The sequence below is a fragment of the Dasypus novemcinctus genome, chromosome 13, assembly GCF_030445035.2.
Source record: "Dasypus novemcinctus isolate mDasNov1 chromosome 13, mDasNov1.1.hap2, whole genome shotgun sequence".
NCBI classification, from domain to species: domain Eukaryota; kingdom Metazoa; phylum Chordata; class Mammalia; order Cingulata; family Dasypodidae; genus Dasypus; species Dasypus novemcinctus.
Window position 1 is genome coordinate 25,020,286 of NC_080685.1, and position 245,677 is coordinate 25,265,962.

The 245,677-nt window shown below is 40.2% G+C and overlaps 5 protein-coding genes and 2 pseudogenes across 26 annotated transcripts; 4 read left to right on the forward strand and 3 right to left on the reverse strand.

Moving 5' to 3' along the window:
* Nucleotides 1-5,657: 5,657 nt before the first annotated feature.
* On the reverse strand, nucleotides 5,658-15,108 carry CTSK (cathepsin K). 2 transcript variants are annotated; one of them, XM_004461593.5, is made up of 8 exons: nucleotides 14,973-15,108; nucleotides 13,215-13,338; nucleotides 12,603-12,725; nucleotides 12,366-12,521; nucleotides 11,124-11,342; nucleotides 8,965-9,130; nucleotides 8,598-8,703; nucleotides 5,658-6,339 (listed from the first exon to the last, which is right to left on the reverse strand). In XM_004461593.5, exons 2-8 carry the CDS (start codon nucleotides 13,335-13,337, stop codon nucleotides 6,240-6,242), a joined length of 993 nt encoding a protein of 330 aa, XP_004461650.1. In that variant the 5' UTR covers nucleotide 13,338; nucleotides 14,973-15,108; the 3' UTR covers nucleotides 5,658-6,239. The 2 variants fall into 2 exon arrangements, with proteins under 2 accessions (XP_004461650.1, XP_058131307.1); XM_058275324.1 differs by lacking the exon at nucleotides 14,973-15,108 and adding an exon at nucleotides 13,887-13,908.
* Nucleotides 15,109-16,421: 1,313 nt separating this feature from the next.
* On the reverse strand, nucleotides 16,422-195,630 carry ARNT (aryl hydrocarbon receptor nuclear translocator). 10 transcript variants are annotated; one of them, XM_071207417.1, is made up of 23 exons: nucleotides 195,505-195,630; nucleotides 194,817-194,914; nucleotides 63,498-63,609; nucleotides 51,260-51,304; nucleotides 48,101-48,145; nucleotides 44,649-44,693; nucleotides 42,351-42,564; nucleotides 39,461-39,674; nucleotides 38,158-38,260; nucleotides 35,887-35,952; nucleotides 35,426-35,511; nucleotides 33,493-33,569; nucleotides 32,511-32,645; nucleotides 29,406-29,480; nucleotides 28,054-28,205; nucleotides 22,905-23,015; nucleotides 22,710-22,782; nucleotides 22,425-22,548; nucleotides 22,131-22,233; nucleotides 21,603-21,750; nucleotides 20,370-20,532; nucleotides 19,142-19,308; nucleotides 16,422-18,392 (listed from the first exon to the last, which is right to left on the reverse strand). In XM_071207417.1, the coding sequence occupies exons 3-23, from the start codon at nucleotides 63,605-63,607 to the stop codon at nucleotides 18,303-18,305; spliced, it is 2,346 nt and encodes a 781-aa protein (XP_071063518.1). In that variant the 5' UTR covers nucleotides 63,608-63,609; nucleotides 194,817-194,914; nucleotides 195,505-195,630; the 3' UTR covers nucleotides 16,422-18,302. The 10 variants fall into 10 exon arrangements, with proteins under 10 accessions (XP_071063518.1, XP_071063517.1, XP_071063516.1 ...); XM_071207416.1 differs by having other exon boundaries at nucleotides 195,510-195,616; XM_071207415.1 differs by having other exon boundaries at nucleotides 195,271-195,554.
* Nucleotides 97,747-104,173, forward strand: LOC139436334 (phosphatidylinositol N-acetylglucosaminyltransferase subunit A pseudogene; annotated as a pseudogene).
* On the forward strand, nucleotides 154,838-161,430 carry CTXND2 (cortexin domain containing 2). Its single transcript, XM_058309285.2, is given in 4 exon segments — nucleotides 154,838-154,969; nucleotides 160,744-160,927; nucleotides 160,930-161,021; nucleotides 161,023-161,430. Coding segments are annotated over 4 exon segments (816 nt in total).
* Nucleotides 162,052-162,771, forward strand: LOC139436201 (conserved oligomeric Golgi complex subunit 6 pseudogene; annotated as a pseudogene).
* Nucleotides 195,631-195,641: 11 nt separating the features above from the next.
* Nucleotides 195,642-233,653, forward strand: SETDB1 (SET domain bifurcated histone lysine methyltransferase 1). Of its 10 annotated transcripts, none has more exons than XM_004456031.4 (22): nucleotides 195,642-195,801; nucleotides 196,890-197,160; nucleotides 197,913-198,064; nucleotides 213,584-213,618; nucleotides 214,255-214,354; nucleotides 215,098-215,256; nucleotides 215,410-215,611; nucleotides 216,521-216,594; nucleotides 218,061-218,251; nucleotides 218,945-219,074; nucleotides 220,558-220,723; nucleotides 220,810-220,968; nucleotides 221,578-222,192; nucleotides 222,640-222,756; nucleotides 229,263-229,432; nucleotides 229,981-230,609; nucleotides 231,293-231,321; nucleotides 231,432-231,564; nucleotides 231,857-232,022; nucleotides 232,389-232,600; nucleotides 232,863-232,951; nucleotides 233,137-233,653. In XM_004456031.4, the coding sequence occupies exons 2-22, from the start codon at nucleotides 196,901-196,903 to the stop codon at nucleotides 233,252-233,254; spliced, it is 3,906 nt and encodes a 1,301-aa protein (XP_004456088.1). In that variant the 5' UTR covers nucleotides 195,642-195,801; nucleotides 196,890-196,900; the 3' UTR covers nucleotides 233,255-233,653. The 10 variants fall into 10 exon arrangements, 8 of the variants coding, with proteins under 8 accessions (XP_004456088.1, XP_058131301.1, XP_071063514.1 ...); XM_058275318.1 differs by having other exon boundaries at nucleotides 195,648-195,781; nucleotides 215,098-215,223; XM_071207413.1 differs by having other exon boundaries at nucleotides 195,654-195,801; nucleotides 220,813-220,968.
* A 175-nt stretch (nucleotides 233,654-233,828) lies between these two features.
* Nucleotides 233,829-242,332, reverse strand: CERS2 (ceramide synthase 2). Of its 3 annotated transcripts, none has more exons than XM_004456038.5 (11): nucleotides 242,201-242,332; nucleotides 237,568-237,741; nucleotides 237,010-237,127; nucleotides 236,684-236,802; nucleotides 236,413-236,470; nucleotides 236,255-236,305; nucleotides 235,940-236,032; nucleotides 235,620-235,748; nucleotides 235,330-235,436; nucleotides 235,069-235,222; nucleotides 233,829-234,886 (listed from the first exon to the last, which is right to left on the reverse strand). In XM_004456038.5, exons 2-11 carry the CDS (start codon nucleotides 237,738-237,740, stop codon nucleotides 234,746-234,748), a joined length of 1,143 nt encoding a protein of 380 aa, XP_004456095.1. In that variant the 5' UTR covers nucleotide 237,741; nucleotides 242,201-242,332; the 3' UTR covers nucleotides 233,829-234,745. The 3 variants fall into 3 exon arrangements, with proteins under 3 accessions (XP_004456095.1, XP_004456097.1, XP_004456096.1); XM_004456040.5 differs by lacking the exon at nucleotides 242,201-242,332 and adding an exon at nucleotides 241,823-241,890; XM_004456039.5 differs by lacking the exon at nucleotides 242,201-242,332 and adding an exon at nucleotides 238,912-238,929.
* Between the last annotated feature and the right edge of the window lie 3,345 nt (nucleotides 242,333-245,677).

The window sequence follows — 245,677 nt, forward strand, 5'->3', positions numbered from 1 at the left end:
TTAGCCTTAGGTTTTACTGCTTCTTTAACTCTTTACCTGGCATATAAAAATCTATAAACAAATACAGCATTTAAATACATTGGAGGAACTTGTCATTAGTCAAAAATGCACTAAATGCATTTTATAAAATAAAAATCATCCTGCCACATTCCAAAGATGTATATTGGATTTTTTTTTTGCATAGCGGGTTCTCCTAAATGGCGCACACTTGCTGTAGCAAATGTAACTTTAGAGATTAAACACACACACGTCTTCAACAGTGCAATATTAAGTCTCATCTAGAACACTGCCTCCTTTCCGTAACAGATTAGGAAACATTTCCAAAATGACATGGAAAAGGGGAAATGAAAGAATCTTTGTGCCTACTTCTTACGGTGCTTCTGTTTTTGAGATCCTGCCTCTTAACTCTTAACCTCATGTACCTTGAAAAGCAACTATTCAAGTTTCTTTCAGGAACTATCTTATTTAGTCCTAAAGAAAAAGACTCTGAATTTTAGGATGACAATGCTAATTTTATTCTCTGTTAATTTACTCAAGTGCTAAATTCTGTACTAGAAATTTAATAACAGACATGATTTTCATAGTTAAAAACAGCTCACTTATTACCGACCCTTCTGCCCAAGAAATATACAAAGGTGAGATGAAGAATTCCTTTAATAGAATAGGGAAGAATGGGGGGCTGGAAACAATAATTTTAACTTAAATTTATTGACAGCAAAAAGAGAGGTAGATAAGTTAACACATTCTGAAGAAAGGAATTAAAATTCTTAAATCATTGGTAAAAATTAGGGATGTTCTTAATTGGAAATATACATTATTTCTGATATCCTCCATATAGATTATCTGCTTGGTGCAATATTCACTGAAAACACTGGTCCCAGTAGACATCTCCCATTATCCTGGGTGCTTCTCTCCATCCTCCAGAAAAGTATGCTCAAAGAAGGAAGTTAATATTACCAAGAGATTAAAACAAGACATAACTAGGGAGTATTTGCCAAGTAAAAGATAAAACTGCCCCCCTAAACAAGTGTATAACAATAGTTGTGACATATTTGATGTGTTACAATCAATTGTAAGGTAAATTGCAAGAAATTTGTTACTACTACCAATGATATATTTTAAAATCAATTAAAGCAGATTCAGATTATTCCTGTAATGACATCACTCTGATATGTATGAATTCTAATATGTTTTCTGGGAGACAAAAGGGGAGAGTTATAGCTAGCTACCACAGACTGAACGTTATTTTAAGTGTGCGCATAGAAATGTGTCAATAAGGTGAACGTTTATCATTTCTATAATGGTGGGGAAAAGTTGAGAACATTGAACTGAAGGAAGTCTGAAGTATACATTATTGGTTTTTGCCAACTATCTTCCATTTGCCCTTCTTGTAGCAACAGTATCCTGATTTTAAACTGAGGACCCTTGTTCCAGGGATGGGTATCGTTACCAAGACCAGCACATCAAAGCTTCACAGCCCTCTGGTGACAGTGAATGGTTTAGTATGGACTTGTGACACAATCACAACCTGTAAAACTTGTATCAAAATCCTAAGAGCAGGGAAGCAGATGTGGCTCAAGTGATAGGGCTTCTGCCTACCATATGGGAGGACCCAGGTTTGGTCCCTGGGGCCTCCTGGTGAAAAAGAAGACAGTGCCCACACGACAAGCCAGTGCCTGTGTGGTGAGCTGATTGCCTGCGTAGTGAGCCAGTGCCCGCGCAAGTGAGTCACTTAGCAAGATGATGATGCAAAAAAAGAGAGACAAAGGGGAGAGTCAAGGTGAAAGTGCAGCAGAAACCAGGAACTGAGGTGATGCAACTAACAGGGAACCTCTTTCCATATCAGAGGTCCCCAGGATCGAATCCTAGAGGAGAAAAAAATGAGAAGAGAAGAACAAAAAGAGAAACATTTACAGAAGATCACACAGCGAATGGATACAGACAGCAAAAACAGCAGGGGAGGGGGAGGGGGAGAGGGAGAAGGAGGGAAATAAATAAATCAATCTTCTAAAAAATATATCCTAAGAGCAACAGGGAACCATTGAAGGGTCTTAAGAGGAGAAGGCAATGTGATCAGATCACTATGTGATTTGTGAGTGGAAAGAAACATTACTATTCCACAAAGATCCTACTTAGCCACATACAAATAACCACAGACTTCATGGTTAAGAGGAGAGGACAGAGGTAGGAAAAGAATAAAGAGAATTTAACAAATGTATATATGATTATCAGGGTATAGTATCTTTTTAAATAAGTTTAATTGAGATATAATTCACATATCATAAAATTTATGCATTTAAAGTGTACAATTCCATGGTTTTCAGTACACCAGCACCACAATTTTAGAATGTTTTTATCACCCCAAAAAGAAATCCCATTCCCTACTTTCCCCAAACCCCACCCCAGGTCTAGGCACCCATTCATCTACTTCTTAAAAAAATCAATTTTATTAATACATATCAATAAAGCATACAATCCATCCAAGTGTACAATCAATGGTATTTGGTATAGCTAGTTTTTGTTTGTTGTTTTTTTCCATTCATCTATTTTCCCTCTCTACAAATGCACCTGTTCTGGACATTTCCTATAAGTGAAATCATACTCTATATTACTGCCTTTTCTTTCATTTAGCAGTGTTTTCAAGGTTCATCCATGTTGCGGCTTGATTCCTATTTATGACTGAATAATACTCCATTGCATGGGTATACCACATTTTATTTATCCATTTTTCAGTTGGGTTGTCCACTTTGGGACTACTATTATGAATAATTTTGCTATGAACATTCATGTACAAGTTTTTGTGTGTATATAGGTTTTCATTTTTCTTGGATATGTATCTAGGAGTGGAGTTGCTATTATATGGTAACTCTATGTTTAACCTGTGGGGTAACAGCCAGACTGTTTTCCAAAGTGGTCACATCATTTTTTTTTTTCCAAAGTGGCCACATCTTTACACATTTTACACATTTTACATCTTCATTAGTGTATGAGTGTTCTGATTTCTCCATATCCTCAACACTTATTATCTCTTTCTTTGTTTATTATAAGCAACCACGTGGGTATGAAGTGGTATCTCATTGTGGTTTTAATTTGCATTTCCCTGGTGACTATTGATATTGAGCATCTTTTTCATGTACTTATTGGCCATTAGTGTATCTTCTCTGGAGAAGTAATCAGATTCTTTGCTGATTTTTAAAATCAATTAGTTGTATTTTTATTATTGAGTTTTAGGAGTTCTTTATATGTTCTGGATACATGTCCCTTATGAGATATATGTTTTGCAAATATTTTCTCCCATTCTATGGGTTGTCCTTTTCAGCTGGTGTCCTTTGAGACACAGAAGTTTTTCATTTTGATGAAGCCCAATTTATCTATTTTTTTTTTTCATTTCTTGTGCTTTTGGTGTCACATCTAAGAAACACTGCCTAATCCAACATCGTAAGGTTTATCCCTATGGTTTCTCCTAAGAGTTTTATAGTTTTAGTTCTTACATTTAAGTACTTTAACGATTCTGAGTTAATTTTTTTAATATGATGTGAGGTAGGCATCCAATTTCATTCTGTTACTTGTGGATATCCAGTTGTCCCAGCACTATTTGTTGAAAAGACTTTCTTTCCCCATTGAGTTGTCCTGGCACCCATTTTGAAACTCAAATGACAATAAATGAAAGGTTTATTTCTAGACTCTCAAGTCTATTCCTTTATGAATATGTCTATCTTTATGCCACACTATATTGATTATTGTGGTTTCGTAGTAAATTTTCAAGTCAGGAAGTGTGAAACCTTGAACTTTATTCAAGATTGTTTAGCTATTCTGGGTCCTTTGAATTTCCATATGAATTTTAGGATCAATTTATCAATTTAGTCAAAGAATCCAGCTGGAATTTTGATATGGATTATATTGCATCTGTAGATCAATTTAGGGAGTATTGCCATCTTATCTTAATACATTGTCTTCTGATCCATGAACATGCACTGTCTTTCCATTCTTTTTTATTTGTCATAACATACAAGTAACATAAAATTTGCCATTTTAACCATTTTTAAGTATACAATTTAGTGGCAAGAATTAAATTCAGAATGTTGTGCAACCATCACCACCACCCATTAACAATACTTTTTCATCACCACAAACAGAACCTGTACCCATTCAGCAATAACTTCCCATTCCCCCATCCTCTTCTGCCTATGAATGTGCCTGTTCTAGATGATTTCAGTAAGTAGAATCATATAATATTTGTCCTTTTGTAACTGGCTTATTTCACTTAGCATAATGTCACTTGGATCTTAATTTTTTTCAGCAGTTTTGTAGTTTTCAGAGTATAAGTGTTGGTGTTGTTTTTTTATATTTATTCCTAAGTATTTGATTTTGATACTACTATAAATGGAATTTTTTAAATAATTTCATTTTTGGTTTACTCATTGCTACTGCATAGAAATAAAATTGATTTTTATATATTGATCTTACATCCTGCAACCTTGCTGAACACATTTATTAGTTCCAATAGTTTTTAGTTGATTCCTTTATTTGATTTTCTATATATAAAAACATGTCATCTTATTTTATTTTATTTTTTTTTAAGATTTTATTTTTATTTATTTAATTCCCCTCCCCTCCCCTGGTTGTCTGTTTTCTGTGTCTTTTGCTGCGTCTTGTTTCTTTGTCCGCTTCTGTTGTCGTCAGCAGCACGGGAAGTGTGGGCGGCGCCATTCCTCGGCAGGCTGCTCCCTCCTTGGCGCTGGGCGGCTCTCACTATGGGTGCACTCCTTGCGCGTGGGGCTCCCCTACGGGGGGACACCCCTGTGTAGCACGGCACTCCTTGCGCGCATCAGCACTGCGCACGGGCCAGCTCCACACGGGTCAAGGAGGCCCGGGGTTTGAACCACGGACCTCCCATGTGGTAGGCAGATGCCCTATCCATTGGGCCAAGTCCACTTCTCACTAGTTTTTTTCATCATCGTAGCCTGAACACGCTGGCAAATAAATATTTGCACGAAAAAATGATTTTTGCATAGAAAGAAAGAAAATAGTGTCTAACATATAGTAAGCATTTAATAAATTTGAACTCTTTCTAGCAGTAATAGTAAGAGTGCAATAAATACTTTGTGAAAAACGGTAAAACAAGTTGTGCTGATTTATTATTAGTCAACTAAGGTCTTTTAGAATTAAGACTGGTTGAAAACCATTAGTAAAATAAGAGTTTCAATTTCCTTTGTTGACAATAGGTTGTAGAACGTCCAAAAAAAAAATCTTAAGATATTTTTTAAGACCCAGTTCACATGTCACGTATCTGATCCCCCTACAAGCAGAATTAAAGATCACATCTATGTACAGTACCATACACCTATATATCTAAAACTATACTTGCAATTCTTAAATTGCTTAGATGTCCTTTATTCGATGGAGTGAAGCACTTCTACCTTTTTGCTCCCATGGTACCTTGTGTACACCTTAACTGTGGTACTTAACCTACTGCTGTAATCCACTAGACTGTGCTCTCTTCAGAAGAAGGGATTGTGTTCACCTAACCCCTGAACTTTAGTATACTTCTTGGTACAGATCAAAATTGAGGAACGTATGTTATTAGTCATTGTGTCTCTAGCACCTAGCATAGTATCCAAAACAAAATGAATGTTACTAAATAGTTATTTATTAAATTGAGGACAAGAGATAAATACTTGCTTTATTTTTTTAAAAAGATAAAGAAAACACATTTTTGGTATCATGTAAACTTGTACCAAAGGTTTACAAATAGATTTATAAATTGAGGTGGAAAGCAAGAACTTTCCACCTTGATAATATAGGAAAGGAGAGCTTGGAGACTGAAAAATCAGGTCAACTTAGTTCTCTAGGATAGTTAATGCTAACTTGTCCCAGTGAATGAAAATCTAACCTATCGGAAGATTTCTAAGCTCTAACAATCTGCACAGCAGCAGCCCATGGACAACACAGTTAGGGCAAACTGTGATCACGTCTGTTAGCCTAAGGGTACACATCTGTCAGGAAAATTTCTGCTGTTGACTTTTCCTGCCACAGTGAAAAGTAAAGGCTTTGGAAATAGAGAAGGAAAACAGTAGAAGTATCATCTGAAGCACAAGCAAATGAAGAAAATGAACAGATAATATCTGTATCACCATATCTGCTTCAAGAAAGGCATACCAACTCCCTTCCAAAGTATGTTAGTACATCGCACCATCCTGGAAGGAACGGGAGAGAGGAAGAGGATTGGCTGGCTGAAGTCACATCTTGGGGAAGCTGGCCAGGTTGGCAATGCCACAGGCGTTGTTCTTATTCCGGGCCAGGAGAACATATCCTTTGTTTCCCCAGTTTTCTCCCCAGCTGTAGGATCAATCAAGAGAAATCCTTAGTATTTTTCAGTTTGTTTATTTATTAAAACATTTACTGAGTATTGTGCTAAGGATTGGTGTTATACAAAAATGAATAATATGGTTCTTACCTTAAAATAATTTTTAGTTAAATGGAGAGAAGGCATAATGCTGTAGGTCTCAAAGGTGGGAGAGACTGCTTCTGGTCAAGGAGATCAGAAAAGGCTTAAAGCAAGAGGTAGCATTTGAGCTGAGCTTGAAGACTGGACAGAATTTGGATATGTGGATATAAGATAGGTAGAGGGATGTGAAATGAGCAAGAGAGGTAGGAGAAAGCATGGGACATGTGGTAGGAGCACGTGTGCTGAAAAATAGGGTATATGACAGAGTGGAAGGGGAGATATGCACAGTCAGGTAGATTGAGGAAGGACGAATTTTGTTACTGCCAGAATGAAGAGCTTTACTTTTACACTATAGCCTACCATTGGGGAGAAACCATTGAAAGTTTTTGAGTGGTGAAGCTGGTTTGGAGAAGATTAATCTTGAAAAGATGAGTATAGAGCATAACAAAGAGGCAAAGAAGCTGACACTAGTGATCTTGATTTGGGAGTCAACCTCATACGAGAGACAGATGAAGCTAATAGTATGGATGAGATTGCTAAGGAGATGAGTGGAAAAAGAAAGGAGGGAAACGGACTTTGGCCCAGTGGTTAGGGCGTCCGTCTACCATATGGGAGGTCCGCGGTTCAAACCCCGGGCCTCCTTGATCCGTGTGGAGCTGGCCATGCGCAGCGCTCATGCGCGCAAGGAGTGCTGTGCCACGCAAGGGTGTCCCCCGCGTGGGGGAGCCCCACGCGCAAGGAGTGTGCCAGTGAGGAAAGCCGCCCAGCATGAAAAGAAAGAGCAGCCTGCCCAGGAATGGCGCCGCCCACACTTCCTGTGCCGCTGACGACAACAGAAGCGGACAAAGAAACAAGACGCAGCAAATAGACACCAAGAACAGACAACCAGGGGAGGGGGAGGAATTAAATAAATAAATAAATCTTTAAAAAAAAAAAAAAAAAAAGAAAGAAAGAATGGAGAGAGAGAAAGAGAAGGAGAGAAGGAAGAAAAAGCAAGAGAGGAAAAAAAAGAGAGATAATGGTCTCTATATCTTCCTAAATTGTTTTTGAGTTTTCTGTTCTTTATTCCCAATCAGCAATTTCTCCAACTATCTAATACATTTACTTAAGATCTGTACCCTATCCCTTTTTCCCCGTTATCTGGGAGCCCCCAGTGATCTTGACCCTGCCTCTGTGTAGCCCTTCTACCTCCCAGCTCTCTTGGATATTGCCTCCACTCCTGGCACCTGATCAAGAGAGAAGAGGCTAAATGGGGTTGTGAGTAGATAAAGCGAGGAGACAGGACAGAAGTGAGTTGGGACCGATATAAAAAATTGTGAAGCAAATCCCAGCCTCACATTCTCTCCTGCAGGCAGCAGCTCAACTTGATTACATCACTGCATTACCCTGTGAACTCCCCAAAGTTTAGGACATGTGAGGGCATCAAGGACAGAAATTTAATTAGTGTTGCTGCCAGGCTGGTGTTAACCAACAAGGAAATGAAAAGTGTCATTCTCATAAATGTGGCCCTCATGAAGTCAGAAGGAGCTAACAAAGGATGGGGAGTGAATGTTTTATTTGTTCATAACAGGGAAGGAAACCTTAATTTTTTTGTTCATATCTTATTTATAAAACGTGTTTCCCTTCACAGACTTCACAATCTTTTGTAGGTTCTTATATATATATATATATATATATATATATATATATATATATATATATATATATCTCCTAAGTGTATCTAGAAGGGGGAAAGCTGCACAAAGAGATATTAAACCTTTACATTTTGCCCCTGCTGCTCCCAGAGACTGACAACATGGAATCCCCTAAGAAATTGATCCCATTAGAGAAAAAAGAAAGAAAAATAATAATTCCAGAGCTGCTTCTGGTTCTTTGTGTTTCTATGTTATGGTTAGTTAGGTCTTCTCTCTTATTGGGCTGTGAGGTCACTATAGGCAGACATCCTACTCATTCATAAGTGTATGTGGCTAAAAACCTAGTAAAAGTAATTTGTACACGGAGCAGCTGCCCAACACATACTTTGAGTGCTATTATCTGGCCATTAAATGTTAGACTTAGAATTAATGGTCTCTGATTGGGAAGGTGGAGGTGAGGTAGAGAGTTAAAAAGGTGAGTGACTGAGTAACAAAAGTAGAGTTCCCATCATTACCTGTTTTTAATTATCCAGTGCTTGTTTCCCTTCTGGATCCCATATCCCACTGCCAAAAGTGCATGGTTCAGATTATCGCTATTGCAGCTTTCATCGTAATACACACCTAGGAAACAAAGTGTCAAGGTGAAGCTCCCTTCAATTCCACATTGCCCTAAGGGGTCTGGCAGTCTTGCAGACCCTCTCGACTTCCTGTCTCACTCAGAAAGGGTGAAGATAGAGATGCTCTGAACTGTAGTGACTGTTAGCTTCTCTCTGGCAGACTCAGTCTAACTGTGAAATATAAGTTCTGGAATTGCTCAGTGCCCGTCAAGAAGCCCACATTGTAGGAGACAGCTGACTGTGCTCTTTGGGAACAGCTCCTTACCTTTGCTGTAAAACTGGAAGGAGGTCAGGCTTGCATCGATGGCCACAGAGACGGGTCCCACTCGGGCCACTGCCCTCTTTAGGGCTTTCTCATTCCCCTCAGGTATCTCCTTGTACCCTCTGCATTTAGCTGCCTTGCCTGTTGGGTTGTACATACAATTTTCATCCTAGAAGAAACAAGGTAGAAGTAGGACTAGGACAAAGCAGTAGGCAACGAGTTGGTGAGTGAGAATTCTACCAAAGTCTTAAGTGATGTCAGTGAGAGGTGTCTTCTAGCTTTGAACTAACAGAGGCAGCGGACAAGAGTCTCTATTTCTTCCTCACAATTGTAGAAAACTTAAAAAAAAAAAAAAGTATGAAAAATGGATCCCTAACTTCCATGATACACAAAAATTAATTCCAGTGGTTTAAAGACATAAATGTGGAAGAAAAAAAAAAATTTTTTTTTTTTTTAAAGAGAGAATAGTTTTATTACTTCAGGGTAGGGAAAGATTTCTGAAATAGGATTTTTTAAAAAGTACAAATCATCTTCAGGCTATGTAGCATTTGTGAGTGTTGGAATTTGTACCATCGGTTTTGCGGGGAGGAGGTCGAGGCTGAGGCCCAGTTAGAAGGAGGACCTGGTCCTCTCCACCCATACAGGTGGAGCTAGGTGAGGCAGAATTTTGGCTGTACCCCTGTGCTCTCATCAGAGACAGATATAAAAACACATAGAATGACAATAAAGCAGATTAATAAAGAATTTAGCAATTTAGTCTGTGTTTTGTAGGTCTAGTTGGCAACGATGTATTTTATTGGCAAACCACAATTATGGAATCTAATGACAGCCCATGTCAAGTGTTATATAATTTGTGGTAATTAATTTTGCCAAAGACTACCCCTTCAAAAACGCTAAGGTTGCATCTACAAAAAGGATACATCATCTGAATATTAAGAGTAATGGAAGCATTTGATCACAGCGGTCCTCTGCTCTAATTTCTCAAAATCCCTTTATTCCCTGTTATAGGATCCAAATCCCTGATGTCTCCTGGCACCAGAGATTGCACAGATCTACAAATAACACAGAATGTCTTGTGGATGGACTTAGAAGGATGTCATGCCATCCTGCTACTCTGTGTGGCATTTATGGCCTTCACTGTACTTGCCATAGCTTAGTTTTGTTTTCACAACCTTCCCCAAAAATGCTGATTTCATCTGTGTGGCCCACTGAAATGTACTGCACAGGTTCTTGGTAAATGTTGCATAAAAACTTAATGAATATAAGCCTGCTAGGGAATTACTAACTTAACTAGTGGTATGAACTTGAGTATGCTGTTTTATCTCCTTAAGCATCAAATTGCTCATTTATAAAATAAGACTATGGTTACCTTACAGGGCTGTTTCAAGGATGAAATGAAAAAATGTAGTAAAGACATGGTTTAGCACACAGTAACCATCATTTTTTATTACTTAAACCTTATCACCTTGCTCTTAAGACTCCTGTTACAAAGGCCTCATATATTACCTATCAGCCCCAGGTATATAACAGCCCTCAGATTATATTCCTTTTAGAGAAGAAAGATGTAATCTAAGAAGGATCTCATAGGAGAAAGGTGATCCTTCATCTCTAAAATATACAGTAAATATGAAGCAATTGGTTTTTCTTTCATTTTACAGGGTTAATCTATTCTCCATTTGTATTGTCCAGGGTCAGATAGAAGCCATGGTATCCTACGCTCCCAAAGGTCTCCCAGACTGTGGGAATCTTCTTGGCCTTCTATGGGAAATTAACCCATCAAGAAAGCAGGGAAAAGTAATGGAAAGCAAGATTTCCGGAATTATTTCCAATACAAAAAGACCATGCTGCACTGGCACAGCAAGATGACGCAACAAAAAAAGTCACAGGAGAGAGACAATAAGAGACACAGCAGACCAGGGGGGCAGAGGTGGTACAAGAGTACCTCTCTCCCACTCTGGAAGGTCCGAGGATTGGTTCCTGGTGCCGCCTAAGGAGAAGACAAGCAGACACAGAAGAATGCACAGCGATGGACACAAAAAGCAGACAATGGGGGTGGGGGGTGGGGGGGGAAGGAATAAATAAATCTTAAAAAAAAAAAAAAAAAGCCTAGCTGGGAAGGAGGAGCCATCCCAGTGCCATAAACCCGTGTGGGGCGGTCTTACCTGTCCCACATATGGGTAGGCATCTTCAGAGTCAATGCCCCGGTTCTTCTGAACATACTGGAAGGCATTGGTCATGTAACCCCCTCCACAACCATCATTCTCAGACACACAATCCACCAGGTTCTGGGGACTCAGATTTAAGAGTTTGCCTGTTTTCTTCTTGAGCTGGCCTTCCAGGGCACCCACAGAGCTAAATGCCCAACAGGAACCACACTGACCCTGAGGGGCATATGGAGAAATTATCAGTCATTGCTGTTCACACTTTCTGCATCCTGCCTCTACCTGCCTGGTGAAATTCCACGTGTCTTATAAACTCCAGCACAGATGTCACCTTTATTGTAAAGTCTTCCTATTCCCTTCATTTAGCATATATGCATTGCTTTATTGCTATTAATAATTGTTGTTACTCTCGTTATTCTTAGCAACAGTTAAGGCAGAACAGAGCAGAGTACTGGCCTTGGAGTTAGTTCACCTGGGTTCTAATCCTGGCTTTGCTACCAACTAGCTATGTGACCTTGGGCAAGTTACTTAACCTCTCTGCGCCTCAGTTTCCTCTCTGTAAAATGTATATAATAATAATATACTTAATGGGATTGTTAGGAAGATTAAAAGATTAAATTCATGTAAAGGACTTAGAAGTTACTGGCACTTAATAATCTTTCAGAAAGTGCGAGCTATTCATTTTTTTGGCTAGACTATAGTTTTCTGTTTTTTTTATTTGTCAAGACTGAGAATTTCTTGAGGACACAGGTTATGTCTTTGACGTCTTAAATCTCTACTGCCCAATACTGTACCAGGTAAGTTCTTAAAATAAAAAAAAAGTTGTTGAATGAATGTTAAATCAACTGTTCACCTTATTGATAAAATCCAGGGTTGTTAAGGCTCTGGGAATATTGGCATTCTCATGCTGGTAAGAGTATAGGATTGTAAAATCTTTTTTGAAAGGGATTTTCTGTGACCTAGTAATTTCAATTTTAAGATTTTGCATAACTACATGTACAAAAAAAATATAAACAAGGATGCTTACTGCAACACTATTTGTGATAATGAAAAACCAGAAACAACCTAAAGACAAAAATAGGTGATGAGTTAAATAACAGAATAGTATATATTTTCTCAGCATAGGTAGAGTTCATTTTTTACCTCCTCTTCCTGGTCCTTTCCTACCTCAAGAACAAAGCAGCAGAAAAAGATAAAGGCCATGTCGGGTTACACACTCATACTCAGAAGAACGGAGAATACCTGGTTTTTGACAGGGGTAACATATCCTTTCTTTCGATAGTCGATGGAGTCTGGGGTTCTTCCTTCCCAGTCTGGGACATAGAGAGTATCATTACTGCGGGAACGAGAGAGGGGCACTTTCAGTCCAGTCATCTTCTGAACCACTTCCTCACTGGTCTGGGATGAAGAAAGAGGACAGGCATAAGCAGGGAACTACGGAAGCAGAGCAGGTGGGTCAGGAGCTGAGGCTCAACTCACCATGTCCCCCAAGTGGTTCATGGCCAGTTCATAGGTGTGGACACCGAGAGAGGCCTCAAGGTTGTGGATGGAAATAAACTTCAGGTTTTTTTCCCAAATTAGACGCCGAGAGATTTCATCCACCTAAACAGAGCATAGTTAGTACTGGTATAGACTGTGTCCATGTGCAAAGTTATCTATGTAATACTGTTGGAGGTTTTTAGAAGTGATGAAATGTGAAAATCATGGCAACTTTACATTCTAGTTGAGGAACTGAGCCTGGGATTATTAAGAGCATGCAAAAAGAAATATGTAAAAAAATATAAATAGAATTAAAAGCTCTGGGGATATGAGTAGAAAAATTGCATATAGATTAAGATTAGTTGCATTAATTGAGGTATCCCAAAAGAGAAATATGACAGTTATAAAGAAAAAGAATGGGACTTGATGGAGGGTAAGTTGAGGTATAGAAATGAAAGATGTATGTTAAGAGTTAGGCAACAGGGGCAGGGTTGCTTGGTTGGAGTGGCTGAAGTATTTGGATTGAAGAATGGAATCTGAAAGCTCATAAAGGATTAGAGAAGTTTCAGGTCCCAGCCCTCTTGCCATGCTTCCCACTCTTTCCCCAGACACCTTGCTGTTATACTCCTTCCTGTGGGTCTTCTTCCATAGCTCCCACTGGGTGTCCAGTGTCTCCTCAGGGTACAAAGCAAAGCTCGCCATGGGCAGCAGCAGTAGAACCTTGAGCCCCCACATCCTGGGAGAAGGGGATAATTAGGGACACTTCCATTTGGCAAAGTGTTCACAGCCTGGCTTGGGATGAGGAAATAGAGTCATACTCCCAGATGGGTGTTGACTTTTTGGGAGTCATGGACTCCTTTGAAAAACCAGTAAAAAGCTGTAGTCCCTCTCACCAGAAAAATGCATGCACACACAATAATCCTAAGGGGTACATGAACCTGAAGTTAATAACCCCTTCCTCTGGACCATGAGGCTCTATGAGGCAAAGTGGGAGGAAGATTAGAGAATACAAAAAGATTTTCAGCTAACTTTTGCTTCCTGATAATTTTTGCAAGGCATGCTTTTCCTAGACTAAATTCTGAATTTGTTAGGCTCTATGAGGAAAGTAGACAGAGAATTGAGGATGATTTTTATTATGATAAAACAGAATAATCAGAGTGACCTGAGTATGGAAGAGATGCTGGCACATCTGTTTCCAAGTATATTTTAATCAATATACACAAACAAAATGGCACAGACAACCAAAAGCAGGGTAGATGGACAATCAAGAGGCTGAACACCCACCTTGTCTTCTTCAGTGTCCCCAAAAGGCTTGGAGGAGTCAGACAGGGTAAAGGCAAAGTGGGAGGAAGATTAGAGAATACAAAAAGATTTTCAGCTAACTTTTGCTTCCTGATAATTTTTGCAAGGCATGCTTTTCCTAGACTAAATTCTGAATTTGTTAGGTTACTTCTCAGGATCTCACCAGCAGAGGTCAAGAGGAGAGTTGACAGGGTTTCCTGTTCTCTAACTATGAGGCAGTTGTTTATTGTTTCCTCAATCTCTTTATAGGTTTCTTCCTCCTTTCTTTACTTTCCAACCCCCTCCTTAGGCAGGAAACTATCCTAATCTCAACCAGCTGCTGTTTGTAGGAAGTTTTTCTTGGTTCCCGTCCCACCCCCCCACCCCCCACTCCCCCCCCCCCCCCCCCCGCAACAACAAAAAATCCATGTGGCTGCCTCACAGGACAAAAAGCCTCAAAACTAAGGTTTCTTAGAAGTATTTAAGATGGAAAAACAATGTTCTACGATCACTAAATTCGGTGTTCAGAAGTTTACTCCAGGCTTACTCATTTCTTGCAGTGGTTTGCTTAATCGCATATCCTCTATTTTAAGAACAACTTGGAATCTGTAGCAAGTTTTCCAGCATACATAATTTCTGTATTTAAGGCCCATTTTCGCGTAATCTTTGCAAATTGGCTTAGTTCAACCAGATATTTAATAGCTATTTAGGGGCTTTGAGATGTCACAAGGAGCAGGAAGAACTGAGCCACCACCTCCTTACAATACCCCTCCCTCCACACGTTCTCTTTTGGTTCCTTTTGGCCAAAAGGAGAAAACTGTACAGAGGCCACTCTTGAGAGATGGGTAAAGAATTCCCTATATCCTTGGCTCTTAACATCCATTCATACATACACACAAATCATAGGATCCTAAAGGTTTCCAGGCAGATTTTATTTGGCCAGGAAATGACCTTGAATGGCAACTATTTTCATCCACAGAGCATACTTAGTTCATTCTGATCCCCAAGTCAAACTACTCCTTAATACTCCTAAAATGGAGAACTAGCAAGAATGAAAAGCTAAAAGATTTGGGAAGTTGAAAATGTTACCTGCTAATGGGGATCTGTTCCCTGGGCTGGTTTCGGCAGCAAAGTGTGAGTAAGGGCGGATAACGAGGGGCGCTAGATTTATTTCATCAGGATTGCGGAAGTCAGCTTCAGCAGTCAGCTGGAAAATTTGGGTAGGAGAGGGAGGCGGGATAGAAATGCCGAGAGAAGGGGGGTTTGCAAGGAGGGAAGGAGTGGATTTGCATATGGGTGGAGCCAGCTTCACAGACACATTACTCAAGTTAGGGCTTACCTCTCCTTGGAGGGTAAATGTTAGGACACAGCCCTGCTGTCCCCCATCTTTCTTCTCTTTAATATTCTGTATCCTATATATAACATATTGGGGAATTACTTCTTTTCCTACTTTCATCCTGTTATTTGGGGAATTACTTATTTTCCTACTTTCTTCCTGTTATTGCCCACTTCCCCAACTTTGAAACCTCAGTTTTCAAATTTGTGTTTGACCCTCACCTTAGGGATGAAGGAATAAACACAAAAAGTTGGAAAAGAGTAATGTAAGGGAAGCCATAGGCTCTAAAATCATTTGTATTTTATAAGATTGTTGGTTAAAAGTTGTCATTGCTTCCAGGCAGACTAGACTAGCTTTCCCAGCCCAATGTGGTTTTGCTGAGGGAAGTGCAGATGAAATTCATTCTAAAAGTAACCAAAAACAGCATTCCTGGTTATTCATAACAGCACTTGAATCAATGCCATAAGCACTGACGGACAAACATGTGACTTTATTGTTGAAACTCTCAGATCGTGGGATGCCTGATGAACAGTATCTGCCTCAACTATTAAAACCCCCGATCCAGGTACAGTCACATGAGCTTCCCAAAATGCTTCCCCAGCATCCAGGCATGTGACAGATCATAAGAGTCTAGCTCAGTCCCCGAGCCACACCCCCAAAGCCTATTTTCTTCCACAAAGAGATGTGGGGGAGGAAGAAAACAGAGTCCTGGGAATAGAAAAGATAATATACTGGGATCTAGATATGACTTCTAGTTCAGCTGGATATTACACACAAACCCTCAAGAATACAGCTTAATGCCTATGGCCTTTTTAAGATTTGATAACCACATGATCCTAAAGGGAAACCAGGTCCAGACTTGAACAGTTTAAATTCCCCATCTCTAACTCCTTTTAATCTAGAAAAGGACATCCTAGGGGAAGGCATCCAGATGTGCCCTAGTGGTCTCGACTAAGTTCTTGGGCAATCCCCCTGTTGGTCAGAAAGTCCCTGCTAACTTTACTCAGATGTGTCAGGATCAGGAGGACAACTGCCAGGGAGGGGTGCTGAGTGATCAGAATCCTGTGATTTCTGATTCCTGAAATTACAGACTCATACTGGGCTTTATTTTTGTATGTTTTGAGCTCAAGCTATGGATTTGTCTAGTTGTGAGTGCTGTTTAGAATGATAAAGTCGCAATCAAGATCACACAACACAAGAAATTTTACAAAAGGAAGAAATATTTTGTTTTAAAATCTTTGCTACAAGTCATTATTTTGCCACTGTAAGGCTTAGCACAGATGCCAGCACTACAGAAATGGCCAAGAAAAAAACAAAACAATCAAAAATAAAACCCTGAAGGAAAAGCAGAAACAAAATCCCCAGAGCATTTTCTCCCTACCCTCCCTTTCCCCCAAAGCCCTATAATAACTGTACAATATTAAAGTCCTGATCACATTTAAAAACAGTTGATTATTAAAAAACAAGAATTCCATTGGAAACTCAACTTTTTGGTTTCTTAAATTGTGATATAAATATATATGTATATTGTGTGTGTGCACATAGAATAAAAAAATAAAGTGTCTCCTTTATCACTCCACCACCTGGCACCACAGTGGAGACAACAAGGAGGGGACTCAGTAAATGACATTCCCTCAACCTCTTCAAGGCCATCTGTGTTCTTCAGTCCCCTAAGGCTACATTTAATACGTCTTCTCCTTATAATTTTAGTCTTGCATTTAGATACTGGCTGGAGCCAATTAAAAAAAAAAAAAAAGGATGATACACATGATATTACCTGAGGAAGGTAAAAGGTGAGAGCAGTGACGTGCATCTGAATTTATATGGCTATAATTACTAAGTGACCTGTTGGAGTGGGAGTACAGGCCCATCGATCGCATGGAATTACTACACCTGCACTCTAAAGCAACTCCCAATCTCAAAATTGGAGGCGGGGCAAAGAGAAAAGAGCTATAGGCCCAGGAAAGACCTAACTCCAGGTTTCTTGCCAGACTGGACACTTTAAGGATGGGATGAAAGAGGCTACTTTGCAAGAGGGCTTGGTATTTGGTTTACACCCAGTAGTGAGGATTTTCACTGGGATGGCTAATCCAAGAAGTTGAGTTTCCATGCAGAAATAACCTCTACAGAACACACAACATATGTGATTCTGACATAAAAATGCAGCATTATCCTTATGACCAAGTCTGGGGTTTTATAAAGAATTTATCTTGCCAGCCTGTTTCTGTAATATTTACAGATCTTCCATATAAGGTGACAGCACCAAAAGCAGGAATGACCAGCCTTAACACTAAATATGTTCAATGAGAGACAAACCATACCAACAGAATACTTCAGAAGACATTTGCTCACAGTTGCATATTGGCTGGGCATAGATATAAGTGCAGCAAAGTCATTTATTTTAAATACTCTTTGGCTGCAATACTAAGTGGAAAACACCTGGAAGATTTAACTCCTTAGGACTCTTTGAAAAACACAGAAAAACAAAGATAAAATCTGGGACAAATTTTGCATAACTCCCTAACAGGGAGAAAGAAGAACATTCCCTTCCCCACCCTCCTCTCTCAATCACTCACTCAGAAATTTCTTTCCAGAAGAACTGAACACAAGCAGCCAAAAGAGCTTATGCTCACTTCCTAAAGCCCCATATATACCTATCATGTTTCAAATATCAGGAAATTTCTACTCTCTTCCACCCTATTCAGAATTTCTTTCCAAAAGCAAGCCATGGCATCCAAAGCATATAATGGATATCAGGTTTCGCTAACCTGTCCCTTGACTAGCACAAACCATCTCTGCACAAAATTCTGGTTAGGAGACATAAGGAAAGGCATTCTTAACACCTCACCCAGCCTCAATTTTTCAAAGAGTCCCAAAAGCTTTGGGGATTCATTCCATTGCTTCTATAAATGTTATCTCCAAGAGGCAGGAGGGCACGGGGAAGGTCAGAAGGGAAAGAAGGTATATGTTAGGGGTGAGGGAAAGGAAGGGAGAGGAACTTTTATTCTGTTTACAGAAAAATTTGCTTTTTAAAAACAAATGGTAATTTTTCCCCCCACCCCCTTATCCTCACCCCAAAAGTTCTATTCTGAAAAGGGGGGAAACATAGTTAAGTCAGGAAATTCTTCATTGTTGTAGCTGTTGCTCTGGTCTCCCAGCATGGACAGCATCTCCTATGGAGAGAAAAAAAGTTTGGGTTACACATCTGACCCCTTAGGTTTACCAAGGTACCCCCCAATGTTTTTTATTCCCTCTGCAACATTCTGACTCCTTTAACTCACAAAGATGTTTTTCCTAGTCCTTTCTGTGTCCTTCTCCTATAATTCCTCATTTTTCTTCTTTTCTAGCGTCAGTATTTTGAAAGGGAAAAAAGTCTGCTTGCCACGTCTCAAATAACCTCCCATAGCATCATAAGGAGTATCTCTATCCTATTTGTTATCCCCCAAAACCTGTTAAATCTTCTTTCATTATGTGCTGTAAACTAGCTTCACTTGTCCTGCTTAAGATTACTTCATCCATTCTTGCATCCCCTCAGGACTTATATAAAATAAACCTTTATAGCTGTAATCAATATATTTTATTTCCAGTACTTTTTTGTATAGATCCTGACAATTTTATACTGAGCTACTGAAAAGTAGGGATGTGGCTCTATGAAAAGGCTAAAATAACTTTAACATCTTTGGATGAGGCTTGATTCAAATCACTACCTTTGTCTGGTCTGGTTAAAGGCCAGAAACACTAAGTTCACACTAAGTTCACTATCTTTCCAATTAGTGACATTCCTCTCTACATATCCCTTCTCTATCATTGTAGCCTCCTTCCAACCCAAACACCTCAATCTCTATATGCTTCCTTCTGTCTTGCCTCCCTTACCCTTTCACTCCCAGTTTCTGATATTCTGAAGTTCTTTTCACCCTCTCACCTGGAACACCTCAGGCTGGCCTGGTTGTGGTGCTGATGGCTGCTGGACATGTTGCTCACTAGAACTCGAACGATGATGAGGCTGTTGGCCCTGCCACTGTGGCCAGACACTCACACCCTCTGCTGTCCGTGTCTGGAACTGTCCTGCAGTCTGTCCAGTTTCAGGAGCTAGAAATAACAGCATGGAAGAATAAATAACTTCAATCTACTAACTGTACTGGAGAGGCGAAACTAGCACATCACTATACACAAGCCATTAATTTTACCTAGGGTAACTTTTGTCCTTCTCTCTGCTAATCAAAGCCTCTTCTATTTCAAAACTCTGGTCCAAATTAACTTTTCTTTTCTAGGTATCCTTTCCAAAAAATGCTTTGCTCATTTATATTAAACCTGTACCCAATTAAATTTATTGTAACTTATAGGCTTTTTGACATCTGTGTGGAGGTCTTTTCATGTGGGTTAGTTTTTTGTTTGTTTTTTTAGATTAAATTTAGATTAAATTTATTAATTTATTTCTACCCCATCATTGTTTGCACTTGCTGTGTGCTGTGTGTCTTTAGGAAGCACCAGAAATTGAACCCAGGACCTCCAATGTGGGAGGGAGGGCACCTAATCGCTTGAACCACCTCTGTTCCCTGCTTTGTTTTGTCTCTCATTATGCTTTTTCCTTCTTGTGTCTCTTGTTGCTTCATCTTGTTTTGTCAGCTTGCTGCACCTGCCTGTCATGCCAGCTCGCTGTCCTCTTCTGGAGGCACCAGGAACCGAACCTGGACCTCCCATGTGGTAGGTGGAAGCTCAGTCACCTGAGTCACATCCGCTTCCCTCATGTGGGTTAGTTTTAAATTCTAAATAAACTGTTACCTTCCAGAGAACATATTTGCATTTCCCTACAGTTAGGTTAGTGAACCCAGGCAGAGACAAACAACAATTTTAACTACCAAATCCTTCTCTTTAGTGGTGTGATTTTTTCTTTTCTTTTCCATTTTATTAGGAGGTACCAGAGATTGAACCCAGGACCTCATACATGGGAAGATGGGAAGCAGGTGCTCAACCACTGAGCTACACCTGCTCCTCAATGAGAGTTGTTTTTTTAAAATGTTTGTTTTTGTTTTTAGGAGGTACTGGGTATCAAACTCAGGACCTCATACAAAGGTAGCAGGTGCTCAACTACTTGAGCTATAGCCGCTCACTATCATTTTCTTATTACTCTCCTTTTGGTCTCAACTCACCAAAGTTGGGTCCACGGTTGGTGAGGCTAGGGTAGGCAGCAGCACCAGGTGACGCAGTGGGAGCACCAGGGAGGGACATTGGACTGAAGGAAGATGGAGTCTGAAAGTTGCCCACACCAAATTGGGGAGAACGAGTCTTGGCTGTAGCCTGGGAAGCAACTTGCTAAAGGAGAAATAAGAAGGGAACAAATGGAACATTAACATTATGGCACATGCCATTCCTATCAGAGTCAACCGTCTGTCAATCAGTGCATTCTTTGGAACCAAGTTCATCATTTATTTCCTACTGTATATTTCTTCCAATTAACTCCCATTCTTTTTTTAGGGCAGTTGTGATAAAGTACAAAAAGTAAAGGACTACGGGATTAATAAAATTATACATTTAAGGTTGTGAAAACTAAATAAAATTATTTAAAAGTAAGCATTTCATAAACTATAAAGGTATATAAAACTGAGAAGCATTAAGAACAGTATATTATACACAGAGAAAAAAACACTTAGCCTCATTCTATTATTCAGTCTCTACTGCATTTTTAATGATTTTTCCTTAATTAGGCATTTTTTCTCAACATAATAGGAATGCATATACATTTGGGAAGTAAATGAAAACAAAAAGAAAATAAGAATCATAACTAATTCCACCAGAGACCTATGGTTAATATTTTTGGATAATGCCTTCCAGTTTTTACTTTCCTGTGCATTTTTACACAACTGAGATCATATTGCTTTTAATAATTCTGGAATCAACTTTTAGTTCTGACTTTTTAATTTAAAATATTGCTTATACAATATAAACATTTATTAATATATGAAAGAATAATTTGCTTTGGAATTAACATATATATACATATGCATTATACATTGTAAGGATTTCTGAATACATTTTTTTTTGGTAGATAGACATCACAGCATGTAAAATAGTAATTTAATTGCCTCCTTTGTTCCTGTAGTTTGTGAAAACCTCTTAAAATTTAAATTTACTCTAAGAGGTAAACAAATCTAAAAATCAAATATTCTGTATAGCAATTTTGATGTAAAGTGAGTATGTGAAAACCATGGACCTAATGAGATTTTTGGATTATCTATGGCTTTTATGTATCTAATTACTCCCTACAAACTGGAAGGTGGTGGTGGGGTGCTAGGAGCAGCGGGTAGGTGTCTAAGATTGACAATCATTCTATATATGGGGAAGAAACCAAAATACACAGGGGACAGCCAGATGAGAAGCTTTACCTGTGCAGAGAAGCCTGGACGAGTGTTAGGAGTCCAAGTTGGGGCTGCTCCCTGGGTGGAATTGGAGTGGCGGGAAATCTGGGCCAATATTTGCCCTGCAGAAGCTGATGGCTGGACAATGGTTACAGGAGGGGCCAGACCACTATTCCTAGGAATGAACAAACAGTGAGGTAAGGGATTAAAAGGTTGGGTTTATCACAGAAACCAGGAATCAAGGGCAATCTAGTGCTACTTCTAGATCCCCTTGACTTCCCTGGAGTAAAGGAAAACTTGGTAGCAGAATTTGGAAAAGAAGAAAAAGACTGACAGTCACACATTGACCAGGAAACACAGAGATGGAACCTAGAACATGGCAACACAACAAGTGCAAAGAACGAGGAAGAAGAAAAGCAGCTGGTCTCACCCTAGGCCTGCAAGCGCCACTGCTTTGTCTGAAATAACTAGAGAAAGCTAGGGAAAAATACAACTTGGATTTAGCAACTGAACCCCTCAGGGCCTTGTAAAGCAGCACACACATATGGGGCTCACCTGAAATTCTCTGCAGATCGGGGGGTAGGAGGGAATGTGTTGCCCTGGGAGAATAGCTGTTGGGTGGCAGGGACAGTGCTGGAGGAGATGCCTTTACTCTGATCTGTGGACCAAAAGGAGTGAGGGGAGGGCCAGTCAAGGGGCTGCAGTATATTAATTCATCAAGTTCCTATTTACTTATGAGATATTATGATTAAGTGGAAATATGTTGGAAGTCTACTGATTGGACAGCAGCATGCCCATCAGTAAGTGATGTAAATGAGAACTTAAAAGGGGAATGAGGAAGAACCATACCTGCATTGATGTTGGAGTAGATTTCTGAAAATCTTGGATCTCTATCCTGGGCAAACAGATCATCTGATTTCTCGAGGGGTTTGCTGTGTTCTGGCCCTGTAGTTGTCACAGGCTGAACAGAAACCTGTGGAATAAAATTATAATAATAATCAAGAAGGGATTAATGGGATAATTCAACAAAGATACACATTCATATAAAGATACACATACAATCTAGTTGGTACTAGGAAACATTTTATAAGGAAATATTCACCACCCTCTTTAGGGAAGAAGACACTCACTCACCTGGGAATGACTGTAACTGGTCAGCCCATCTCTTCCTGGTACCACATCCAATTCTGTCTGCTGTTGCTGCTGCCTATATTTTAAAAGCCAATAAAGGGAGGAGTGGGTAAAAGATTTTTCTTAAAAAACAGGAATGCAGATGACCACCCCTGAGCTAGTGACTGCTCAATAAATGATACTTTCACCATTTCTTACCTGGGTACCAGCTGCCCTGAGCTCATCTCCAGGGGTATATTAGCTGTGGGACCTAGCTGTGGTCTCTGAACTGTGTTGGACAATGTAGGCCGTGGTTCCTGACTAGAGTTCCTAGAAAAATAGAGAATAGACAGAATGGGGTGGGGGAGGGATAAAGAACCTGACCCAGTTTGTACATAAAGCTCTACAGATTCATCTGTGGGTGGAAAATCACTAATAAATTCCTCTTTAAAGTCCAATCCTACGGGTAACCTATATGACCTCAGTTTCAGTAAAAAGTTCAGACTATGGACAAAAGAAGACAAATAGAAACTGTGTCCTATGGCACAAAAGTTCATCCTGATTGGGTTTTAGCAGTTTAGGTACTTAACACTTTGTTGTTATGTGTGTATGCATATGCACATGTGCAGTGAAGAGGAGTTAGAGAGAGAGAACTAGAGATGGGAATGGGGAAGCTTTTGGAGATAAGTGTTCAACGATGACACAGATACTTCTGTCCTCTATTCCTTTTGGCAATGATATATTTTTGTTGAATATTTTTCTGGATCTTCCATGTTAAAATATATGCTAACTGAAGGCAGAAGCTATATTCAGCCTGTAACACATAACCAGATACATGGGGAAATGAAAGGCACCTTTTCGGCCCAAAGAATACTTATTAACTTAATTGGTATTCTCCTTTTTCCCTACCCAATCTTCCCAAAGGTCCTAACACAGAAAGATCAGGACTGATAGATTTTCTCTTTTCATTTATCTTCTTTGTAATCCATACCTCAAAACTGGATTGATTATTAAGGTAAAGCCTCAAAGTATGGTTTTCTTGAAATTGAGAGTCCTTGTTCCATGATCTCCTAGTAGTGTGACATAGGACATACAATCTAATCTCTCCAAGTCCCAAGTTTTCTTATCCTTAAAATGGGATTCATACTTACTCCAGTTTCCCATTCCCCATTTGAATGCAAGGCTTTACCAATCCATCTGGGGATCAACTAACTCAAAACTTTGGTAGATACTGACCGAATTCCTTCATTCATCAGTATTTACCCAAACTCAAGTGTAAATAGAAGCAAAAGATCCTGTTCTTAATATTTTGTTGAGCAGAAAGCACCATTTATCAGGCGCCTGCTCTATTCTAACATTGAGTTTATGTTTGGTATCTAATATTGACTTTTAGGATTGTAAATTGGGAAGCGAACTTGGCCCAACAGATAGGGCATCCGCCTACCACATGGGAGGTCCACAGTTCAAACCCTGGGCCTCCTTGACCCATGTGGAGCTGGCCCACGCGCAGTGCTGATGTTGCGCAAGGAGTGCCCTGCCACGCAGGGGTGTCCCCCACGTAGGGGAGCCCCAGGCGCAAGGAGTGCACCCCGTAAGGAGAGTTGCCCAACACAAAGAAAAGTTCAGCCTGCCCAGGAGTGGCGGCCGCACACACAGAGAGCTGACGCAGCAAGGTGACTCAACAAAAATAGACATAGATTCCTAGTGCCGCTGACAACAGTACAACAATGAAAGCGGACATGGAAGAACACACAGCGAATAGACACAGAGAGCAGACAACTGGGGGTGGTGGTGGAAGGAGAGAGAAATAAATAAAATAAATCTTTAAAGAAAAAACAAGATTGTAAATTATCTCCTAGGAATCAATGAAGTAGTGAGAAAACCTGAGAATATAAAAATAGCTAAGGTTTGCTTACGCCTAATCCTAAACTGTGGTATCTGTTGCAGAGGCATCTGGAGAAGGGCAGGGCAGGAGACAAAAGCCATTTAGAAGTTTTTTCATCACTAACACCATAGCTGACCTTCTCCATCATATAAGAGGGGTAGGACCTACTATGTCAGGCATAGAACCACTTCCATTGCCCTGACTTGCAAAATTCAACTGGAACCAGGCAAACACTGCTAGCTCTGTTGCTTAAATGGGCTTCATCTAAGGAGACTTGACCTTTTTTATTTTAGAGGGTCTGACCGAATCTCTAATATTGGTGAGTGCTTCCACTTGGCTAAAGAAATGAATGCTGCAGAATCGCTTTTCCTCCTTAAACTCATAGTATGTTATTATTATTATTATTTTTTTAAAGATTTATTTTTATTTATTTAATTCCCCTCCCCTCCCCCAGTTGTCTGTTTTCTGTGTCTTTTTTGCTGCGTCTTGTTTCTTTGTCTGCTTCTGTTGTCGTCAGTGGCACGGGAAGTGTGGGCGGCACCATTCCTCGGCAGGCTACTCCCTCCTTCGCGCTGGGCGGCTCTCCTTATGGGTGCACTCCTTGCGTGTGGGGCTCCCCTACGCGGGGGACACCCCTGTGTAGCAGGGCACTCCTTGCGCACATCAGCACTGTGCATGGGCCAGCTCCACACGGGTCAAGGAGGCCCGGGGCTTGAACCGCGGACCTCCCATGTGGTAGACGGACGCCCTAACCACTGGGCCAAAGTCCGTTTCCCTAGTATGCTATTACTTTGACTGCTCTAGCTGAAGACTATTTTTGGCTATGAGAAGCTAGGGAGAACAATACCTCTGATATAGACCTATAGAGAGCATCCAGTCATTAATACACATCTCTGATATAGACCTACAGAAAGCAACCCTGATTTGGGTTGGCCAAACCAGGGAGAAACCTGCTTCCCATGCTATAAAGGGAGTCAGGGACAGGGGCCACTTACTATTGTTGTTTCTATTGCTCCTGTTACCTGCATCTTTGAAATACTAGAGACATAATCAACACACTTTAAGCTTTACCCTTCCAAAAATCATCTTCACCTTCCATAACACAGGACTCACCCTTATCAGGAAATAATGGGCCCCAAAAAAGTTTCCAACCTGCAAACTGAAGCCCTTATCAATCAGGAAATGTGTCTATAAAGGAGTGTTGAGAGAGAAGTGATGACTGATGGAGATGCCACATACATGGATATCATAATCCTCAGCCAGGAAATCAAGCTTCAGAGGAATATACTGAAAATAGTGACATTTCAACTTCTCTCTTAATTTGCTCCTTTAAGAATATGCTAGAATAAATATTTATATATGTTAATTGATCAAAATCTTATGTTTAAAGAAAGCATTGGTAAAAAACTGAAACATTAACAAACACTATCTCTGGATAGTGAGAATATTTTTCCTTTGCTCTACTTTTTGATACTTTCCAAATTTTCAATAAAGACTTTATTTAAAATATTAAAAATTAAGTAAAATTAATTGTAGTATGAAAAACTATACATTATAATTGGGGAAAGTTGTATTTCCAAAAACTTGAGTCCTTTTACATTTCAAAATTTAAACAAAAGGGAAACATAAAACAATAGCTTGTTGGGCAAGATAAAGATGTAAAAACAAAAACCTACAACGACTATACATTTGAGTCCTAAAAGAACTCAATAAAATTTTCTAACTTAATCCACACTTTTATGCTAAGTTAGTTAGAAAAGAATTAATCTTTATAAGCCCTAAAAATTGAATTGGAGGAGATTGACTCAATGTTGTTACTGGGTATTATTCACATTTGCTAATTATTTATTTATTTTCTGATCTTAAAGATCTGGGCTCAAGGCCAGTTCTAGAGGAAAAGTAAGCTGATAACTGGCACCCACTAGGATGGCTATAACCAAAAGACAGAAAATAGAAAGTGCTGGTGAAGACATGGATAAATTGGAATCACCATTCTTTGCTGTGGGAATATAAAATGGTACAGCCACTTTGGAAAATAGTCTAGCAGTTTCATCAAAAGATTAAACATAGAGTTACCATAAACCCAGAAATTCTACTCCTAGGTATATATCCAAGAGAAAAAACATATCTACAGGAAGCAACTGTGGCTCAATAGATTGGGCTCCCTTCTACCATATGGGAGGCCCTGGGTTCGAGTCCCAGGGTCTCCTTGTGAAGGCAAGCTGGTCTGCGCCCAGGGAGAGCTGACAGCCCACAGAGAGCTGGCGCGGCAAGATGACACAACAAAGGGAGACAAGCAGACACAGAAGAACGCGCAGCAAATGAACACAGAGAGGAGACAGCAAGCAAACCATAAGGGGGGGGGAGTAAATAAATAATAAATCTTTAAGAAAAAAACAAAACAAAACATATATCTACATTCAAACTTGTACATGAATGTTCATAGCAGCATTATTCATAAAAGCCAAAAAGAAAAAACAACCCAAATGTTCAACTGATGAGTGAATAAACAAAATGTGGTATATCCACACAAAGGAATATTATTTGGCAATAATAAGAAATAAAGTGCAGATACATGGTACAATATGGACGACCCTTGAAAACATGCTGAGTGAAAAAGACCAGTCACATAAGACAACATATCGTATGATTCCATTTTTATGAAAAGTCTATAATAGGCAAATTTATAGAGACAGTGGATTAGTGGTTTTGCTAAATGGGTACAGGATTTCTTTTAGAAGAGACGAAAATGCTCTGAAATTAAGATTGTGGTGGTTGTGATATATTAAAACCACTGAATTATATACTTTAAATGGGTTAACTGTATAATGTGTGAATTCTATGTCATAAAGCTTGTTTTTGTTTTTGTTTTTTAAAGCAGGCAAGAAACCTCAAACAGAAAAGAATAAAGGAGGAAGAGAGGAACAAAAACTCATGACAGAGAGATGTAGGCATATTCTAAAGCTGGGGTTGGCAAATAATGGCCCATGGGCCACATCGGTTTTTCTAAGTAAAAGTTCCTTGGAACATAGTCATATGCATTCATTTTGATTTGTCTATGACCTCATTCATGCAACAGCAGAAGAGTTGAGTAGCTACAATAGAGATCATATGGTCCAGCCCACAAAGCCTAAAATTTTACTGTCTGGCCCTTTGTAGAAAGAGTTTGCAGATCCCTGCTCTAGAGGAAAATCCTGCAGACTAGAGCAATAAAAAAAGTGGTATATAAAACAATATTCATTCTAGAAAGGGCTGATACATAAAACTGAAACATAAGCTCTTCGTATCTCAAAACCTAGTCTCTAAATTATTGTTTGTTAAAAGTTTATTCCTCTTGGTTCAACAACCCCAAATCCTATAAGTTGGAAGATGAAGAACTTCAACTTAATAATGTTTAACACTGGAAAGGGGGATGAGATAAGGCTAAGCAGAACTGGCCCATGAGAAATCCCAACCACTGGAAAAGGCCTTCTTGGTACATACTTCACATTGGTGTTGGTACAGATGATGTACTCAATTTCATCTGAGTACGGGTTCTGGAAAGTAAAGGAGCTGGTTCTCATCCAGAGCCATTCTCGGTTCTTAGACCGGAACCGAAACATGACAGACAGCACCTGGCCTTTTAACTTCACCACCTGAAAAAGTTTTCATGTCATCAGTGAAACTTAGAGAAAATTTTCTTTAGAAAAAAATTTTTAAAAGATTTCCATCTCCACAATTCTTGTCTCATGGTCCTTGAGCACCAGTCTCTTTCAATGTAACTAACAAAATAACACAAAGGAGTGAAAACTAAGTGACTAAAAAAAGATGAGATATACTTAGCACATTTCTTCACGAGAGTCCCAAGCTATCTGACCACTCTAGTAAAATCTAAAGAGGAATAACAATTATTTCCAGGAGGAAAAAGACCAACGATATGCTGAGTTGGCTTTACAAGTCTATACTGGAAATTTATAAAATAGCTTACATGCTGCTTTTCAATCCTAGCTTTCTCCCCAAACCAGAGAAATTTTTGTTTTCTAGTACCAGTGGAAGTTTCTATAAATAAAACTAAGTTGGCTTTCATCTTATTTTGCTTTTGTTTTCAAAAAGAAAATAATTTTAGATAACTTTAGTTTCTAGGCTCATGGAAAAGAAAATAATCTTTTGATTACCCCTCCTAACAAAAAACAACAATAAAACTAGCAGCTATCATTTATTTAATAATTATTACATGTCAAGTACTGGGCTATGTGCTTCATAAGCATTATCTTATTTAATTTTCCCAAAAACCTTCAGAATTAATTACTATTATTATATCCATTGTATCAGAAGAACACCACTGAGTCTTAAAAAGGTTAACTAATTTGTCTAATATAAAGTAAGAGCTGCTACTGAAAGCCAAGTCTACCTTGAAACTAAATTCACCAGATACTCTCAGGAGCTAGGACCTGAAGATTACAATTAAGAGTAACTTATAATTAAGAGTCAATTCTCATTTATCTATAAAAGAAGTCTCTAAAATCAATTTTTCTATTAGTAACCACTGGCCAGCTAAAATCTAGAAATATTTTTAAATATTTTAAAGACAGTCCTTGGATACAGCTAGTTGGATACAAAAGAGTGAGTAGCCTCTAAATGACTGAAAAGACAAACAGATAACCTTGGATATTATCCATAGTATAATATTGGTCCTTCGGTGTTCCTTAAAAATACAGGGTAAGTACTAAAGAATGTAAAGTTGTCATGTCTGACACAATGCTCAGTTCATCAATGGTCAATAAATACTTGCGAAATGAATATGATAAAAAAGATTAAAATTATTTATTCAGATCCAAGCCAGGAACAAAAATTACCTGTTGGAAGCTATCTCTTAGAAGCTGCTGGTCTTCAGGATGGCAGAATTCTACAATATTCTTTCCTAAGAGATCCTAGAAGGAAGAAAGAAGAGTAAGGTATTATGCTTTTATTGCTATCTAACTTGCCTGGACTATCAGCTGGGGACTTGGATTTTATTCCTCTCACCTTTATCTTAAGATTGCAAGAAATCGGAAGTGGACTTGGCCCAATGGATAGGGAGTCCGCCTACCACATGGGAGGTCCGCCGTTCAAACCCAGGGCCTCCTTGACCCGTGTGCAGCTGGCCCATGCGCAGCGCTGATGCGCACGAGGAGTGCCGGGCCATGCAGGGTGTCCCACGCGTAGGGAAGACCCATGTGCAAGGAGTGCGCCCCGCAAGGAGAGCCACCCAGCACGAAAGAAAGTGCAGCCTGCCCAGGAATGGTGCTGCACACACGGAGAGCTGACACAGCAAGATGATACAACAAAAAGAATCACAGATTCCCATGCTGCTGACAACAACAGAAGTGGACAAAGAACAACACGCAGCAAAAGGACACAGAACAGACAACTGGGGTGGGGGGTAAGGGGAGAGAAATAAATAAATTAAATCTTTAAAAAAAAAAAGATTGCAAGAAATTTAAAACACAGAGAAATAAAAGAAGATGAAATCTGCTAAACAGCTGGCCTGTAGAGGTTTTTTCTTTTTTAGAATACTGGACATTTATTTTAACTATGTTTTTTACAGATTTGAGATACAATTTACACATGCAATTTACCCATTCTAAATGCACAGTTTAATGATTTTTAGTAAATGTATACAGCTGTGCAACCATGACCACAATCCAGTTTTAGAATATGTCCATTGCCCTGAAGTTCCCACATGCCCATTTATAGTCAATCCCTGTTCTCACCTCCCAGCCAGCCACTAATCGGCTTTCTGTCCCTTCAGTTTCACCTTTTCTAAAAATTTCACTGTAATGGAATCATACAATATATACTCTGTGTCTTGCTTCTTCCATGTAGCATAGTTGTTTTTGTTTTGTTTTGTTTTTTGAGGTACCAGGGCCAGAGATTGAATCCAGGACCTCATATGTGAAAAGCTGGTGCTCAACTACTGAGCCACATCAGCTCCTCTTAGTGTTTTTTTCCTCATTTGTTTGCTTGTTGTTTATTTTTTTGTTTTTCAGGAGGCACTGGGAACCGAACCTGGGACCCCCATGTGGGAAACAGGCATTCAACCATTTGAACCTCATCGGATCCTCTCACATAGTATATTTGAGGTTCATCTATATTGTAGCATATATTAGTACTTTGTTCCTTTTTATTGGTCAGCAATATTCTAACATGGACTTACAACAGTCTGTGTATCCATTCACTGGTTGATGGACGTTTAGATACTTTTCACTTTCTGGTATTATGAATAATACTGCTGTGTACATTTGTGTACAAATCTTTGTATGAATATATATTGTTTTTTCATTTCTCTTGGTGGATGCCCATGAGTAGAATTGCTAAGTCAAAAGGTAAGTATTAACTTTTTAAGAAACTTAGTCTTTCTGACTCCAGCCATTCTAGTGGGTATACAGTGGTATCTCATTAATTATTTTTTTAATTAGAAAAATTATAGGTTTACAGAAAAATCATGCAGAGAATAGAGTTCCCATATAACCCCCAAATTATTAACACCTTGCATTAGTGTGGTATGTTTGATACAACTGATGAAAGAATATTATCATAATTATACTATTTACTATACTCCATGGTTTACATTAGGGTTCCCTGTTTGTGTTGTGCAGTCCTATGGCTTTTTTTTCTAGTAATATATATACAACCTAAAATGTCCCCCTTTTAACCACAATCAAATATACAATTAAATGCTGTTAATTACATTCACAATGTTGTGCTAACATCACCACCATCCATTACCAAAACTTTTCCGTCACCCCAAACAAACTCTGTACAATTTAAGCATTAAACTCCCTATTCCCCCAGCCCCTAGTAACCTATATTCTTATTTCTGACTCTTTGAATTTGATTATTCTAATTATTTTATAATAGTGAGATCATACAATAACAGTCCTTTCGTGTCTGACTTATTTCACTCAAAATGATGCCTTCAGGGTTCATCCATGTCATTGCATGTATCGATCATTATGGCTTTAATTTGTACTTTCCTAATGACTAATGATGTCGAACATCTTTTCATTATTATTATTATTAGCCATTCATATTTCTTGTTCAGTGAAATGTCTATTCAAATCTTGGGCCTTTTTTTATTGGTTGGTTGTCTTAATGAATTGTGACAGCTTTTACAGATTTGGGATACAAATCTTTTTTCAGATATATGGTTTACAAATACTTTCTCCCAGTTTGTGGTTGGTCTTTTCATTTTCTTAATGATGTCCTTTGGAGAGAGAAAGTTTTAATTTTGAGGAAATTGAATTTACCAAATTTTTCTTTCATGAGCCATACTTTCATTGTCATATAAACAACCTTTGCCTAACATGTAGGTCTTTGAGCTGATTTTTGTATATGGTGTGAAGGTAAGGATCTCAGTTCATCTTTTTTTCTGTATGGATATCCAATAGTTCCATCACCATTTATTGGAAAGACTTCTTTTCCCCCGTTGAATTGTCTTAGCACCTTTCTCAAAAATCAGTTGGCCCTAAGTGTGTATATAACAACTAATTTCTCAACTCAGATATAAACTGTCTTGTTGAACTGAAAGGTCCAAATAAAATTATAATAATTGGTGGTAAATTTGCATATTTTGTGCATTACTATTCATTTGGGTGATAGCAGGAATTATCTAAAGGTAACCATACTATTAAAACTAATTAAAATGGATATTCTTGCATCATTATTAGCTGTCTCAGTACCAAAAGCACTAAATAAATATACATTCCTATCTGCTGTTCTAAACTGGTTTCACAACCCATAGGTCTCTAGATGGGATGCTAGACTTGGTAAGAAGCTGAAAATTTACCTATTGATAAAATAGGATCTTCTCTTTTTCTAAGCTGAGGTTAAAATGTTTTGGCTATCTCTGGGTATTATCAATATAGCCAAGGGAAAATAAAGGCCTAATTATTAGTGATACAATAGCTCCAGTTCCTTACTTGGGGCTGGTAGCCTACAGTAGCTACACAGCGGTGATCCACAAAAGTGAAGATTCCTTCAATGTTGTGTCGAGAGATGAACTCTGTTGGTTGACAAATGTTATTCATGTCTGCACAGTTGGGGGAACTGGTTACCTGTGAATAAAAAGATGAAAATAAGATTAAAAGACACCATTCTTTAAAGATTTATTTCCCATCTCCTCATGGCCATTTGCATAGAAATGAGGCTCCTGGTTTTAGGAATTTCTAAACTTTCAAATCTCATCCAGAAAGGGAAAAATGACAATCACAATCAAAGAGGGCAAGAGGCCTATCACTAGCTCCATTCCCACATATATACTCTTTAACAAGTCAGTAAAAAATAAAAAAAATTTCAATCCAAAAGCTCACCTAATTGATTTTACAAGCCATATTTCTCTAGATGGGATGCAAGCATTGGCAGGAAACTGAAAATAAATTTAGGTACCAATAAAATAGGATCACCTCTTTGATCCTGTTTCCAAAAGAATTAATGAACATTATATTCATTACTCAGATTGAAACACTATGTTCAATCATTATTCAGATTGGAACACTATGGTGGGAGGTAATTAAGAAAGTTATCTATTTTTATAAGAATCCAAAAAATTCCACTTCTCTATTGTTAGTCTCATAATGGTAAAATGGAAAGGATCTCACTTCTCTTATATAGGGGGGCAAAGGCCATTGGCTGGAAATGGAAAATTCAGTGTTGTAAAGATAAAAATAAGAAAGTTAAGGGGAAAAAATACCCTCCCATTCCAAACTCTTCAGCTTTTGCTAAATCCAAGAGAACAATGTTTACTGTGAATGCCATGCTCCTTAAAATTTGGGACGTTTTATGGAATTCATTTGTATTCAGAGGCTATGTGAGAAGGTAAAGGAAAATTAATATGAACAAGCCCTGAAGAACAGTTCTTCTCATTGAAAGTGGATGTTCATGTGGAAAATTCATCATACTTGCCTGCAGTCTGCCAATGGCCACTAGGCAAAACTTGCTCCCCTGGCCAGCCTCTGGGTCATCATCTGGGAGGGAGACACCTTCAGAATGGTGATATTAAAAGGTTTAACAAGGATCTCAAATCAGTGCCTCTGAATTCAGACAGGAAAAGATTTAACTACATTTAGGTATTTTTACCAATATTTTACCATTAATTGTAGTAAACTGGAGAATATAGACCCCATTCAAGGTATTTTAAAAACAATGCCAGCCAAACTAAACACATATGAAGGCAGGCATTCTGAAACCCCATTATAGACAGATATATCTTCCCTGTTACTTTTAAAGTAAGCAAACAACCAAAAATGAAATTACACCAAATAACAACAGTAATTTATGGCCGCTGGAAAGAGAGAAGCCATTGTTTTACATAGAAAAGGAAGAAGGTTGAATTTTCCCCATATTTTTTGCACAGTTATCTGCTTTTTAGCCAGCAAAATAGTTTTTCCATGAGAGCTATACAGAAGCATGAAAGACTACATGTACTTCAATGTATGGTTTATATAGCAATACAAACTAAAAAGTTCAAGCATCATTACTACTTAAAATTAATTTTTCCTTATTTACATTAACTACCATTTATTGGGTGCATATCATATGCCAGACACTCATCTGAATGCTTTCCTTACATTAAATCTAATCATCACATTAGATATGGGATGTATTATCTTCAAGTCATAGATAAGAAAACTGAGGTTTTATAAAGGTATTATATGGGATTTATTATCTTCAAATCACAGATAAGAAAACTGAGGTTTTATAAAGGCCAAACAACATACCCTAGGTTATATAGCTAGTAAATGACAAAGCCAGGAAATCACACCCAGGTTTGTCCAAATTCAAACCTTAGCCTCCTCCCAAAATATACCACCTTGCTTCTCTTTTCTCTTAGCTTCTAACTGTCTATCTCCCCCAAATCCCCACTTACCAATCATACTTACTTGGCAGGAAAGTAATAAAGTTCCTAAGATTTGGAAACTCTGATGATCCAGTTTAAAAAGTTGATCACTACACCCCAACCACTTTTTTATATTCCCTATTTGACTTCAAGTTCTAATAAAGCTAATCTGCACACATCCTGACTTAAAGCCATTGCAGAGAAGATCCCCTTCAAAAGTTATTCCATTCAAGGTATTTTGCCTTCTCCCTCAAAATCTTATACTTAGTTTAGAAAATTTTTCCAAATTTTTTTTTTTTTTAAAGATTTATTTATTTATTTAATTTCCCCCCCTCCCCTGGTTGTCCGTTCTTGGTGTCTATTCGCTGCGTCTTATTTCTTTGTCCGCTTCTGTTGTCGTCAGCGGCACGGGAAGTGTGGGCAGCGCCATTCCTGGGCAGACTGCTCTTTCTTTTCACGCTGGGCGGCTTTCCTCACGGGCGCACTCCTTGAGCGTGGGGCTCCCCCACGCGGGGGACACCCTTGCATGGCAGGGCACTCCTTGCGCGCATCAGCACTGCGCATGGCCAGCTCCACACGGGTCATGGAGGCCCGGGGTTTGAACAGCGGACCTCCCATATGGTAGACGGACGCCCTAACCACTGGGCCAAAGTCCGTTTCCCAATTTTTCCAAATTAACTGCATTCAATGCCAACTATTTCTTTGCACACAACTGCTTCAAACATAGGTATTTGGTATATATCATTAAGGATTTTCATATTTAAAATCTCTATTTCATGACACAGCCAATATTCAGATATTTTCAAGTCTGCGTAATCCATCTCCCCAGTTGGAATATAAATGCCATAGGGGAAGAGAAGGAATCTGGTTTTACTTTCCTATGCTCTTACATACCAAAGCACACTTCACCTACCAGGTATATAATAAATGCTAGCTAACTTCCTTGAACTCTGAGGAGCCTGCTGCATCAAGAAAGAAATCACTATCCAACTTTCCTACCTGCTGGGGGCCAGGCCTTAATGTAGCCTGTGCAGTGGACCACCACAAAGTGAGGTTCTCCATCCTTCACAGAGCCAAGTCCATTCCTAAAAAAAAATCACAGATGTCAAGAGAAAACTCTGCTAGTAAAGTTTTTAAAGTTCTTGGGTGTTTAGAAGACAGGATAACTAGTGCTTGGGCTATTCCCACCCCAAATGACCATCATACTTCTGACCTTTGCCAAAGTAAAGCAACAGAAAGGTGCTACAGCAGATCAGAAGGCAAAGTGTCCAGGACAATTTCCTTAAAAATGATGAGTAAGAGAAGCTTTAGAAGCTTAGGAAAATACTGGAGGAAAAAAAAGTAACCAGGGAGTGAGAGGTGAGGATGAGGGGGATAATGAAGGAAGAACTACAGTAAGGTGGAAAAAGTGATGACTTCTACAGGTACTTGGCCATCCCTTTGTATGCTGAGGACCTCACCTGCATCTGTTCCTCACAAAGCTCAGTCTATTCATGGAGACTGGGTCCACAGAGCTACTGCCACACCTGTTTCAACGAACAGAAAAATTAAAGGCATCTAGGCTACATTATCAAAGAATTTTCCACTAATAACAGCCAGATACAGACCCTGGATATAACTAGATACAGAAAATGTTAACATTACTTCTAAAAAGGAAGGATAAAAGTAAGTCAAGTTTCATATTCCTAAAACTTAGAACTATCCTAGAATTTGAAGTCAAAATGTCCCATATCGTCTTCAAATGCAAAGATCTTTACATCAGGGTTTGGCAAACTTTCCTATTAGGAACCAGATAGTAAGAGTTTTCAGCTTTGTGGGTCAAACAGTCTATGTTGCAATATTTAACCCTGTCATTACAGCATGAAAACGGTCACAGACAACACATAAACAAATAGGCATGGTTATGGTCCAATAACACTGCAATATAGGATGCGGAGAAACAGGAATACTCATTGTTGGTGGGAATGTAAAATGGTACAGACACTATGGTAAACAGTTTGGCACTTTCTCAGAAAGTTAAGTATAGAATTACAATATGACCCCAAAATCCCACTTCTAGGTATATACCCTGAAGAACTGAAAGCAGGGACTCAAACAGATATTTGCACACCAATGTTCACAATGGCATTATTCACAACTGCCAAAAGCAACCCAAGTGTCCATCAACCGAAGAATGGATAAACAAAATGTGGTATGTACGTACAATGGAATCTTATGTAGCTGTGAAAAGGTACAATGTTCAGATACATGCAACAACATGGATGAACCTTGAGGACATCATGCTGAATGAAAAAAGCCAGACACAAAAGGACAAATATTGTATGAACTCACTGAAATAGAAACAATTAGAATAAACAAATTAATACAGTCAGAAACTAGAATACAGGTAACCAGGGGCTGGGAAGGGCTAGGGAAAGGGGACTTAAAGCTTAATAGATACATAATTTCTGTTGAGGATGATGGAAAAGATGTGGTATTGATGATGGTGATGGTAGCAGAACACTGTGAATGTAATTAACACCACTGAGTTATATATCTGAATGTGGTTAAAGGGGAAAATTTTAGGTTTTATATATGTTACTAAAAATTTGTTTAAAAAAAAAAGTAAAAACAACTCTATCACAAGTAAAGGATCATCGTTTGCTGACTCCTAGTCTATATTAATCACAACCTGATCTATTTGCTACATTTCATTACTCTTTATCTTGCTCCAGCCTATTAACTTTGCATTAGCCAATCTTCATTTTGAGACACTCTCTCCCAACCTGTTTTTACTCTTATTTCTTTAAAATTATAAGAGATAAAACTCATACAATTTATATGTGCCATGCACTATTCTAAGCATTTTACGTTAAGTATTAGTTCATCTAATCCTCTTAACAACTTCATGAGGTTGATAGTAACCCCTCATTTTATATAATAAAACCAAAGCAGAGTGGTCATGTGATTTGCCCAAAGTCTCAAAGATAGTAAACAGCAAAGTTATAATCTAAATCCAACAGTATGAGTACAGAATTTACTCTGAACCAGGAAACTACATACGATTTAATTTTGCACCTCTCCCAGGGAACCTTTCCTAATATCCTCTCCATCATTTCTAATAAGCACCCTCAGTACAATGTAGTCACTTTCCATTATACAACCTATACTTATTTTGTGACTTTAAAAGATGTTGTTTTTTCTGTATAAAAAGGACCATCATCTTTTCTTAAGAATCTTAAAATATATAGTATATAATTAATAAATACTTAATACTGAATAAAAAACAATAAGGTCTCAAATTTCTAATAAAAAATATGCAGAAATGGTCTAAGTATATGGATGCTGCCTCATGATGTAATGGGAACAATATAGATTTTTGAAGTTAAACTAATAAAATCTTGCATCAGATATTATCTACATAATCTTGAGAAGTTAATTTTTTTCAGCCTATTTTTTCATCAGTAAAATGGTAACCATGAATCCTACCTTATAGGGCAGTTGTGGGGATGAACTGAAGTAACATATATAAAGTACCTATCACAGTGTCCGGTGTAAGAGAAGCTTAGTACGTGTTAGTTCCCTTACCAAGCACTTTATTCTCCGTCATAACACATCCAGGTCTTGAAAGTTAAATTTAGTTGAACTTGAACTTGAATTTAAAATTTTAACTCCTGTGACCAGAAATCAAACTCTCTACTCAGCTCTTGGTTCTTCCAATGTCAAATCACAAAACTCAGCCTGACACTCACCTCATACGACAAATAAATGATCTCCTTGAACCCATACACATCCTCATGGAAGACTGCTGACCTTCCTTTTTCACTGTTCCAGTCTTCAGATCTAGGATACGTCCTGAAGGAAAAAAGTGAAAAGCAGTGTGCAATACATTCTTGGGGGTAGGAAGGGATATACTGGAGGCAAAGATAGGTAAGCATCCTATATATGCCCTCCAGTCTCCTGGCTTATAACCAAATATGTCAAGCAGGGCATGGATTTTTTTTCAAGCCTAAAATATCTCAATTTCCATCAATGAATCCCACTCTTAAGCTCAAAGGCAGCACTGAAAATAGCCTTGTGCAAGGCAAGAAAGGAGTGGAAAGTAGTACTGGCAAGTAAGAGGCAACGCTGTATTCCTGTACCTGATGATTTATACACACAAACATACAAAGAGACACAGGGACACACACAATGAGTAAATGTAATTAGTTTAAAAAACAAATAACTTAATACACTATAGAACTACATATCTGTCTGTAGCCAACTTTGCTCCTCCCCTTTTCTACACAGAAACCAAGGGCAACTTTTGAGAAAAGGGAAAACGAGAAAACTAAACCCACTAAAAACCCACTAAAACATAAAAGGGGGAAACTAAATACCAACATTAACACGACCATACTGGAATTTCCTACTTTTACTTTAACTATCAGTTTTGATTTACTTCCACTTGAAACTTGAAACTTTTCTCCAGAGTTGCTGAGGAGCAGATGTGACTTGATTCCTTTAGCCAAACTGGCAAAAGGGCAAAATAGCATTAAAATAAGGGGGAAATAAAACAAACAAGAACAAGCCAGAAAAATAGTCCAAATACCAAAAATAAACACACGAAACTATTACACACTACGTAACCATCCCTCTCCAAAATACTTTCATAGAAGCTAGCACAAATCTAACCACAAGTAGATAGAAAAATTATCAGATAATTAACCCACACAAATGAGATGGAAGCATGGGTAATTTAACTAATTTAGAATGTAAAAAAAAATTGTTCTAGGTTTGAGCTTTTTTACTATTTTACTATTTACACTAATATTAAGACCAGAAGTAAGCTTACATAAGAGCATTGGCACTGTTAAAACATATTCTAAGGATGAGCCATAAAGTAGATAACCTACATGCAGATAAAAAGAATGGATTATATTCATTAAAGGAGAAAATACCAGCTGCCTTAAAAGATTGAACAAAGCAATTTAGGAGCTAAAATACCTCTTCTGCTTCAAAAAATAAAATAAAATAAAAGACTTCCCATTCATTTCTTACCCACATAACTCTCACCTGTTAGGGCATTTTCAGAAGTGGAAAGCTGCTCACGAAGTTTTTCCACATCATCTGGATGCACCTGATCATAAAGTGTGCTGCCAAACCATTCAGACTGCGGCTGGTTCAAAACAGGGGTCACGGAGTCAGAGACATAAACCACCCGGCCTGTCTCACAGGAGACAATAAACAAAAAGCCATCTGCTGCCTCTAAGATCAAGTGTTTCAGTTCCTGCACAAGGAAGAGAAATAAAAGTTAATACTGAACTCTGAGAAAACACGTTTTTCTATTCATGGGAAGAACTAGGACTCTTCAGGTGCTATTATCTCTCCATAAGCAATTCCTGGCCTCCTGAGAACATTAGACCTAATCCACAGTCACAACATTACACCCTAAATGTACTTACCTTCCCTGACAAGATGGTTCTTCCAGTAAATATTTCCTCACTTTCTCTAAGTCACTATCTCCTCCTATTATCAATATGGGGAATAAAAAGGCTTATCACTAACAATAATTAAGTTTTGATCTTACCCCTTGGTCTCCTTTTAGGATCTTGTTCTACAAATATTCCAACTTTCTCTCTCTTTCCCCTAAGGCCTATAAATATTATCAAGTTTTCTCAATTCTATACAATTCTTCCCTCAACAATGCCTAACTCCTCTCTCTTCTTCAGTGCGAAGCTTATACAAGAGCAATATTCACTGCCTCTAGTCTCTCACTTCTCATTTGTTTCTCAATTCCACTGTAATCTTCACTCTAAAACAGTCGTTTTGTTTATTTAGGAGGTTACTAATGTCCTCGTAATTGCCAAATCAGGTCCTTTTCCAGGTCATCATCATTTCACTCAGCCTCTCTGAAGAATCTAACAATGTCATTCATCCTATCCCCTAAATTTTATCTTTCCTAGCCTCTATGATACTGCACTTCAACTTCTGCTTCCCTTCTAAATGATCTTTTTTTCAGGTTCAAGTTACCTTTCCTTCATTTAAGTCTTCAATGTATTTTCTTCTTGCACTTTCCAAGGTTCTAAAGTAAGTCCCCTTCTCTACTCATACCATACTTTCTTCCTGTGCAAACATCTCCCCACACTGAAATGACACCCAAGTCTACATTCTTAGTCTTGCCTAATTTTTCTCTTGAGCTTTCAGCAGACCTGAATTTTAAGTATCTGCTAAACATTTTCAAACAGATATTCTACCAGAAAGTCAATTTCAGTATCTCAAAACCTCATTCATTTTTCCCCCTCCAAAAACTAATCCTCTATGCTCTTCCAGCATTACTTTTCTTGGTAAACAGTTATCACCTTCCTCCTAGGCTAGAAACCTCAAATTTTAACTATTCTGTCTCAAAATCCAGTGATAATTAGTTTTATCAATATTATGTCATTGTCCTAGTCATCTTACACCAAGAGTAATGAAGTCATCTCCCTGCTTTCAAGCTCTCCAATCCATCCTTAAAATGCAAGCAGATCTACTTATGTATTTTTGATGGCTTCCCACTACTGACAATTTAAAATCTAACTTCTTCAATGTAACACCTTAACATTCCATCATCAGGTACCAGCCTACCTTTCAATTATCATCTCTCAAAGTATACTAACCTACCTGACTTGCCATGAATAACTCAATCACTCTCAGGTCTCTATGTTTTTATCATATCAGCACTTCGACTTATTACTACACCTCTATTATAGAAATGGTTCTGGTGTTCATACCATGACTTATTTATTTACATATTTATTTCCACCAGCTACTCTCTCTTAATATTCTTTGTAAGATGAATATTGCTTTCTCCACAAAAGTGTGTAAGTGGAGTTGAATCAGTATCTGTAAATGTACTGTGTGCATGTTGATTACTTCAATGTATATATCGAAAAAATCTGTGCTATATGTGTTATCAAAAAGACCACCCTACTTATCCTTTTCTCCCAAACGATGTTCCTTCCTTCTTTCTAATCCTTTGTTTAAAATGGTGGGATTACAGGTAAATTTTTTTTCTTCCTCATAATTATTGTATTTTTTCAAATTTTTCTGCAATAAGCACGTGTTATTATTAATAATCAAAATAGAGCATGGGTTCCTTACTCCTAGAAGTCTTTCATGATCACCCCCACCAAAGTTTGGTTATTCTATTCACTTTAACCATCTTTCCAGCATGTATCTATCTAATCCTATATAAATTATTATCAAGTTTTTCAAAAACCATTTCTTCTGTTTGCATTTTCCTATCCTGCCACTTACATATTCAAATCCAGACTGAGTTCCTGAAAAGCAGGAAATGTTCCTACCTCCTTGATATTTCTCACAGTGCATCAAACGGAACAGAACATGTCCCTAAGCAACAATGACTGCCTTTTTGACTTTCATCACTAAAACTATAAGCTACGTCAGGGATAAGAAACAGATTTTATCCATCATCTATAACCCTAAAGCATAAGAAAAGAATTAGTTCCATGGACAAAGCAGTTGCTCGGCAAAAGTTTAATAACAATGTAAAAAAGAAATCAAAGATTTCCTTTAGTCATTCCCTCTTCCTGTGATTCCACTGTTCTTCCATCTTGTAGGCTGTATTCATGAGTTAAGGTCTAAAAAACCTATCAGCTTGCTTTTACCAGTCTTCACCAGTCTTCTCTACTTCTCACTGTTCCAAAGCTAATAAATGTTACAGGCAGAGAATGAACAAGAGGAACACTACACTTCAAAGCATCCATTTTTATAGAAACTCACTTTCCCATAGTTTGAATTCTTCCTGAAGGCTGAATTCTTGTCCTTTAAGCAATATTACTACTCAGTTCTCCCCTGACTTTCACTATAATGCACTACTCAGGGTTGTGGTCATTTATCCCAAAAACTTTCCATAGATTCAACCCAGATTCCATATTCCCTTAGAGTTGTGGGTTGCAGAGACCTGATCAGTGAGGAAAGACGGCTTGTAGGTGCCATCAGTGGATGTGTTGCCAGTTCCCCGCAAGGACTTCATGTGAGAAACTGCCATGCGTAAGATGGTCAGCTTGTCTGGTTTTCGAGCCAGAGCACTACAGGTAGGTACCATGTCTGAGAGTTCTGTGATGTAGGCTGTCATCTTGTTTCGTCGCCGCCGTTCAATTTCACTATGATTTTCCCTGCATGAAGAGAGAGACGAAAAGCCCCATCCAGGTGGTCACATCTAGCCATGAGATAGCAAAAAGAATAACGTGGACACCAAGAGTACTCCTGAGAAATGTGCTATTTATTTTTAGTGGTATATAACTCTCAGAAGTTAAAGTACAGTTTGTCAACTTTCTCATGCACAGCAAGCATGGAACAGAAATTACCAAGGCAGACAGAGAACAAGCAGGTACCTGCAATTCCTTCTAGCTCCTGGAAACATCACATCCTACATAAATTACCATTACCTCAGAACAAAAAATGTTTTGAGAAATTAAAATATTTTAAAATGCTAATTTCACTTACTTTAGTTCCTGAGGGAGAAATATTCTCAACTTGGATGACTCCATGTTTATTAATGCAACTTTTTAAAGGCTGGAAACACTAAATTACCAAATTTTTCTAATACAAGTATGTTGTTCAGCAGCTGATTCAAGAATTGATAGTACAGATTCACATGGTCTACAAAATGTTGCTTCATTCTAAGCTTCTCTCTTACTCCTATACTAGAAGGTAGAATTAAAAGACTTTGAAGTTTTATCTGTCCCATTAATTCATAAGTCCTATTTCTTTATCTGATGTGGTGCTCTCAAGAGGCTGCAAGATACTATCTACTTGAGGTCCTTTGTGGGTCCCTTATCTGGGACAAGGTGAATTGGGAGGTAGGAGTGGAGCAGGAAGGAAGACACTTAGAAGCCTGGAAATAGTTTAGATCTCACGAAGGTAAGTAGATCACATGTCTAACACTGACTTCCTCAAAATTGATAGAGTACTATCGTTTTTAGGAGTAAAATAATCCAGTAGTTTTCAAGTTGGAGTTTTGAAGAGCCCAGTAGGTTCCTCAGTGTCCTCCATGAGGAAGTCTTAAGGACAGAACCAAACAACACACCACATTTCTGTTTCTCCTCAAGCATCTTTGCTTTATCACTTTTACTTCCATTTCTACTTAAGGATTCTGTTTGAACAAAAATTCTATGACAAAACAAAAAAGGAAAAGAAAAGAAAAAGGGAAAAAATTACTACTCTAACAAATTATTCTCTAGAGAACAGCAAACTAAGATAAAGTGACTTTTACAGGGCTGTTCTCATTCCCAATTCAATGTTCTTCCTGCCATACCATGCCAAATCGTTTTTCTGATGAGTGAAAAGGCTAGTAGAAGGCATAGGTTGAAATGGCAGTAAAATGAACAAGTGAATGGTCTGACCGAAAGAGATAAAGTGATAGAGAAGAGGAGTGAAAATAGCAAAAATAGGTGCTGGAATTAATGATCTATCTCATACTGAGTCATTCAAATCAAAGACCAGAAAACAGAAGAGTTGGGCATAGTATTTCTTACATTACAGACAACAGTCTGCAAAAAGAAGTCTAGTTTCCTTTCTAGACAGCAAAAAGGACTCACCATATAGGTTTGTATTCAGTTACTTTGTCTGAGACACATAAAATTCTACTCTAAAACTTAAAGTACCCATCTTCCCAGTATCTGACAGATTTCTGACACTCAAATCCAGAAGGCTAATCTTTTCAACAGTCATATCAAGGCTGCTAAAACTTTTCTGGGAAACTACAAGAAAGGATTCAATCACCAAAGCAACATCGATACTGTTGTGACAGAGTAAGGTAGACTATGAGTCATACAAAAATAAGACTGAGTCTTCCACAGTGGTATGGATGCTGACGTCAAAGCACTGGAACTAATCCTAAATAGATATATCTATAGACTTCCTGATAGGAAAAAAAAGAGTATTTCCCTGTAAAGTACAACTGGCACAGCAACACTGTTTCTAAAAGCTTTCTGTATTGTGAAAGTGTTAAGATAGAGAGGAAAGAGAAACTATAAAACTAATTGCAAGTTCTTTAATTCTTTAGTAAAGTTCCCTCAATACACCTACATTTTGATGAAGTAAATATTCATTTTACACACAAATTTCTAAAACTCTTGTCCTCTTTTGTCACAGATAAGGAAAAACAAAGAGAAGGGGAAGAAAAGAGCAGAGTAGGAAAAAGGATAGAGGAAGCAATATCATCTGCTTCATCATGCTAAAGACACTGTTCTCCTACCTGGCGAGTCTCTCTTTATCCGCAGAGCTCTGCTCATCATCAGACCTAAAAATAAAATTAATGAACTAAGCTAAAATTAAAATAAAAAGAAAGAGAAAGAGTAAAAAAGGAGAGGGGAGGAAGGGGGGAAGGAGGGAGGAAAGAAGGAAAGATGGGGAAAAAAGAGAAAGAAAAGATGGACAAGAGAAAGGATAAAGATAAGGAAAGGATAAGAAAAAGGGAAGGGAAGAGAAGAAGAGAAAGGGAAGAGGAAGAGGGAGAAGGGAGAGGGGAGAAGGGAGAGGAAAGGAAAGGAGAAGAAAAGATACAGAAAACAGGCCATGAAGAAAAAATAAATATATATATATGGGCAGGAACCTTGCCTATAACTCTACAAAGACACCTGTTAGGGTAAAGAATAAGTAACTTAAAGGATAAGCAAGGCCAATATTTATGGTAAATTAACATGATCTGAACACAGAAAGCATTTTGCCAATCTCTGTAGAGAGCAAGAATATACAGAATTTGAATAAGAACCAACCAAGGGAATTCAGGAATACCATTCTCACACACTGCTCCCAATATGGAAAGAAAATTATATCCACGTGCTATTCTATAATGACAAAAAAAATCAAAGATAGGGCAAATCATGATAAGAATGTAAACAAGCAATCACAAATACAATCATGTATGCAAAGAGACAAAATAAGCAACTAGGTTTCACTGGAGAATTTCATTAAAAAAAACTAAGACACAGGTTTCTGGCATATATCCTATCATTAATTTGTTCCTGAAATAGTTCTTAATTTCTATTCAGTCATTTCCCATTTCTCTGCAATAAAAGCCAAAATACTGCTAGATCCTCAGTACTAACTCTTCCTCCCCTGGATTACCAGTATGTTTCTCTGGAAAACTGAGATACTGTAAAGGTGGTGGCAACTAAAGAAACATCACAGCATTGGTGGGCCAGTGAAAAACAAAAGTTAAAAAAATCAGACATTTTTGAGACAACTGGAGAAATTTAAACAGAGACTGGATATTAGTTTCTAAAAATAGCTTTAAAAAAGATTAATGTGTACCACACTTATGCAAAATTTTAATAATAGGGAAAACTGTGTGCTTTCTGCATATTTTTCTGTAAACCTATAATTTCTCTAATTAAAAAAATAAAAGATAATAGAGAAAATGATTATATATATATATAAAATATTAAAACCCTAAATAAAATGTCTCAGTAAACTATGACATTAACAGGATGAAATACTATTTAGTGATTTTAAATGACAATGGCTATCAACATATGGAAAAGTTCTTATAAAATGGTCAGAGGAAAACAGGATACACAAAATAACATAGTAATGAAAATCATGTAAAAGTTTATTTATTCTGACAAAAATAGAAAGAGGAGTGATATTAAGTTGTTAGGAGTTTAATGTTAACTGGATTATATTTTCGGGACAATTCCTTAACTACAAATCATTTTTTCAAAAACTGGAGAAAATTAATACATTTTAAGCTTTTGAAAACCCTTTGCTGAATTCTCAAGGAGGATATGTAAGGAATTAGCTTAACAAATCACATCTTGAACAAAGGAATGAGTTCAGCTCATTAAAAAAAAGTTAAATATCTAAAATTCATATTACTACTACTCCTACTACTACAGTTCCACACTTGCTTATCCACATTAGTATTTCTGAATGAAATGTATAAATGTATAAATATTCATATTAAACAGGACAAATGATAAATAGTTTAGGTCATGTATGTATAATTTTTCAGAATTTAAATTTACAGTTAAAAGATTGTAACCCTCTACCTCCACTACCATTTGATAACTTGTCTTTCTAACGTACCTTGAAAAACTATTTCCTAAACATCCATGATGATTAATTTCTCATTTAGAGATGGTGAATTTACATCCTAAAAATTTTACAAGTATCTATTGAAATTAGTTTGATAAATAAATTCTTTCTTCAAAAACTTTTTTTTAAAGATTTATTTATTTATTTCTCTCCCCTCCCCCCCGGCCCACCCCACTTGTCTGTTCTCTGTGTCTATTTGCTCAGTCTTCTTTGTCCGCTTCTGTTGTTGTCAGCAGCACAGGAATCTGAGTTTCTTTTTGTTGCGTCATCTTGTTGTGTCAGTTCTCCGTATGTGCGGTACCATTACTGAGCAGGCTGTACTTTCTTTCGTGCTGGGCAGCTCTCCTTATGGGGCGCACTCTTTGCGCATGGGGCTCCCCTACGTGGGGGATGCAGGGGACACCCCTGTGTGGCAGGGCACTCTTTGTGCACATCAGCACTGTACATGGGCCAGCTCCACACAGGTCAAGGAGGCCCAGGGTTTGAACCTCGGACCTCCCATGTGGTAGATGGACGCCCTAACCACTGGGCCAAGTCCACCGCCCAAAAACCTCTTAAATTTACTCCTACTTTCTTGCTGCCATTGCAACCACTATAGCCCAAGCCCTCCTGATTTTAGAGCTGCCTTATTATTTCAACAGTTCCTATCTACTTCCCTGACTATGGTCCTTCTCTTTAATCAATCTATATACTGCTACCAGAGAAATATCCCTAAAGCGTTTTATATATTATTCCTCTAATTCAAAGCCTGTGGTGGCATCCTACTGCTTCAAAGAAGGTTTAAACTGTTCTGCCTGATTGCTCACTGGGTGGACTGGGGGAGAGTGTGGACTACAATGAGGACTACTGTCCATGTGCTGCAGTGATTCTCCAGAATGTATTCACCAGGTACAGTGGATGTGCCACAATGATGGAAAAGTTTGTTGATGTTGGAGAGGTGGCATGGGTGGGGTGGAGGGTATATGGGGACCTCATATTTTTTGAATGTAACATTTAAAAGAAAATAAAGAAGGGAAAAAAAAAATAAAATATTTAGAAATGAAAAAAAATAATGCTGAGTTCAGTACTGGATTTTAAAATAATGGACTGCTTACTTTTCTGGGGTGGTGGAAAACTTAATTTTTAAAAAATAATTTACTGCTCAATAATACAGAGTGAACTTTCTAAAAATAAACTCAGTAACTGAGTATTAAACATTATTTAATAAAAAGGAAAGTATTTTTTCATCATCTTGACAGGTAATTTAAACAAATTTATTTCAACCAAAACTCTAGTCAATACAAGCCCAGTTTCCACAAGAACTGCTTCACTTTTGTTATTTTTAAATTACTAAAACTATTATCTCTGGAGATTTTGTAGACCCTTTTAATAATAAATGTAACCAAGAAATCCATATGCACACTGCTATAGCTATCTATCATACACAGAAAAACTGTGTAAAATATTCCACTAGTTTGAAGCCATGTCATTTGAACATAAATGAGAGTTACAATACTAAGTTTTGCCAGCTTTTGAATAAGAAGGAGACTAGAAAGAAATTCTCATCCAGTTAAAATTAACATTCAGTATTCCTGGTCCCACAACACAGACCAAGATGCTTTACTACATTACCTGGCAAATCGCTCTTTATCATTAGACATCTGATCATCATCACACCTGAAGAAGAAAGAAAAAAAAAGCAATACACTTGTTATATCTATTTCACTCTGAACTGAAAACTAAAAAGTGGTAAAAAAAACATTCAAGAGAAAAAAACGACAATGGAGAAAGCATCACAAAGCAATACAGAAATTAAGAGCATCCTACAGAACTTAAAAAAAAACCAATGACTATTATTTGCCAGGTTTCTAATGCCTCCATTACCCTTACTTATTAATGATACTCCAAAAAAGATGATGAGCTCATGAGAAATACAGCTGACTGCCATAGCAGCACCATTCTGAAGTTAGGGATAGTTTTAAATTATGATTTGAACAACGTACTTTATTTCTTTGACCAAGGAAACTCAATCCATTCATCCCAACAACTTCTACTTAACAGGCGGATAAATCCTGTTTGCTACAGAAACTATGAATGAGATATTTTGAGGGAGGAACTCTAAAAATACTTTTCTCTGTTTAATCTAAATTTTCCTCTTCTTATTGTCACAGTAGAAAGCAAATATTCTATCACCTTTGAGCAGAGAGTGACTTTGAGAGAAGTAAATCTCACAAAATTGCAGAATTAAATTAGTTATTAAATTAGAGACAGACTTTATATTGCTCCTTCATGGGTAATAAAATCTCAATCAGTTTGACTCCAGGAATTTTCCAGGTTTCTGGACAAAGATGGAGGTATAATGGAATTTCAGCTCAAGGACAAATAGTCTGTTTTTAGGACACAAAATACGCTATAAATCAGATACTACAAACTCCTAATGAGAACAAGTGACCTAAGCTGAAATAAAATACCTATAACTTACATTCTAATCTTGAATCTCAATGAGTTCTCTAGATCCTTGCTACTTATGATGTGGTCTGTGGACCAGAAGCAGCAGTATTTAGGAATCTATTAGAAAGACAGAATCTTGGGCCCCACTCCAGACCCACAGAATCAGAAACTTCACCTCATCCCAGGTGGACTTGTAAGTATATTCAAGTTTGAGAAGCACTATTCTACATACTTTAATAACCCTGATATCTTACCTAGAGTTTCCAAGCTTTAATACTCTCAGAAATTATTTTATAGATGTTGTTTGGGGAATATAACAAAAACACATTTGAACAAAGCAATGCATGAGATGAAAGATAATAAGGACAATTGTCCAAAGTAGTATCCACCAAGGAGATTTAATGTTGAATTTACAGAAACAGAGCGTTAGACATCTGTATCTATTCTACGGGTGGATGAGAGCAGAGAATTTCAATTGTTCTAAAAAAAAAAAAAGTAATGACAGTCAAATAAAGAAATCTGATGATTCCTCTTTCAGAAATAATGACCCACTTAGTAAGATAAACTGACAGTCTTTAAGATTGGGGAAAGGGACAAACAAATGAACTTCTCTTGGATTTGCATATAGTTTGTGACTACTGGATTTTGTGGGAAAGGAAGCAATGACTCAGAGCTAGAGTTAACTGATAAAAATAAGACTAGTAGTTATTGCTGTAACATTCACATGCACAGCAAAGGTCCACTAATAGCATTTATCATTATAATTAGAGATTCTCAACTGGAGGAATTCCTAATAGAACTGCTTGAAAAGTTTATCCTTAACCAGAATTTAAATCTTTCTCTTCACATTTATTCAGACATTAGGTAAATAGTCAAGAGTCCTCTGGGAGAATAAATTTTACTTGCAACTGTTCCTTCATGTGGCCAAAACATAATAGTTGTTTTCAAGAATATCTGGCAGGGCCAGCAACTGGGCAGTGCCTACAAATACTAGCTTTAAATTTAAACATTACTATAGGAAAAAAGATAGAAGATGTTTATTACTGACTGTACTAAGCATTATGAAACTATAAAATAGCAAGCAATTTACAACATGGGCATCATTTGAATAAAAACAAAAATCAGGGAGATTATGAGTATATATGCACACATGCATTTATTTGTATCTACATACATTTGTATAAGCACTACTGAATATTTCCTGAAGGATATTCAATAAACAGGAAATTATTAGGAGAAGTGTTCTGAAGGTCTGGAGTGAAAGGAAGATACACTTTCACTGCATATAACTTTATATTGTTTAAAATTTTTGAAATGTATTACCTTCATCAATTAAAAACAATTAATAACTAAGTAATAAACAAATGAAATATGGGCACCCACATAATTTTTTAAAGGGGTCTTTTATTTTACGTTAATTACAAATCAAATATCTCTTAGTCTGCAATGTAGAGACTACCCTGGTAATATTTTCAACTTTGGAAAGAAGAAAGGCAGACTGAAGTCAAAGGTTATCTTCCTTTCTTTGACTTGTATTGCTTTTCTCACTTGAAAACAAGCCAAGTAATTAGTCTTCAGTACAAATATTCCCCTTCTCAGAAAGAACTCCATCAATACACTGAAAAGTTCATTATTAATACTCTGATTCTTTATTCAAGGATACAAATTCCAATTCCTGCTCTATAGGAGTCAACAGGTATCACAGGGTATGACAGATTAGTGTATTAATGAACCCCTACAAATGATGCCTCCCAGTAACCTCTCCCTTCTATGGCCCCCTCCCACACTGACTTAGGACTTGAATATAAGACTTGCTTTGGTCAATGAGACAGCAACAAATGTGATACAGAGACTTGATAAGCATGTGCACACTGGGATATCCTGTTTGGATTGTAGCCATCACCATGTGAAGAAATTCAGTCTGGCCATTGTCTAAAGACCACACAAAGATACCCAGCTATCCCAGGTAGGCCCAGTTCTCAGTTGACCAGGCAGCTTTATGATTGAGTCTAAGCAAGATCAAAAGAAGAGCCACCCAGTGAATCCATAGAATTGCGAGGAATAAGAAATAAATTGTTTTTAAGCCACTATTGTTCCACTGCAAAAGATAACTGGTACCCTGTATTGTAAATTCTCTGCTTTCTCCTCACTGAGGCCCTTCCTCTGGAGCTTTTGAAAGAAAGCTTGAAAATTTTGGGGATATAATGTAACATAAAATTTTATAGTTTTAGAGCAAAGCATTCTCCTTAGGCCTAAGAATAAAAATGTTACAAGTCAGAAGAAAAAAGTTTATAAATTAAATTAATATCAAAAGTCCAGAAAAAATTTTCAAAATCTTACCTTAAAAATTTACTGTTCCCTTCTGCATCATCATCAAAATCTAGCCTGGGAAAAGGCAACAATAAATATTATAAGCCTACTGATAATATAGAACATTAAAAGAAATAAAACCTTCTCACCCCACAAGCTACCTGTACAGACACCCAAATCTAAGAAGGAAAAGAGGAAGTGGGAAGAATCAAACAAAACTATGTTACATAAGGGCCACTTCTAACTCACAAGTTGGACAAAAGTAAAAGAGTACCTACTGCTACTCTGTCACTTTCCTACGGTAGCAGTTCAGCTTTGCCTATACTTTGCATCAGAGCACAATCTCTACAAAAGGAGCAGGAATCCACTCAAAAGGACAAGCAAAAAATTAATATGAATAATTCAGGCCTATTTTTCATTTCTGTAACTATAAGCCGTATTACCTGCTTTCTGAAACATCTTTCAAAACAGCAATGTGATATGTATGAAAGTGATTTAAGACCCAAGAAGGTTGCTGGATAATTAGAGCTTTTTCTTCCTTCTTCTAATAAATACATAACACATACTACATAAAAGACACTGTGCTAGGTGAGGCAAACATATGAACCCTGACTTCAAGGGGCTAATATCTAGACAAATACAAATATTGAACAAGTGTGAATTGGAAAGGAGAGGTGACTTTCACTTCAGGAGAATAAAGAAAATTATAGGTAAAAGGGTTAGGCGATCTCCTATTAATCACTATACTCTACTGAACTAAAATGTTACTCATATTAACACCTTAAACCAGTGGTCACTGTTGGCATCTCTGTTAGTGGATGTAGCAGTTTGATATTGTTTATGAATTCCAAAAATGGATACTGGATTATGTTTGTAAACTGGTTTGTTGGAGGTTTCACTTTTACTAGATTAAATTATGATTATGGCTTTTATTGGGCCATGACATAGGGCATTCAGTCCCTGCCCCTTGGTGGGTAGGAACTCACAAATAAAAGACATGGCAAAGGACAGAGTTGGAAATTCTGAGCTGGAGCCCAAGCTGAGCTCAGAGAAACAAGCCCTGGGGAAAGAGACAGAGACCTTCACCTGATGGTCTACAGCTGGCCTTGTGAAGACAGCAAAGTAGCTGAGCCCAGAGAGAGGCAAGCCCCAGGAAGAGAGGAATCCAGGAAGCCTGCACCCTCACAGCCATTGGCAGCCATCTTGTCCCAACAGGTGGCAATAGACTTTGGTGAGGGAAGTAACTTATGCTTTTATGGCCTGGTAACTGTAAGCTTCTACCCCAAATAAATACCTTTTATGAAAGCCAACAAATTTCTGGTATTTTGCATCAGGACCCCTTTGACTGACTAATACAGTAGAACAGCCTGATATTATAGGCTTCTAATTGGGCTGCCCATGAAGTACAATTCTGAAAATATCCATTCCTCTTCCACCTTCCTGTAACCCCTGATCACTTGTCCAAATCCCACACATCTCCAAGAATCTAAAGAAATAAATCTAAATAGAGGAAAATGGTTTGCATACAAAGATATTCACTGCAGCATTACATACAACAGCAAAATCTTCAAAACAATTTATACCAAAGGAAGAATTAGGTACTTTATGGACTAATATGCAATCATTAAAATTGTTTATAAAGAATATGTAACAACATGAAAAAGAAGATTATCTATGATTAGGTGAAAATACCAGGCTACATAAAACTATGTAATTATATGATTATAACTATTAAAAAAAGATCTATGGATAGAACAAAGAATGGAATTACAGTAAAAAACTAAAGTGGTTGACACTAGGTAGAAGGATTATTGCCATTTTATTCTTCTTTCTAACTTTCTACATTTTCCAATCTTTCTTTGAAAAACTGTGTATTCTAATATTTTTCTGGTTAACAGTAATACACAGTTTTCCCAGAAAATCTGGAAAATAATGAAAAATAAAAGAGAAAATAAGCTCACCATTATCCCATCACCCAGAAATTTGATGAGTACCATTTGATAGTGTTTTTGCTATAGACATATGGTATACATATTTCTTCTGAAAGAGGAGGAATAGTGTGTCTACTGTAACCTCTTTGCTCTTAATATAGTCTGAACATTTTTCTGTACTGATAAATATTTTTCCATATCACTTCTAATAGTTGTATAATATTCTATTTTTAAATACTATAACTTATTCAACCAATAACCTATTTTTTATATTTATATTGTTTCTAATTGTTTACTATTATGTGACCATTACACAGTATTTGAGAGAATGGACAAAAGCTATACTCCCAAGCTTCACAATATAGATCTTCCACATACCAGCGATGGAACATTGGCTAAGTTACTTAATCACTCTATGCCTGAGAAAATGCATTAAAATGTGTAAAATGTCCTGGACCCATACTAGGTCTTATATGTTATTCATGTTACCATCTTAATCCAGGGATCATTCTTTGGCTTTACTACTAGTGGAACAAAACTTAAAGATGGAAAGGAGGGAGTGGTGGAGAGATGGAGGGATGAAGGGAAAAAGGGAAGGGAGGAAGGAAAGGGAAAAAAAAGGAAAGTGAAACTTAATACCAAAAAATGGATAAATACTACCTATTCCTCTAGGCCCTTCTAAAGCAACCTTCTTTCTAAAGCCTTCATCTTTACCAACCAAATGTATTATTTCCATAGTCTAAAACACATAGCACATTGTATCCTGCTGGCAACTGGCAGAATGCATTGTGCTTGGTAGGCATTTAATAAATATTTTGGGGGACTTCTCGGAAAAGGGAGGATTAGAGAGACACAGGACTCACTTCTCTCCAAAAAAAATAGCTAAAGGATAGGCAGAAGCGGCTGGGGAAAAAAACGTTCTAGTGCTCAGAACACCAGGGAAAGGCTAGACACCACCCAGAAGAGAGAAGGGCAAAGGAAAAGAATCTCAACAGGAAAACTTGGTGAGTAAAAGCTGCAGTGGTTGGTGCCCAGCCCCACTCACCCTCAGAGGGGAGAGCATTGAGTCTTCCACCCCTGGCCAGTGGCTACAGACAGAGGAGGCCAAAAGGGCCAACCTCCCCAGGAAAGAGGAGAGAGATGGTTGCAACCTAAGGTTGATTCAGATTTTGGCCAAGAAATTTGGTCTGCTGTGTCCCATGAGCCATTCCAGACTGGAGAGCCATGCCATTGTTAGTCCTGGAAGTCAGCACAGGACTAAAAGAGTTCTGACTCTCTCAAACACCCTCCTCCCTACTGATGGGGACTGTTTGTTGAGGTTGCAGAGAGGAGTGGAATTATTTCCTACCCTGGGAAAAGGGAGGGGACTGCCAGCAAACGTTAGAGAACAGCTTCTGAGAAATTTGATTTCTGTGGTTCTGAATAGCCCTGACGCTGGGACCTCTGTCACAATGTTGCAGGTTGTTACCACCAACACATTCTGATGGGGGTTTTAGCTGAGAGGTCTGCAGAAGAGGACCACCTGCTGCCAGACCAAGTTGGTACATACAATGAAACTAAAAGTGAAAAAATGAGAGACTTTTCCAGGCCTTTACAGCCTCCCTCTGCAAGGCCTTTGGAACTGGGTCTGTAACCAATTACTAGGTCCATGGCCTGGATGTGAAAAACTAAACAGGTATCATCTTAAAGAGCTAGAACAGACTGAACTAAGAATCAAATAGTGGCAGTAACTCACCATTAAATCCATGCACAAGAGAGAAACTAAGCATCAGAGTAAACTCATCATCATAATCAGATGCCTAGGCAGCAAAAAATTACAAGCCGTATTAAGAGAAAGAAAGATATGGCTCAAGCAAAGGAATGTATCAAAGCCCCAGATGAGATACTGGATTTAAGCCAACTAATCAATGAGGTTCATACAAATCTCCTAAATCAAATCAATGAGTTGAAAGAAAATATGGCTAAAGAGAAAAAGGAAATCCAGAAGACACTGGGAGAACACAAAGAATTTGAACATGATTAGAAAAATAACAGAGACACAACAGGCAAGATCAAATACACACTAGAAGAACACAACCACAAACCCAAAATCGCAAAAGAAAGAATAAGTGATAGAGAAGACAAAGCAGCTGAAATTGAAGAGATTGAAGAACAGAGAGAGAGAAGAGAAGAGAATGGAAAAAATTGAGCAGGGGCTCAGGGAGTTGAATGATAACATGAAGCACAGCAGTGTATGTGTCATGGGAGTTCCAGAAGAGAAAAGAAGGGATAAGGGGCAGAAAGAGTATCTGAGGAAATAACGGCTGAAAATTTCCCAACTCTCATGAAAGAAATGAACTTACATGTCCAAGAAGTGCAGTGTACTACAATCAGAAAAAATCCAAATATACCTATGCCAAGACACATTCTACTCAGAATAGCAAATGCCAAAGATAAAGAGAAAATTCGGAAAGCAGCAAAGGAGAAACAAACCATTATATAGGGGATGCCCATTAAGACTTAGTGTGGATTTCTCATCAGAAACCATGAAGGCGAAAAGATGGTGGTATGATATAAATAGGATACTGAAAGAGAAAAATTGCAAGCCAAGAATTCTTTTTTTTTTAAGATTTATTTTATTTATTTTACTTATTTCTCCCCCCGCCCTCCCATTCCCCCCACTGTCTGCTCTCTGTGTCTATTCGGTGTGTGTTCTTCTGTGTCTGCTTGTATTCTCATTAGGTGGCTCAGGAAACCGATCCTGGGACCTTCCGGAGTGGGAGAGAAGCAATTATTCTCTTACACCAACTCAGTATCCTGTTCTGCTACATCTTCTTATTTTCTCTCCTGTGTCTCTTGTTGCATCATCTTGCTGTGCTAGCTCTCTACGCCAGCCAGCACTCGTGCGCGGGGTGACTTTCCCATGCTGGGCAGCATTCCCACGCAGGGTAGCTCTCCTGTGCAAGGCTGCATTCCTGGGCCGGCACACCACGTGGGCCAGCTTGCTGTGTGGGCCTGCTTGCCCTCACCAGGAGGCCCTGGGATCAAACCCTGGACCTCTTATATGGAGACAGGAGCCCAACTGGTTGAGCCACATGTTTCCCCGAGAATTCTTTATCTGGCAAAATTGTCCTTCAAATATGAAGGTGAGTTTAAAATGTTCACAAATAGACATAAACTAAGGTAGTTTGTAAAAAAGAATCCATCTTTGCAGGAAACACTAAAGGGAATCCTATGTTCTCAAAGGAAAAGACAGGAGAGAGAGACTTGGAGAAGAATGTAGATGGCAAGATTATCAGAAAGGATAACAGGGAAGCAGACATGGCTCAACTGATAGAGCGACCGCCTACCTATAGGAGGTCCAGGGTTCAATACCCAGGGCCTCCTGGTCCATGTGGTGAGCTGGCCCACATGCAGTGCTGCCATGTGCAAAGAGTGCTATGCCAAGCCGGGACTCCCCCCATATAGGGGTGCCCCACACAAAAGGAGTGCACCCCTCCAGGAGAGCCACCCCACACAAAAAGTGCAGCCTGCCCAGGAGTGGCACCACACACATGGAGAGCAGATGCAGCAAAATGATACAACAAAAAGAGATACAGATTCCCAGTGCCACTTGACAAGAATGCAAGTGGACACAGAAGAATACACAGCAAATGGACATAGAGAGCAGACATGGGGGGCGGGGGGCGAAGAAGAGAGAGAAATAAATAAAATCAATCTTTAAAAAAAAAAAGGATAATTAAAAAGGTAAAAAGACAGACAAAATTAAGATATGACAGATGAAAGCCAAAGAATAAAATGGTGGAAGTAAGCAATGCATTTACAGTAATATCATTCAATGTGAATGGATTAAATTCCCCAATCAAAATATATAGGCTGATAGAATGGATTAAAAAACATTAGCCACCTATATGCTGCCTATAAGAAACAAACCTTACATCCAGGTATAAAAATTGGCTGAGAGTGAAAGGCTGGAAAAAGATACTCCTCCATGCAAAGAGTAGACAAAAAAGAGCAGGAGTAGCTACACTAATACTGGACAAAACAGACTTTAAATGCAAAAAAGTTACAGGAGATAAAGAAGGCCATTATATATTAATAAAAGGGGCAAACCACCAGGAAGAAGTAATAGTCATAAATATCTATGCATCTAACTATGGGCCCCAAAAATGCATAAGGCAACCCTTGCAAAAATGAAGGGATAGGGAAGCAGATTTTGCTTAACTGATAGAGCAGCCACCTACCGCATGGGAGGCCCAGGGTTCAAACCTAGGACCTCCGGGCCCGTGTGGTGAACTGGCCCATGCGTAGTAGTGATGTGCCCAAGGAGTGCCGTGCCATGTAGGGGTGTCCCTGCATAGGGGAGCCCCATGCGCAAGGAGTAAGCCCCATAAAGGAGAGCCACCCTGCACGATAAAAGCTGCCCAGGAGCAGCGCCGCACACACATAGAGCTGACACAGCAAGATGATGCCACAAAAAGATTCACAGATTCCTGGTGCTGCTGATAAGAATACAAGCGGACACAGAAGAACGCACAGCAAATGGACACAGAGAGCAGACAACTAGGGGGGGTAGAGAAATAAACAAATTTTTAAATAAATCTTTAAAAAAAGGACAGACATCTCTACAATAATAGATGGAGACTTCAACACACCACTCACATCATTAGATAAACAAGAAAATAGAGAACTTGAACATGATGATAAAGGAGCTAGACCTAAAAGATATATACAGAACAGTGTATCTCAAATCAGAGGGTTATACATTTTCTCAGTTGCTCATGGATCTTTCTCCAGAACAGACCACATGCTGGGTCACAAAAAAGGTTTCAATAAATATAAAAATAATGAAATTATACAAAGCACCATCTCAGATCATAATGGAATAAAGCTGGAAATCAATAATATATGGGAAATACAGCAAATGTGTGGAGGCTAAAGAACACAATCTTAAACAATGAGTGGGTCAAAGAAGAAATTGTAAGAGAAACTAAACGAGTAAACATACTGAGACAAATTAAAAGAAGACAACATATCAAAACATATGGGATACAGCAAAGACAGTGCCGAGAGGGAAATTTATAGCCCCAAATGCCTATATTGAAAAAGGAAAAAGAGCTAAAATCAAAGACTGAACTGAATACTTGGAGGAACCAGAAAAAGAAGAGCAAACCATTCCTAAAGCAAGCAGAAGGAAAGAAATAATAAAGATTGCCTACCACTTGGAAAGTCCGTGGTTCGGATTTTGGCGCCTCCTAAAGAAGACATTGAGCTGGTGTGACAGGCAGGTTTGACAAGCTAACACAACAAGATGATGCAACAAGAGGCATAAGAGGAAAAACATAATGAAAGACACAACAAAGCAGGGAGCAGAAGTTCCTGGTACCTCTTAAAGAAGATGAGCAAGACAGCGAGCTGATGCGATGGGCAGGCATGGCAAGCTGACACAACAAGATGACTCAACAAGAGACACAAAAAGAAAAAAAAACATAATGAGACACACAACAAAGCAGGGAACAGAGGTGGCTCAAGCAATTAGGTGCCTCCCTCCCACATCAGAGGTTCCAGGGTGAGTTTCCAGTGCCTCCTAAAGAAACAAAAAAGACAGAAAGACACAGCAAGTACAAACAACAAGGGGGTAGGGAGAAATAAATAAAATAAATCTTTAAAAAAATTGAAACAAAGGGGGTCATTACAACTGACCCCATAGGAGAAAAAAAAAACGGATCATAAGAGGAGATTATGAGAAACTGTATGCCAACAAACTAGACAACTTAGATGAAATAGATAAATTCCTGGAAATACACCAACACCTACATTGACTCTACAAGAAATACAGGAACTCAATATATCAATCACATTTAAAGAGACTGACTCATTCATCAAAAATCTCCCAAGAAAGAAAAGTCTAGGACCAGATGGCTTTACAGGTGAAATCTATCAAGAATTCCTAGAAGTAACACCAATCTTGTTAAAGCTCTTCCAAAGAATTGAAGAGGAAGGAAAACTACTGTAGTAGTTTGGTATTGTTTATAAATTCCAAAACCAGATATTGGATGATGTTTGCAAACTGGTCTGTTCCTCTGGGCATATTAGATTATATTGGATTCAGCGATTTTACTTTTACTTGGTTAAAAAATGATTAAGGCTTTGATTGGGCCACTTCAGTAGGACATCGCATGCCAGCCCCCTTGGTGGGCTGGGTTTCACAGAGAAATGACATGGCAGATAACAGTTTGGAGTTTTGGTATTGGAGCCCCAGGAAGTAAACATGCAGAGAAGCAGATACGTGAGGATGGAGAGAAGGTTCCATTAGACATGGCAGAGAATGTAGGCTGGTAAGAGTCTCATCTTTGGGCTCAACTGCTCTGTTCTCTCCAGAAGATCAGCTATAGACTATCAGCCTACAGCTGATATTGGAAGAAGCAGGGACCATGGAGCCTTAAGAGGAAGAGGAAGCCTGAACCCTTGCAGACATTGGCAGACATCTTGCTCCTACACGTGGCAACAGACTTTGGTGAGGGAAGTAATTTATGCTTTATGGCCTGGTAACTGTAAGCTTCTATGCCAAATAAATACTCTCTATAAATGCCAACAGATTTCTGGTATTTTGCATCAGCACCCCTTTGGCTGACTAATTCAATTACCCAACACATTCTATAAAGCCAACATCATCCTAACACCAAAGTCAGATAACGACACTACAAGAAAATTACAGACAAATCTCTCTAATGAACATAAACATAAAAATTCTCAACAAAATACTTGCAAATAAAATCCGACAGCCTCTGAAAAGAATTCTACACCACAATGAAGTGGGATTTATTCCTGGTATGTAAAGGTGGTTCAAAACAAAATCAACTAACATAATACACCACATAAACAAATTGAAGGAAAAAAAAGAAACATATAATCATCGCAGTACATGAAGAAAAGACATTCAACAAAATCCACCATTCTTTCTTGATAAAATCATTTCAAAAGAAAGAAGAAGGAAAGTTCCTCCAAATGATAAAAGGCATATATGGAAAAACCCACAGTCAAAACTGTAATCAATGGGGAAAGGTTGAAAGCTTTCTCTCTAAGAACAAGAACAAGACAAGGATGTCCACTGTCACCACTGTTTTCAACATTCTTCTAGAAGTTTTAGCTTGAGCAATTAGACAAGAGAAAAATTTTAAAAGCCACCCAAACAAAAGAAGAGGGAATAAAACTCTCACTATTCACAGATGACATGATGCTGTATTTGGAAAATTTCAAAATGGCTACAACCAAGCTACATGAGCTAATAAACAAGTTCAGCAAAGTGGGAGGATACAAGATCAACAGGCAAAAATAAGTAATGTTTCTCTACACTAGTATTGAACAATCCAAGGAGGAAATCAGGAAAAAAAAAATTCCATTTCCAATAGCAACAAAAAGACTCAAACACCTAGGAATCTATTTAACAAAAGAACAGGACTTATATGCAGAAAATGATATGACACTACTAAAAGAAATCAAAGAAGACCTAAACAAATGGCAAGACATTCCATGTTAACGGATCAGAAGACTAAACATTATGAAGATGTCAATTCTACCCAAATTGACCTTTAAATTAAATGTAATGCCAATTAAAATTCTAACAGCCTAACTTTCAGAAATAGAAAAGTAAATTACCAAATTTATTTGAAAGGGAAAGGGGTTCCAAATAGCCAAAAACATTCTAAAAAAGAAGAGTAAAGTTGGAGGACTCATGCTCCCTGACCTTGAAGTGTATTATAAAGCTACACTGGTCAAAACAGCATGGTATTGGCATAAAGATAAACACAATGATCAAGGGAATTGAATTGAGAGTTCAGAAATATTTGAACCTCACCTCTACAGTCAACTGATTTTCAACAAGCCTACCAAGTCCACTTTCCTGAGACAGTAGAGTCTCTTCAACAAATGTGCTGGGAGAATCGGATACCCATAACCAAGAGAAAGAAAGAAGACCCCTATCTCGCTCCCTATAGAAAAATCAACTCAAAATAGATCAAAGACCTAAATACATAATCCAGGACCAGAAAACTCCTAGAAGATAATGTAGGGAAACATCTACAGGACCTTATAGTAGGTGGGGGCCTCTTAAATCTTACACCCAAAGCACGAGCAACAAAAGAAAAAATAGATAAATGGGACCACCAAAAAATTAAAAACTTCTGTACATCAAAGGACTTTGTGAAGATGGTAGACATTTTTCTAAAGAAGAAATATAAATGGCGAGAAAACACATGAAAAAATGTTCAGCATCACTGGCTATCAGGGAAACGTAAATGAAAACTACAATGAGTTAGCATTTTATACATACTGGTATGGCCGCTATTAACAAAACAGAAAACTATTAAGTACTGGAGAGGATGTGGAGAGATACAAATGCTTATTTATTCACTGCTAGTGGAAATGTAGAATGGTACATCCACTGTGGAGGACTGGTGGTTCCTAAGGAAGTTGAATATAGATTTGCCATGTGACCAGCAATACTACTACTGGGTCATAGAACTGACAGCAGTGACACAAACAGACATCTGCACACCGATGTTCATAACAGTGTTGTTCACAACTGCCAAAAGATGGAAACAATCCAGGTGTCCATAACCAATGAATGGATAAACAACCTGTGGTATATATATACGCAGCTGTAAGAAGAAATGAAATTGTGAAGCATATGACAATATGCATGAACCTGGAGTACATTAAGTTAAGTGAAGTAAGCAAGACACAAAAGGACAAATACTGTATGATTCCACTATTAAAAAACTAAATACAGTGTGCAAACTCATGGAGTTAATAACTAGAATATAGGTCACCAGAAAATAGGATGAGGTTAAAGAATGAAAGTTGAGGGTTAAATCACTGAATTGATAAAAAACTTGTTCGTAAGTTTTTGGAAATGGACAGAAATGGTGAAAGCACATAATAGTATTTGTAACTAGCAGTACTAATATATGGGTATGAAAGGCAAGGTCTAAGGTCAAGTATATTACTAAAAGAAAAGCTAAAAAATGTAACATGGGACTATATAGCATAGTGAAACCTCATGTGAAATATGAGTACAGGTAATATTACATACATAAGACTGTTTTTCTTTGAAATTGAACAAATGTATATTAATGTTATAGGATGTTACTTTCAGGCAAAAATACAACTAAAGCAAATTATGGACAACGGTATACTAATATATTAATAATCTTTCATTAAGTGTAGAAAGAAAAAAGGAAATACACTAAGTGAAAGAAACTAGACAAAAGGCACTACATATTGTTTGACTCTACCTATACAAAATATAAATAAAAATAAATTAGAGAGATGGAAACAGAATAGCAGCTATGTGTGGCAGGGGAAGGATAGAGAGATTGAGAGGTGATTATTAAGGGGTAGAGTTTGTTTACTTTTTATTTTTCATTATTCTTATTATTGGAGTAAGGAAAATGGTCTTAATGATTGAAGTGATGATGCACAACTATGCAATTATACCAAATACCACTGATTGTATACATTGGATGGACTGTATGCTTCATGAATATGTATCAATAAAATTGATTTTAAAAAGAAAAAATAAATATTTTTGGAACTGCAAGGTCTCTGCATTTAAAACCAAACACCATATCAATAACCCAAAGGAGAAATATTCTAGGGTTTTCGAAACTCAGAGAAGACAACCACCAAAACAATTTTGATAATGAAGATATAAAGCTTGATGACAGCAGCAGTTTCCTCAGCAATAGTGAAATTGCTAGGTTTAGCCATAAAGATTTACCTTGCAGAAATCTTTGGTTTAAAAAAAAAAAGCAAATTTAGATTAAAAAAACATCAATTCATTCCCATGAGTTTAGCACTCCATCCAAAAGTGTAGACTTGCTGGCTCTCAGGACTGTATAGCACAGTAAAAGTAAGAGAGCATTCTCTTATGAACTATAACAAATGTACAATATTAATACATGGCGTTAATAATAGGGTAGTTTATGGAAAAAATACACCAAATGTAAGCTTTGGACCATAGTTAACAATAGCATTTTGATAATGTTCTTTCATAATTTATAACAAATGTTCCACAATAATGCAATGTGTTGGCGGTGGGGTAATGTATGGGAATTCTGCACATTATGCATATTTGTTTTGTAAGCTCACAACTTTCTAATATAAATAAATAAACAAAAATCAATTCTAAATAAGATCAAATCCAAGGACTCTTTAGATTATATCAATGATTGCAGGGCAGTAAGTAACCAGTTTTGAAGTTGATAAGGTAAGGAATAACCAAGTGGGTTCAGCAATTAACTAAATCAGATGGGTTTATAAAAGAAACAATCCTGATACTCTATAGCCAAGCTCACCCTGGTCGCCGCTTAATAGCCCTCTGGACAATGGCTCCTCCACCTTGAATCCCAGGTCCAGCATTTCCAGAGGCAATGGCTGGACCCAATGATGGTACATCCGATGTCATTTCTGTCAGAGAAAATAGGAAATAATAAACATTTTTTAAAAGAAGGTCCTTGCTTATCATGAACAACATCCAGTTGATTAGAAGAAAGGCTCAAGCTATGGATAAAATTTAAACAGTTTGCTAGAAAACCCAAAGGCCAATATCCAGACTGCTCTTCTCAAAATCTCACACTGATAAGAAAGATTTCCCCATACTTCTATTTTCCCCACTTCACAGTTTCTAAAAGGCCTGTAATAGTGATATAAAATTAATTTAAAACACATACACGCAAACTGGTTTGTACATTTCAGTCATGCAACATTTATAACTTAGCTCCTTTTATTTGGAAAACACAGAGACATCTTAAAGTGATTATCACCTAAATTCCACTACATAGAAAAAAGTATATCAAGTAAAACTGAAAACATCCCTTGTCATATTTCCCTTTCCTGCCCCCATCTCCCTCTTCTGTCCTTCCAATTCAATTTCATTCCCCAGAGGTAACCATTGTTAACACTTAAGTACAACTTATCTCTTAATTTCCCTTGTCAGTTTGTATACAACCATCTCCATAATAAAAAACTGGCACATTTTTTCCTAGTTAAAATTGAATTCTGATTTTCATTTTTATTTGCAACTTTTCTTTTACTTCTCCGTCCCATGGCTCCCTCAGCTCCCTTGTCTGTTTGCTTGTTGTTTTTGCTCACTGTTTTTGCTCCTTGTCTGTTTTTTTTTCTTTAGGAGGCAGCAGGAACTGAACCCAGGACCTCCCATGTGGGAGGTGGGTGCTCAACTCTTGAACCACATCCACTCCCCTGCAATTTTCTTTTATCACTTAAATATATATATTGGATATCTAGCCACACACATATTCACACATATACCATCTTCCTTTTATGAGTTCACATTGTATAAATGCACCATATTTTATTCAACCACCCCCCAACTGACTCACATTTAGGTTGTTTCCAATTTTTTACTAATATAATTAATGTCCCAAGACCATTTATAGATACAGCTTTAAATTCTTTTGTTATTTAGAACAAATTCCTAGAGGTGAAATTCGCTGTGTCCAAATTTTGATGCATAGTGTTAAATTATGTTCCAAAAATGCTGTCATAATTTATGCTCCCACCAACAGGATACAAGAGTACCTATTTCCCTCAGGAGCACTGGGTGCTATACTTTCCATTTTTACCAAATCTGACAGGTAAAAATGTTACTTTGTTTTAATTTGTATTACCTGACTACAAATGAGGTTGTGCTTTTTATATTCATTACTCATCTAAAATCAGTCAAATGACTCTTCATATCTTTACTATTTTTATGCTGAATTATGCTTTCTCTAATGAGTTTATGTAGGATCTATCCTAATACAGAAGATATTAAACACTTTGTAACATATTACAAATATTTTCTCACCATCTCTATAACATTTTTTCACTTTTATGTTGTCAAATTTAGCAATGTTTTCTTAAACAGTTCCTGGGTTTTCTTTTACTGAGGAAGGCTCCCTCACATCTCTGGTTACTTCTATATTTTCTTACAAAACTTTCATTTTTCACATTTAGATCTCTAATCCCCCTGGAATTTATTTCTGTATATGCTATGGTGGGGCTCTAATTATTTTCTATCAATGGATAGCTAATTATTCTTTTTTTTTTTTAAGATTTATTTTACTTATTTCTCTCCCCTTCCACGACCCCTATTGTCTGCTCTCTGTGTCCATTTGCTGTGTGTTCTTCTGTGTCCACTTGTATTCTCAGCGGTACCAGGAATCTGTGTCTCTTTTTGGTTGAATCATCTTGCTGCAACAGCTCTCCATGTGTGCAGAGTTACTCCTGGGTGAGCTGCGCTTTTCTTGCGTGAGACGGCTCAATGCAGGGCACACTCCTTGCACATGGAACTCCCCTATGCGGGGGACACCCCTGTGTGGCACAGCACTCCTTGCATGTGGGGCCAGCTCACCACACGGGCCAGGAGGCCCTGGGTTTGAACTCTGGACCTCCCATGTGGTAGGCAGATACTCTATTAGTTGAGCCGCATGTGCTTCCCACTAATTATTCTAATATCATTTGCTGGTAGCATCCTTTCCTGACTTAACTGAAGGGGTTCTATTACTACACCTTAAATTTCTACAGATACATATGTCTTTCCAGACTCTGATTCTGTACTAATATTTCCCAGTTCCTATGCTAGTGCTTTTTATCACAGCAACTTTATAGTACATATTAATTTTTATTACATGATAGGAAAAGCCCTCTGTGATGGTTAAGCTAATGTGTCAACTCGGCCAGGACCAGGTAATTGTGCCCAGTTGTTTGGTCAAGCAAGCAATGGGCTAAATGTAATAAAGACATTTATAGACTTTAGTCATCAGTGAGTTCACTGCATAGATGGCTGATTACATCTACAATCAACCAAGGAGATTGCCAATAGCAGTGAGCAATCTTTTATCCAATCAGATGAATGCCTTAAAAGGGAAAGTGATTTCAGCATTCAGAGAGAATTTCCAAATCAACTTCTGACAGTCAATGTCTCTAGAAACTTATCAAGGACCTTCATCAGAGCCCCTGGTTAGCAGCCTGCCTGTGGAGTTTGGACTTCTGCATTCCCACAATCATGTGAAGGAATTTTATAAAATCTTCCTATTTACAGATCTCTCCTGTCAATTCTGTTTCCCTACAGAATTCTGACTAATACACCTTCCATCCTCCATTAATTAATTTTTTGAAATTTTCTTATTACATGTCATATACTGACCATTTCACACCCACCAGAATGGGTACTATTTTAAAAAATGGAAACTAAGTGTTGGAGAAGCTGTGGAAAAACAGGAACCCTTGTACATTGTTGGTGGGAATGTGAAATGGTATAGAACCTGTGGAAAACAGGCTGGCAGTTCTTCAGAAAGTTAAGCACAGAATTATCATATGACCAGATATATGCTCAAAGAATTAAAAGCAGAGATTCTAACAAATATACAGATATTTGCACACCAATGTTCTTGGTGGCATTATTCACAAGTGTTCATTAAATGATAAATGAATAAAATGTGGTATATACATACAATGGAATATTATTCAGCCATAAAAAGGAATGAAGTTCTGATGCATGCTACAACAGAACATGGATGAACCTTAAAGACATCATGTTAAAAATAAGTGACACACAAAAGGACAAATATTTTATCATCTCAATTGAAATCATTAGAATATACAAATTCATTAAGTCAGAAACTAATACACAGGTTGCCAAGGGCTGGGCAGGGGTACAGATTGCAGAGTTAATGTTTAATTGGTATAGAGTTTCTGTTTGGGGTGGTGGAAAAATTTTGGTAATGGATGGTGGTGATGCTGGCACAACACTGTGGATGTAATTAACACCAATGAACTGTATAATTCAATGTAGATAAAAAGGGAAATTTTAGGTTGTATATTTGTTATCAAAATTAAAGTTTAAAAACCAAATAACAACACAAAGCGAGAAACCTAATATAAACTGTGGACTATAGTTAATAGAATAGTTATAATACCTTTGTTCCATCAATTGTGGTAACAAAGGTACCACATACACTAATATAAAATATTAACAGGGAAAACTGCAGATGGGGGTAGGTATATGGTAACTCTGTACTTTCTGCACAATTTTCTATAAACCTACAACCATTCTAATAAAAAAAAAACATTTTAAAAATGTTTTTACACTGATTTTTGCTTCTGGGATGACAGTGTAGAAGTACTTTTCCTTTATTCCTCCCAGTAAATACAACTAAAACTCCTAGACATTATATAAAAAACAAATATAAGACTCTGATAGATGGAAAGAAGAAGGCTAAGGAATAGCTAGGGATTTCAGGATCCAATGAGCATGTTAGTAAGTTCCTCTGGGTTTTCTTTTGCCTTATCTTTCCAAATTTGGAAATGAAGGCAACAACCTAGAAACACCAAAGGATACAGACCAAAAAAGCCCTCAAAACAACATGTGTTTTCTAATCCAAGGACCAGGAAAAGGGGCAGCCAAGCAATAAAGAAAACTCATAGACAATAAACACTTCACTCTAAATACCACAGAAAAAACTAGGGCTTCTCATCAATGCCAGCAAAGATTGAGTAAGCCAAGACACACTCTCTCATGGGGCTGTAACAAGGCATCCCCATACCCCACTGGGGTAGTGTCAGAGGTCAAGAAGGGACCTGGAACTTCCATCCCCACTGATTGAAAATGTAGGCCTGTCCTTACAGTGTCAGTGGAAACCACAAGGGACTTCTTTTACAACCCAGCAATAATGAGGTAAGTCAACCCATACCCACTGGAGTGGTGTCAAAAGAGGCCTAGTGGAGAATCAGAACTTCACCAAGGCCCAGAGGTAAGGTGTTAGTGGAGACCACGTGAGGAGAAAGAACTCCCATTCCAGCCCAGCAGCACAAAGGAGGTGTCAACCAAGGCCAAACCCCATCACCTTTATTAACCTGCATATCAAAGAAAACCAACTAAAAAATGTTTACGTAAGATCCAGCATCATCTAACATAATAAAAAATGTCCAGGTTTTAAAAAAACACTCATTATATCGAGAACCACAGAGATCTCAAACTGAATGAAAAATGGCAATCAACAGATGCCAACACTAAGATGACGTGTTAGAATTATCTGCCAAACATTTTAAAAGAAGCCATGATAAAAATGCTTCAATGAAGGAAACGGATGTGGCTCAACCAACTGGGCTCCCATTTACCACATAGGAGGTCCAGGGTTCAATGCCCAGGGCCTCCTGGTGAGGGCAAGCTGGCCCAAGCGCTAAGTTGTCCCACTCACAGTGCCAACCCACGCAGGAATGCAGTCCCACACAGGAGTGCCGCCCTAAGTGAGAATGCCACCCCATACGGGAAAACCGCCACGCGTAGGAGTACTGGCTGATGTGGAGAGCTGGCACAACAAAGATTACACAACAAAAGACACAAAGGATAGAAAATAAGAAGACATAGCAGAACAGGGAGATGAGGTGGCACAAGAGAGTAATTGCCTCTCTCCCACCCTGTAAAGTCCCAGGATCAGTTCCTGGTACCACCTAATGAGGATACAAGCAGACACAGAAGCACACACAGCAAATGGACAAAGAGAACAGACAATGGGGGGAATGGTGGGGAGAAAATAAATTAAAAGAATAAATCTTTAAAAAAAAAAATGCTTCAATGAGCAGTTACAGGGAAGTAGACTTGGTCCATTGGATAGGGTGTCCGCCTACCACATGTGAGGTCTGCAGTTCAAACCCCGAGCCTCCTTGACCCGTGTGGAGCTGGCCCATGGGCAGTGCTGATGTGCGCAAGGAGTGCCATGCCACGAAGGGGTGTCCCCACGTAGGGGAGCCCCACACGCAAGGAGTGCGCCCCGTAAGGAGAGCCGCCCACTGCGAAAGAAAGTGCGGCCTGCCCAGGAATGGCGCCGCACACACAGAGAGCTGACACAGCAAGATGATACAACGAAAAGAAACACAGATTCCCGGTGCTGCTGATAATAATAGAAGCGGTCACAGAAGAACATACAGCAAATGGACACAGAGAGCAGACAATGGGGGGGGATCGGGGGGGAGGGGAGAGAAATAAATAAGAAGTAAATCTTTTTTAAAAAAATGAGCAGTTACAAACACACTGGACGTCAATGAAAAAAAATTGAAAGCCTTAGTACTGAAACAGAAAGTTTACAAAGAAATAAAAGGTATAAAGAAGAGCAAAATACAAATTTTAGAATTGAAAAAATACAGTAATTGAAATAAAAAGCTCAGTGGAAAGGCTAAATAGCAGAATGGAGAGAACAAATGAAAGAATCAGTGAAATGAAATCCATGCCAAAACACATAATTACTTCTAACCAGAGACCAAAAAAAATCTTTAAAATAGACAGAAAAATGACACCTTACCTATAATTGGGGAAGGAACAAATCGAATAACAGCAGATTTTTTACCAGAAGTCATGAAGGCCAGGCAGAAGTAGAACAATGTATTTCAAGTGCTTTTGACTGTTTTCCTTTTTTACATTTTTTTTGTGTTTTATTTTTTTTTATATTTTCTTTTTATTATATTTCAAGTTCTGAAAGAAAAGAACTGCCAACCCAGAATCCCACACCTAGTAAATACATCATTCAGGAATGAAGGGGAAATCAATTCTAAAATAAAAACTAAGAATTTGTCACCATCGACCTATCCTAAAAAAAAAAGAAAAAAAAAGGCTAGGAGAAAGCCACAGGAAGAAATCAACAAAATCCAAAAGAGAACAGAGGCCAGGAGGGGCAGCCATGTGCATTGCTACCTGACAAGCTAAGGACCAAGAATCACTGGCAGCCAGGCCCAGAATGCCAGAGTGACAAGTAGAAAGCATTGCCTTGATGATGCCTTAATTTGGACTTTCTTTTAGCCTCAAAACTTCTTCAGCATTCAGAGGTGAGTGTGGATTATAACGCCAGTTCAAAAAGCTTGCAGTATGAGGCTCCCCAATGGTTCCCCCAGCCTACAGTGGTCTGGGCATACCAAGTTGACTAGGGAGCCAACTTCTCAGAAGTCTCCAACACCAATTTTAAGCTGAACTCTGAGAATGTGACAATGAAGGTGTCGTCCATGCTCTACAATGTCCCTATCAACAACATAGACTCCTGTATGATTGAGAATTGCCCTGCCAAAGCCACAGGGGATCAAAGCCTCTGAGATCAAAAGGCGGAGTCACTTATAGCTGCTGAACTCAAAAACTTCCCTGTGTGTCTCATCTTTACCATCAGCTACATATTCCAGCCTCTTTCCCCTTACCTGATGCTAAAATAATGTACCTTGGCCACATAGAAACATGCAAAGTCATTGGTATGACAGAATCACAGAAGTCCGCAGAACTATTTCACCATAAGACATGACATAGTTCTGTATCTCTGAGAAGAAATGAATTCATGTCTAGAAATCTGGAGTGAAACAAGCAAGATCAAGAAGCCAAAAGACTCTACAGAAGACTCCAATATGTACAAGATAAATCTATAATCAAAGATATATATTAAAATTTGGGAAAATAATTCATCTGAACTAAAGAAATTCATTAAGACTGCTATGTAAAATACATATTGAAGGCAAATGTATCCCCGTATTTCGGGGACCTCCCCTTAAACTCCTGGGGAGTGAGAGAATAGGATATTGCATCTCCCTTTTCTCTGAATCCTTAGTTAAATGAGTTGTAATGTTGCTCTTACAAAGTTCCTAAAAAGTTCCCACTGCAGTATAAACATGCCTTATGTTCCACGAATTAAGCTGCAGGGAATCCCATGAGAAGCTGCTAATCACCTGCCACTTCACAATTTAGAGGTGGCTGCATTTTTTGGATCAAATGATTCGCTTTTTATGGTATTTCCAAAAGTACCTTGGCTTCTCCTCCCACCTAACAAATGTCAAAGAAATGTGAAAACCATCATAATTTTAATGTAAAAAAGTACTTGGGTAATGTAAAAAAGTACTAATTTTTTAAGTAATCCAAGCACCTTCTTTTTAAAACTAACGCTATTTTATTTCTCAGATGACATTCACTCTTGAATGGTCCAGGGAAGGATGTCTCACCTTTACTATATGTGGCATTTTGTCATCACAAGATTTCAGAAGTTTCTACTTTTTATCCTGCATATACAGTTAAGACCTCAGCTTTCAACAGCATCTAGAACACTAGGACTCAACAGGGGTTGATTTTGCCCCCTAGTGGGCGTTTGGCAATGTCTGAAGACATTTTTCGTTGTCACAACTCAGGGAGGGCTGTGTCATTGGCATCTAGTGGATAAAGTCCAGGGATTTTGCTCAACATTCTATAATGATAGGACATCCCCCCACAATAAAGAAATATCCAGCCCAAAATGTCAATAGTGCTGAGGTTAAGAACCCTGGCTTAGCTGACAACAACAGAAGCGGACAAAGAAACAAGACACAGCAAACAGACACAGAGAACAGACAACCGGGGGAGAGGGGGGGAATTAAATAAATAAATCTTTAAAAAAAAAAAAAAAGAACCCTGGCTTAGAGTAGAAAAAGATTCAGAAAAGAGGGGAACAAATAGTATCTTCAGCTGGTTGAACTTCTAAGCTACTTTCCCTTCATTCTACCCTATAAACCACGTTCTACCACAAGTTCCTTCAATCTGAATTTAGATCTCAGGATCCTGCCTAGCAAAATTCAAATTAAGACAACAAAGATCTTCCTTGAAACACACAGAGAATTCTAAAAGCAGGGGCAAGGACCCTTTGAAACACAGGGCTCCAAGGAGTAAAGTTTTGACAGAAAAGAACATTTTGTTTCTAGTTCCTTTCCCACACTATTTTTTCATACATTGCCCACGGCCTTCTTGGCACTTTGTACCCACCATTACTGTATTACATTTTGTTACAGAAAACTTGATTTTAGTGTTATGACATTCAAGAGAATGACTAATACACATTTCCTACAAAAAAAATGGTTAAAGAAAATTACACAGAATGGAAACAATAAAAGAAGGAACCTAGAACATCAGGAAGGAAGGAAGACATGGTAAGCAAAAATATAGGTAAGACCAATAGGCTTTCCTTCTCGAGTTTTCTAAATTGTGTTTGACGGTTGAAGCAAAAATTATAGCACTGCCTAATGTGGTTCTAAACATAAATAGAGGAAATATTGAAGATAATTATAAATGGGGGAGGGTAAAGGGACATAAGTATAAAATTTTTATATTTCACATGAACTGGTAAAATGACAGAACCAGTGGACTGTAATAAGTTATGTAAAGCAACCACTGGAAAAGCCATGAAATAAAATATACTAAGAACATTCTAAGGAAATCAAAATGAAGTTCTAAAAAAATATTCAATAACCCATAGGAACAAAGGAAAAAGAAAACAGAGAAATGAAAAAGAGATGGGACAAACAAAACAAAAAATAAAACAGCAGGGAAGCGGACTTGGCCCAGTGGTTAGGGCGTCCGTCTACCACATGGGAGGTCCGTGGTTCAAACCCTGGGCCTCCTTGACACGTGTGGAGCTGGCCCACGCACAGTGTTGATGTGCGCAAGGAGTGCCGTGCCACGCAGGGGTGTCCCCCACGTGGGGGAGCCCCACACACAAGGAGTGCGCCCCATAAGGAGAGTCACCCAGCGCGAAATAAAGTTTCAACCTGCCCAGGAATGGCACTGCACACATGGAGAGCTGACACAGCAAGATGATGCAACAAAATGAAACACAGATTCCTGTGCCACTGACAACAAGAGAAGCAGAGACAAAGAAGAACACGCAGCAAAATGGACACAGAGAACAGACAACTGGGGGGGGGAGGGAAAGAAAGAAATAAAAATAAATCTTTAAAAAATAAAAAATAAAAAAATAAAATAGCAGACTTAAGCCCTAATATACTAATAATTATATTAAATGTAAAATGTCCAAAAAAAATCAATTAAAAGACAGAGACTTGCAGAGTAGTTTAAAGAGCATGATCCGACTATATGCTGTCTATAAGAAACTCATTTCAAACTTTATGATACAGTCAGTGTGGCAGTTTGAAGCTTTTGTGGACCCCAGAAAATCCTGTTCTTAAAGCTAATCCATTTTTGTGCATGTAAATCTGTTTTTGGTGGGAATTTCAATCACATTGCAGGACCTATGGTGGGTCTTAATCCTCTTACTCAAGTCCTTTATAAACAGAGGAATAAAAAGCCACAGATATAGAAAAAAGCTGCAGAGATAGAGAGGAACCCAGAAGCTGAGAGGAAGCCACTTCAGCCAGAAACTAAAAGCAATGTGATCTGGAGGAGAGGGGAGAGGAGGAGGAGAGGAGGGAAAAGGGAAGAGACGAGCAGATGTCTGTCATGTGCTTGATCACCCAGACCTGCAGCTCAAGGAGAAAGGACCTCCTGATGATGCCTTGATTTAGATACCTTTAATTGCCTCAGAACTGTAAGCTTTTAACCTAATAAATCTCCATTATAAAAGTCAACCCATTTTTGCTATATTGCTCCAAGCAACTTTTAACAAACTACAACAGTCAGGTTGAATGTAAAAGGATGGAAAAAGATATATCATGCAAACATTAGTCAAAGGAAATCCTAAGTGGCTATGATAATAATAATCAGATAAGACAGACTTTAGAGCAAAAGAAAATGACCAGAGATAGCGAGGGGCATTATATAATAATAAAGGAGTCAATATACCAAGAAGACACAGCAATCCTTAATAAGTGTGAACCAAACACAGAATGGCAAAATATGTGAAACAAAAACTGATAGAAGAGAAAGGAGAAACAGACAAATCTGTAAGTATAGTTGGAGACTTCAACAAACCCCTCTCAGCAATTACTGAACTAGACCAAAAAGAGCAGTAAAGATATAAAAGTCAACATACACCATCAACCAACAAAATCTAATAGACACTTACAGAAACTCCACCCCAAAACAGCAAAATACACATTCTTTTTAAGCGTACATGGGCCATAAACCAAAATATGCCATATTGGGCCATAAAACAAACCTTGATGAATTTGAAAGAACTGAAATTTATAGAGTGTGTTTTCCAAATATAACGGACTCAAACTAGAAATTAAAAAAAGAAAAATGACAGGAAAATCTCCAAACAAATAGACAACATACACTTCTAACTAAACAATAAGTCAAAGAGAAAGTCTCAAAAGAAATACTATGAACTGAATGCAAATGAAAATATATGATGTCATAATTCTGTGGGACACAAGGCACTGCTGAGAGAAAAATTTATAGCACTAAAGCCTTAAAATAGAAGAGGAAAAGTCTCAAACCAATCATTTAAACTCCCACCTCAAGAGCCTAGTAAAGATAGGTAAATAAATTCAAAGCAAGCTGAAGGAAGTAATAAGGATAAAAGAAAAAACTAATCAACTTGAAAACAGAAAATAATAGAGAAAGTCAATGAAAAAAAGAGTTGTGTTTTTGGTTTTTTTTAGTAGGTACTGGGGATTGAACCCAGGACCTCATACATGAGGAGACACTCAACCATGTGAGCTGCATCCACTCCCAAGAATTAGTTTTTTTAAATCTACCAATTAAACTGACAAACCACTAACAAGACTGACAAAGAAAAAAAAGGAGAAGATACAAACTACCAGAATCAGTAATGAAACCGGGATACCACTACAGACTCTGATACATCAAGGAGGTGATAAAGAAATATTAAAAACAACTCACACGCACAAATTTGACAACTTAGATGAAATGGACCATCTCCTCAAAAAACAATCAAAACCATCTGGTCCAATATGACATAGACGATTTGAATAAACCTATAACTATGAAGAATATTGAATTCATAATTTAAAACTCTCAAGAAAGAAATCTCCAAGACCAGATGATTTCACTGCAAAAATCTACCAAACATTTAAAGAAGGATTAATACTAATTCTATACAATTTCTCCCAGAAAACTGAGGAAGGGACACTTATCAATTTATTTTATGAAGCTAGTATCACTCTAATACTAAAACAAGAAACATACAGGGGGGAGGGGAGCGGGGGGAAACATACACAAAAAACTAAAACGTATAGCCCTCATAAAAATAGGTGCAAAAATCCAAAACAAAATATTAGGAAATAGAACTTAGAAATATGCAAAAAATAATTACTATTACTATGACAAAGTGGATGGGGTTTATTCCAGGGATGAAAAACTAGAGTAATACTTGAAAATCAATTCAAGTAATCCACCATCTTAAAAGGCTAAAGAGGAAAGAATATCACATGATCATTATCAGTTGATGCATAAAAAGCATTTAACAAAATTTAAAATTTAAAAAAAAATCTCAGAAAAAATTAACACTTCCTCAATCTGGCAAAATTATCTTAAAATATCCTACCATTAATGTTATACTTAATGGCAAAAGACAGTGCTTTCTCCCCTAAAATTAGGAATTAAGAAAGAACAACCGTTGTCACCACTCTTATTTAAACATGGTGCCAAAGTTTTAGCCAGTGCATAAAGGCAAGAAAAGGCACATAGATCAAAGTAAGAAGACATAAAACTACCCCTATTTACAGATGATTCAATTATTTATGTGGAAAATCCTAAGGAATCTAAAAAAACTCAACTCCTAGACCTAAAGTTAGTTCAGCAAGGTCACAGGACAAAAGATAAACATAAAAAAGTCAATTGTCTCAGATGGGATCTCCCTTCATAAGACTTTCATGCTAATGTGCTGGAGGTGCAGTTAATGTTGGGGTTTAAGATATATTTAGGGGATTTGAATCTCTGGACTGACAATGTGATAGCCAGATCCTGAGCCTCAACAGACTCCAGCACCTACAATCTGATTTATTGGACTTACCACACTCAGCTAAGATGGAGGTGAAGAAGGACAACCACCACACCATGGAGCCTAGAGTGATTACAACTGAAAATGGGAGGATTGCATCCAGCATCCAGGTGGAATCTGAGCCTCCTCTTGACATAAAGGTGCAATGGACACAACCAATCCAGTGTCCACATAGAAGAGGTGGCATTGGATTGGGAAAAGTGGACATAATGGACAAAGGGTATGGGGAAAGGCAGGAAGAGATGAGAGGTGGAGGCATCTTCGGGACATGGAGCTGCCCTGGATGGTGCTTCAGAGGTAATCACCGGACATTGTAAATCCTCACAGGGCCTACATGATGGAATAGAGGAGAGTATGGGCCATGATGTGAACCAATGTATATGAGGTGCAGAGGTGCCCAAAGATGATGTACTTACCAAATCCAATGGATGTGTCATGATGATGGGAACGAGTGTTGTTGGGGGGGGGGGGGGGGAGAGGGGGGGTGGGGGGGTGGGGTTGAATGGGACCTCACATATATATTTTTAATGTAATATTATTACAAAGTCAATAAAAAATAAAAAAATTAAAAAAAAAAAAAAAAAAGTCAATTGTGGCGAGACAGGGGCAAGATAGTGGCAGAATAAGGAGCTCCAAGAGTCAGTTTGTCCTACAGCACAACTAGTAATCAAACAGGGCTATCTAAATCCACCTGGGTGGGAGCCCAGGAGACCCAAAGAGCATCCTGAAACATCTGTGGAAGAACAGAAGGAGGATACTGCGCATCCGCAGTTAATATTCATCAGCAGAGTACTCCGCACTGTAGAGGCCTATGTCCATCACCTGCTGGCAGCACAAGACACCTCAGGATCTATTCTGACTGGAATTGGAAGCTCCATTTCCCCAAAATAGGGCAGAAAAAAACCATCAGGCACTGACTTCAGCTACTGATTAGTAAATTCAGCGGGCTGGAGTCCAATCCTAACAACAGTTAGGTTTCAACCTGTCCAAGTTGGGAAAGGCTGGTAGCCTCCAATTTAACTCCACTTCCAACATGAAGGAAATAGGGGCTGATTGAAAATCACAGTGATGGGAGGGAACAGCTTCTTTCTATCCAGGTCGGACTGCTGCCCTACCTCACACAGGAAAAAAGCTGGGGGACTTGCACCAGCCTCTCTGGGCAACTGTCATCACTTTTCAGCCTGCATAGACTAAATTGTTGAGCACCTGTGGCTCCATCCTCACCCCTGATGATAGCACAGGAGCAAGGGGATTGGGGGCGGGCAGGGAGGGATGTGTTTCCTCAACTTCTCCAGACAATTGCAGGCATTTTTGGCCCACACAAATTTGACTGTTGGACATGTGTGGCTCCATTTCTACTCTAATAGGACAGGGGTGGGTGGGAGGTAGTGTTTCTTCAACCACTCCAGGCAACTGGAGGTGCATTCAGCCTGCAATGACTAGACTGTTAGACACATCTCTGGCTCCATCCCCACTCCCGACAGGGAGGAGGAGGGCCAATATCCCTCAGCCTCCCTGGGCAACTGCAGTTGCTTGTGGCATGCATGAACAAGATTGTTGCGCACACCTGCAGCTCCATCCCTGTTTCTGGCAGGGGAGGAGGGGGGCCGGTACTTCATCAGTCTACCTGGGAAACTGCAGTCACTTTTGACCCACACAGCTTAGTCTGCTGCCCAAACCTGCAGCTCCATCCCCGCCCCAGGCAGGGAAAAAGGGGCATGGAGCTTCATCAATTTCTCTGTACAAATAAAAATGGTCTTGGCCTGCACAACTTGGATTACTGAACATGGCTGCAGCTCCATCCCTACCTCTGGCAGGAAAAAAGGTGAGAGAAGGTTTACTGGTTCCTGGGACAACATGGGCAGCTTCAGTCTCCACCGATTACAGTACCAACTGCATCCTCAGCTTCTACACAGCAACCAGCAATGAAGAAAGGGCAAAGAAAAGTTGAAAAAGAGCTGAAAAAAAGTTGGGATTGGTTAAACATGAGCCATTATAAAATTCCAAACTGAGGTGAACCAAGTATCAAAGAGGGGCTGTAGCACAAAGCCAATCAAATAGAAAGCTTTAGACTAAAGAGAGAAACTGAGCTCAGAATAAATACATCTAGTAAATCAAATACCAAGACACCAACAAAAAATTATAAGCCATACCAAGAAATAGGAAGACATGGGCCAGTAAAAGGAATAAACTATGTCTCCAGATGACATAAAGGAGTTGAGACAATTAATCACAGATAATCAAACAAATCTCCTTAATATATTCAATGAGATGGCTAAAGAAATTAAGGATATTAAGAAGACATCGGATAAGCACAAAGAAGAATCTGAAAGCATACAGAAAAATGATATATCTTATGGAAATGAAAGGCATTTTAAGGAAATTTAAAATATACTGGAGGCATATAACAGCAGGTTTGAAGAGGCAGAAGCAAGAATCAATGAGTCTGAAGACAGGGCCTCTAAAAGCAAAAACACGAACAGATTAAGTGGAAAAAAAATTGAACAGGTTCTCATGGAAATAAATGACAGCAAGGGGCATGCAAAAATATGTATCATGGGTGTCCCAGAAGGAGAAGAGAAGGGAAAGGGGGCAGAAGGAATAGCTTATGAAATAATGGTAAAAAATTTCCCAACCCTACTGAAAGACATAGCTATCCATATCCAAGAAGCACAACATACTCCCATCCAAATAAATCCAAAGAGACCTACTCCAAGACACACATTAATCAGAATGTCAAATGCCAAAGATAAAATGAGAGTCCTTAGAGCACCAAGAAAAAAACAATTCATCACAAAGAAGGGATGCCCAATAAGATTAAGTGCTATTTCTCATCAGAAATCATGGAGGCAAGCAGGCAGTAGTATGATACATTTAAGATACTGAAAGAGAAAAACTGCCAGCCAAAAACCTTATATCTGACAAGATAGTCTTTCAAAAACGAGGGTGGGGGAAGTGATGTAGCTCAAGCAACTGAGCTCCCACCTACCACATGGGAGCTCCCACCTACCTAACCTGGGTTAGGTTCCTGGTGCCTTCTGGATGAGGAAGACAGCGAGCTGGCATGAGGAGATGGCACGGCAAGCTGACATAACAAGATAACGCGACAAGGAGACACAAAGAGGAAACACAATAAGAGAGGCAAGAAAGCAGGGAGCAGAGGTGACTCAAGCAATTGAACACCTCTCTCCCACACGGGAGGTTCTGGGTTTGGTTTCCAGTGCCATCAGAAAGAGAAGAAAAGCAGACACATAGAGCACACAGCAAATGGATACAGAGAGCACACAGTAAGCACAATGAGGGGGGAATAAATAAATAAAAATAAATCTTTTTTTGAAAAATGAGAGTGAGTTAGAATATCCACAGATAAACAGAAACTGAGAAAGACAGTAACCAAGAAACCAGCTTTGCAGGAAAGGGCAAATAGCATGGAAAAAAAAAAAAAAGGAAGAAAGAGGACTAGATGAGTCTGGAAATGAATACTACATAAGCAAAAGGAACTAAAAATACAAAAAGAGTGGTGAAAAATAAGATATGATAGATAAAACCCAAAGGTCAAAATGGCTGAAAAACTGCCTTTACAGTAATAACACTGAATGTTAATGGATTAAACGCCCCAACCAAAAGACACAGATCGGCAGAATGGATAAAAAATTACACATTGTCTACAAGAGACTCACCTTAGACACAAATAGCAAGGACATAAACAGATTGAAAGTGAAAGGCTGGAAAAGATATTCCATGCATGCAGAAAACAAAAACAAAAACAAAAACACTGTAGTAGCTATAATCATTTCAGATGAAACGCACTTTAAAAGCAAAGCTGTTATTAGAGGATATTATATAGTAATGAAAGGGTCAATTCACCAGGAAGAAATAATTATAAGTTTATATATACCCAACCAGGATGACCCAAATTACATGACTCAAACACCAGCAAAACTGAAGGAAGAAACAGAAGTCTCCACAATAATAGTTGGAGACTTCAATACATCACTCTCATCACTGGATAGAACACATGGGCAGAGGATCAATAAAAAACATAGGGCTTGAATAATACAATAAATGAACTAAACCTAAAGGACATATACAAAACATTGTACCACAGTACAGCAGGATTTGCATTTTTCTCAAGTGCTCATGGATCTTTCTCCAGGGCAGACCATATGTTGGGTCACAAAGCCAATCACAATAAATTTTAAAAGATCGAAATTATACAAAGCACTTTCTCTGATCATAACAGAATAAAGCTGGAAATCAACAACAGGCAGAAAAAGGAAAAATTCAAAAACATCTGGTGATTAAACAACACACTCTTAAATAATCAATGGGTCAAAGAAGACATTTCAAAAGAAATCAATAAATATCTCAAAACAAATGAAACCAAAACCACAACATATCAGAACCTATGAAAGGCAATGAAGGCAGTGCTGAGGGGGAAATTTATAGCCCTCAATGCCTGCATTAAAGAAGAAAGAGGAAGCAGTTGTGGCTCAACTGTTAGAGTGTCCGCCTACCATACGGAGGGTCCAGGGTTCATAATCCAGGGCCTCCTGACCTGTGTGATGAGCTGGCCCACGCACAGTGCTGCGGTGAGCAAGGAGTGCCATGCCACGCGGGGTATCTCCCATGCAGGGGTGCCCACACACAAGGAGTGCACCCCACAAGGAGAGCCACCCCGTACGAAAAAAGCACAGCCCGCCCAGGAGTGGCGCTGCACACACCAAGAGCTGACACAGCAAGATGATGTAACAAAAAAAAAGCGACACAGATTCCCAGTGCCGCATGACAAGAATGCAAGCGGACACAGAAGAAAACACAGCAAACAGACACAGAGAGCAGACAACAGGGGGAAGGGGAGAAAAATAAATAAAAATAAACCTTTAAAAAAAAAGAAGAGCTAAAATCTATGACCTAACTACACAGCTGGAGTAGAACTAGAAAAAGAACAGCAAACTATTCCCAAAGCAAGCAGGAGGAATGAAACAAAGATCAGGACAGAAACAGATAAAATTGAGAACAAAATAACAAAAAAGAGAACTGACAACAGGAAAAGTTGGTTCTTCAAGACAATTAACAAAGTTTACAAACCCTTAGCTACAGTGACAAAGAAAATAAGAGAGAAGATACAAATAAGTAAAATCAAAAATAAACATGGGGGAAGCGGACCTTGGCTCCATGGATAGAGCGTCTGCCTACCTCAAGGAAGGTGTGCAGTTCAAATCCAGGACCTTTTTGACCCGTGTGGAGCTCTGGCCCACACGCAGAGCTGATGTGCTCAAGGAGTGCCATGCCATGCAGGGTTATCCCCCGCGTAGGGGGAGCCCCACGCTCCCATAAGGAGAGTCGCCCAATGCAAAAGAAAGTCCAGCCTGACCAGGAGTGGCACCGCACACACGGAGAGCTGACACAGCAAGATGATGCAACAAAAAGAGACACAAATTCCCATGCCGCTGACAAGAATAGAAGAGGACACAAAAGAACACAGCGAATGGACACACAGAGCAGACAACTGGGGGGGAAGGCAGGGAAGGGAGAGAAATACAAAATAAATCTTTAAAAAAAGAATGAATATGGGACTTTACTACTGACCCCACAGAAAAAAAAAGAGATCATAAGAGGATATATGAACAACTGTACACTAACAACCCAGACAATGTAGATGAAATGGAAAAATTCCTAGGAAGATATAATATATGAACAACCTACACTGACCCTAGAAGGAACCAATCATAAGTGAGGAGATTGAAACAGTCATCAAGGAACTCCCCAAAATGAAAAGCCCAGGACTAGATGGCTTCACAGGTGAATTCTACCAAGCATTCAAAGAAGATTTAAGGGAAGTGGACTTGGCCCAGTGGTTAGGGTGTCCGTCTACCACATGGGAGGTCCATGGTTCAAACCCCAGCCAGGCCTTCTTGACCCATGTGGAGCTGGCCCACACGCAGTGCTGATGCGCACAAGGAGTGCCGTGCCACGCTGGGGTGTCCCCCGCGTAGGAGAGCACCACGCGCAAGGAGTGTGCCCCGTAAGGAGAGCTGCCCAGCGTGAAAGAAAGTGCAGCCTGCCCAGGAATGGCGCCGCACACATGGAGAGCTGACGCAGCAAGATGATGCAACAAAAAGAAACACAGATTCCCGTGCCACTGACAACGACAGAAGTGGACAAAGAAGAACATGAAGCAAACAGACACAGAGAACAGACAACTGGGGCGGGGGTGGGGGGAGGGGAGAGAAATAAATAAATCTTTAAAAAATAAAAAATAAAATAAAATTTAAAAAAAAGAAAAAAAAAAGCAGATTTAATACCATTCTACTCAAACTCTTCCAAAAAACTGAACAGGAAGGAACACTACCAAACTCATTTTATGAAGTCAGTAACAGCCTAATACCAAAGCCAGATAAAGATATTACAAAAAAGAAAATTACAGACCTACTTCCCTAATGAATACAGATGCAAAAATATTCAACAGAATACTTAATAATCAAATCCAACAACACATTAAAAGACTTATTCATCATGATCAAGTGAGTTTTATACCAGGCATGCAAGGGTGATTCAACAAGAAAATCAATTAGCATAATACAACAAATTAATAAACTAAAGAAGAAAATCACATGATCATCTCAATCGATTCAGAAAAGGCATTGGAAAAAATATAGCAGCCCTTCTTGATAAAAAGATAGGAAAAGATAGGAATTGAAGGAAACTTTCCTGACATGATAAAGGGCATATATGAAAAACCCACAGTGAATTTCGTACTCAATGGTGAAAGACTGAAAGCTTTCTCATTGAGATGAGGAACAAGACAAGGATGCCCATTGTCACCACTGTTGTTAAATACAGTGCTAGAGGTTCTAGCTAGAGCAATCAGGCAAGGAAAAGAAATAAAAGGTGACCAAGTTGATCAGGAAGAAGTAAAACTTTCCCTGTTCACAGATAATATGATCCTATACCTAGAATGTCCCAAAAAATCTATAACAAAGCTACCAGAGCTAATAAACCAGTTCAGCAGAATGGCAGGGTATAAGATTAATCAGTAGGGTTTCTATACACTAGTAAAAAGCAATCTGAGGAGGAAGTCAGGGAAAAAATTCCATTTATAACAGCAACTAAAAGAATCAAATATTTAGGAATAAACTACAAATACATAAAGTATTTGCATTCAGAAAACTACAATGCATTACTAAAAGAAAGGAAAGAAGACCTAAATAAACAGAAAAACATTGTGTTTTTGGATTGGAAGACTAAATATCATTATTATGTCAACTCTCCACAAACTGATATACAGATTTAATGTAATTCAGATAAGAATTCCAACAGCCTTTTTAAAAGAAATGGAAAATCTAACTATCAAATTTATTTGGAAGGGCAACAGGCCCTGAATAGGCAGAAACATCTTAAAAAGGAAGAACAAAATTGGAGGACTCTCACTTTCGTTTTTAAATAATATTACCTAACTACAGGGGTAAAAAACAGCATGGTACTGTCATAAAGATAGACATACAGAGCAATGGAACTGAACTGATGGTTCAGAAACAGACCCTCACATCTATGGTGAAGTGATTTTTTACAAAGTTGTCAAGTCCACCCAGCTGGGTCAAAACAGTCTGTTCAACAAATGATGCTGCGAGAACTGGATATGAATATCCAAAAGAAAGAAAGAAGACCCCTATCTCACACCTTATACAATTTTAACTCAAAATGGATCAAAAACCTAAATATAAAAACAAGAACCATAAAACTCCTAGAATAAATGTGCGGAAACATCTTCAAGGCATGACGGTAAGTGGTGGTTTCTTAAACCTTACACCGGAAGCACAAGCAACAAAAGAAAAAAATGGATAAATGGGACTTCCTTAAACTTAAACACTTTTGTGCTTCAAAGGACTTTGTCAAGAAAATGGAAAGGGGTGGCAGACTTGGCCCAGTGGTTAGGGCATCTGTCTACCACATGGGAGGTTCTCGGTTCAAACCCCAGGCCTCCTTGACCTGTGTGCAGCTGGCCCATGCGCAGTGCTGATGCGCGCAAGGAGTGCCATGCCACACAGGGGTGTCCCCGCATAGGGGAACCCCATGCGCAAGAAGTGCGCCCCATAAGGAGAGCCGCCCAGCGCGAAAGAAAGTGTAGCCTGCCCAGGAATGGCGCCGCACTCACAGAGAGCTGACACAACAAGATGCCACAACAAAAGGAAACACAGATTCCCACGCCACTGACAACAACAGAAGTGGATAAAGAAGACACAGCAAATAGACACAGAGAACAGACAACTGGGTTGGGGGGAGGGGAGATAAATAAATAAATAAATAAATCTTTAAAAAAAAAAAAGTGGAAAGGCAGCCCACTCGATGGGAGAAAATATTTGGAAATCACGTATCTGATAAGAGTGTGATTTCCATGCTTTTTAAAGGGATCATACAACTCAACAGTAAAAGAGCAAGCAATCCAATTTAAAAATGGACAAAAGACTTAGACATTTCTCCACGGAAGAAATAAAAATGGCAAAAAAAGCACATGGAAAAAATGTTCAATATATTAGCTGTTAGGGAAATAAAAATTAAAACTACAATGAGATATCATCTCATGCTTTATAGACTGGCTATTAAAAAACAACAGGGAAGCGAACGTGGCCCAGTGGTTGGGGTGTCTGTCTACTACATGGGAGGTCCGTGGTTCAAACCCCGGGCCTCCTTGACCCGTGTGCAGCTGGCCCATGTGCAGTGCTGATGCGCACAAGGAGTGCCGTGCCACGCACGGGTGTCCCCGCGCTGGGGACCCCGCGCACAAGGAGTGCGTCCCGTAAGGAGAGCCGCCCAGCGTGAAAGAAAGTGCAGCCTGCCTAAGAATGGTGCCACCCACACGGAGAGCTGACACAACAACAAGATGACTCAAAAAAAAAAAGAGACACAGATTCCCGTGCCGCTGACAACAACAGAAGCGGACAAAGAAACAAGATGCAGCAAATAGATACAGAGAACAGACAACCAGGGGTGGGGGAAAGGGGAGAGAAATAAATAAATAAATCTTTAAAAAATAAATAAAAAACAACAACAGAAAACATCAAATGCTGGAGAGGATGTGGTAAAATAGGAACACTCCTTCACTGTTGATTGGAATGAGAATGGTACAGCCTCTGTGGAAGGCAGTTTGGCAGTACTCAAGAAGCTAAATATAGAACTGCCATATGATCTGGCAATCCCTCTACTAGGAACATATCCAGAAGAACTGAAGACAGTGAAGTGAACAGACATCTGCACGTTGATGTTCTTAGCGGCATTATTTTCAATTGCCAAAAGATGGAAACAACCCAAGTATCCATCAAGCGATGGCTGGATAAACAAAATGTTGCATATACATATGATGGCATACTATGCTGCTGTAAGAAGAAATGAAATTGGGACATATATAACAACATGGATGAGCCTTGAAAACATTATGCTGAGTAAAATAAGCCAGACCCAAAAGGACAAATATTGTATGGTCTAATATGAACTAAATATGAAAAATGAACAGGGAAGTGGCTGTGGCTCAAGCAATTGAGCTCCCATTTACCATCTGGAGGACCCAGGTTCAATCCCCAGGATCTCCTGGTTAAAAAAAAAAAAAAAGGCATCCCAGACCTGCATGGAGAGAGGAGCAGGTCCCCAAGCAGCAAAGCAGTACACCAAAAAAGATGATATAACCAGATAAAAAGGTAAAAAAAGAATAAAACACACAGAGTTAAAACCTAGAGTACAGGCTACTAGGAGATATGTAGAACAGAATTACAATGAGTAAAACTAACACATTACAATGAGTAAATGGGATTGTGGCTGAAAGGGGTAGTCTAGGGATGTAAATGTCAATTGAAATAAAGCTAGAGAATAATCTAGGGACTGAATAACATAGTAAACCCAGAGGTAGATGAGGATTGTGGTTAACAGTACAAATACAAGAATGTTTATCTATGAAGTAGAACAAATATACATCATTATTACAAGGTAGTAAGGATATGATGATATATGGGAAAATATAATTAACATAATTTATGGACTATAATTAACAGCAATATTTTAATATTCTTGCATCAGTGTCAAAGAAGGTATTGTGTTAATAATAGAGCGGTATGGAAAAACATAGCAAATGTATACTATGGGCCATAGTTAGTGGTAATAGTCTAATGATAATCTTTCATAATATATTAACAAATAGTCCACAACAATGTAAGGTGTTGGTGGAGGGGTGTTGTATGGCAATTCTGCACACTATGGATGATGGTTTTATAAGCACACAACTTCTCTAATAAAAAATATACTTAAATTTTTTTTAATTAAAAAGAACAGCTATAGGCAGTTTACGAGTGGAAAAAAAAAGTCAATTGTGTTTTTATGTACTAACAATTAATACATGGACACCAGGGAAGTGGTTGTGGCTCAATTGATAGAGCATTCGCCTACCGTATGGAGGGTCCAGGGTTCGAAACCCAGGGCCTCCTGACACGTGTAGTGAGCTGGCCCAGCACAGTGCTGTCCCACACAAGGAGTGCTATACCACGCAGGGGTGTCCCCCACATAGGAGTGCCCCACACACTAGGAGTGTGCCCTGCAAGGAGTGCCACCCTGCACAAAAAAAGCGCAGTCTGCCCAGGAGTGGCGCTGCACACACTGAGAACTGACAGAGCAAGATGACGCAACAACAACAAAATAGCAAGTTTCCTGGTATTGAATGACAAGAATGCAAGTGGACACAGAAGAACACACAGCGAATGGACAGAGAGAGCAGACAACTGGGGGGAAGGGGAGAGAAATAAATAAAATAAATCCTTAAAAAAAAAAAATACATACACAACAAAATCTAAAAAGGAATACCATTTACAAGTGCTAAGGAAGAAGAAAAGAAGTTCTTAGGTGCAAATCTAACAAAACATACACAGGACTAGTATGCAGTGAACTAAACAATTCTGATTAAAGAATATCTAAATAAATGGACAGACATACTATTTTCATGGATTGGCAACATCAACATAGCAAATAGGTCAATTCTCCTTAAAATGATATAGGTTTAATGCAATTCATATCAAAATCACAGCAAGATTTTCTTTTAAATATAAGCAAGATTATTCTAAAATTTATTTGGAAAGGTAAATGAACTAGAATAGCTAAAATAATTTTGAAAAGAAAGAGTAAAATGAGAGAAATCAGTCTACCTGATTTCAAAATTCATATAACTACACTAATTTAGACTGTGATCTCAGCAAAAGAATAGACACATATGTCAATGGAATCCAGGGGATAGAACCTGGGACCTCAGATATGGGAACCACTGAGCCACATCTGCTCCCCCATTTTTTTTTTGAGGTACCAGGAATTGAACCCAGGACCTCATATGTTGGAAGCCATTGAGCTACATCAGCTTCCCTGAGTTGGTTTTTACATTTGTTTTGCTTACTGTTTGCTTTTTTATTTTTTAGGAGGTACTAGGAACTGAACCTAGGACCTCCCATGCAGGAAACAGGTGTTCAACCACTTGAGCCACATCCGTTTCCCCAAGTGATTTTTGACAAAGGTGCAAAAACAATTCAATGAGGGAGTGGATACATGATTGAGCACCTGCTTCCCACGTTTAAGAGGTCTTAGGTCCAATCCCCAGTACCTCCTAAAAAACAATAATAAAAACTATTAAAAAGCAATTCAATGAAAGAAAGATAGCCTTTTCAACAAATGGTGCTAGAGCAAATGGACATCCAAAGGGGGAAAAAAATGAACATCAACTTAAGTCTCATATATTAATACATTTCATCAAAATGGATCAGAGACTTAAGTATAAAATATAACACTACAAAATTTTAAAAATATATAGGAGAAAAAAATCTTCAGAACTTAGGGCTAGGCAAAGAATTCTTAGACTCAAGACCAAAAGCATGATCCATTAATTAAAAGGAAAAATTGATAAACTGGGCTTCATCAAGGGATCAGTCCCTCCACCCAAACAACTATTTCACTAGTAGGAACTGTCTGAATCAAGTATTTTGAAATTCTGGGGGCCAGGAGAACACTATACAGCATCCAGGGAAATGATGGAGGTAAAAGTTGGTAAATATTGGGGAATTTGACCATCCATGAAGTGACTAACACACCATCAACCAATCATTTGGCAGGCAGCAGTACAGACTGCAGCCCAGCTCCTGGTGTAGCTTTTTGGCCTCAGGATGAACTAAAAAAACCTAGACCTCAAAAATCCAGGATGGGTGGTCAGATTGCTGATCACTGCCTTGGATTCTCTGCTTTAGGTCATTGAGTGGCCAGCTCTTGGGACAGTCATTATTCCAACCCCCTCTCAGGCAAGCGGCAGAGGAGTATTAAAGACGCAGTGCCCTCTCTCTCTCTTTCTCTCAATCTCTCTCTCTTTTCTCTTTCCATTCTCCAAATGGGAGGAAAAACAGTTGGAAAAGTCACAAATTGACAGCTCCAGGCCTCAACAATAAACAATAAAAACAAAAATCTAGCAATCCCAGAGGAGTGGAAGAAATATATTTCCAGAGTTATAACAGCAGAATAGTCAGAACATCCAGTTCTCAACATAAAACTACCAAAAATAACCCACCAAGAAACAGGCAAGTATGTCCCATTCATAGGGGAAAAAAAAGAAGAATTTGTCAGAAACTATCCCTGAGGAAGCTCATGCATTGGAACTATTAATCAAAAACTTTAATCTAAATCAACTGCCTTAAGTATGTTCTGTGAGCTAAAAGAATCCATATACAAAGAACTAAAGGAAATTAGGAAAACAACGAAGAAAACAAAGAAATGGAAATTATAAAAAGAAACCAAACAGAAATTTTGAAGCTTTGAAGTACAGTCAAAAATGAAAAACTCATTAGAGGGATTCAACAGCAGATTTGAACAGGCATTAGAAAAGGATTGCAAACTTGAAAACAATAATCCAATGTGAGAAGCAGAAAGAAAAACAATGAAAAATGAATAGAGCCTGAGGGACCTGGGGAACACCATCAAGCACCCCAACATACACATCACTAGAGTCCCAGAAGAAATAAAGGGCAAAAAGGTATTAGAAGAAATAATGGCCATAAACTTCCCAAATCCAATATACACAACCAGGAAGTTCAACAAACTCCAAGCAGGACAGATTCTAAGAAATCTATACTTAAGACCAGTATAGCGAAACTGCCAAAATTCAAAGACATAAGGTTTTGAAAGCAGCAAGAGAGAAGTGACTTATCACATTAAAGGAGTCCCCAATAAGATTAACAGATTTCTTATCAGAAACCACAGAGGTCATAAGACCATGTAATGGCATATTTAAACTCCTTGAAGAAAAAAAAAAAAAACTGTCACCCAAGAATTCTATATCCAGCACAATTATCATTCAAAAACGAAGGAGAAATTAAGACATTTACAGATAAACAAAAGCTGAAGGAGTTCATTTCCAAAGACCTGCCCTATAAGAAATGCTAAAGGGAATCCTTCAGGCTAAACTAAAAGGACACTAGACAGTAATTCAAAACCATGAGAAGAAATAAAGAACACTAGTAAATGTAACTATATAGGTAAATATAAAATTCCTGGTTTACTGAACTTTTGGTTTGTAACTGCTCCTTTCCCCCCCCACCATATGACTTAGGCAAATGTTTAAAATAACATTTTAAATCTATGTTAATGGGCAGACAATGTATAAAGATGTACTCTGAGATACTAACAATTTAAAGGGGTGAGGAAGGAGTATAGAGTTTGTATACTATTGAACCTAGATTAGTCTAGTTGAACTAGTTTATGATGCTAATTGTAATTTAAGAAAATAACTAAAAAACATAGCAAAAAGAAATGGAAATCAAATAGTACATTACAAAAAAAAGCAAATAAATACCAAAAAGGGACAGTAATGAAGGGATACCAATGATTTTCAAATTTTACACCAAAATCAAAATTTTAAATAAAGCCAAAAAAAAAAAGAACTTTCTCCAAAAGCATAAAAAAAAAAAAAAAGGACTTTCTCAAAATTTAAAATTTTTTGCTTCAAAGGAAAGCAACAAAGTCAAAAGACAAGTCTCAGAATGGGAGATGTGGCTCAAACGGTTGAGCACCTGGTTCCCACATGGGAAGTCCTGGGTTAGGTTCCTAGTGCCTCCTAAAAAAAACAACCCTGGGGAGTTGATATGGCTCAACGGCTCAGTGGTTGAGTGTCGGCTTCCCACATATGAGGTCCAGGGCTCAATCCCCAGCTCCAGTACCTCAAAGACACATACAAACATACACATATATGATAAGAGTTTAATGTCCAGAATTTATAAAGAACTCCTACATCATAACAAAAATACAAACAACCCAATTTAAAAATGGGCCAAGGTTCTGAATAAATATTTCTCCACAGAAGATATTCAAATGGCCAGTAAGTATATGAAAAGATGCTCAACATAAGATAATTGACCAATGAAGATATGCGTATTAAAGCTACAATGAGCTATCACTTCACACCCACTAGGACAGGTATTGTTTTAAAAAACGGACAATAAGTGTTGGTGAGGATGTGGAAAAATAGGAAATTCCATACATTGCAGTGGGAATATAAAATGGTGCAGCCACTGTGAAAAACAATGTGGTGGTTCCTCTGAAAGTTAAACATAGAATTACCATATGACCCAGCAATTCCACTGCTAGGTATATACCCCAAAGAACTGAAAACAGGGACTCAGATATTTGTACAACAATATTCATAGCAACATTATTCACAACAGCTAAAAGGTGTAAACAACCAAAGTGTCCATCAACAATGGAACAGATAAACAAAATGTGGTATAGTCAAACAGCAGAATATTATTCAGCTGTAAAAAGAAGTGAAATAGGAAGCAGCTGTGGCTCAATCAGTTAGGCTCCCATCTATCATATCAGAAGCCCTGGGTTCACGTCCTGGGGCCTCCTTGTGAAGGCAGGTTCGCCTGCACACCGTGGAGAGCCGCGGGCGCACAAGTGCCACGGAGAGCTGACTCAACAAGATGATGCAACAACAACAACAAAAAAAGGAGACAAGTGAAAACACAGAAGAGCATGCAGCAAATGGACACAGAAAGCAGACAACAAGTAAGCCACACTGGGTGGGGGGGGGGGGCGGTGTAGTAAAAATAAATAAATACTGACACACAGAAGAATGAACAGAGAATGGACACAGAGAGCAGATAGCAAAAGCAAGCCACAAGGTAAGGGAGTAAAAAAAAAAAAAAAAAGTGAAGTGCTGGTATATGCTACAATATGGATGAACCTTGACACCATGTCAAGTGAAACAAGCTAGACACAAAAGGACAAATATTGTATGGTTTATCTTATTTGAAATACTTAGAATAAGAAAATTCAAAGAAAAAGAAAGGAGAACAACAAGTTACAGGATAGGGGTAGCATATTCATATGCTAAATGAATATGATGAGGTGGTTTGAGATAATGAAAATAGTCTGGAAAAATGGTGAATGTTACATGTTATTCTCAATGTATTTTTTTTTTCTTTTTTTTTCTTGTGGTTTTTGTTTGTTTTCTACCTGGCCCATGCCTCACCACACAGGTCTGGAACATCTGTGTTCTTTTTTTTTAATTTCTCTCCCCTTCCCCCCCCCCCCCCCCCCCCCCCCGTCCCCAGTTGTCTGTTCTCTGTGTCTATTTGCTGCATCTTCTTTGTCCGCTTCTGTTGTCATCAGCAGCACGGGAATCTGTGTTTCTTTTCGTTGCATCATCTTGCGGTGTCAGCTCTCCGTGTATGCGGCGCCATTCCTGAGCAGGCTGCACTTTCTTTCGCACTGGGCATCTCTCCTTACGGGGCGCACTTCTTGTGCGTGGGGCTCCCCTACATGGGGGACACCCCTGCATGGCAGGGCACTCCTTGTGCGCATCAGCACTGCACATGGGCCAGCTGCACACGGGTCAAGGAGGCCCAGGGTTTGAACCGCAGACCTCCCATGTGGTAGACAGACGCCCTAACCACTGGGCCAAGTCCGCCGCCCTGTGTTCTTTTTTTACCAGGAGGTCCCAGGAATCAAACCCAGGTCCTCCATATGGTAAACAGGAGCTCAACGGTTTGAGCCACAACAGCTTTCCTATTTTTTTTTTCTGTATTTCTTTTTTTCTTGTTTTTTCCAATGTACTTAATGTCAAAGGACTGTCCACTTAAAATGGTTAAAATGGTTTTTATGTTATGGACAGTCATGATGGTAGTACAACATTGTGAATGTATTTAACACCACTGACTTTTATACTTGAAAGCGGCTAAATGATTAATAATACTAGGCTATATATATCACCAAGGGATTATTACCAAGTGCTAACCTGTGATACATTTGGAAAAAGACCTTGACCAAAAGGGGGAAACACTACATAAAAAAGAGTTTTTATGGTGAAGGATTTCAAAGTGAGTCAGAAGGTCATTCCGGAGATTATGCTTATGCAGGTTTCATGCAGATTTCTAAAACTGCCACAGTAAACAAAGCCTCAAACAAACCATCCTCATGACCTCAGACCCCAGAACCCCTTCCCTTTTTGCAGGTATTTGCTTTAAACTAATCAATCCTTAATTCTGTGGGAAATCTACTAACTTCCTCTCCAGACCACATAAAGATACAAGAGGGGGAAAATGCGAGAGGGGGAGGGGGTGGCATATGAGAATTCCCTATATTTTCACTGTAACTTTTCTATAATCTAAAACTTCTTTAAAAATAAAATTTAAAAACAGGGACAAACCAATGGGTTCTTCCTGCTCTGCTCATGTGCTCCCTGCTTGTTGGTTGAGCCACCCAAGCCAGCTACACTTTCCATCAACCCCTCTCTGACACCTATAAGTAAAATACTATCTTTTCTTATACATTATGGCCTTGCTTTCCCAATACCTGACCTCCACCTGAACCCAAATTTAAAATCCAGCTTATCAATTCAAAACACTCTCTCTCCTTTTTCAATATTTACACTATTTTGTTTTGTTCTCTTACTGTTTTATTGCAAGGGTTCTTAATCAGTGGTTCAATGGAGAAAAATTGGGGGGAGAGAGGGTCTGTGAACTTGGATAAGGAAAAATTATATCTTTATGTTCCCTTATCGTTAACTGAAATGAGTGACTTCCTTCAATTATGAAAGTAGATAATAAATCACAGTATATTAACAGTATCTGTGAGTCTGTCATTAATAGAAATGAGATAGTCTCATATATCACATGACAGTTATTGCAGATATATAGAAGGGTTACACTCAACTACTTCAAAAATATAGAAATGAGACTTTCCCACTATCTTAATATTTATTGTTAATAATTAAATATTAATTTCTCTATCACAATTTTCCAATTTTCAATATTTTGATAACTATTTTAATATACTTATTTCCTTTGTAATACTAAGTATTATTATTTTAAGCACTGAATAACATTCTAAGGTGGTTAATTCTTTTCTGGTTTAACTTGTCAATTTTATCAGGAATGGATGTTGAATTATATCGTTTTTTTCCTCTAGTTTGTTAATGACATAAATTATACAAGTTTTCTCATGTTGAACCATTCTTGAGTTCCTGAATAAACCCCCCTTGATAACAATGCTTGGTTCTTTAATATATTGCTGGATTTAATTTGCTAAGATTAGCTTCTTTTAAATCAAAGAGGAACTTAGTATAGTACAAGGATAGTACAGTTAAGGAATATTCTTAGTATACTGAACTCAAGTATCATCTATAAAAATCACAATCCAATTGAAAGAATCACAGAAAAAGTAATAAAACATATTTTATCAATCAATATATTCTTCCAGATTTACATCAAAGATACCTCCAAATGTAAATTGCTTTCCTGAAATACAAGAAACATACTATAAAATGAACTCGCTGAAAATACAACTTAGGAATAACAGAAATGATAAAGGAAGTATTTCAAGCTGAAGAGAAATAAAATATTTAGAAAGAAAAGCTTATAATAATGATTCATGGGAAACGGACTTTGGCCCAGTGGTTAGGGCGTCCGTCTACCACATGGGAGGTCCGCGGTTCAAACCCCGGGCCTCCTTGACCCGTGTGGAGCTGGCCATGCGCAGCGCTGATGCGCGCAAGGAGTGCCGTGCCACGCAAGGGTGTCCTCCGCATGGGGGAGCCCCACACGCAAGGAGTGCGCCCGTGAGGAGAGCCGCCCAGCGTGAAAAGAAAGAGCAGCCTGCCCAGGAATGGCGCCGCCCACACTTCCCGTGCCGCTGACAACAGAAGCGGACAAAGAAACAAGACGCAGCAAATAGACACCAAGAACAGACAACCAGGGGAGGGGGGGAAATTAAATAAATAAATAAATCTTTAAAAAAATAATAATAATAATAATGATTCATATGTCTAAGCTATCTAAAATATTAACCATTTTGGGTATTTTTTTAAGTTTTATTTGTTGATCTACCTCTAAAATGTGTTTATAATAAACTGCACCTAAAACCTTTTATGCATGCCTTTTATTACAGGACCTAAACATCTATAACTCCCTTTAATATATAAAGGAATACCCACCATTAAAATGGTGATGCATCAAATCAGCAGCAACAGATAGAACCTTGAGCTCTAGCTTCCTCCTCTAATGACAAAATATCTCTGGCTATTAAACATTTATCCTTTTAGAAATAATTAAACAAACACACGAGTTGTACAAAGAAGTTCATTACTGTATTACTTAGGACAAAAACATTGACAGAAGCTTATAGTTTATCAATTGGGCATTAATAAGTAAATTAATAAGTAAATTATTAAATGAGTATATGGACATACCATATACCATATATTCATTTAATAATATGAGGTGGTCTATATCACTGAAATGGAAAGTTATCTACCATGTACCATTATGGAAAAAAGTAAGTTACAGAAAAATATATATAATATAATCATTTTTTAAAGATTGTATGCATAACAAATGGCTGGAAGGATACATTTACTATTTATTGCATACTCACTTATGCCAGGCACTGCTGTATACCCTAGAGATAAAACAATAAATAGAAGAGACAAAAATCCCAACCTATGAGTCTTACAAGCTAGAGTAAGAGACAGATAAACAAGAGAAATAATTAAAATATACATTAGGTTGACAATATGAAACTGTCATTTTATAGGTTAAAAAAGGATAAATATTGATAATTTCATATGACTCAACCTAAATAGTATATTAGTAATAAATGCAAAGTAAAAGAAACCAGGGGAAGGCAAAGCGGAAGTATACAGAGGTTCAAGGGTAGGAAGGCTGCAATTTTAGAAAGCAAGGGAAGACTCACTAAAAAGGTACCATCTAAAAGATCAGGAGGAGGTGAGGAAATAAACCATACACATATCTAGGAGAAGTACAATGTAGGCAAAGAACAAAGACCCTGAGGTGGGGGCATCTAGAAATAGGGAGGATAATAACATGGTTAGAAGGAAGTGAGCAAATAGTTAAATGTTACACAATAAAGTATTAACAGTGGTTATCTCTGGAATGATATTTAGAAATTTCCACCTTTGATTTTCTATATATCCACACTGTCTTCTACACTAAGCATATATTACTTCTATAACCAGGAAATATGTGATCCCAATTTTGTAAAACTAAAATATAAGTATGCATGCCTATGTGTGTGGCACACATTAGAAACCTGAGAGAACGTACCTCAAACTCAAAAGTTAAAAAATCTGCATTCCAACCTTAGGGTCACCATTTACCAGCTGCATGACGTTAGGTAAACTACTTAATCTCTCTGAGTTTATCTGTAAAATGTAACAAATAAGAGTACCTATCTCATATGGTTTGGGGAAGATTAAGTTAGATAAAGCATTAAAAAAAGTGTTTAGCATAATGTCTGACACACTATAAGTCCTCCTTAAATAGTGGCTTTATAAAAATATATTAAACGCCGAAATGTTAACTGATTTTGCCATTATTAATTCTTTCATTACAAAGGTTATACATGAAAGCACAAAATGGGTGTATAGAAAACCAAATTTAGAAGTCTAAAAAATTCAATTGAAGCAAACACAGTCAAAAGTCAAATCCTCCATACAAATACCCCAAATCTCACTTTTCTCCCTATGGTTAACAGAAGGATATGAATCCTTCTGGACCTTTTTCATACGTAATTGCACATACAATTATGCCATAAATAGGGTTTTGTGTGTGTGTTTCTTACAACAAGAAGGGAAGGAAAAAGGGACATACAGTATTTACTCTAGAACTTTTCTCCCCCCCATGTAACAATGTATCTTGGAGACGACCGTGTTAATAAATATAGGACCTCATTCTTTAACAGTAATAGTATTCATGGTATAAAATGGAATAAACGTATATATTTGTGATAAACTATCACTATTGTAATGTTTCAATGAATATAACTGGGCATCTTTATGCACAGGTTTCAATATTTCTCTAGTAACAAATTTCTAAAAAATAAATTGCTGTGTTTAAGGGTAGGTACATGTAAAACTTTGATTGCCCATTACCCTCCAAGAAGGTTTTCCCAGTTAAGAACCTCACCATCAGCATCAATTCATCCATGCCTCCATCAGCACTGGGTTTTGTCAATCTTTCAAAGTTTTGCTAATTTTCTTTTTTCCTTTTTCCCCCACGCTGGGCAGCTCTCCTTACGGGGCGCACTCCTTGCGCGTGGGGCTCCCCTACGCGGGGGACACCCCTGCGTGGCACGGCACTCCTTGCGCGCACCAGCACTGTGCATAGGCCAGCTCCACACGGGTCAAGGAGGCCCGGGGTTTGAACCACGGACCTCCCATGTGGTAGATGGACGCCCTAACCACTGGGTCAAGTCTGCTTCCATGCTAATTGTCTTAGATATAAAATTATCATTACTTCTGGTTTAACGCACATTTCTCTATTATGTTATTGCTTTTAACTTTTTTCTATTTCATCCTGTAAACTTTAGAAAAAGCACATTTTTTCATAAAAATTAAAGTTTCATAATTTTAGTAATATGTTTATATAGGATCTAAGAGAGGAATTTAGAGAAGGAAAAGATGATTCCGATACTGGTCCAGATCAAAGCCTGGCACAGTCCCTAAGATAGAAAAGGTGCTTAGTAGAAAGGAAAAATTAAAGGAAAATAAAGCAGGCAAGCAGCCAGTCAAAAGTTTCAAAAAGGAAAGTCAAGATGGAGCTTAGAAAAAAAAAAAGGAGAGGAAAAGAGCATTCAAAACAGACAAAAGGTTATGAGCAAAATCTCTAAAGGGTGGATTGACAGTATCTGAGAAGAGCTGTAGGGAAACAGGCCTATATACACCACAGAGTCTGTATTCAGGAGAAAAGATAAGATGTCAAGTGCTATCCAAATGAGAGAAAACCTTAAATGCCAAGATGAAGAACTTGAATTTGATTCAGCAAACAACTAAAAGACAAAATATACAATTAAATCAAATGAAAATGTAAATTAATCTGACAGATTAAAGTTTGAAGTAACAGAAGCAGGAGACAAGTTAGATTAATAACAAATGAGGTGATTTTTTAAAATGAGGAAATAAAGCCTAAATGAGGGGGAATGGATGTGGCTCAAGCAGCTGAGTGCCTACTTCCCAAATGGGAGGTCCCACGTTCAGTCTGCAGTGCCTTCTAAAAGCAAACAACAACAAAAAAAAACAATTCAGAGAAGCCCATGTGGCTCGGCGGTTGAGCAACAGCTTCCCAAATATGAGGTCCTGGGTTCAATCTCCAGCCCTAGTACCTTAAAAAAAGCCTAAACTGGGAAGCAGATGTGGCTCAAGTGATAGAGCTTCTGCCTACCATATGGGAGGACCAGGGTTTGATCCCTGGGGCCTCCTGGTGAAAAAAAAAGAAGAGAAAGCGTGCCTACATGGCGAGCCAGTGCCTGCACAAGTGCCCGCATGGCAAGTCAGTACACCCGTGGCGAGCCAGTACCTGTGAAAGTGAGTCACGCAGCAAGATGATGATGCATTATAAAAAAAAGAGAGAGAGACAAGGGGAGAGTCAAGGTGAAGTGCAGCAGAAATCAGGAACTGAGGTGGTGCAATTGACAGGGAACCTCTCTCCATATCAGGGGTCTCTAGGATAGAATCCTGGTGAATCCTAGAGGACAGATAATGAGAAGAGAAGACAACACATTCAGTAAAAACAGCAGGGTGGGAGAAGGGGAAAAGGGAGGGAGGGAGGGAGGAAGGAAGGAAGGAATCTTTAAAAAAAAAAAAAGCCTAAATTAAGATGGAAGAAAGATGAAAAAGAGGTAAAGTTTCCGGGTAAGATAAGATGGTGGATTAAATGTATTCATCTACTTCTACTCTTTCCTGCCCCTCAAAAAAGTTATAAAAAGGGGAATTTTTTTTAAACAAAATACATAAAATTACAAGGATGGAAAGACTAAGAGGGGGCAGATGTGGCTCAACTGATAAGAGCATCCACCTACCATCTAGGAGGTTCAGGGTTCAAACCGAAGGCCTCCTGGCGCGTGTGGTGAGCTGACCCATGCGCAGTGCTGCCACACGCAAGGAGTGCCATGCCACACAGGGTGTCCCACACGTAGGGGAGCCCCACTTGCAAGGAGTGCATCCCACAAGGAGAGCCACCCTGCACAAAAAAAAGTGCAGCCTGCCCAGGAGTGGTGCCGCACACATAGAGAGCTGACACAGCAAGATGACACAACAAAAAAAGAGACACAGATTTCCGATGCTGCCAAAAATGCAAGCAGACACAGAACACACAGTGAATGGACACAAGAGAGCAGACAATGGGGGGAAATGGGAGATAAATAAATAAAATAAACCTTTAAGAAAAAAAAAGACTAAAAGGAAAGAAAAGCCATAAAGTTTTGGAAACTAGAAAGGAGATGAACCATTGCCTTGGTAGGCCCATAAGAACTAAATCCAAAGCCAGAAAGGGATAAAGCAGAAAGCCAACCCAATTTATACCATGGAATCCCACAAAGTCTCAGAAACCAGTGGTTCCAGGTATCTCCGGGTATAGGAAGCAGGCTGAATGAAAAGTTAAAACAGGAGAATTGGTTCAACATATGTTTAAGAAGCAGGCGATTCCCAGATTCTCTCTCCCATTTCTTTACTAGGGTAACTGCTCTTCTCCCATCCTGTAAAAAAAGACAGTAGATTTATTCTCTGAAGAATATAAACCAAAGGTCCTCCAGTCTGGAGAGAACACCAGGAAAAGATGACAGTAAGAGTACCATTCTGAAAGCAGAGAAACTAATGTCAATATAAGCATATTGGATGCTGACACCCTCTGCCTTCTATCTGCATTCCTGCTCTTATACAGCTAATAATTAGCTTTCACCCTCCAGTAAGTAACCTGGTAGAATGTCTTCTCTGAATAAACTGAGTGACCCAAGAAATAAGACCTAAGAATGACAAACACTAAGATCAAAGGTTCCCTAACTAAATAGCCAACCCAAAACATTCCTCCAGTGAAGAACACAGATGACAAATCCTATCCAAGGGCTAAGAGCTTCCAAACACTTTTGGCTCTCTCCTTACAGATCTGAACAAATAATGAAGGCCTATCTGATACCTGGAAAAAAGCCTTTAATAAGAAAAATAGAGACTAAAACAAACGGGAAAAAAAGCAACTCAGAGAAAGAAACTAAGCAGAAAGAAGAAAAAGTACAAAAAATATTAACTGTTAATACTTTTGGTGAAAAGGATATTTATAATGATAGAAACATGAATAGGAACAGAAAACAAAAAACAGAGCTCTTGGAAATTAAAAAACATTAGCATAGGGAAACAGCTGTGGCTCAATCAGTTGGGACCCGGTCTACCATACGGGAGGCCCTGAGTTTGCATCCCGGGGCCTCCTTGTGAAGGCAGGCTTGCCCGCATGCCACAGAGAGCCACCAGCCCGCAAGCGCTGCAGAGTGCCGCCCAGCTCGCAAGTGCCATGGAGAGCCGACTCAGCAAGGTGACACAACAGAAAGGGAGACAAGTAAAACACAGAAGAGCACACAGTGAATGGACACAGAGAGCAGCAACAAGCAAGCCGCAAGGGGGGTATAAATAAAAATAAATAAGACACAGAAGAATGCACAGCAAATGGACACAGAAAGCAGACAGCAAGCAAGCCGAAAGGGGGGGGAATTTTTTTTAAATTAGCATAAATGAAAAATTCAATAATAGAATGGAAACTAGAGTACAAGAAAAATCCCAGAAAAAAAGAGTAATAAGACAGAGATGGAAATAAGAGATAATAGAAAATTTGATGGCCAATTTAGGAGGGACAATACATGAATAAAAGGAATTCCAGAAAGAAAATAGAGGAAATAGATATGAGGGAGAAAAAAAATCAATGAAATATTTTTCAAAAATGTCCCAGAACTGAAGGTCATGACTGAAGGTCATACAGACTGAAGGAACCAGAACAATGGATGAGAACATACCCACATCAAGGTACATTATACAATATCAACATCAGATATCAAGAGAATATTCTACAAGCACCTGGGGGTGGGGGAGGGAATTGATCATATTCAAAAGAATCAGGTGTCAGATGGTCTTGCTTCTCAAAGTCACACTAGAATACATAAGACAATGGAAAAATGCCTTCAAAATTCTAAGGGAAAATAATTTCCAACTTAGAATTCCATACCCAGGCAAACTATTAAAGTAGAATAAAAGATGTTTTTATACATCCAAGGTATCTCCACCCTTCCTCAGAGCCCTACTAAAGGAAGTGCTCCACAAAAAGTGGAGCTGATCAGGAGGTCAGAGAAAAGACATCTTCAGAAGATAATACTGATACCTTTTAGATGTTTGAGAAGAGATTTAAAAATTAGACAAAGTTTGAGTTGAGGGAAGAAATGCGGCTCAAGCAGTTGAACATCCACCTCCCAATGGGAGGTCCTACGTTCAGTTACTGACGCCTCCTAAAGAAAACAAACAATAAGCAAAGACAACAAGCAAAAAAAAAAAAAAGAGCAAACAACACGCAAATAGACAAGGGAGCCAACTCAGGGAAGCCAATGTGGCTTGATGATTGAGTGCCGGCCTCCCACATATGAGGTCCCAGGTTCAATCCCAAGTCCTGGTACCTCAAAAAAAAAACACAACAAGTGTTTGAGTTGAATTAGGTTGCAAGAATGATAAACACATAAAATACAAAACAAACTCAAAAGTGAAGCAAAAAGTTACCCAAGAACAAAGGATTGTGGGAAGATGATGGAGTAAGAAGTCCCAGGAATCAGTTCCTCCACCAAAGAACTAAGGAACAGGAAGGAACTGTCTGTCTCAACTATTTTGGAACTCCAAAGTGTAATGCAACACATGTAGCACCCAAGGAAGAGGTGGATGAAGAGGATGGTAAATACCAGTAAATATCAGTGAATTTCACCTTCTAAGTATGGCTACCATTCCTTAGTCCCCAACCTCTTGGTAGGCAGCTGCAGGGTCAGCCCATATTACTGGTGCAGCTTGCTAGTGCCACAGTGAGGCAATAAGGACCTTGTACTCCAAAAATCAGAGGTGTATGGTCTGATAGCTAAATGCTAATTTTGATCACTGAGTGGCTAGCTCAGAAAGCAGCCATTGCTACAACACCCACAAGCTGAAGCAGAAGGCTATTGGAGGAGATTAAAGCAAAAATACTATTTTTTTTCCCTTTCCCATTTGGGAACAAAAATGGTTTAGAAAAGTCACAAACTGCTTACTCCAGCCCTCTTTATTTTGTCTAAGCAAAATAAAGAAATGGAAATTATAAAAAGAAATCAAACACAAGCAGCCATGGGAATTGCTGATAACAACACATACCTTGCCTGAGTTGCTTTGAGGACTAATGCCTTAATCTCAGTATGGCCTAAAGAGGAGGAGATGGGCATGGACAGCCTCCCTCAACTACTCTCTCCTATATAGTAGCCCTGGAAGTCATTCCTTCTGCAGAACTCGTTCCCACAGTATATGCATGTCTGACTTTTTCTACCCAAATAAGGATGGCATGGAAAGCCACACTTACCAGGTCTCTCAGTGCGTGACTGAAAGAGGGCAGAAGACCATAATTATTACCCATGCTTAAAGAAATCAAAAAGGCATTTCCAACTGTTGGTGGGAATGTAAAATGGTGCAGCCTCTGTGGAAGACAGTTTGGCAGTTTCTCAGAAAGCTAAAGATAGAATCGCCATATGATCCAGCAATCGCTCTATTCAGAATATGTCCAGAACAACTGAAAACAGTGACACAAACAGACATTTTCACACCGATGCTTATAACTGCCAAAAGAGGGAAACAACCCAAGTGTCCATGAACCAATGAATGGAAAAGAAAATGTGATATATTCATACGATGGAATACTGTGCTGCTCTAAGAAGAAATGGAATTGGGAAATATATAACAACATGGATGAACCTTGAAGACATTATGCTGAGTGAAATAAGGCAGACACAGAAGGACAAATACTGTATGGTCTCATTAATATGAACTAAATATGAAGAATAAAGACATAAGAGTATAGGCTACTCTAGGAGATAGGATGAGGACTGAGAAGGGATATGATGCTTAATGTATGTAGAATTTTTTTATTAGTTTGACTGTAAAAGTGTGGAAATGGATAGAGTTGATGGAAACACATTATACCATATATAACTACCACAGCTGGTTTATAAATGGGATTGTGGCTGAAAGGAGTAGTCTAGGGATATAAATGTCAAATGAAATAAAGCTAGAGAATAATCTATGGACTGAATAACAGTGAACTTGGAGGTGGATGAGGATTGTGGTTAAAAGTACAAATACAAGTATGGCTGTCTATGAACTAAAACAAATGAAATGTATATCACTATTACAAGGTGGTAAGAACATGGAGGTACATGGGAAAAATACAATTAATGTAATTTATGGACTATAGTTAACAGCAATATTGCACTATTCTTACATCAATGTCAAAGAAAGTACTGTGTTAATAATAGGTGGGGTATGGAAAAATATATCAAAGGTACACTATAGACCATAGTTAGTGATAAGTCTGATGATGTTCTCTTACAATCTGTAACAAATGTTCCACAACAATGTAAAGTGTTGGTGGAGGGGTGTTGCATGGGAAATCTGCACATTATGCATATTGTTTTGTAAGTTCACAACTTCTCTAATAAAAAATATATTTTAAAAAAAGCATTTCTTTTACCTCACTAATGGCTTCAAAGTCTATTATTTACCCCTGAAATTCATGTACAACTATCTGTATTCATAGTCCTCTTTCAGTCTGCCATTGCTCAGGTACATATTTGTTCTGGACAGAGTCACAACAATCCATTCACATCGTTCCTTTTCTGCCATGGCCCATGATACCCAATTCCACACCAAGACAATGGGGCTCCAGTCTTCACAGATCATTCCCATTTTGGATTTGCTGATGTCCACTTGGTGCTTACAAAACAAGTTTCTAACTGTGTTTCTTTGTGACACAAACCACATAATTTGCAACTCATATAATAGTAAGGAAAACACTGTACTAAGAGCAGCACTGAATCCAGAAACAGTATCTGTCATTCCTAATGCTGAAGATCCTACTGACTTCACTCCAGACTCATATAGAAGGCATGACAGCATAATAACTATTGTTGTTGTCCAAGTCTTGTTTACAAGTATTGTTTACAAGTCTTAGTGGTATAATACCTGAACTCTGGCAGAAATATCCAGATTTAAATTTCATAACTGGAGGTGAGGGACCAAAAAGAATCATTTTGGAAAAACAGGAAAGATACCAGCTACATGACAGGGTTCTCTCTTAGGAGCCTTAGAATACAAGGATGTTAAAAATGTCTTAGTCTAAGGTCATATTTTTAATACCTCCCTTACTGAAGCGTTCTGCTTGTTAACTGTAGTAGCAGCCAGTTGTGGTCTACAGGTTGTAAGTACCAGGGTTGGTGGAATTCCTGCAGTAGTTCCAGAAAATATTATTATCTTTATGTGAACCCTCAGCAAAATCTTTGTGTGAAGGATTGGAAAAAGCTACTTACCAACTGAAGTCATCCAGAGAACAGCCATAACATAATAAAGACTTTCTACACCTGGAGCAATGTTGCAGAGAGAACTGGAAAAGTGTATGACCACATGGCAGAAAGACAAACAACTGGATAGAGTGGTCTTTCACTGTGGTCCAGTAACAGGCTAATTTTGGCTATGTTCAACTTTCTCTTCCTCATTTTCCTGACATGGATGACTCCAGATTCTATCACTATGTTGCAACAGATGCCATGGGGCTGAGGGATGCCTGGACTCATCATTATTCTTACAGTGAAAAGGGAGAGAAAATAATGAGATTTCTAAAACCAGGCAGAAGAAAGTCTGGATTGTAAAACTTTAAATATCTGTGATACTTCTACTGAGGCTATTGAAAATAACCTTGTTTTTTTTTTTAATTTAGTAAGTTACTACCTCTATTATCATTCAACACTTTATTTTGAGGTTTGATTAAAATTTATACAATTCCTGGGTATAGAAACTCCTTGTATTTATCTAAAATGTAGGAGAGAAAATTTAAGCCACCCAAGTATGAAATCTTTCATACTACTGTCATCCCTCTAGTAGAGATGGTTTAACATTTTATTCTGAGAGCTTTGGATGCTGAAGGGCCAAACATGTTCTTGACAATTTTTAATGTTCTACCATTAAGTAGACATTCACCAAACGTTTACAAGTTTTCTTTAGAGAAGTACAACTATATGAACTATTTTAAGTCATGTGCATTTATTATACATTTATTATACATTTTAGTCATGTTCTTAAACATTAATTGGGTCACTCAGTAAACATTATATTTAAATAGCACGTTTCTCCAGCAAAGTGGCCCGTTAGTATGGGCACCTTTTGAGCACCTCCTACCTGGAGACCATTGAATGAGTTACTTTAGTACTCAAATTGTTAACTTCATTGTAGTAGCAGCTAATATGATATAGTAAAATATCCAACCTTCCAGTAGTGTTCATGCTAATTAATGCCAGGATAGAACTGCTGGCAGACTGAGTTTTTCTTTGATCCTATTATATGCATTCTCCTAGGTAGAGCCCTTCTCTTCAGTTCTCTTTATGAAAATACTTTTTACTTTTGAACTACAAGGGACTGATTAACTGTTGGTGATGATGCAAAGAAACTCTCCACATCTTTCAGTTCTTAGCTCAGTCTTCTATAAATGCCTTTGTGTTTTCTGAGCTGAATGTACAAGGCGTGCCATTCTCAAAATTAGCTGCTATCCTGCACTTTTGATGTGAACCACTACCCTTCACTTGGGGCCTACCTGATGCCTGATGAGTAGTGTCAGTATGCAAAAGTCTTTATGCATAATTTTCCAGTTATACCAAAATGAATCTGAAAATTTTAGAAATACAAGTCTCTTTATGGGTGGATTTGCTAACTAGTAATTGTCGTTTCCCAGAGTCATGGGTTTTTTTTAACCCCAAATTATCCAAATGGTGTTTATTATTCTTTGAACTCTTTCAAAATCAAAACGATGAGGCACTTGTGGGTATACTAGATAGACTGTGTCACTATTGTATAGGAATTTTTCTTTTTTACTAACAATATTCACAAAACTTACTACTTTGTGAAAAATATCTTTACATGACTTTTAACTAGTTGCCACTGATATAAAAAAATATTAAAAACATATATATATATATATTGTGTTTTGTTTGTACCAAAACATAAATGCAAGAGTATAATTTTTAAAATCTAGCAGTTAGGATTCCTTTTGTTGAAAAAAAAATGGACTGATTCAAACCATTAAATCTTATTGGGATTTTCATGCATAGAAGCTAAATTATATAAATATGAAATCTAACAGTGCCAGTATTCGTGATAAAATGAGAAACTGTAGCATTTGGTTTTACTTATTCTAGTCAGCTATTTTTAAAGGCATACTTCTGTGTTTTCTTATATTTTTGCCTTTTTTTTTCTTTCAAAATTGACGTGTACTTGGCTTAAATCATTTAGGAAATAAACGAGATTTAAAGTTGTCTTTGCATGTAAACTTTATCATTTGCAAACAGAAATTATTTTCCTTGGGATTCTTTTTCCTAACAATGAAAACAAATTTGCTTGTCTTACATAAATCTTGACTTTCTTAATTTTCAGGTTTTCTTTACTACCTAATTATAACTGTTAGAGTTGCACTGCTCAATATGTGGAAAAGTATTACATTACCATGCTACTTATATTTATTTGAAAATGTCTTTACAGCAATGAGAATTTATGAAAAATAGTCTTTCTTTTGACTATCTTTCTATTGTTACAAAATATAACACCTATAAAACTGATTTCTTAAAAGCTGCTAAATGTTCAAAAATAAAATTCAAAATGAAAAAAGAAGGAAGGAAGGAAGGAGGGGGTAGGGATCAAATTTTGGAGCTACAAGGTACAGTTATTGAAAATGAAAAACTCATTGGTGGAATTCAAAAGTAGATTTGAACAGGCATTAGAAAGGATTCGCAAACTCGAAAACAAGACAATTGAAATTATCCAGTGTGAAGGAAAGAAAAAGGAACAAAGTCTGAGGGACCTGTGGGACACCATCAAGTGTACCAACATGCACATCATTTGAATTCTGGAGGGGAAAAAAAGAAAGGAGCAGAAGAATTTGAGAAAGAATAGCCAAAAAACTTCCCAAATCTCACGAAAGACACGGATATACAGATATATTCAGGAAGCTCAATGAACTCCAAGCAGGATAGACTCTAAGAGATCTATTAGACTAATACATATTATAGCAAAATTGTCAAAATCCAAAGATTTTGGTCACATACAAGGGATCCCCAATAAGGTTAATAGCAGATTTCTCATCAGTAACCACAGAAGTCAGAAGACAATGGAATGGCATAAAGTTCTGAAAGGAAAAAAACCATCAACAAAGAATTCTATATTGGGCAAAATTATCTTTGAAAAAGGAGAAATTAAAACATTTTTAGATAAACAAAAGCTGAAAGAGTTCATTACCAGAAGATCTGCCCTACAAATAAATGTTAAAGGAAATCCTTCAGGCTGAAATAAATGGACACTAGACAGTAACTCAAAGCCGTAAGAAGAAATAAAGAACAATTGGTAAAGGTAACTACGTAAGTAAAAATAAAATCCTGTATTACTGTACTTTGGTTTGTAACTGCTTCTTACCCTATGTCTTAACAGGCAAGTGAGTAAAATGACATTATAAATCTATGTTAGTGGGCAGACAATGTATAAAGATGTAATGTGAAACAGTAACAATATAACGGGGGAAGGACAGAGACATATAGTAGTCAGTTTATATATTACTAAAACCAGGTTAGTATTTGTCAAACTAGGTTATTATTAATTTAAGATATTTGCTGTATTTGCAAAGGTAACCACTAAGAAATTAAATAAAAATAAATGAGGGAAGTGGATTTGGCTCAACTGATAGAGCATCCACCTACCATATGGGAGATCCACAGTTCAAACCCAGGGCCTCCTGACCCTGGTGAGCTGGCCCACGCACAGTGCTGTTGTATGCAAGGAGTGCTGTGCCACGCAGGGGTGTCCCCCACGCAGAGGAGCCCCATGCGCAAGGAGTAGGCCCTTCAAGGAGAGCCGCCCCACGCAAGAAGAGCACAGCCTGCCCAGGAGTGGTGCTGCACACATGGAGAGCTGATGCAGCAAGATGACTCAACAAAAAGAGACACAGAAGAACACACAATGAATGGAAACAGAGAGCAGACAACAGGGGGGAAGGGGGAAAGAGAAATAAATTTTTTAAAAATCTTCTTAAAAAAAATCAAAGAAGGAATCAAAATGATACACTACAAAAAAGCAATTAAATACAAAAAAGGGGGGGGCAGAAATGGAGTAACTGAGAAACAAAAAACATAAAAGATATACAGAAAACAAACAGTTAAATAAGAGTAGTAACTTTTTTCTTCTCAGCTATTACTTTAAGTGTGAATGGATTAAACAGCAGAGACTGACAGACTGGATGAAAAAGCCTGATCCATCTATATGCTGCCTATGAAAGACTCATTTTAGGTACAAAGACACAAAGAGATTGAAAGTAAAAGGGTAGAAAGAGATATTCCATACAAACAGTAATCAAAGGAAACTGGAGTGGCGATACTGTCAAACAAAATAGACTTTTAAGTCAAAAAAGATTACAAAGGGAGGAGATGTAGCTCAAGTGGTTGAGTGCCTGCTTCCTATGTATGAGGTCCTGGATTCGATTTCTGGTACCTCCTTAAAACAAAAGCAAACAAAACAAACAAAAAGAACAACTCTTGTCTGGGGAGCAGATGTGGCTCAGTGGTCGAGCACCTGCTTCCCATGTACAAGGTCCTGGGTTCAATTCCCAGTACCTCAGAAAAAAAAGAAAAAAGAAAAAAAAAAAAAGATTACAGGACAAGAAAGATATTATATATTGATTGATAAAAAGTTCGATCTAGCAAGAAGATGTAATGATAATAAAACATATAAGCATCTCACAAGACAGACCCAAAAGGTATGCAGCAAAAATTGACAAAATTTAAAGGAGAAACAGTTCTACAATAATAGAGACTTCAATACACCACTTTCAGTTACTGATAGAGGGAAGCAGACTTGGCCCAATGGATAGGGCGTACACCTACCACATGGCAGGTCCGCGGTTCAAACCCCGGGCCTCCTTGACCCCTGTGGAGCTGGCCCACGTGCAGTGCTGATGCATGCAAGGAGTGCCGTGCCACGCAGGAGTGTCCCCCGTGTAGGGGAGCCCCACACACAAGGAGCGCGCCCCATAAGGAGAGCCGCCCAGCGTGAAAGAAAGTGCAGTCTGCCCAAGAATGGCGCCACACACACGGAAAGCTGACACAACAAGAACAAGATGACGCATCAAAAAGAAACACAGATTCCCAGTGCCGCTGATAAGGACAGAAGCGGTCACAGAAGAACACAGCAAATGGACAAAAAATCACAGCAGAATATATATTTTTCTCCAGTGCACATAGAACACTTTCCAGAATAAACCATGTTAGGCCACAAAGCAAATCTTAATAAATGTATAAATACTGAAGTCATATAAAGTACCTTCTCAGAACATAATGTGAGACATACTAATTCCATTAAATTATGTTTTCAAAAGTACAGGAAGCCTTGGGTTGTATAATCTTGTATATATTTTTCCCATAGTATCCTCTTTTGAATTCCATATTTCCATGAATATAGAGTTTGGCTTTATTAGGGAAAAAAAACATAGTATCAGAATAAAACTAGAAATCCATAATCAAAGGAAAATAGGAAAATTTATAAATTTGTGGAAATTAAACAGCACATTCTTAAACAACCAAGGGTCAAAGAAGAAATCACGAGAGATAATTAGGAAATATGTTGAGACAAACAAAAATTAAAACGCAACATAAAAAAAAGAGGAAGATGCAGTGAAGGCAGTGCTCAGAGGGAAATTTATAGCTCTAAATGCCAATGATAAAAAAAAAAAACAAAAAAGACATCAGAAATCAGTAACTTAAAATTCATACCTTAAGAAACTAGGGAAGGCAGCAGATTTGGCCCAGCAGTTAGGGCGTCCATCTACCACATGGGTTCAAACCCGGGACTCCTTGACCCGTGTGGAGCTGGCCCATGCACAGTGCTGATGCACACAAGGAGTGCCATGCCACGCAAGGGTGTCCCCCACGTAGGGGAGCCCCACGTGCAAGGAATGCGCCCCGTAAGAAGAGTCACCCAGCACGAAAGAAAGTGCAGCCTGCCCAGGAATGGCACTGCCCACACAGAGAGCTGATACAACAAGATGATGCAACAAAAAGAAACACAGATTCCAGTGCCACTCACAACAACAGAAGCAGACAAAGAAGACACAGCAAAATAGACACAGAGAACAGACAACTGGGGTTGGGGGGGAAGGGGAGAGAAATAAATAAATAAATCTTTAAAAAAAAAAAAAAAAGAAACTAGGGAAGCAGATTTGGCTCAATGAACAGAGCATCCGCCTACCACATGGGAGGTCCAAGTTTCAAACCCAGGGCCTCCTGACCAGTGTGGTGGAGCTGGCCCACGCGCAGTGCTGATACGCACAAGGAGTACCGTGCCATACAGGGGTGTCCCCCACATAGGGGAACCCAATGCCCAAGGAGTGTGCCCTGTAAGGAGAGCCACCCAGCACGAAAAAAGTGCAGCCTGCCCAGGAGTGGGGCCACACACACGGAGAGCTGATGCAGCAAGATGACGCAGCAAAGAGAGACACAGATTCCTAGTGCCGCTGACAAGACTAAAAGCAGACCCAGAAGAACACACAGCAAATGGACACAGAGAGCAAACAACTGGGAGGCAAGGAGGGAAGGGGAGAAAAATAAATAAAAAATAAATCTTAGCGAAAAAAAAAGAAACTAGAAGAATAAACGAAACCCAAAGTTAGTAAAAGGAAGAAAACAGTAAATATTAGAGCAAATATAAATGAAACAGGAAATAGAAAAATAGAAGAATCAACAAATCAAAAATTGGTTTTTTGAGAAGATCAATAAAATTGGCAAACCTTCAGCCATACACTTACGAAGAAAATGAGAGAGGGGACACAAATGAAAATCAGGAATGATTACTACCAACCTCAGAGGAATAAAAAAAATTTTAAGAGGGTACTACAAACAATTATATGCTAATAAATTAGAAAACCTAGATGAAATAGACCAATTCTTAAAAACATAAAAATTATCTAATATGACGCCAGAAAAAATATAAAATGTGAACAAACCTATAACAATTAGAGATTGAATCCATAATCAAAAACCTCCCAACAAAGAAATGTCAAGGACCAGGTAATTTCACTGCCAAATTCTACCAAACATTCAAAGAATACTTAACGCCACTTCTCAAACTCTTCCAAAATATAGAAAAGGAAGGATTATTTCCTAACTCAGTCTATAAAGCCAGTATAATCCTGGTATCAACGCCAGCAAATACAGCACAAAAAAAAAAAAAATTACAGACAATGCCCCTTATGCACATAGATACAAAAATATTCAACAAAATACTGGCAATCAGAATCCTAAGTTATATGATACAAGAAAAACACACAGATGTCAGTGGGGTTACCAATGTGGCAGTTTGATATTATTTATGAATTCTAAAAAGAGAGATTATGTTTGTAAACTGGTCTATTCCTCTGGGCATGATACCCTTTGATTGTATTAGATTCAGCTGAGATGTCTTTGATTAAATTATGTTAAGATTTGGGCTTTGATTCGACCACATCAGTAAGGTATAACTCAGTTTAAGTCCCTGCTTCCTTGGTGGGCTATTTAAACAGATACGCACTCAAGAAGACACACAGAAGAAGATACACAGAAAAGAGAGAGCACTCCATACATATGGCAGAGGTGAGAACTTTGATCCTGTGGCCCCAGAAAGAAAGATGAGTCACTTTCCTGATAGCTTGCAGCTAAAGGATCAGAGAAGCTGAGCTGAGGAAACCCAGGAAGAAACAAACCCTATGTTGGCCTACAGCTGAAATCAGAAGCTTGGTCCATACAGCCTTAAGAGGAAGAAGGAAAGACCAGGTCTGCCATCTTACTTCAACACACGGCAACTGATTTAGGTGAGAAAGAACTTTTTTTTTTTTTTAAGATTTATTAATTTATTTCTCTCCCCCCCACACCCCCCCGCCTGTCTGTTCTCTGTGTCTATTTGCTGCATCTTCTTTGTCCGCTTCTGTTGTTGTCAGCGGCACGGGAATCTGTGTTTCTTTTTGTTGCGTCATCTTGTTGTGTCAGTTCTCCGTGTGTGCGGCATCATTCCTGGGCAGGCTGCACTTTATTTTGCGCTGGGCGGCTCTCCTTATGGGGCGTACTCCTTGCGCGTGGGGCTCCCCTACACGGGGGACACTCCTGCGTGGCAGGGCACTCCTTGCGCGCATCAGCACTGCGCATGGGCCAGCTCCACACGGGTCAAGGAGGCCCGGGGTTTGAACCATGTACTTCTCATGTGGTAGACGGACGCCCTTAACACTGGACCAACTCCACCGCCCAAGAAAGTACTTCTTATGGTACCCTGAGTCGGACTCTTTAGGACCTTGTAACTGTAAGCTTTTACCCTAAATAAATACCCTTTATAAAAGTCAACAGATTTCTGGTACTTTGCATCAGCACCCCTTTGACTGACTAATAAAACCACTGATAAACAATCTGAAAAGGAAATCAAGGAAACAATTCTATTTACAATAGCATCTAAAAGAACAAAATACCTAGAAATAAATTAAACCAAGGAGGTGAAAGATGTGTACAATGAAAACTATGAAATATTGCTGAAGGAAATTAAAGAAGACCTAAGTAAATGAAAGACACCCCATGTTTATGGATGGAAGAGTTAATATTAAGATGCCAACCATGCTTGAAGCAATTTACAAATTCAATGCAATCCCTATCAAAATTCCAGTAGCTTCTTTGCAGAAACAGAAAAGCTGATCTTCAAATTCATATAGAATTGCAAGGCGCCACAAAGAGCCAAAACAGTCTTTGAAAAAGAACAGAGTTGGAGAGACTTACATTCCCCAATTTCAAAACTTAATACAAAACTTCAGTAATTAAAAGTGTAGTACTGGCATAAGGATAGACATACAGAAGAATGAAATGACATTCAGAGCCCACAGTTAAACACGCATGTCTATGGCCAGTTAACTTTTCTTTTTACAAAGGTGCCAGGCTCATTCCATGGGGAAAGAACAGTTTTTTCTGTTGCCAGGACAACTGGAAATCCATAAGCAAAAGAATAAATGTGGATCCCTACCTCTCACTATAAACAAAAATTAATTCCAAATGGGTCAAAGACCTAAAGATAAGAGCTAATACTATAAAACTCTTATAAGAAAACATAGGGTAATATCTCCAGGTCCTGGTAGCAGGCAATAGGTTTTTAGATATTATACCAAAAGCACAGGAAACAAAAGGAAAAAAAGATAAACGGGGCGTCATCAAAATTAAAAACAGGGAAGTGGATTTGGCTCAAATGATAGAGTATCTGCCTATCACATGGGAGGTCCAGGGTTCAAACCCAGGGCCTCCTGACCCGTGTGATGAGCTGGCCCACGCGCAGTGCTGAGGCACGCAAGGAGTGCCGTGCCATGCAGGGGTGTCCCCTGTACACGGGAGCCCCAAGCGCAAGGAGTGCACCCCGTAAGGAGAGCCGCCCTGTGCGAAAAAAGTGCAGCCTGCCCAGGAGTGGCACTGCACACACGGAGAGATGACGCAGCAAGATGACGCAACAGAAAGAGACAGATTCCCAGTGCCACTGACAAGAATACAAGCAGACACAGAAAAACATAGCGAATGGACACAAAGAGCAGACAACTAGGGGGAGGAGGGAGTGACATAAATAAATAAATCTTAAAAAAAATTTACGAACATTTGTAAATCAAAGGATACTAGCAAGAAAGTGAAAAGTCAGTCTACAGAATGGGAGAGAAATATCTGATAAGGGTTTAATGTCCAGAATATATAAAGAACTCCTACAACTTATAAACCCGATTAAAACATGGGTCAAAGATCTGAATAGATATTTCTCCAAAGATGATATTCAAATGACCAAAAAGTACGTGAAAAGATATTCAAAATCATCAGCCATTAGAAGAATGCAAACTAAAACTACAATAAGATACCACTTCACATGTACTAGATGGCCATTTATTTTTTAAAATAAAAATAACAAGCATTAGTATGGATGTAGAGAAATAGGAACCCCCATACATTGTCAGTTGGAAGGTAAAATGGTGCCGCCACTTTGGAAAATAGTTTGGCAGTTCCTCAGAAAATTAAACATAGAATTACCATGTGACCCATCCATCTACTCCTAGTTATACACACAAAAGGGATTTGGACAAATATTGTACAACAATGTTCAATGCAACAGCCAAAAGATGGAAGGAAGTGTCCATCAATAGATGGAAGATAAACAAAATGCAGTATATCGATCCATACATGGAATATTATACAGCTGTAAAAAGAAGTGCTGGTACACACTACATGATGAACTTTGAAGGCATCATGTTGACTAAAATAAGCCAGACTCAAAAGGACAAATATTGTATGATTTCTCTTATATGAAATACTTAGTACAAGTGAAGTCATAGAGACGGAAAGAAAACAATGTTGACTAGGGGTGGCAAGAGAAAGGAGAGTTATTGCTCAATGAGTATGAATTGTTGTTTAGGATGATGAAAATAGTCTGGAAAGAGATAGTGGTGAAAGTTACACAGTACTGTCAGTGTATTTAATGTCAAAGAATTGTACACTTAAAATGGTTAAAATTATTTTTATGTTATATATATTTTACTGCAATAAAAAATAGTTTTTAAAAAAATCAGTTGTGCTCCTACATACCAATAATGAACAATCTGAAAAAGTAAGGAGAAATACCATTTACAATAGCATGTAAAAGAATAAAACACCTGGGAATAAATTTAATCAAGGAGGTGAAAGATTTTTACCAAGAAAACTAAAAAACATTGTAGAAAGAAAAGAAAGAAGACCTAAATAAATGGAAAGATATTGGTGTTCATGAACTGGAAGACTTAATATTGTTTTAACGATGTCAATACTAACCAAAGCAATCTACGGATTCAATGCAATCACTATCAAAATTCCAGCAGCATTTTTTTGCAGAAACGGAAATGCTTACCCTCAAATTCATGTGGAATTTTACAAGGGGCCCTAAAGAGCCAAAACAGTCTTGAAAAAAGAACAACAAAGTTGGAGGACTCACACTTCCCAAATTCAAAACTAATTACAAAGCTACAAGTAAAACAGTGTAGCATAAGGACAGACATATAAATGGGTAGAACGAATTGAGGATACAGAGATAAATACACACATCTATGGCTAGTTTATTTTTGGCAAGAGTGTCAAGTTCATTCAATGGGAAAATAATAGTAGGTCCAACAAATGGTGCTAAGACAACTGGAAATCCACATGGAAAAGAACGATTGTGGACCCCTACCTCTCACTCAATACAAAAATTAATTCAAAATGGATCAACAACCTAAATAGAAGCATTAATATTACAAATTTCTTACCAGAAAACATAGGGAAATATCTTCAGGACTTTGTAGTAGGCAATGGATTTTTAGATTTTACATCAAAACCACAAGCAACAAAAGAAAAAAATAAGATAAAATGGGGAAGCGGACTTGGCCCAATGTATAGGGCGTCCGCCTACCACATGGGAAGTACATGGTTCAAACCCCGGGCCTCCTTGAGCTAGCCCATGGGCAGTGCTGATGCGCGCAAGAAGTGCTCTGCCATGCAGAGGTGCCCCCGCTTAGGGAAGTCCCACGCACAAGGAGTGTGCCCTATTAAGGAGAGCCGCCCAGCGCAAAAGACAGTGCAGCCTGCCCAGAATGGTGCCGCACACAAGGAGAGGTGACACAACAAAATGACGCAACAAAAGGAAACACAGATTCCCGGTGCTGCTGATAAGGCTAGAAGCAGACACAGAAGAACACATAGCGAATAGACACAGAGAGCAGACAACGGGGCAGGGGGAAGGGAACAGAAATAAATAAAAAATAAATCTTAAAAAAAAAATAATTTGGGTGGGGGTGGTGGGGGTGAATGGGGACCTCATATTTTTTTAATGTAATTCTTTTTAAAAATGAATAAATAAAATTTTAAAAAATAAGATAAAATGGACTTCCTCAAAATTAAAAACTTTTGTACATCAAAGAACAGTAGTAAGAAAGCAAAAAAGACAGCATACAGAATGGGAGAAAATATTTGTATATCGTGTATCTGCTATGAGTTTAATATCCAGAATATAAAGAACTCCTACAATTTAACAACAAAAAGACATACAACCCAATTTAAAAATGGGCCAAGGATTGGAATGAACATTCCTCCAAAGAAGATATATAGTCAATAAGTAGAAGATATATAAACAGCGAATAAGCACATAAAAAGAAATGCAACATCATTTGCCATTAGAGAAATGCAAATCAAAAGCACAAAAAGATACCACTTCATAAAAACATGGATGGCTATTATTAAAAAGCGAAAAATAACAAGTGTTAAGGTGAACGTGGAAAAATTGGAATCCTCATGCACTGCTGGTGGGAATGTAAAATGGTACAGCCACTGTGGAAAACACAGTTTGGCTATTCCTCAGAAAATATAGAATTCTATATAACCTGGCAAACAGTATTGAAATCAGGGACTCAGGAAGCAGACTTGGCCCAATGGATAGGGCATCCGCCTAACACATGGGAGGTCTGCGGTTCAAACCCCAGGCGTCCTTGACCCGCATGGAGCTGGCCCATGCGCAGCGCAAATGCGCGCAGAGTGCCCTGCCACACAGAGGGTGTCCCCCACATAGGGGAGCCCCACACGCAAGGAGTGCGACCCGTAAGGAGAGCCACCCAGTGTGAAAGAAAGTGCAGCCTGCCCAGGAATGGTGCCACATACATGGAGAGCTGACACAACAAGATGACACAACAAAAAGAAACACAGGGGAAGCGGACTTGGCCCAGTGGTTAGGACATCCGTCTACCACATGGGAGGTCCGCGGTTCAAACCCCGGGCCTCCTTGACCCGTGTGCAGCTGGCCCATGTGCAGTGCTGATGCGCGGAAGGAGTGCCATGCCACGCAGGGGTGTCCCCCGCATAGGGGAGCCCCAAGCGCAAGGAGTGCGCCCCGTAAGGAGAGCTGCCCAGCGCAAAAGAAAATTCAGCCTGCACAGGAATGGCGCCGCACACACGGAGAGCTGATGCAGCAAGATGACGTGGCAGAAGGAAACACGGATTCCCATGCCGCTGACAACAACAGAGGCGGATAAGGAAGAGCGCACAACGAATGGACACAGAGAACAGACAACTGGGGCAGGGGGAGGGGGAGAGAAATAAATAAATAAATCTTTAAAAAAAAAAAAAAGAAACAGATTCCTGGTGCCGCTGATAAGGTAGAAGAGGTCACAGAAGAACACACAGTGAATGGACACAGAGAGCAGACAACTGGGGGGGGGGGGAGGGAAGGGGAGAGAAATTAAAAAAAAAAAGAAACCAGGGACTCAAAAGGATATGTGTATGCCAATGTTCATAGCAGCATTTTTCACAACAGCCTAAAAGTAGAAACAACTCAAAATATCTGCCAACAGATGAATGCATAAACAAAATGCAGTATATACATACAATGGAAGATTTTTTAGCCATAAAAGTGAATGTAGTTCTGATACATGGATGAACCCTGAAAACATTATGCTAAGTGAAATAAGCCAGACACAAAAGGACAAATATTGTATGATTCCACTTACATGAAGTATCTAGAACAGGCAATTCATATAGACAGAAAGCAGAATAGTGATCACAAAAAGATGGGAGAACTAAGAATTATTGCTTGCTTAAGGGTACAATTTCTGTTTGGGATGATGCAAATGTTCTGGAAATAATGTGAAAGTTGGAAAAAACGATACACTTAAAAATGGTTAAAATGGTTTTATGGTACGTATTTTTTACCACAATAAAACAAATGCTAGAAAAAAATGTTATCCATTAAAAAATCTTAGTACATGCTTAGGTATGAAGAATATTTATATAAGTACATTGTGTAAACAATGAAAACCCATCTGACCACATATCTGTACAAGTATATTGAAAAAATAGGAAAGTAGAAGGGATAGGTATATGGTAGGCAGAAGGGAAAAAACAAATCTAAGTCCTCAACTTCACAGGAGTTTAACTAAGAGTTAATGCCACAGACTGAAAAATCAAGACATAGCAAAACAGACTTGTTATTTAGAAACAAGAAAGTAAAAAACAAAAGCTCTGTTAAGAGATAAAAATCGTTATCACGGGAGAAAGAAATCAAAGGATTGAGGTCTGCTGTTTTTCATAACAAACCTTGTGAAACTATGTGTCTTTAAATATATACATGTATACTTCTGATACATAGATATGCACAGACACACACACAACTATATAATATTTTAAGGCAAAAGAAGAGCAAATAAGATGGGATAACTAACCAGATAAATACATAAAAAGTATGTGGTTGCTTATCCTGAGAAAATGAAAAAACTAATCATCACAAAAGATACAAAAACATTGAGAAGGGTGGTAGATTTGTAGAATATATTAGTGAGCGTATATATATATATACACACAATGTTAAACATTATCCAAATATTATCCAAATAGAGATATCCTTTAAATAGATGAAATTACAGAAAAGAAGCTTATGTGGGAAGCTAGGAATGAAAAATTTGGGTCATTGAAAATTCTCCAAAAAAAAGATATAAAAAATTAAATGGAAAGAATGGAATAAACGTTTGATTGGCACAGGAAGGCAAGCAGGTAGGAAGGCAGGTCCAGTGGACCAATAGGTAGAAATGAAGGAAGTAATTGGTTTGCTAATAATTAGTTAAGAGTTCTAGCCCCAGGAATGAGAATAGAAAAGTTGAATAATACCAAACAAGAAAAAGAAAATAAGCAGCTAAAAGGGACAAAGAAGGAACATTAAGTGAGAAAAAAGAAGCAATACAACTAAAGTCAACTTTCAAGGAGAGGTTCATCAAAACAGTTCATTAATCTAACCAGACTACTCTGTCCGAATCTGAGGTGTGAAGATCACAGAGAAAGATTTCAGTAAGAACCTTAAAATTTATTTAAAGAGCCAACAGGCCCAGGATATGGGTTCCTACTATTAATCCAGGAAACCTCCCCAAAAGTACTTGGAGCCTGGACCCCTACTTAGAACATCTCCCAGGTGCTAATTTGCTCCTTCAGCTCCACTGCCCGGTTGACCAAGAAACTCTTCTATTTAAAGAGTTGAAAAAACAGAACTATGATGGAATGTGGGAAATTATAGAAAAGATTTTAGGAACTTTAGCATTCTTTCAGCTCCTCTTCCAGCACCTTGCATTTACCTCTCTAAGCAATGGTTCCCTCCTGGCTGCCCAAGAGTGGTATTAAACCTTCATCAACCAAAATTATACAAAATTATAACTGGAATATACAGCTGTGTTTTGAAATTATCACCTTGGTGAAAACATAATGAAAAAATTTTCTGAAAATGCCTCTTCCTTTATCAAATAGAAATTCTTATTAGATTATGATTTCTATTAAATATATGGGTAAAATGATGGGTTATTTTTTTTTAATCAATAAATTAAAAGAAAAAACCCTAAACTGAGAGACTACTATTTCAAAATGACAAGAAAGGCGGCGGACTTGGCCCAGTGGTTAGGGCATCCGTCTACAACAAGGGAGGTCCGCGGCTGAAACCCTGGGCCTCCTTGACCCGTGTGGAGCTGGCCCATGCACAGTGCTGATGCGCGCAAGGAGTGCCATGCCACGCAGGGGTGTCCCCCGGGTAAGGGAGCCCCATGTGCAAAGAGTGTACCCCGTAAGGAGAGCCGCCCAGCACGAGAGAAAGTACAGCCTGCCCAGGAATGGTGCCGCACACACGGAGAGCTGACACAACAAGTTGACGCAACAAAAAGAAACATAAGATTCCCGTGCCGCTCGCAAAAAAAGAAGCAGACAAAGAAGCAGCAGCAAATAAGACACAGAGGGCAAACAACCGGGGTGGGGGGAGAAAGGGAGAGAAATAAATAAATAAATAAATCTTTAAAAAAAAAAAAAAAAGACAAGAAAATGGGAGTTCCCAGAATGGAGAAGGATTTCTTAATTTCTAAGAAAATGGAAAAGAGAAGATTCAGGTTGGTAACAGAAATCTCACTGCATAAGAAGTATACAGATTGAGGTTTCTTTTTTAAAATGTTAATTGAATTTCAACTGCTGAATTAGTAAAATAAAAATACTTTTTTTAAAAAGTCTTTGCAATAAAATATAATTTTAAAACTATCTTGACGTCTTAATATTGAAAATTTTGTCTTTCTCTGGGTTCTTGAATACAAGCAAGATAGATTAGAAAGAACTTAGTTTCAAAATAGAGAAAATGTAAGAAAGAGAAATTACATTGCATAAATTCCTATATTCCCATAACTAAAAAAGATAAATAAAAGTAATGGGGGAAACGGACTTTGGCCCAGTGGTTAGGGCGTCCGTCTACCACATGGGAGGCCCGCGGTTCAAGCCCCGGGCCTCCTTGACCACGTGGAGCTGGCCCATGCGCAGTGCTGATTCGCGCAAGGAGTCCCGTGCCACACAAGGGTGTCCCCCGCGTAGGGGAGCCCCACGCGCAAGGAGTGCACCCATAAGGAGAGCCGCCCAGCGCGAAGGAGGGAGCAGCCTGCCCAGGAATGGCGCCGCCCACACTTCCCGTGCCGCTGACGACAACAGTGACGACAACAGAAGCGGACAAAGAAACAAGACGCAGCAAAAAGACACAGAAAAACAGACAACCCGGGGAGGGGAGGGGAATTAAATAAATAAATAATAAATCTTTAAAAAAAAAAAAAAAGTAATGAGTAAGGGGAGCAAGGTAGCTCAGTGGTTGAGCACCTGCTCATGTAAAAGGTCCTGGATTCAATCCCCAGGACCTCCTAAAAAAAAAAGAATGGGTAAGAATTTTGTTTAATTAATACGTTTAAAACTATAATTTATATAGGTGAACATTATATGAAAAGAAAAATTTTTCTGAAATATCAACCTTACAAACCCAAACAGTGTTCCTTCCTTTGCCTTCTACCAACATTCTCCATTCATTCTTTTTTTTAAAGATTTATTTTTTATTTATTTCTCTTCCCCCGCCCCCCATTGTCTGCTCTCTGTGTCCATTCGCTGTGTTCTGTGTCCACTTGCATTCTTGTCAGCAGCACTGGGAAGCTGTGTCTCTTTTTGTTGCGTCATCTTGCTGCATCACCTCTCCGTGTGTGGTGCCACTCCTGGGCAGGCTGCGCTTTTTTTTTCATGCAGGGAGGCTCTCCTTGAGGGGTGCACTCCTTGCACATGGGGCTCCCCTACATGGGGGACACCCCTGTGCAGCACAGCACTCCTTGCATGGACCAGCTTATCACAGAGTCTTATGCAGACTCTCTATCAGTTAAGCCAAATCCACTTCCCTCTCCATTCATTCTTAAAAACAGATCCAAATGTACCTAATAGCACAAAAAGAGGTCTCTGCTTATAACACCAGAATCAAGGGAGGAAATTATTCATTTCACTGGCTTAAACACTGAACTGTAAATCAAATACATAATCTCTTCCTGATGAGTTCCTTTAACTAATGAATTACAAATCACACAACCAATTTAAAAAGGGTTTCTCAAAATAGTAATCCATACACAAGAGATAACCTATGACATAACGGACCACCTACCCACTCACTTCTACTTCCAACTGGTAAGCAGAATTAGTGAAATATGATAAAATATGAAGAATTATAAATACATATAAGAAAAAGGTATCATCACATTACATCTATTACTTCAACACAACTTGTAGAGAGTAGAGACTAGAAACCATGTCACACTCTTCTTTTGATCTAGCACCGTATTAGGAAATGGTGAAAAATGCAGAACAGCCATGTCTTCGGGGAAGATACTGAAGGGTCATCAGTAGCTTCTAAATCATACTCTAGGAGAGCAGATATAACTCAACGGTTGAGTCCCTGCTTCCCAACATACGAGGTCCTGGGTTCAATCCCTGATACCTCCTAAAAAAAGAAAAAAAGAAAAAAAAAGAAAAGAGAAAAAAATTCATATTCTAAGTATAATTAAAATGATCAAACACTGTTATTAACCCTAAAGATTTAAGTGAAGCTTCAAAGGAACTGTGAAATGTTATAACAAAAATCCTTTGCAAACATAAGTGAAGACAAAAATAACAAGAGCTATAGGGAACTTAATTACTATTCCAGCAAAAAGACAAAGTAGAACAAAAACTCAAAGAAACAAGTATGATGTCCCTGGTCCCTAAAATGGCTCGAAGGAAAGAAGGCTTAACCACAAAGCAAAGAATTCTGACCTGAAACCCATTTACTTTCTACACAGTACATGTTCACTCCGTGTCACTCCATTCACAGACCTCATTTTCCAGAATTCAACAGACTACTAAAGTCCACAACCTATCTATGATTTCTTCCTTTTGATATAAGGGGGAAAGGGAGAAATGAAGGAAGAAAATATACAACCTGATTTAATTATTCAGTTTTGAATGTGGTATCAGCAACTTGGAAGAGATGGAAGAATTTTTCAACATCAAAAAAGAAAGCTAAAATTTCAGAAAGAGGAAGCAAGTGTAGCTCAGTGGTAGAGCACCTGCTTCACATATAAAAGGTCCTGGGTTCAATCCCTGGTACCTCCTAGAAAAGTTAAAAAAAAAAAAAATTAGAAAGAGGCAGAAAAAGGACAATAAATAATCAACTGTTTCATTAGCAATGATTCTGCACAAATAATGCTATTTTTTGCTCACAGATTTAGGCTGATATTAATCAGCTAATGAATATGTGGCCAAAAGACTGTCATTCTGGTTACTGCTGTTCAAAAAATAAAATAAAGTAACCCCACCCACACAGCTGGAAAAAAGTTTCTGACATATACACTAAAACTTGTTTACCTAGGCTACCTCTTAATAAGAGTAAATGCTTTGTAATTTGACTAGGGTTAAGTATTTTGCAATGTGTGGATCAGTTTAAAATCTTGTTTATTTACTACTTAGTTCATACAGAGGTTATTTTACCACAAGGTCAGATTTGCAATAATAATAAGCATCATTCCAATTTATCCCAGCACAGCACCTCCTGCAATAGAACTTTAGCCATTAATTCTATCGCCCTTTCCTTTAAAAAAATATAGTATTCATATTCACATGTACCAAATTAATCTTAAATTTGCTCCATTCTGAGCCACTTGAAGGAACAAACGGTAAATTTCAGTGATTCAGTTGTGATGATAATCAACTCTGGATATTGCAAAATAACGCTGCCTTTCAGACCCATGAAAAAAATCCAATTCAAATTTCAACATAGAGCACAGCAGTGAAACCCTGCCCCTGTCGTATTTTCAAGATATGTCCCACCGTGCTTTTTTAAGGCGATCAAAGATAGGGATTTCTGCAAAAGACTAGATTTCAGTTCGCAGAATGTCCAAGGTCAGCAAGATAAAGTAGAAGCCCTAAAATGAAATACTTCCTTAGAAGAAATAACTGTAATATAGAGGAAAGACAACTGAGAGCAGCGCTACAGCCCACTCCATCTCTTCTTAGACATGATTGGCTAGATTTTTTTTTAAATGTTCAGGCTCCCCTTTTGAAGAGATGTTCACTGAGAAAAGGCATGAAACTAAACTTTTCAGAGAGAATGGGAATTGCCTTGACTGACTCACACCTAACAAGATTTAAACCTGGGGTTCTAAAAGCTTGCTATTGGCAAGATGTATCGTGAATCACAACCATTACACAAACTTCTGCCCTCAGCAGCTCAAGACACTAGACGGAGGCACCTTTTAAAACCCAAACCTAAATTTCAGTAAGTGGCCGGGGGGGAGGGGCAGTACAGCCGAGAGAAACTGTCTATTCTAGGAACTTTTAAGTTTTAATTAAATCTAAAAGCTGAAATGTTTGGAAAGTAACACCTCAGCTCAAGAGCAACGTGGTGCGGTGTTTACGAGCCCCAACTACTCTCGAAGTCAACGAAGCCACTCCGCCCACAGTTATTCGCAGGCAGCGAGAAGTGCCAGCCGGCAGCTGGGGTAGAGAGGACCACAGCACACCCAGAGCGCCGCCGCCGGGGCGGACGCGGGCCGGGCGCGGGGCAGGAGCCCTCGGCTCCCCCGCCAGCTCCTTACCCCGCCGCAGGGCTCCGCAGTTTCCCAGGGTTGGGCCCCACCCCCGTCACTCCCCTCCCCCACGGCCCCCTGCCTCCCCCGCCCTTCCCTGCAACCCCATCCCCAGCCTTGGCCCCTCAGCCCCGGGTCTCCTCAGTCGCCGGCCCCTTCGGCCCCTCTCCCTCTAAAGGCACCCCAAGCCCCAATCCTCCGTCTCCTCACCGGGGTTAGCAGCAGTCGCCGCCATGGCCGTAGATGCCACCGCCACTGAGGCACCCCCCTCCCCAGTGGGAGGAGCGTCCGCCACCGAGCCTGAAGGGAGGGGGAGGAGAGAGCCACTCCCCAGACGCGGCGCCGTACGGCCGCCACCGCTACCACGGAATTCAAGATGGCGGCGCTAGCCAACCCCACCAGCCTCAGCCTCTAGACGGGAAGGCTCCGCCCTCCAGGCCCGCCTTGCCGGGGAAACTGACCAATGGGAAAGCCTCACCCACCAGGGGTGGTGCTGGTCACTGAGCCGGCGCGTCCAGCGGAGGAAGGGCGTGGAAGGGCTCCAGCTGTCTTCCTAATCCCGCCTCTTTTGCGTCAGAGGCCAATGACCAAGTGACGTCAGTGAACAGCAATTAAGATGGGGATTTTACTAATAAACCGTCGCAGACTCTGATAATGGTGAATCGCCTGAGTAATCGCTCTGCAGACTATTTTGTAACTTCTCTTTAGGTGCTTGAATCTCACATGGTGATTTATAACACTTTCTAATGTTTTTTCCTCTTTCAGGATCTTTGTCCCTGGTGAAATAAGTTCAATAACTAGAGTTTGGGGAGCTGGTGTAGCTCAGTGGTAGAGCGCCTGCTTCCCATGTTCTAAGTCCTGGGTTCAAACTCTGGTACTTTCTCAACAAAAAAAAACCACTAGTTTTTGAATGACTGCTATGGAATTGATAACATAAGATCTGGGCGCTTACGGTCAAAGGAGATACCGACAGCCAAAAGAGGAGGCTATATGAAGAAGGTATTTCTGATTAAGAGTGAGGAAACATTTCCTTTGGTCAGTAAGAGGGACATGGTGACGGGTTTTTAGTAGGGAAGAGATAAAATGAGGACTGCACAGATTTATTATCTAAAAATAGGAAGCACTGGACACTTCCAAAGGGCCAGACGCTGTCCAAAGTGCTTTATTTGTATTTACTCTTAATCCTCATAACACTGTGAGGTAGTTTCTACTATTATTTCCCTTTTGCAGATAAGGAAACTGAGGCAAAGAGATTAAGCAAGAGACACCCAGCTTTTAAGTAATAGTGTGGGAAGCACACTGAAAAAGTCTGACTCCCTGTTCAGTCCAAACCCCAGCCTCTTGTTTTAGCACTATAACCTACCATTCACAAAGTTAGCTTCTCTCTCTCTGGTCCCTGAATTTCTGTTGTGCCCTGGAAGACTCATCCAGAAGCCCAAATGGTTTGGAACTCTCTGAGAAAAACAACCAATCATGAGGTACCTTTCATAAAATGTTTAATATAAACTTAACTGAAATTTTAACAGAAATCCCGTTATGCTGTTGAGCATGTTTGCATTCTTAGAGGTTGTATATGTACTACAAGAATTACATTAATAATACAATTGTCTCAGCTAACATTTAGTTAACAGTTCTCTTAGCCAAGGAAACATTATTTCCATGCTATTGTTTGCATTTGTTAAAATTTCATTTTTCTTTGTAACCATTTTATTGTAGTGTATTTCCAACTCACATGCAAAAAAAGTATCCACTCAAAGATGTACATTGAAGCATAAAAAGTAGTGATGAGGGAAGTGGGTTTTGCTCAACTGATAGAGCATCTGCCTACCACATAGGAGGTCCAGGGTTCAAAGCCAGGGCCTCCTGGCCCATATGGTGAGCTGGCCCACGTGCAATGCTGATGAGCACAAGGAGTGCCATGCCACACAAGGGCGTCCCTGTAGGGGAGCGCCACGCAGAAGGAGTGTGCCCTCAAGGAGAGCAGCCCCATGAGAAAAAAGCACAGCCCGCCCAGAAGTGGCGCCGCACACACAGAGAGGTGACACAGCAAGATGATGCAACAAAGAGACACAGATTCCCAGTTCCACTGACAAGAATGCAAGTGGACACAGAAGAACACACAGCAAATGGACACAGAAAGCATACAACGGGCAGGGAGGGGGGATAAATAAATAAATAATTTTTTTTTAAAAAAGTAGTGATGAAAAGTAACAGGTATTTCAAAATTCAGAATTATATGGTAAAGGTAGCTATTAAATAAAGTGCACATATCGACAGTGAGTTATGTGGCTTCTAATGTGGTAAATTCATCCAGGCAGCCAGAAAAAAAAAGGGGGGGAAGTACAACTATGAATATCAAAAAATTATTTTATTGGGCCAACAATCCATTTATCCCATGCCTGTTTCACCTTAAAGCCATCAAAACTTTCAGGGCTTTTTTTGTGTTTTTTTTAAGGTACCGGGGATTGAACCCAGGACCATGTATGTGGGAAGCTGATGTTCAACCACTGAGCTACATCAGTTCCCCTGAGATGGTTTTTTCATTTGTTTGCTTGTTTATGTTTTTGTTTTTAGGAGGCACCAAGTACTAAACCTGGGACCTTCCCATGTGGGAAGTAGGCACTCAACCACTTGAGCCACATCCGCTCCCCTCAAGTCATTTTTTAAGAATTTTTTAAAGATTTATTTATTTTTATTTCTCTCCCCTTCCTGCTCCCCCCCCCCCTCAGCTGTCTGCTTTCTGTGCCCATTCACTGTGTGTTCTTCTGTGTCCGCTTATAGTCTTGTGAGCGGCACCGGAAATCTGTGTCTCTTTTTTGTTGTCATCTTGCTGCATCAGCTCTCCAAGTGTGCGGCGCCATTCTTTTTTTTTTTAAAGATTTATTTATTTATTTAATCTCCCCCCCCCGCCCCACCCCCGTTGTCTGTTCTCTGTGTCTTTTTGCTGCGTCTTGTTTCTTTGTCCGCTTCTGTTGTCGTCAGCCGCACGGGAAGTGTGGGCGGCGCCATTCCTGGGCAGGCTGCACCTTCTTTCGCGCTGGGCAACTTTCCTCACGGGCACACTCCTTGCGCGTGGGGCTCCCCCACGCGGGGGACACCCTTGCGTGGCACGGCACTCCTTGCGCGCATCAGCACTGCGCATGGCCAGCTCCACACGGGTCAAGGAGGCCCAGGGTTTGAACCGCGGACCTCCCATATGGTAGACGGACGCCCTAACCACTGGGCGAAAGTCCGTTTTCCCATGATTTTTAATGTTAAGAACAAAATCTCAGGATTTTGTAAAACAGGCTGTGATACAACTGCTTTGACTGCCAAGAGTTTATTTCCCTACACATGACAATTTTCTTTCTTCATCAGAGAAGAAAAATAAGTCATACATTGAACACATTTTAAACCACATCCAAATGTTTGTTGCAACAGGATGGGGGAAAAAATTTTCCAGGGTTGAATGCAACTGATCTGGTGCAACTGATCTGGTGCAACTGAATGCAACTCCTACTCTTTTTCACATTGAAACATTCAACTTTCTAGCTTTCTTGAGGTTGCTATATGCTCTTTCACTTAGGATCTGACAGACCTGAAAGCTATCTTCAATTCGAAGCTCTCCATAATACTAGATTCATGGTAGCTCCAAATATTCAGAATTATCTGGCATAGCTATCAAGCACTCATTGACATATCTGACAAACTAAATGTGAGTTTAGATTATTTAATTTTAATAAAAATTATGAAGTCAATTGGTTGTAAATTCTGACCTTATTTCTACATGTTTTCAATTCACCAATAGATTACTTTTACTGCTATTAACATTTTTTTAAGATTTATTTTATTTCTCCCCCCGCCATTGTTTTGTGCTTGCTGTGTCTGCTCATTTTCTTTTTTTCTTTTTAGGAGGCACTGGGAACCAAACCCAAGGGAGGGGTCCAATTGCTAGAGTCACCTCCGTTCCGTCTGTTGTGTCTCTCATTGTGCTTCCTCGTTGTGTCATCTCTGTGGCATCATCTTTGTGGTGTCACCTTTGTGGCATCAGCTCACTGCTCCAGTCCGCTGTCTTACTCATCTTCTTTAGGAGGAACCAGGACCTCCCATGTGATAGGCAGGCACTCAACTGCTTGAGCCACACCTGCTTCCCTTACTGCTATTAATTTTTACATTAACACAAGTTTTTCTGTTATTTTAACCACTAGTGTAAAACAGGTTTGTTTGTTTGTTTGTTTTACTTACTTAAAATGGTGGTCTGCAGATACACCAAAGTTTTATTAAGTGGCCTCTAGATAGGATTGCCAGATTTGCAAATAAAAATACAGGACAGCCAGTTCAATTAGAATTTCAGCTAAATAAGAAATAACTTTTTAGTGCAAGTATGTTCCAAATATTGCATAGGTCATTTATACTAAAAAAAATTATTTGTATTTTATCTGGCAACCCTACTTTTGGAGGTTAAAATTTTAAGGAAAACTAATTCAGGCTGTTTGGCGGTGGGGAGAGACTAAGCCAGGAAATCCACTTGGGTAAGTAGCTGCTGCAGAAATCTGGGGAAAAGTTACAAGGACCTGATATTGATCAATGTAAAGAAAATGATTGCCAGAATATTATGACAGAATAATCGACAAGATTTGACAGGTAATTTGGCATGGAATGACAGGAAATTGTGATGCCAAAGAAGGCTTTCTAGAGGATACCAGTAACAGAGAGAAGAACGAAATGAAAGTTTATATTTCAGTTGTTAACTTGGTTAAAGGAGAGCCAAGTAAAATGTTTATTAAGCATGAAAATTATAAGATGTCTGCTCAAAAAAGAGGTTGGGACCTGGGACCTAAACTTGTGCACCAACTATAAGAGACTTCACAGTTGCAGATAATCTCTTTTAGCACCAAAGTTAAAAGATAAGAAAAAGGGCAGAAAGACTGCTTCAAAAAAATGTGTTTCAAATTATGGAGAAAGGTAAGAGCAACCTAGAAAGAGTAGGGAAACTGGAAGCCAAAGGAGTTTCAAGATTTTGGGCAACAGCATCAAATATTCAGAAATATTAAGGAAGATGCAGATGGATGAGGACATCTAGTGAGTAGAAGCAATAGAAACCAGCTTGTAAGGGAATGAGAAGTGAATAGAAAGTTTGTAGAGGATGCTATTTAATATAGGAACACCGACAAAGTAATCAAATGGCAGCTGGGGTAGGGCATGTGGTGGGGATGGGAATAGCAGAATATGTCTATGACTGAGCTTGTGGGAAAGGGCAAATTTAAAATGCAAGAAAATACATATATACGAGAAAATACAAGAAAATGTATACACATGAGAAAGACTAGTCCTAACAGACAGGAGGAGACGGGGGGTAGGGATGTGGGGAGAGGTGTTACTCAGAAAACCAAGGCACCGTTCTTAGTAAAGAACATGTATACATTTGGAAGAGGAGGAGAGGAAGTTGACAACTCACATGTGATGATCTTGATTTTCAAAGAGAAATAATAGGTGAAACTTCTATGCGAATGAAAGAGAAATGGGAGTTCAGTGTTGAGGAAAATGAGAGACGTTTAGAATCACAGTTGTAGGCAATTGTTGGGGTGTCAATTAAGAATGAATAAAAATTGTCAAATGCTCTGAGTGTCCAAAGATAAAAGCATAAATTTGCATGAAAATAAGGAGTGTTGCTATTACTTTCTCTGCTAATACTCAGAAGCCTGAGGAAAGAAAGTGAACAGAGCAGTTTACCAAGAATTGGCCATCTGATTGACAAATTAGACCAGTATCTTGGAGATGGGGAACTCTAAAGCTGCAGAGGATTGAGATTGCTCAGGGGAACAAATGAAGCCAGAGGGAGGTTATTGAGTGAGAAGAGAAGAATTCACGACAAGTTATATCTATAAACACTCTAAATCACTAAGTACAATATCAGGAGCACAATCAAAAGAATGGGAAAGGAAAGGAACAGGTAATCTGCAAAAAGATGTACAAACAATAGAAGCTCAAATACTCTAGTAATTAGGAAATGCAGTTTTTTAAAAAACAGACATTATTTTTAGACCACTAGAAGAACAAATATATCTGAGATCAAAAATAACCTATATTGGTGAAGCTGTAAAAATAAACAGGCACTTTTTCATACCTATTTGATGGCAGTAAATTGCCAAAAATTTTTAGTGTGTAATTTAGCAATACCTATTAGAATTCTAAATTTTCATGTCCCACAACCTGGCATTTCTATTTTTAGGAATTTATCACACAGAAACATTTCCACAAGTACCCAGAGGAACATGTACAAGCATATACATTGCAATGTTGATGTAACAGCAAGAATTTGAAACAACCCAAATGCACATTATCAGATAAAATGAATAACAGCATATCTACATAATGAGATACTGTGTAACCATTAAAAAGAATGAAGTGGATCTATATGTATTACATGAAAATATATGTCCAAGATATACTGTTAAATGAAAAAAGCACAAAACGGGATCACATTTTTTGCAAACAAAAATTAAAAAATTAAAAATTAAAAAAAATAGTAATAATAGCTAGAAAAATGCATCAAACTGTTAATGGCATATCTCTGGAGATTGGGATTAATAGGAGATTTCTATTTAGGGTATGTATTTCTGTAATGTTTGAATGTGCTATAACTTTATACATTACATTAATAATTATGAAAAACAAAGAGATATAACAATTTCATTTTAGGATCCATCAATAAATAGATGATATAATGAATCCCAAAATGTGATTTTGTTTCATGCCTGCTTTATTCTTTTTTTTAAGATTTTTTAAATTTCTCTCTCCTCCCCACCCCACCCCCCCGTTGTCTGATTTCTGTGTCCATTCCCTGTGTATCCTTCTGTGTCTGCTTGCATTCTCATCAGTGGCACTCAGAATCTGTCTCTCTTTGTTGCGTCATCTTGCTGCATCAGCTCTCCGTGTGTGCGGCGCCACTCCTGAGCAGGCTGCACTTTTTTCGGGCTGGGCAGCTCTCCATACGGGGCACACTCCTTCTGCATAGGGCTCCCCTCCATGGGGGACACCCCTGCGTGGCACGGCACTCCTTGCGCGCATCAGCACTGTGCATGGGCCAGCTCCACACGGGTCAAGGAGGCCCGGGGTTTGAACCTTGGACCTCCCATGTGGTAGACAGATGCCCTATCCATTGGGCCACATCCGTTTCCCATGCCTGCTTTAAATTTGGGGTTACTTTTTTTTTTTTAATTTGGGGTTATTTTCCCTACCTGGAAAGAGATGCTACCCTTACCTTACCTCAATTTTTTCACACAATTTGAGATGGTATGGTCCAGGGCTAGAGAAACTTGGAAACTGAAAAAAATTTAATTGCGGAACTTATTGTTATTTGGGAAAATGAAAATTTGAGGGTTGGGACTATGCCTCAGTCTCCATTCTGCCCCCAGCACCTAGTACAGTGACTGATACATAGTGGGCATTCAGTAAATGCTTATTAAATATAGCACGATTATTTGAAAAAAAAGGAATTGAGGAGATAATATGCACATGATACAATATAAGCCACCCAATTCCTCACCTTGAAGCTCTAGAGTGTATTCCTCCAGAAATATTCTTTATATTCACATATATTCACACATGTATATCCTGTAGAAGTTTTGTTTTATTTTGTTGTTGTTTTTTTAGGTACTAGGGACTGGGGATTGAACCTAGGACCTCGCATGTGGGAAGCCAGCACTCAACCACTGAGCCACATCAGCTTCCCTGAGTTGGTTTTTTTGTTTGTTTTCCTTGTTATTTGTTTTTGTTTTTTTCAGGAGGCACTGGGAACCAAACCCAGGAGGCAGGTGCTCAACCACTCAAGCCATATCCACTTCCCATGTAGAAGTATTTTATTTTATTTTAAAATTTTTTTTAAGTTATTTTATTTCTTTCTCTCTATCCCCTCATTGTTTTTGCACTTACTGTGTCTGTTTGTCTTCCTTGTTTCTTTAGGAGGCACCAGGAACCAAACCCAGGACCTCTGATGTCAGGGGAGGCAGCCAATCGTTCAAGCCATCTCCACCCCCTGCTTTGTTGTATCTCTCATTATGCTTTTCTTCTTGTGTCTCTTGTTCCATCATCTTGTTGTGCCAGCTCACTATATTCTTTAGGAAGCACCGGAAATGAACCAGGGACCTCCCGTGTACGCAGGAGCCCAGGTTCTTGAGCCACATCTGCTTCCCTAGAAGTATTTTAATGAACCAAACAAAACCTTTTATGAAATAGTTGTACATTTTGTATTGAAGGTATTTATCAACATGTATAATAACTAAGGCTAAGTGAAATGGCTTTTTTTTTATTTGAATGCCCTAAATTATTTTGACAAAAGGAGGGAAAGATTTTAAAGCTTCACTGATTCTGTTCTCAAACTTGAGAATATATCACAGTGCCACCTGGAGGGACTGGTTAAAACACAAATGCTGATCACCCTCAAAGTTTCAGATTCATTTAAGCCTGGCACAGGGTCCAACAATCTGCATTTCTAGCAAATTCCCTGGTGATGTTGCGAGTGTGGAGAATCACTGCATAGACCAAGAAGCTGGCTGCTGACCCATTCTCTCCCACCCATGTGATCCTACTTAGAGGGTATTACTTGAGCTGTTACCTTGGCTGCCCCTGCCCTGGCAGAGTGGTGGAACTATTCCTTCACTGATCTAGGCTCCAATTTAATCTAGTGGGATCGTTTTCTAACTCACTATGGGAGTGTCTGAAATCTGATACTGTTTTAGTTGAACTATTCATGAAGCTTCCGAGGTCAACGTGGGAGTGGGGAAGAGAAAGAGCTACCAACCACTCTCCTTTGGCAAAAGGAGGCTGATAAAAAGAGGAGAGGCTGCCAAGAGATGTGCTTGAGTAGGAGGAGTCTGTCCTGCCCACAGTCAAATCCAGCAGTGGAGCAGTGGAGATCATGCTTTCAAAAGGTAAATAACTACTTATATTTCCTCCAGGTGGAATTTTACTGACAGTCCTTCCGAGTTTGGGAAACACTGGAAAAGTGACTGAGAGAGGTAAAGAAATTTTTTTCTTGGAACTTTTTTTGAAAAGTGAAACTTTGATCCGAAAGGGGAGGTCTTAGGTATAGTCTCTTTCCAGGACAAGTTGTCTCTGGGCCTATTAGCTAGAGGATATTTTCAATTTCAGGAATTATAGTAAGAAAGATTCATTTTTGCATTTCTTCACTATCAGCTCTCCTTTCAGATTAAATTTATTGCCAGGAGAGAAAAGCTAGATCTTTTTAGGTTGGGTTTGGGGTTTTTTTGTTTTGTTTATTCCTCTCTGATAGGATATTTCAGGTAGGAAGAATTAAGTGGTTTGGGAAAAGAACACCTGGAAAGGAAGCGGTGATTTATCTTTCTAGGAGGTGTTAAGTAAAAATCTGACTCTGCTGCAGATTTGTAAATCCTGTTATTCTGCTGCTTCCCTGATCGATGTTAACATAAACCAAAATTCAACCCCCCTCCTTTGCCCTATTCTAGTCCTGAGCAGTGCTCTGATGCTCATCTCAAACAAAACAGGAACCTTAAGAGCCACTAAAAATTTTCCAGAACAGGTCTTCTTTTTGAAAAACAGATTTTGGATCTACCGTTTTTGACAGTGCATCTGTCAAGAAACGCTAAATTGCCTGAGATATCTCTGAAAACAGAAAACTGAATATCCAAATCTTCAATAATTTCTTGTGATTTTTTTCCCCCACTTTTTAAAAAAACTCTTTTTACCCAATTTTGTGTTCAAAACCTTGGATTATTTTTCTTGGTGAGATATGCCAAAATTCTTTAAACTTCAGGCCCCACAAAACCTGGATCTGATCCCTGCATGTGAAAATAAGAGCATGCTTGGAAACAAAAATACATCAGCTGGAGTTTTTTCCTTTATTATTTTTTCTTGCAAGAAGAATGCATTTAATTTTTTAAGGGGGCAGGAGGAAGGATATCAGCCTAATCTGAGCAAAATTGGTTTATTGGAATTTGGTGGCTATGAGTGAAAAATTTGAGTAAGTAAACTAGAGGACCTTTGACTCAAGGTTCAGGAATTCTTTTTTTTTTTTTCTTCTTTATTTTCTTTTAAGTATTACATTAAAAAAATATGAGGTCCTCATATTCCCCACACCCCACCCACGCCACCCCTCCCACATCAACAACCTCTTCCATCATTGTGGCACATCCACTGCACCTGGTGAATACATTCTGGAGAACCACGGCAGCACATGGACAGTAGTCCACATTGTAGTCCACACTCTCCCCCAGTCCACCCAGTGGGCCACGACAGGACACACAATGTCCAGCATCCATCCCTGCAGCACCATGTAGGACAACTCCAAATCCTGAAAATACCCCCACACCATATCTCTTCTTCCCTCTCCCGACCATCAGCAGCCACCGTGGCCACCCTCTCCACATCCCTACTACAATTTCTTCCCTTACTAATCACAATAGTTCCCCAGCAGAACACCAGTAAATCCACTCTAATCTATACTCTATTCCTCCATCTTGTGGACCTGGGACGACTATGTCCAGTCCCCCTCTACATCAAGAGGGGGTTTAGATTCCACATGGATGATGGATGCAAAGGAATTCAGATTTACTTAGATAAGAAGAAAGAGTATTAAATATGACTCAATGCTTTCCAGTTTAGGCAACTAAGGTCTTCACTTTCTCTGTAGCATTTGAGGCTGTTGACAAACCCCCTCCTTGTAATCCTCTCACCTGTTTAAGTCCATCATCCTAGACTCTTCAGGTTTTCTTGTAACTGTTCCATTTGTTGCTCCTTGACCTCTTTTCTCCCCCATAAATGCAGGCATTCCCTTGTCTCCAGTTGTCCCTTACCGATCTCATCTAGTCCTAGGATTTAAACTGTCCTATCCTTGGGTGACTCTCAGTTTCAAAGCTCTTGCTCTTCTTTACTACTAAATTCTAATCCCACATTTCTGCCACACCAGTACTTTTAAATTCAGCCTGCCCCTTACTGAATCTATCAGAGACCCTTTGAATATCTGCTATTTCTAAAATAAATAATTCATGAATGGCAGCATTTTATTCAGCCATCCAAATTCAAGCCCAGAGTTGTTGTTGTTTTCATCACTCCCTTCTTTATCCCACTAAGTGTCCATTTAATCTATTCTGTCAAATCCTCTTTTACAATCTTACATCCATTTTTTCCTTTCTGTTACTCATTCTGCTATCCTAGTTTATACCTTTACCTCTTGTTTACGCTGCTATAACTGCTTCCTGTTTTTATCCTCCCTATTGTGTCTGTTATTTTCTGTTTCTAATATCTTTTATACACTATTGCCAGTCATCTTTCTAAAGGTTATTTACCTTCCTTCATTCAACAAGCATGATTTGTGTATGCTCTATATGCCAGGCTCTGATACATAGAGATGTGTTAAAGACTTACTATGTGCCAGCCCTGCTCAAGGGACTGAAACTATGCCACGAATGGGCCAACACAGAGTTTACATTCCAGTTGGAGTTGATAGGACACATAGAAATGTGACCCCTGATCTCAAGTTGTCTGCTCAAAAACTTTCAGTGGTTCCTCGATGCCTGGAAAATAAAATTGAAATTCCTAGCTTTCAAAGCCCATTATGGTCTTTTCTCAACCAACAGAAGTATAGTCTTTATATGAATAATCTTGAATTTACATGAATCTTGTATTTTGTATTGGGTACCACATTTTAGACAGGCTGTAGACACATTGAAATCTCTTCAGTGGAAAAAGACTACGGTGATAGACCATATCCTCTGAGAAATTATTAAAAGATTAAATGATGACATGATTAAAGAAATAAGTCAAGAGGTACCTGATGTGTATCTTCAAATAAATGGAAATTTTATGTTTTCCTGTGTGGTTCTAAAGTTAAAAGTGGAGCAGCTCTAGTCAAATCTCACAGATTTGACTCAACATGAGTACAGAAACTTCTGAAGTAGAATGGACTCCTTATAAGAAAGTTCCCAGTCCCTGATCACCCAAGGATTTCAAGCAGGGACTTGCAGGAATATTAAGAGGTGATTCAAGCATCAGAAGCTGTGAAGCAAGGTGACTTTTAAAGGTTCTTTTCAACTCTGAGATCCTATTATTTTATATCTTTCATGTATTGAAAGCTCCAGCCATACTTACTTAAGCACTGTTCCCCAAAAACATTCCTTGCTTTCTTGTCTCCACCACTATTCCTTCTTCTTGGAGTGTCTTTTCCGTGATCCAGATTGAACTCAGCCATCACCTCTAGAAAGAATCCTATGAATGATGACAACTGAATTTGTTAATCTAACGAGGGTCATCCCATCCATTCTCTACACCCAAGAGAAGCAGAGTTCCTCCTGACCCTAAAGTCTCCACATTGACAATGTGTAACTGGTACAGCACTATGCTAAACTATGCTGTGAGAAGTTAAAAAATGAATACATTTGGATTTTCACTCTCTTGGAGTGCCTGTTAATGGAAGAATATCAGGTTAATTTTGCCTCATCCACCCCTCACATTCCTGCCAGTCTGGCATTTCTGTCAAAAATCTAATCGTGTAATTTCCATACTTAAAAGCTTTCCAGTGGCTTCCTACTGAGTACAAAATTGAGTCCAGAGTTTTTATTGTGAGCTACGAGGCCCCTTGTGGACTGATCTAGGCTCCCCCTCCTGCTTATTCTTCAACAGAGTACATCTCAAGTTACTGAACAAGTACTGTTTCCCAAAAACACTGTACTATCCTCTCTTAAACCTTCATGCCTTTACTTGGAATATCTTCTCCTCTCCTCTTCTCTCCTTGCCTACCTTCATTGGCCTGGTAAACTCCTGTTCATTCTCAGGCCTTGAGTCAATTCATGTGTTTGCGTCTTCCTTGATTCTGCCCCTTTAGACTCCTTTCACATTTTAATCAGCCCATTGCTTTGGAATTATTTGTTTTCATTCAGCAAGTGCATATTTATGTTTGCTTGTTTATTTTTCTCTTTAAGTTTATGAAATTGAGACCTCTTGTGTGGTATAAAATTGCACCTAGAAATTTATGATAAGGAAATTAAAGAATGATTCACGTCTCTTGAAATGTACTAATTGAAAGAAATTGGAATATTAATAGTCTGTAGGGAAACAGATGTGGCTCAACCAATTAGGCTCCTGTCTACCATATAGGAGGTCCAGGGTTTGATGCCCAGGGCCTCCTGGTGAGGACAAGCTGGCCCACACAGAGTGCCGGCCCATGTGGGAATGCCAATCTGCGCAGGAGTGCTGGCTGACGTGGAAAGCTGGCGCAGCAAGATGATGCAACAAGAGACACAGAGGAGAGAAAATAAGAAGACGTAGCAGAACAGGGAGTTGAGGTGACACAAGAGAGTAATCACCTCTCTCCCACTCTGAAAGGTCTCAGGATCAGTTTCTGGAGCCGCCTAATGAGAATACAAGCAGATACAGAAGAACACACAGTGAATGGACATAGAGAGCAGACAATGGGGGGAACAGGGGGAACGGGGGTGGGGTGGGAGAGAAATAAATAAATCTTTAAAAAAATAGTCAGTCTGTAAGGGGTCTAGTGAGATATGTGAGAGGGTGAAACAATATATCCTTTCTGAAGGAATTTAATGAAGAATAAAGAGAAGATATATCCCTGCACATGTAATGAGATCTTAAAGAAATATACCCAGAAAGTGGCATCTAAAGTCTATACAAATGGATGAAGACAGAGGCACAGTATCAAAACTGAACTGAAAGTGCTTTTTCTCATTACAACTCAACTATCAGCAAGTACATACTGAATACTAACTAGGCACCATGCTGACTCTCCTCCTCCAAAAATTCAAGAAGAGTTTTGTTCCTACTTAGGTGCCCAAGTCAGACCATTGAATTGTGGGACTGACAGAATGTGGTCATTCCTACAATAGCGACATGGATGGACAAAAGGAGAGGTGGCAAGCAGACAATTTCAGAGGTCCACTGCATTTTTTTTTTTTTTTTGGCATTTACCAATTCATGCCTTGTGTTATAGTTACATGTATATGTCTTCTCCCATACCAGACGATAAGCACCTAAATACAGGAATTAGGCCATATTATACTTCTTTTTATGCCCACGGGACCTAGCTTTGTGCTGTGCTTATTAAATGGTGGTCATCTGTAAAATTGAAACTTCAAGTTGACAGACAAATGGTAATAGAGGGAGACCAATTTTAATCACTATTTATCAAAATACACAACTGTGTAGGTAAAATTAAGTGACAAGCACAACGACAAGAGTATTTCTTGAGTCCTCCCGTGTCCTAGGACTCAGCTATGAGTGAGCCCAGGGAAGGTAGGTAAAAGAACACTCTATCTCACAGACCCTGTATTGTCAGGATCTCCCTTCTGCTTTGACTCCAGCTAGACTCAGGAACCCAGACTGTCTCTTCCTTTGCAGTGACTTTTTCCCCCGAAGAGTCCCTGGTTAGGAATAAACCATATGACCCATTCCCAACCATCATATTTGACAACCAAATTCCAAAACACACACAGCTTAGGCTCAAATTGGACTCCTTTATTTAAGTCATATTGAATATCTATTATATCACTAGCACCAAATGAACTGAAACCCGGGGTAGTTGTCAGCGCTTTGAACTGTGGGCTCCAGGCCTCTGTTGAGATTTGGCACTTTCAATACTGCACAGTTGTGAGATATGAAGAGTACCATAATCCTATCCAGAACTCTACCTGAATAAAAAAGTAAAACAGTATTGACTTTCAGACCCTCCATAACAGGAGATAAGGGGCAAAAAATGAGGAGCATAGTAAATCTAAGAAGAGTAATAGGAAACACTTACATAGCAGTTACTGGTTGCCAGGCACTGTTCTAAGTGTTCTACATGCAGTAATTTATTTAATCTCACCATCTACTTCATAGTAGATGTTGTATTATTATCCTCATTTTGCAGATGAGGAAACCAAGGCTCCAAAAGGTTAAGTAAATTGTTGAGAGTCACCAAGCTAATACACGGCAGAACCAGGATTTAGATCCTGAGAGAATGGCTCCAGAATCCAGGCTCTTGACCACCATGTTATATTTCATGATTGCCACTGAATTGTTCTCATTGGAGGTTGACTTATATGGAAGGAACATCCTTTGTCCTTCCAAAATGAAAAGTTGTGTGGACAAGCAGCGGTTTCCAATGAGCTCTCTCTGATCTGTTCCCCCTTTGGCCTCAGAAGACCCACCAAAACACAAAAGTGATCTCCTCAGTCAGTGACTACTGTATCTCAACTAATTTTTTGATTCCTGATAATATATTTGCAAAGCTGGAAAACTGTTCTTTTCCCTACTTCCCACAAATCTAATTTTTTAAAAAAATTTTGCTGAATTTGATTCATTCAAAAGAACACAATTCAAGTTATGAAGCATAATAATAAAATGAACTGCTGTGAACTCATAACCCAACTTAAAAATCATAGCATTGCCATTGCCAAAGCATCTACCTGTACTTTTCTTAGCCCACCTCCCTGCCTCCCTCCCAGAAGATAACACTGCCATGAATTTTATATTTATTACTTGCTTTTTTAAAGTAAACTGATCACATATGTATGTACCCCTTTTAAAAAGTTTAGTTTTGCTTGTTTTAAGATTTATAAAAATAATATAATAATGTATGCAATCCTCTATAATTTGCCTTTTTCACTTTATGTTCCTAAGATTCATCCGTGTTGTTGGATGCAGTTCGTTTAATCACTTTTTTCACTGCTTTAAAACATTTAGTTGTAGATTATACTACTATATATTCATTCTTCAGGCAGTGATCATTTGAGTTATTTAGTTTGTTGTTTTTGTTTTGCTTGTATATACAATGTTGCAATAAAATCTTTATATTTCTCCTGGTCTACATTTTTCAGAATTTCTCTGGGTTTATATACAGGAATAGAATTGTTGGGTTGTGAGAGTATGTATATTCAACTTTGCTAGATAATGAAAATAGTTTTCCACAGGGAGTTTGATCAATAATACTCTTATCAGCAGTATATAAGATCTCTGGATGAATGACATCCTTGCCAACACTGGTTATTATGTGACTTCTTAATGTTTACCAATCTGGTGGATAAAAAATTATATCTTTATTTTCTTGACTACTGAGATTGAACACCTTTTCATATATTTATTTGTCATTCATGTTTCTTTTTTTGTGTAGTACCAGTTTGTCTTTTGCTAATCCGGTTATTGAGTCACTTGTCTTTTTCTTAAGTTGTAGGGGCTTTTTAAAATTCTGGATACCAATCCTTTGCTGGAAATCTGTATGGCAAATATCTTCTCTCAGTTTATGGATTATATTTTTACTTACTTTGTGGTGAGCAGTTCTTAACTTCAATGTTAAATTTATCATTTTGCACTATTTGTCTTTCTCAATCCTGAGGTCATAACGGTGTTCTACAATTTCTTCAGATGGTTTTTAAGGTAGCTTTTCACATATAACTACAGATGCAATTTTAAAATAGATATCCTGTTCCCTTAAATCCCTTTTTGAATAGTCCATCCTTTTCCTCTAATCAACAATGCCCACTCTGCCATAATTCAAGTTCCCCTATAGGTGTGATTTGTTTCGTGGCTCTCTGGTCCACCCAGTTGGTCTATTCTCTCTCCCTGCACTGTCATAAATGCTGTAGCTCTATATTAAACCTTGATAACTGGTATGGGAAATATCCCTACCCTATTATTTTTCTTCAGCATTCTTAGGACTTTGAGCTTCCCATACACATTTAAGGAAATCAGTTTGTGAGTTTCCTCAAAACACTAATGGGATTTCGGTAGAATTGCACTGTACCTATAGATAAATTTAGGGAGAATTAACAACTTTACTATGTTGAATCCATTAACGTGACATATCCCTCCGTTTTCTTATGTATTTCCTAGGTATTCTTTAATGACTTTCAATAAAGTTTCATAATTGTCTCCAAACAGGTCCTGTTCAACTTCTGTTAGATTTATTCTTAAATATCTAATGTATTTTTATGCTATTTTAAATTATACCCTTTTAAAAGTTATATTTTCTGTGTGTTGCTTGTATTTAGAAATGCAATTAATTCATGTATCTTATTCAGTCACCTTGCTAAACTCTAATTATTTCTCATGTTTTTCTGTAGACTCTTCTGTTGACAATGACATCATCTGAATAGTGAACATTTTTGTTTCTTCCTTTTCAATCCTTATACACTTTCACTATCTTATTTGACTACATTGACTAAGACCTCCAGAATAATACTGAATAAAAGTGATGTTAGTGAACATCTTTATCTTGCTCCTTATTTTAAAAAGAACTTTTGACCATTAAATGGGATATTTGCTATATATTTTTGAAGATACTTTTTATCAGTTAAAATAGTTCCATTCCATTACTATTTGCTAAGAATTCTTTATATGGTTGTTTCACTTTATTGTTAAATTTTATCAAAAGATTTTCTATAACCATTGAGATAATCACATAGTTTTTCCCTTTTAATCTATTATATCTACATCTATTTATATATATATATATAAAATAATGTCACTACAGATTTAGAAAAGGCCATGCAAATTTCTAATGTAAACCACACTTATATTCCTGGGAGCAACTCAACTTGGTATTTGCATCAATCAAGATTTATTTTCAGGAACGTGGGAGAGTGTGGGCTATGAGGTGGACCATTGACTATGGGGTGCAGTGGTGTTCAGAGATGTACTTACTGGGTGCAATGGATGTGTCACAATGATGGGAGAGAGTGTTGCTGTGGGGGGAGTGGGGGGTTGGGGCGGTGGGGTTGATTGGGACCTCATTTTTTTTAATGTAATTTTTAAAAATAAATAAATAATTTTAATTTAAAAAAAAAAAAAAGATTTATTTTCAGGGAAGCGGACTTGGCTCAATGGATAGGGCATCCGCCTACCACATGGGAGATCCGCAGTTCAAACCCTGGGTCTCCTTGTCCCGTGTGGAGCTGGTCCATGAGCAGTGCTGATGCTCGCAAGGAGTGCCATGCCTAGGGGAGCCCCAAGCGCAAGGAGTGCACCCTGTAAGGAGAGCCTCCCAGCATGAAAGAAAATGCAGCCTGCCCAAGGATGGCACCGCACACACGGAGCGCTGACACAACAAGATTACACAACAAAAAGAAACATGGATTCCTGGTGCCACTGATAAGGATGGAAGCAGTCACAGAAGAACACACAGTGAATGGACACAGAGAGCAGACAACTGGGAGGGGGGGAATAAATTAAAATAAATCTTCAAAAAAAAAAATTTATTTGCAGGGAACGGAAACCATCCTAGCTATTTTAAGCTGAAAGGGATTTAATACATGAAAATAGGATTGCTTTTAGACACAGAAAACAGACAACCGGGGGAGGGGAGGGGAATTAAAATAAATAAAAAAATTAAAAAATTAAAAAAAAAGAAAATAGGATTGCTTTTAGTTGCAAGTGACCAAAAAAATAGAATTAAATAATACATGGGAGATGATTGATTTGCTAAGCATTGGGTGCAGGGTTATAGATATTGAATAATATTTTTATTACTCAAATATTCTATACCTTCATTAATTTTTGCCTAGTTGACCTATTAATAATTGAGAAGAGTAATGTTAGTTATCCATTACAATGGTGGTTTTATCACATTCTCTCTGTAGTTCTAATAAGTTTTCTTATTTATTTTGAAGCTATTAGGTGCATATAATTTAGAACTGTTATATCTGCTGCTGAATTGAACCCTTTATATATTAATGTTCTCTATCCCTAATTTTTTTTTCTTAAGGTCTATTTTGTCTAATATTAATATAGCTCCTTAAGACAAATATTGTATGATAACATTTGTAAGAGATAACTAGAAATAGCAAATCTGCAGAGATAGAAAGTAGATTAATAGTTATCAAAGGAAGCGGGGAAGAGAATAAGGGAGGAGTGTTTGCTTGGGGAAATTATTCATTAAAAAAAAAGGGGGCTGATTGGGAAACTGGGAAGCCATGAGGGAACTTTCTGGGGAAATGGAAAAGTTCTATATCATAATTGGGATATGGGTTACAGGAAATACGGTCATTTTCTAAAATTGAGTAGGATTTATGCATTTCAATGTACAGAAATGTTACCTAAAAAGATGTTAATAATAGGGTAGTGAGAATTCTTTATTTTATGCTTGACTGTTCTGTAAATCCTCAATATCTCTAATAAAATAATAAAAAAGAAAAATAAAACTGAGTGGAGGTTGGGATTATGTAGAGGGATATATATATCTTCTCCATTTTCTTTTGGTTAGTATTTACCTTGTACCTTTAACTATTACTTTACTTTCAACTTTTCCATGACTTTAAATTTTAGGTGAGTCTCTTATAAACAGCATATAGCTGGACTTGGGGCCAAGAATAAAAAATGGCTGTTTGCCTTTTTTTTTTTTTTTTTTTTTGTCTGCCCAACTTCCCCAAACCCTTCCTATTTGGGGGAACTCTTTCTCTATATGAGTGAATCTGTGGAAGACAGAACCTCATTTCCACTACAGAAGCTGGAGAAACCAAATACTCTCTCTTCCACCCCCTGGTAGATAAGTTGCTGACTCAGCCTTGACCAGTTGGATGTTCCAGCCAGGGACTGGAATATTGAGTGACACAAAGATGACACAATTTATAATTAAGGCATAGCAAAGACTGCGGTATCCAATGACAGCAGCACTAGTACTCAGCAATAGCAGCGTCTGGGGATGGCTTGGCCAATGCCAGCAGTTTCCTAACCAGACTTTCCTGTGCTGCCCTTGGCTATGGATCCTGATGCCTGGCCTCTCGGTTTTAGCCTGTTCTCTGGCTGGTTCTCCTTCTAATTGGATTCTAGGACCTGTCTGATCTCTTTCCAATAAGCATGTTTTCTGCTTACATAAGAGAAACTCTGTTTCTGTTGCTTGCAAACAAGAATCTTGACTGATGTAAAAGTTTTCTTTCTTCCTTTGTAACAATAGGAGTATAAATAAAGAAAAGATGTGAGGTCTGGATTTATAGAGCCATTCTTGCTATCATAAGGGAAGCCAACCTGTAGTTGAAAGGAAGGCAGGATTGAGAATAACACCTAGAATCTCTGGCTCTAACCATACCTAAAGTTAACCTTATGCAGGACTTTTTTTTTTTGTCTTTATTTGTTTATTTTTTAATGTTACATTAAAAAAATATGAAGTCCCCATATACCTCCCACCCTCCTCACCCCACTCCTCCCACAACAACAACCTCCTCCAACATCATGGGACACTCACTGCACTTGGTGAACACATCTCTGAGCACTGCTGCACCACATGGTCAATGGTCCACATTATAGTTTACACTCTCCCCCAGTCCACCCAGTGGGCCATGAGAGGACACACAATGTCTAGTAATTGTCCCTGCAGTACCACCCAGGACAACTCCAAGTCCTGAAAATACCCCCACATTTCTTCTTCCCAATCCCCATCCCCAGCAGCCATCATGGCCACTTTCTCCACCTCAACGCCACATTTACTTCCATTACTAACACAACAATTCCAGAATAGAGCATCAGCAAGTCCACTCCAATCCATACTCCACTCCCCCATTCTGTGGATGGCTATGTCCACTCCACCTCTGTATCAAGAGGGTGCTTAGATTCCACTTGAATGATGGATGCAGTTCTCCTGTTTGCAGTTGCAGGCACTCTTGGCTCCCTGGTGTGGTGGTTGACCTTCTTCACCTCCCTGTTAGCTGGTTGGGGTAAGTCCAATAAACCAGAGAGTAGGAGTTGCAAGTCTGTTGAGGCTCAGGGCCTGGCTATCACATGGACAGTCCAGAGATTCAGGTCCCCTGAGTATACACTAAACCCCAGCACCAACCACAGGTCTGGTAAAAGTGACAGGAGAGGCTTGTGAACAAAGATCACATCTGAATCCAAATCCATCACACTCAGGAACACAAACTCCAAAGTAGGGCCAACTGACATGGCACTGAACTCCATCTGCCATGACCATAGAACCTGTGGGTCTCTGTAGCCCTCACAAGAACCAATACCTGGGGTTGTATCTACTTTACCTGTCTCTGGGACTCTGTTGAGGTGTGTGTAAAGGCGACCCCTCTGATGACCTCCCGGCTCTTTTTTGGAGACTCATAGCCATATAAACTCATTTGTCCTTTCCATTTCACCCGTTTATTCAAGGTCAAAAAGCATTTTTAACTCCTGATATTCATGTAGGCTGAGATATTCTGCTGGTCTGAGTTGACCCTTTTATTCAAGGTCATTCACCAGCCATATCATCAGCTGGTACTTGATAGTAATCCCTCGGTGCCAGGAAGGCTCATCCCTGGGAGTCATGTCCCATGCTGGGGAGAAGGCAATGCATTTACATGCTGAGTTTGGCTTCAAGACTGGCCACATTTGAGCAACATGGAGGTTCCCAGTAGGTAACTCTTAGGCACCCTGCAGTTCTAGGCCTACTTCTTATTTTAGGCACACGGGCTCACAAGCATATACTCAGGACTTTTTAACCTCATGGTCAGTAAATTCCATGTATTGTTTAATCTCATTTGAGTCACTTTTGGTTGCAAGTCACTGTCACCTGATAGTTTATTCTCTTCTGCCTATGAAAAGGAATCCTTCACTTGATTCTGAAATAATCTTTCAGCTTTTATTCTATTTCTCTTCTTTCTTTCTTTGTTGCACTCCTCATAAATGATTTACAATCTCAGTGTCATCATTTTTCACTGCCCTTTCCTGTTTAATCCACAAAAGTCTGAATTCCACCTTGATCACTCAGCTGACATTCTTTCTTTTAAGTTATCAGTAGCCTTCTCCTGCCTTAATTAATGTCATATTCTCAACATCATTTATTCATTCAACAGACATTTTTATATGCCCACTTTAACGAGACATACTGCTACATTCATTCATTGAACAGGTTAAGCATCTCATATACTCAAGACTTTTAAGATATAAAAACAAATTAGACATAGTCCCTACTCATATGTAGGATTACTATTTTATCAGAGGAGATAGGCAGTAATGGAATTATAATAAACTACAGTGAGTATTATTGGAAAATCACCTGAGAAATTAAGATTCAGGCTAAGGCTTGAAGGTTGAATATAGAGGGAAAGGAATAATGCAAAGAGAATTTAGTGGAAAAGACTTGGAGGCAAAAAGAGATGATGGAAAATCCAAGAAACTGTGAAAAGTCCAGCACTTCAAAGTCAACAAGTACAAGGGAGAGAGCAGCGGTGAGCTATGTTAAACTGTGAACTAACCTTCAGCATGCCATTTGGCGTGGTACAAGCCTAATGGAAGATGATGAAGAGCCAATTGTTGAAGATGTTATGATGTCCTCAGAAGGGAGGATTGAGGATCTTAACGAGGGAATGGATTTTGACACCATGGATATAAACTTGCCACCATCAAAGAACAGACAAGAGAGAACAGAACTGAAGTCTGGTTTCTTTGATCCAGCATCAATTATGGATGAATCAGTTCTTGGAATGTCAATGTTTTAATACCAATACACAATTAAATCTGTGGTGAAGTCATTTTCTAAGTGGAAGAGGAAATTTTAAAATAAAGTGTGGTAGATACAGTGAAATCCTGTACAGATTTTTCTCTAAGGAGAATGTGACATGCTTACACTTACCAATATCAAGTGCATTAACAGGCAGTTTTGTTTACCTGAAAAAGTGTAAAGGACAAATAAACAATTTGATGATAAGCTACAGTTTCTCATAGAAAGTAAATATTTTATTTATGCGCTGTTGGTTGGCTTTTGAATCAATTATTTCATGCTTTTTTAAAAAATATATAACAATCTGAAGAGGTATTTGGTACTGATATGAATCCTCTCACATTTATTTACTAGGTGTAGTAAATAATAATGATCTCTGCTGGATTTCTGTCTACATCCAAGAAACAAAGTTAAGGAAGAATTTATTCCCCCACGCCAAAATTGTAGGATAGAATTGTTTTTAACATTCTCAATTTAAATGCTTAAAATGTCAATCAACAAAGTTTTGTTTTAAATATTGTAATTGTGGGAAAAAGTAAACTTATAAGCAGAACTTTCACAATTTTTTCATCTGAAATGTATTTTAAGATATTTTTAAAATCCAAGAGCTTCTCTATACTTTTCAGAAATATCCTGATGCAGTGAACTGCCAGAAGGTAACCAGTCTCAAACATGCTTATCCCATTATCAACCCTGAAAGTTTGCTTGTCCTTTAAGATAAAAATGTAATGTTGTGATATTCTTTCCAGTAGTGCCACTGTATTTTGTCTCCAAATAAAAGAAGCTTATTGTAGTATGTTTGCAGAAAAATTCTAAACAAAAATTATACAGCTTATTAGAGTGTAGGAATGGGGATCTAAATTTTAAATAAAATTATATATATATTAAAAAAAAAAAAAGGAGCCCTGGAGTCCCATTAAGAAGTTGGAGATCGGGAAACGGACTTTGGCCCAGTGGTTAGGGCGTCCGTCTACCATATGGGAGGTCCGCGGTTCAAACCCTGGGCCTCCTCGACCCGTGTGGAGCTGGCCATGCGCAGTGCTGATGCACGCAAGGAGTGCCGTACCACGCAAGGGTGTCCCCTGCGTGGGGGAGCCCCCACGCGCAAGGAGTGCGCCCGTGAGGAAAGCCGCCCAGCGTGAAAAGAAAGTGCAGCCTGCCCAGGAATGGCGCCGCCCACACTTCCCGTGCTGCTGACGACAACAGAAGCGGACAAAGAAACAAAAGCAGACAAAGAAACAAGACACAACAAATAGACACCAAGAACAGACAACCAGGGGAGGGGGGGGAATTAAATAATAAATAAATAAATCTTTAAAAAAAAAAAAAAAAAGAAGTTGGAGATAGCAGAAAGCTGCTGATTAGAGGACTGATCAATTTGCATTTATTAAAGATTACTTTGTGGTTTGAAGGGGAGTAAGAGTGTTTTCAGGAAATTAGAGGGCATTTGTAAGAGTCCAGCATTTGATGGCCTAGACTATAATGGTGGCAGTAGGGACAAAGAGAAGGGGATAGATTTGAGAGGTATTTTGGAAGTAGGCCCAATAGAACATTAATAGAGGTAGGGAATAAGAAATCACTGCAATGTGCAACACAAAAATGCTCATGAAAGAGCACTGTAAAAAAGATAAGGCACTTTTGGTGATATCTAGAAATGAGATCTGTATCTTAAAGGTGGTAAAAACATCTACCAATCTTCCCACATTTTCCAGCCATCAGACCAGTTTTGTTGTTGTTGTTGTTGTTTCCCCTTTCATCTTCATGCTTAGAACCACCTCTGCCATTCTCTGCCAAGGTATAGCTCTGCCTATAATGAAGACAACCCTTGAAATTATTTCACAGAACAATTTAGCTTCTTACTATCCCAACTAATTTTTTTTTAAGATTTATTTATTTCCCCCCCCCCCCCCCCATTGTTTGCATTTGCTGTTTCTGTTTGTTGTGTGCTGGTCTTTTTTTAGGAGGCATGGGGAACTGAACCTGGGACCTCCCATGTGGGAGGGAGGCACCTAATTGCTTGAGCCACCTCCGCTCCCTACTTTGTTGGGTCTTTCATTATGTTTTCCTCCTTGTGTCTCTTGTTGCATCAGCTGGTCACATTTGCTCACTGTCTTGCTTGTCTTCTCTAGGAGGCACCAGGAATGGAACCCAGATCTCCCATGTGGTAGGTGAGAGCTCAAGTCACTTGAGCCACATCCGCTTCTGTCAACTAATTTTTTTACAAAATAAGATTTTCAATTTACCTACATGTAACTAAAGGGCCATTTTTCTCTCTGGGCTTAACTGATGCTCCAGGCTCTTTCTCAAGTGATGTGCTTTTCATAAATTCCTCAGAAATTCCCCCACTAGGATTGTCTAATTGCAGATCCTTCGAGGCCAAACGCCTCTCTGCTGGCTGGTCTTTACAATATTGGTTATGAGTTCACCCCCCAGGCATGTCTTGTTAAAGTAATTTCATCCCAAACAAGTGCTTCCTCTTTTTTTTTTTTGGAAACCCTCCTCCCCTCCCCGCACCCCCCCCCCCCCTCCCCAGTCTGGATCCTATCTACGGGATCCATACCTGGCTCTCAAGAAAAAAAATCCTTGGCCATTTCATTCCTAACCCTGCCCTCTTCTCTGTTGTCACAGGTTGCTTCAGCCAACCTCTTATCGTGCTTTTCAGGTATAAATTAGAAATCAGTCTGACATCTGGTAACCATTTCTCATACCATACACTAAAATAAATTCCACATTGATCAAGGATCTAAATGTAAAAAAGTAGAACCATACAAATAGTAGAATTCCTCTATAACCTGGGTACAGAAAAAGATTTTCTAATAATGATTCAAATTTGAGATGTGATAAAAGATAAAATACTGATAAATTTCACTACACAAAAGATAATTTTAAAAACTTTTTGCATGGCAAAAAAAACTCACCATAAACAAAACCATAGGACAACTGACAAACAGGGGGAAAATATTGCAATATATATCACATATAAACAGCTACTATCCCTGACACATAAAGAACATTTTTTTTAAAGATTTATTTTTTATTTATGTCTCTCCCCTTCTCTCCTCCCCCAGTTGTCTGCTCTCTGTGTCCATTCGCTGTGTGTTCTTCTGTGACCTCGTCTATCCTTATCAGCGGCACCAGGAATCTGTGTTTCTTTTTGTTCGTCACCTTGTTGTGTCAGCTCTGTGTGTGTGCCGTGCCATTCTTGGGCAGGCTGCAATTTCTTTTGCGCTGGGCAGCTCTCCTTAAGGGGCACACTCCTTGCGCATGGGGCTTCCCTATGCGGGGACACCCCTGCGTGGCAGGGCACTCCTTGCACTCATCAGCTGCGCATGGGCCAGCTCCACACGGGTCAAGGAGGCCCGGGGTTTGAACTGCGGACCTCCTATATGACAGGCGGATGCCCTATCCACTGGGTCAAGTCCACTTGCCCATAAAGAACAATTTAAAATTGAGGGATAAAAGACATGAAACACAAAATTCACATAACAAGATATAAGTGTTAAAAAAACAATTCCGGGAAACGGACTTGGCCCAGTGGTTAGAGAGTCCGTCTACCACATGGGAGGTCCGCGGTTCAAACCCCGGGCCTCCTTGACCCATGTGGAGGTGGCCCATGCACAGTGCTGATGCGCGCAAGGAGTGCCCTGCCACGCAGGGGTGTCCCCGCATAGGGGAGCCCCACGCACAAGGAGTGCACCCGTAAGGAGAGCCGCCCAGCACGAAAGAAGGTGCAGCCTGCCCAGGAATGGCGCCGCCCACACTTCCTGTGCGGCTGACGACAACAGAAGCGGACAACGAAACAAGACGCAGCAAATAGACACTGAGAACAGACAACGGGGGCGGGGCGGGGGGGGGGAGATTAAATAAATAAATAAATCTTTAAAAAAAAAAAGAAAACAATTCCATTTACAATAACATAAAGAATAAAGTACTTAGGAAAATTTAGCAAAAGAAGTGCAAAACATACACTCCGAAATGTAAATTAAAACTACACTGGGGAGCTGGTATAGCTCAGTGGTTAAGAGCTTGCTTCCCATGTACCAGGTCCTGGGGTCAATCCCCCGTACTTCCTAAAAAATAAAAAATAAATAAAAAAAAACGACATTGATATCATTTCTCTCTATCAGATTGGCAAAGATCATAAAATATAACAACATATTCTGTTGGCAAGACTGTGGAGAAATAGATACTCTAACTAGTTGTTGCTGGGAATGCCACAACCATTACAAAGCTAAATTTGGCAATACCTACAAAAACTGCATGATCATTTACTTTTTGACCCAGTAAACCATTTCTAGGTATTTATCCTGAAGATAAACCTCATGAAAATATATGTACATAAGAATATACTCCATAATGGCTGGGATGGTAGCAGAACATTATAAATGCGATTCTGTCTCTGAATTGTATACTTAAAAATGGTTAAAATAAATATAATAACAAGAAATTTTTTTAAAAAAAGAAAACTATAAAATCTTACTGGGAAAAATAATTGTATATCCTGTAGCATTATTTGTAATTGCAAAGCTATCAGAAGGAATCTAAATGTCCATATATTGAAGAATAGTAAATGAACTATGGACTATCCATACAGTGGAGTACAGTGCAGTTGTAAAAAAAATAATGAGAAAGATGTCTATGAAAATATCATTTCACATTAGAAGGGATTCCCAGAATATATTAAGTGAAAAAAAGCAAAATGCACAATTATCTGTAATCTGCTATCCTTTGTACAAAAAAAGGAAAAATACTTATCTGTCAAAAAAACACATGAAAGATAAACCAGAAATGAATGAGATTCATTAATCACAGAGAAGGGCAGGAACAGGGTAGAAAGGATGGTGAGTGGGTGGAAGTGGAATGGAAAGAATGAGAGGAGTGACACTTCTCTGATTATAACTTTTTGTATAGTTCTGACTGGTAATGATGTTAATATTTCACACACTCAAGAAAGAAAATAAGGAAGTGGATGTGGCTTAACTGATAGAGCATCTGCCTACCATATAGGAGGTCCAGGGTTCAAACCCAGGGCCTCCTGGCCCGTGTGGTGAGCTGGCCCATGCGCAGTGCTGCCACGTGCAAGGAGTGCAGTGCCATGCAGGGACGGCCCCCGTGTAGGGATGCGCATGCGCAAGGAGTGCACCCTGCAAGGAGAGCTGCCCTGCGCTGAAAGTGCAGCCTGCCCAGGAGTGGCACTGAACACACGGAGAGCTGACGCAACAAGACGGCGCAACAAAAAAGAGACATGGATTCTGGGTGCTGCCAAGAATGCAAGTAGACAGAGAAGAACACACAGAGAACAGACACAAGAGAGCAGACAATGTGGGGGGTGGGGAAGGGGAGAGAAATAAATAAAATAAATCTTTAAAGAAAACAAAAGCAACAAGAACAGAGGAAAAACCCTAAGTGGGAAATAAACAAAAACAAAACAAAACAGCAGACCACTATATTGCATAAAATTGAGGAGACATATATCAAGCTTGAAAGGAAAGCACTCCCTTCATTTCCTTCACTGGGATGGTGAGAGGGAAAATTCAAACATTCTAACAACTTTCTCCAAAGAAACTCCCTGCCTCCTCAACTTTTCAGCCCTTCTTTTACAGTCTCAAGGTGAATTTTGAGCTGAGGAGCAAAAAATTGGCCTTTAGCCCCTAGCTTTGCAAGCCTGGCTATGCCATTTCCACTTTGGAATTTGGGGTATCTACAACCTACTGTTTTATTTTGGCCTTTGTGTCTTTCTTAGACAGAAAGAATTCATTTTAACAACTTCTTGTTAAAGAAGTATGCATTTTGTTGTTGTTTAGAAAAACTGATTATTCTATTACTAGAGCACATTTAATTTAAAAAAAAAAGGTGGAGTGGGAGTTCCATAGGTGCCCTTGAGAACCCAAGGTAATAGGATATTTAGTGGGATTTACTCTGTTGCCCCAGAATTGAGATCATCTCAAAGTGAAGACAAGATGTACTGCATAAACGCTTTTTCTGAAGAGAGCTAACTGGAGCCAGAACTCTCCAAACTCTTATGAGGAGGTGACATAATCAATCCTATCTCCACCAACTCCCACCCCTCACCCCCATCACAGTATGTATAAAGAGATGACTGGAAGTGCCAGGAAGAGTTGTCATTATTGGCGTTATGGGATATACCCTATATGTGGCAAGAGGTAGTCATTCCCCTTGCCAAGCAGAAAAGAGGGAAGTGCTTTCCCTACATCCAAAACTAAAGATGGGGGGATTTCAAGAGAGACACTAGGTAGCGATTGGTGGCACCAGCAAGAAAGGGAGATTGACATTTCATTCCCTGGATGGATACTTCCCGAGCTGCAGAACTTGCAGATCCACTCTGGACAGTTTGAAGTGAAGAATGGTGTTTAACCGGTACACACATGACCATGCATTTCAGTCTCTTGGCTAGAGATTTCTGAAGGTGAAAGGCCCACTGGAGCAGCCTGTGCCACGAGGGCTGGTGAGGTTTGCCTAGGAAGAAAATGTAGCCAACCCCCCAACCCTTTCCAGTCCAACTCCTCCAAAGAACCTCAGGTTCTCAGGAAGGGCAGGAACAGTGTGGCTGCCAGGCAACCACTGCCAGGACATCCCATCTGAATTTGGGTTGGGGGAAAGGGAACAGGCTCCACCAACTGAGGAGGTACATCAACTACCAAAACTTTAGAGCGGAGAGGAACTCTACCCAAAAGCCACAAACATTCTCTGCTCAGAAACCACCAGACCAAACCAGAACAAGATCAACTTCCAATTGGCCACAGCTGATCCCATCAAATAGAGAAACACTTGACCTTTTCCCCTTCCTTTGTCTGCTCCTCCACTGGAGGAGCTGAAGCTCAGAAGAGGAAGAGAAGAGAGAGAGAGCTTTAAATACTCTATACGTTTAGAAATTTAAAGCTGAGCTGGACTGTTTTTATTTTTATTTTTTATTAGAGAAAGTGCAAGCTTACAAAACAATCATGCATAACGTGTAGAATTCCCATACATCACCCTTCTACCAACACCTTACATTGTTGTGGAACATTTGTTACAGATTATGAAAGAATTATGGGGAAGTGGATTTGGCCCAACGGATAGGGCATCTGCCTACCGCATGGGAGGTCCAAGGTTCAAACCCAGGGCCTCCTGACCCATGTGATGAGCTGGCCCAAGTGCAGTGCTGAAGCGTGCAAGGACTGCTGTGCCACACAGGGGTGTGCCATGCAGGGGTGTCCCCCGCGTAGGGGAGCCCCATGTGCAAGGAGTGCACCCCGTGAGGAGAGCCACCCAGCACGAAAGAAAGTGCAGCCTGCCCAGGAATGACACTGCACACATGGAGAGCTAACACAATAAGATGACACAGCAAAACAAGACACAGATTCCAGGTGCTGCTGAAAATACAAGCGAAAAAATTTAAAAAAAAGAATACAAGTGGACACAGATCACACAGCGAATGGACACAGAAAGCAGACAACTGGGCTGGGGGTGGGGGAAAGGAAAAGAAATTTTAAAAAAAAGAATATGATCAGACTATTACCACTAACTATGGTCCATAGTGTACACTTGGTATATTTTTTCTATACACCCCCTATTATTAACACCATGTATTAGTATTGTACATTTGTTATAGTTCATGAGAATATCCATATTTGTACTGTTAACCTCAGTCTATCTTCCACGACATGGTTCACTGTGTTATACAGTCCCATGCCTTGTACATTTTATCCAAAGGGTGCACTCAGTGCTTTCACTTTCATTACAGAGTTGTGCAATCATCGCCCCACTAAAACTTTGAACATTTTCCTTAGTTCAAAAGAAAAAATCACATACCCTCCTATCATCGATCCTTAGCAATAATATAGTACCTTCTTTAAAAATGATGCAAGAATATTACAATATTATTGCTGACTACAGTGGACTAAGTTTTAATAACTAAAACTGATCACTTATGGGATGTACCTGATTTGTCATTAAGAGATGGGAATGACAGAGCCAGTTAACAGTAGTGACTTGAAAAGTATAAAACAATTTTATGTTTATACCCAGTCAGTTGAGGTGCCACAACAAATTAGTTACAATCAGTACTCTTGGAATGTGAAATCCTAGAGAGCGATTTGGACTTAAACACAGAGCCGGGATAGTTAAGACCATTTTACCTAGATTTCACAGGGCAAGGAAGCTCCATGTGACCTGTGGGTTACACATATTTGCTTGCGTATTGCCTTAGAATAACTCTCCAGCTATTTTATGCATATGTTTGTCAGTCATCATTACCAACTTCATCAGTTTTGTGTTTATTAAATATATATTGCTGATTTTTCCAACTATGTTCCCTCTTTGGTTTCCACACAGTGTTATTAACACAGAGAAACGGATGTGGCTCAACCAATTGGGCTCCCATCTATCATATAGGAGGTCCAGGTTTGATGCCCAGGGCCTCCTGGTGAGCGCCAGCTGGCCCATGCAGCCAGCTGGCCCATGCAGCAAGCTGGCCCATGTGGAGTGCCGGCCCACACTGGAATGCCGCCCAGTGTGGGAAAGCCGCCCCGCGCAGGAGTGCCAGCTAACAAAGTTGGTGCAGCAAGATGACGCAACAAGAGACACAGAGAGAAAATAAGAAAACATAGCAGAACAGGCAGCTGAGGTGGTGTAAGAGAGTAATCGCCTCTCTCCCACTCCAGAAGGTCCCAGGATCGGTTCCCAGAGCCGCCTAATGAGAATACAGACAGACACAGAAGAACACACAGTGAATGGATAGAGAGAGCAGACAATGGGGGGGAATGGGGGAAGGGGAAATAAACCTTAAAAAAGAAAAAAGAAAACTAAGCTTGTTTTATATTCTTTTGTCTAGGAGTAAAACAAATCTGAAGATACACCTGAGGAGATAGCTGGAAAAGGGTAAAGAGACACGTGTCCCCATGGAGGAGTCAAGCCTGTCTAGCACTGTTGATGTGGACAAAGGCTTTGCCATTGCCTTCGTTGTGCTTCTGTTTCTGTTCCTAATAGTGATGATTTTTCGATGCGCCAAGTTGGTGAAGAATCCCTATGAGGCAAGTTCCACAGCCACAGAACCGTCTCTGAGCTGAACTATGACAACAGCCTAGTAGATAGTCCCTCCCAAAAGATTTGAAATCTCTTTTACAGACATTTATAATCCAGACATTGAGTTATTTCACCTCCTTGTTTCTCAGCCTTCTCATTTTTGCTTTCTTAATGGGCACATGAGAAGGAGTTGAGAACCAGGAGAGATGAAACACAAGCCACTTTGGATTGTTTCTATGCAGGGAACTGGTCATCAAAGTGGAAGAGCGATAGGTTGAACTTAATTGATTAAAATGAAGACATAGGTTTCAATTCTCCAGGACTGAATGTCCTTAGGAGGACAGTTGGTTGTAGTTTTATGATGTAGTAATGTAACATAATGTTATGATTCTTGCCAAGGCCCCCTAAAAATAGAAGCCCAACTAGAGACAGACTTGAATGGTCCCTTTAGTTATGCAAATTTAAGGCTGACAGGCACCCACAGTCCTGTGATAAAAGTCTAATTTGTTGTTTTTTTAACGCTCTGACTTAGAGGTACCCTTTTAGCTTTGCTTTTTAAAATAAGACATTTCGAAGGAGGGGGTGGGAATCAACTTTGAGACATACTAACACTTATTTGACAAGATAGCAACAAAAATCTAAAAATGGAGTGTATGTCTTAAATGTAAATGGCATTGAAGGGCAAACCATAGTATCAAGAAAAATAAGAAAAACAGTGAACAGAAGATACAGTATGTCTAAACATCTTGAAATTTTAATGTAAATCATAAAGGTAAAAACTGAAAAATTATACCCAGTTTTTGCTAGGGATAAAGTGTACCTTTTCCTGCTTCCCCCAAATAAAATCATAAAGCTCACTATTTCACATACTTCCAAGTTTGAGAATTTTCTTTCAGTACAAAGCAATAGCTACATACATATAAAATGCTTATTATTAATGCAATAATTTCCCTGGCTCTTACAACCTGCAGTGCACATGCCTTCCAAGACTACAGTTTGGGTCAAGTATATACACAAACTAAAAAGAAAAACAAACAAGTTTTTTTTGTGTTTTTTTTTTAAGATTTTATTTATTTCTCCCCACCCCCTTGCTGATTTTCACTTGCTGTGTCTGTTCACCTTCCTTGTTCCTTCTGATGTGGGAGTGAGGTGCCTAATCACTTGAGCTGCCTCAGCTCCCTACTTTGTTGTGTCTCTCATTATGTTTTTCTCTCCATCATCTTGTTGTGCCAGCTTGCCATGCCTGCCCGTCACATCAGCTCACTGTCTTCTTTAGGAGGCACCAGGAACCCTGCTCCCTGTTTTGTTGCATCTCTCATTATATTTTTCTTCTTGTGTCTCTTGTTGTGTCAGCTTGTTGTGCCTGCCCATTGTGCCTGCTTGCTGTCTTCTTTAGGAGGCACTGGGATCTGAAGCAATGACCTTCTTTCTATGTGGTAGGTGGGAGCCCAGTCACCTGAGTCACATCTGCTTCCCCCAAACAAGTCTTTTAGTGTGTGAAGTTTTACAAAATCTGCTGCTGTTCTCAGAGCTCTGTGGGGGGGGGGGGCAATTTGCCTTAGGCAAGTCCCCTATTCTCTCTCAATCCAAACTTTCTCATCTACAAAATAACAGTACCAAAACTCAGAATTATTTAAATGATTCACAGTTGTCACTGCTGCTGGTGTTTGCTAAATCATCATCATCATCACCATCATCAACCCAAGGGCCTTTTAAAAGAAAAGGGAGGGGGGTGATGGGTATATGGGGACATCATATTTTTTTAATGTAATATTAAAAAAATAAAGAAAAAAAAATGGAATTGAAAGGTGGGGCATCACTTGGACTTGTGCAGGAACCTGGACCAGCAAGCAGTCACTTCAGAGAAGATGTGTATGCATGGGTCCATGCTGAACCAGGCTATAACAACAATTCCACTTGGTAAAGAAACACAACTCTAGCCTTGCACTGTTAGCAGAGAATTGATCATTGTTTCTGTTCCTGATTCCTAGAAGCAAGATTGTCCTGTTCTATATAAGATTCTGGGATCTCTGAAAATGGAGGCAGAGAAATCAAAGCCATCCAAGGGAGACACAAGCTTTGCCTTCACTGGTACAGAAGGTGTTATATTGGTTCATACAAAAAAAAGTGAGAGATGATTTGTACCTTGATTTGATGAAAAGAAACTCAGGGCAAGGAGCAGGTCTGGGTAAAATGACAGCAGATTAAAACTGATGTCAGTACTTGAGGGCTACAGTGTGTTCCCTCCAGAAATTAATTTTCCCCACCCCTTAAAATAAACTGCAAGACAAACACATGATTACCCTGAGCATCAGTATGCAGTCACCAAGGAGTCACTGATGTGACTGTTTATATGATCTTTTTTCCAGTGAACTGAGAAAAATAAATCCATCAGTCAGTAGCGGATAATCTGTGGAAGAAAAGAAAGGAGTACACCAAGGCAAACGTGTACGGGACCAATCCACCTGCTATTTCGGAGACAGGCATCTTAGCCACTGGACAGTAAAGTCTTTCCAGTCCCAGTAGCTGGGTGGTTCTTGGTGTGGAAATTCAGGGAGTTCCAGCCCACAGACCTTGAGTCTGTCCGGCTGTATTGGTCACATTGTCTGTTATTCTGATGTCCTTAGACATTCCTTTTACCCCCTCTAAACTGGCAGTTTACAGGTCCAATTTGACTACAGAGAAGTTTTATCGGGCCAGAACCCTTCCAGTGTTAACCTACGAAGTAAAAAGGGTTGTACATTTGTATGTTGAATCAACATTTCAAAATTGTTATTTTAAAAGTAATACATGGGAAACGGACTTTGGCCCAGTGGTTGGGGCGTCCGTCTACCACATGGGAGGTCCGCGGTTCAAGCCCCGGGCCTCCTTGACCACGTGGAGCTGGCCCATGCGCAGTGCTGATGCGCGCAAGGAGTGCCATGCCACACAGGGGTGTCCCCCGCGTAGGGGAGCCCCACGTGCAAGGAGTGCACCCATAAGGAGAGCTGCCCAGCGCGAAGGAGGGAGCAGCCTGCCGAGGAATGGCGCCGCCCACACTTCCCGTGCCGCTGACGACAACAGAGGCGGACAAAGAAACAAGATGCAGCAAAAAGACACAGAAAACAGAGAACCAGGGGAGGGGAATTAAATAAATAAAAATAAATCTTTTTTTAAAAAAATTAAAAATAAATAAATAAAAAAATAAAAGTAATACATGCACATGGTAGAAAAAAATTCAAACATTACTTAAGGGTCAAAACACAAAAGTTCCTAGACTACTGCCTTGTTTCCCAGTCCCACTTCCCAGAAGTAACTGTTGCTGTTTGTTTGTTTTGCATGTGTGTTTATCTTTCCAGACATTTTCCTTTCCTATTTATTTTTCAAAGTTTCTTATAGTTTTTTTTTTTTTAAATCCTTTGAGGGAAAGTCTGCTCAACACTGATCATGTCACTGCAGAATCTTTATTCCTTCCTGTTATCCAATCTCCAGCTCACTTTTTGCCAGCAACAAGCATGGCCCTTGCAGTCCCCCTTGACTTTCTTCATTCTGTTTTTCATTCTTTTCCTTGTTTTCTTGAGGGCTTTTTCTTCTCATACAGGCCATGTCTTGCAAGTCAGTGTTTGGGTTCATTTTTCTTTGCATAATCCAAGGAATATAAATCATGCCAAAGGCAGTTGTCTTGCCACCACCAAAATGAGTTCTGAATCTAAATACAAAAATGACATCTGGTGTAGTCTTATACATTTTGGCTAATTTTTCCCGAATTTGACTTAGGTACTGTTGCCTTCCCAGGGTGAAGGACATCAAAATATCACTTGTTTTCACTGAAGTAGTCAGTTGGTCATGAACTTCCTGGTTCAGATAGTTAACCATATCATTCATGACAGCCACTGATCCTCAGGCTGCCAAGAAAGAAAAGATACCCTTATTTTTAACATAATATTTGTAATAAGCTATCCATTTTCATGTTTCAAAATTCAAAAGGTAGAAAATGGTGTACACTGAAAGTTCTCATTCCCACCCCTGTCCCCAGCCTCCCAATTACCTTCTATTTTTTTAGTTCTACAATGTAACACTCATTATATCCAGGTGTGTTTCCCATTGCTGCTGTAACAAATTAACACAAACTTGGAGGCTTAAAACAACATAAATTTATCATCGTATAGTTCTGGAAATCAGAAGTCTGAAATGGGTGGACAAGGCTGGGTTCCTTCTGGAGGCACCTGGGAGGAATCCATTTCCTTGCCTTTCCAGCTTCTAGAAGCTGCCTATATTCCTTGGCCTGTGATCCCCCCTCGCATCACCCCACCCTCTGCTTCTATCAGCAGTTCTCCTTCTCTGCTTCCAACCCTCCTGCTTCCTTTCTATAAAGATGCACCCAGGTAATCAGGATAATCTTCCATCTCATGATCTTTAATGACATTTGCAAAGTCTCCTTTGTAAGGTAACATATTCACCGGTTCCAAGGATTGGGACATGGATATCTTTGCAGGGCCATTGTTCTTATCACATGAGGATACAATCCAAAAATTGCCCAACAAATGAAGAACCAAGAAATGGAACAGATTCTCAAGAGAAAAGAAAGTCACCCACTGTGAATCTAATGATGAGCCAGATGTTGGAACTAGAATACAAGCACTTAACAGTATATATTTTAACTAATGTAAATGAAGTTTAAAAAGTGTTCAAATGAATGAAAAGATAGAAAATCTCTGTCTCTTCAGAGAACTAGACACAACCAAAAAAAAAAAAAGACCAAATTGCACTGGATGGATTTTTAATAGCCAAATGGAAAAGAATGAGGAAAAAATAAGGGAACTTGAAGATTGATTAATAGAAATTATCCAATGTAAAAAACAGAGGACAATGATTTAAAAAAAAAAAAAAGAATAGAGCCTCAGGAGCTCATCTAAATGATATAAGGGAAGCAGATGTGGCTCATGGGATTGAGCTCCCACATGGGAGGTCCAATGTTTGGTCTGGTGCCTCCTGGGGAGGACAGACAGACACCTGCATCTGCCCCAAGGAGAGCTAGATGGCCACACCCTGCAGCAATGAGCAGATGCCTAAATGTGCAGATGCTGCAAAGCTAGCAGACATCTGCAGGAAGCAGATGTGGCTCAGGCTGGCAGGCATTCCCCTCCCATGTGGGAGATCCCTGTTGGGTTCAGGTGCCTCCTGGAGAAAGGCGTGCAAACAATGAGCAGATAGACAAAGGGAACCATCTGGGGGAGAGGGAGGGAATAAATTAAAATAAAGTAAAAAAAAAAAAAACTTAAAAAAAACATATTAAACACTCCCACATACATGTTAATGGAATCTTTTTTTAACAAATCGATTTTTATTGATACATACTAATAAGGCATACAATGGATCCAAAGTGTACAGTCAATGGTATTTTGTATAATCACATAATTGTGCATTCATCACTTCAATCATTATTAGAGCATTTTCATTATTTCAATAATAATAAAAAACAGGCAAACAAGAAAATTCTTCACCTCTCAATTTCACGTTTCCCCTGCTGTACATAATTATTATTAAGCAGTTTTATTGAGATACGTTCACAGTACCATACATTCACATTCCCAACTCTGCAGCCTTCCACTTACCCTCTTAAGAAGCAACTAATGGCTGAAGCTTGGCCCCTGTGTGGTGCTAAGATGGTGGGCTCAGGGGTCTGGGGTCTAGGGTCTTGGGCGCCAAGGCTGTGGGCACAGGGAGCCGGCAGGGGGCACCTACAATCTCAGCAGCACCCGGGCCTCGGTGCAGACCCACAGCCCACTGTCTGTCGTGGAAGCAGCAGAACTTCTGGGAGACATGGCTGGACCACAGTCAGTAGGTGCTGGAAACTCTTAAGGCACTTTCAACCTTTTTTGTTGAAAATAGTTTACGGACAAGAAGAAATTGACTTGGAGATATTGCACGCCAAAGTTTAGCCATTAACGACGAGTCTGTAAGCATTTTCAAGGAAGTGAAGGAGGAATTGAAAGCCTAAATGGGGATAGTAAGGCAATGAGCAACTGTTGTCATGATATGACAAGTTGCCTAGAGGCAACAAAGGAATGGACTCAAGATTTTAGTAGTAACAACCACTAAGCTTCAAGGTGAAAGTCAGAGATTAGAGATAAGAGCACAAGTTGCAGATGCATTCTTATCCAAGTTCTAGCTGACTTCTGGTGAAATGAGTCTTCTCCGAGGTAAAAGAGAGGGACCTATCACTGAAGATTTTATCAAAGCTTTGGGAAGAGTAAAACAGATTCACAATGTTGTCAAAGTTCTCTTGCATACAAATCAACAAATTTCAGAAATTGTGGAACAGATGGCCTTGTTTCAAGCTTATGAAAGACTTTACTGATGGTCTCAAAGTGAATGCAGAACATCGACACAAGAATCATGTGATTTATCTCCAGTATTAACTCAGGCAATGGAAGCCCTGAAGGATAGACCTATCTTATACAAATACACTTTAGATCAAGATTCTTAACCTCTTTTGTTCCACAAACCACTTTGCCAGTCAGGCAAAAACCACAGACCCCTTTCTAAGTCCACTCTATACTCTGTTTTGGGTTTTTTTTAAGATTTATTTTTTATTTATTTCTCTCCCCTTGTCCCCCCCTCAGTTGTCTGCTCTCTGTGTCCATTTGCTGTGTGTTCTTCTGTGTCCACTTCTGTTCTTGTCAGCAGCACCAGTGTCTCTTTTTGTTTAATCATCTTGCTGTGTCAGCTCTCTATGTGTGCGGCGCCACTCCTGGGCACACTGCACATTTTTCACATGGGGCAGCTCTCCTTACCGGCGCACTCCTTGCACGTGGGGCTCCCCTATGCAGGGGATGCCCCTGCATGGTATGGCACTCCTTGCACACATCAGCACTGCACATGGGCCAGCTCACCACACAGGTCAGGAGGCCCTGGGTTTGAACGCTGGACCTCCCATGTGGTAGGCGGATGCTCTATCAATTGAGCCAAATCTGCTTCCCAATACTGTGTATTATTTAATAAATATATCACACCCGCATCATGTGCCCACAAGAATAATGTTTTTTTGAATTTCATTTCAAGCTCATGGACCCCTTGTTAAGAACCCCTGCTTTTAGATGAATGTGGAATGGCCAGAGGTACAGTTGTTCATGAACTAATTGAAATGCACTGCCACGACTTTTGAAGTATGTGGGAGATATACTGGCTTGCGTCCACCACGCTACTGCTTCTGAGAAGGAAAACCTTGAAGTTCTCTAAAATCATGTAGCTACACAAGATATTGAAGAAAACACTCAGGAAGTTGTGGAGCATATTACTGAGAGTGTGCATGCCTCTAAAGGTTCAAATGAACAAGTAATAGTTGCTAAACTTGGGGCAACTATTTTATATAAAATGTATTATATAAAATTTCTATCTTGAATTCTACCACTGTACAATTAGTGGTATTGTTGAAAATAGTGCAACTACATAGTTGGCTACAATTAAAGAAATGCTTTTGCTAAGCCAAAAAATACTCTTCATTAGTAAAGAATGAACAAGGTTGAATTCCCTCCACCTGATCTTGGACCAAGTTCGGCATTAAATCAGACACTCACATTGTTGGGTGAAGTTTTGGCATCTCATGATTCTTCAGTCGTGCCTTTAGATGCTCATAAAACTGACTTTGTGCAGGTTTTATCCTGTGTCCTAGACCCTCTCCTTCAGATGCGCACTGTCTCAGCCAGCAATTTAGGCTAACTCACTCTGTAGGATGAAGACAACATTAGCTCTGTTTGAATTCGCTGGCAGGCGTCTGGAAATGCTATTGTTTCAGAGTATTGTGGAATGTATAACATTTTTTAGTTAGTTGTCAACACTTAAAACATAGGAGCTTTCAGACACAAACATGGATTTTTAAATTTACTTGAAAAAAACCTGGAAGATCTGGCAACACTGTACCACACAGGACAAAAATTAACTGGAGCAGAATAAGCAGCTCCCTCTTACAGGCCAGATGTGCTTCCCAGGTGATCACAGTCCCCACCTGTGCCACTCGGCTCCTCTACGTTACTTGAGGGGTGTCCACAAGCCTTAGAGTTTCCAATTCTGGTAACTTCTTTTTTCTGATTCTGAGAGCACTCAACAACCTCCAGATTATGATCTAATTCCTGTAAATATCTCGGCAAGTAAAGGATGCCCTGATCATTTCGCATTTCAAGGTTTTAGCCCCTATGTCATGACATCTCATGATGAATTTTTTTTTTAAACTTATTTTTTTAATTTATTTCTCTCCCCTTCCCCCCACCTCCGGCCCCAGTTGTCTGTTCTCTGTGTCCATTCACTGTGTGTTCTTTTATGTCTGCTTCTATTCTTGTCAGCGGCACTGGGAATCTGTGTCTCTTTTTGTTGCGTCATCTTGCTGCATCAGCTCTCCGTGTGTGTGGCACCACTCCTGGGCAGGCTGAACTTTCTTTCGTGATGGGCAGCTCTCCTTACAGGGCTCACTCCTAGGCATGGGGCTCCCCTACACGGGGGACACCCCTGCATGGCAGGGCACTCCTTGCGCACATGAGCACTGCCGGTGGGCCAGCTCTGCACGGGTCAAGGAGGCCCTGGGTTTGAACCGCAGACCTCCCGTGTGGTAGGCAGATGCTCTATCCATTGATTCAAGTCCACTTCCCTCATGATGAATTATTAAGTAGAACTTATTTGTAGTTGGAAATTCACATATAGCAATGGATATAGAAGAGAATGTGCTGTGCACACCAAAATGAGCATTCCAATTGGTGTGCCTGTTATTTATCATTTTATATCAATAAATTGGCAATAAACTGTCTACCGTAAAAATTTGTAAATTTTAATAATGTGAATAATTTATGACAGAAGTTCATCTTCAGGTCTTAAAAGCAGAGAAACAGAGTTTGGCTCCTAATTTTTGAGGCCCTGTCCTATAGAAAAAATTGGACAGTTCAAACCTGCCTTTCCTATACTGCTTCTCAAACTTTAACACACAGACAAATCACCTGGTAAGCTTATTAAATGCAGGTTCTGATTTAGTACATCTTGAGCAGGGCTGGAGATTTAAAATTTCTAACAAGCTCCCTCCCTGCATGTTAAGCAAAGGCTCTGAAGACAATTCCTGTGTCCCTCTGCTGATTTCTACAGTCTGATCAGGGCAATGAAGAAATCAGACTAAAATTGATGCTCCAAACAACTCCTCTTTCTCTTCAACAATCCCCATTCCCACTTTCTCCCATCTTCCCACACAAAGACACTGGAAAACTGAAAGAATCTAACCTAATGGAATTATATAACTCAACCACAGCAGAGCAAAGATTACCCTTCATTCATCATACATTAAGGAGCACCGTGTGTGTGGCAAGGTGCCAGGTGCTAGGAGAAACAAAAATAACTAAGACAGGCTCTCATCCTTGAGAGGATCACATGGGCAGAGGACACAAAGTCATACAAAGGTAAGTCAACAAGTGGAGTGAACTAAGGTAATGGAAGCATAGAGGCAAGAGTTAATTCTGCAGGGGTGGAGGGTGGTCTAGGGCAGTTATTCTTAAACTCTGGTCCCAGGACCAGAAGCATAGGCATCACCTGGGAAAACGTTAGCCATGAAAAATTTTTGGAGCCCACACAGACCTAGTGAATCAGAAACTCTAGGAAGTGGGGGCAGCAATTTTGGGGTTTAACAAGCCCTCCAAGTGATACTGGTTCACACTGAAGTTTGACAACCGCTGGTCTAGGAAAATTTCACAGAAGACATTGGAGTTGGACCTTAGAGAATTAATATTTCACTAGACCAAGAAAGGAAAGGAACATTGCAGAAGATAGAGCATGAAGAGCAAAGTATGGAGATGTAAAAGTGAAATGCATAAATATGTCAGGGAAATAGCATTATCAGGAGTGGTAAAGGAAGGGATGAGGAAATATAGCTGGAGATATGGGTTGGGGCCAAATTATGAAGCGTCTCAAATTTTATACTGTGGAGTTTGAACCTCACTTTATAGGTATAAGGGAAAAAAAAAAACAGAAAGTTTTAAAGCAGAGGAATGACATGATCAGAAATGAGTTTTAGAACAACATGTAGGCTTGATCTACAATAAAACCTGCCAATTAGGAGGCTACTGAAATTGACTTGGCAAGAAATAAGAGCTAAAGAGAGGCAGAATAAGATGGAGAGGAGAGGAAAGATATAATAAACATTTCCAACTAGGATAAATAAGTCATATTGAACAATGGCTCAAGCTAGATATTTGCTAGTGGAGTATAGGATAAATGAAGATGGAATGCCCTTTCCCTGAGCCCGAGGTCCTGGAATGAGGATGGGTTGGTCTGACCAGCCCCCTGGCCCTCATAAACAGGGGATTTGGATGTAAGTATCCAAAAAACACCTGCAATAATAATCAGGAGGTCTGGTAATTATTGTTAACTAGTAACTCTTGAGTCCCACTGTTTGTAATCTTATAAAAGCTGACAGTATCTGTTAAGTGGTGTGGAGCACGGTGTGGAGCAGAGCCTCCCACCCAGCCACCACCAGAACCTGTAAGTAGGCTGAGCACCTCCTGGCCTGCCGCCACCGGGTTGTGTGTATGAGTAAGAAATAAAGGCATGACCATCACACTGGGCTCCTGTGTGGTTTCTCTGGAATATCAGATTAGTTGGTGAAGCCTGACTGCCTACATTACAATTGGCATCCAGCAAGTCAGGGTCTCTACCTGTGTTATAGGAGTGGAAATTGTTACCTTTTTGAAGAGTAATTTGATAGCAGATTCTACTAAAATGAAAAATGTGCTCTTTATTTTTTTTCTTTCACCCATTTTTTTAATTTACAGTTTGGGTTCAATGCAAATAATTCCAAAACATGAGAAGTTACTATGAATCAAAGCATAAATACAAAAACACAATATACAATTCAAAACAGATGTACAGCATTCAGATATGAAGCAAAAGGGAGCGTTCTTTCATACAGCAGGTTGAGATCTGTTGGATTGAATTGTTCTGGTGCAGGATTCTAGAGATGGGGAAAAAAGATTAGCTATCAAGACTACTGTGGCCATGAGAACAAGCAACATGGTGGCAGGATAAGGAGCTCCTGGAGCTAGCTTGTGCTACAGGGCAATCAGTAATCGCCCAGAGCTACCTAAAACACCTGTTTTGAGCATCCTGCAACATTCTTGAAAGAATGGAAAGAGGAGACTGCTTATCCGCAGAAAAGATTAGTAAGTAGAGCACTCCACACCACGGAGGCCAGTTCCCATCCTCCCAGAGGCTTAAGCCACCTCGGGAGCTGTTCCACTGCTGGAATTGGACATTCCACTTCCCAAAAACGGGGGAGGAAGAGATGGTTGGGCACCCTACTGATTAGTAAACTCAGCTGGCTAAAGTATAGTCCTAAGAACAGCTAAAGTTTGAACCTGTCCAAGTCAAAGAGGCTGGGAGCTGCCATTTTAACTCTGTCCCTGGCATGAGGGGAATCGGGGTTGACAGAAAATCACAGTCCTGGTAGGGACCAGCTTTTTTCCATCCAGATCAGATTGCAGCTCTAGCCTAAGCCCCAGTCCCACCTCTGGCAGGGTGAACCTGGAGAGACCTGTACCAGCCTCTCTGGGAAAATACAGGCCACACCACAGAGGCTGGTGATCATTCTTCTCTGGCAGCGCATACACAAAACCTGGTGGTGGCAGTAAATTCAGCGGGTTGAAGTATAACCCTAAGAACAACTAAAGTTCAAAACTGTCTGGGTCAGAAAGAGGACAGTAACCGCCATTTTGACTCTGTTCCTTGCATAAGAGGAAGGCGGGCTGATTGAAAATCACAGTAACAGTACAGACCCACTTCTTTCACCCAGATTGGCCTGCAGCCCTAGCCTAGGCTTCAGCCCCACCTCTAGCAGGGAGGAGGCTGCCAGGTACATTCAGCTGGCACAGACTGAATAGTAGGAAGTCTACTGGGGTAACTGCGGTCATTTTGGACCCGCATGCCATAGACTGCTGCCCACACCTGCAGCTCCATTCCAGTCCCAGGCAAGGGAGGAAGGGGTGTGAAGCTTCATCAGTCTCTCTGGGCAACAGGAGTTTAGGGTTGCATGACTTTGGTTATTACACATAGCTGTGGTTCTGTTCCAACCGCTGGCAAAGGAGAAAGTTGGGAGAAGCTTTATCTGTTCCTTGGGTAAAGCAGGCAGCTTGAGCCTCCACAGCTTTTAGCACCAACTACATCCTTGGCTCCCACTACACAACCAGCAAGGGAGAAAGGGAAAGAAAGTCCTAAACTAAAGAGAGAAACTGCACCCAGAACAAATACACCTAGTAAGCCACATGCCAAGACACCAACAAAAAATTACAATCCACACCAGGAAATGAGAAAATATGGTCCAGTTTAAAGGAACGAGATAAGCCTCCAGATGACTAAAGGAGTTGAGACAACTAACCATAGATATTCAAACAAATCTCCTTAATCAATTCAATGAGATGGCTAAAGTTAAAGATATTAAGAAGACATCAGATGAATACAAAGAAGAATTTGAAAGCACATATAGAAAAATAGCAGATCTTATGGGAATGAAAGTCACAATAAATGAAATTAAAAATACACTGGAATTAGGAAGTAGCTGTGGCTCAGTCAGTTGGGCTCCCATCTACCATATAGGAGGCCCTGGGTTCACATCCTGGGGCCTCCTTGTGAAGGCAAGCTGGCCCATATGCCACGGAGAGCTGACAGCCCATGCGCCATGGGGAGTAGATGCAGCAAGATGACACAACAAAGGGAGACAAGCAGACACAGAAAAAACACACAGCGAATGGACACAGAGAACAGACAGCAAAAAACAAAATGCAAGGTGGGGGATTAAATAAATAAATCTTTAAAAAAAAATACACTGGAACCATAAAACAACAGATTTGAGAAGGCAGAAGAAAGAACTGGTAAGCTTGGAGAAATGGCCTCTGAAAGTAAACATGCAAAAGAATTGATGAAGAAAAGAATGGAAAGAATTGAACAAGGTCTCAGGGAACTAAATGACAAGAGATGGGCAAACATACATGTCATGGGTGTCCCAGAAGGAGAAGAGAAGGGAAAAGGGGCAGAAGCAATATCTGAAGAAATAATGGTAGAAAATTTCCCAACACCAGTGAAGGACATGGATATCCATGTCCAAGAAGCACCACATACTCCCATCCAAATAAATCTGAATAGACCAAATCTGACAAACATATTTAATCAGAATGTCAAATGCCAAAGACAAAGAGAGAATTCTGAGAGCAGCAAGAGAAAAGCAATGCATAACATTTAAGAGACACTCAACGAGATTAAGTATGATTTCTCATCAGAAGCCATGGAGGCAAGAAGACACTGGTATGATATATTTAAGGTGCTGCAAAAGAAAAACTTCCGACCAAGAATCATATCCAGCAAGAGTCCTTCAAAAATAAGGATGAGTACAGGGAAGCAGATGTGGCTCAACTGATAGAGTGTCTGCCTACCATCTAGGAGGTCCAGGGTTTGAACCCAGGGCCTCCTGGCCTGTGTGGTGAGCTGGCCCACGCACAGTGCTGCCACGCCCAAGGAGTGCCATGCCACACAAGGGTGTCCCCCCTGTAGGGGAGCCCCATGTGCAAGGAGTGTGCCCCGCAAGGAGAGCTGCCCCATGAGAAAAAAGCACAGCCCACCCAGGGGTGGCACCACACACACGGGGGGTTGACACAGCAAGATGACGCATCAAAAAGACACAGATTCACGGTGCAACCAAGAATGCAAGCGGACACAGAACACACAGTGAATGGACACGAAAGAGCAGATGATTGGGGGGGGGGTGTCAGGAGAAGGGGAGAGAAATAAAAAATAATAATAATAAGGATGAGTACAAAGTCTTCACAGACAAAAATTGATAGAATATGTTACCAGGAGAGTGGGAGGGAGCGTGAGAGCGGGAGCCACTGGCAGGCAGTTAGTACCTGTCCTCAGGACCAGCGAGGGGACTTGACTGTTTACAGTGAGCCAGGCCGCTAGGAGCAGGGACCCCAACCCTGCAGTCACCCTGCAGTCCCAGGACTGCGTGTGCAAGCTGGACACAGGGCCCACCAAGGTTCTGCCAGCTGACTAAAAAGCATCCACACAGTTCTCCAAGAAAGACCCACATGGACCTCAGGACCGGTTGAGTGGTGACACAATCCTGCCGGAGCTGTTTTGGGAAACTACAAAGCAGGAGGTGTCTGGAGGTCGATCTGGAGAGACTGCAGCAAAATTAGTGCTTCCTCAAGGTAAAACTGTGGGTTTCTAACACTGAACTCAGAAGCTGTGGGAAGGTAAATCCCTTCCCCCTAGGCAAAGGGCTGCAGCTTTCCCTGAGAACTACCGGCCACAAGGCAGAGTTCCCAAGCCCTGTGTTCCCCTAAACACGTGAGCCCTAAGCCCGTGTTCCCTGAACCCCCGCAACCCACACATCACAGACCCACATACCCCAAGTCCACATTCTCCCGGGCCTCTGTTTCCCAAACCCAGTACTCCCAGAAATCTGGCATTGCCCTAGCCTGCTGGGTTAACTTCAGGAGTGGGAGGGTTTAGGTGTGAGGTGCAGAGGGGTCCAAGGAGTACAAGTTTAATGTTACTGAGTTTGAGGAGCATACCAGCTGACTTGGGGAGAGCCTAGGAAGAGAGGAGAGGCAAATCTGCTGAGAGAGCCTGATTTACCTAAATGCCCTGGGATAGGAAACTTGGTCTGGAGAGATCGTGGAGTCAGAAAATTAACTAGCCCCTTTGTAGCACACCTAAGGGAGAGGGACAGTAGGCTGTGCTTTGCAGGCTTACAAAAGCATATTTAGGGTTCCAAACAAGGGGTGGGTGCTAGCTCTCAAGAAATTAAGAGGCATTATTTTCTGAGGTGAGTTGGTTCACCAAGGACCCATATGATTCTCCTCCAGGAGCCCTAACAGAGCTCTCCTCCTATCCTGGGGGAGAGGGAAGTGAGGAAGGGAGAAAGGGGAAGGTCAGACTCCTAAGCAGTTTATTCAATGGCAAAGAGGATTCCTTCCTTGAGGACTTGTCTGGTCTTCCTTGTTGGCTTGTTTTCTTGTTTCTCCTTCCTCTTTATCCCCCCATGGCCCTTTTATTTCTTTTTTTTCCTTTCTCTTTCTCTTGCTTGCTTCCCCCCCCCCCCCCCTTTTCCTTTTTCCTTTTTTTTTTTTTTTCCTTCTTTTCTCTTTTTTTTTATATTAGGTGCTGCAGGCAATAATTCTTATTTGCTGTGCTTCCTTGTCCTCAATTTCCTCCTTCCTGTGTGTACTGATTTTGGCTACCAACTCTATCCCCTTTCCTTTATGCCTTTCTATCCTCCATCATTTATTGTTTCTCTTGCATTCCACCTCTTTTCATTTAGCCCCCAATATTTCTGACTTTTTATCTCTAATACCTCTATTCTATTTTCTATGTTTTAGTCACTTTTTATATTATTGTCCTTTTTTTTCTCTTTACCACTCTCTGGACCACACTGGCCTTTTAATTCATACTATATTCCTCCCCATATTCAGTTTACAATCCCATAATAGGTATTCCACTTTTTTACTGTTATAGCTCTACACAGCTTATATGGGCTCAATACCCATTCTCCTAGACCTCATATGGTTCTTCTGCTAACATCCACTATCAATACTACTATTATCTTTTCCTTTTCTCACCCCTTTTGCTGTCTCTGGCCCTAATATTTTCCTTCAAGGGAACTTAGCCAACAACAAGGAAATAGAATAAGAAGAACAAAGTGACAAAGGTAAGACTTAACATGCACACAAAAACTAATTGAACCCCGACGCGAAAAAACTAATCAACTGAATAAACCTATCAAGATACAGTGATGACCAGACAGCAACAAAAAACTACAAACCATACCAATAATCAGACCCAACCCAATGAACAAACTAAAAACCAGGAAGAGAAGTGGAACACGGAACAACTAATTAAAGCTCTCAAAACATGTATCATGGGCCAATTTAATGAAATGAAGGAAGAGATTAAGGATATTAAGAAAACACTTGGGGAGCATACAGAAGAAATTGTAATCATGCACAAAAAGATAACGGATATGATGAAGAGGAACAGCACCATCCAAGAAATAAAAAATACACTCTTAGCAAATAACAGCAGATTTGAAGAGGCAGAGGAAAGAATTAGTGATTTGGAAGACAGTACATCTGAAATCAAACAGATAGTAGAATTGATCGATAAAAAGATAGAAAAAAATCCAGCAGGGACTTAGGGATCTGAATGACCACGTAAAACATGCAGACATATGCATTATAGGCATACCAGAAGGAGAACAGAAGGAAAAGGGGACAGAAGGGGTGTTAGAGGAAATAGTGGCTGAAAATGACCCAAACCTACTGGGGGAGATACATGTATATGTCTGGGAAGCACAATGCACCCCAAATACCATAAATCCCAACAGGCCTACCCTAAGACATATACTTGTCAAATTATCCAATGCACAAGACAAAGAGAAAATAATAAAAGCAGCAAGAGAAAAGAGAACCATCACTTACAAAGGAGGCTCCATAAGATTAAGTGCTGATTTCTCATCTGACACCATAGGGGCAAGATGGCAGTGGTATGACATAGTCAAGGTACTAAAAGAAAAGCATTTCCAACCAAGAATACTCTATCTGGCAAAGCTAGTGTTCAAAAATGATGGAGAGTTCAAAATATTCACAGATAAACAGAAACTGAGAGAGTATGCCAACAAGAAACTTGCCCTTCAAGAAATACTAAAGGGAGTTCTGCAGGAGGAAAGAAAAAAACAGGAGAGACAGAGTTGGAGGAGAGTGTAAGACCAACTAAAATGACCAAAAGAGATAAAAAAAATCAAACAAAATATGACAAACACAAATCCAAAGAAAATATGGCTGATATAAGTAATTCCTTGAAAGTAATAACACTGAATGTCAATGGGTTAAACTCACCTGTTAAGAGACACAGATTGGAAGATTGGATAAGGAAATATGACCCATCTGTATGCTGTCTACAAGAAACACATCTTGGGAAGCGAATTTGGCCCAATGGATAGGGCATCCACCTACCACATGGGAGGTCCACGGTTCAAACCCCGGGCCTCCTTGACCCTTGTGGAGCTGGCCCACATGCAGTGCTGATGAGTGCAAGGAATGCCGTGCCACACAGGGGTGTCCCCTGCATAGGGGAGCCCCACGTACAAGAAGTGCACCCCGTAAGGAGAGCCACCAAGCATGAAAGAAAGTGCAGCCTGCCCAAGAATGGCGCCACATACATGGAGAGCTGACACAGCAAGATGACGTAACAAAAAGAAACACAGATTACCAGTGCCACTGATAAGGATAGAAGCGGCCACCGAGGAACACACAGCGAATGGACACAGAGAGCAGACAACTGGGGGGAGGGGGGTGAAGGGGAGAGAAGGAAGGAAGGGAGGAAGCGAGGAAGGAAGGAAGGAAGGAAGGAAGGAAGGAAGGAAGGAAGGAAGGAAGGAAGGAAGGAAGGAAGGAAGGAAGGAGGAAGGAAGGAGAAAGGAAAGAAAGGAAAGAAAGGAAGGAAGGAAGGAAGGAAGGAGAAAGGAAAGAAAGGAAAGAAAGGAAGAAAAGAAAGAAAAGGAAAGAAAGGAAGGAAGGAAGAGAAAGGAAAGAAAGGAAAGAAAGGAAAGAAAGGAAGAAAGGAAGAAAAGGAAGAAAAGGGAAGGAAGGAAGGAAGGAAGGAAGGAAAGGAAGGAAAGGAAGGAAAGGAAGGAAAGGAAGGAAAGGAAGGAAAGGAAGGAAAGGAAGGAAGGAAGGAAAGGAAGAAAAGGGAAGGAAGGAAGGAAGGAAGGAAGAAAGAAAGAAAGAAAGAAAGAAAGAAAGAAAGACATCTTAGATCCAGGGATTCAAGGAGATTGAAAGTGAATGGCTGGAAAACAATCTTACAGGCAAACAATAACCAAAAAAGTGCAGGTGTAGTTTTAGTAATATCAGACAAAATAGACTTTAAACACAAAACAACTGTGAGAGACAAGGATGAACACTACATATTAGTGAAAGGGATAATCTTTCAAGAAGAAAGAACAATCATAAATATTTATGCCCCTAAGAAGGGTGCCTCCACATATGTGAGATAAACACTGCAAAAACTAAGGGAAGGAACAGATGCCTTGACAATTTTAGTGGGGGACTTTAATACACCACTGTCACCATTGGATAGAACATCTCAAAAGAGAATCAATAAAGAAACAAAGACTTTAAACAATATGTTAGAGAATCTGGACATCATAAGCATATACGGAATATTACACCCAAATACAACAGGATATACATTCTTCTCAAGTGCAAATGGATCATTCTCCAAGACAGACCACATACCAGGCCACAGAGAAAGCCTCAATGAATTCAGAAAGATTGAAATCATACAAAACAATTTCTCTGACCACAGTAGAATGAAGCTGGAAATCTGCAAGGGCCAAAGACCTAGATCTGGCACCAAGATATGGAAGTTAAACAACACACTCTTAGAAAAACAGTGAGTCAAGGAAGAAATCTCAACAGAAATCAATAACTACCTTGAAACTAATGAAAAAGATAACACAACAAATCAAAACTTATGGGATACAGCAAAAGCTGTACTGAGAGGGAAATTTATAGCCATGAATTCATACATCAAAAAAGATGAAAGAGGCGGCAGACTTGGCCCAGTGGTTAGGGCGTCTGTCTACCACATGGGAGGTCCACAGTTCAAACCCCAGGCCTCCTTGACCCATGTGGAGCTGGCCCATGCGCAGTGCTGACGTGTGCAAGTAGTGCCGCGCCACGAAGGGGTGTCCCCCACGTTGGGGAGCCCCACGCACATGGAGAGCACACCATAAGGAGAGCTGCCCAGCGTGAAAGAAAGTGCAGCCTGCCCAGGAATGGTGCCGCACACACAGAGAGCTGACACAACAAGATGACGCACCAAAAAGAAACACAGATCCCCATGCCGCTGACAACAACATAAGCGGACAAAGACGCAGCAAATAGACACAGAGAACAGACAATAGGGGTGGGGGGGAAGGGAGAGAAACAAATAAATAAATGTTTTTTTTAAAAGATGAAAGAGCTAAAATTGAAGAACTAATTGCACAATTGGAGGAATTAGTAAAAAAACAACAAACTAACCCCAAAGAAAGAAGAAAGAAATAACAAAGATCAGAGCAGAACTAAATGAAATAGAAAATAAGAAAGCATTTGAAAAAATAAACAAAACAAAAAGCTGGTTCTCTGAGAAGATCAATAAAATTGACAAACCCTTAGCTAGACTAACAAAGGAAAAAAGAGAGAAGATACAAATACACAAATACACAAGATAAGAACTGAGAAAGGGGCTATCACCACTGACCCTACTGAAATAAAGACTATCATAAGAGGATACTTTGAAAAACTATATTTCAACAAGAAAGACAATTTAGAGGAAATGGACAAATTCTTAGAAACACATAAGGAGCCTACATTGAAGAAAGAAGAAATCAATGATCTCAACAAACCAATCACAAGTAAAGAGAGTCAGTCATTTAAAACCTCCTACTAAGAAGAGCCCTGGGCCAGATGGTTTCACAGGTGAATTCTACCAAACATTCCGGAAAGAACTAACACAAATCTTGCTTAAACTTTTCCAAAAAAATCAAAACAGAAGGAACATTGCGTAACTCATTCTATGATGCCAACAACACCCTAATACCAAAGTCAAACAAAGACACCACAAGAAAGGAAAATTACAGACCAATCTCTAATGAACCTAGATGTGAAAATCCTCCAAAAAATACTTGCTAATCGCATTCAACAACACATTAAATGAATTATACCCCATGACCAAGTGGTATGCAAGGATGGTTCAACATAAGAAAATCAATTAATGTAATATACCACATAAACAGATTGAAGGGAAAAAAACACATGATCATATTTATAGATGCAGAAAAAGCATTCAATAAAATACAGCAAGCTTTCTTGATAAAAACACTGCAAAAGAATAGAAATAGGAGGAAAGTTTCTGAACATGATAAAGGGTATATATGAAAACCCCACAGCTAATATGATTTACAATAGTGAAGTCCTAAAATCTTTCCCTCTAAGATCAGGAGCAAGGCAAGGATGCACACTATCACCCCTTTTATTTAGCATTGTGTTAGAAGTACTTGCTTGAGCACTAAGGCAAGAACCAGATATAAAAGGGATCAAATAGGAAAACAAGAAGTCAAATTTCTCTATGTGCAGATGACATGATCCTATACATAGAAAGCCCTGAGAAATCTACAACAAAGCATCTAGAACTTATAAATTAGTTTAGTAAAGTGGCAGGTTATAAGATCAATCCACAAAAATCAGTAGCATTTCTGTACACCGATGATAAGCAATCTGAGGAGGAAATCAAGAAACAAATACCATTTACAATAGTAAATTTAAAAAATCAAATACCTGGGAATAAATTTAACTAAAGATGTAAAAGATTTATACACAGAAAACTACACAACACTTTTCAAGGAAATCAAAGAAGACTTACATAAATGGAAGAATATTCCCTGTTAATAGATAGGAAAACTAAATATTATTAAGATGTCTATCCTACCAAAATTGATCTACAGATTCAACTCAATTCCAATAAAAATCAACACAACATTTTTAATGAACTAGAAAAACAAACTATGAAAGTTATTTGGAAAGGAAAGTGGCCCCGAATAGCCAAAGACATATTGAGAAAGAAAAATGAAATCAGAGGAATCACACTACCTGACTTCAAAACACATTACAAAGCTATAGTAATGAAAACAGCATGGTATTGGCACAAGAATAGACAAACTGACCAATGGAACTGAATTGAGAGTTCTGATATAGCTCCTCATATATACAGTCATCTGATATTCGACGAGGCCATCAAACCTACTCAACTGGGAGAGAATTCAACAAATGGTGCTTAGAGAATTGGATATCCATACGCAAAAGAAGGAAGGAGGATTACCATCTCACACCTTATACAGAAATCAACTCGAGATGGCTGAAAGACCTAAATATAAGAGCTAAGACCACAAAGACCTTAGAAAATAATTAAGGAAGCATCTACAGGACCTTGTAACAGAAAATGGCTTCATGAACTTCACACCCAAAGCACGAGCAGCAAAAGAACAAATAGATAAATGGGACTTCCTAAAAATTAAAGCCTTTTGCGCCTCAAGAAAGTAAAAAGAGAGCCTACCCAATGGGAGAAAATATTTGGTAACCATATATCTGATAGGAGATGTATATCCAGCATATATAAAGAACTCCTATATCACAAAAATAAAAAAACAAACAACCCATTTGAAAAATGGGCAAAAGATCTGAACAGATGCTTCTCCAAAGAAGAAATACAAATGGCTAAAAAGCACATGAAAAAACGTTAAAAATCACTAGCTATTAGGGAAATGCAAATCAAAACTACAATGAGATACCATCTTACTCCCATAAGACTGGCAGCTATCAAAAAAACAGAAGAATACAAGTGCTGATGAGATTGTGGAGGAATAGGAACATTTGTCCACCACTGGTGGGAATGCAGAAGGATCCAGCCATTCTGGAGGACAGTTTAGTGGTTTCTCAAAAAGTTAGCTATAGGGAAGCAGATTTGGCCCAATGGATAGGGCATCCATCTATCACATGGGAGGTCCAAGGTTCAAACCCCAGGCCTCCTGACCCATGTGATAAGCTGGCCCATGCACTGTGCTGATGTGCACGAGGAGTGCCCTGCCATGCAGGGGTATCTCCCACATAGGGGAGCCCCCCACACAAGGAGAATGCCCCATAAGGAGAGCCTCCCTGCATGAAAAAAGTGCAGCCTGCCTGGGTATGGCGCCGCACACATGGAGAGCTGACACAGCAATATGACGCAACAAAAAAGAGACACAGATTGCCAATGCTGCTGACAAGAATACAAGCGGACACAGAAGAACACACAAGGAATGGACACAGAGAGCAGACAACTGGGAGGGGAGGCGGGGAAGGGGAGATAAATAAAAAATAAATCTTAAAAAAAAAAGTTAGCTATAGGTTTGCCATATGACCCAGCAATGCCACTGCTGAGTATATACCCAGAGGAACTGAAAATAAGGACACAAACCGATATATGCACACCAATGTTCATAGCAGCATTATTTACTATTGCCAAAAGTTGGAATCAACCCAAATGCCCATCAACAGAGGAATGGATAAATAAAATGTGGTATATACATACAATGGAATACAACTCAGCTATGAGAAGGAATACAGTACAAACACACATGATAACGGATGAATCTTGAGGACCTTATGTTGAGTGAAGCAAGCCAGGCGCTGAAGGACAAATACTACTTGACCTCTCTGGTATGAAACAAACAAACCAAGCTGTCTCAGAGAACTAGAGACTGAAAGATAGACTTAAAGGAATTTTGGGGGAGGAGAGAAAGGTTGCGAACTGACACCTACGTGGGTGAAGTCTATGATAGGCTGGAGGTAGGTATTTGTCGGGAAAGAGACAAAATGGGGGCAAAGGGATACCATTGGGTGGAGCTTTGAGGGCTTGAGGGGGACTAGGGTTGGGAGGATGGGTCAGATGGCCCAAGGAATTTGGGGGAGGGCCAGGGGGAACAGTTGAATATGGGAGAATCTCAGGAATATGGTTGAAACTATAAGGTTGAGAAAACTCTTTAGAAAACATAATAAGGAAGGATTACATGTTTAAGGTGCTTGGGGGAGGCATCTGGCACGGGGGCACACTGCTAGTGAGTGAGTCAGTGTTCAGTTTGTCATAATGTGTTAAATCATTGGGTGGAAACCATACAATGAGTGTGAAGGTGTACCCACATCCTGGGGAGACCTGATGTTCTCAAACAGAGAGAATTGTGTCCCTCGAGAGAATCGAGAGAATCGGTGGCTCCCAATGGGTTAGGGCAGTCTAATATGTCAAGCCCTCAGCACTGTTGCAAGTATCTGTAAATCTGGTCCCTCAAGTAGTAAAGATTGATTGTCACTATGGGTCCTGAGGGAAGGGGGAGAGAGGTAAAGAACAGATGGAAGCAGGGCAACTGGGGGCCAATGGAAGTGCTCCACAAGAGCATGTAATGATGGATATAGGACATGTTAACATACAACAAATGTATACAAATTTATAAGCTAAAATGTAAACCATAATGTAAAACATCAGGAAACTAAACAGTTAGAAATTTGTACAGTCTAAAATATAAACCATAATGTAAACCAAAATGGAACCATGTTTGAGAGCTATGTTTCAAAATCTGTACATCGGCTGCAGCAAATGTAACATGGACATGTAAAAAGATCATTACTGGGGAAGGGGAAAAGGGTTTGATATTGGATATATGGGAGTCCCCTATATTGCGTATCTGAATTACTACAATGTAAAACTTTTTTGAAGACAAAATTAAAAATTAGAAAAAAAAATTTTTTAACGGAATGGGTGTAGACACTGAGGAAGAAATGAAAGAAAGTGCCTTGCCACTGTACATACAGGGCAACACCTATTACAGTGATGAAAGGCAAAACGTTAAAAACAAATCTTTATAATATTATTCATTTTTATTAATACAATTTATTTTTACTTTATCTTAGTATTTCTAAATTAGTATGTATACTTCTAATCTTTAAACCCATCACTATATTTCATTTTCCTATTAATTGAATTTGGCAATATTATGAGGCTTCATTGTTGAAGAAGTTTTGGACCACAGAGAGGTTCAACTATGGCAGGGGAGGAACATTGGTGTGGGGTGTTATTTATGGGGGGACACGTGGTTGGGAGGGAGTTCTCCAGGGCATGTATATAGGGGACATAAAAATGTTTAGATAGGGAAGTGGACCTGGCCCAGTGGTTAGGGCGTCTGCCTACCACATGGGAGGTCCGCAGTTCAAACCCCGGGCCTCCTTGACATGTGTGGAGCTGGCCCATGTGTAGTGCTGATGAGTGCAGGGAGTGTTGTGCCACACAGGGGTGTCCCGCATAGGGGAGCCCCACATTCAAGAAGTGCGCCCCGTAAGGAGAGCCACCAAGCATGAAAGAAAGTGCAGCCTGCCCAGGAATGGTGCCACACACATGGAGAGCTGACACAGCAAGATGACTCAACAAAAAGAGACACAGATTCCTGTGCTGCTGACAACAGCAGAAGCAGACAAAGAAGATGCAGCAAATAGACACTGAGAACAGACAACCTGGGGAGGGGGGGTGGGAAAGGAGAGAGAAATAAATAAATAAATAAATCTTAAAAAAAAAAAAAGTTTAGATAACTGTTACAAATGACAACTGAGGGAGAGCTGAGTTCTGAGCCAGGGGAGCTCTATTACATTCCCCAATGGAACAGCAAACATCCCCCAAGCGCAACGGCAAAGACCAAAAAGGAAGGATGGTCCAATGATGAGCCCTTGATACTGATGACTATGCTTATGAGCCTGTGTGCCTGAAATATGAACTAGTCCTAGAGCTTCAGGGTGCCTAAGAGTTACCTCCTGAGAGCCTACATGTTGCTCAAATGTGGCCACTCTCTAAGCCAAACTCAGCATGTAAATGCATTACATTCCCCCCAGCATGGGACATGACTCCCAGGGATGAGCCTCCCTGGCACCAAGGTATTACTAGGAAGCACCAGCTGGTGATGTAAAAAGAAAAAGACCTTGAATAAAAGGGTCAACTCAGACCAGCAGAATATCTCAGCCCACATGAAGGATCATGTGTTAAAAACTGCTTTTAGACCTTGAATAAAAGGAGGAAATGGCAAAGTCAAATGAGTTTATATGGCTAAGATTCTTCAAAAAGGAGTCAGGAGGTCATCAGAGGGGTCATGCTTACACACTCCTCAGGAGGACCCCAGAAACAGCCAAAGTAGATACAACCCCAGGTACTGGTTCTCCTGAGGGCTACAGAGACCCACAGCAATATGATCATGGCAGATAGCTCTGGAGCTCAGTACCATGTTAGTGGGCCCTACTTTGGAATTTGTGTCCCTGAGTGTGATGGAGTTGGACTCAGATGTGACTTTTCTACACATGCCTCTTCTGTCACTTTTTTTTTTAAGATTTATTTATTTATTTCTCTCCCCTTCCTCCACCCCACCCCTATTGTATGTTCTCTGTGTCTATTTGCTGCGTCTTCTTTGTCCGCTTCTGTTGTTGTCAGTGGCACAGGAATCTGTGTTTCTTTTTGTTGCATCATCTTGTGTCAGTTCTCCGTGTGTGCGGCACCACTCCTGGGCAGGCTGCACTTTCTTTTGCGCTGGGTGGCTCTCCTTACGGGGCGCACTCCTTGCACTTGGGCCTCCCCTACGCGGGGGACACCCCTGCATGGCAGGGCACTCCTTGCGCACATCAGCACTGCACATGGGCCAGCTCCACACGGGTCAAGGAGGCCCGCGGTTTGAACCGTGGACCTCCCATGTGGTAGACGGATGCCCTAACCACTGGGCCAAGTCCTCCGCCTTCTGTCACTTTTAATGAACCTTTGGTTGGTGCTAGTGTTGGTGTATACTCAGAAGACTTGAATCTCTGGACTGTCCATGTGCCAATTGGGCCCTGAGCCTCAGCAGAGTTGCAATTCCTACTCTCTAGTTCGTCGGACTTACACAGGCCAGCTAATAGGGAGGTGAAGATGGTCAATCACCACACCAGGGAACTGAGACTGCCTACAAATGCAAGCAGGAGAACTGCATCCATCATCCATGTGGAATATAAGCCCCCTCGCAATATAGAGGTGGAGTGGACATCACCATCTCAGGGCACACAGAATGGAGGAATGAAATATGGATTAGAGTGGACTTACTGATATTCTACTGTAAAACTTTTGTGACTACTAATAGAAGAAATTGAATCATTGATGGGGAGAAAATGGGCACAGTAGTTGCTGAGGGCAGGAAGTGGGAAGAAGAGATGTGATGAGGGGGCATTTCTGGGACTCTGGAGTTGTCCTAAATGATATTGCAGGGTCAGAGGCTGGACATTATATATCCTGCCATAACCCACTGAATGTACCAGGGGAGAGTGTGAACTACAGAATAAACTATTATCCATGTGGCGCAGCAGTGCTCCAAAATGTGTTTGCTGAGTGCAATGAGTGTGCCACAGTGATGAGGGAGATTGTTGGTGTGGGAGGAGTGGGGTGGGGGGATGGGGGATATATGGGAACCTCTTATGTTTTTTATAATGTAACCTTTTTTGTGATGTATGTATCTTCAGAAAAATACAATTTACAAAAATGATGGGGGTGGGAGAGTGGAGTGTGGGTTATAAGGGAACCTCTTACGTTTTTTTAATGTAACATTCTATGTGATCTATTAAGTTTAATTTTAAAAGTTTTATTTAAAAAAAAGTTACCAAAAAACTAGAATTACAAAAGATACTAAAAGGAGTGCTGTACTATGAAAGGAAAAAATAAACATGAGAGATTGAAGAAGAGTGTAGAAATGAAGATTAATAAGAAGAGTAAATTAAAGGATAAAATGACAGACCATAGTAAGATATGACAACAGAAAGCCAAAGGACAAAACGGATGAAGTAATGCCTTTACAGTAATAACACTGAATGTTAATGGCTCAAATGCCTCAATCAAAAGACATACACTGATAGAATGGATTAAAAAAATACGAGCCATCTATATGTTGTCTACAAGAGACTCACCTCAACATAAGGACACAACCAGGTTCAAAGTGAAAGGCTGGAAAAAGATATTTGACGCAAACAGTAACTAGAAAAGAGCTGGAGGAGTGATACTAAAATCAGACAAAACAGATCTTAAATGCAAAACTTATAAGGTATGAAGAACATAATTATATATTAAAAAATGGGGGCATTTACCAATAAGAAATAACTACTAAATATTTATGCACCTAACCTGAGTGCCCTGAGATACTTAAGACATACTTGGGTAAAACTGAAGGGAGAAATACATATCTCTACAATAATAGTTGGATACTTCAATACAACACTCTCAATATTGGATAGAACATCTGAACAGAGGATAAAGAAAGAGCTTGAATAATATGTAAATGAGGTAGACATAATAGACATCTTTAGAGTGTTGTATCCCAAAACAGCAGGATATACATTCTTTTCAAGCGCTCATAGATCCTTCTCCAGGATAAACCATATGTTGGGTCACAAGACTCAATAAATTTAAAAATAATTAAATTATACAAGACACTTTCTCTGATCATAATGGAATAAAGCTGGAAATCAATAATGGACAAAAAAATGGAAAAATCATAAATATGAAGATTAAACACACTCTTAAATCAGTGGGTCAAAGAAGAAATTGCAAGAGAATTCAGTAAATATCTTGAAACAAATGAAAATGATAACACAAAATATCAAAACCTAGGGGACACCACAAGGCAGTGTGAGAGGGAAATTTATAGCCCTCAATGCTTATACTAAAAAAAAAAAAGAAAGCTAAAATTGAAGATCTACCTGTACATTTGAAGGAACTAGAAAAAAGAACAGCAAACTAATTCCAAACCAAGTCAAAGGAAAGAATAGTAAAGATCAGAGAACAGAACTTCCGGCAAGATGGTGGCCGAGTGAGCTTGCCTTGCTGTCTCTCCTGGGAAGAGGCAGCTGGGTGCCGCCGGAGGTTCTCTGGGACCAGGCTTTTTCGGGACTTTTGCAGGGCAGGAAGTGTCTGGACATCGATTTTGTGGGAAGGTAACGGAGAGGATTGGTCTATAAGATATAATTTGGGTTCTATTGCCTGGAGGTGAGACCTGCACACGGGTTGCTCCCTCCTTGGGGGTGGGTGGAGCTGCGGAACCCGCACTGCGGCCGCGCTTTTTGGTGGCTCTGCGGTGTTGGGGAATTCGCAAGTCCTGGGCGGGCTGTTGGGGGGTTGACGGGACAGGACGCCTTTGCGGATCGATTTGGGGAGACAGACGGTGTTTTGTTGTGAAGCGGGGGAATTTTTGATTGCAGACACAAATAATAGCACTTCTGCCTGGAGCCCCACCCCCACAGGCCCGGCTGCCAATCCGCAATGGAATCAGAGTGTTGGCAATAAAGGGACGCAATTGGGAGGTTGTTACAGGGTGCGGCGAGGGAGGGGGACACGTCTGGAAGCCGATTGGGGAATATTTTGCGAAGCTTGGGAATTCCGGTTGTGGAATCTGTTTTCGGCGTTTCCAACTGGAGCCCAACCCACTGGCCGGGCTCCGGAGCTGCGTCATTAAATTGGCTGCGGTGTAGAGGCGCCCCCAGGTGGCCGTTTTGTGGGATCATAGGGTGGGAGCGGTCCAAAAGCTGAATTGATGAAATATCCACAAAAATAAACCCTAGTGAGTAAGTGAATTGCAGGGTTCAGACATAATATAGAGTTTGCGGATCTGACTTCCCCCATAGGGCTGGCACCCAGCTGCAGGGATCCCTGAGGGCTGTGTTACACTGCGGGGCTCCTAGGCTTCCTGTTGACCAGATTTGAGGTGGCCAGGTCTGAGTCCCCTAAACTCTGGTGGCCCACACCCCAGAGACTCACACCTCTTGAGTCTTCAATATCTCAGACTTTCCACCCCTGAATCCATCACGCCCTGAGGTCCATTTGAAGTCCTTGAATGCCCTAGCCTTCAACGTTTGCATTTTTTCTTTACCGTTCCATTTTTTGTTCTTATTTTCATTTTATCTTATTTTTTACTTTTTTTAATGTCCTGATTGCTAATATTGCATTATCCCCTAGTCTTTTCTCCAAGCATATCCCCCAAAATCTTTTTTTTTATTCAGTTATTTAGGGTTTTTTGTTTTGTTGTCGTAGTTGGTGTTGCAATTGTGGTTCGCGTATATCTGTTTTTTTCTTACCCCTACCTGTTCCCCACCCTTTGCCCACCCCCCTTTTTCTTTTCTCCTTTCTTCACTTCTTTCTTTTTTTTTTTTCCATTTTTTATTTTTTCTTTTCCTGTTTTTGCTCCCCCTCTTGTCCCTCATTTTCTACCTATTTTATTTTAACTCAGTTATACAATAGGTGCTGCAGAGAACACCTCACATTTGCTGGGTTCTCTCATCCTCCACTTCCTCATTTCTAAGTGAACTGATTTAGGCTACCTACACTATCCCCTTTCGCCCACATCTTGATATCCACCATCATCTACTGTCTCTCCTATATTCCACCTCCCATCTCCCTTTCTTTGATCCACAAAGTATCTAACTCTTAATTCCTAATACCCTTGTTTTATTTTCTGTCTGTTATCCACTCTTGAAACTATTACCTTTCTTTTCTCTTTCCCTCTCTCACGAAAACAATAGCTTTTTAGCTCATACCATATTCCTCCCATATTCAGTCAGCTAACTCATAATAGGTACTCTACCTACTGCTATAACTACATAATTTTACATGAATCTAACCTCCATCCTCCCAGATCTCATATTCTTGCTTTGTTAACATATATCACCAATACTACCTTACACTTTTTCCTTGCTTACACAATTACCTTTCCCCGGCACTAATACTTTCCTTTAAAGTGAACGTAACCAGCAACAAGAAATTAGAATAAGAACAAAGTGACAAAGAGAAGATATAACACTTATGCAAAAACAACAGCTAATTAATCTCCAAGAGTAGACAAAGAAGCTAAGGAACTGATTAAACCCGTCAAGATAAAATGATGACCAGACAGCAACAAAAACCTACAAACCAAACCAGTAATCAGGAAAACATGGCTGAATCCAATCAACAAACTAAAAATCAGGAAGGGAAACAGAACTTCGCTCAAGCAATGAAAGATTTCAGAACATTTATCACCGACAAATTTGATGAAGTAATGAAAGAGGTTAACAACATGAAGACAACACTTGGAGGGGAAATTGCAGACATACGCAAAAAGATAACAGATATGATGGGAATGAACACCACAGTTCAAGAAATCAAAAATACACTTGCAGCAAATATCAGCAGACTAGAAGAGGCAGAGCAGAGAATTAGTGATGTAGAAGACAGTACATCAGAAATCAAACAGATAGTAGAAGGAGTCGATAAAAAGATAGAAAAAATCCAGCTAGGACTCAGGGACCTGAATGACAATGCAAAACGCTCAAACATACGTATTATAGGCATTCCAGAAGGAGAAGAGAAGGGAAAGGGGTCAGAAGGAGTGTTGCAGGAAATAATGGCTGAAAACTTCCCAAATCTACTAAAAGAGACAGATGTACATATCCAAGAAGCACAGAGAACTCCACTAGTCATAAACCCCAACAGGCCCACCCCAAGACACATACTTGTCAAATAATCCAATGCCCAAGACAAAGAGAAAATCCTAAAAGCAGCAAGAGAAAAGAAAACCATCACATACAAGGGAAGCTCCATAAGATTAAGTGCTGATTTCTCATCTGAAACCATGGAGGCAAGAAGGCAGTGGTATGATATAATCAAAGTACTAAAGGAAAAAAATTTCCAACCAAGAATAATCTATCCAGCTAAACTAGCTTTCAAACATGATGGAGAGTTCAAAATATTCGCATATAAACAGAAACTGAAAGAGTATACCAACAAGAAACCTCCCCTTCAAGAAATTCTAAAGGGAGTTCTGCAGGAAGAAAGGAAAAAACAGGACAGGCAGAGTTGGAGGAGAGTATAAGAGCAACAAAAAAAGGGAAAAATAGAAGGGAAAAAAAAATACAAACAAAATATGACAAACACAAATCCAATCAAAATATGGCTAACACAAATAATTCCTTGAAAGTAATAACACTGAATGTCAACGGATTAAACTCACCTATCAAAAGATTCAGACTGGGACATTGGATAAGGAAATATGACCCATCCGTATGCTGTCTACAAGAGACACATCTTAGGCCCAGAGACGCATGGAGATTAAAGTGAATGGCTGGAAAACAATCATACAAGCAAACAATAACCAAAAATAGGCAGGAGTAGCTATATTAATATCAGACAAAATAGACTTTAAAGGTGAAACAATTGTGAGAGACAAAGAAGGATACTACATTTTAGTGAAAGGGAAAATCTGTCAAGAAGATCGAACAATCATAAATATTTATGCTCCTAACAAGGGTGCCTCTAAATATGTGAGGCAAACGCTGGAAAAAATAAGTGAAACAATAGATGCATCTACAATTATAGTGGGGGATTTTAATACACCACTATCTACCTTGGACAGAACATCTCAAAAGAGAATCACTAAAGAAACAAAACACTTGAACAGTATATTAGAGGAGCTGGATCTAATAGACATATATAGATCATTACACCCAAACACAGCAGGATATACATTTTTCTCAAGCGCACATGGATCATTCTCTAAGATAGACCATATGCTAGGCCACAAAGAAAAGCTTAATGAATTCAGAAAGATTGAAATCATACAAAACAATATCTCTGACCACAGTGGAGTCAAGCTGGAAATTTGCAAGGGACAGAGGCCCAGGTTTCACACCATGATTTGGAAATTAAACAACACACTCTTAGAAAAACAGTGGGTCAAAGAGGAAATATCAAAGGAAATCAATGACTACCTTGAAACAAATGATAATGATAACACAACATACCAAAATTTATGGGATGCAGCAAAAGCAGTACTGAGAGGGAAATTTATAGCCATAAATTCATATATCAAAAAAGAAGAAAGAGCAAAAATAGAAGAACTAACTGCACATTTGAAGGAATTAGAAAAACAACAACAAAGTAACCCAACAGGAAGAAGAAGGAAGGAAATAACAAAGATAAGAGCAGAACTAAATGAAATAGAAAATAAGAAAGCACTTGAAAAGATAAACAAGACCAAGAGCAGGTTTTTTGAGAAGATCAACAAAATTGACAAACCTTTAGCGAGACTAACAAAGAAAAAAAGAGAGAAGATGCAAATACACAAAATAAGAAATGAGAAAGGTGATATCACCACTGACCCCACAGAAATAAAGACTATCATAAGATGATACTTTGAAAAACTATATTCCAACAAAAATGACAATTTAGAGGAAATGGACACATTCCTAGAAACAAATAAGCAACCCATATTGACGAAAGAAGAAATTGATGATCTTAACAAACCAATCACAAGCAGAGAGATAGAATCAGTCATTAAAAATCTCCCAACTAAGAAGAGCCCAGGGCCAGACGGCTTCACAGGTGAATTCTACAAAACATTCCAGAAAGAACTAACACCAATCCTGCTGAAATAATTCCAAAATATCAAAACAGAAGGAACATTGCCGAACTCCTTCTATGACGCCAACATTACCCTAGTACCAAAGTCAAACAAAGATACCACAAGAAAGGAAAATTGCAGACCAATTTCTCTAATGAACCTAGACACAAAAATACTTAACAAAATACTTGCTAATCGTATCCAACAACACGTTAAACGAATTATACACCACGACCAAGTGGGATTTATTCCAGGTATGCAAGGATGGTTCAACATAAGAAAATCAATCAACATAATACACCATATAAACAGACTGAAGGAAAAAATCACATGATTATATCTATAGATGCAGAAAAAGCATTTGACAAAATACAGCACCCTTTCTTGATAAAAACACTCCAAAAGATTGGAATACAAGGAAATTTTTTGAACATGATAAAGAGTATATACGAAAAACCTAAAGCCAACATTTTTTACAATGGAGAAATCCTAAAATCCTTCCCTCTAAACTCAGGAACAAGACAAGGATGCCCATTGTCTCCGCTCCTATTTAACATTGTCTTAGAAGTACTTGCTCGAGCACTGAGGCAAACCAGATATAAAAGGCATTCAAATCGGAAAGGAAGAAGTCAAAATTTCACTATTTGCAGATGACATGATCCTATACATAGAAAACCCTGAGAGATCTATAACAAAGCTTCTAGAACTCATAAATGAGTTTAGTAAAGTCGCAGGTTATAAGATCAATGCGCAAAAATCGGTAGCATTTCTGTACACCAATAATGAGCAAGATCAGGAGGAAATCAAGAAACAAATACCATTCACAATAGTAAATAAAAAAATCAAATACTTAGGAATAAATTTAACTAAAGAGGTAAAAAACTTATACACCGAGAACTATACAAGACTGTTCAAGGAAATCAAAGAAGACCTAAATAAATGGAAGAATATTCCTTGTTCATGGATAGGAAGACTGAATATTGTTAAGATGTCTATCCTACCAAAACTGATCTACACATTCAATGCAATCCCAATAAAAATCAACACAGCCTTCTTTAAGGAACTAGAAAAACTAACTATGAAATTTATTGGGAAAGGAAAGAGACCCCGAATAGCCAAAGACATACTGAAAAAGAAAAACGAAATTGGAGGAATCACACTACCTGACTTCAAAACATACTACAAAGCTACAGTAGTGAAAACAGCATGGTATTGGCATAAGGAGAGACACACAGACCAATGGAATCGAATTGAAAGCTCAGATATAGAACCTCACATATATAGCCATATAGTATTCGATAAAGCCATCAAACCCTCTCAACTGGGAGAGAGTGGCCTATTCAACAAATGGTGCCTGGAGAACTGGATAGCCATATGTAGAAGAATGAAAGAGGATTACCATCTCACACCTTATACAAAGATCAACTCAAGATGGATCAAAGACCTAAATATAAGAGCCAAGACCATAAAAACCTTGGAAAGCAGTGTAGGGAAACATCTACAGGACCTTGTAATAGGAAATGGATTCATGAATATCACACCAAAAGCACGAGCAGCAAAAGAACTAATAGATAAATGGGACTTCCTCAAAATTAAATCCTTCTGCACCTCAAAGGAGTTTGTCAAGAAAGTAAAAAGGGAGCCAACACAATGGGAGAATATATTTGGCAACCGTATATCTGATAAGAAACTTATAACTTGCATATAAAAAGAACTCCTATATCTTGAAAATAAAAAGATAAACAACCCATTCAAAAAATGGGGAAAAGATTTAAACAGACACTTCTCCAAAGAAGAAATACAAATGGCTAAAAAGCACATGGAAAAATGCTCCAAATCTCTAGCTATCAGGGAAATGCAAATCAAAACTACAATGAGATACCATCTTACTCCCATAAGATTGGCAGCTATGAAAAAAACAGAAGAATACAAATGCTGGAGAGGATGTGAAGAAAGGGGAACACTCATCCACTGCTGGTGGGAATGCAGAAGGATCCAACCATTCTGGAGGACAGTTTGGCGGTTTCTCAAAAAACCAACCATAGATTTGCCATATGACCCAGCAATACCACTGCTGGGTATATACCCAGCAGAACTGAAAACAAGGACACAAACCGATATAGGTACACCAATGTTCATAGCAGCATTGTTCACTATCGCCAAAAGTTGGAATCAACCCAAATGCCCATCAACAGATGAGTGGATCAATAAAATGTGGTATATACACACAATGGAATACTACTCGGCTGTAAGAACAAATACACTACAAACACACGTGATAACATGGATGAATCTTGAGAACCTTATGTTGAGTGAAGCAACCCAGGCATTGAAGGACAAATACTACATGAACTCAATGATATGAAATAAGAAAACTGCCTCAGAGAGCTAGAGACTGAACGATAGGCTTACAGGAAATCAGGGGGTGGAGGAAGGATGTGAGCCGACGTCTGCAGGGGTGGAATTTATGATGAGCTGGCGGTAAGTATGAACACAAAGAAGAGATAAAATGGGGGTAAGGGGTTGTCTTTGGGTGGGGCTTTGCGGGTTTGAGGGGGGCTGGGGATGGGCGGATGCGTAATATTGCCCAAAAGTGGGGGGAGGGAGGGGTAGCATACAAACATAGGAGAGTGTCAGGTGTTGGTCGAGAGTAAAATGCTGAGAAAATCGTATCAAAATATAATTAAGAGGGTTGCCTGTTTAGGATGCTCGAAGAGGAAGGTTGGATGCGAGACGGGCTCCTGGGGAATGTCTGAATGCTCATTTTGCCAGAGTGGGTGGTACCATTGGGTAGAGACCCAAGTAATGAGAGTGGGGGTGGACCCACATCCTGGGGAGGACTAATGCCATCAGATAGAGGGAACTGTATCTCTCGAGAGAAAGGGTGGCTCCCAGGGCATTGGGGTAGTTGAGCAAGTTAGGCCCTGAACACTGTTGCAAGTATCTCTGGACGGGGCCCCTCCGGAAATGGAGGTTGGCTGTCGCTGTGGCACCAAGGGGATGGGAAAATGGATGTTAAATGTGTGGAACCAAAGTAAATGTGGGGTAAGGGAGGAGTTTCACGAGAGTACACAAGGATGGATATAAAACATGTAATATTACACCATAAACATATAGGGGACGACAGACTAATAAAATAAACCACAATGTAAAACATAGGATAACTAAAAATTTAGAAAACTGTATATCCTAAAGTATGGAACACAATGTAAGCACGGATGTCACCTTGTTTGAATGCTATTGTCTCAGAGTCTGTACACCACTTTAAGTAAATATGATATGAATAAGTTATAAGAATATCGCTGTGGAAGGGAAAAGGTTCAATGGTAGATGTGGGGGAGTACTGTATATTGTATATATGAATTACTGTGGACTAGGGCTCTTGTGAAGAGAAGTTCAATAATTAGGGGAAAACGTGTGGAGCTGGCCCATACGCAGTGCTGATGCACGCAAGGAGTGCCGTGCCACGCAAGGGTGTCCCCCGCGTGGGGGAGCCCCACGCGCAAGGAGTGCGCCCATGAGGAAAGCCGCCCAGCGTGAAAGGAAAGAGCAGCCTGCCCAGGAATGGCGCCGCCCACACTTCCCCTGCCGCTGACGACAACAGAAGCGGACAAAGAAACAAGACGCAGCAAATAGACACCAAGAACAGACAACCAGGGGAGGGGGGGAAATTAAATAAATAAATAAATCTTTAAAAAAAATAATAATAATTAGGGGAAAAAAAAAAGAAAAAGATAGGATGTAGAATTTTTCCAAGTCAACACATATTCAATATCTAACCTTTAAACCCATCGCTATACGCCATTTTACTAGTAAGGGAACCTGACATTATATTGGGCTTCAATTTTCAGGAAGTTTTGGATCACAGAGTGGCTCAACAATGACAGCAGAGGAATACTGGTATAGGATACTATCAACAGGTGATATATGGCTGACAGGGAGCTGTACAGGGCATATGTCCAGGGTGCATGGTAATGTTTGGATATACTCATAGTGGCAACAATTAAAAACTACAGCTGGGGGGGTACTGAGTTCCTGGCCGGAGGTGTTCTGTCGTGGTCCCTAGGGGAACAGCGGCAATCCCCCAGGTGCAACGGTAAGGACCAGGAAGGAATGAGGGTCCAACAGGGAGAGCATGATACTAATGACTATGCTTGTGAGCCTATATGCCTGAAATAAGAACAAGGCCTAGAGCAGCACTGTGCCTGGGAATTTCCTCCTGACAGCCTTCATGTTACTCAAATGTGGCCAGTCCGAAGCCAAACTCAGCATGTAGATGCAGTTCATTCCCCCCAGCGTGGGACATGACACTTGGGGATGAGCTTCCCTGGCACCAAGGGATCACTACCAAATACCAGCTGAAGATGGAACTAGAAAATGACCTTGAATTAAAGATTCAATGCGGATCAGCAGAATATCCCTGTCTACATATAATAACATGACCTTAAAATGCTGTTTGACCTAATGTAAGGGGGAAATGGAAAGCAGAAATGAGTTTATATGGCTACGAGTCTCTAAAAAAGAGTCTGGAGGCTGTCAGAAGGATTGCCCCTGTGCACAGCTGAGCAGAGTCTGAGAGACAGATGGAGTGGATACAATCCCCAGGTGTTGGTTCCTTTGAAGGCTAAAGAGGCCCACGGGTTCTATGGTCATGGCAGATGGGGTTCACTGCCATGTCAGATGGCCCTTCTTTGGAGCTGGCGTTTCTGCGTGATGGAACTGGACTCAGATGGGATCTCTTTTCATAAGACTTTCATCCTACTTTACTGGAATTGTAGTTGGTGTTGGGGTTTAACATATATTTAGGGGATTTGAATCTCGGGACTGACAATAGGATAGCCAGGCCCTGAGCGTCAACAGACTCCAGCTCCTACAATCTGATTTATTGGACTCACCTCACTCAGCTAAGATGGAGTTGAAGAAGGACAACCACCACACCATGGAGCCTAGAGTGCCTACAACTGAAAGCAGGAGGATTGCATCCAGTATCTATGTGGAATCTGAGCCTCCTCCTGACATAGAGGTGCAACAGACACAACCAATCCAAGGCCCACAGAGAAAAGGTGGCATTGGAATGGGAAAAGTGGACATGGTGGCTGATGGATATGGGGAATGGCAGGAAGAGATAAGATGTGGAGGCGCCTTTGGGACTTGGAGTTGCCCTAGATGGTGCTTCAGGGGCAATCACCGGACATTATAAATCCTCCCAGGGACCACTGGATGGAATGTGGGAGAGTTTGGGCCATGATGTGGACCATTGACCATGAGGTGCAGAGATGCCCAGAGATGTACTTACCAAATGCAATGGATGTGTCATGATGAAGTGAGTGTTGCGGGGTGGGGGGGGGAGTGGTGGGGTGGGGGTGGTGGGGTTGAATGGGACCTCATATAATTTTTTTTAATGTAATATTTTTACAAAATCAATTAAAAATTAAAAATAAATAAATAAATAAGAAAAAAAAAGTAAAGATCAGAGCAGAAATAAATGAAATCAAGAACAAAAAAACAACAATAGAATCAACAAATACAAAACTTGGTTCTTTGAGAAGATCAACAAAATCAACAAACTCCTAGCGAGACCGAAAAAGACAATAGAGAGAAGACACAAATAAATAAAATCACATATGAGGGGGGCACATTACTACTGACCCCACAGAAATAATAGAGATCATAAGAGGATACTATGAACAACTGTATGCCAAAAAACTAGACAATGTTGACAAGATGGACAAATTCCTAGAAACACATTTACCACCTACACTGACCCTAGAAGACACAGAAGACCTGGACAAACCAATCATAAGTGAAGAGACTGAAACAGTCATCAAAAACCTCCCAAACACAGTAAATACACTAATGCTTTGTTTAAATTATGAAAAATCTGGCAAAAAGTTCAAAATTATATTCAATATAAATTTTAAATATTTCCACTTAGTCCTTTAAGTCTATTGTTTTGGTTAACATAATAAAAATATAAATTCAGCCACAAAAAAAAACAAAAACAAAAACCTCTCAAAGATGAAAAGCCCAGGACCAGATGGCTTCACCAATGAACTCTACCAATCATTCAAAGACAATCTAATGCCAATTTTACTCAAGCTCTTCCAAAAAAATTGAATAGGAAAGAATGCTACCAAACTCATTCTATGAAGCCAACATCACCCTAATACCAAAAACTTACAAAGATACTACAAAAAAGAAAATTACAGACCAATATCCCAAATGAATATAGATGCAAAAATCCTCAACAAAATACTTGCAAACTGAATCCAAAAGCACATTAAAAGAATTATACACTACAATCAAGAAGATTTTATCCCAAGTGTGCAAGTGTGACTCAATACAAGAATATTAGTGTAAAAAATCACATTGAGGGAAGCAGAGGTGGCTTGAGCAGTTGGGTACCTGCCTACCACATGGGAGGTCCCAGATTCGGTTCCCAGTGCTTGTTAAGAAGATGAGCAACATAGTGCACTGACAAGATGGGCTGATGCAGTGAGATGATGCAATAAGATGATACAATGAGGAAACACAATAAGAGATGCAACAACAGGGAGTAGAGGTGGCTCAAGGGATTAAGTGCCTCCCTCCTACAATGGGAGGTTCCAGTTTAGTTCCCGGTGCCTCCTGAAAAGAAGATGACCAGAGAGTGAGTGCAAACAATGAGGGGGAGGAGAAATAAATGAAATGAAATAAAATACATCTTTTTAAAAAACCACATTGATAAACTGGAAAAGAAAAATCACATGATCTTCACTGATACGATCCTCTTGATTCATGAAGAAAAGGCATTTGACAAAATACGGCACCCTTTCTGGATAAAAACACCCCAAAAGACAGGAAAATGAGGAAGCTTTCTCAATATGGTAAAGCGTATATATGAAAAACCTACAGCTAGCATTGTACTCCATAGAGAAAGACTGAAAGCTTTACCACTGAGTTCAGGAGCAAGACAAGGAAGCCCAGTTGTCACCAATGTTATTCAATATTGTGCTAGAAGTCCTAGCTAGAGTCATTAGGCTAGATACAAGAAATAAAAGGCACCCAAATAGGAAAGGAAGAAGTAAAACTTTCATTATTCACTGATGATATGATACTATATCTAAAAATCCTGCAATATCCACAACAAAGCTACTAGAATTAATAGACAAGTTCAGCAAAGTGGTGGGATATAAAATTAATATGCAAAAATCAGTAGCATTTCTATACACTACTGCTGTGCAATCTGAGGAAATCAGAAAAAAAAATTTATTTATAATAGCCACTAAAATAATCAAATATTTAGGAATAAGCTTAACCAAGGACATAAAGGATCTATATTAAGAAAACTACAAATCATTGCTAAAGAAGCCAAAGAAGACTTACATAAAATGAAGAACATTTCATGTTCATTGGTTGGAAGACTAAATATTGTTAAGATGTGAATTCTACCCAAATTCATTTAAGAGCCAACACAATACCAATAAAAATCCCAGCAGCCTTTTTTGCAGAAATGGAAAAGCCAATTATCAAATTTATTTGGAAAGGTAAGATGCTATCATCAGACCAAAAAAAACCCAAAAAACCATTATGCTAAGTGAAAGAAATCAGACACAAAGTACTACATATTGTATAATTCCATTTATATACAATGTAAATATAAATCAATTTATAAAAATGAAATTAGATTAGTGACTGCACAGGTTGTGGTGATGAATGCACAACACTGTGATTATACTAAAAGCCACTGAATAGATTGTATGGTATGTGAATACATCTCAATAACTCTGCTTAAAAAATAAAAAACTTTTTAAAATTACCACTTCAGAGAGTGGAGGTGAAGCACAGCAGACTGGGAACGGAGATGGTGCAATTGACAAGGAACCTCTCTCCACATCAGGGTGTCCAGGATGGAAACCTGGTGAATCCCAGAGGAAAAAAAATTAGAAGACAAAAAGAGGAATAGATACAGAGGATCACACAGCGAATGGACACAGATAGCAAAAAACAGCAGGGCGGGAGGAGGGGAAGGGGGGAAAATAAATTCTTAAAAAAGGTACCACTTCAAAATGATGTTAATATTTATTGCCACATTCTGTGTAGTGGCCAAACTCTGAAATTTCTAATTGTTTTAGCGATACTATTAAGTATTATATACTGTCAAAAAACATTTTATCTTTATTAACTCCAAGGGATATCCCCATGTTAAATTAAAACAGAACAATTCACATACATGAAAGTGTATGTAGGAGCCTAGGAACTAAGCTGTTTTACCTCAAACCAGTACGGGGTAAGCAGGTGAGAGTATCATTATCACATCTTGGTATCTTTTGACTTTTTACATTTATACGACTTACGTAATAAAACAAATTGAAATAAAAATGAATTTTAAAAATCTAAACCTAACAGTGTTTGCCAACTGAGTCTTTACACAATAAACGTAATACTGCTGCCACCAGCTGAGAGTGCTCGGAGGAGCGTCTTTAGCGTACTCCCAAGCTTGCTTACTTTACCAGGTCACTTGGTTGGTTCTCCGGTGTGCCTTGGCTGGTTCTGCCTCGACGCATGCGTAGTCGCCTTAGTTGGCGTAGCCTCCTTGGGGCTCCGTGGTTTTGGGTTTGACCCCATCAGGCTACCGTCGCGGTGACCGGAACAGCACTTAAGGTTTGCTTCCGGGCGTCTCTTTTGCTTCCTCTTCCTTCCCTCACATTTTCTCCCCTCCCCCTGCTCCCTTTTCCCTTCGGTTTGGTTGTTTCCCCTTCCCGAGGAGGCCGACCCCAGAGTCGTGAGTCTGGGATTTGATTGGTAAAAAAGAGCTGTGGGAGCAGGGAACGAAAAGCGGGTGGTATAGGGACTTCTGGTAATTGTGATATTTGGCGACCAGAGGCCTGTCTAGGATTTTTGTTTGTGGGAGGAGGTCCTGTGAGGGTGGGAAGGAGGTCTTCACCGAGAAGCGATCGTGGGCGGGGCTGAGTTGGGTTTGTGGGGTGGGAAGTACTCGTGAAATGGGTAGCCTGGGGAGGGGCGAATGCGAGCAAAGGAAAAATGGAGGCGATGTGAAGTGGCATTGGGGTAGCCCAGAATTCGGACTTCAGTCTTGCTTTAACCGTTTGATAGAAAACGCTGTTAACACTGACGAGGGTTATTTGAGGTGTGGATTTTAGGTAGCCACATTTTATTCCCAGACTAATTTATTTCTCTGCTTTGGGGAAATCTCTTTCTACTGCAAACTTAGATATTGTAGCCTTTGTAAATGGCATTTCAAGTAGTGATCAAATTCAGATGTGAATTTCCCCTCGTAAGGGAAACAAGTGTAATTAAGCGAAAACACTGAATAATAAGTTTCAAATAATCCTTTCAAAAATGGGAATATTTGTTCAAATTTTGCATAACATATAGATTAGTTATTGAAACATTCATGGATTTCTCCCACCTGGAATGCTTCCAACTTAATTTTCAAGGTTCATTTCAAATACCCACTTTCCAGTTTACAGTATTATGTTAGATGCCGCATAAAAAAAGAACATAAGTATAACTTAATTTCTGATCTCTGATAATACACCGATATGATATGAATGTACAGAACTTAAAGACAGCTAAAATAAACATTAATATGTCATGAGTTTTAAGGTAAGATGCCTATATCGGCTATGGAATCATGTTGTCCATGCCCTGTCAAACTCCTAAATCTGTTAGTCTATAGCATAGGCTGGAAACTCTGCAAAATCTCAACCTCAGATTCTGGAGAATTGGGAGTGAGAATACAGAATCAAATTTAATTACTTTTGGAATAATAGGTAGCAAAGTAGGAATGAGTCTTATTAGAGGACTGAAATTCTTCAACTGTGGTGATAATGACCCCAAAGTTAATTTAGGTTTTCTGTTCCATGCAGAAGGCAACAACATGTCCTCCCTCCCTGGGTGCCTTGGTTTGGATGCAGCACCAGCTGCCGTAGAGTCTGAAGAGATTGCAGAGCTGCAACAGGCAGTAGTTGAGGAGCTGGGCATTTCTATGGAGGAACTCCGGCAGTTCATTGATGAGGAATTAGAAAAGATGGACTGTGTACAGCAGCGAAAGAAGCAGCTGGCAGAATTGGAGACGTGGGTAATACAAAAGGAATCTGAGGTGGCTCATGTTGATCAGCTCTTTGATGATGCATCCAGGTGAGGACTGCATGAAAAACTAAAAGGAACTCTCTCCCAACAATAAAAGTATAATCGTTCATGACTTGGTGCCAAGCACTTTATACTTTAAAAATACAAAGTGTACTCTTCCTTAAAGTTTATGGTCTAAAATTGGACCTCACAATTACCCATATATAAAATAGCCATTTATCAGAGCTTAACATATAATAAGCTATAATGGAATCCAGGTGTTGAGTCCCTTCCCCTTCCCTCTCTGCCCTACTTCAGAACAATTATTTTTTTCCCCAGTAAGATCATCTAAGGAGAGGGGATTATAAAGAGTTGCTGACTTATGTAGTTATGAAGCATTAATAAGTTCCTAAAGCTTCTGTCAACTCCTAAACCCCCAGAAGATTAGTTTCTGGTGCCCTAATTTTCACTTAGAACACATTTTCAAATAATTGCAAAATTGAATTATGAAGTGAGGTTGAAAGGACTATACTTGAGGCTTGTTTTGTAGATTTTCAGGGAACTAGTTTGGAAGCCATACAACCACTGAAAAGATTTTTCTATGGGAAGAGCATTCCAAATTCTAAACAGATACTTTGGAATATGGCCCAAGTTAAAGACTGTCTTTATATATATGTACATATAGATACACATAGATATATATGTGTGTATGTATATGTGGGTGTGTGTATATATATATATATCTATCTATCTCCTGAAGGCTCTTAGACCTACTTCTCTGCTGGCTTTGACCTTCTTTTCCACGTGTATTCCAATATTAGGGCAGTGACTAATTGTGAGTCTTTGGTGAAGGACTTCTACTCCAAGCTGGGACTTCATTACCGGGAAAGTAGCTCTGAGGATGAAGCTTCCCGGCCTACAGAAATAATTGAGATTCCAGATGAAGATGATGATGTTCTCAGTATCGATTCAGGTAAGAGATAAACTTTTGGATAGGAAAGTCTCAAACTTGAAGTTGAAACCCTGGAAGATGAGCAGATGAAAACAAAAGAGGAGAAACCATTGTCACTAACTCCATATTCCAAACTGTCTGAGTTGGGTGTTATAGGAAAAGACTAGAACATTGTTAGCATCATAAATATCGCCCCCACCCGACCTAGGGAACAGATGTAGCTCAAGTGGTTGAGCACATACTTCCCATGTATGAGGCCCCAGGTTTGATCCCCCAATACCTCCTAAAAACAAAAGAAATGAGGTGCAGATGTAGCTTAGTGGTTGAGCTCCTGCTTCCCATTTATGAGGTCCTTGGTTCAATCCCCAGGACCTCCTAAAAATATATATATATAATATAAATGAGTACCACAGTGTGCTACTCAGATTGCATCACTCTCCTTTCCCTATCCTATATAACCTCTATTCTGAAAACCCTTGTTTTTCTTTGTAGGTGGTATTGGTACTTATGTATATATAATTTACATATCATAAAATCCTCCTACTTTAAGTGTACCTTTGAGTTTTAGTAAATTTATATAGTTGTGCAGTTTACACAATACAGTTTTATAATACTTGTATCACCCCTGTTGGGGGGGTGGGGATAGCTCAGTGGTTAAGTGCCTGCTTTCCATGTACGAGGTCTTGCATTCAATCCCCGCTACCTCCTTTAAAAAAAAAAGTTACCTTGTGACTGTTTGCCATCATCGCCATTGCCACCCCCAGGAATTGCTGATCTGCTTTCTGTAGCTGTATTTTCCCCTTTTCTAGACATTTCATATAAATAGAATCATACAGTCTAATCTCTTGTGTCTGGCTTCTGTCACTTAACATAATGTTTTTAAGTTTCATCCATGTTTTTGCCTGTTATTAGTAATTAGTTCCTATTTTGCTGTATAGTATTCCATTGTGTGAATGTACCCCTTGTTTTTATCCATTCCCTGTTTTGTTTTGTTTTCATATAATAAACTTTATTTTTAAAGACGGTTCAGACTACAGAAAAGTTACATTGAAAGCAAAGAGGATTCCCACACACCCTACCCACATTCTTCCCTATTAATAACATCCCACACCAGCATGGTACACTTGCCACAATTGATGAGCAAATACTGAAGCATTACTTCCAACCAAGGTCTATAGTTTACATTATCGTTCACATGCTTTACCATACAATTTCAGATGTTTTTGTCAAAATGTATAATGACCTGCCTTTATCTGTCATTGCAGTATCATGCAGAACAATTCCAGTGCCCTAAAAATGCCCTGTGTTCCACCCATTCTTCCCTTTCCCTCCCCTCAGGACCTTTGCAACCCCTGTCCATATATCAATGTTACAGGTACTTTGTCACTACAATAATAGTAAGTCTTACTTTGGTCCTTGTTGCACTTCCCCTTCCATTCCCTGATTGATAATTGTAGTGTTTCCAGGTTTTGACTACTCTGAATAATGCTGCTATGAACATTTGCAGACAAGTCTGTGTGTGGATATGTATTTCATTTCTCTTAGATATCTAGGAGTAGAATTGCTGGGTTTTATGGAAAGTGTATGTTTGACTTTTTAAGAAACTGCTAGACTGTAGTGACTATACCATTCTACCTTCCTACTAGCAAACTATGAGAATTCCATTTCTTGCATCCTTGTCAGTGATTTATTTCAGCCATTCTAGTGGGTTTATGGTGGTATCACATTGTGATTGTAATTTGCATTTCCCTAATGATTGACGATGTTGCGCTTCTTCCATGTACTTATTTGCCTTTTTTGTAAGTTATTCAAAGAAATACCTTTTCAAGTCACCCATTTTGCAAAGCTGGGATGGTTTGCCTTCTTTTTATAGATAGACTTAGAAGTGGAAGACTTACTTATATATTCTAGGTACATTTCCTTTATCACATACGTTTTGCAAATATATTCTCCCAGATTGTGGCTGGTCTTTTAATTTTCTTAATGGTGTCTTTTGAAAAGTAAAAGTTTTCAGAAGGTAAGGGTTGAGGATTTTGTTTGTTCGTTTTACGTATGACTATCTAGTTCTACCACTGTTTGATGAAAAGACTATCATTTTGGAACCTTTGTCAAAAATCAATTCACCATACATGTGAGTGTCTGTTTTTGGATTCTTTACTGTTAACATTGATCTAAATGTCTGTCATACTAGAACCACACTGTCTTTTTTTTTTTTAAGATTTATTTATTTAATTTTTATTATTTCTCTCCCCTTCCCCCTCCACCCACCCCAGTTGTTTCTTCTCTGTGTCTATTTGCTGCGTGTTCTTCGTCTGCTTCTGTTGTTGTCAGCGGCATAGGACTCTGTGTTTCTTTGTTGCATCATCTTGTTCTATCAGCTTTCTTTGTGTGCGGCGCCATTCCTGGGCATGCTGCACTTTCTTTCACGCTGGGCGGCTCTCCTTACGGGGTGTACCACACTGTCTTAATCACTTTAGCTTTTTGTTAAGTATTGAAATCAGTGTAAGTCCTCCCAATTTATTTGTGTTCATATATATTCCACATAAATTTTAGGATGAGTTTGTCAATTTTTACCAAAAAGTCTGCTGGAATTTTTAATAGGGACTCTGTAGAGATCAATTTGGGGATTACTGGCATTTTAACAAAATTGAGTCTTCTAATTTATGAACACAGTATAAAATCTCCTTATTTAGGGCTTCTTTAATTTCTCTCATCAATGTTATATAGTCTTACTCTTTTTGTTAAATTCATTCCCAAGTATTTTATTCCTAATAGTAATGGAATTATTTTCTTACTTTCATTTTAAGATTATTCTTTGCTAGATATAAAAATGAGTTGATTTTTGTGTATCAATCTTATAGCTTGCAACCTCAATAAACTGATGTATTAGTTCTAGAAGCTTTTTGTGGATTCCTTAGGATTTTCAGTATAAAAGTTCATGTTATCTGCAAACAACTTAGTTGTCTTATTTCTCTTTCATCTTATTACACTCACTAGAACTTCCAGTACAATGTGAATAAAACTTTTAAAGAATAGACATCCTTTTTGTGTGATCTGTGTATCTTAAAAAAAAAAAAAAAAAAAAAAAGACAAAAAATATTTTTAAAAAAAGAGATCCTTTCCTTGTTCCTGATTTTAGGGGGAAACATTTGGTCTTTAACCATTAGTTATGATGTTAGCTATAGGTTTTTTCGTAGATGCCCTTTATCAGGTTGAGGGAAGTCCCTTCTTTTCCAAGTTTGCTGAGAATTTTTATCATAGCTGTGTTTGGGGTTTTGTCAGCTACTTTTTCTGTTTTGACTTTAAATGACCATATGGCCTTTAACTTTTATTCTATTAATAGGGTATATTACAGTAATTCATTTTTGGATGTTAAATCAACTTGCATTCCTAGAATAAACTTGCCTTGGTCTTGGAATATAATACTTTTTATATGTTGCCAGATTGGATTTGCTCATATTTTACTAATTTTTGCATCTGTGTTCATGAAGGCTATTGGTTTGTAGTTTTCTTATAAAGTCTTTGTTTGGCTCTGGTATCAGGGTAATATGGGCCTCTTCCTCTGAGTTTGTGTGGAATAGTGTTATTTCTTCCTTAAATTTTGGATAAATTAACCAGTGAAGCCATTTTGCCCTTGACTTTTCTTTGTGGGTAGATATTTTAAACAACAAAAAAAAAAATTTAGAATAATTTTTAAGTATACAGAAAAGCTAGAAAGATAATAATGGAGAATTTCTGTATTTCCTTCATCCAGTTTCCCTGAATGGTAACATCTAATGTTACTAAGGTATTAAAACAAAGAAGCAAACACTGTTAAATTATTTTGATCTAATATTCTAGACTTCATTCTATTTCTGTCCTTTTTCTGTTCTAGGATCCAGTCCAGGTTACCACATTGAATTATTATGGAGAAGTTTTTAATAATTCATTTTATTTATTTGATATATGTTTAGTTTAGATTTTCTATTCCTTCTTGGGTTGAAATTTTGGAATTTCATTAAAGGTGTCTAATTTATTGGGATAAAGTCATAATATTGCCTTATGATCCTTTTAATTTCTCTGTGTTCTGTAGTGATGTCTCTTCTTTCATTCCTGATTTTGGTAATTTAGTTCTTCTCTCTTTTTATCTTGATTAATCTAACTAAAGTTTATCAAATTTTTTTCCCTGAAGAACCAGCTTTTGGCATCATTGATTTTTTTTTTTCTTTATTAGAGAAGTTGTGGATTCAGAGAACAGTCATGCATAAAATACAGGATTCCTATACACCACCTCACCACAACCACCTCGCATTGGTATAGAACATTTGTTACAAAGGATGATAACACATTTTTGTAATTGTACTATTAATTAAAGCCCATGGTTTAACTTAGAGTTCACTGTTACTATAGTATAGTTCCATGCATTTTTTTCTAAATTTTTATTGTTACTATGTATATAATCTAACATTTTCCCTATTAATCATATTCTGATACATACTTCAAGCTGTCAGTTGTGTTCACAATATTGTGCTACCATTACCACCATGTAACCAAAACATCTCCTTCATTACAAATAGGAATTCTGTACACTTTAAGCCTTAACTTCACATCCCCTACCTCCACCCCATTCCCAAGTAACCTATATTCTCTATGAGTTGGCTTATTCTAACTGTTTCAAATCAGTGAGGTCATACAGTATTTGTCCTTTTGTGTCTGGCTTATTTCCCTCAACATGATGTCTTCAAAGTTCATCCATGTTGTCACATGTATCTGAACTCCATTGCTTTTTATAGCTGAATAATATTTCTTTTTTTTTTTTTAAGATTTATATTATTTATTTCTTTCCCCTTTCCCCTCCTCATTGTCTGCTCTCTGTGTCCATTTGCTGTTCTGTGTCCACTTGCATTATCCGGTGGCACTGGAAACTGCGTCTCTTTTTTGTTGCGTCATCTTGCTGCATCAGCTCTCCATGTGTGCACCACTCCTGGGCAGGCTGTCCTTTTTTCATGTGGGGTGGCTCTGGCGCACAGCAGGACCGCGCATGGACCAGCTTACCACACAGGTCAGGAGGCCCTGGGGATCAAACCCTGGACCCCCCATTTGGTAGGCGGACACTCTATCAGTTGAGCCATGTCCGCCTCCCCTGAATAATATTTCATTGTGTGTATATACCACATTTTATTTATCCGTTTGTTGGTTGGTGGACACTTAGGTTGCTTCCATCTTTTGGCAGTTGTGAACAATGCTGCTACAACTGTCGGGGGAGTGACTGTTCTAGTGCCTACTTTCAATTCTTTTAGGTATATACCTAGTGGTCAAATTGCTGGATCATATGGTAGTTCTATACTTAACTTTCTGAGGACTCACCAAACTGTTTTCCACAGCAGGTGTACCATTTTACATTGCCACCAGCAAATGAGTGTTCCTATTCTCCACATACGCTCCAACACTTCCTTTTTTTAGAGACTGGGGATTAAACCAAGGACCTCATATGTCGGAAGCCGGCACTTAGCCACTGAGCCACATTGGCTCCCCTGAGTTAGTTTTTTTTTTTTTTTTTCATTTGTTTGCTTGTTGTTTGCTTTTTGTTGTTGTTGTTTTGAGGAGGCACTGGGAACTGAACCCAGCACCTCCCACATGGGAAGCAGGCATTCAACGGCTTGAGCTGCATCCACTCCCCTATTGTCCATTTTTTAATAGCAGCCATTTTAGTAAGTGTGAAATGGTATCTCATGGTGGTTTTAATTTGCATTTCCCTGATGGCTGATATTGAATATCTTTTCATATGTTTTCTGGCCATTTGTACATTTTCTTTGCAGAGATGTCTAGTTAAGTCTTTGCCCTTATTTTAATTGGGTTGTTTGTCTTTTTGTTAAGTTGAAGGATTTTTAAAAATATTCTGGTATTAATCCTTTATCAGGTATGTGTTTTCCAAATATTTTCTCCCATTTTGTGGTGGTTTTACCTTTATGATAAAGTTTTTAATTTTGATGAGGTTCCATTATCTATTTTTTTCTCTTGTCGATTTTGCTTTGGGTGTACAGTCTAAGAAACCATTGCTTAACACAAGGTCCTAAAGATGCTTCCCTACATTTTCTCTGGAAGTTTGGTAGTACTAGCCCTTATATTTATGTCTTTGATCCATTTTTAGTTGATAGGGTGTGAGGTAGGGGCCTCTTTAATTTTTTCTTTTGGCAAATGGAGATCTAGTTTTCCCAGCACCATTTGTTGAAGAGACTATTCTTTCCCAGTTGAATAGTCTTTGCACATTGTCAAAAATCAGTTTGTTATAAATGTGAGAATTTATTTCTGAGCTTACAATTTAATTCCATTCATCTATATGTCTGTCCTTGTGCCAGTACCATGCTGTTTTGATTACTATGGCTTTGTAATAAGTTACCCTCCATTGTTGTTTTGTGCTCGCTGTCTGCTGTCTGTGTCCATTCACTGTGTGTACTTCATTGTCTGCTTGTCTTTTTCCTCTCATCTTTCTCTTTAGGAACCACCAAGAACTGATCCCGGGACCTCTAGTGTGGGAGAGAGGCGCTCAATTGCTTGAGTCACCTCATCTCCCTGATCTGCTGTAACTCTCAGTTTCTCTCTCCCTTTTTTGTGTCATCTTGCTGTGCCAGTTCTCCGTGGTGCAGGCTGCCACCTGTCCATGGCACAGGCCAGCTTGCCTTCACTGGAAGGCCCCGGGAATTGAACCTGAGGCCTCCCATATGGTAGAGGCGAGCTCAATTGCTTGAGCCAGATCCATTTTCCTGTAGTAAGTTTTACTACTGGGAAGTGTGAGTCTTCCAACTTCATTCTCCTTTTTCAAGATGTGTTTAGCTATTTGGGGCCCCTTACCCTTCTATATAAATTTCATGATTGGCTTTTCTGTTTCTGCAGAGAAGGTTTTTGGAATTTTGACTGGGATTGCATGAAATATATAAATTGTTTTGGATAGTATGGCCTTTTTTTTTTAATGTCAGTTTTACTGAAATGTATTCCCAAACCATACAGTCCATCTAAAGTATACAGTCAGTGGCTTTTAGTATTATCACAGAGTTGTGCATTCATCACTGCAGTCAATATTAGAGCATTTTCATCACTCCATTTAAAAAAACCCTACCCCTTAGGATGTTGTTTGACATCTTAACAATATATTGTTTTCCGATCTATGAACACAGAATGTCCTTCCATTTATTTAGGTCTTCTTTGATTTCTTTTAGTGATGTTTTGTAGTTTTCTGTGTACAAGTCCTTTACATCCTCAGTTAGATTTATTTCTAGATAATTTGATTCTTTCAGTTGCTATTATGAGTGGATTTTTTACTTGATTTCTTCTGATTGTTCATTGCTCGTGTATAGAAACTGCTGAGTTTAGGTGTTAACATTATACTCCGCCACTTTTCTGAATTCATTTATTAGCTCTAGGAGTTTTCTCATGTTTTTTTTCAGGATTTTCTGTATATAGGATCATATTATCTGCAAATAGGGGAAGTTTTACTTCTTCCAACTTAGAAGTCTTTTATTTTTTTTCTTGTCTAATTGCTCAGGCAAGGACTTCCAGTACAATGTTGAATAGCAGTGTTAACAGTGGGCATCTTTGTCTTGTTCTTAATCTTAAAGAGAAAGCTTCCACTCTTGTACCAATAAGTAGAATGTTAGCTGTGGGCTTTGCATCTATGCCTTTTATCATGTTGAAGATGTTTCCTTCTATTCTGATGTTCTAAATTTTCTTATTTATTTATTTATTTATTTATTTATTTTTATTGATTTTGTAAAAATATTACATTTAAAAAATATCTATGAGAACCCATTCAACCCCACCACCCCCTCTAAATTTTCTTAATCAAAAAGGGGTGCTTGATTTTGTCAGGTGCCTTTTCTGCATCAATTGAGATGATCATTTGTTTTTTTTCTCTTCATTCTGTTAAGGAGGCACTTTACATTAATTGTTTTTCTTAAGTTGAACCAACCTTGCATATGAGGAAAAAATCCTTTTGATCATGGAATTTTTTTAAGCGGTTTTATTGAGATATATTCACATACCATACAATCTGGCCAAAGTGTACAATGAGTGGCTTTTAGTATAATCACAGTGTTGTGCATTTGTCACCACAAAAACTTCAGAACAATTTCATTACTCCAAAAAGAAAAACTCCACACATCTTAGCAGTCACCTCTCAGTCCCTCTATCTTTCCCCAACCCCTATGTAAGCACTAATCTAATTTCATCTTGATTTTTATTTACATTTTATATAAATGGAATCATTAAATATGTCATACTTTGTGTCTGGTTTCTTTCTTTCACTTAGCATGTTTGTTTGTTTTTGCCTGATACTAACATCTTCTGACATCAACATAGGTACTATTTGTTCAGTTTCAAAGAAAAAGTCTTACATATACAATATTATCCATATCCATATTTCACTTGAGGATTTTCTATGCTATACAGTCCCATTTTTAGCCTTTCCTTTTAGTAATATACATGACTTTAGTCTCCCTTTCAACTACTGTCATACCCATTTGCTAGTTAAAAATATTATGTTGTGCTTTCACCTTTTCTATTCATTTCCTAAGATTAACACAACTTTTTTTACTGGTTCTGCACAGGTTAACCCTCAGCTTTCCGTTCTCTACCCTCGTTCTATTTTCTGGTGACCTATGTTCTAATTATTAACTCCAAGAGATTAATAGTGTATTTAGTTCATAATAGTGCAGTCATACAGTATTTGCCCTTTTGTGTCTGGCTTGCTTCACTCAGCATAATGGCCTCCAGGTTCATCCATATTGTTTTATGTTTCATGACTTCATTACTTCTTACCGTTGCATAATATTCTTTCGTGTCTATACACCACAGTTTACCCATTCATTGGTTTATGGACACCTGGATTATTTCCATCTTTTGTGAATAATGCTGTGAACATCATTGTGTGGATGTCTGTTCATGTCACTGCTCTCGGTTCTTCTGGGTATGTACCCAGTAGTGGTATTGCCAGGTCATGTGGCATATCTGTATTCAGCTTCTTTAGGAACTGCCAAAAAATCTTCCACAGCGGCTGTGCCATTCTACATTCCCACCAACAGTAAGTGTGGTATCTCTCAACATCCTCTCCAACACTTGTAGTTTTGTGTCTTTTAATTGTAATTCTTTTAATATGCTGTTGGATTCAGTTTGCTAGTATTTTGTTGAGGATTTTTTCGTTCATATTCATAAGAGATATTGGTCTGTAGTTTTTTTATTTTATGTATTGTTATCTGGCTTTGGTGTGAGGATGTTGTTGGCCTTGTAGAATGAGTTAAGGAATATTCTCTACTCTTTAGTTTTTTGGAAGAGTTTAAGCAGAATTGGAGTTAAGTGTTCTTGAAACGTTTGGTAGAATTCCTCTGTGAAGCCATCTGGTCCAGGGCTTTTCTTTGTTGGGAGGTTTGTGCTTAGTGATAAAATCTCTTTACTAGTAATTGTTTTGTTGAGATCCTCTTTTCTTCTTGAGTTGATGTATGTAGTTTGTATGTTTCTAAGAATTTATCTATTTCATTTAGGTTATCTAATTTATACTTACAGTTGTTCATAGTATCCTCTAATGGGCCTTTAGGATAGGTAGTAATGTCCCCTTTTTCATCTGATTTTAATTATTTTCATCCTTTCACTTTTTTCCTTGGTCTGTCTACCTAAAGGTTTATCAATTTAATTGATATTTTCAAAGAACCAACATTTGGTTCTGTTGTTTCTCTCTTTTTTATTGTTTTTAATTTCATTTATCTCCATTCTGATCTTTGTTCTGTCCTTCCTTCTGTTCACGTTGGGTTTAGTTTGTCCTTTTTCTAGTTTTGAAGTTAAATCTCTAATTTGAAGTCTTCATTTTTCATGTAAGCCTTTAGACTATAGAATTCCCTTTCAGCACTGCCTTTGCTGTATTCCATCAGTTTTTTTGTTTTGTTTTGTTTTGTTTTTTTTTAAAGATTTATTTATTTATTTAATTTCCCCCCCTCCCCTGGTTGTCTGTTCTTGGTGTCTATTTGTTGCGTCTTGTTTCTTTGTCTGCTTTTGTTTCTTTGTCCGCTTTGGTTGTTGTCAGCGGCACAGGAAGTGTGGGCGGCGCCATTCCTGGGCAGGCTGCACTTTCTTTTCACGCTGGGCGGCTTTCCTCACGGGCGCACTCCTTGCGCGTGGGGGCTCCCCCACGCGGGGGACACCCTTGCGTGGCACGGCACTCCTTGCGCGCATCAGCACTGCGCATGGCCAGCTCCACACGGGTCGAGGAGGCCCGGGGTTTGAACCGCGGACCTCCCATATGGTAGACGGACGCCCTAACCACTGGGCCAAAGTCCGTTTCCCTCCATCAGTTTTAGTATGTTTCATTTTCATTTGCCTCAACATATATCCTGTTGAATTATCTCCTTTATCAGTATATAATGGCCATCTTTGTCCCTTGTAACCATTTTTGACTTAAAGTCTATTTTATCCAATATTAGTACAGCCACCCAGCTATCTTTTGAGTACTGCTTGGACTGTATATATTTTTCCATCCTTTCACCCTCACCTTACTTGTATCTTTGAATTTAAGTTGAGTCTCTTGCAGAGAACATATGCTTTGTCACGCTTTTTTTTAATCCATTCTGCAGTCTGTGCCTTTTGACTGGTAAGTTTATCTATTTATATTTAAAGTCACTACTGATAATACCAGACTTTCTTCTGCAATTTTACTGTTTAGCCTTTTTTCCCCCTTTCTTCCATTAAAACCTACTTTCATATTTATTTGATTTTTTGGTATTGTACCATATTGAATGCCTTCTTATTTCTATCTGGTTATAGTTCCTATCTATTTTCTTTGTTGTTACCATTTTAAGTTTCCTAACTATGTAAGAATCACATTTGGTTTGATACCACCTAGCTTTAATAGCACGCACATATACATTTCCTATACCCCTCTGTCCCTCCATCATTTTTCTTGTACTTGTTACTACTTATATTTTTGTACATTTTATATCCCAAAACATATTTTTATCATTTCCTTTTACACATTTGCATTTTAGCACCTATATGAAGCAGTTATATACCAAACAATTTGATAAAATAATACTGGCATTTATAATTTCCCAAATGGTTACCTTTACTGCTGGTCTTTATTTCTTTATCCTACTTTGAACCACTAACTAGTTTCCCTTCTTTTAGTCTGAAGAACTCTCTTTAGGATTGCTTGAAGGGCAAGTCTAGTGATGAAATTCCTCATCTTTTATCTCAGAATGTCTTAATCTCTCCCTCATTTCTGAGAGAGAGTCTCACTGTATTATAAAACTTGGCTGGCAGTTGTTTTCTTTCAGTACTTTAAATATTTCAACCTACTGCCTTCTTGCCTCCATTGTTTCTGATGACAAATTGGCACTCAATCTGATTGGGACTCCCTTATACAAAACATGTTGCTTTTCTCTCTCGCAGCTTTCTTTTTTTTTTTTTTAATTTAAGATTTATTTATTTAATTCCCCCCCACCCCGGTTGTCTGTTCTCTGTGTCTGTTTGCTGCGTCTTGTTTCTTTGTCCGCTTCTGTTGTCGTCAGCGGCAGGGGAAGTGTGGGCGGCGCCATTCCTGGGCAGGCTGCACTTTTCTTTCGCGCTGGGCGGCTCTCCTTACGGGTGCACTCCTTGCGCGTGGGGCTTCCCTACGCGGGGGACACCCCTGCATGGTGCGGCACTCCTTGCGCATGGGGCTTCCCTATGCGGGGGACACCCCTGCATGGTGCGGCACTCCTTGCGCGCATCAGCACTGCGCATGGGCCGGCTCCACATGGGTCAAGGAGGCCCGGGGTTTGAACCATGGACCTCCCATGTGGTAGACGGACGCCCTAACCACTGGCCAAGTCCGTTTCCCTCTCGCAGCTTTCAAAACTCTCCTTGGGGAGCCAATGTGGCTCAAGCAGTTGAGCACCTGCTTCCCACCTGGGAGGTCCCTCTGCCTCCAAAAAAAAAAAAAAAACTCGGGAGCCCATGTGGCTCTGTGGTTATTTATCAGCTTCCCATATGCAAGGTCCAGGGTTCAATCTGCAACCCCAGTACCTCAAAAACAAACAAAAACTCTCCTTGTTCTTTGCATCTGATAGTTTGATCAGTATATGACAGGATGTATTTTTCTTTATGTTTATCCTGTTTGGTGTTCTCTGGACTTCTGGAATGTGCATGTTCATGTTTTTTGCTAAGTTTGGGAAGTTCTCTGTCATTATATCTTTGAATATTCCTTCTGCCCCTTTTTCCCTTCTGGGACTCCCATAAACCTACTACCTTAAGAAAGTTGAATGACTCTAATATACACATAATTTAGCCATTTGATTAAGTATTTTCTTATAGGTCATAATTTTACTACTGAATTTATAAAAAGATTCTTAAGTGGTATAATATTTTTTTGTAAGATTTATTTATTTATTTCTCTCCCCTTTCCCTCCCACCCGGTTATCTGTTCTCTATTTGCTGGGTGTTCTTCTTTGTCCGCTTCTGTTGTTGTCAGCGGCACAGGACTCTGTGTTTGTTTTTTTGCTGCATCATCTTGTTGTGTCAGTTCTCTGTATGAGTGGTGCATTCCTGGGCAGGCTGCACTTTCTTTCGCGCTGGGCAGCTCTCCTTACGGGGCGCACTCCTTGAGCGTGGCGCTCCCCTACGCGGGGACACCCCTGCGTGGCGCGGCCCTCCCTGCATGCATCAGCACTGCGCCTGGGCCAGCTCCACACAGGTCAAGGAGGCCCGGGGTCTGAACCGTGAACCTCCCATGTGGTAGACAGACACCCTAACTACTGGGACCAAGTCCGCTTCCCATTAAGTGGTATAATATTTTGAGATTAAAGTATCTTTTTTTCATACCCATCAGTTTCTTTTCTTAAAGATTTATTTATTTATTTAATTCCCCCCCCCCCCCCGGGTGTCTGTTCTCTGTGTCTATTTGCTGTGTCTTGTTTCTTTGTCCACTTCTGTTGTCGTCAGCGGCATGGGAAGTGTGGGCGGCACCATTCCTGGGCAGTCTGCACTTTCTTTCACGCTGGGGGGCTCTCCTTACAGGGTGCACTCCTTTACACCCCTGTGTGACACGGCACTCCTTGCACGCATCAGCACTGCGCATGGGCCAGCTCCACACGGGTCAAGGAGGCCTGAGGTTTGAACCGCGGACCTCCCATGTGGTAGACGGACGCCCTAACCACTGGACCAAGTCCGTTTCCCCATCAGTTTATTTTCATAGATACAAATTTATTCTTTCAATTTGAAGTGTTTTTATCACTCAGGATATAGTCTGTCTTGGTGAATGTTCCATGTGCACTTGAAAAGAATGTATTCTGTTATTATGGGATGGAGTGTTCTGTACATGTCATTTGATCCTGTTGGTTAATGGTGTTATTATAGTTCTTTTATATCCTTGCTGATCGTTTGTTCTCTAGTTCTGTTTCTGAGAGAGGAATGTTAAAGTCTACAATTATAATTATACATTTGTCTCTTTCTCCTTTCAGTTGTCAGTTTTTACTTCCTGTATTTCAAAGATGCTATTAGATGCATACACATTTAGAATTGTTATTTCTTCTTGGTGCACTGATCCTTTTCTCATTAGGAAATTTGCTAAAAAGCAACTTAGAAAACTTTATCTTGATATGAATTAAAGGATAGTAGTGGGAGAAAATTCATGTTTACATTTATTTATATTTGTAGACTCCCTTGGTATACAAAAGAAACTGTTAATACAAATACAGGTTGTTTGTGAGGAGAGTAACTAGAAGCAGGTGGGAGGGAGACTTGTTTTTCATTGTGTGTTCTTTATAATGTTTGAATTTTTTCACATAAATATATTAATTTAGAAGTAAAAGTGAAAACCCTATAATACCCCCTTCCTCTTCAGATATAGGACATGTGTTTTGAAGGCTTTTTAAATTGCTATGTTGCTGGAGTTCTAAGATAATAGATAAGTAATCATATACCATAGTCATATTTTTTGAGAACTGTGTGAACATGCATATGTGTGTGTGTATTTGTTGGCATATAATTTGTTTGAAATCATATCAAGTAAATTATTTTGTATCCTTTTAAAATGTAATAAATCATTAGCATTGCCTCATGTTATTAAAGATTCTTTTATGAACATAATTTGGACATGTTACAGTTTATTTAACCATTTGTTACCTTGGGACATTTTCATTGCCTTGCAGTTTTACTTATATGTTCTAAGTCTCTATGACCAAACTGCCCAGTATGGCAACCATTAGCTACATGGAGCTATTTTATTTTATTTCATTTAAATAAAATCTAAAGGTGAACACTCATACAACTCAACAATAAAAAGACAAAAAAAGATTTTTAAGAAATGAGTAAAGAGCTTGAACAGACATTTCTTTATACAAGATATATATAAATTGTCAATAAGCACATAAAGATGCTTTTTATCCAAGCATGTCATTAAGGAAATGTAAATCAAAATTACTAATAACATGTTGACAAGGATATGGAGAAATGGGAACCCTCATTCATTACTGGTAGGAATGTAAAATGGTGAAGCTGCTTTGGAAAACAGTCTGTCACTTCCTCAAAAGATTTAGAGTTACTGTATGACCCAGCACTTCCACTTCTAGCCATGTACCCAAGAAAAATGTAAATGTATGCCCACATGAAAACTTGTACTCACATATTCATATCAGCATTTTTCATAATAACCAAGAAGTGGAAAAACCCAAAATATCTAGCAACTGATGAAGGGATAAATAAAAATATGGTTTATCTATACTGTGGAATATTATTCAGCAGTAAAAAGTAATGAAGTACTTACATGCTATAACATGGACTAACTTTGAAAACATTAAGCTAAGTGAAAAAAACCAGACACAAACACCACACATTATTTTTCATTTATATGGAATGTCCAGCATAGGCAATTCCATAGCAACAAAAAGTAGAATAGTGATTTTTCGGGGTTTAGGGGAAGAGTGGAATAGGGAGTGACTACTATCTGGAGTTAGTGGTGATGTTGCACAACCTTGGAAATAAACTAAAAGCCACTGAATTGTATGTTTTAAAAGGGTGATTTTTTTGGTATGTGAAATATGTCTCAATTAAGTTTTTTTTATTAAATGAAATCTAAAATTCATTTTCTCAGTTGAACTAGCTACATTTCATTTGCTTTGTAGCCACGTGTTAATGGGATTGGACAGTGTACAAATACATTTCCATCATTGCCAGGAGTTCTTTCGGACAGCTCTACTCAAGAATAAACATTTTTGCTTGATTTATTTACCACATCTCATTTTTCCTTAAAAAAATAACTCATAAATTATTATAAAAATTCAAATACACAGTGAAAATCCCAAATCTTATAGACCACCACCTGTCCCAGTACTTTAGCCAGAGGTAAGCACTGTTATCCGTTTGCTGCATATCTTTCCAGACCCTTCTGAGTCCTTTACATGTTATGTGTATAGCTATATCCAGATTGTTTTTAGTTGTTATCAGTAATGCTTCAGTTGTAATGCTTTTAAGTAGCATAGTTCTTGATTTCTCTTAAATTCTTGCATGTAAGTCTCTTATGCTCAGAGTTCTTCTCATCCATAGGTGATGCTGGGAGTAGAACTCCAAAAGACCAGAAGGTGAGTTTGGGTGTATCAGGGAAGAATGAGAGATAAGAATATGAAAATGGGGAGCAAATGTGACTCAAACAGATGAGCACCTGCTTTCCCACATGGGAGGTTCTGGGTTTGGTTCCCAGTGCTTACTGTAAAAACAAAAACAAACGATAAAACCAACTCAGGGAAGCCAATGTGGCTCATCGGTTGAGTGCCAGCTTCCCACATATGAGGTATGGGGTCCTGGTTTTAATCCCCGGTCCCCGGTACCTAAAAAACAAACAAACAAGAACATATAAATGGGAGAAAATGGGCCAGATCATATAGTCAGTTCATCTGTTGACATATAATCACTTACCCTGTAATCGGCCCTCTGCTTTGCAGGCCTTTAGTAGACATAAGAATGCAAAAGAAATGCACTAATTACTGAATACTAAATGAATGTAAAATTTAGCAGTGATCAGCCAGGTGAGATTAATGAAGGAAAAGTTCCTAAAGCTGATCTCTGAACCAGGTTTGTAAAAAAGGGCAGCTTTTACCTGATAAAAGTAACCATGTGACTCCAAACAGAACTCTATCCATCACATATTTTGAAAGACAAGTTATTTCTAACTTATGCTACTATTTTGGAACTTGTTTCCCTTAACCCTTTCCCTATAGCTCCGTGAAGCTATGGCTGCCTTAAGAAAATCAGCACAAGATGTCCAGAAGTTCATGGATGCTGTCAACAAAAAGAGCAGTTCCCAGGATCTACATAAAGGTCAGGGTCAGAAGTTGCCTGGATAAGGGTGAGGAGAGGGGAAGGTGAATTCCTAGAAATTGCATGGATTGCTTTGTATTAGCCTATCAGAATCTTCCTCCACCTCTGTTGGGTTTTTTATTTTTGTTTTTTGTTGTGACATTTTATAAACCACTATTTGTTATATCCATGGTAAATGTACAATTATTTGTGATTTTATTTTACTTCTTGCCTGCTTAAGTTTTTGTCTGCTGCCTGTGATATGCCAGATTCATTGTCTTTAGTAGTTATCCAGTCTCTGATTGCTTTATCCAGATACTTTTTTGGGTCCCCATATTTAGGCTTTTTCCATGTTTGCAACTACTTCTTCCAAGTGAAGATTAGAAAGAGTGACCAAAACTCTTATAAAGAGGTCTGAGAGAATCTTTGCTTGTAGAACAGGGCTAGTAATCACTACCTTACAGGAAAATGTTTCACTTACTATTTAATAAGTGGTAGTTGTTGTTAGTAAGGAGTTGGAAACATTTGGTTAAAGTGGGGTATTCTTTAATTACCCATGAACTTCAATTATTCAGATTTTTCCTGCTGGCATAAACAGTTGAGTCAGCTATGTATTGTTTTTTTGCCTTTGACCATGAGAGCAGCAAAAGTGACTAAATATCAAAGACCAACTTTCCCTGATTACCCTACTATCCTCTTTACCTTTCCAGTCTCTGTTAAATTTGTTCCTTATCTCTTTAGGACAATTTTGTTTCCTTCCATAGGAACCTTGAGTCAAATGTCTGGAGAACTGAGCAAAGATGGTGACCTGATAGTCAGCATGCGGATTCTGGGCAAGAAGAGAACTAAGACATGGCACAAAGGCACCCTTATTGCCATCCAGACAGTTGGTATGTTCAAACTACAGGAAGAACTAATGAAAGGCAAGTCTGCACATCTCCAGTGCCGATGGTTTCTTTCCCTACAGCCTTCCCCTCTGTTTTTTACATAGCAGTAAGGATTTACACAGCCACTGACAGTATTTTCCTGTTTTTTTGTTTTGTTTTGTTTTTAATTTATCTTTCCTTTTTGCTCAGGGCCAGGGAAGAAGTACAAGGTCAAATTTGACAACAAAGGAAAGAGTCTACTGTCGGGGAACCATATTGCCTATGATTACCACCCTCCTGCTGATAAGCTATATGTGGGCAGTCGAGTTGTGGCCAAATACAAAGATGGGAATCAGGTCTGGCTCTATGCTGGCATTGTTGCTGAGACACCAAACGTCAAAAACAAGCTCAGGTACCTGGACAGAGGATTATAAAGGGAATAGAGACAGGGAGGACCTGCCCTGTAGAAATCATAGTCTAGATCTCACAATTAGCTTTTGTGTTCTTGGTCCCCAGTGGCCAGAAATCCATTTTCTTTCTTTGCCACAGGAATCATATGGGTGATTCTTTCTCCTTTTCTCCATTTTCTTTCCCTTTTTTTTTTTCCTTCCCTCAAGGAAAAAACTTGAAGGAAGATGCATAGAGGAAAGTAATTGAGATTGGTTCATAGGGAATTTATTTTATTTATTTTTTAAAGATTTATTTATTTCTCTCCCCTTTCCCCCCCACCCCAGTTGTCTGTTCTCTGTTTGCTGCGTCTTCTTTGTCCACTTCTGTTGCGTCAGCGGCATGGGAATCTGTGTTTCTTTTTGTTGCAGGGCACACTCCTTGCGCATGGGGCTCCCCTACGCGGGGGACAGCCCTGCGTGGCAGGGCACTCCTCGCGTGCATCAGCTCTACGTGTGGGCCACCTCCACACGGTTCAAGGAGGCCCGGGGTTTGAACCGCGGATCTCCCATGTGGTAGACGGACGCCCTAACCACTGGGCCAAGTCCATCGCCCAGCAGTTTATGTAGAAGGAAGAAATGAAGTAGAGACTAAGTGGCTTTCAACAATACAAGAATCTGATAGAGGAACAAGAATAAATGGCTTTTGAACAAGTGGGGATATGTTCGTTTGATTAAGGGAGAATTCCTAACTCTTACGGTAGAAAGAAAAAACAATAGGAAGAAAGGAGTAGACTAGAACATGTGCCCTTGAGAGTGTCCTCTTTGTGACCCAGAAGAATGGAAACTATGACAAAATTATTTCTCTGGGTCATATTAAATATCTTCTGTGTTCTTTAGCCTCAGATCTTTCTACTATCACTCTTCCCTTACAGGTTTCTCATTTTCTTTGATGATGGTTATGCCTCCTATGTCACACAGTCTGAACTATATCCCATATGCCGGCCACGTGAGTGTCCCCTCACTTTTTCCTCTTTTTTTCTTTACCTTGTATTTTTTTTAATATGCCCATTTGAAAAGTGGTAGTTTTTTATTTGGTGCACAAAATTTTACCCCAATTTTGAGCTTAAGGTTGGTTAATGTCTTTTGGGAGATAGTTTTTTTGTTTTGTCTTATTTTTTTAATTTAGTTTTTATTTCAAAATAATTTCAAACTTAACAGAACAGTTGCAAAAATAATACCAACTCTATACAGAGAATTCCAACATACCCCCCACCTAGATACCCAGATCCATCAATTTACATTGTTTTGCCACATTTGCCATTTCATTCCAGCTATTTTATAAGCATCTGAGAGTAGGTTGTGTACATCATGATCCTAGAACACTTATATTTCATGTACTTTTTTTTAATTTTTTTTTAAAGGTACATAGATCACTCAAAATATTATGCTAAAAAATATAAGAGCTCCCCATCAATGTACATTTTTAAGGAGAATATTAACTTATGTAACCACCTTAAGTATAGTTATCTAGTTCAAGAAATTTAACATTCCTACAATGTTTGTTTTATTTAATTTTAATTTTAATAATTTTGTACTGGGGTTTGAACCCAGGACCTCATACATGTGAAGCAGTTGTTCAAACACTGAGCTATATCCACTCCTGCTATAATGTTTATAGTTCAAGAAACAGTTTTATTTGTTCATTTCTAGTGCTGGACCTTTGTAGCCAAAGAGTGAGACACTAGAAAGTCATGACTGATTGTGGTAGACTGCTCATATTGCAGATGTATTTTTATTTGATTTCTATGCAGTTTAGGGTTGAGATGTGATTTCTTTCCTAGTCTCATGCTTCACCTACTATGTATAAATCTTTAGTCTGCATACTGGTTTTCATAGAAGCTATTTTAGATAGGGACTTCATGGTATCCTCTACACTTATGACTTAAACTTCTACAGAAGCAAATGTTTTTTTTCTTTTTTCTTTTTTTGTGGGTTGTTTTGGTTTTATTTTGAGTTAACTAATAATCCTGTGTTTCCACATAACATGTCAGTGAACACATTCAGGGTCCCTTAAAATCCTAATAGAGACTGAGAAGGAAGGGAAATTTTAAAAATCATTTCATGTCATGATGCCACCTAATCTTTTTTTATTTACCAATTGTGTAAACAAATTAGCAGGAATTTCTACTTGAATTTTCCTGAGGAGACACATCCATTTGTAAGAAATGAGTGAATCCCCTATATTTGTATATTGCTTATTCAGTATGTATTTGATTTACTTGACTTGATGCGCATTTACATATTAGGTTCAATAGTTAAGTGGTCTTTTAACTTCCCTTGAGGCTATGACTTGTCGATTGCTTTTTTCTCCCTCCTAACTTGAAAAATACCAAATATCCCCTTGCCAAACTTTTTCCTTTTCAAGAAATGCCCTATTTCCCCTTTCTTAGTCCTTCTTCTTCCTTGGGACAGTGAAAAAGACGTGGGAGGACATAGAAGACATCTCCTGCAGAGACTTCATAGAGGAGTATATCACTGCCTACCCCAACCGCCCTATGGTGCTGCTCAAGAGTGGCCAACTTATCAAGACTGAGTGGGAAGGCACATGGTGGAAGTCCCGGGTCGAGGAGGTGGATGGCAGCCTAGTCAGGATCCTCTTCCTGGTACGGTTCCTCCCTTGAGCTTTGGAGGTAGGGGTGGGGGGAATCTGGAGGGGGTGGGGGGAAGCTGGAGGGGGTGGGCATAGGAAACAATAATGAGAATGATTTCATAGATCTTCCATAGTTTATATCTGTCTTATCATCTTACCTGTTTTCACTGTTTGTAGTGAACTTTTACTTGGTCTTTTTTTCCTCTAAGGATGACTATTGAAAATGAATTCCAAGAATTTAATTGACACTAATCTGCATGGTGTTGATTCCCCCCCTCCCCAACCTCTAGGAGTAGTCACATTGGGTTTTAAATACAGAGAAGGCAGGCAGTTCATTTTGTCCAGGATTAGAGTTTTTGGTAGGACAGTGGGAAAAGAAGAGCCACCAGGGAACTGGAGGTCTTGATGATCTTTCAAGGCTCTATTTAACACTGAGATTAAATTATCTGTACCCTTCCTTTTTGTCCTCTCTCAGCCCCTTGTTAGAATTACTTTTCTTTGCTGTGCTCTCTCAGCCCTCTCTTCCCAAGGCTGGTAATCCTTTTCATACAAATAGTACTTAGTATAGATTGTCTTCCCTGTAATTTCTTAAACAATAAATAGATTTTTTTCTTCCTTTATATGCCTGATGTCTGCTGTGGTAGGTATATATCCTCCACAAATGACTAGATATTCCCCCCACCCACCCTCCCTCCCAATCCCCCAGGATGACAAGAGATGTGAATGGATCTATCGAGGCTCTACACGGCTGGAGCCCATGTTCAGCATGAAGACATCCTCGGCTTCTGCGCTAGAAAAGAAGCAAGGGGGACAGCTCAGGACACGTCCAAACATGGGTATGTCCTGAAAGATACTCTGGCAGAGAAAGAAACAGGCCAAACCAGCAAAGGAGGTTATATATAATGGCTATTCTTTGTTTATCAGTATGACACTACTGACTTACTGGAACTAGGACATGTGCCCTAAGTTGTTTCCACTGGTGTTGATTGATTTGTGGTGCTGCTCCTTCTTGGTATGGCTCTGATTCTTTTTAAACAACCACGTAAAAATCTAAACTGGTTTAAGTTAGGATTATTAGAGGTAACAGCTACCTCTGTATCCACATGAGAATTATCTGTTTGTGTGTTATCCATGATCAATATTTTAAACCCATATGAATTTTTCCCCCCTGCTCCTGGCATACTTTATGGTTGATTTTTCCTGGCAACATTAGTTCATTAAAGAATGCATTTTTAAAAAAATATTTACCAAAGTGGCGGCGGACTTGGCCCAGTGGTTAGGGCCTCCGTCTACCACATGGGAGGTCCACAGTTCAAACCCCAGGCCTCCTTGACCCGCGTGCAGCTGGCCCATGCGCCATGCTGATGCGTGCAAGGAGTGCCGTGCCACGCAGGGGTGATACCCCCGTAGGGGAGCCCCATGCGCAAGGAGAGTGCCCTGTAAGGAGAGCCACCCAGCGTGAAAGAAAGTGCAGCCTGCCCAGGAATGGTGCCTCACACACGGAGAGCTGACACAACAAGATGACGCAACAAAAAGAAACACAGATTCCTGTGCCACTGACAACAACAGAAGCGGACAAAGAAGATACAGCAAATGGACACAGAGAACAGACAACCGGGGTGGGGGGCGGGGGGAGGGAAGAGAAACAAATAAATAAATCTTAAAAAAAAAAAAAAAATTTACCAAAGTTACATGATTATTTAGATAAATCCTTATTTTTTTAAAGATATATTTATTTATTTATTCCCCCTCCTCATTGTTTGTGCTCGCTACCTGCTCTCTGTCTGTTCGTTGTTTGCTCATCGTTTTAGGAGGCAAAAAGGAACCAAACCCAGGACCTCCCGTGTGGGAGGGAGGCACCCAATGGCTTGAGCCACTTCTGCTCCCAGTTTTTGTGTCTCATTGTGTTTCCTCATTGTGTCTCTTCATTGCGTCATCTCGTTGCATCATCTTGCCACACCAGCCTGTCACATCAGTTCGCTGCCTTGCCCATCTTCTTTAAGAGGCACCGGGAACTGAACCCGGGACTGCCCAGGTAGTAGGTGGGCACCCAACTGCTTGAGCTGCATCTGCATCCCCTTAGGTAAATATTTTAAAGCAGGAAGATAAAATATTATTTAAGTCAAAGCTCACTGTAAATGTTTGATGTTATGTTTGCCAACATTCCCACTCATTTCTATAAAGAAGAACCAATAGTCTTGGCACCTATTCATAATGTTTCCATTGTTTCTTTTTTTGTTACATAAATTGAGGATCAGGTGTGGATGAATATAAATGACACAGCTCTTCACATTAGTTAGTTTTTCCTTTTTCCGGTAGGTGCTGTGAGGAGCAAAGGCCCTGTGGTCCAGTACACCCAGGATCTGACCAGTACTGGAACCCAGTTCAAACCAGTGGAGCCCCCACAGCCTACAGCTCCACCTGCCCCACCTGTCCCACCTGCCCCACCTGCCCCACCTCTGTCCCCACAGGCAGCTGACAATGAGTGAGTGCTATACCTTCTTTTCTCAGTTTTTTTCATATTGTATTTTCTGCATCCCTTACTGTACGATCACTTCTCTTCTCTCCTAGAAGCTTAGAAAGCCAGCTTGCACAGTCACGGAAGCAGGTAGCCAAAAAGAGCACATCCTTCCGACCAGGATCTGTGGGCTCTGGTCATTCCTCCCCTACATCCCCTGCACTCAGTGAAAATATCCCTGGTGGGAAACCTGGGATCAGCCAGACATACAGGTGAGAAAAATCTCAGGTTTTCTGTAGGTGGATTGATGATGTGGACTGAGCTGCCAGTACATAGGGGCTCCAAGTGGCTAAGTTAAGGTTACCATGTTGAGGAGTATAGCCTTGAAAAGGTAACTTTAAACTTTAGCCTTAGAAGTTTCTGAGTAATAGAAAATATGAGAAATTGAATTAAAAACAGGGATGTCTAGAAATAATGGCATCACCAGAAAATCATTTGTTAAAATGTCATTGTAAATGGTGCCATCCTTGGTACAGTAGAAAGGAAACACAGCTCCTTTTCTTGAATTCTGGGAGTTAGGAAGGATATTGATAGAATACAGGAAAAAAAGTAATGTTAGAGGACTGAACTCAACTTCCATAATTCTCATGCAAATAAATTTTAGGAAGAAGTATAGTGTTAAAATAGAGAATAGTGAAACAACCAGAGTTTCATTTTCCAGATGGAGGAATGAATTAGCAAGGTAAGATCTTTCTTGTGTCATCTTTAGCTTCAAGACCACAGTTATTTGAAAGAAGAGAGAGATGGCTTAGCCAGCTGGAGGGATAGCTATATAGCTGAGAGGTCCTGTTGCCTTCTGATCTCTTGCATCTCATTTGCAGATCACCTTTAGGTTCAACAGCCTCTGCCCCAGCACCCCCAGCACCCCCAGCCTTCCATGGCATGCTGGAGCGGGCCCCAGCAGAGCCCTCCTATCGTGCCCCTATGGAGAAGCTTTTCTACTTACCTCATGTCTGCAGCTATACGTGTCTGTCTCGGATCAGACCTATGAGGAGTGAGCAGTACCGGGGCAAGAACCCTCTACTAGTCCCCCTACTCTATGACTTCCGGCGGATGACAGCACGGCGCCGAGTTAACCGCAAGATGGGCTTTCATGTTATCTATAAGACACCCTGTGGGCTCTGCCTTCGGACAATGCAGGAGATTGAACGTTACCTTTTTGAAACTGGTTGTGACTTCCTCTTCCTAGAAATGTTCTGTTTGGATCCATATGTTCTTGTGGACCGGAAATTTCAGCCCTATAAACCTTTTTACTATATTTTGGATATCACTTACGGGAAGGAAGATGTTCCCCTTTCCTGTGTCAATGAGATCGACACAACTCCCCCACCCCAGGTGGCTTATAGCAAGGAACGTATCCCCGGCAAGGGTGTTTTCATTAACACAGGCCCTGAATTTCTGGTTGGCTGTGACTGCAAGGATGGGTGTCGGGACAAGTGAGTCAGGGGAATTGCCATCCCTGCTTTCAACCTCCTCATGGTTGCCATTCCCTCTACCTCTTCCTTTGCCTGATACCTGCACTGCTTTTCCCACTTACCCCACCTACCTTTACCTCCTCAGCTGGAACTCCTGCCATAAGGCCTCCATGAAAGCCATTAGGAGGTAGAGAAGCTGTATCTAAGTGATCCTGGGTACTTGTGTCCTGTGTTTTTGTCTTTCTCTGTTCTTCTCCCTTTTCCTTTGCTTCCCTCCATCATACTTCCAGTTGTCATTTTGTTTCATTCTCACTTATTCTTGTTCTTATTAGCTTAGTCTTTTCCTTTCTCATTTACGTGTACAAGAAAAAAAAATTTTACTACTTTATCCCCATCCTTTTATTAGTACTTCTGACCGCTAAAGAAAGTCTCACAGCCCTCGCTGTCATATCCTTCTGTTCTATACAGATCCAAGTGTGCCTGCCATCAGCTAACTATCCAGGCTACAGCCTGCACACCAGGGGGCCAAACTAACCCTAATTCTGGCTACCAGTACAAGAGACTAGAAGAATGTCTACCCACAGGGTAAGTAAGGGGGAAACAGAATACCTCAGAGACTGAGGGGCGTGTTCTTGTTTTTCTGTGCTTGTAAAAGAGCCTATCAGAATTCTAAAAATAGAAACCAAAAGTGGAATAGTGAAATAGGCATCATTAATTAAATTTTATTTCCTGAATTTCCATCACATATTTCTTTCTTGGGCTTTCCTTGAAATGAAGACAGAATGATTGAATAGTCTCTAGCAATTTTCTATTGCATTAAAAGATTATCTTAATTTCAAAGCTATTTGAATGTCCTGACAGATTGGGGTTCCCCCTGGCAAGTGAAATCTTTGGAAATGAATTTTGTAGAAAGTACATTACTGGGATGGACAAAAAGAAAAATGGAAGGTATAATCTCTGTTCTTACAGAGTTTCTGATATAGTAGGAAATAAAACCACATTTCACCTAAAATAACTAAGTTTAAGTTAATATAACGTGGGTAGAGACACACATTGAAGTGATGTAAAATGAGAGGATCACAGTGGGGTTGATCAAAGAAATCTTCCCAGAAGAGAAGATATTTTAAGAGGGTTTTGAGAGATGGTCAGGGATTTCCATCTTTGAAATAAGGTAGTATCAAAGTAAGAAAGGTGGCATGGCATCCAAGTTTTTTAAATGAAGTTTGTCAAAAAATGAAAACCTGGTACAATTATCTGTTATAAAGATAATTTTACAAAAAACTTTTAAATGCCAGGCATTAGAGTGTGAGCTTGGGGAGGGGGAAGGGTGGGCACAGAGAAATGCCCACTTAGAACAGAACCTGGCTCAGGGTAGGTACTCAGTTATTTGTTAAATGAATGAATAGGTTTGGGCCAGGTGCTGAGGATCCAAACATGAGTCAACATAAACCCTGCCTTTGAGGAGCTTATGGTCTAAGAAGAGACATTTACATACATACATAAAATATACATGTAATAATAGAAATATTTACAAGATTCAGAAGTAATTTAGAGGAGGGTGTGACTTAATTGTACCTAGCTGGAGACCAGTAGTGCTATACTCAGTAATACATTTTTTGATGTTTTGCTATTCACTCAGCACTCTGTCCTATGATGGAGACACAGAAAAAGCATATCCTTGGGGATCTTAATATATTTGTCCTTATAGAAGCATGTGTGCAATATGTGTAAAAGTCATTGTGTGAATGGGGGACAAGAAGGAACTGACTATTTTTAATAACTTGGAGAGGAACATACTATTTTTGATGAATCCTGTTACTAGTGTAAGGGACCTGGGGTTTAGTAGAAAAGAGATAAGAAGAGACTTTGGTTCTAGTCCCTAAGTGGCTTTCTGACCTTGGGCAAACCTCTTGTTTAATTTACAAAGATGGGTTAATTACTCTTAATTGGTCTCAGAATTTCCTTCTTTGAGGGCAGGATTCATTACTGTATATTCTCAGTGCCTGACACATAGTAGGTAGTAGCAAACATATGTTACATTAGTTCATTTTTTTCAGTAGATACATACATTGAGCACTCCCATATGCTAGGCATCATTCTAGGTGTTGGAGTTTAATAGTGGATAAGATGGATGAGATCTCTTTCCTGGAGCTTCTGTTCTGCTGGGGGCAGGAAGTAAAAGAAGAGAAATATCAGATAGTAGTTAGTGCTGTGCAGAGAGTTGAAACTGGAAAGTGTGATAAGGGAGGCTAGTTGCCCTTATTTTTTTTCCTCTTCCCCTACCCCCCACCATGGCTCCCCTGTCTGTTTGCTCACTGTTTGCACTCATCTGCTTGTTGTTTTGTTTTTGTTTTTTTTTTTTGCTTCTTGTCTGTTTTTTCTTTAGGAGGCACCGGGAACCGAACCCGGGACCTCCCATGTGGGAGGTGGGCATGCAACTGATTGAGCCACATCTGTTCCATAGTTGTCTGCTTTTGTTTGAGTGGCCAGGAGTCGTCTATCTGAGGTTGGAACTTTAAGCTGATGCCTGAATGACAACATGGCACAAGCTACAGAAGTTCAGTAGAAAGAGCATTCCAGATTGCGACAACTCTAAGGCAGAAAGGAGCTAGGCAGATTTAAAGAAGAGGAAAAAAAGTCTAGTTGACTGGAACATCCAATTAAAGTAGGAGAGTTGTGAGAGATGTGTGCAGAGTGGAGATAAGGCAGGGACCTGAATATATAGGGCTCTGTAAACAAGAATAAGAAGTTAAATCAGGGAAACGGACTTTGGCCCAGTGGTTAGGGCGTCCGTCTACCATATGGGAGGTCCGCGGTTCAAACCCCGGGCCTCCTTGACCCGTGTGGAGCTGGCCCATGCGCAGTGCTGATGCGCGCAAGGAGAGCCGTGCCACGCAAGGGTGTCCCCCGCGTGGGGGAGCCCCCACACTTCCCGTGCCGCTGACAACAGAAGCGGACAAAGAAACAAGACGCAACAAATAGACACCAAGAACAGACAACATGTATACATAAAATATACATGTATTTAAATAAATCTTTAAAAAAAATAAATCTTTAAAAAAAAAAAAAAAGAAGTTAAATCAAACTCAGGATGCAGTAGGAAGCCAGTAGAGGAATTTAAGCAGGGAAGTGATGTGAACTGCCTTTTTAAGATTAACCTGGCTTCCATGTAGAGACTAGGTCTTAGGGCAGCAAAAGTAGAATTAGGAAGACCAATTAATTAGGGGATAATTATAGGAGAGTAGGTGAAAGATGGTAGTGGCTGGGCTTGTTCTAGAATGGAGGTGGCAGTAGAGAAGAAGAGGATAAGGATGCTTTTGGAGGTAGAGTTACAAAACCTGATGAATTGACCATGGAGTGGGAAAGAAAGAGGAATTCAGAACAATTCTAAAGTTTTGGGCTTGAGCAACTAGGTTGGTGCTTTTATTGAGATGAAAGACCAGGGTAGTTGCAGGTTAGAGTGAAAATTAGCTCCTGTTCTAACCATGTTAAGTTTGACATGCCTGTTAGGCAGTCCAAGTGGAAATGTCCAAAAGGCAGTGGGATTTCTAGATGGAAGTGTAATGGCTAGACATAAAGATTTAGGAGTCATCAGCTCAGGAATGGTATTTAAAGCCTGGATGAGGTTACCTAGAGAGAATATTGAATATAGGGAAGAGAGTGGAGTCTAGGAGTAAGCTTGGAACTCTCTAGCATTTAGAGATTGTGCAGAGGAGGTACAGCCAAGATTTGAGATCGAGAAAGATTGCCGGTGAAAAAGGAAGACAGTGGAGTGAGATATAACATGGTAAGTTGGTTATATATGAACAAGTGAATTAATAACCTAGTGCTTAAGATATAAAACTAATAGAACAGAAGGAGAAAAGAGAGAAGCATCAATGACATATTTCAGAAAATTTCCTAGAATCAAAGGGGCTATTTCCAAATTGAAAGACTCAGTTAGGTTCCAGCATGATAGATGAAAATAGATGCCCACTAAGACACAGACAAGATCATAAAATGTCAGAATGCTGAGGACAAAGAAAATCCTTAAAGCTTCAAGAGAAGGTAGACCACATAAAAAAGTAAAGAATTGAAATGGCTTCAGACTTCTCAAAAAACACCGGAAGCTAGAAGACAGTTGAGAAATCTGTTCAGAATTCGAAGGGAAAATTATTTCCACTCTAGAAATCTAAACCTAGGCAAACAATTAAGTGTGAAGGTAGCTTAAAGGCATTTTTAGACATGGAATACCTCAAAATTGACCTTTGAGTTTCCCGTTCTCGGGAAGCTACTGGAAAGGTTTACCAAGATGAGGGGGAAAGCCAAGGAAAGAGGAAAGCATGTAAGCCAGGAAACAGAGGCTCCAGAAGAGGAGTGAAGGGAATCCCCTGGCTGAGTAAAGCAAAGGGAGCTCCCAAGCTGACAGCTCCACACTAGGCATAGAGAGCAACTCGACTTAGAGCAGTCCAAAGACTGCAGGAGATGCTTGAAAGATGGGGCTCTTAGATGCATCTTGTTTTCAAAGGAGACTGAGACTACTGGAGAGAACTGGGAATGAATTTGTGCAGAATCTATAGCAAACTAAGCAAAGGAAAAGATAATTATTAATTTCACTTGCCTCACTGTGTCATAAATAAAATCTGAATCCTGTAACTATTTAGATTTGATATTACTGGATGGTAGCTACATGAGTGTTCTTAATCTTTTTACAAGTTTGAAATGTTACAAAAAATACTTTTGAATAAACACTTTAGTGATTATTTAATAATCATTGATAGTTTTACTAGCTTCCTGCTGCACTTGGATTTTGTTCTCTTAACCTCGGGTTACAGGGCACACTATTATCTGGCCCCTTGCTGTCTCTCTCTCCCTCCAAGACTGTTCCAACCACACCGATACTCTTTAGTTCCTGGATCCAGCTTACCCAGTGTTTTCCAGCCTACCTTTAGGGCTTTTGTACTCTGTGCCCTCTTTTTGGCATCCTTCCACTGTTCTTTGTGAGGATATCGTCTTTGTCCTTGAGCTCTCGGCTGTAATCTCACCTCCTCAGTGAGACCTTTCCTGGTCACTCTAAAACTAGGTCATTCTTGCTCCCTGTTTTCTCTCACTGAGCACCATGTTTGTCTCCTTCATGGCATTTATGAGAACTTATTCTCTCTTTGCCATTAGAAGTAAGCTCCATGAGGGTAGTGACATGGTCTTTCTCCTTGTTGGTCTTGCTCACCTTTGTATCCACCAGCAGCTAACTGATCCAGTGCCTGACACATAGCAACTGCTTAAACAAATTTTGTTGAATGAATGATAATTCAGTGTAGCTACTCTGAAGATTTCGTTTGGTGAACTCATAACCTGAGTTCAAATTCTGCCCCTGATTTTTCCAGACTGATCCTGTTACACACCTATAAACAGAAGATACTGACAGTCCCCTTGCCCCATCAGTAGGCTTTTAGAAAAGAGACCTAGTAAAGTTGTTTCTTAGTCTGGTACTGGTGTGTGCAGTTTGTGAAAAATTCATTGAGTTGTAGACTAATGTGTACACTTTTCTCTGTATATTATACTTCAATAATTTAAGTTAAAAAAGAAAACAGCTTTATATGGCTGCTTTGAAGATATGATGAGAAAATATATGTAAAGCGTTTACATAATGCCAGAGACAGAATTCATGTTCTAAATAGAAGCTGCTCTTACATCTTTATCAATAACATCTTATTTAGCCAGAGGGCTCTGACAGATGTCATTAGCCAACCACTTGTACTGTTACCATGTTTCCAAAAGTTAAATGTCTCCCTTAAATTTATATACCAGGAAAATAAGAAGTAAAATCATGACACGAAGCAAATTATATAGAGCAGAAACATTGATAGCTCAAAAGACAGCAGTTTTCTCAGTATAATTACAGTATCTTTAAATGTTGACATTTGCTAGATCCTTTTTTTTAAGATTTATTTTATTTATTTCTCTCCCCTTTCCCCCCACCCCAGTTGTCTGTTCTCTGTGTCTATTTGCTGCGTGTTCTTGTTTTTGTCTGCTTCTGTTGTCAGCAGCACAGGAATCTGTGTTTCTTTTTGTTGCATCATCTTGCTGCATCAACTCTCCGTGTGTGCGGCGCCATTCCTGGGCAGGCTGCACTTTCTTTCATGTTGGGCGGCTCTCCTTACGGGGCACACTCCTTGCGCATGGGGCTCCCCTACACGGGGGACACCCCTGCATGGCATGGCACTCCTTGCACGCATCAGCACTGCGCATGGGCCAGCTCCACACAGATCAAGGAGGCCCGGGGTTTGAACCATGGACCTCCCATGTGGTAGACAGACACCCTATCCACTGGGCCAAGTCCGCTTCCCTGCTAGATCCCTTTGATAAGTTTATTTTAAAGATAATTAAGTTCTTAAACTAGATAAAAGGGAGCAAGTATAGCTCAGTGGTTGAGTGCCTCCTTCCCATATATGAGGTCCTGGGATCAATCCCCGTACCTCCAAAAAAAAAAAAAGACTTCTTGTAAAAAATTTAAAAATAAAACAAGATAGAATATGAGCTCCTTGAATACAGAAATTATGCCCTTTTTCATTTTTCTGTTCCCAGTGCCTACCACAGCTCTTAGTGTTAATGAATAAAAAAGAATGAAAATCAACTTTACAGAAAAAAAGAATCCATGAACAGTAGTACCATCTCCTCCTGTCTCGACTTTCTTTCCATATCTCTTTCATATTATTTTCTGATTTTCTCACATAAATTTTTTAATGCTCCTGTTTCTACAAATTGACATTGTCTCTGTACTTTTTTTGATGACTTTGTCATCTACTGTATTCACATCACAGTTTACTTAGCTTTTCTCCAGGTGTTAGGCATTCTGGTATTCACTTTTATGAACTGTACTGTTAGAAACATCTATACAAATCACTTTTCCTTCTTCTGAATTATTTCCCTGGGCTGTATTCTCAAATGAATACAGAAAATAGTTCAATAAGTCCACTCACTTCAGTAATTACTTAATTTTCAGTCTTTATCCATGACACTTTATAAATTATGATACCTTAAGAATTATAACAGTTTTCTGGATTTAATGGATGCTCTAGTGATTGCATCATTTTATTCTAACCTCCTCCCAGGGTATATGAATGTAATAAGCGCTGCAAATGTGACCCAAACATGTGCACAAACCGGTTGGTACAGCATGGACTGCAGGTTCGGTTACAGCTGTTCAAGACACAAAACAAGGGCTGGGGCATCCGCTGTTTGGATGACATTGCCAAAGGCTCCTTTGTCTGTATTTATGCAGGTTGGTGATGAAATATAAGGATTGCTTTCTGGGGTGGTGGGGAATTGAACCAGAAACAAGTAGAACATGAGAAGAAAGTCCTTGACAGGTGAACTGGGAGTAAGAGGAGACCAAAATTTTCTTATGCTAAGAAAATGATGAGTGATATGCCTGTTTGGGTGGACCAGGGAGGAATAAAAATGTTCCAAAAAGACAAGAATGAAATGGATGAAACTGTTGAAAATGTGATGATGCTTAAAAGGGGAGACATGGTTGTTCAGTGTATCATTTCCTCCCACATCTCTCCTCTACCCCCAGAGAACTTTTAGCTTAGCTGAGAGTTTTCTTTAGGTAAGTAAAGCAAAGGAAAGAAATGGGAAGAGGAAGGGGATGAGATTAACTACCTCATACCCTCAAATTGTTAAGACACGAAAGAAGAGAGGTACCATCAAAGAGAAATGAGAGACAATAATGAAGGCATTTTGACTGGGTCTTGATGGATATGATCCTTATTCCTTCTGAAAAGATCCCCATAACCCTAGAAGCCCTTTAATTCTCTTCATTCCCAGGCAAGATCCTGACAGATGACTTTGCAGACAAGGAAGGCCTAGAAATGGGAGATGAGTATTTTGCAAATCTGGACCATATCGAGAGTGTGGAGAACTTCAAGGAAGGATATGAAAGTGACGCTCCCTGTTCCTCTGACAGCAGTGGTGTAGACTTGAAGGACCAGGAAGATGGCAACAGTGGTACCGAGGACCCTGAAGAGTCCAATGATGATAGCTCAGATGATAACTTCTGTAAGGATGAGGACTTTAGCACCAGCTCAGTGTGGCGCAGCTATGCCACCCGGCGGCAGACTCGGGGCCAGAAGGAGAATGGATTGTCTGAGACAGCTTCCAAGGACTCCCGTCCCCCAGACCTTGGACCCCCACTTATTCCTGTCCCTCCATCAATCCCTGTAGGTGGCTGCAATCCACCTTCTTCTGAAGAGACACCCAAGAACAAAGTGGCCTCATGGTTGAGCTGCAATAATGTCAGTGAAGGTGGCTTTGCTGACTCTGATAGCCGATCATCCTTCAAGACCAGTGAAGGTGGGGAGGGCCGGTCTGGGGGAGGCAGAGGAGAGGCTGAAAAGGCCTCCACTTCAGGACTGGGCATCAAGGATGAGGGGGATATCAAGCAGGCCAAGAAAGAGGTAAGCAGGGGCAGAAGATCTTGGGAGTCATGGCTTTGCTTTAACTTAGGTGCAGTAACAGACTTAATGCAGTCTCACTATGATTTTTCACATGTAGATTATCTTTGAAGGATATTTCTTTGGCAAACCTGATTATCTTCTCCCTCAGGCCAGCATATTCCTAGTGTTTTTCTAAGGAACCAAATCATTCAAAAATCACCTTGTTTGGGTGGGGGTGGGGAATAGGGTAAGTATCAGATAAATTCCAAAAAGGATTCATAAGTGATTTTTAAAAAAATCTTTAAATGCTGTTTTGTGTTATCTACATCATTGCTTCCTCCCATTAAAGCAGAGAAACAAGAATTGATTCTAAATATATTTTTGATGCTATTGAAGCTTTCCACATTGCAGGTGGTACACTTTGTCCCTTGTCTTTGTAAGATTCTGCTCATGCCCTTTTCTGTGGACATTATGGCCCCATCATTGGGAAGGGTCAGAGGTCTTTCCCATGAGTATTTGGTGATGAGAATATGGTTGTTGCTGTGAAGTTGCAGAGTAATTTTTCCACATACACCCCACTTAAGATGGTATACTTCTTACTGGCTAGTGTTCTCTTTGGAGGTCATTTGAAATAAAGTCTAATTATTGGATTTGTTACTTTGGACTCTAAAAGCATTTAACCCTTCACTTACTCTTTTTCCCAGGACCCTGATGACCGAAACAAGATGTCAGTGTAAGTGCTTTCTTTCATACTATTCCCAAATCTGATTCTCCATTCAAGCTTAGGTATAATAAGAAACAGCCAATAACCTGACCTTCTCCCATTTCTTCCTCTGCCATCAGCATTACTGAAAGCTCTCGAAATTATGGTTACAATCCTTCCCCTATGAAACCTGAAGGACTTCGCCGCCCACCTAGTAAGACTAGTATGCATCAGAGCCGACGACTCTTGGCCTCTGCTCAATCCAACCCTGATGTAAGTTACCCTTTCCTCAAGTTTACCTTAACCAACCTTTTGTTTTATTCAGAGTCTGAATAAATGAGTAAAAAGACCTTCTCCTCACCCCATGGCACCAGATCCTTCACTTTGTTACTGTGTAGGTCTTTTCTTCTTTGGCCTTGACATTCTGTCTCATTTTCTTTCGTCCCACATTTAATTTTCCTCCTGCTACATTGTCAGCCCCTTCCTGCCTTACCAAAGGCAAAAGCAGGGCCTTGAAGGGGCCCTCTCCATTTACTCTTCTTCTTCTCACCTTCTGCTTCCTCAGGATGTCCTGACACTGTCCAGCAGCACAGAAAGTGAGGGGGAAAGTGGGACCAGCCGAAAGCCCACTGCTGGTCAGACATCAGCCACAGCGGTTGACAGTGATGATATTCAGACTATCTCCTCTGGCTCTGAAGGGGATGACTTTGAGGACAAGAAGAACATGTCCGGTAGTCTGGAAGAATTTTGGGGTTGGTGGGAAGAACAGTAGGGAAGTTGAGATAGGGCATTTTTTAAGGGAAGGAAAATTCCAGATCTTGAGAGTTGAAGTATCTCTGGAATGGCTCCTTAACTCCCCAGAACTGTTAATGTTGTTCAACCTGCTCTCTTCTATCTTCTTTCCAGTTCCCTACTCTTTTCCCTCAGCTCCTCTGTCTAACAGATCTAGTCCTGCTTGAACAAATTGCCATTTAGGGATCTTTGCCTCAGTCGCAGCTTATTGGTGTTCTTGAGCTTCAGTGAGCAGGATGAAAAGAGGGTTAGAATGTCTAGTCATGAGTTGGGATGGATCCTGACCCCATCTCTTTCCTGCCCAGGTCCAACAAAGCGCCAAGTGGCAGTAAAATCAACCCGAGGCTTTGCTCTTAAATCAACCCATGGGATTGCCATTAAATCAACCAACATGGCCTCTGTCGACAAGGGGGAGAGCGTACCTGTTCGTAAGAACACACGCCAGTTCTACGATGGGGAGGAGTCTTGCTACATCATTGACGCCAAACTTGAAGGCAACCTGGGCCGCTACCTCAATGTGAGACCCGTTCCACCCATCAGATGCTGGATTATCTCATGATCCTCAAATTTCCAGTTCTTTTAATACAACTATACAAACCGCCCTTTTCCTGTTATATAGTCCTGATTTCAAAGGATCTTAGAGTGCTTTCTTTCAAAACATCTCTGCTAAAATGGGGGGGCGGGGTTCTGATGGCATCATGTCTTCCAACTTTTACTCACCCCACAAAGCCCGATTCTGTTTTCTTGGTTCTTACTCCATCTTGTGCTTAAACCTACAGCATAGCTGCAGCCCCAACTTGTTTGTCCAGAATGTCTTCGTGGATACCCATGATCTCCGCTTCCCCTGGGTGGCCTTCTTTGCCAGCAAGTAAGAGGGAATCAGAATGGATGGTTGAGTGGGAGAAACAGCCCAGAGCTGGGGAGGGACAGAAACCACTGGAATTCAAAGGGACCCTCCTCCACCCACAATCCATCTCTGCCTGTAGGATGTATAATCCCAGATGCCTGGGTTATTTGCTGTCTTCCCCATACCCCTATTTTCTTCCTCTTCAGGAGAATCCGGGCCGGGACAGAACTTACTTGGGACTACAACTACGAGGTGGGCAGTGTGGAAGGCAAGGAGCTGCTCTGCTGCTGTGGGGCCATTGAATGCAGAGGGCGACTTCTTTAGAAGGACCACCTTCCTTACCTTCAGAACCCTTCCTGAGCTGTCCTTTCCTCAGGAACTCTGACCCCAAATCTCCAGTCTAGCTGTTCCCCAGTACCTACTTGATAGATGTGGGGATTCTGGATCAGGAGATCCTTTCCATTGTGGTGCTAGCCGGTGGGGTGGGGATGATGGGAGCCCTTCCTTCACCTCCCAAGGCACTAGGAGGTGGGGAGAGGTTACTGCTACCCTGGACCTGATGTTCTGTCAGTGCTCCTGTTCCTCATCCTCCCATCCTATTTGTTCGAGTGTTCATATTTCTCACAGACTTGATTCCTGGAGTGAGGCTGTGTATGTACTGTCCTTGGTTTGTATTGTTTCTTGAAAGTCTTTTTAACACGGTAAAATAAGATTGTGATTTGATTTCTCTCCCTTGTCCCACATACTTCCAATTGTCGGTCTTTCAATGAGAGATCTATCCCCCCATCCCATCCTCCCCAGTGGGCAGCTATCATTAATCTTATACCTTCTCTACCTTTGGTTTTTCTTATTTGCCATGTAAAATTAAAGCAAATATTATATAACTGTGAGAAAGACATTAGAAAGATTATCTTAGTTTATTTAGTTTTTCCTCTTATTTCCTAATAGTCTCAGACACTTGTTGCCATGTTTTACTTTATCTTTAATATATTTTAATTAAAAAAAAAACAAAACCATTAACAGTATATTTTGGTCTGAAATGGTCCCTCTGCTGAAATGTCAGGTGCTAGCTGTAATTCTGGTTTTAAAACCAAAACCTCAAATGTTTAATAAATAAAAATTAAAACTAGTTGCGGTTCTACTGCAAACCAGGTAGTCTAGCTAAAGGGAAGAAGGCGAAGAGACTAGAGAAAGGAGGCAGCTAGATCTTGGCTGGTGGCTGTAGGGGCTCAGAAAACCAGTAAGACCACCTGAGCAGTCCCCAAGATAGCCCCTACTTTTTGGCAGAGGTAGGATAAGAGTCGTGTATACCCTCCTACACTCAGTCTTTTTATCTTGGGAAGGAAAAGGTTAAAGGCAGCTCAGCTTTGGTTTAAAGGTGAGCCTTGGTCCAACTTTGGCAGAATGAGGCCCACAGATGGGACAATAAGGCACGACCCTGGCTCCCGAGATCAGGGAGTTGAAGGCAAGTAGGTATGGCCAAATTCTGTTCTGAAATTTAAGGAATGTGAACTGTAACCACATCCCGAGAGCTGAGAAAGGGTCTCAAAAGCAATAGAAAGGACAAGGACAGAGCAGAAAATTAGACCATTCCCCTCTAACAGAGAATATAACCTACCTCCCCTCTACCTGAGGAAAGAATAGGTTAAAATTTGGTTTAAAGGCAACTGGGCGACAAAGAAGCTAGGAGAGAAGGCACAGAGAACTCTCCTGTCACTTCGCCTTTCTCCCCAGAGCATAAAGTGACCCTGTGGGAAGAGTGGGGTAATTTCTTGGCTTTATGCAGTCAGTCTGAGGAAGAGCAGGGACAATGGTTCAGTCATTCTTAGGATGGTTGTTATTGAGGACAGGGTGGCCATTTGCTAGGGGCCGGCTCTTGGCTCCTCCTCCAGCTGCAGCCTCCTCCCCCTCTGAGCTCTCTGTTTCTTCGCGGTCACTGCGTTCATCTTCTACCAGCTGTGGAAAGGGATAAGAAGGGTTACATGATGTCCTGATGAAACCCCCAAGGACTCCCTCTTTCTCCGGGCCTGCTGCTGTTCTACCCAGGGCCAACTGTAGTTTTCCAGAGGGCAGCTGGCATGGGTGGCAGTTTGGGCACCTTCTAGTGTTAAGAGTTCAAAATGGGGCAGAGCCTTCACCTTTCCAGTTATAAACTTGTGGGCCATGCGCAAAATGAGGTAGGCCCAGAAGATATGCAGCAGCTGTAGCACTCCCATCATGGAATTGAAGAAGTAATACCCAAAGAAGGCAGGATAGAGATCCAGGGGGTACACCAAGGTGCAGTGCAGGATCCTGGCAGGGGAGGGGGAGGACAGAATTATAACAATTTTAAACGGGCAAGAGGGGTTGAGAGGACAGGAGATAAATGACTGGGGGAGAAGGCCAGACTTCAAACTCACCAGAAGGGCAGGATGACCAGTCGAGTGATGATGAAGACAATGGCGAAGATGATGAAGATATTGTTGCATGTGTTCTTCCATCCCGCATAGTTAAACATCTTGGCTGACTGCAGATAGCCCCCATCCATTGTCATGGACTCCTGCCTCTCCCTCATTCATATGTACACCCTAGTTACCAATACTAACTGTACTCCCACTTCCCTGGTCCCACTCTCCCAAAAAAAAAAGCGGGGGGGGGGGGGCAGCTGGAGAACCTGCTCTAGGTTTGAGGAAATGCCGGGAAGCCTCACCTCAAGTAGGTAGTCAGAAGAGTCATGCAGAGCCATGATGAGAGTCCCTGCCCGGATGTAGTTGGCAAACCAGGAAAAGCTGATGAGGATAATGGTGGCCACATGGTGGATGACCTGCTCCTTGAAATCCTGCAGAGAAAGTGGCAACCTCCAGGGAACTTTTCCTGTTCCTCAGGCCCCACTAGTCTCTCTTCCTCTCCCTCACTGTCGGTTCTTCATATCCTAATGGTTCCATCCAAAGCACCCAGAAATCCGAGGAGGCATTTGATCCCAGGGCCTCATGTTGGCTCTTAGGCTTATGGGATAGCCCCTGGACCTACCTTTCGTTTGACGTCAGAAGCAATGCTGAAGAGCAGGGACCAGTAGAAGGAAAGTTCAATCATGTAGTACCAGTACTGGGAAGGGATGGTGCTCTGGTAGAGAGCAGAGAATAAGCGACCCCAAGACACTAGACTTAAGGGACTCCCCTCTCCAGACCCACTCCTATCCCCCGAGGTTACACTTAGCCCCATGACCCCAGTCCCTTCTGCCATGCGCTCCAGAGATCATGTTTTCACATGGGGGCTATGTCCTGGTCCTAAATTGAGCCCCTTAATCTCTAACCCCATATAGGGAACCATGACCCCTCTCTTTACCTGTATGGGATACCCCTCCCAAACTTTCTTCAAGTCATAAAACCAAGGTTTCTGCAGAGAGAGGGTGAGAAGTTAAAAGAGGAGGGACCCAAATTCTATGGCTTCATCCCCATTTTTCCAAAGAACGTGCTCCCCACCTCCCAGCAGCTCCCACTCACATTCACAATGACAGCCATGCCAGCAATGAATGCAATCAGGTAAAATGTGAATCTCCAGCTGGAAGAGGAAGCAGAAATGGCTAAGAAGGGGGTGGAAGAATGGCACAGCTGTCCAGCAATCCCCAGACCTCTCAGGAGTATTTTTAAAAACAAATTCACCTCCTCACCTCAATACAATCTCTCCCTGCATACTGCTGTGGACCATCACTCCCAGCAAGACATACCAGACCTACCTCTGCCACCCAGCTTCTCTTGCCCCAACCTCCCCAACCTGGCTTCTCGGAACTTCTTGAGGAGACTAGGCCGGTCCTGGTTGCGACGGCGGCGGAACCAACGTTCTACCTGGCGACCAGAGAGCCCACTCTTCCGTGACAATAGCTCTATCTCCATCTGGGTGTGACAAAGAAGTCCGTTAGACTCAGCTTCAGCTTCAGCACTCAGCAGCAGCCCCACCTCTCACCCTCCCCAGTAATAACCTTTCTAGTCAGCACTGCTGCCTTCCCATCTCTTCACCCACCAGAGCTGGCAATCCAAACCTAGCCCTTTACTTTCCCTCCTCCTGGCCCAGTATCTCCCAAGACGGTCTGCACTTCATACCTGCTTGGGCTGCTTGCCACTGGTCAGGTAGAAGTGCTCCAAGGTGGGGTTGGGAGATGCCCGCAGTCGAGTTTTCTCCTTTACATTCAGGAGGGCAGCCAGTGGTGTAGCCACATAACTGGGAAAGGGATACGAATTAGAAGGTGCCAGCTCTCTTGAAGCACCCTGGTTTCTTGGTAGCCTTAGGCTGGGGAGGGGGAAGCTCAGGGAACTTTTTCTTGGGCCTCAGTTTCCCCAGTTTCCTGCCTTCCACCTCCTCATTCCCCCCACCCACTGCCCCAATTCCTTGGACTGCCCACAACCGACAAAGCTGCTTGTGTTCACTAGTAGCCAGGCAGAGTGGAGGATGGGGGGCTGAAAACAAATAACCATTGAAGGAAAAGGCCTGGGGGTGCTGAGCCCTCAGGAAGACAATGGTGCCTTCAGTGGGGGGCGCACAGTAGGCAGGGACCTGGGTAGCCAGAACACCAAGGTCCAGGATCAACTAAGCAGCAAAAGGCAAAATTTGAAGGCCAAGAAATGGGGTGGCTGGCAGCTGGGGCAGGTTGGTATGCTCACAGCTCGAAGAAGTATCGGATGATGAGGAAGAGTAAAGCCATGGGCAGTGTGATGTAGAGGTCTGAGGCCTTGGCGTAGACACGTCCATCCCGGTCTTCAAGATCAGCCCAGGTTAAATTCACAGGCAGCCACAGCCGTTCCCACCAGAAGTAGTCATACAAGGTCTGGAGCATCCTGAGTGAAGAGAGAGGGGAAGGTGTGGGGGAAGAGATAGGTGAATGGAAGCTTTCATGGTGTAGCAAAAAGAGCAGTGGCCAGAGATTCAGAAGCCCTGGGTTCTGGTCCTGGTAGTGACCTTGGGCAAATTACTTTTCTCATCTGTAATATGGGCACTTTCCATTTCTAACGTGTACTATTTACAGCAACTTAAGATGATGCCAACAGGTTCATTGGGGGAAAGGAGAGGCATCATCTCTCACTGTCCAACACAACTTAAAAACCCAGAAGTCCTGCCTGGAATTAGGAACCTCACGATCTCCCAGTCATTTTGCTAATCCATCCTGGAGGCAGGCAGGATTGGGCCACAGAAGCAGTAGCAGCGATCGGCCTAAAGCTGGAGGTGTCTGTCCTTCCTACCTCTTCTCCCCCATCCCCAGCCACCCCCTCCAACCCCCAAGCTAACCCAAAGCTGAAGTTCCCTGGGGAAGGCCCCAAAACAGAGACTGCCGAGGCAGTTTCCTCCCCCTTCCCTACAACCCATCTGAGCAGCAGGTCTCTAGGGAAAATTAAGAGACCAAGGTAAAGCAAAGTTATATCCTCAAATGATGTTGAGCTCCAGGATGATCAGTAAACATCAAACTACTACACACAAGATTGACCCCAGGCTGAGCCATCCAAGCCCTACACATGGCAGAAGCACCCTATCGGAAGCCCCTTTTCAAAAAGAAAGTGGAGGCGAGGCTCCAGTCAATGGGGATGGAGCCAAAAGAGCAGACCAACACATCTGGTGGAATTAGGAGCTACTTCTGATAAGGGCTTATAAGCCCTTATAAATACCCACAAGTAACCCTCTGCACAGGAGAGAGCTGCTGCCTCACGCTTCTCCCCACCCTCCTCCATTGAAAGAAAAAGGTACAACAGGGTGGTGGTGACCCCTTGGATATGCAGACAAGAGAGGCAGGGGTCTGTGGCTCGTGGGGGGATGCAGCTGCCTGGCACTGAGAGAAGCAGCGAGATGGGCCTGAAGAGTCCCCAGGTCCGGCAGTCCTTGGCCTCGGCAATTCATGCCAGCAGGATGACCGGGACAGGCTTTCCCAGGATCCCACCCAGAAGGGAGGACAGGTGGTGGTGTTGAGACTGGCCTTGAGACTAAAGAGAGACAGAAGGAAGGGAGTGGTCCCTCACCCCAGCCAGGGAGGACAGGAGAGACTGTTCTGCGCTGGGAGCTGGAGACCACTTGGTGCCGCTGAGAGGCTGAGAGAGGCCGAACCCTCAGATCACAGCCGGGCCTCCCGGCAGCTCGGCCCCCACCACCACTGAAGCACTTGCGAAATCCCTCTCAGCCTGTCAAGGGTCAGTATTCCAGCTCAAGGACTTTACCCTCTTATCCCCCTCAGCTTCAGCTCCACCTTCTCCCTCCTCCCTTCCCCCATAACACACACACATTCCAGGCCTGGGCACCCCAGGACACTGCCTCTTCACCTTCCAACCTCGCCAGACTAAATATTTAATTAGCTAAAGAGAGGGGAGCCTTTTGAGGTGAACACAATTAAATATAATCATCCACAGTGGAACTTTCCCCGCACAACCATACATACAGTTTTTCCTAGAGAAGATTTGTGGAAAACTGTAGAGAAGGGACCAGGCAGAACGGCTGGCCATGTCAGCCCACCTCCCACTTCCTTTCCACCTTTTCTGCATTGCCTGACTGGAGATAGGGAAAGATACCTGACCCAGGCACCTGACTGCTGGGTTCTGAAGCCCAGCTTTTACCTCCAAAGAGATCTAAAGCCGAGGGTACGAGGGTAAGTAGGCCTAGAAGCTGGTCCCGTCCTCACTCTGGGAAGCTTCTCTAGCCAAGGGCATTTTCAGGATTAAGGATTCAGAGGGCTCCCTGAGTGCTGGAGCGGGTGAGTGGAGATCCTCTCTTTGACTCACAGGAATACCTTTTGCCCTTTTCATCCCTGCAAAGGTGAGGTACCGGGGAGGAAGACAGAGAAGGTGTCTTGCAGCGGTCAAGGGCAAGGGCCTGGATAGAGCAGCTCTCTCAGGCCTATCCCCGTGTGAGAGAGAGAGACAGAGAGAGAGGGAGCACGAGAGCGCAGCGATGTGGCAGTGTCAGGAGTATGGAAAAGCAGGCTAACATGCTCGCTCACTCCTGGGCTTCAGGCTTTCTGTAACCACAGCTCTCCCCTGCTGCCCCGTCCGCTCGTTAGCAGAGGAGCACTATGTCCACCTCGCCGCACAGAAGAAGCGCCAGACTCAGCAGGGTCAGGACACGACTCAAGAGGATAGGACAGAAAGGGGGTAGGGACACTACCCCTGGCCCTCAGGACAGGTACTTGATTACTAGCACCTACAGGCATTTCCACTCACATCTTCCTCCCCACACATGCAGAGACAGAGCGCGGGCGCGCGTGTGTGTTTCCCTCTGCTTTCCTCTCCCTGTCTTTCTCTTGTTTTCACACACACCTCAGAGACAGTCACCACCTTCTGAGCTACAGGCTGGAGTACAGCCAGCTGAGCAGAGATTTCACGGGCGTTGGGTTACGGGGAACTAACAGCCCCAACCCTTTGCACCAACTTGGACTGACCCCCCACCCCCACCCCAGACCCTCAAGGGCAGATGAAAAGGAAAAGAGGGTCCATGGCTTATGGACCCCAGAGGGTTGAGAGGGCAGAAGTTTGAGTCTGAGGGGAAGGAATTCTCACAGACTTGGTATGCTACACAGACCCACTGCTCTCAGAGCTTCAGGGTATAACTAAGGAAAATATAAAGGAGTCAGTGAGGGAAGAGAGAGTGACAAAGAGAGGGTGCCACATGCTCCTGGCTTCTGGAACCTGAGGGACTGCAAAAAAGAGATAGAAGAAGTCCTGAATAGTCTTCTTTGTTGAAAACTTTTCAAGCAGCAACAGCAGCAGGTCATGAAATAGAAGGGCTGCAAGCCATGGATAGAGCCAAAAAGTGTGTCATTGCTCCACGCTGAAGTACAAGCCCAAAAACTTAGGTTAGAATGTAGGAAAGATGGGAGGAAGCAAGAACTGAGGTCCGCAAGCCAGGTTTGGCGTGTGGGCTTGTCTGGGTTGTGTCACCAGAGGTTCAAACACTCAAACACATCACCCCCACCCCCTCATGAGCCTACAGCTCCCCAATGGCAGGCACAGGCTGGCAGGTTATAGAGGCAGAGGGGAAGGGTGCTGAAGGGCAGAGTGAAGAATCAGCCAGCCAGTTGCAGTGATAGGAGAAAAAAAGACCCCTGCCTTCCAGGGGAAAGCTGGCCAGAGGCCCCAGTGAGCCTTACAAGGGACTCTCCAGTGCAACAGAAAGTCTGTGCAGGTCACTCTACTGTCAGGGCCAGGCCCTGAGGGACAGGGCTGCTGGCAAGTCCTTGCCCTTAGAAGCCCCATCACAAGACAAGTGCAGTCAGCCACTCACAATCAGACCCAGTCACCCAGATTCTGGTATGGGACAGCCCCTCCCCTTTGGCCCTTAAGTGGGTGGGTGGGGAGGTGTGACTGCCTGCTGGAGGCCTTGGCTCATTCCAAACTTTAAGATCCTCAGAACCCTCTGCTCGCTGGGCCTGGCAACCTCAGGCGACCCAGACCAGGCTGTGATAGCAGGAGCCTGGCTTGGGGAGAGAGAGAAACCTCCAAGAGCAGGACAAGATCAGTGCCACACACCTGCAATTAAACCGCTCGCCAGGGGCCTCCGTGCCAGCCATTAGCAAGCTGCGGCCCGGAAAACCAGTTTCTCCGACAGCTCCCCTCACGCCACCCTGGCCGCACACACCCCATAACGGTATAGGAGCCTTAGCCCTGGGGGGCCAGAGCACACCCTGGGAGCCACTCCTTCCTGTTTCCAGTTAGCACATGCACCCTCTGGCCTCCCGCCCGGGGTGGGCATCGTGGGAGACCGGGAGCTGCCGCCAGAAGCCCTCTCTCCTCCCGCTCGAGCCACGGGGCCCGGCCAGGGCAGGGGCAGCGCCGCGGGCTCACTGCCAGCCCGGGGGCGCCCGCGCAGATTCCCCAACAAAGGGGCGCCGGCGGCGGGGGCCCTCCCCGGGCAGCCTCCGCGCGCCCACCCCCCAGCCCCTACCTGTTGCCCAGGAGGACCGCTCCCCGCGCAGGGCGGCGCGCCGGGGACGCCGAGGCGCCAGGCCAGCGTGCCCTCGGGCGGCGCTGGGGACCGGCCGCGCCCGCCAGGCGCCCCGGCCCGCCCTCCCCCAGGCCCCGCCGCCATGAGCGGCGCGGGCGGGGGCCCCCTGGCCGCGGCTGCCGCCCCGCTCGGCGGCCCTCGGATCCGCGCCCGGGTCCCGTTAACCTCCGCGCCCCGCGTCCCGCCGCCCCGCCGCGCGCGTCCCCGCGGAGCCGCGTCGGCGCGGCCCCCGGTCCTGCCAAGTTTTCCGCGCCCCCTCCCCGCGCCCGCCCCCGCGCGCGAGGGGCCCCGGGCGCCCGGGCGGGGGTCGCGACTCACGCGGCGGCGGCGTGGAGCTGGCGGGGCCGGGAGCCGCGTCCGTGTCTCCGCTGGTCCGGGCTCCGGGCTCCGGGCCCCCCTTCGGACTGGCTCCGCGGCTCCTCTCCTCCCCCTTCCGCCCGCCCGCCGGCTCCCTCCCTCCTTCCTCCTCCTCCCGCCGCCCGCCGAGCCCAGTCGAGCTAAGTCCGAGCCCAGCCCCGGAGCGAAAGGCCTCGAGCCGCTCGGGAGCCGGGAGCCTGGGCGTGGGCCTGCGGCCCGGGGCGGGGAGGGCGCGCGGGGAGGCGGCGCGGCCCCGGCCCTGCGCGGGGGCGGCCCGCGCTCCCGCCGCCGCCGCCCCCTGCCCTGCCCGGGGCGGGCGGCTGGAGGAGGGGGCCCGCGGCCCTCGGGGCGCCTGCCCGGCGCGGCCGCGCCCACTCTGGTCACGGCCCCCGGGGGGGAGAAGCCCCCCTGAGGAGGAAGGGCCCCCCTGGTCTCCCTGCGGGAACCCTGGCACGAGGTGTCCCTACCCCGCCGCGCCCAGCCCCGGCTGCGGTCGGTGACCTCGGCCCCGCGGTTGGGGATCCGCGGAGCTTCCGCCCGGCCGGTCGCCACGCTCGGCACCCCTGGCTCCCCTGGGCGCCGCCGCCGGGCATCCTGCTCCGCTCTGCGCGCCGAGGCCGAGCGGGCTTCAGGGCCTGTGGAGGTCTTGGGCGCTTCTGACTCAACTGTCTTTCCTGGCGCAAAGCCCGCGACCCCCGAGGAGCCCCCCAACTTAGCCTCCGGCCCCCTCCTCGCCATAAAACTTACGTTTCTACCCAGGTGCGCAGAACCTACGCAGGGGCAGAGAAGAGCACGCGTTACTTGCACACACACCATTGTGTCAGCATCTGAAGGTGCCGACCCCCAATTGCTGTTTTGTCAATGTATTTGTTTTCAATCTACACCACGTTTATCCGTGTCCGTTTTCGTATTAAAGAGTATGTTCTTAAACAGTCTGGTAAAATTGATGTTTCAGATTGTTGCAACCTTTTTCTTCTAGAAAACTGACCTTGACCCCAGCAGGGACAGAGGAGACTAAGAAGTGTTTGAGCTTTGTTTGGCAACAGAGCCACAGCTTACTCGTGAATGTGGGGGTATGTTTTTATTTTCTACCTTGCTGAAATTCTGGCGTTTCTAACCGTCACATGTAGAACCTCTAACCCTGCCTTGTTTCGTGACTTACCTACGTCAAGTGTGGGTGCTTTGATGGTTCTCTAAGTCAGCAGTGTGACCTCGGATCAACCCAGCTGGAGAGCCTAGCGCTCAGGGAAGACTTTCTGGAGGCTCAGAGAGGCAGGAGCTGACTGATTTCCAAATGTTTGTTTGCTCTTGCAGTAGGATATTCCACTGGAGAAACGGAAGCCACTGGGCCCATCGACCCCTTTCACAGTCCCGGACGGCTCTCCAGCCCTTCCCAGCCCTCTGCTAGCCTGATTTCTCTGCCTTTCTCTGCCCCAGCCTGAGCTCCTGTATTAGCATAGTTTGGATCCTTTGTACCTTCCCTTGCTGCAGCCTTCCAGTTCCAGAGCTTTCTCTACCTCTCTTCAGATTCCCTATCTGCTCCACACCCTCAGACCCTTTTCCTGCAGGGCTCCAGAATATTCTTTGTGGGCACCAGATAACCTTTAGGTTCCTCTCTCACGGTACCCCCCCCCCCATCTCTCCTACTTGCCTCCCCTCCTGTACTTCTGAACCCTTTTCTCTGAGCAGCTTTCCTAGATGCCAGGTTTTCCCATAGCTCTACTGGTCCCTGCCAGACCTTGTACTTGCTTCCTCACTCTTTTTTTTTTTTTTTTAAGATCACAGTGGGGTGGGGAAGAAGGTTGGACAGCTAGGGCCTGAGAAATAAAGATAAGAGGGTGTATCCCTAAAAAAAGAAAAAAAAAAGGGGGGAGAGGGAGTAGGTATAGCTCAGTGGTTGAGCGTCTGCTTCCCATGTAAGAGGTCCTGGGTTCAATCACCGGTACCTCTTAAAAAAACAAAACAAAAAAGAGTGTACCCTTCCCCAGGAGACAATGGAGGAGGTGGGTGGAGGAGGAGAAACTAGGACTCAGCCGGCAATGGGATGATGCTTCTAGTTCTGTCAACATATTTTGGATACACACACACTTTGCCTTGACTAGACCAGGGGATTTATGATTACGCCATCGGACCCATCCCCCACCAATGGGGCTGGCATGGCCACACCCACAGTTCCCCAAATGCCGCCTGCCTTGCGGTAACTCATTTCCTCTGCATGGGCTGCTGAGGACAGGCCACCGGCAGGCCTTCGGCCCAGGGTTCTGAGCAGGCTTCTGGGACAGGCAAAGATTGGAAGCCAACTGTGGAAGGTGGGTCTTCCCAGGCCAAGCTAGCCAGCGCAACACAGAAGCCTGTTTGGGTAAAGGAGTAGAGCCTGTCCCGTACCTGAGCAGAAGGGAGGCAGGTGCCAGGAGTTCTGGGAAGAAAGTTTCCTAACAAGAGAAAAAATAGCCTAGAGGAATTTTTATGCATTCTGAAATCACACAGAGCAAACCATTGGCAGAAAAGCAATATGGAGTTTGGGGTCGATGAGGTGTTCATGAGTCAAGCTGAAGCGCTAAATATTACTGCTTATTCCCTTTTTAAAAAATTTTTTTTATTTTTAAAGGACTTTTTTTTTTAAGATTTTTTTCTCTCTCCTCCCCTCCCCCAATTGTCTGCTCTCTGTGTCCATTCGCTGTGTGTTCCTCTGTGTCCACTTCTATTCTTGTCAGTGGCCTGGAAATCTGTGTCTCCTTTTGTTGCGTCATCTTGCTGCGTCAGCTCTCCGTGTGTGCCGCACCATTCCTGGGCAGGCTGCACTTTCTTTCGCGTTGGGCAGCTCTCCTTACCAGGCGCACTCCTTGCGCGTGGGGCTCCCCTATGCGGGGGACACCCCTGCGTGGCACGGGGCTCCTTGCGCACATCAGCACTGCGCATGGCCAGCTCCACACGGGTCAAGGAGGCCCTGGGTTTGAACCGCGGGCCTCCCATTTGGTAGACGGACGCTCTATTCGTTGAGCCAAATCCGCTTCCTGCTTACTCCCTTGTACACCACTAAGAAGAACCCCACACCAGCCATGCTTCACCTGAGTGAGGAAGAAAACATTCAGAAAGAGTTAGGAGAACTGCATTCTGGTTCCAACTCTGTGGCTTTAGAGCACGGAGTAAAAGGTGATTAGTAAATCTGAAAACAATCCCAGTCTGGCCTTGGAGTGGAACACAACAAAACCCAAGGTTAAAAGGAAGGAGATCCCACCAAATTTCAGTGGAGCAATTGCAAATACACCTTACCCAGTCCTCACACTCAGGCCACCAGGACTATGCTTCTGCCCTGACCGGGGCTCGCTCTCCTCGGATTTCAAAGTTCTGCCCCACAATTCTGTCAGGAGTCCCTTAAAGAGTTTTGGACGGGAGAAACAAGAATCCTCTCCCTCCCTTCATTTCTCCCCGCCTCGG

Excerpts from the sequence above, each read along its gene's own strand:
- ARNT (XM_058275321.1), bottom strand. The coding sequence starts at position 123,746 with ATGGCGGCGACTGCTGCTAACCCCG. Across the intron at positions 32,646-33,492 it reads TGGCCATTGGCAGACTGCAG|GTAACCAGTTCCCCCAACTG; the intron begins GCAAGTATGATG and ends TTTTATTCACAG. Across the intron at positions 28,206-29,405 it reads TAAGAGATAGCTTCCAACAG|GTGGTGAAGTTAAAAGGCCA; the intron begins GTAATTTTTGTT and ends AAACTTTTTCAG.
- CTSK (XM_004461593.5), bottom strand. The coding sequence starts at position 13,337 with ATGTGGGGGCTCAAGGTTCTACTGCTGCTGCCCATGGCGAGCTTTGCT. Across the intron at positions 12,726-13,214 it reads GGAAGGAGTATAACAGCAAG|GTGGATGAAATCTCTCGGCG; the intron begins GTGTCTGGGGAA and ends TGCTCTGTTTAG. Across the intron at positions 8,704-8,964 it reads CTTCCAGTTTTACAGCAAAG|GTGTGTATTACGATGAAAGC; the intron begins GTAAGGAGCTGT and ends TTTGTTTCCTAG.
- CERS2 (XM_004456038.5), bottom strand. The coding sequence starts at position 237,740 with ATGCTCCAGACCTTGTATGACTACTTCTGGTGGGAACGGCTGTGGCTG. Across the intron at positions 235,749-235,939 it reads CTTCTGACGTCAAACGAAAG|GATTTCAAGGAGCAGGTCAT; the intron begins GTAGGTCCAGGG and ends CTTTCTCTGCAG. Across the intron at positions 235,223-235,329 it reads CTGGTCATCCTGCCCTTCTG|GATCCTGCACTGCACCTTGG; the intron begins GTGAGTTTGAAG and ends CTCCCCTGCCAG.
- SETDB1 (XM_004456031.4), top strand. The coding sequence starts at position 196,901 with ATGTCCTCCCTCCCTGGGTGCCTTGGTTTGGATGCAGCACCAGCTGCC. Across the intron at positions 222,757-229,262 it reads GAAGAATGTCTACCCACAGG|GGTATATGAATGTAATAAGC; the intron begins GTAAGTAAGGGG and ends ACCTCCTCCCAG. Across the intron at positions 232,952-233,136 it reads GTGGCCTTCTTTGCCAGCAA|GAGAATCCGGGCCGGGACAG; the intron begins GTAAGAGGGAAT and ends CTTCCTCTTCAG.